The sequence below is a fragment of the Dermochelys coriacea genome, chromosome 8 (genome assembly GCF_009764565.3).
Source record: "Dermochelys coriacea isolate rDerCor1 chromosome 8, rDerCor1.pri.v4, whole genome shotgun sequence".
Lineage (NCBI taxonomy): Eukaryota > Metazoa > Chordata > Testudines > Dermochelyidae > Dermochelys > Dermochelys coriacea.
Window position 1 is genome coordinate 98,441,485 of NC_050075.1, and position 248,282 is coordinate 98,689,766.

The window sequence follows — 248,282 nt, forward strand, 5'->3', positions numbered from 1 at the left end:
ATTACGATTTTAATTCTTTCACAGAACTGGCATTACTACGCGTTGAGAGCTCTGAAGGCTTATGTGCCAAAAACCTTAACAAAAAACCTGCTTCCAGTTTCTGCACTCCTCACTGAGGATGTGCAGCAGGTTAGGTGGCTCAAGGAAACTTGTCCTTCCACTTGCATTGCCCATGCAAAGGACAGCCACAAATTGCAGAGTCTGCTCCCAAATATGCATATCGGATAGAATGTTCCTCAGCTCACATTCGACGTACTATTGCAATAATCTTTGTACAAAGTATGTCTTGTGAGGTATCATTTGAAAACTCAGTTTATTGGTCACTGTTGTCCTGGTAAATTATATGTGGCAACACTGTATTTGAATTTATAATGTTTCCCTGTATGATGATATTAACACATGTTCACCAATAACTCTACCCAAGGAGAAGTTGGCAAACAGGTCTATCCTAAACAAAGGAGTGTGTGCTCTGCTTCATGTGCGTTTAAACAGTAAAAAGAGTCATCATGGAGGAAGGGGAGGCAAAGGAAGCTCAGACAGGTGAGAAGAAGCAGCAGGAAACATCCTTCCACATACTTTTTTGTCTCCTGCTACACAGCTGGAAATGTTTCAGTGGAACTGAATCTGTAAAAAGAAGGGACAAATACCCTAAGACACCCCCTCTCACCCTGTCCAAATGGAGCACCATTTGGGCTGGTAAGTTGTATGCATATTATTTCTATTAAAGAAATAAACAGACTTTATATAAACTTGTATTTTCCAAGAAAAAGCTGGACAGCATACTACAAACATTTCTGGGAGAAAATCTAAGACTGGGAGTGTGTTGGGGTCACCCTGCAGTATAACTAAGGCTGATAAGAGCAAAAGTGTGGCTGGCTGCAGCACACACATGCAGACACAGCTTGGAGTAACTTGCATGCTGGATGCTATTTGTGAGGAGTCCAAGCTAGAGGATACAGCAGCAGAGCACTGTAAAGAGCACCCTGAGACAGAGGGCAGGGATGACACAGATAGTCTGAATTGAACCCTGGTATCTCATAGCATATCATCCCAAACAGGATAGGAAGTGGGGGGGGCATGCCTCCTTCCCTTACTGACAGGATGTGCAGCCTGAACACCTGCCATGCACACCGGTGCATTAGAAACCTGTGAAGACACAATTCCGCCTATAATACCCAGGGGATCTCCCTATGGTTCTTGTGCCACACCTAAGATCCCTATTCCAATTCCCTTGTGACATGCCTCTAATTCCAACTTCAATTCACTGATCCCACTGAGAAACTTACTCTGATTCACTGATGCCTTCTATATTGATTCATGGGCTCCACATGTGGCCATGAAACAAACAAACAAACCTAACGCACCCAATTGCAGAAACAGAACCAAGCCCACAAACAAGCATTTTATGACAGACGCAGTAGAAAGGGAACACATGCATTGACACCGAACTGGCCTGGCCTTCAGGATAAATGCTGCAGGGAACTTCAGACTGACCTGCAAGGGAAAAGCCATGCTGGCCTCCTACCCCACACAGGAACAACCAGAGCTACATGATGCTCTGTTCCCCCTCCTCCTCCCCAGCTCTGTTACAGGGAAGTAAAAACTGGGACCCCTCCCCCCCAGGGTTGCCTGGTGTCCGGTTTTTGACCAGAACACCTGGTTAAAAAGAGACCCTGGTGGCTCCAGTTAGTACTGCTGACCGGGCCATAAAAGTCTGTTTGCAGCGCAGACAGGCTATCTGATGCCGCGTGGCTCCCAGAAGTTCCAAGGCGCAGGGGTGGCCCCCCCCCACCCTGAGTGCTGGCAACTCTAGACCTCCTCCCTTTAAACTAACCAGGACCTGGGGGGCAGGGTCTGCCGCATCCATGTGCTCTGTGCTGCCTCTAGCCCCACCCACAAGCCAGGGCTAGCCATTAACGAGGCGTTGGCAGGATCGTGCTGTGAGGATCCCCATGTGAGTCCAGGAGGGGCAGGGAGCTCTTCCCAGACACTTCACTTTAATACTCCCAAAAAGAACAGGAGTACTTGTGGCACGTTAGAGACTAACAAATTTATTTGAGCATAAGCTTTCGTGGGCTACAGCTCACTTCATCGGATGCATAGAATGGAACATATAGTAAGAAGATATATACACACACACACACACACACACACACAGACAAAGAAGGTGGAAGTTGCCATACCAACTGTATGAGCTATTATCAGCAGGAGAAAAAAAAACTTTTGTAGTGATAATCAAGATGGCTTGTTTAGACAGTTGACAAGAAGGTGTGAGGATACTTAACATAGGGAAGTAGATTCAATAGGTATAATGACCCAGCCACTGTATCAGTATCCCCGATAATGTCACGGCAAACCTGATGACTGACCTTTGTAACTTTGTTCTCACCCACAACTATTTCACATTTAGGGACAACATATACCTTCAAGTCTGCAGCACTGCTATGGGTACGCGCATGGCCCCTCAGTATGCTAACATCTTTATGGATGACTTAGAACAACGCTTCCTTAGCTCTTGTCCCCTATCGCCCCTACTCAACTTGTGCTACATTGATAACATCTTCATCATCTGGACCCATAGAAGGGAAGCCCTTGAGGAATTCCACCATGATTTCAACAATTTCCATCCCATCATCAACCTCAGCCTGGACCAATCCACACAAGCGGTCCATTTCCTGGACACTACTGTGCTAGTAAGTGATGGTCACATAAACACCACCCTATACCGGAAACCTACTAACAGCTATACTTACCTACATGCTTCCAGCTTCCATCCAGGACACACCACACGATCCATTGTCTACAGCCAAGCTCTAAGATACAACGACATTTGCTCCAATCCAAAGACAGAGACACACACCTACAAGATCTCTATCAAGCATTCTTAAAACTACAATACCCACTTGCTGAAGTGAAAACACAGATTGACAGAGCCAGAAGAGTACCCAGAAGTCACCTATTACAGGACAGGCCCAACAAAGAAAATAACAGAATGCCACTAGCTGTCATCTTCAGCCCCCAACTAAAACCTCTCCAGTGCATCGTCAAAGACCTACAACCTATCCTGAAAAATGATCCTTCACTCTCACAGATCTTGGGAGACAGATCAGTCCTCGCTTACAGATAGCCCCCCACCTGAAGCAAATACTCTCCAGCAACCACACACCACACAACAAAACACTAACCCAGGAAACTATCCTTGCATATTTATTCAAGTGACACAATCATAGGACCTAATCACATTAGCCATGCTCGTTCACCTGCACATCTACCAATGTGATATATGCCTTCATGTGCCAGAAATGATCCTCTGCCATGTACATTGGCCAAACTGGACAGTCTCTACGCAAAAGAATAAATGGACACAAATCTGACATCAGGAATCATAACGTTCAAAAACCAGTAGGAGAACACTTCAACCTCTCTGGCCACTCAGTAAAAGGTTTAAGGGTGGCAATTTTGCAACAGAAAAGCTTCAAAAACAGACTCCAATGAGAAACTGCTGAACTTGAATTAATATGCAAACTAGATACCATTAACTTGGGTTTGAATAGAGACTGGGAGTGGCTGGGTCATTACACATATTGAATCTATTTCCCTACGTTAAGTATCCTCACACCTTCTTGTCAACTGTCTAAATAGGCCATCTTGATTATCACTACAAAAGATTTTTTTCTTCTGCTGATAATATCTCATCTTAATTAATTAGCCTCTTAAAGTTGGTATGGCAACTCCCACCTTCTCTACATGTATATATTTACATATATCTTCTTACTATATGTTCCATTCTATGCATCCGATGAAGTGGGCTGTAGCCCAGAAAAGCTTATGCTCAAATAAATGTGTTCCTCTCTAAGGTGCCACAAGGACTCCTGCTCTTTTTGCAGATACAGACTAACCCAGCTGCTACTCTGAAACCTTTAATACTCCCACTCTCCCATCTCTCACTTTTGCCTGGATGGGATCTTCCTCGCCAGCTGATTGGTCCAGCTAGAAGTGATCAACATGTCAGAGAACCAATGGGAAGAGAAACACCGTCTCCAGACCGACTGTTGGCAAAAAGAAAAGGAGTTCTTGTGGCACCTTAGAGACTAACAAATTTATTAGAGCATAAGCTTTCGTGAGCTGCAGCTCACTTCATCGGATGCATTTGGTGGAAAAAACAGAGGGGAGATTTATATACACACACAGAGAACATGAAACAATGGGTTTATCATACACACTGTAAGGAGAGTGATCACTTAAGATAAGCCATCACCAGCAGCAGAGGGGGGAAAGGAGGAAAACCTTTCATGGTGACAAGCAAGGTAGGCTAATTCCAGCAGTTAACAAGAATATCTGAGGAACAGTGGGGGGTGGGGTGGGGTAGAGAAATAACATGGGGAAATAGTTTTACTTTGTGTAATGACTCATCCATTCCCAGTCTCTATTCAAGCCTAAATTAATTGTATCCAGTTTGCAAATTAATTCCAATTCAGCAGTCTCTCATTGGAGTCTGGTTTTGAAGCTTTTTTGTTGAAGGATAGCCACTCTTAGGTCTGTGATCGAGTGACCAGAGAGATTGAAGTGTTCTCCAACTGGTTTTTGAATGTTATAAATTCTTGACGTCTGATTTGTGTCCATTTATTCTTTTACGTAGAGACTGTCCAGTTTGGCTAATGTACATGGCAGAGGGGCATTGCTGGCACATGATGGCATATATCACATTGGTAGATGCGCAGGTGAAGGAGCCTCTGATAGTGTGGCTGATGTGATTAGGCCCTATGATGGTATCCCCTGAATAGATATGTGGACAGAGTTGGCAACGGGCTTTGTTGCAAGGATAGGTTCCTGGGTTAGTGGTTCTGTTGTGTGGTGTGTGGTTGCTGGTGAGTATTTGCTTCAGATTGGGGGGCTGTCTGTAAGCAAGGACTGGCCTGTCTCCCAAGATCTGTGAGAGTGATGGGTCGTCCTTCAGGATAGGTTGTAGATCCTTGATGATGCATTGGAGAGGTTTTAGTTGGGAGCTGAAGGTGATGGCTAGTGGCGTTCTGTTGTTTTCTTTGTTGGGCCTGTCCTGGAGTAGGTGACTTGTGGGTACTCTTCTGGCTCTGTCAATCTGTTTCTTCACTTCAGCAAGTGGGTATTGTAGTTGTAGGAATGCATGATAGAGATCTTGTAGGTGTTTGTCTCTGTCTGGAGCAAATGCGATTATATCGTAGCGCTTGGCTGTAGACAATGGATCGAGTGGTATGATCTGGATGAAAGCTAGAGGCATGTAGGTAGGAATAGCGGTCAGTAGGTTTCCGATATAGGGTGGTGTTTATGTGACCATCGCTTATGACCACCGTAGTGTCCAGGAAATGGATCTCTTGTGTGGACTGGTCCAGGCTGAGGTTGATGGTGGGATGGAAATTGTTCCTACCTACATGCCTCTAGCTTTCATAAATGTGTTAGTCTCTAAGGTGCCACAAGTCCTCCTTTTCTTTTTGCGAATACCGACTAACACGGCTGCTCCTCTGAGCCCGGCTGTTGGAAGCGTCCAACGCCCGAGCGGGGAGATTAGTCAGACCGAGCCCTGAAAGGAGGGGATGGGGAGAATCCGCGCTAACTTCCGCAGGGAGCCTGACACTCCGCTCTTGCCTGCTCCCTTTTTCGCCGCCGGCTGCATTCCGCGCTTTTCCCCTTGCCGCATCACTACGGTTTCTCTGTCCCTACGCCACAGGCGTCTTTTCTGCCAATCAGAGGCGAGCTGGCCTGGCTGGGGCTACGATTGGGTCGTCCTGACCATGTGATCTGGACGTCGGGTGCTGATTGGCTGGAAGGGGGAGGCCTACGTGAGAATCGCTTTTGCGGCCGCTCGTGGTGGGAGTGAGGCTGTGTGCCCGGGGGGCGGGGCGAGGCGAGGCCCAGCGGGCGGCGGGGGCTGGAGCGCTGGCTGTGGAGGGCCCTAGGCGCCCTAGCGCGGAGGAGGCCGGGAGCGAGAGTTGGTGCGGACCAGGCCTTCCGAGGCGCCGGCCACAGCTGGCCCGTGCGAGCCGCCCCGAAGCCGCCGCCGCCGCCGCCGCCGCCGCCTACCCCCAGCCAGCAGCCTCGGAGCTGCCGCGCCATGCCCGGCAGGAACAAGGCCTCGTGCAGTTGCCCGGACCTGCCTTCGGGGCAGCAGGTCGGGGAGGGCGGCCGGGACGCTAAGGGCCGCCCGTTGCAGGAGGAGTCTGAGGAGGAAGGAGGGGACCGCAGGGCAAAGCCCAACGTGGGGGACCCCGACGTTGTCAAGTCCCCCAGCGACCCCAAGCAGTACAGGTGAGGGGGACGGGAGCCTCCCTCCCCCAGCGGCTGAAGACAGTGCGGGGCGAGGGAGCCTGCACTGCGGGACCCGGGGGCGGGCTCCGTGTCGTGCGAGGGGATGCCGGGGCATGGGGGAGCTGGGGATTTTGTGTGCGCCTTTCAGTGCGCTTACGGCGGACTCTTAACCCCTAATTATCACACGCGTTGCGGGTGGTTAGCGGCAGTTCAGAAGCTGGCCCGTAAGTCATAGTCTGTGACCATGGCCTGGGGGATTCTGGCTTTGACTTGTGAATTACTGGAGTTAGAAATCCTGCCTGCTGCTCCAGGGGGGAAACGGGAATCCGGGAGGGAAGGGGGCCCTCATTCTTTGCTTTTAGCCAAGTTGTGTTTCGCCTGCTCCCCTTCAGCTTTTTCTCCTGGTGAGATGGATATTTGAGGGAAAACAAGGGGGGGGGGGAAAGTGCCCCCAGGGAAAGGATACAAGATTGGCAGGATGCCTGTAAGGCAATGGAGACCTCGTTAAGGGGATGGGGAAGAGAAGTGCCTTTGAGGAGGGAATCTGAGGCTGGAGGAGTGAGCAATAAACAGTACTGGAGTGCATGTGGGGAAGGTACTGGGGCTGGGTCTCTGAACAGTGCAGGGGGGGCGTTAGGGCTTTTAACATTAGACGTTTGGTGTCCAGGGAGGAAAAGAGGCTTTTCAACGAAGTGGGTATTCACCCACAAAAGCTTATGTTCCAATACATCTGTTAGCCTATAAGGTGGCACAGGACTCTTTGTCTCTTTAACTTATACCAGCTTTCAATGTGAAAGAGGAGATATGGGCAAAAGCAGTCTTATGCAGTTGTAAGTGCTTCTCCAGTAGGGTTTTTGCAGGTATAAAAGTGTTGCCCAAAAAATCACTCCACTGACCAACATTGCTGAGCTGGCAAAAGTTTCTAATAAAGATCTGGCTTTAATTTTCCAGCTTGCCAATGACACACTGAAAACTAGTTCTGTCAAGCAAGAGGGAAACCAGTCTGGGGAGTATGTGACCTAGCACCCATGTGCTTCAGGCCCTAAGTGAGCAAGGCACTTACCTAATTTTAAGCACGGGGGATGGGGTGACTACTTTTTTGTTTAAACGTGGCATTTGCTTCAAGAAGGAGGTGGAGGCAGAGGCAGAATAATTCAGTGGGAGTGGATAAGTAAGATGGAAATAAGTGGCCCATCTAATGGTGGGACATAACATCTGCTTGCTGTGATGAGTAGCTTCCCTGGGTTTGATTATACTTTTTTTTTTTTTTTAAATATACATGCACCTAACCCTTTGAAGCACAGTTTACCATCTAGTGTAGATACAGTTTAACAATTTTAAAATTGTTAGCTGGCTGACACCCCTTCACTAGCTAACTTGATTTTAAAGGTGTTAATCTGTATTTTACACTAGGCAGTAAGTGGTGTTTCAAAGGGTGCTAGGTAGATAACACCTTGGGTACTAACAATGTTAATTTTCGCAAAGAGTCCTGTGGCACTTTATAGACGAACAGACGTATTGGAGCATAAGCTTTCGTGGGTGAATACCCTCATCGTCAGATGCATGTCACGGAAGCTTATGCTCCAGTATGTCTGTTAGTCTATAAGGTGCCACAGGACTCTGTCTGGATCTGTAAAAGCAGCAAACATGGCTACCCCTCTGAAAGTTAATTTTGTGGGTTGAGAGAAAAATGAAAGTGAGAGCCTCGCTAATGGAGTCCTTAGCGAAAGTGATATGACCACGATAGAGTGGTCTCTGCACATACGTCTTCCTTGAATGCAGCTTAATTTTACATGCCACTGGGAGCAGTTAGCCGTTTTTGCCATTGAGTGCATGTAGCCTCCATCCCAATGAACAATATATGGCAGCCATTTTTAAAGAGACCAGTTAACTGGCTTTCTCTTAGGAGATTTTTGTGTGCCAGCACTCTGTTTAGTGCTAAACTTTCAGTCTTGAAGAATAAAGGCCAAAAAAAATGCTACTGGGGGTGAGGGTGGTACTCCTTCAGTAGGGAGGCTTACTTCTGTCTGTCCATTTCATATTCAAAATTTAATCTTAAATTTATTACACAGATTGACAAAAGTGCTTTTACCTGCTGGTTAATGGAGAGGACTCTATACCCTGGAGTAGGAAGACTGCCATTCTGTCCCACTTTCCTATCTTTCTTACCTCTGTCCTGATACTCCTTGGCCCACTCACATTTTTCTTCATGCTTCTCCATGAGCTTCTCATCTGTGCATAGAGTTTTGTTAGCAAGAGTGTCTGTGGGTATGTTAAACTTCCCTATGTCATGAGGAGATTGGGAAGTTAATTGTACATAGACTACCATGGGCTGCTATTCTGAGGCAGGAGGATTCCAGAGATGAAGAGAACTGTGGACTCTTAATTTGCTGGTGAGTGTGGCGTGTAATAAGCATGGAGGGTGGAATTTTTCAAAAAGTTTTGGAATTACACTAAGTCTTCTCTGATGGAAGTAAATGGTTAAAAGTCACTGATTTCTATGGGAGGGGAATTAGGCCGGCACTTGAATAGTTTTTGAAAATCTCACCCTTGCAACACAACTTTGGTGTTGCTATATGCCATATCTGACTACTTATAAGCAAAGTATTCAAAAAGCAGGTAGTCTAACAGTATATGCCATCTACTTCTCAACTCACAGACACACACTTAACCACTATTGTACACCACAGACCTTAAACCATAGCCTTAATTCTGTGCCCCAGGGATGCCAGTGTTCCACCATTATCTCTTGCCAAACTACACCCTTCAAACACCAAAACAAAGTAGCTCTGCATTATAGTGACACCATAATGGGGGAAAAATTTTAAATTGGTTAATTGGGACAAAAATATTCATGTCTTAGTCATAATAGCTGGACCGTAGGGTCATTCAGTTGCCTTAACTGTGCTATTCCATACCATTAATGAGTCTGTTTGGAATTATTTAAGTTTAACCTTATCCGAGTTTCCTGGATTTATAATATTTGTACTTGGATAATTACAATATCCCTGTAATGTTCCTTAACCTAAATTCACATGCATCTGTCGTTATTAGTTATAAGAACAAATGTGTCAGAATATCATTTAAGTTATCTTCAAAATTGCTGTGTTTGGAGCATTCTCACTCTTATTACCCACAAATACTCTCTGGTATCTTCATCTGTATATCGGAAGCATCTTATATCAGCATTAGGATTTTAATTCAGTAAATGGAATTTCCTCTGCTGGATGGAGCAGAGGCTCTAGCCAGCTGTTTTTTTGGCTAGTTGACATGTAAGGAAGTACCTTGTCACAAGAATAAGTCTTCTGTTAATGCTAGCCATGGTGTTTACATTTTATACCTTTTTAAAAAACAAAATCCTGGCCATTCTGTGGCCAATGTCTAGTCTGAACGAACACTAATGAAGATTTTCTAAAAAGCAACCAAAGTATACACCATCCTTGTTTGTCTTTTAGGTTCATTGATAGGAGTCCTTCGTCACTTCTACATGCTGCTCAGATACTAGCAGTAACTACTGTTCAGTTATAGTTGATAACACTTCTCTCTTTTTCCAGCTGTGACTAAAACATGGAAAAAGTGAACAACAACTAGCTCAACTAGCATCTCTGCTCAGCATTACCTAACTCTGTTTTAGATTCTTGCTAGCTGAAACCAAAACGCCTTCAGCAGTTTCCTGGTTCATCCACAGCCTTGTTCATGGAATCTGTTTCCCTGCCTTGCTACTTAACATCTTCAGTGATGATCTGGAGGTTGGGAGTAAATACACAGTAGTATTATCTGCTCACTTATTTATAGGGCGAAGTGTGGTGAGGACAGAAAAAATAATGAAGACTTTAAAAGATAAAACTTGCCAAACCAGCATAAGGCTTCTGTCAAATCTTTCTTTCAAAACAATAGGGAAGCTATGTTGCTTCACCTCGACCTTCATATTGATCACGAGCAAATGAGTACCCATTGTGTGGCCATGAAAAGCTGAAGAAGCTAACTATCTCCATCAGTGAAGAAGACAACTGATGCTGATCAGTTGGAGACATCCTGAAGCTATTCTGAAATTACATGAGCTTTGATTTCTGTGGGATTCAAGTAAATGTTATAGGCAGTATTTGGAATTGTGTATGTATAATATTTATGCAGTTACCATTGTAAACAATTTTCCAAATTTGTATGCATGGTATAATTAAGATTCAGTGTTGGTGGAAGAGGTGTAGCTTTATGGGCATGGAGTGGGGTTGTTAATTATTTCTGCATAACAGAGAACTATTTAAAAACTATTGTCATGATATTTCCAACTAATTATAGTCTGGCTTTTCCCTCCAGATCAAGTGAAGGGTGGACTTCTCCCCATTGAGTAAATGTGATCCTTTTCCTTGGCTGTGCTAACGATGATACATTGTAAAGAGAGGCAGTAACTGGAGGTGGTGACTTGGACCTCTTGGCCTTTTAAATTGCTTTTGGCCCTGTAAATGTTAAATCATAACTTCTTAATTTTATAACACTCAATAGAACACAAATGAGAATCAGCTGGGGAAGAATACACAGCTAACTCTTTTGTGGAAGTAGATTATCCAATGTGCATACATGAGTGGAGGGTGAAAGCTGTAGTACTGAGAAGAGTTGTAGGGTGACACTGGGCAGCGAGTTACATTTTTGTGCTGCATTATAACAGCAAAGAAAGCCAGTTACTTTCTTTAGGCTGTAGCAGTTTAAAGTATGGAGCAGAGAAGTGATATCTTCTCTCTCTTGTGAAGAAGAGGCTGCACCTGGGAGGAAATTCAGAGCAACAATGATTGGGGTCTTGAGAAATTGAATTAAGGAAAGATTAAGACCCACTCCTACAAACTGCTCTGAACAGGCAATGTAGAGACCCATTCACATCACTCAGCTTTCTGGGTGCGAAGGTCTGTCTGCATAAAACTAGTTGCAGTTACAGGTGTATTTGCTTTAGAAAACTAATCTAACATACTGTTTATGAAGTTCTTTCCCTTACTGCAGCATTTGATGTTTTATGTAACTTAAAAAAAAGTAATAAAAGCTTCATACTTCACATACTTTCCACTGAGTTTTATCTCACTAAAATTTTCTTATGGCTTCTGCTAGTGCTTTGAGCTACTTCCATTTCTCTCCATTTAATCTTAAAATGCTCCTCACATATATTCTGCAACCACCGGTCTACAATAACACCGGATACCTCACATTCCTGTCATTCTTTGATACCTGTAGAGCTTTTCATGTAATGTACGTTACCATATCAGCCTGAGCACTTGACAAACAAATATTTTGCATCTGTGTGGGGGGGAAAAACAGTTGGACCAATAATTCACTCGTATAAAGATTAATTCTCAAGTAAAACACAATGACACTTAATCATATTACACCTTCCTTTCATACTTTGTAAACCTAGATCTGGAAAATCTGAATTGGGGATTGGGCCTTGTTATCCTTAACTGTACATGACTTTAATAATGTAGAAATTAATGTATGTGCAGGCTGTTTTATAAAAGTTAAGCCCATGTCAGCTTATAAGGCATATTTAATTAAACAGTAAAAAAAAAATGTACTGGTAGATTAAGTTCTGGTTTTATTTTTGCACGGTGAAATTATTCATCTTGCTTTAGATCTTCAGTTGTTTTCATTTTAGAGGGTTTGACTAAGGAACTTCAGTTGAAGAGCCCAGAACAATTGTGGCAAATCCAGAAACACTCAAACTTTCTGTGAGGTTCAGAGGTTTTAGGAAACAAGTGAAAAGTGTAAATAGTCATATAATTATTCTTATAGGTACATCAAATTACAAAATGGCTTATGTGTGCTGTTGATTTCGGACTTAAATAACATGGACACTGCCCCTTCTGTGGTATCTTCGGAGGAGGAGGACAGTGATGAATCTGAGGATGCAAGTGATGAGGATGACGACTCTGGAGCGGAGATTGAAGATGACAAAGAAGCTGATGATGATGATGACGATGACTATGATGAAGATGATAATGGTGGAGATGATGAGGATCTCCATGACCCTGATGACAGTGATTTGGAAGAACTAGCAGAAAAGGAAGAGACAAGAAAGAGGGGTTGTACAGAAAAGCAGGTATGTACTAATTCTATAAAATGAAAAATTGTTAAACGGAGGACTCCTGCCTAGGCCCAAACTCTGAAGTGCTGTAGTCAGACAAGCAGGCTAGTTTTCCATGCCTGTGTGTCCCACCTACCTAATTTATCTTTGTATTTATATTACCTTTCTCACTTTTATGAGAGAGACCCATTCTTTTGCCCAGGTTTGAGCCTGTGCAGTTACTCGTGGACAGAGTGCTTGCCCAGTGATTGCAGCAGGAATAGCAGCAGAATGAAACATAGTATAGTCCTGGTCCATTTTTCTCTTATTCCTGGGAGGGATAGGGTAACTGCTTGGTCGGTGTGGGATTCATTGCTACCAGGTAAAATTTTGAAAAATGACACTTACTGTGGTGCATTTTCTAGTCTGCAGCTGCCCTTTGTGTTGCTGTTGGCAGCTTCTCTGACCCTGAAGACCTACCTGGATTAGCACACTTTCTGGAACACAGTATGTATCTGCTTATATTTCACATTTTCCTACTTCAGTGAAAAATATGTTGCCAAGTGGTTTGGGTTTATATAAGACACTAAAAAAGCAGCATTCTATACTGCAGAATTAATCTTTTCCCATTTCAGATTGCTTGTGTCTGAAATTTTTCCCCACTGAACTCCCAACTAAATGTAGAATACTTGCTTAATGACTGTTTGCATCTTCCTATCTAAAATGTTGTGGTAGGTTGTAAGTGGTATAAAATGTAGTTGAAGTTCAGTTTGCTTCAATTTTAAAGTATGGATGCTACTGTTTTGGAATAACACAATTTAATAAGGGAGAATTGAAAACATATAATAAAAAGACGTATACATGAGTCATAAGAACTAACTCCTTAACTTTGTATTTGGTAGATTTTTATGGCCTTAAGTATTGGACAGTATAAGTAACCTAAGTCTATATGTAGCTTTTTGTATCTGTGTGACCATAGTGCTGTGTGTGTGTGTGTGTGTGTGTGTGTGTGTGTGTGTACTGCCTCCCCGCCCCCCAAACTCTGCTTTCTAACACTTTAATCTGTTGTTAAATGTGGAACTGGCCTTTCTCAGAGAACTAAAAGCATGCTTGATTGATTCTGATTTATCTGGTTAGATGTGCAGGTCTCTAGCAAAATTTTGAATTCAGCTGTTCTGTTTTCCCTGATCCCATTTTCATTTGATTCAATGAACTGCTCCTTTGCAAACGTTGTCCAATAACAATTCTAAAATTTTCTTTTGAGAGCCTTAGTTGAGTAGTGGATTTTTATTTCTTGTTGTTGTTTTGAGTGGTTATTTTTTTTTCTGTGCTCTTGTAAATTTGAGGGAGTGTCTCCCAAAACAGCAAGATGGGTTTTTATCAAAGTGTATATTAAAGGTTATCTTGTAAGCTTTTCAATATTCATGGGTAGTCCTAGGAAACACGTATGAGAGAGAAGGCATTTTAAAAAACAACAAAACCCCCCTAAAAATATTGGTCTTGATTTGCACACTCTTCCACTGCTTTTGCACCCATGTAACTCCATTGACTTCAGTGGGATTGTTCCTGGTTTACATCAGTATATGTGAGAGCACAACCAGAACCTTTGTTTTTATTGTTGTGCCTCTTGTTTCCCTTAGGATAGGCTTCTTGCTTGTTCTTTAAATCTTGACTATTCTGAATTTTTTCCCTTCACCTCTCTCTCCTTTTTCTGTATGCAGTGTAGTTGTAGCCTTTATTGGTCCCAGGATGTTAGGGACACAAGGTGGATGAGGATCTTTTATTGGACCAGCTTCTGTTGGGTGATGCTGGGTGTACCTTTCCCAGACCCGAAGAAGAGCTGTGTGGGGCTTGAAAGCTTGTCTTTCTCACCCCAACGGAAGTTGGTCCAATAAAAGATATCTACTTTTCTGTAACGAATACACTGGCAGATGAGCCCACAAATGGCTCATGGGAGGTGGTGATCGATAGCTTGCATGTCTGGCCTTCGTATAGTAACCACTAGGGCCAAATTCAGATCAGTGTAGTCAGTCAAGTTGTGGCTTAAGACATACTTGAGAACAAGTGTTTCATATTCCTGAATTATTGCATGATGTTAGGCCCACAGTAACTGACTAGCCTGCTTTTCAACTACCTTATCCATGGTACAGTTGTTTGTCTGTGGCAAGTTGGTGTAAAATGCTACTATTATTTTGTAGCATCTTACACCCACTTGCTACAGGTGTAAATGACTACATGAAATGCAAGGCAGTGGAAAATCAGGCCATCAGTATGTAATTACTTCGTATTCTAGGTGATGGCTCTGTCTTTCTGCAATCAAATGTTCATAAAATCTTCCTAATTTTGATGGATTGTGTTTCAGTGGTATTTATGGGCAGTTTGAAGTATCCAGATGAGAATGGGTTTGATGCATTCCTGAAGAAACATGGGGGCAGTGACAATGCCTCAACTGACTGCGAGCGGACAGTCTTCCAGTTTGATGTACAGAGGAAATACTTTAAAGAAGCACTTGACAGGTAACTCAATCATGCCAAACAAAGGATAGGTTAAAATAGACTAACATGATCTGTATTTGCCTGAGGAGACTATGTGTAACTTTGCATTGCTTTATCTTGGCCTGATTGAAGGGAACCTGTGGTGACTTAATTTTTAGCGGTTTCATTATTGCAACAGATGACATAGATGGAGGGACTGACTTTATTTTGGATCTCTTGCTATCTTTTGAGATTGCAGCTGTACCTCACAGTTGTGTATATTCTCTTGCGATTAAGATAATTTGTGCACCGGCTACGAGAGGAGGCAAGACTTCAATGGGTATGTCTACATAGCCTGTGGCAGTGAGCCTTCCAATCTGAGTTGACGGACTCAGGCTAGTGCTCTAAAATAGCATGTAGACAGTGTGGCGGGTTCGGTCACAGGAACCCCCTTGGGCACCTGATGTGCTGAAATTACCTCTGAGCTCATTTTCCCTGATGGCTTAGGACTGCAGAACCCTGCCTTTTTGAGCCAGACACGCTAGTCTGCTGCAACACAGACCCAGGTCAGAACCATGCCCCCAAAGCTGCTGACTTTAACCAAAAACTGCTCAGCAAGTCACCTATCTCCAGCACCCAGACACCCAGTTCCCAATGGGATCCAAATCTGTTTTACTCTGTATAAAACTTATACAGGATAAACTCATTAATTGTCTATCCTCTATAACACAGATAGAGAGAGATGCACAGCTGTTTGCTCCCCCAGATATCAATCACTTACTCTGGGTTAATTAATAAACGAAAGTGATTTTATTAAGTATAAAAAATAGGATTTAAGTGGTGTCAAGAAATAACAGACAGAACAAAGTAAGTCACCAAGCAAAATAAAACAAAATACGCAAGTCTAAACCTAATACATGAAGAAATTGAATACAGGTAAATCTCACCCTCAGAGATGTTCCAGTTTCACAGACTAGACTCCTTCCTACTCTGGGCCCAATCCTTTCCCCTGGTACAGTTCTTGTTAGTTCCAGCTCAGGTGGTAACTAGGGGATTTCTCATGACTGTCAGCCCCCTTTGTTCTGTTCCACCGCCTTTTATGGCTTTGGCACAAGGTGGGAATCTTGTGTCTTTCTGGGTCTCCACCTCTCCTTCTAAATGGAAAAGCACCAGGTTTAAGATGGATTCCAGTATCAGGTGACATGGTCATGGGTCCTGAGAGTCCCCAAGCTTCCATTTTTTCCGCCTGACTCACAGGAACACAAGAAGGCTTACAAGTAAACGGAGCCATTTATAACCAATTGTTCTAGTTAATGCAAGATCCTAATCCACCATTAATGGCCCACGCTTTGCATAATTACAATAGGACCTCAGAGTAATACTTCATATTTCTAGTTTTAGATACAAGGATACATTCATACAAATAGGATGAACACACTCAGTAGGTTATAAACTTTGTAATGATACCTTACAAGAGACCTTTTGCATGAAGCATATTTCAGTTGCATCATATTCACACTTATAAACTTATTTCCATAAAACATATAGACTGCAACGTCACAGACAGCACTTTGAAGTTGTGTTTCAGGATGGACTTTGGGCTCCAAAGTCTGCCTTCTTTGACTTCTGAGTCTGGCCTCCAAAGCGCTGTCTACATGCTATTTTTAGGGCATTAACGCAAGTCCCGCTAGCCCAAGTCTATCAAACTGGGCTAGGAGGCTTGCTGCTATGGGCTGTGTAACTATACATACACAATGTGTGTTTATTCCAGATAACATGTTGGCTATATTTTAGGACTCTATAGTAAAACCTGTTGTTGCCATTTCTAGTTCATTCCATTTATCGATTACTCAGGAGAGCTGCAACTAGAATCTTTTAGTGGCCTGTACCTTTTAAATATGTGCCCCCTGAAGCTGTTTAATTTTTGGTTAAGTCTCTTTTCAAAAAAAGAGAATCTTCAGTCTTACAAAAGCTCTAGTTTATGTGGTCCACAATACTATTCAAGAAAGTACATGTTTAGTGCCATGAAAGATCATTGAATTTGTTCACACCAGGCCATATGATATGTTAGCACAATAAAGCTCCACCAGTCTAACTGGATTCCTGCCATAAGGAGAAAAATATCCTCTCCCCTTTTTAGAAGTGCAAGTTTAATATTTTTAATACAGGTATTTCCCTCTTCTTGCCCCCCATCCTCTTGCAAGAGGAAAGTAGGCTGCACAGCAAGTATGTATTTTTTATCAAAGCCATTAATAGGTTGGTTGAGCTAAAGTTTGCAAGAATGTACACACAATGGGAGTGCTGCTTTTATGGGAGCTATGAGCAAACATTTAAGGCAGGGGTTCTCAAACTGGGGGTCGGCACCCCCTTAGGGAGTCACAAGGTTATTATATGGAGGGTCATGAGCTGTCGGACTCCACCCCAAATCCCGCTTTGCATCCAGCATTTATAATGGTGTTAAATTTAAAAACACTTTTTAATATATATGGGGGGGTCTCATTTAGAGGCTTGCTGTGTGAAAGGGGTCACCAGTACAAAAGTTTGAGAACCGCTGCTTTAAGCGCAGAATTCAACCCTTTAAGGGTTGAAATCAGACAAGCTTGAAGGGGTGTCTAGAAACTAGCAAAAAAAAAAAAAATTTAGAGGAATGTTAAGATTTTTCTTGTACAGAGAGATTAAAAAGAATGGGGCTATTGAGACAAAGAAAGGATATGATAGAGTTTGTAAAGTAATATATGGTATAGAAAAAGTAATTTCTATTAACCTTACTCATACAAGAATGACTGCAGCTAATGAATGTGAAAGGCAACAGATTACAAACTAATGAAAGGAAATATTCTTTAGCTCAGTGGATAATGAAGCTATGGAACGCTTTGCCTCACGATTGCCTCACTTAAAGCAAAAAGCTGAATAGGATTTTAAAAAATAATTAGATGTTTGTTTATTTTCATTGTTTACTAGTCTCCAATAAAAGGTCACCTACCCAAAGCTCTTGTCAGTCTCTAAAAATGTTATATATAAACAGCTTGTCAATTACTCCAAAATCAAATCACCTAACAACTGCATTGATATTGTCCAACTTAATTTAAAAATTCAATGCTTAATCCCTTATCCACTGAAGCATCTGGTACTGGTAGCCCCGTTGGAGACGAGAATCAGGCTAGATGGACCACTGATATGATCATTCTTGGGATGTAAAGGCAGATAACCATGCATCCTTTAGTATCGTGTCCTACCAACACACTTCCACTCCAAAGACTAAGGGCCCTTGCTTTTTCTAGTTTTTAAGAATGCTTAAAAATTGGCTTTATAATTTTTTCTATAAAGGCTTTAAGAACTGGTGAAAATGTAGCTGAGAATTAAAACATTTCTGACTTAATGGAAATCCTAAATGTAAAAACAGTGGATGTTGTTGTTTGTCACAAAAACAGGGTGTTTTTGTTACAGAAAATCTTTTTTTGTTTTGTTTTTTCTGCTCACTAGACAATAGGGGGGGAATTAAATTTACCATTTTTCTTTATTTTTTAGGTGGGCACAGTTCTTCATTCACCCGCTAATGATCAGGGATGCAATTGACCGGGAAGTTGAGGCTGTGGACAGTGGTGAGTGTAATGTTCTTCTCAGCAGTATTCCCTGCCCCTGTGCCCTCCCTCTCCGCCATTATTCTTCAGAATGTTTAGTGCTTGTTATAACAATATATTGCAAAACTCCCCACTTAAAGTACTGAGTACTGAATTTATTTAGATGCTGTTTCCCTCAAATGTAGCCAATATGTTCCACTTCTAATTCACCACATGTTCTAGTAAAGCTCAAAGAAGTATCTAATTGGGCAGGGAGTACCTAAGTTTTCTGACAATAAGGCAGTACATATAGTTGACAGAAGCACATCTGGAAAAACTTTGCTAAATCAGTGAAGCAAACAAAACTGATGTACAGAATGAAAAAACTAGGTTAGAGGTAATCTGCAAAAAGGTGAAAATGGTTGCTGCTGCTTTTTGATGCTCTGATACATAAAGAAGACCTGAAAGGGGTGAGTTTTTAAGGAAATATTAAAAATATTTTTTCTTGTTTTTTAAGGTAGGAATTATAAGTCTGGTCTTCCCTGATTTTGTTAGAGGACATACTAACGGCCCCAAATGCATATTGTGGACTTTCTCATCCCTTCCACTGAAGGTGGGGCAATATGATCTTTAACAAGGACGTCTGTTCTCTGAAGCTTTCAGAGTAGCAGCTGTGTTAGTCTGTATTTGCAAAAAGAAAAGAAGTACTTGTGGCACCTTAGAGACTAACAAGTTTATTTGAGCATAAGCTTTCGTGAGCTACAGCTCACTTCATCGGATGCATCCGATGAAGTGAGCTGTAGCTCACGAAAGCTTATGCTCAAATAAATTTGTTTGTTCTCTGAAGTGCTTCTCAGGGGGCTGAGTTAAATTTTAAGTTATTAACTAAAACAGAGTTTAAAACAGTCTAAGAATCCCTCATGCTTCAGCAGCTCAGTGTTCAATCTTGATTTCATAATCCTGCTGGAGTTCCAGGGTAGATATAAACTACAAGGGATAGTAATATTTAACCTGTTCTGTTTACTTTCTTTTTAAAGATCCAATTCCGCAAGGTGTTGCCGGTTCTCCATTCCCAGTAAATGGAAGTTGAGGGCATGCAAAACGTTGCAGGATTGGGCACTAAATGTTTCTCTTCCCCCCCCCCCCCCCCTTGGTTTTCCCTTCCCTCCCCATACTTGGCTTCTCAGCAATGAACTGAGGTTTTGTTCTCTTCTTTGTCCATTTTGAGCGGGGGTGGGGGAATGTAGTTCAGCTACTTCACTGCTGCTTCATGTGCCTGGCAAAAAATGCTCCCAGTGCTGCTCCAAGGTTAGTATTAGTTACATAGCAACATTGCCTCGCATAGTGATGTTTAATACAGTGCTAATGCTTTAAATTAACAGAGTATCAACTAGCAAGACCCTCTGATGCAAACAGAAAGGAAATGCTGTTTGGAAGCCTTGCCAGGCCTGGGCATCCTATGAAGAAATTCTTTTGGGGTATGTTCTTCTCTGACACTCTAAGACTTCATTAAACATGTGGTGTGAGAAAAGGTAGCAAAATGTCTTAACGATATGGGATTATTTGTAGTATCGCACTAAAATCTGGTGGCAGTTGAAATGCGTGAAAACAGTTCTTCATGCTGAATACAGTAAAACAGTTTGGGATAAAAGCTGCAACATCTATTTAATATATTTTCAACGGTAGCCCTGCTGTTTAGCTGGTGCTAGTTAGACTGACTCATGGTCATTTTGTGTTGGCGTACTGGTGATGCTCTCTAGGGAAGCCCTGGTTTGCATAACCTTTTTCCTTTAAAAATCCTGGGGAAAATACAGTTTGTATCTGGACATAAAAGAAAAAGTACATGTGGGCTCACAAGGACTGAGTCTAGGAAGGAATTTCAGAGGAGTTGGTTCAGTCTCAGGGCTGCAGTAGCAGCTGAAGAGTTGCTTCACTGCCATTCCACAGCCTTGTGGGTGGGAGAGAATTCACTTCATATGGTCCCAGGAGAGCCCAAGTGTGCTGCTGTGCATAAGTTACAATCTAATGCTTGTGTTAAACCTTATCAGCTTTGAAATCTAATCAGGTTAAAAAATGGAATGTAGTTCCATGTGCTACATCTACAGCTGAATCTCTCCTGACAACTGTTTCAGTTTTACAGTCACATTTTCCTTTTAAATTAGTTTTGCAATAGGGGAGAAAGTGTTGCATAAATAGGGGAAACAAAAAGGCCATACACCAAGAGCTGTCCACAGTGCACAAAGTGAACAGACAGAAAACACTTTTTCCTGAAGTGTTTGTTACTTGTAACACTACTAAGTAAAAACTGAGTGAAGTGTAACTTCAAAGTTGATGTTTCTTTAACTCCGTTTTCTGGCAGTTGTTTTTGTGTGTTAATACAGAACCTTAACATTAGTTTAAAAAGTTCTGTGTATGTTTTCAGTTTTTCTTTGTGTATTTATGCCATTAGAACACTGCACCAGATCCTGCATCCCTTGCACATGTAGAATTCCTATTGGCTTTACTGGGAGTTTTAGGTACTCAAGGAGTCCAAGACTGGGTCTTGTGATATTATGTTATATGAGGCTGTGGTATATCAGTATCCAGATAACTGACCATTTTTTTGAATATATTTACAGGCAATGCAGAGACGCTCAAACATGAGCCTAAAATGAATAATATTGATACCTACACCAGGCTGAGGGATTTCTGGCAGCGCTATTACTCTGCTCACTATATGACTTTAGTCGTTCAATCTAAAGGTAACAGCAGTTGTTGCTTAAATACAATCAGTTATATACTGCTTTGAAGTAGCAGTCTGTTTCAGTCTCGGCTCAGCTCTAGCCCCATCTGCTTACATAATGCTTCACGTCTGTGACCTGTATTGTTCTACAGGCTTGTCGGGCAAGCATTTATGTGCATAGCTTTTAAACATTTAAATTAGTTTTTGGGAATGTCTTGGAGATCTAACCATCAGTTGTGAAATACCTAACCAGGAACCACATGCTTGAATCCTGGCTTGAAACTCTCACCTGTCCTTGATGTCCTTGCGTTGATTTCCAGCAGCTTACTTGTTGTGTTTTTTCAGGTGAGATTTTAACACAGAAGATCCGTTTTCTCTGTATGGAGACTAGAGATTCTGTGACTTTTTTCAGTAGGAATTAGGGGTTTGTCCTGGGCAAAACTGCATGGCACACACCACAACTGAATACAGGTGAAAGTGACAACATTTCAGTAGTGAAATGATTTTGTACTTTGGGCTGATGCATTCTATAAATGACATCCTGATCGACCTTGTGTTAGGTCTCAGTTCAGCAAAGCACTTAAGCTCCCTTTAACCTCAAGCTTGAGTCCTTCCCTGAATAGGGATAGACTAAAGCAAACTCTTGAAGTTAGGTAAGGGCTTAAGTGCTGCTTTTGAGCCTAAAATTCTCTATGCCTCAGTTCCCCATTTGTAAAAATGGGGATACCACCTTTTCCTCTCTGACCTTTATTTTTCCTATCTAGACTGTATGCTTTTCAGGGCAGAGCCTGTGTATTACCAGTCTTTTGTACGGTACCTACCAGGTTAGGGCTTCTATAGAGGCTACTATAATAATGGAAAACATGCTAAATTGGATGCATTGGCCTTGGGTGGTATTTGCAAAAGGCAGATTACATTGATAATAGTTCTGTAGGTTTTGCTTGTGACTGGAAGAAATGCATGGGAACCACTAGCCCTGCAAGTCATCTCCATAGTTCCATCTCTGTTTTAAAAAAAAAAAAAAAAAATTCTTTTTCTCCTCTTCTATAAAAACCATCACTTTTCCTGTGATATAGGGAACACTAATGTACTAGTTGGAATGCGGAATTCTTGGTAGTCACACTTTTGCTATTTCATAACTTTTGTGAGCTGTTAACTTTATATAATTCATTCCTTTATAATGTGGCAAGGGAAATAGTGCTTCTCATATGATACTCCTCTGCATTATGCTACTTAGGTGCACAACTGCACCAGATTTGCCCCTTCTCAGATTGCTGCATCAGTTCTGTCCTTGGGGTAATTGAACAGATCGAATATATTAGGCTTTTTGCAAATCCCAAAGCTGTTAATGCTTATAAACAGGCACTCCAGGTACCACCAACCTTTCAATATCAGTCCTAATAAGCATGTGGTGCAGGCGGTACAGATCAACATCAAGACATGATCCAAGGCCAGGTTTATATGGGGTTTGTGAAAATTGGAGTCAGCCCAACAGGTTTTGATGTTTGCACTCCAGCACTTACCAGTTTAGAGAGAACTTGCCTGCTGTCTCCCTAAATTAACTTGAGCAAATGGGGCAGGATTGGTAACCTGTCCTTATCCTGAGAATCTACCTTTGTTCTTCAATAAGGTGTATTTTTTTTCTCTCCTTTACTAGAAACTCTGGATACTTTGGAAAAGTGGGTGACTGAAATCTTCTCAGCGATTCCAAATAAGTAAGACTCGTTTGGTTACTTTCTTACATGGAAGCTGTGAAATTACATTGAAGACTTACAAAATTCCATGCATGCACTGTTCAAAACTTTGTGATTTTTAAAATGGCATTTCTCCATTATTGAGGAAATGATCCTCTTCTGACTGAATACTGTTTGACTTTGGAGGTTAAAAGTTAGGTTTTATTTTGGTTAAATCATTTCTTAATGTTTTTGCATAGCAAGTTTTAAGCATTTAAGATGCTATGGCGTATCTGCCTGAAGTTGGAGCATGATTGGCATCTGCTACACCTGTGCTGATGCCTTGTTGCCTGCTGTGGTTGGACGGTAGATTATAATCTGCAGTTACAGCATTCTAAATCTTACATCACTGCTTTGTGTTAGATAAATGGCAGCAAGTTACAGCTGAATCATGGTTTGTGGTGATTGTTAGCTGTCATCTTTATAGCTACAAGAGATTTTAATTGTGGCTTTCCAAACTAATACAGTATAATCCACTGTAGCATGCTGTCTAAAATGGGCACGTAATCCAAATGTAGTCTTAACCTTAAAATTGCTGAATTTATAGAGCGTATCCCCTCAATTAACAATAAAAAAATATAAATGAAACAATCTTACCAATTTGTGACTGAAAATGACTGTTTCCCCCATCTCATACCTGGTGTGAACACTTCCTGATGTGTTATAGAAAACTGGGTGACTTTTACACACACTTCCTCAAACTGCAAGTTTTGTTTAAAGATAGCACCCTTTTGTTTACTTATTTATGTCAGTATCTCTATTGGAAATCAAAGAGGGATAGGGAAACAAGGGGCTCTTACAACCTACCAGGCACTTAACAAGGTGTGGTGGTGGTGTCTGTGTGTGAATTTTGTAATATTCTTGCCTGCACCTGCTCCAAACTCCTGCCCCATGCTAGCTTTGGGAGGTTCGGTGCCATCAGTGGAGTGATGTGCCCAAAACTTGGGGGGCATGGTTTGTGGAAGTACTCAGGGGACTGGTGAATGTAGTGTTTCCTTTTATTTGGGATGTTTGTAGCTCTTGTGCCCTAATCCAGAGTCGCATCAAAAGACTAGACATTTTGGTTCTCTAGGGGCTTGAGGTGATCATCACTTCAGGACTGTGGGCATAAAGCAGCTTGTACATGCCTCTGTGTGAACCTGGATCATGACAAGTAATCATCATGCTACATACTTTTATTTTATTTATTTATTTTAAAGTGGCTTACCCAGGCCAAGCTTTGGTCACCTGACACAGCCTTTTGACACACCAGAATTTCACAAACTTTACAGAGGTGAGTGAACTGATTTCTTCTTTCTGTATTGTTAAGTGTTCTAAGTTGGAATTGTATATATCACTGTGCAGATTTTTTTTTTGTTTTAAAATGGACAATTTATTTTTTTTAATAATGCAGGGTTATATATTTTTCCCATTACTTTCTGCATTAAATACAATATTTTGCCCACTTCTGATTTATCAGACTTAGAGACAGGTGTAGTACTATATTTGCATTTAATGAATACATTTCTTCCTGTTCAGTTGTTCCAGTCAGAAAAGTTCATTCATTGAGCATCACCTGGGCACTTCCCCCACAGGATCAGCATTACAGGTGAAGTTGGACAACATCTTATTGATGACACATGCTTGACTATAGGCGAAAAAAAATCCTCCAAATAACTTAGGCTCTTAAGATTTGTTCATATTGCAAGTTTTGCTGGCTTAAGTAAAGGTGTGTTGTTAAAATGAATTTAAATAAACTAGTGTAAAACCCTGTGTGGACACTCTTAAACTGATTTAAATCTCTTGTATAGATTAAGCTTAAATTGATGATCAGTAAAGGAGCTGTTCATCTCAATGTCCTGATTGATTTTCAGTTAAGTCACTATGTTCTGTCTGCCTAAAGTCCACTTCTATTTTCAATTTGATATCTCTTTTATAGAGATGCTGTTTAAAGATGACACTTGTCACGGGTGAATTGGGCAGTTGTTTGTCTGGTGACTTGGGATCTTCGCATAAAAGATGGTAGTTGTACCTCTTGTCATTGTAAACTTTTTTTGTTTTAGGGTAAAGCCACTTCACTATATCTCCTGGCTAGTGGGACATGAAGGCAAAGGCAGTGTTCTTTCCTTTCTTAGGAAAAAGTATGTATCAGATTTCAATACTGTCCACTGTAATAAAGTGAAAAATAATATTCTAAAGTGAAAATATTTGGGAAAATTGATCTAAGATTAAGAGGCAAATTTTCTTGGTAATTCCCTTTCAAGTTTGTGGCAGCAATGTTACTTAAGTAGTTTAGGATATTCTGAGAATTTACTTCCTTATTGTCTTGGTACCAGAAACAAAAAATACAACCAGAATTGGAGACTGACACTTGGAGCACTGCATCTGAAAAGTTTTATTTGGAAACCTCTGTTTTTGTTAGAGTTGAGGATTAAGGTGCTACTTTAAACATGAACAAAATGCTTGTTGTAAATTGGTTTTCAAATCCCAAATGTTGAGAATAGAGATGTTCTATGAATTCAGAATTGCAAATTTATATGTAAAGAAAATGAATTATTTTTCTTACCTATCATGGCCCTGAAAGTTCATTGCTTCCCTTACAGAATATTTGGATAACACAGAGTAAGAAGCATTGTTCCGTACAGTGTAAAAACCAGGCATGTAATCAGCACTTGCGGGAAAACAAAGTGGTCATGATTTGTCCCAGCAGCATATTTGATCTTTAAAAAACATTTTTGGTTCATGCTAACTAAATCTCAAGAGAGTGTATGCCCTTCTAGAATGTCCTGTTTTTAATTTTTATTTCTCAGAGCTTTTACCTTTCTACCAATTCACAAAAAACAGTGTATCTTGTAGTAGTCAGTTTTGGTATCTCTGCAAGTCCTTCAGGCAGTCCTTTCATTATGCAAGTTTGAAATAAGCTCAAATAAGTGTGCTGTAATTATAGTCAGTCATACTTCAGGATAGCTTTTAACTGGAATAATGGATACTGGGTTTAATTCTTCAATAGATTTTGGGCCCTTGCATTATATGGAGGAAATGGTGAGACAGGATTTGAACAGAACTCCACCTACTCTATCTTCAGCATTTCTGTGACTTTGACTGATGAAGGTTACAAGCACTTCTGTGAGGTAAACCTTATTGTAACTTGGATTTCTGACCATTTTGGTATTTCCAAATGTCAAAAGAATTTTATCACTTTGACTTTTGTCTTCAGGTTGCACATGTTGTATTTCAGTATCTGAAGATGTTGCAGAAAAGAGGGCCAGATAAAAGGTAACCATTTAAATCCTTCGTAGTGTGTGGTGTATCTTTACTTTTTTGATAAATATATATATGAGAAAAGATGCAATGAATCACTGGTGGAAAAAAGCTTCAGTTTAAAAAAAGCCCCAGGAATTGTAGGTCTCCATAAAAAAGCAATGTGACAAACAGCAGAGGAGCGGTAACTGTCACCAACTGGGGTTTGCTGACCGCTCTTGTATGCTTTAGGGAAAGGGTTAGTGTTCAGAGAGCACAACCTTATGTGCTCTTACTTTAAGTCATTTCCATGTAAATGACCCAAGTGCTCTGATTTTAGGGCTGGAAAAATAAAACCAGTTTATCTTAAACTGTTCTTTAAACCAATATAGATAAACTGGTGCTAGCTCCTGTTTATGGACACTTCTTTCTGTCTAAGAGCAGTTTATTTTGGTTTAACTTAAAGTTGTTCCTAACAGACTTAAGGTAGACCAAGTAAGCCTGTTTTAAAGTGCAGTAAGTGTCCATGCAGCCTTTTGCACTGGTTAACTAAATTTAGTTTAAAATAATACTGCAGTTAAACTGGTTCTGCTCAGCATGTAGACATGCCCTTAGTGGGAGACAAAAAAGCAAGAAGTGGAGAATTCTGTCCTAGGCACTTGCTAAAGACATCCCTGCATGCCACATCCTTCCCAAATAGTAAGCTCAAGCATTTCTGAATGTGGTTTAGTAGTTGGAGCCTGAGACTAGAAGTCATGAGTTCTGGGTTCAGTTTTCAATTCTTCCACTAACTTGCTGTCTGATCTTGACTATTTTGTGATTCACTGTCTCCATCTATAATAAGGGGATGATTATTTACAGGAATAATGAGGGCCAACTGACAAGGGTGTAAACTGCTTTTGAGATTCCAAGATAAAACGAGTTGTATGTGTATTTTGAGTGCACCTCTCACCAGGTCTCATAGATGTATGAAGAATTATTGCAGAGAAACTGACTTGAATTTCCACTCTGATATCTTGCCTAGAAATAGTGTTTCATTTGTGTCTTGGTAATAAACGTTGCAATATAATGGTCAAACTTTTTTTCCTCCTACAGAATTTGGGAAGAGATCCAGAAGATTGAAGCTAATGAATTTCATTACCAAGAACAGGTATTAGTTAATCTTCATCAGTTGCTTTCTGTGTGTACTCAAAAAGAAAAGGAGTACTTGTGGCACCTTAGAGACTAACAAATTTATTAGAGCATAAGCTTTCGTGAGCTACAGCTCACTAATGCATCCGATGAAGTGAGCTGTAGCTCACGAAAGCTTATGCTCTAATAAATTTGTTAGTCTCTAAGGTGCCACAAGTACATGATTTCTGTGTGTAGCTTTTCTGTTGGAGGATTTGCAAAATTCTGATCTCGCAATACTTTGAAAACATAGATGAGAAGGCAGAACGAGAATGTGTTAGAATTCATATTCTAGGTAGAGCAGTGTTAGACTTTTGACTTGTGAAATTGTCCTTTAACAAAACCAAAACACAACTCGAATGTTTTGCATGTGGTGTTCTTCCAAGGGCCATCATCCCTTTCTTCACTTTTTGATCATCTTTCTTTGCTGCTTATGGTCAGTTTCTCTATCTTCTGATTTTATATTGTGAAATACTTGCAGATGGAACCTTGTCTTGTTTACCAGTAAGGTGCTATGAATGCTAATGAAGCCCTCCCCACCCGCCTTCTCCTCCCCCCAAGCATTTCTGCATACTCTTATTTGTGGAGAAACAGCTCTTGGTACTGTGACACTTTGGGGCACTTAACGCATCAGTGCTGCTTTCTGTAATAAGGGGTGGAGGGTGAGTTTGGCCCACAAGGGGTAAGGTGTTAATGCAATCCTTGTTCACTATTAAAGCAATAAACAGTTAAGTGTGTCGTCTGTGGTTTTGTGTCAAGTTATCACTGGCTTACTGCCATTGTAATAAAAACTTTAACCTTTTAAGAAAGATACAGGAAAAGAAGGAAAAACACTTAAAAGCATTTAAAATGGAAAGTATTAAGGCTGTAACAGTATCCATTATTCCCTTTCCCTTTAGTTAGTCTCTTACAGGAGAGATGCCTGTTGGACAGTATTTTCGATGGTATTAACTGTCTCTTTTGAGGAAAAGAGAAAAGGTTAGTTTAGATCAGTGGTTCTCAAACTTTTTGTATTGGTGACCCCTTTCACACAGCAAGCCTCTGAATGTGACCCCCCCCCATAAAATTAAAAATAGGGATTTTTAATTTAATTTAATGGTGGCTTGGGTTGTCAGCCCCATGCATGGTTGATGGACAGCTCACAACCTCCACGTATTAACCTTGTGACCCCCAGTTTGAGAACCCCTGTTTTAGATGGTTTGGAGTTGTTGTTGAAATCCAACTTTGCTTCCTTTAAGACAAAACAAGACACAAATGCACACACAGTGGGAGAGAAGGATAGCAAGGACAACGCTTCCTCAGCTCTCGTCCCCTAATGCCCCTACTCTAGTTGCGCTACATTGATGACATCTTCATCATCTGGACCCATGGAAAAGAAGCTCTTGAGGAATTCCACCATGATTTCAACAATTTCCATCCCACCATCAACCTCAGCCTGGACAAGTCCACACAAGAGATCCACTTCCTGGACACTACGGTGCTAATAAGCGATGGTCACATAAACACCACCCTATATCGGAAACCTACTGACCGCTATTCCTACCTACATGCCTCTAGCTTTCATCCAGATCATACCACTCGATCCATTGTCTACAGCCAAGCGCTACGATATAACCGCATTTGCTCCAACCCCTCAGACAGAGACAAACACCTACAAGATCTCTATCATGCATTCCTACAACTACAATACCCACCTGCTGAAGTGAAGAAACAGATTGACAGAGCCAGAAGAGTACCCAGAAGTCACCTACTACAGGACAGGCCCAACAAAGGAAACAACAGAACGCCACTAGCCATCACCTTCAGCCCCCAACTAAAACCTCTCCAACGCATCATCAAGGATCTACAACCTATCCTGAAGGACGAGCCATCGCTCTCTCAGATCTTGGGAGACAGACCAGTCCTTGCTTACAGACAGCCCCCCAATCTGAAGCAAATACTCACCAGCAACCACACACCACACAACAGAACCACTAACCCAGGAACCTATCCTTGCAACAAAGCCCGTTGCCAACTCTGTCCACATATCTATTCAGGGGATACCATCATAGGGCCTAATCACATCAGCCACACTATCAGAGGCTCGTTCACCTGCACATCTACCAATGTGATATATGCCATCATGTGCCAGCAATGCCCCTCTGCCATGTACATTGGCCAAACTGGACAGTCTCTACGTAAAAGAATGAATGGACACAAATCAGACGTCAAGAATTATAACATTCAAAAACCAGTTGGAGAACACTTCAATCTCTCTGGTCACTCGATCACAGACCTAAGAGTGGCTATACTTCAACAAAAAAGCTTCAAAAACAGACTCCAACGAGAGACTGCTGAATTGGAATTAATTTGCAAACTGGATACAATTAACTTAGGCTTGAATAGAGACTGGGAATGGATGAGTCATTACACAAAGTAAAACTATTTCCCCATGGTATTTCTCCCTCCCACCCCACCCCCCACTGTTCCTCTGATATTCTTGTTAACTGCTGGAATTAGCCTACCTTGCTTGTCACCATGAAAGGTTTTCCTCCTTCCCCCCCTGCTGCTGGTGATGGCTTATCTTAAGTGATCACTCTCCTTACAGTGTGTATGATAAACCCATTGTTTCATGTTCTCTGTGTGTGTATATAAATCTCTCCTCTGTTTTTTCCACCAAATGCATCTGATGAAATGAGCTGTAGCTCACGAAAGCTTATGCTCTAATAAATGTGTTAGTCTCTAAGGTGCCACAAGTACTCCTTTTCTTTTTGCGAATACAGACTAACACGGCTGCTACTCTGAAACTTTTCATTCATGTTTCTTTTTAAGGATGAGCCCTCTAATGTTGCAGGGGTGGGGAGAAATCGATGTTTGAGCACCATGAGTAAGGATTTGTTTATGAATTGCATTTAGGCTCAATAACCAAAACTAAAACTCAACAAGTGCAGCACACAATAAACTCTATTTAGCAAAAAAAAGTGAACATTTCAGATGTCTGATGTGTGAAACACCATTTTACTTGTTTACAGACTGATCCAGTTGATTATGTGGAAAGCCTTTGTGAAAATATGCAGTTGTTTCAGAAAGAGGACTTTTTGACAGGAGACCAGCTTTTGTTTGAATACAAACCTGATGTAAGTAGCACTGTAGCTCTGAACATGTATTTGAGGTGTACAAGCTTGGGAAATTCAGACATATTGGACTGGGTTTTCTAGGTTACTTGCATCACTTCTGAAATGAAAAAAAATGTAGAAAGCAAATCGCGTGATTACAGATCTATTCTTAACCTTTTGTCTTCAGGATTTTCAGAATAAATTTAAGTTTTACAGCTTGCCAGACACAGCTAAAGTTGCATTTAAACTCGGATATTGGTTTATCTTTGTAGGTCATTGCTGATGCCCTTAACCAGCTCTGCCCTCAGAGAGCCAACATGGTTCTGCTGTCTGCTGCCAATGAAGGAAAATGTCACCTGAAGGAGAGATGGTTTGGGACACAGTACAGTGAGGAAGGTAAAATGACCATTTGAAGTGTCTGAGGTGACAGAGGCTATTAAACAGGGTGACAATACAGCATGCAAGTACACAGGAGGGGGAGGATGATTTCTCAACTGTGATCTTGACCTTATTATGAGTCAGTAGAGGCTTTGTCCTATTCTATAGCTACTCTTTTCTGTCTGTAGCATTGGCTGAGTCCCCCTCTCTATGCCGGATAGGCAGATCCTTTTGTTACAGGGTCTTTTTTGGGAGGGGGAGAGTCATGGTGATGCTTCCAGTTCCCCAAGTCAGTACTGAATAGAGATTAAAACTTACATAATGAAGGCTAAGGCAATATGTTTTTGGTAACATGATGCTAATGCACACAGCCTTGCATTTAAAGCATGACTATTGCTTATAAGTTTGCTTAAAGTGAGGTTTGAGCAGAGGCTTAAGAGGAGACAGGAAAGGTGAGCCAAATGGCATCAGGAAAGGATACCCAGTCTTTTGGCTGACAGGCATGGAGAGAAACATCTAAAGGAAATAATTATTATTCAAAGAGTCTGTAGCTAGATAGCTTATCTGCTTTCAATTTAATGTTTTTCACAGATATTGATAAATACTGGAGTGATTTATGGGCCAGTGACTTTCAGTTAAATGAGGACTTGCACCTACCTGAAGAAAATAAATATATAGGTGAGTGAGACACTAGTATTTAGTGGACTCTGTCATTTTTCTCTTCCCTGACATTCCCTTTGAGGATAGGGCTTTTCCTAGGACATGGTCTTTGTTTTTCCTTTTTTATGAATGTTCAGTTTATTTAAAAACTGTTTCTACTGAAATAGATAAAAATTCAGAAACAAATGTTTCCATATTTTCTATTAGACTTTTATAAGTTTACGTTTTTGCCAAATTTGACCTGACAATGTCTTTTTAAAATACTCCTTAGTACAAGGACCAGGTAACTAAGCAGAGCAGCCATGGTGCACTCGTGAATTGCTTGCATATAGCTATGAACAATGGTACCTGGATTACTGAGAGAGCAGTGTTAGATTATTCCCTGCTCTTCTGGGGGGGAAAACAGACCCTTAAATAGCATCTGGATCTGTTAATAGAAGCAAAAAAAACCCAAAAAACTTCGCTTGAATAGGCTATAAAAGGCCTCCTCTCTTTACAGTGCAGTGACCCATCCATTCTTCACGAAAGGGCAGTGTGCGACTGAATGTACTATAGTGACATGAGAGAGGAGAGCAGCCTGCCTACAGTTTTGAAACCTGCACAATTGTGTTAATGGCTGTGGAATTGAGATACAGTAACCCACATATTCTGTTTTTACATTAGCCACTGATTTTGCTCTGAAAGCACCTGATTGCCTGGAGTCTGAATATCCTGTCAAAATACTAAGCACACAACAAGGCTGTCTGTGGTACAGGAAGGATGATAAATTCAAAATTCCTAAAGGTAATGCCTGTTAAATGATATATTACACACAATGTGCAAAACAAAACTTTTCATATACAGTAGTAGGCATCTAAAATAGTTCTAGACATTTATTTAGAGTTAGGACTTGTAGCTTCACTTCCATCTTATTTCCAAACAGCACTGAGAATCACTCTATTTGCCATTGCACTTTATAACCCCCCTTTTGTGTTTAGCTCCTTTTTTAGGTGGCTTAGGTTTGGAGCTTGGTATTCAGATTTTTGGCTAGGGAGTTATAATTCCCCCCCCCCCCCCCCCCCAACTAGTTGTTCAAAAATCTTGCTTCTGCTCCTCTTCCCTGCCATTCCTAGTTTCAGTTGGTGTTGCTGTCTAAGGTTTAGAATGTGAAGTCTTGAGGACATCCATTCCTCATTTGGACTATTGTTTCATTGGATTTTGCCTGACTATTGTTTATAAGCCTGCTTGAAGTGATCGTTAATAAATTCTAGGTGCCACTTGCTTGCATTTGGCCTAGAAATTGTGGTAGTTCCTAGAGGCCCTAATCAAAGTGACTGGGTTCCATTATGTGAGGCACTACACATACATATCTGCAAACCCCAAAAGACAGTTCCAGCTCAAGAGTTTACAGTTTAGGTAACTAATTCAAGTGTGACTTGCAGGCAGCAGCATGTGGTCTCTTTAGACCCTTTGTTTTTGTTTATGTGCTGGCAATTTTCTCCCTGTCTGCTATCACTGGTGCATTAAAATATTGTATAATTTCTCTTTTTGTTTCATTAATCTCTATTCTGCACTACTTTAAAGTAATGTGTTCCTCTTTCAGGGCATTGTGTCCCAAAGGCAAGGATTCCACATCTTTCAAAATTGAAAAGACACAATTTCATGCACGTCCTGTTTATGGAGAGCTGTCTGGCACAGCAGTTTTTACTAACTGGAATACCAGACCATGTTGTCTGGAGATTTTCTTTAGGAATACCAATGGGATGATTCATGAACACACCTCTTTTTCGTTTGTGTTGTTAAAGGATAACTTTTTTGCTTAGAGCTAAGCAGCTCTAAAGGCCAATGCTAGAGTCATGTTTTAAGAATCCTTAAAGACTCAGTAAAGTATATTTCAGGACTAGGCACCAAGAGTGCAATTCCTGGAGTTGGCAAAGCACCTAATCTCTTTAGGTCTCATTTCACCAAATGTAAAATGTAGATGATACTAATGGTGAAATGAGACGCTGCCTCACGAGATTGTAGAGTGGAACTCATTAACGTTTGTAGAGAGCTTTGACATTGTTTAATGGTTAGTGCTATAGAAGTGTAGATTGTTGTTATACCTCTAATACAATGAGAACCATGAAAACAAATATTTATTATTTACTACTTGGTGGCACTATAGCTGATGTATAGGCTTGGAAGGATTAGATTTTTATCAGAAAATGTCGATTTCACTGTACAAATAAACCGACATCAACGATAATCAAAATTTACTGATGGGTAAAGTAAGAAAAATGCTGCTTGAGAACTTATTAAAGTTTGATTTAAGGATATTTACTTTCTATATTTTGACATGTGACATTGACAATTTGTAATTTAATGGTTAAAAAGCTTTATCTTTTTGAATCTTTGACTACTGTCATTAAACAATTGTTTCCTCTCCAGTTGTCTGACCCCCTTCTAATTACCTGTAACAAGGAACATTTAAACTGATTTAAAAAAAAGAAGAAAGTGCTTAAAAATAAACATCTATACTATTCATCAATATTTTTTTAAATCAAATTCTGCCAAGCCTACTATAATTTGATAGTTATTTCCCATTCTAAGTACTGGGAAATACTGCAGTATTTCCGTTACCACTCTTTACTAACTGCTTGACAAATGGAGACTTCTTTTGGCGGTGTAACTGAGGGCAGAATTTTTCAGAGTATCTTACTCTGGAAAGGAATCTACTTTGAGTTTGCGGGCTTGGTGGTTACAGGAACTGTAGGTTTTTTGCCTTTAAACTGAGAAAATGTGACCTGGAATCATTGAGACTCAATAAATGTGGAAACAATGTTGCCATTTTTGAGTTATGTTTTCAAGCAGGATGGCATTTCAATTTTCAGTTAGTGACGCTCTTTTAGGTTTGTATATTTTTAGAAGTTGTTGTTGTGCAACCTTTGCATTGCTTTTAAATAAAAGTATAACATTAATTTTTGGCAAATATAATCCAAATGTATAAAGATAAGGTCTCTGCCTCAGTCAGTTTACAATCTGATTTTATATTGTCTGTTATCAAACTAAATATGCCTCTTAACAACTCCCACAGTATAAATGTGTTGTTGTGTCGCCCCCTCCCCCCCAAAAGTTCAATCGTTACCCCTTATTTTGAAGGGAAGGTTTAAAGGGTAAATGGGGATGGAACGGAGCTACTTTGGTGATTTAATATAGATTAAAAATGTTGTCTCAGCTGAACAGACATTTTCACATGGTGTTCAAATAAAATAACTGACAGGAAACAACAAATGGGGTGAAGGAAAAAATAGTTAAATGTTTAAAGCTGCATGTGTTTCTGCAGTTGCTCATTTGTGGGTTTTTTTTCCAGCTTATATACGTTTCCATCTGATATCTCCACTGATACAACAGTCTGCAGAGAAGTAAGAATTACCTGTCTCATGCTTATCTTGCAAAGCAGCTAAAATTCCTATATAGGGTTAAAAACAACCCCCGCCTCCCCCCCCAATTAACAATTGGGTTTCCTCTATCTTCATTATGTTCTTTCACGTTCTTTACAGTTCAGTAGTTTTAGGGGAATGGTTTATTGGGAAGGGGAGAAGTGTTCGTGTAGGAGAAGGGAAGTGTGTAAGAATTTTGGTACGGTTTTCCCATGGTGAAGGGCAGGGAAAATGAAAGTGACACAATAATAGCGGTGCATCTGCTCGAACAGAATGTTTCTGCAAAGGCTTTGCGCTGAAAAGAGTTGCCTGTTGTAGACACTATATCCAACAACTTGGGGAAAAGTGTGTAGGTGAGGGGGAAAGAGATTGAGAGCATCAGTTGGAGAGCTATAACGTGAGCACATTACACAGACTTTGGATTACAGTTCAGCATATGCAACTCGTCCTCCCATTCATGGCACTCCTACTATCCCCGAGGTCGGACTATCAGTTGTAACAAACAGTATAGTGACTTTATCATAAGACCACTAAGGAGCTGCAAGGGAGGAGTGGGTTTTTTATATATCTTTGTAAAACTATTTTTCTGAAGGTATTGGTCTGAATTTTTAACCAGAAGCACTAGGTTCTAATTCTCTATGGCACTCAGAATTTTTAACTGGCTTAAAAGGACTTTTTCTTAAAATATCTTTTTATACCTATTAAATCCTAATCATAGCAACTACCACTTCAAATAAAGCTGTCTCTCTCAAATTCCTTTAGCATATTTTCTATATTAACATCCCAATATTCAACAAACACACTTTACTATGAGCTGATGTTGCTTGAAATATACATTCTTTATTCCAGTTGGATTTTAAACCACATATAGTAGGGGTTGCTTTTGTACTATCCTGGTGTGCCTTTTAAAGTAAATAACTTCTCTTTTCTCATCTGATGCAAAAGTATTTTAATTAATGCCAAAATGACCTCTAGTAGCCCTGTGTTTTTTGATAGAGAGAAATTCACATCTTTGTGTTTGTAGACTTCTGTGTTACCCAGGACTAAATTTCTTGCAGAATACAAGTCCATTTTTTAAATTGGTTTTTGTGATTTTAAGTCTTAAATGTCTTCAGTGAAATAATTCTCTAGGACACTTCGGCATATACCCTCAGACCCACTGACTTTATGGTGGTTTGTTTTTTCTTCCTTTTTGGTTCCCACTTTTACCCTTTTCTCCATGCAGTGTGGTGCTTTTTGATACTTTTGTAAATATCCTCACCCACAACCTTGCCGAACCAGCATATGAAGCTGATGTTGCTCAACTGGAATACAAGCTAGTAGCTGGAGAGCATGGTTTAGTCATTCGAGTGAAAGGATTCAATCATAAACTACCAGTAAGTACTAGCAGTATGTTTTCACTACTGTAAGTCAACCAGCCATTTGCTGGGCATCATTTTCTAAACTATTCACAGCTCTGTCCTTAAATATTGGTGTCTATTAGTGGTCTTGCAGCCCATTAATGGTTTTGTATACAGTTTAAAAAAAAATAAAAATCAGTCTTCCTGTTGAGACACTCATAAATCTGCAAGAGCAGAGAGTGTGTGTAAATTTCCAGGTTAGCCAGGAAGGCATGGTGACGGGGATTGATGCTGGTGGGAGTGTAGGGGGGAATCACACCCAGCATGAAGTGCAGGAGACGTTCAAGAAAGCTGGGTATGGAACAGCATTCCAGAGGTGATTAGATGAATTTATTAAAAGTTAACACATTCTTCCCCCACACCACCCTCCTTTCCCCCCCCCCCCCCCGCTGACTTACTCAGCACATGGCAGCCTCAAATGCTATTTTTCTCTAGAGGCTGATGGGATAGTTTTGATGAGGGAGAGTAAGGTTGTAGTGCAGACAAGCCTATTACTGGGTCAGGGGACTTGGTTACAACATGGTTAAAACTTGTAGAGTAGACTTAACTAGGTGGAAGCCTTGGACAGTTCAAATTGCAACTGGGTCCTTTGACTTGATTACAGTTGTAGTATATATGGGGCCAAAGGGTATCCTTTGAAATATACACAGCAAAATCTTCAACATGAGGGAGAAGGAAAATCATGGGGGTGGAGAGAATTGAGGCTCTGATCTGTACTGCATTCTGCAATTTTTTAATGCATTCTCAGCTTCCATTAATGTACATAATTTTTAAAATGCACTCTTTTCCTCCCCCCCCGAAGAGATACAGTAGTCAAAATAAACAAATGTTCTGCTGCCTTATTAAAGGAGACCTGCAAAGGAGGGATAATAGATTAGTGCGTGCATGCAACAGGATTTGTTTGTGCTTGTCCTTTATTTTAGAAATATTGGGAATACTGAGTCTTGTCCTCCCTGTCTTTTTGGGGGACCAGAGAACTGGAATGGGGGCTTTTGCAGCCCTCCATTGAAGGGGCATGGTGGTTGAATCTTTCACAAGGAGAGTATTTTTTTTTCCAACTGTTTAGAATGCCTAATAATCAAAACAGACCCTGGAGATTTAAACAGTCTTGACTGAATTCCCTTTCCTTTCTGACTTGTTCAGGTATTTTGTGACATCATCCTACTAATTCTCTAGCTGTCCAAAAAATAGAGAAGGTTCTGAATTTCTAATATAGAAGAAAACGTCTGATTTCACATTCATCCTCTTCAGCAAATAATGTTCTCCTATTTGGTAAAAATAGCTTGGAAAACTTTTTTTTTTTTCTTTCCAGCTGCTCTTTCAGCTCATCATTGACCATTTGTCTGACTTCAGTTTTACTCCAGCGGTTTTTGAGATGATAACAGAGCAGCTAAAAAAGACCTATTTTAACATCCTCATAAAACCGGAGACCCTGGCCAAGTGAGTGTCTGTGGAGAGATTAAATGTGGATGGGCTTTTTCTGGTTTAGGTGGAGGTATAGTTAGAGTGGAGTTTTCTCTGCTTTAATTATGTTATCAGGCAGCTGCAGGAGTTCTCTGTTACAAGGATAAATTATTGTGCAGTATTCTGCATGGTCAGTGAATGAAATGAATCTTGGCGTCCTCAAGAATAGAGCACAGAACTTAAATGGTAACATTCTGCTTTATGGTAAGTGCTGGTGCAGCTGATTACATGACAAAGCAGAGGTATTTTTTCATTCATATAAGGGGGTGTATTGAGTAAATTACAAACCAACAAAAATCAGTGTTAAACTCCTGTCATGCCATCTAATAAACAAGAGAGGATGGTTTCAGTGAAGGAGAGAGGTGATTTGAGACCAGTAGAATCAGGCCAATCAGAGCTAATTTTACATACTAATATTTAAGTTGCAAATCTATTACACAGTGGTGAGAGGGGTTTGTGTAAAAAAAAAAAAAAAAAAAAAAAAAAAAAAAAAAAAAAAAAAAAACCAAAACAAAAAAAAAAAACACACACCTCTGCTGACAAGGGCAGAAGTTAAAAAGAATTCTTCAGAAAGCTCATGGATATTAATGTGACACTATTTTTATAAAAAGGCACATTTAAGACGCTTATACAGGTATGTGCCTGACATTATCATTTGAATTAAGAATTGGGGGGAAAATAAACCTCTGATTTTAGTCTCCCCCAAACAAAATTATTTCTGATTTTTCCTAAAGCTGCAGTAGAGACCAGTTTGGATTCTCTAAAGCGTTTTTGTCTGCTTATAATAACCAATACAGTTGTTATCCTTTTAAGATGAGACAGAAGTGAGCAGGAAAATACTCATCTTGGAAAGAAGATACAATGATTGTCTGACGATACCTTAGAGACCACAGATTACTCTATGTTGATTTTACTCCGCAAGCGATAAACATAACTGTTAACTGGGAATTATGTTTAATGTCTAAAACTGCCTCTAAAATCATATAAGCCTTGTACCTCCTGTTCCAAAACACGATGATGCACTTTGTAGAGACAGGTTTCAGAGTAGCAGCCGTGTTAGTCTGTATTCGCAAAAAGAAAAGCAGTACTTGTGGCACCTTAGAGACTAACAAATTTATTAGAGCATAAGCTTTCGTGAGCTACAGCTCACTTCATCGGATGCATCCGATGAAGTGAGCTGTAGCTCACGAAAGCTTATGCTCTAATAAATTTGTTAGTCTCTAAGGTGCCACAAGTACTGCTTTTCTTTTTGTAGAGACAAAACTCATCCCTTTCCTGGGGTTTGGCTTTATTAATTAAAGGAATTAGTAATAAGATTGCTCAGTCCATGCCCTCGGTCTGCTCTCAGCACAGTTCAGTGCAGAAGCCTGCCTCTTCCCTCTATTGCTGGCTGATGGAAGGTGGAGCGGGGCTGGCTTCAGCCCTTTTTGGCAGGACCCTGTAACAACTGTGTTGTCCTGATTTCAGTGTGAGGTTTGCCAACCCCATCACATTGGATGCTCTTTAATAAATGAAGATGTTTCTTACAGCTAATTTTATGGTGTAACAGAAATATCACAGGCTAAAGCCCAAGCCCGGCAGGCTACACAGCAATGAAACAGCCCTGTAGCCTGATTCCCTTGAGCTCAAGTTGGCTGGCACAGGCCAGCAGCGAGTATCTAGTTGGTGTGTAGACATATACCTATCTTGTCACAACTAAATACAAGGTCTAACAGATAGTTTAGCATAAGTATAAATCTTATAAATCTTATAAATTTATAAGATATAAATCTCTCCTCTGTTTTTTCCACCAAATGCATCCGATGAAGTGAGCTGTAGCTCACGAAAGCTTATGCTCAAATAAATTTGTTAGTCTCTAAGGTGCCACAAGTACTCCTTTTCTTTTAGCATAAGTAGTTAGCACATATTCTAAGGGACCATTTAAGCTGAAGTGGGCTGTTAACGCTCCTGTAGTCATAGGACAAAATGAGGGAGTTAGTGGGTTACGGATTGTTGTAATAAGCCATAAATCCAGTGTCTTTATTAAGACCATGCTTTTTAATGTCTAGCAAAATTATGAATTTAAGCTCCCAGGTTTGTCTTTTGAAAGTGTTATGAAGGTTTTCTTTAAGGATGAGAACTGATAGGTTAGAAATAGAATCATTGTTTTGTGAAAAGAGTTCACCCACTGGTGATGGGGTGTTTTTGTCTTTTATCATTTTCCTATGTGAATTCATTTGAGAGCATAGTGATTTGTCTGGTTTCACCCACATAGTTGTTGGGGCATTTATTGCATTGAATGATGTACACCACATGTTGTGATAACATGTATAGGATGGGACCCATGGATCTTTAAAAGTTTGTTGTGGAGGGTGTTGATCATTGTTGCAGTGGAGATATGTCTGCAGGTTTTGCATCTGTTCTGGCAGGGTCTGATGCTGCTTTGATTTGGTGTGTCCTGGTCTATGGGGAACTTACTTCTGATGATGGGGGGGAGGGGTGTTTGAAGGCAAAAAGAGGGGGTTCAGGAAAGATTTTTTTTTTTTCAGAATGGAGTCCCCGCTGAATATGGTTGTAGTTGTTTGATACCCCATATGGTTCCCAGTTTGGGATGGTAGGTGAGAACTTTGGGGTGTGAGGTCAAAGGAGATTCAATTTCTGTATTTAAATGGGTTCTCAAGGTATTTGGGTGGCCTGTTCCATGATGCAGTCTGTTTCTCTGCGGGAATGTCCTTGTTTAATGAAGGCAGTTTTAAGTGTGTTAAGGCAGCAGTTTTCAAACTATGGGGTCGTCAGGGCTGGCATTGCTGGGACCCAGGGCTAAAGCTGAAGCCTAGGGCCCAGGCTTCGGCCTTGGGTGGCTGGGCTCAGGTTACAGGCCCCCCCACCCGGGCAGAAGCCCTTGAACTTCGACTTCGGCCCCCACCACCACCCGGGATGGCGGGGCTCAGGCTTTGGTCCCCGCCTTCTGGGGTCATGTAGTAATTTTTGTTGTCAGAAGGAGGTCGCAGTGCAATGAAGTTTGAGAATCCCTGCATTAAGGTATATGTCCTGGACTTTCTCCTTGGAGCACGTTCTGTGGTGTATCAATTCCTGGCTGTATATATAATAGACTTGTTGGCGTATTTGGGGTGATTACTGGATCTACAAAGGTAGCTGTGGTGATTTGTGGGTTTCTTGTCGATTGTTGTTTATAGGGTTCCATTGTTGAAGTTGATCCTAGTGTCCAGGAAGTTAATGCTAGTGTGGCAGTGTTCCAGAGAGAATTTAATGGACGGGTGGTGGTTGTTGAAAGTGGTGGTGTAAATCTGTGAGGGAGTTCATTTGTGTGGAGAATGAAATTTCATTATATATCTTGGGTATATCATTGGTTTCATGGGTTGTCCCCAAAAATTCTTCAATCTATAACCCACTTTTGGTCTTATGACTACAGTGGTGTTAACGGTCCACTTGGCCTTGAATGCTACCTTCGAATACATGCTAATTTATGCTAAACTATCTGTTAGACCAGGGGTCTCAAAGTCCAGCCCACGGGCCATCTGCAGCCTGAGAACCTCCCCGCTGCGGCCTGCAGAGGAGAGACGCATGCAGGCACCCTGCTGGCAATGTCTGCTGCAGGCATTGGCGCCCCTCCCCCCCCCAACACACGCAGCTACCATTGGCTGGGGGAGAGGGACAGCGATACCATCAGTGGTTGCCGGGAAGAGTCACCCATGGAGGCAGCATCGCTTTTTTCCACAATGAATATAAACAAATCAAAATACCGAACAGTATTCTCTGATGCCCACCTCGCTGCGGGTCTGCAGGTTTCAACTGCTCAGTCACTGAGGCCAAACATCAACCAACTAACCGAACTGAAGCGTTGCCAGGTGTTTAGCAAACACGAAAAACTCTCAGGCAGGTGAAGAATTATATAAAGTTGTATGAAAGTTTTATTATTTCTAAGAAATTCAAAATAAAAAATACAATATAAAGCTTTTCTGAACACCATCTTCAGTGACATTTATTGGTCCGCTAGGAGGATTTGAGGACTGGCACTGGCCCTAAGGTAAATTGAGTTTGAGACCCCTGTGTTAGACCTGGTATGAAGCTGTGACGCTCTGAGTACCTTTCTCAGACCTTAGGAAGAGCTCTGTAGCTTGAAGGCTTGTCTCTCTCACCAACACAAGTTGGTCCAATAAAAGGTATTACCTCACCCACCATGTCTCTCACATCCTGGGACTGACATCACGACGACAACAACACTGCCTACTACTTTTATTTAATAGCCTATATTAGCATATGCAGGTCTGCTTCTGACAGATCATGGTGTGAACCCTTAGAGCTGTTTGAGTAATTTGTTAAAACTCCTGCAGTGGGGAGAAAACAGACCTATATCAGTGACCTAGAGAAGAAAGGGTAGTCTGCGCATCACAACACACCCCAACAAAAGCTGTTTAAAAAGGTTATTATTGGAAGCAGGCTTTAAATCTTTTTCCCGAAGGACAGCCCAAAGCATCTGAGGCATTTTGGAGCTGAAGCAGGGCTGAAGTCCCAGGGCAGACTGATCAGTACTTGATATTTCTAGTTAGGATTAGCTGAAATTCTGCTAGTCACAGATCTCGGATTTAAGAAGTTATAGGATCTAAATCCCTGGTGGGTAACGTATTTTGAATTAAATAACTTTTTCTCTTGTTACAGAAATGTGCGTCTCTTAATTTTGGAGCATGGCAGATGGTCTATGATCGATAAATATGAGACATTAATGAAGGGCCTTTCCATCGAGTCTCTCTCATCCTTCGTTAAGGCTTTCAAATCTCAACTCTTTGTAGAGGGTCTTGTACAAGGAAACTTCACAAGCAGAGTGAGTACTAACCTCCGCAGCTGAAGCATAAATTCTTGAATTTAGAAAGTGATTAAACACAGTTGGCACAAACCCTGTTTCACCAGCCTATGGCTTTGTCTGTACTGGCAGTTTTGGTGATATCTCACATAGGTGCAGGTCCTGTTAACACTACGGAACAGCTAATGTAGAATTGACCACTGGTGATTTTATCCCTGTGTTGTCTAAACACTTGGTAATCTTCTAAACTCCAGGTATCGATGACATGGTGATTTAAACACTTCAGTGCTGGTGCACCTGTGGAAGAGTTCCCTAAAGCTGTCAGTGCAGATACAGCCTGTGTGTGACAGGATGTCATATTGTGCGTCTAGGGCCCAATACTACTGTTACTCTCTCTCAACTGCTACTGAAGTCCAATGAGGACTGTCTGATCCAGCCATAGGCCTGATCTAATCTAACAAGCTTTTTAAAACTTGGCTACAGCAGGGTTTGTCCCCATCCATGCAGCGTCACAAACGTGTGGCCATTGAGGAACAAACTTGCAGTCTTCACTTTGTACTCATCAGTTTGTCCTTGGTCTGTCAAGCCTTTTGGGAAATTCACCAGTGTATTGGTGGGGAATGGGGATTCTTGTAAGGAGAAAAATAGCCATATGGGCTGTTGGATTGTAGGGGACGCTGAGGGTTAACCATAGTTCTTATGGAGTCTTTGTTTGGTGCCTAAGCTGCTCTGACATAGCATTCCCACTTACCTAGTACTACTTTTGTGCACATCTGTTGCTGTGAACATCTGTTAGCAGATTCTCGGTAAGACATTTCTCTCCTTTAGTTTTCTCTTTCCTGGCTTCCACGTTGCCCTTGCTGAGGGGCTACAAACTTCCAAGGAAGAGACTGGATTGGAGATGTCCGTGTAACACATCACGCTGTACTCTCATGTTGTAAGGGAGGAAGTGACTTGGTGCTGGGTTAACCTCTGGCCAAAATGCTGTAATGTGTGGCAAGGCTGGGGAGAATTGGACAGTTCTGTGTTTGCTGGTTCCTTTATGGATGGCTGTAGTATATATAGGGACTGATACCTAAAGGGCTGCTAATTCCATTCTCCAGAGTAAAACTGTTTTATGCTTTATCTCTTAGGAATCAAAGGATTTTCTGAATTATGTTGTTCAGTGAGTATTTCTCTTTGACACTCACCTTTTTACAAGTGGGAGCTATAAGTATATTAGTTATGAACCTTGGTTAACGGGGGGCTGGAGGGGGGTGGCTGGGAAAGAATGTTGTAAACAGTTGGAATTTCCTTTTTTCCAAAAAATGTAACTGTATTGTCACTATTTTCCAGAAATCTGGTTTTGATGGCAGTTTAAAGTAAGATGTGGTTCTGGTTTGTGGGAGTGGGAGGGGATTGATGCTAATTTGACTTGAGGCATCTAGAATATGAACATTGGTTCTTTGTTTTGGTTTAAGGAATGGGAAGTTAAGTATTTGACGCTTTACTGTTTGGACTCTCTTTAGAAAGCTGCAGTTCTTTCCCCTACCGCACCCGTGTCCTGTTCAATTTCGGGTAGTGGACCTGCCCAGCACACACCTCCTCTGCAAAGTGAAAGCCCTTAACAAAGGTGATGCCAACTCTGAAGTGACAGTCTATTATCAGGTAATGTGTTAAGCATTTTGAGTATACTCATTTATTTTCCTTGTGGTGACTGCTGCTACTTGTTATGCTGATGGCTTTCGTAATCCAGACTACACAACAATTCTCCAACCATTATTTTCTAGAATATGTTCTGAATTCTAGTGAGCCCATAAACAGAATCCCCATGAGCAAGACCCAAGTTACTAAAACCTTCTTAATGAAGTTATAGTCCATATTATTTTGTGTGAGCGTTCTAGATCTATTGTGCCTTGTGCAGGCATATTCCATGCTCTTCCATCTTGATATTGCCTGCCTCCCCCAGATTGTGCCTGACTGTTCTTTGATTACCTTGAAATTGCCTTTTCACCCATACAGTGATCATTGTCCCATGAACAGACCCTTGTCTTTCGCTCAAGGGGCAGTTTTGAGCACACATCAGAGGCCAGAAAGTCTGATTTCTTTTTGTTGCAAATTGCAATGTATACTTAGTGCTGAAATCCATCCTGAATTGTTTCTCTTAATGAGGCCATTCTAGCGACTTGGACCCATAGCTCTTCTCTTTCCATGAGAAACTCCTGAAGTCTGTTCAATTAATTTTTTTTTTTTCTTTTAGTCTGGGGCTAGAAGTTTAAGAGAATACACCCTCATGGAACTACTTGTGGTAAGTTTTTGCTCCTTTCCTAACAAATCTCGCGTACTTATTAACATGCACCCCGAGAAGCAACATTTCTGTCCTGCCCCGGCATTGTTTTGCTGTCAAGAGAATGCTACAGATGAAAATGAAACAAAGGTGAGACACGTACATGCCTGTGATCTGCTTGATTAGCCTTTTACTTCCTTTCTGGATGTGTGGATACATGTGTGTTAGTGTGTGTTAGTGTGTTAGTCTGATACCAGGAGAGCCCGAATTAGCCATTTCATTCCTTTCTGGGATGTGGGGGAAATCATTGAGGCTTTAGGGCTTGTCTTCAGATTGCAGTACTGCAGCGGCACAGCTGTAGAGTTTTAGTGAAAATGCTACTATGCCAATAGGAGATCTTCTCCTGTCTGCGTAGTTAGCCACTGTCTTTTGGGGAGGCGGATTATGTCGACTGGAGAAGCTGTTCTGTCAACTAAGTGCTGACTGTACTGGGGATAGATCAGTATAACTGCATTGCTCAAAGGGGTGGATTTTCATTTGTACCAATATTACTTTGTCGTGTAGACCTGGCCTTAGTGTTTCTTGTTTTGATCTTTGATCATGCTTTTGTACCAAGCCTAAACCAAAGCTGCTGTAAGTAGCAATGCCTTCTGACTGAACTTGTGCTGTATTTCAGATGCACATGGAGGAGCCTTGCTTTGACTTCCTGCGAACCAAGCAAACGCTTGGGTAAGTTCACTGCATTGGGATACTGCTCCTGCTCAGCTTCTTTATCATACTTGTGTCCCATGTGTACTATGTTACCACAGAAATGCCATACTGCAGGGTGGCTAACTCCTTCCATAGTGTGGCTGAAAGGACAGCATAACATACCATAACCAAAACCAGCAGCGTTTGACACCATCTTTAACTTAATTGCTTTGGTGCCCTTTGAAAAATGGCAAGGTTATGCCCTGTAAAGCTGCTGTCAAGTTACTGGCAAAAAAAAGTTTGCAGGCAGCAAGGTCTTGTCATCCAGGTTTGAGTCCACAACCCGAAGTTAATGTAATTTGTCTAAGCAGAAGATTTTCCCTCTAGCTTGGTGATCAACATTGACTTGGACTGTGGAGCTAGACTTCCTCAAAAATAACCTCCCCTCACTCTCTCCCAAGTAGCCACTACTATAGCTTCCCCACAGCATTTATGTAAGGGGTCTGCTGAGCTGAAATTAACTCCTGTCACCGCTGCAGGTGCATCCCTCTCTGTTTAGGCCCTTTCATATGAACTAAGACTCCAGTAACCCTGACTGCACCGAACCTGTTTTATGGGGGTCCCTTCACATTCACAGATCTGGGTTGCAGGTTTTCTTAGTACATGAGTACTCTGCTAAACATCTTATGAAGCCCAAAAAAGGATTTGCTGAACAAAAAAGGCCAAGACCACTCGATGCAAGATATTTGATTTGTTATTCCAGAGTGAATCTTTTGCATTGATAGACACCTCTTTGCTAATAATATCTTATGTCCAAGTATTGACAATATTCTGATTTCATAGCTATGGATGGTAAATGTAAAATGGCTTGTACTAGTGGAATGACTTTCCCTTTTTGGTTTAAGCTACCATGTGTACCCGACCTGCAGAAATACATCTGGGATCCTTGGCTTCTCTGTTACTGTAGCAACACAAGCAACAAAGTACAAGTAAGTCTCTCACTAATTTAAGAGGGGATGGCATGTTAATGATTCCATCTTGTGGTTCTTCACAGCCAACCTCTGCAGATTTTGGCTGAAGTAGTAGTTGCTTACAACCATGCAAGTGCACAGCCAAATGGGCCATCAAGGTCTCCTGAAAGTCTACCAAGCACAAATAGAAGAAGAAAATTCCAGAGATGAGGAGCTCCTCCTCCACTGAACACTCTGGGAGGCTGGTACACAGACCGTGTTCAAAGCTAGGGGCAATATGAGAGCATCCCAGATGGACTCAACTGTTATGGTGGAATAGGTGCTTTTTCCTAAACTCGGAAGTCGGACTGAGTCTGATTCAGCATATAGGGTTTTATATAACAAAGACAATGTTTGGAAATGCACCCAAAGCTACTGGGAAGCCAGTGGAGTTACAGGTGTAATATGCTCCAGACAAGAAACCTGGCTTAGCAAGTCAGGCCACTGTACTCTGCCCTGTAGTCAAAGCTTTCAGGTGTAGCTTCAAACACATTGATTATCTAGATAAGTGGTCCCCAACCTTTCTGTGGGAATAGCATATTCCTATTCCCAGAAGAGTGGGGCAGGTGCCAGACACCCCACTGCCGAAATGCTGCTGAGAAACAGCAACGTTTCTCGGCAGCATTTCGGCAGGTGGTTCGGCGGCAGCATTCCCTTTCATTTTATGAAAGTCTTACCCTGACAAGTGCCATTGTGCCCACGGGCACCGCGTTCAGCAAAGTAGTTAAGTATACGGCATAACTTTAAGTATGTGCTATTATATTTTGCTGAATTGAGACCATAAGCAGGAGCTGAAGAAGAGACGGCATGGATAACTGGTGAGCTCCACATCTGAGGTGAGGTCACAACTCCTTGCTAGCAAAGGTGAAGCAGCACTCCAAATTGGAATTCAAATTAGGATGCAGGGAGGGATATTAACACTGGATTGATAGAACTATTGTTAGGAATAACAAATATTTCTCTATTTTTGATCCCTTTGTTGAACATACGGGGGAAAGCTCTTGAAGAATTTAAATATTGCCACTACTGAAAATAATGGTGGAGGATTTATTTATGATAATGCAAGAAGTAAATAGGATGTGATGAAGAAATGGAGCTTAAATGTAAGGAAAAAAATCTTCCTGGTGGTGAGATTATTTCATAACCATGTACATATCCTAAAACTAAGTTGCACAAAGCACTAGAGAATGTATGATAAGTAAGGCTATGTTTATGTCATGGAATTAATGGAAGTCTCAGAATCTGTGACCTGTGACATTCTCTGCTTCAGCCCCTTGGGCTGCAGGACTCTGGAGCTGGCAGTCAGTGGGGCGCTGGCAGGGTTCCAGTGACGGGCAACGGCCCCCTGCAAGGTTCCAGCAACTGCCAACCTTGCTGGGCTGGGAGAGGGAGAATAGGTCTCAGGCAAGTGGCTAGACTTAATGCTTCCTCCAAATCCTGTTTTCTCTTTGGGAAATATGGTCACCCTGCACCTCCCAGCCACCATGGTGGCAGGGGAAACCATGGAGCTGCAGCAGCAAAAGTCAGACAAGTCACAGCTTTTGTGAATTTTTATTGCCTGTGACTTTTACTAAAAATAACCATGACAAAATCTTAGCCTTAGTGATAGCAAACAATCCTAGAGTAGCAGGGAGAGGGACTGTGTATGGATTTAATACATCTTTTTATCTCCTTTTCTAAGAAGATGATGAAAAAGGGTGTAGATAGTGTATTGAGTGTGTGCACTGACTTCTGACCTCATGACTAGAGCTACATTTGATCTGGCTTATGACAATAGGTAGCTTTCACTGAATAAAACAAATCTAGTCTGAACTATGAAGTACACTTCTTTGAACCACCAAAGAGCTAATAGTTTATTCTTGCAGAGCAGCTCTGCTCTGAAAAAGAAATCTGAAAAATGATTGTGTGATGATTTTTCTGGTGACAGTTTGGCCACAACATAATGCAGCTGGATAGATCCTTGTTTAGAAATTGCCAGCCCTGGAGGGCTTGTTTTACAGGTTTTTGAACTGGCTCAAGAGGGTGAGAGGAGCTGCATATTAATATTCTATCTCAATAGTTAGACAGCTGTTACCAGCTCTCTGTCTTATCTGCTTCACCGTCCCCATCTGAAGTGCAACTATTTTTGGAAATACTGTTGGCCCTGACAGATGATGAATCAAGCATTAATAATCTCTTGCTTGATCTAGGAGTAGCATTGTCTTCCAAGTTCTTTCCTAGCTTTCTTTACCTTATTTCTTAAGGACTGGAAGAAACTGAAAATGGAAAGGTCTACCACAGCAAGGAGGGGGATGTTCTCTTCCACTAGGCCAGTGGTTTTTTTTTCCCTGTCAGTGTATGTATATATATAGTTCCTCAGGCAATGCTTTGTTGTTGATGTTAGTTCCCAAATTCAAAACTGGTTACTTATTGGAGTGCTATTTATTTTGTTTCTACCCATTCTTATTTTTTCCAGCTCTGAATTGGTTGACAAGAAGATAGAAGATTTTCTTTCTTTCTTTGAAGAAAAGATCAAACATTTAACTGAAGAAGCATTCAGCACACAGGTAAAGGGAAAAGGTGACCAATCAACTATATAAGAACAACTATTAGTGAAGGAGTAGAGTCAAACAGAACATACAATCTGTTTGGAGAAAGTGGAAACACACAGCTACGTTAATACCTGCTCCTGCCTGGTTTCTAGGAAGTGGCTGCCTTGTACAGTGGCATCTCCTGAGGCTGCCATGAATTTAAGTACAGGACAGATTTTTCTCTTTTGTGAATTTTTACTCCCACTTGTCATGGAACATTTACTGTTTTCTGGAAGTGGCCTTAAGGGGGACATGGCCTCATACAGTGGACTCTAAGGCTGTTAGTAGGCTATATCTGTGCTGTTTACTGAATTACAGCCTGTTAGATTTAGCACATTCAGTGTTTGCTTTGCATCTGAATCCTGGCTCTCTCTCGAGAAATACTAAGTGGTGTTTTCTTATACAGGTCACAGCTCTAATAAAGCTTAAAGAGTGTGAAGATTCCCATCTTGGAGAAGAAGTGGACAGGAACTGGAATGAAGTGGTGACTCAGCAGTATCTGTTTGACAGGCTTGCCCGTGAGGTAGTGAATTTAATACTACAAATAAAGTTTCTTGAATAGAAGTTTTAACACCTTTGTAGCAGGTGCTTTAAATCACAAAATAGCAATGATTCAAAGGTTTGTTAGGTTGTATACATGTAATAGCCACATGGGGCCCAGATCCTTGAGGGCCCCCGAGTTTTACAAGATGTGAAGTCACTGTGCTTAAGAATAAGCTCCATGCAGAAATTAATGGTGACACTTGAAACAGCTTGTTGTAAAAACTTTATTTTCAGAGATTGTGGAAACAAACATCTGTTAGTGTTTCCACCACAAACTCTTGCTTTCAAGGCTTATAAATTTGGCTGCAAATAATTGCTGTTAAATGTTTGGAATTGGAATGCTTTTGAGGTATTAGTGTTTAGCAGTTTGAAAAGTGTGCTCTTGTGGATTTTAGATTGAAGCTCTGAAATCCCTTACGAAAGCAGATCTGGTGGACTGGTTCCAAGCTCATAGAGGCCGTGAGAGCAAAGTACTCAGTGTACATGTGAGTATAGGTGGATGGAGTTCTAGAGTGGACTAGATTCCTTCTGATCACTTACTCTTGTCCAAGCTCTGTATTTAAAATTGTCTTGCACTGTGTCCTATCCTTGTTTTAGAAAGACTTCAGTAAGATTTCTTATACCACTGAATTTAACTAGTTTCAATTCATGTAGCTGCCTTAAATCCATCTCAGGAGAGAACAAGCATTAAATTACTGTATCCTGAATTAACACTGAGCTCTGAAAATTGCAGGGGAAAAAAATCACTGCCTATGTTTAATTTTCTAGCTTATCAAGCTGGGGGGTGGGGTGAGAATTGAAACAAACTAATGCTTCAAGACCCATTCAATTAAATTATTCTTCCTGCTTTCTTTAGCAAAATCTGGCCTTTGCCTTTTCAGGTGGTTGGATTTGGAAAACATGAAGGGGACTCAGAAGTACCAGCTGTCTCTGATGTTCAGAACTCATGTGGTGAAATACCTCAGCTAACTTTCTTACCTCCTTCCTCCTTGATGACTAACACCACTTCCATCAAGGACATCAAAGCTTATACATCAGCTCTGAATGTTCTCCCTTACCATAAAATATTAAAATAAATTTGTCATCTTGCCCTGCAGTAGTGTGTAATTTAAGTTATTTACTGTTTGAGAACTACAAATCATTTAGTCTCACCAAACTAATGTGTAAGATTATTCCTAGCTTTTAAAACTAACCTATCTTACTCCTTACCCTCTTGGAAGCTGGAACAAGGAAAATGTTCCTGATATAAAACAACTGCCTATTCTTAAATAGCCTTTCTAAGAAATAGAATAAAGGCAAAAGAGGGACAAGAGGTTACTTTCTCTAACTGCATGGTGTTAAGTCTATACAAAGTATTAGTTTAAAAGTTTACAGATGGTTCAGCATGAATGCTAAAGTGAACTGTGCAATAATTACTGAAGGAACTTGGTAGGAGTATGCATTGTAGGACAACTATTAACAAGTGTGTTTAAATAAAAATGTCTATTTTCTATCCAGGCTGCTGTATATTATAAAAAAGTGACAAGACTGTGTAGTGAATGGGCCACTTAAGCCTTGCATTGAAGGTAGTTTATAAATTAACACTAACTCAAATCTTAAACACAGGTATTTAAATTTCATCATTAGCATTAACTGAGTTGTTGCTGATTTCCCCCCCCCCCCCCCCCCCACTAAAGCATTAACTAGGGTTGTCAGTTTTAATCTGGCAGTATGCTAATACAGGTTTAGGCAATTTATCAATTATTGTAGGATTAACAGTGTGTGGTCTAAATGCCACTTTACCACATCCTTCAAACCCCTAGCTACTGCTAGACAGTAAAGTGAATTTTATTTATTGATGCTTTTAAAAATGTTAACTTACTGCTACAAAACAGAGTGCAACAACCTAATACCAGTTGGAAATTTGTCTTCCCCAGATTGATCAATCAATCACTTGTTACCACCCCTGCAGTGATAGAGGGGAAGGAAAAGAAGCCTCCATGATCATAAATCAGGTGGCAAGGGAAATCCAAGGCTTGTAATACAAAAGACGAGTAGTTACTCTCCTGCACAGAAGAGCTGTCCTTGTTCTGCTGAGGCAGTGATCCCTTTTCTATCAACTGCTGTAACTTTCAAGCCTTTATACAAGTCTACAAAGATATCTAGTAGTAAAGTATGACAACACAAGCTAATTCAGCAGGGGATAAGTCTGACTAGATTCTATACAGCACCAGAATAATCATTTTGAGTGAGTTCATCACTATCCCTCAAAAGCTTAAACACTGTTCAACCCTTACACACTTACTTATGCTCTCAAAATTTTGAGAGCATATCTGGCTACTAGGAAGCAAGGCCAGGGCCAGCTTCCAGAAAAGTCCTGTTACTTCTCATTGCCCCTGGCTGATTCACCCCTCCTCTGAACTCTAGTGTATGGACATAGGGTGAGAACACAGATGCAGATTTTTCACTTCATTAATGCTGGGTAAAACTTTCAAAAGCACTTTGTAGCCTAAGTCATGTAAAGTGCTTATCACTTGAAATAGGATTTAGAAAAGTGTACTGGATTTTTATAAAGTGATTTTTCACAGACTGAACATTGGGAAAGTAATTTTTTTTATCATAGTACAGTTTCAAAGCAGTGTTGCTATAAAAGGTTTTTATGAAATAAATACAAATCCATAAGTTTGAAAAATCTATTTTATGAAGCTTTAAGATGCACTGAGTATTTCAACTGTAGTCTATGGTTACATTTTAATTTCTAAAATAAAAATTTTTTTGGTTGAGACACAAATGCCAAAAGGTTTGATTTTTATCATACAGGTGGTAAATAACATTTATGTAGATTTCTAACAAACTGTCTAAATCAAAGGAATCCTCCTATTTACACATCAAAAATGTTAATTAAATCCAGTTAAGTGAAGTCTTGCATTTTTATATATATAATATAGAGAGAGAGAGCGCCCCAGAATATTATGCAACTGATACCAACTATGTCCTTTACAGTGGTTATACCAAGCATATGCTTCCCATAACTTAGGCCCAGGTTTCATTGATGCTTCTGAAGCATAGGCAAGGGCTCAGCCATCATGTCTTTGAAGCTTGAATACACTGGTCAAGTCCAAAGCTATTATGTGACTGTCAAATAGTTGAACAATTAAAGCAGGAAATGTCTTATCTGCATTATTAAATCCAGTATCCCTGAGATAGGAACCACTGTAACTGGAGGGGACAGGATCTCCAAAATAAAGTACTTGATAGTCGTAAATTTATCTTGTAGCTAAAACATTCAAGTCTTGACTTAGTGAATTTTACAAGTTTTTATAACCACTTAATGTTTAGTTGCAGCAAGTCGTTTCAGTAGTGGCTCATCATAAACCCAACATTCTCCATCTTCATGGAATAACTAGAAGAAAATAAAGGGATAATTAAATGTAAATTTTTATCAAAAAGAATGAGGTAGAACACAGGTCAGGGGTGCTGATAAAGCCTTTCAGGTTTACATTATTTGAATAAAAGCTCACCCTTGTTTCCCATGATGTCTCTTTCTCCTTTCTGGCTCTAGCTTCAGCTCTTTGTCTTTCTTCCAGTCTGTGCTTTGCATCTGTGGCTGCATCAATGTCTCTGATTTTTAAGTTGTAAGTTACATCTTTCCATAGGCTAAAGAAATAGACAATTATTTTCAGATGTTGATGTAGGGGAGGAAGCAGTGCTACCAGGCTGTAGAAACACTTAGATTTATTTACAGTAATAACATTCAGTAAAACCTTTAACATGTTGCTACAACTAAATCAAGAAAGAATTCTGAGGTCCAATTTCAGGTTCATTTGTACTTAATTTGGGAAACACTTTAATTTAGCACCAGAACTAGTCATTGAACTATCAGCTATAGCCCCACAGTGCTGATTAGTCTATACAGTTTGGGTAAATTTAACTCAGTTGTTAGAGAAGTTCTATTTCTAAAAAAAATATCCTCAGAACTATGAAGATAAGAAGCCTTCATTTGTCACTTTAATGAAGCTCTTACCAGCGGGATTCATATTCCTCTTGGTCTTCCAGTTTCTTTACCTTCTTCTTAATTGTAGGCATTTTCTTGGTATCTATAAAGACTACATTCTCCTAAACAGAGAAAGTTATTCTGCTGTTAATGTGTTTAAAAATAAAGAAAAAAGTAAAGTTTAGTCTAGCCTTTGTTCATACAATATATACACAAACATTTATTGGCAGAGGACAGATAAAGGTCTGTTTCTTGCTTTGTTCTTATAGATTTCTGTAGCAGAAGCCTACAGAGTTCAGCTACCCTCAGAGCAATTTTAATCCAGTGTGAAAAAAATTATTCAACACCTAGGAACTTTCAGGCAGCTTCACAGGAGCATTCTCCCTGCGCTTTTAAACATCTCAACTACTGAAGTAAAGGAGTTTGAGGTGCTCCACTCTTCACTTTACCAGATCCTTATTTTGACCTAAAGCCACCATTTACAAAAAGCAGGAGTGGAACTTTTACAGTAGTTCCTTAGAATACAAAGTATTTTCCATCCATAAATATACATACAAAATGCAATGGCATATTCCGATTTGCCAGCAACACAAATACCTAAACACACTAAAAAGAAAAGGAGTACTTATGGCACCTTAGAGACTAACAAATTTATTTGAGCATAAGCTTTCGTGAGCTACAGTTCACTTCATCGGATGCATTCAGTGGAAAGTACAGTGGGGAGATATATATATTTACATACATCTCCCCACTGAAGTGGGCTGTAGCTCACAAAAGCTTATGCTCAAATAAATGTGTTAGTCTCTAAGGTGCCACAAGTACTCCTTTTCTTTTTGCAAATACAGACTAACACATCTGCTACTCTATCAGAAACAGTGTGTTTAGGTTTCAGAGTAAAAACAAGATAAGTTACTTTACCCCTGTTGCATATTTTGCATACATGACACCATTCCATTCACCTTCAATTGAGCAGAAGGATTTCTTGTCATTAGGAGAACTAAATGAAAGGAAAAGTAAAATAGTTAAATTTATTATTGCACTAAAAAACCACCCACCAGGTCCTCCTTGTCCTAGGTACTATACATATAAATAGTAAGGCAGTGCTTGAACTAAAGAATAGAAAAAGTGTCAATAGAGATGGGAGAAATATAGTATTATCTCCATTTTAGAAATGGGAAAACGGGTGGAGAGAAGTGATTTTTTTTTTTTTTGGTGTAACTGCACCGGTTGCAAACTCTTAAATTGGCTGAGCCAGTGTAAAACAAGGTTTGATCCGGAGCAGAGTGTCTACTCCAGTGCACAATACCCTAATCTAGACAAGCCATACATTACTAAATTCAATTCACAAAGCTACAAACAAAAAATTTGTGGAAAACTAGTAACACAGGGCAGGATTTTCAGAGGCTGAAGACTGAGTGAATGTGTCCAAATCCCACTGAAATGCAATGAGATTCGGCTGTCTAATGCTTATAGGCCTACCATATGAAAATCCCAGACAGCCTTAAAGTACAGCTAAGAGAATGAGGCGTATTAATATAGATGTTGCTGTAAACAGTCTTAAACTAGCAATCTAATGTACAGCCCTTTGTCAGCCTCCTTCCCTCCCCTTAATTATTTGTAATACAGTAAAGTCCCCAGTCAGGATTGGGGCCCCCATGATGCTAGGTCAGGGGTGGGCAAACTACGGCCCGTGGGCCACATCTGGCTCTTCAGATGTTTTAATTTGGCCCTCGAGCTCCGGCTAGGGAGTGGGGTCTGGGGCTTGCCCCGCCCCCGGAAGCAGCAGCATGTCCCCACTCCAGCTCCTACATGTAGAGGCAGCCAGGGGGCTCCACATGCCACCTCCACCCCCACAGCTCCTGTTGGCCAAGAACCACAGCCAATGGGAGGGCAGGGGTGGCACCTGCAGACAGGGCAGAGCAACCTGGCTGTGCCTCCTCATAGGAGGCAGAAAGGGGACAAGTCATTGCTTCTGGGAGCTGCTTGAGGTAAGTGCTGCCTGGAGCCTGTACCCCTGATCCCTTTCTGCTCCCTGACCTAGCCCTGATCCCCCTCAGCCTCACCCCAGAGCCAACACCCCCACACAAACCCCAACCCCTTGCCCCAGTCCAGAGCCCCCTCCCAAACCCTGAACTCCTCATTTCTGGCCCCACCCCAGAGCCCTCACCCTCTCCTGCACCCCAATCCCCAATTTTGTGAGCATTCATGGCCCACCATACAATTTCCATACTCAGATGTGGCCTGAGGGCCAAAAAGTTTGCCCACCCCTGTGCTAGGTGCTGATTTAACACTAAGTAAAAGACAATGTCTGTACTGAAGAGTTTACAATCTAATTTAAGATGATGCAACAAATGATTATGACAAATAGGGGAAGGAAAAATGCAAGTATCAGTGACTGGATCACATGCACAGACAGTCTCTAACCACAATAAGCCTGAATTCAACTACAAATCTAAGTTTTATTAGACTCCCTGTACAGAGGCCCAGCTGAAACAGAGACGCTATTCTACGTCAGCAACATTACAGAAAAGATCTTTTCGGAGTGGAACTAAAGCACAATTGTTTCTATAATAAAGGTTTTCCTGCTAGGTATGTAAAATATAATTAACTGTTCTGGCATATGAGCAGGATCCGTCTATTCCTGCAAAAGGAGAGAGGAACATTTTTGCAGTAGGGCTTGATAGATCCAGCTTCAAGCAGCTTTCCTTCCATCTTAATGCACATCTTCTGACTTGATATGCCCAGACTAATCTGGTGGCCCACAACTGGGAACAATGACATGGATGTAATCTTTTGCTATAGTTGGAGATATTGAATACAGCCATCTAAATTACTCTTATGAAAAAACAATTGTGAGCATTTACACAAATGGAGCAAGACTGAAAGAGAAAAAAGCTTACAAAATTTCAGCTGTTATTCTATGCTTCTTTCCTCCATAAAAAGGTTTTGTGTGGAAGATGATGCTAGCATTGTAGCCTGTTTTTGAGCAACTAATACTGCATTCTCCACCCAGTTCTATCCATGGCACTGTGAGAATAGATCTGCAATGATAAACAATTGCACTGTTCAAAAACTTAAAAAGAAACAGGTGCTCACTGCCATCTCAACATTTTTTAAAGACTAATAGGTATAGCATTTACTTGCCTTCCATAACCATTGGGGAAAGTCAAAATATAGTGCTCATCATAATCTAGGCATGTCACACAACCTGTCAGAAAGAAAAAATTACTACTGTACTAATAATCAACAGCACTTTTAGAGGACATTTCACATAGAAATCTCAAAGCACTTGACAAACGTAAGCATTACAAAAATAAAGAGATTAAAGGCCTGATTTTTGTAGGGGCTGAGCACCCATCATTCCTATTGCTTTCAATGGGAGGTGTGGACATTCAGCACCTCTGAAAAGTAGCTCACTCAAGGACAAGCGGAGTCCATGATGCACTGGAAATGGATCCTGGATCTCTAGCCACTGACAAGATTGCTACAGCAGCTACTCGGTCAAGTCATCAGAAATTTTATTGAGCATGAGTAATACATTGCAGGAAGTTTGTAGAAATCGCTTTTTCTACACAATTAAAATTGAGTTAACATTAGTTTCTTAATGCTCAAGAATACACCTTTTAAACTACATAACACACTTACCTTGCCCTATATTATGAACACCAATCGACATCCCCAAGAATTTTGACTTGGTCCAGATGTGAGCATTGAATTGTATTCTCTTGCTAAAACACTCGGCATAAAATGCTGAAACTTAAGAAGAAAAAAAAGTAAGAATACAACAAGACATTTACAATAATTAGAAACAATTTTTACATCCAGATAAATTACACGATATTGCAGGGGAGGTGAAAGGGATGGAGAGAAAGAGCGAGACTTTGCAATTTACTTTTCAGAAAAATGGTCTAAGGAAAGAGAAATTTCAGACTGAAAATTCAATGCTAAACAGAAAATATTGATTCAATGTCAAAACTTAAAAATTGACTTCACTGTTACTCAGTTCTTATCCAATAGTATAAGACTCCAGTAGCATAGCAACTTACTTGGAGGGTGGTGAGAGACCTGCTCTGCTACAAATGTTACACTGTTTTTGGTAACCCAAGGAATTGGTCCCTCTGAAACAGGCTCCTGCAAACAAGTTAAGAGTTGCCTTCATTTGACATGGTACATACAGTTTTCAAAAATATCTAGGACATGGTCCAGTGAAGTAGTTTCTATGGGAACTATCCATCACTTAACACAATTTTAGAATCCTAACATGGTGCAGCTTCAACATAGTTGTCGGTTTGCTGGTTTGAAGAGGAAAGGTATGAACCCACTGATACCGGGCCTTTTGGAGAACATCCCAGTTTCTGGAATCAATGTGATTACAGATAGATATATAGTGTTTGGAAGGTGCTCAGGGATTACAGTGATGCTGCATAAATATCTAGGATAGATGACTTCTGAGTTCACACCTTGCTATCTAAAAACCCTATGATACATTTTATACCTTCCCAGGCCGGGGAAGTCTGAGTGAGCTAGGAGGGTCTGAGAAGCTGGCACTCGTGGAACCTGAGATGCTGCATTTTAAACTGCTGCAGCCTTTCCTCTAGCAGCAGAAGGGAGTCCTGCTGCCTCTGGTCCATCCACACAACTGACACAACCGAACGCTTCAAGCTGTGCTTTTCCAGCTTGCCCTGGCTTCGACTGGAGAACAGAGAGCTCATCTTTCAGTTTGTGACAAGAGGAGTGCTGCAGTTAATGACCTTTATCTGACAGCCATGTCTGAGCAGAGTGCAGGAGGAAAAGAGTGAGTTGCAGAATGGGATTTTTGACTCTCTCTCTCCCTATCATTTAATCTCAGGATCTAGATCTTTGGAAAGATTTTAAAATATGAAATGCTCTGTCCTTCAAAATCATGGGTAAGATTTCTAAGAGGAAAATGAATCCAGTTTAGGGTCAAAGGTCTGGCTCCAAGTGGCAAAGAGGAAACCCTGTTAAGGCTGCTGATCTAGACATCAAGGAACTAGAAAAATGACTATATCTGCAGTTCTTAAGACCAAGGAATGTATCCTTGGGACTGGACAGAATTAACACAGAATACTTTCTGCATCTCAAAGGATTCTTAAGAAATTAATTACTGAAATTACACATTGTTTGTAAAATAACACACATTTGAGAAGTCTGCCCTAAAAAAAGAGGATGGGAAAACTTCCATTAGGAAAAAAATCACAATATTTTACATGGTTTGCTTCTGGTACAAACCCCATCCCATTCTAGTCAGAGATTAGGGGAATTATTAAAACACTTTTTAAGCAGTAAAAAACACCACCACAAAACTAACCGTATTATCTTCATTTTCAGCATTTGGTAATATCCAATGACACCTGAAAATCTCGCCCAAAATCGGATTGTAAGGCTTTTTAGCAACAGATCCTTTCCTTCCCGCATGAAAAGCTGAGAGGTACCATCTAACCACTTGAACCATTCGGTCTTTTGGATCCTTTTGGTCATTAATACTAGAGGAGGAGAAAAGTATAGTTACTAAACACTGAAATAAGTCACTGCTGTTTGAAACAGGAGTAAGAGATAAAATTACCACTCCAGTGTTTTTTTTCTTTAAACTCAGATTGAGAAGAGCTTTTTGAAAAATGAAAGACAGACTAGATGGTATATAGATGCACTTTGCATAGTTTGGATAAAGATCAAACATTCCTCAAAACAGTAAGCATATACTCTTGAAACTGCACAAGGCAATATCAGAACTGATTAATACTGTACTAAATCAAATACCTCACAAATAAGTCCGGATGTGCAAAAAAGTCAGCATACATCTCCAAAAGTGATCTTCTTTCCAGAATAAAAGTTGGGAGAACCACCTGAAGAAAGAACAATACCTGAAAACTCTTAGAACAATAGTATTTTAGTATCTAGAGAACCCCAACTCCACAGCATACATGGCTTTCTGAACTGTCAAGACTTCAATTAGCATTCATAAAATACTTTGAAGATATAAAGCACAATTCAAGGGGTGAATACTATTATTAAATGAATACAACTACAAGAAAAGCCCTATTATCAGACAGTTACTAAATAAAAAACCTTAAGTTTTGTGATGTCTGATGGAATTGCAGTTGCTCTGTAACTACTTATGGACATTGTATGCTGACCAGATTATTGGGATGTTTACTGTATGAATGCTGGTTTACTTTAATGAGGGGCTGTAAGGAAAAACAAGCAGAAAGGGAAATAAATGCTCAAGATAAGTGTTTTCTGAGGGTTGGCTTAAAGGTTGTTAAAAGATAATGCCCAAGTTATTAGCTTTGGAAGATTCTACCTTCACAACTGCAGCACTCCATACAATTAACAAAACTGGTTTTGTTGAGAAGTACCAAAACCAGAGAACAAAAAGGACTACAGCACTTTTAAAAACTATCACTCTCTCAAGAGAGGGATGGGTTATTTGGGGGGAACCACACTGACACAATGACCAGCCATAGAGGAAATTAGGCCTGTATAGATCACAGCTAAGGGGATGGAAAGCCTACAGAAAAAGCAGACATACAGAATGTTTTAAAACATTCCTTCTCTAAACGTTTTGTTCCTACAGTTAAAAAAAAATGCTTTTGTTTTAAGAATGCTGTTTAGTCACCAGATACCATTGGTCACAGGCCCCTGAGAGAAAGAAAGACAGAAAGAAAAAGGACAGACAGAAAGATTACTTACCTTACAGTAAATGGAGTTTGATATGTGCAGTCTCTATGGGTATTCACTGTGGGTGCTTATGTGCAGTGCATGCCTGGCACCAAAAATTCTTCGATAGTGCCCTTTGGTCTGTGCCTGCACCTCCTTGTGCTGCAAACAGAGGGCGTAAGGGGTGGTGCGGATCAACCACCTTTTCTTCATTTCCTATTCTACCCTGAATCACGTGAGGATTTGAAGCAGAAGGAAAGGAAGGTGGATCATGACTATCCATAGGGAACCCACATCTGAAAGAACTCCAGTTACTATAAAGGAAGTAAACTTTCTTTCTTCAAGTGCTGATCCCTATTGGTACTCACTGTGGGTGACTCCCAAGCAGAGACTAATAAGGAAGGGGGTGGGAGGACAAGCTTTGAATCACAGTTTGGAGGATCACTGAACTGAAGAAAGCATCCCTCTACATAGGCTTGAATCAGGGATAGTTCCTGGTAAACATGTGGATGGAGATCCAGATTGCAGCTCTCCACATCTCTGAGTGGGATCCTTTGCAGGGATGCCACTAAGGCTGCCTGTGCTCTGGTTGAATGAGCCCTAAGAGATTGAGGAGGAGATCCTACCTTTTTGTAACAGAGAAGGATGTAACTGAAAATCCATGTTGTAAGTCTCTGGGAGGAAACTGACTCTCCTTTCATCCTCTCTGCTATGGAGACAAAGAGAGAGCAATCTTCTAAAAGCCTCCATCCTATTAAGATAGAAAGCCAGAGCTCTTTGCACATCTAGGGAGTAGAGTTTCATGTGCGCATTCTTCTGAAGCTTCAGGTAAAATACAGGTAACTGGACTGTCTGGGTTAAGGGAAAATCAGAAGGAAGCTTGGGACTGAACTTGAGATGCAGTCTCCGGGATGGTGTACGGCAGATCCACCATAAGAACATCAAGTTGCCCTACCCTTCTGGCCTAGGTGACAGCTGTGAGGAAGGCCACCTTCACTGATATATGTAACAGGGAGCAGGAGGGCTAGAGGTTCAAATAGTGGGTTCACTGAGGCAGAGAGTATCAGGTTCAGATCCCAAGCCAGTGTTGTGGGAATGTTCTCATGATACTTTGTGTGGGGTGAGTGAAAATTGATTAGTTTTCCACTAGGGAATGGAAAGCATTAATGGCTGCTAAATGTATTCTCAGTGAATTGAGTAAAAGGTCTGAAGATTTCAGTGAGAGGATATAGTCTAGGACAGAGGGAATTCCAGACCCTCTGGAAGCAATTGATGCTTGTGGCATCACTGGGAAAAGCGCTTCCATTTGGCAGCGTAATGCTACCTTGTAGACAGCTTCCTGCTATTGAGAAGGATGGCCTGGACTTTTTTTCAACCAGGATTTCTTTAAGTCAGTTGCCCATCCAAAAGTTAGGTTGTCAGATGGAGGGATGCCACATTAGGAGGGCTGGTCCTGACCCCGTTCTGTGACAGTGGATTCGGAAACATCCATAGGAGAATACACAGATGGAATATTCATACAGCCTCACTGCCCCTCAATGCAGTGCAGAAAGGGTGATCTGATGTTGGCTGCACCAATTCCAGAACTGTACAACCTTCCTGCAGAGTAATGACACTCTTGCTCTGCCCAGTTTGTTTATACAATAAACAGTGGTCATACTGTCTGAGTGGATCTGGACTTGAGTGGACTGAATGAAAGGCAGCAATTGCTTGCATGTTCTTTATAGTGCTTGAAGCTTGAGAAGGCTGACATATAGCACGTATTCTTATGGAGTCCAGGAACCCTGAGCAACATCGTTGTCCAGGTGCATTCCTCAGCCCAGAAGAGATGCACCTTTGCCAAGGTGTTCTTATGGGTGGGTTGGGAATAAAGGGAACTCCAACATTGTTTCTCTTCTTCCACCAAGTGAGAGGTGCCTCGATGCTTGGAGTAAGCGAGACTCTCTTGTCTAAGAAGTCCCTGGCTGCAATGCAGACCTTCCTCAGGCAGGTCTGGAGGCTGCACAGGTGGCAAAGGGGGAGTCACATATGTGCAAAATACTGTTTAGCGTAGGACCACCAAGCAGGCCCTGACTGTCATTTGATGGCTGAGTCGAAGTTGGATACTGAGTGTCATAGTTCAGGGCAACTGCACCTGTATTTCTTCATCGTGATCAAGGATGGGCGCCCATTCTCAGGCTTTAGGCTCCCCAGCCACTGTGTCTCTTGGGTGCCAGATCCCTAGTTTTGAACCTATGACTCCCCACTCTGACCTTGTTATTCCTTAGTTGTCCCACACATTCAGCTGGATCCCAGGTCCAGTGGCTGCTCCTAGAAGACTGGAGGAGGAGCCTTTAAATGTGGACAGGCATCTGCCTGCCCGCCTCCCAGAATTTCAATTAAGCAGGTACACGTCTCTTTCTTCCCTGACTGCATTATTTCCAGACTTCGCAGTCCCCTGACTACACTGTGAATTCCCCACAAAGTCAGGCTGCCTAAGCAGGTCTGCTTTACTTTTCTCCTCAGACATGGTAAATAATGCAACTGCCAAAGTTAAGCTACCGCACAGCTCTATCTAAACAAGCACATTTATTTTTCAGGTAAAAGCACTGCAGGAAAAAAACAATAAAATAACTCACACATATGCTAATAAGCTTACCAGAGGTCACCCCAACTTCAACAAGGGCTCTGGCCAGCGAATAGTCCGTCAAACCCCATCCAAAGGTTTTCCTGTGGTCACAAGTTCATAACACTTGTTCGCTCAGAATAACCTACCCATGGCTCTAAGAGTCACTCCTTCATCCAAGCTACGTCTTTGCCTATTAGTGGTCACTTCTATCAGCCAGATATAAGGTCCCCTCTCCAGGGCAAAGCTTCAGATGGCAGAGTTCTTGCCTAACGGAAGAGTCAAATTTGCATACCTCTCCTCCTAGAGATTTCCTGGGAAACCCACTTGATTCTGAAGTTTTACATTGTTTCAAATAGTTCTTTGAAGCTCATAACATTTCCCAGTGTTTACATTTAGTCAGGTTTTCTCCCTAGAAACATTACATACAGTTCCACAATAATACAAAAACATTTCCATTTTAATCCAATGAACTCTCAAGATACTTAAACTTAATTCATTACGGTTTCTCCAGGATATTGCAAAAATTGCCATATCTGTCACACTGAGGTCTTTCATCATGAGGACTGTGTCTTGTGTTAAGTAAGTCGTGGGCACAATTGAGTCCAGGACTGCTCCTATAAATTCTATAATTGTTATAATTGCTAAAGTGGACTCTCCTGGGTTTACCTGAAGACCCAAGGAGTAGAAAAAGGTTGAGCAGGACAATGAGCATTACCTGCATTTCTCCATTTGATCGACCCTTGAGAAGCCAGTCATCCAGGTGGGGCAACAGATGGTAACTGTAATGATGCAGATGTGCTGCTACTATGGCCATGCCCTTTGTAAATACTCTTGGACCAACTGAAAGGCTAAAGCGAGCACCTTTTATTGGAAGTGCTCCAAATGCACCATAAAACACAGGGCATTTACTGTGTGGGGGGGTGGATATCTATATGAAAATAAGCATCCTTTAAATCAAGAGCCATAAACCAGCCATTGATGTTCAGAGACAGGATTATAGCAGTTAAGGTAATCATCCTGAGTGGCGAATGAAGACATTCAACAACCCAAAAATCAAGAAAACCTGTCATTTTGGGGATAAGGATATATTTGGAGTAAAAGCCCTTTCCCCTGTGTTGAGGAGGTAGCAGCGCTATCACCCCTAGTTAGATCGGGGAGTCTACCTCCTGTTTGAGAATCCTCTTGTGAGATGGTGGTACAGGTAGTCACGGAGTGGAACAGATTACACCAACCTAGATCTACTCTGGACAAGGATTCCAAGAAGTCAGATCTCTTTGGCAGAAAAATCTTTTCCTCATCCGACCTACTATTCCATATTGCATACTACCAGGAACATATGTTTAAGTCTGACTTTATGAACTACAGTAAGTTACCGGAGTTCATAAGTAAATTACCACAGGATTGAAGACCCCCACTTCCAGGCTATCCTTGATGATGGGAAGTTAGTAGCCAGATCATCCCTTCAGGCATTACTTGATGCAGTGAACACAGCATCTTGTTCCATGGTGACCTCGGTGGTCATGAGACAGGCTTCAAGGCTGCAGTCAGCAGGGTTTACCAAAGAAATTCAGGTAATGTTAGAGAATCTCCTCTTTGAGGGTAACAACCTTTTCATTGAAAAGGCCAATGAGTTACTTTAGTCACTCAAAAAGAAAAGGAGTACTTGTGGCACCTTAGAGACTAACAAATTTATTAGAGCATAAGCTTTCGTGAGCTACAGCTCACTTCATCGGATGCATTTGGTGGAAAAAACAGAGGAGAGATTTATACACACACACACACACACACACACACACACACACACACACACACACACACACACACACACACACACACACACACACACACACACTCTTTTGCATTGCTGCTATCATGCATTCCTACAACTACAGTACCCACCTGCTGAAGTGAAGAAACAGATTGACAGAGCCAGAAGAGTACCCAGAAGTCACCTACTACAGGACAGGCCCAACAAAGAAAACAACAGAACGCCACTAGCCATCACCTTCAGCCCCCAACTAAAACCCCTCCAACGCATCATCAAGGATCTACAACCTATCCTGAAGGACGAGCCATCGCTCTCTCAGATCTTGGGAGACAGACCAGTCCTTGCTTACAGACAAACCCCAATCTGAAGCAAATACTCACCAGCAACCACACACCACACAACAGAACCACTAACCCAGGAACCTATCCTTGCAACAAAGCCCGTTGCCAACTCTGTCCACATATCTATTCAGGGGATACCATCATAGGGCCTAATCACATCAGCCACACTATCAGAGGCTCGTTCACCTGCGCATCTACCAATGTGATATATGCCATCATGTGCCAGCAATGCCCCTCTGCCATGTACATTGGCCAAACTGGACAGTCTCTACGTAAAAGAATGAATGGACACAAATCAGACGTCAAGAATTATAACATTCAAAAACCAGTTGGAGAACACTTCAATCTCTCTGGTCACTCGATCACAGACCTAAGAGTGGCTATACTTCAACAAAAAAGCTTCAAAAACAGACTCCAACGAGAGACTGCTGAATTGGAATTAATTTGCAAACTGGATACAATTAACTTAGGCTTGAATAGAGACTGGGAATGGATGAGTCATTACACAAAGTAAAACTATTTCCCCATGGTATTTCTCCCTCCCACCCCACCCCCCACTGTTCCTCTGATATTCTTGTTAACTGCTGGAATTAGCCTACCTGCTTGTCACCATGAAAGGTTTTCCTCCTTCCCCCCCCTGCTGTTGGTGATGGCTTATCTTAAGTGATCACTCTCCTTACAGTGTGTATGATAAACCCATTGTTTCATGTTCTCTCTGTGTGTGTATATAAATCTCTCCTCTGTTTTTTCCACCAAATGCATCCGATGAAGTGAGCTGTAGCTCACGAAAGCTTATGCTCTAATAAATTTGTTAGTCTCTAAGGTGCCACAAGTACTCCTTTTCTTTTTGCGAATACAGACTAACACGGCTGCTACTCTGAAACCTTTAGTCACTCAGACTCCCATGTCACACTCTGTTCTTGGGAATCTACTCCTTAGCGCTTTGCAGAAAGTACTCCAAGGCACTGCAATATAGATATTGGCCAGCCCTGCAGCTGTGAAACACCGAGAAAGCACCAGAGGGTATAGAATGGCAGATACACTACCCCACCCCTTCTTCAGACCCAGCCATCTACAAAAGATAGGATTTTGATAGGACACTTGAGAGCTGTCAAGCAGCCACAGTACAGCCAGCTTCCCTCACCCCTTTTGGTGGCTGCCTGACCCATTTCCTTCCAATGTCTCAACATCTAACTTTGGACAAATTCATCTTGGATATCTCCTCTCAACTGCTACATGATAGTTACAGAATCAGAGAAATATAGGGCTGGAAGGGACCTCGAGAAATCATCAAGATCAGACCCCTGTACTGAGGCAGGCTCAAGTAAATCTAGACCATCCCTGACAGGTGTTGAACCTATTCTTAAAAACCTCCAATAATGAGAATTCTACAACCTCCTTTGGAAGCCTATTCCAGAGTTCAACTGTAAATCGTTACCAAGTGCTCTGAACGTTGGGGAAATAACATGGGGGGAGGGAGGGCAGAAGAGCAGGAAACCCAATACTCACCAATTAAACTACAACTATTAACACTATCTATGAAAAATGGATTTACAAAGCTAGAAGTTAGGGAGGAGGGTTCCATCCCAAAACAAAATAGTAGAAAAGGAGTAGAGGAAGCAGTCAGTTGGCATCACCCCTTGTGCACTCTGTTCGCAGGATGAGGACGTGCAGGCATGGACCAACGAACACTGCTATTGAAGAATTTCTGACCCCGGGCACATGGAATGCATGTGCACTCACAGTGAATACCCATAAGGACCAGCACTCAAAGAAGAACTAGAGGTGCCAGAACTAAGTCAGACCGGCTAGGTAACCATGGTTGAGATACAAGGTGGAGTAGCTCAGATCTTAGTCTAGCAGTAGGAGAACGGAAAATTTCCAATCCAATAATTTCCTTTCTACTAGCAGCGCCTCCCATAATTCAGATACGTATGAGCCATTTCCTTTCTGTCTGCATTTTCCAGAGACAGTTCAAAACTACAGCACAGACTGTACAAGGCATGCTGTCTTGCTGCCAGATTAATTTCAAAGCTGTGAAAAATCTCTTACAAAATGATTAGTAACAATAACTTCCATGCCAATTCATTAGGTACCGTAGGCCACTGCCTATGCGGTAACTATCCAAATAAAATTCTGACCTATGGCTTTGAAGGCAACCAGGTTTGGCAGAACTGTGGAAGACGCTGCAAGCAGAAAGGAAATTATTGGGTATATAATTTTCAATTCTGCAGCCCAGCATCTCCCACAAGTCCGATATGTATGGGAATTATCAAACAGTGAACAGAGGAGTAGCGAGGGATGCAAAAGTGAACACAAGAAATAGGAAGACGCCTCCTCCCCTTTTGAATTGTTCAATGTCAAAGTTATGTCTGGACCACTACATGCAGCACATTCCTGTCTATGGACACAAAATTCACTTTCCAGCCTCTGATAGAGGTGGTAGCTGGTGGCCATGTGACTTCTCACAGATTTCTGCAGTGGAAGTGTGTGCTCTTTTGGCCCAGGAGGTGGCCATGTATGTTGAAGAATGCACCTCGATTCCTTCTGGAATAGTGTGTTGGATGGCTTGTATGCCTCCAAGATGCATACTATCCACCTAGTAAGGGATAGGCTGTATACTATAAGCACCTTGGGATGAAAGAAAGAACAGGGAGCCCAACTCCTTGTGGATTCTGCATGCTTGAGGTAAGTCTTCAATGTTCTTCTAACATCTAGGATGTACCACTGTTTCCCAGTTGAGTGCTATGGTCATGGGCAGAACAAAGGAAGTCAGAGGCTCAGGTGGTTAGGGCTTTCAACACCAGCAACAGGTCCCATTTAGGAAAGATCTGGCCAGTGATTGCTCTGAAAGATCTGGATACCTGATGGTTCTTCCAAGGAGCCAGAGGATCTGTGAATAGGACACTACTTAGGGCTGATACCTGGAGCTATGATAATGGGCTGAAGGCCCTTATCAGCACATTCCTGAAGGAGGTCCAGAGTGGCCTGAATACCAGTATCCTTAGATCTCCACTGCGTTCTTGGCACCACAAACTGAACTTGGTCTCTACAGAGGAGTAGATTTTTAGTGTGAAAACTCTCCTGGATGAGAGCAGAATCCTGCTCATTTTGGAAGATAGTTGCACTCAGCCTAATGATTGCTTTTCAAGAGCAACACTGTCAGTTGAAAATTATCTGAGTATCAATGGAGGAATGGGCCTTGAAAAAAGATGTCTTATCTCACTGGAAGCTACAACAGTGGTTCCAGCTTCAATTCTATCATATGACAGAACCAGGGCCTTCTTGGTCAGTACAGAGTTAGCATGGTCACCCTTGCTTCTTCTCAGCTTATCGTTTGGCTCACCTTCCCTAGGAGAGAGAAGGGCAGAGATGCATATAGCAGGTTTTACAGCCAGCTATGCAACATAGTGTTTGTCCACATGGACTTGGGGTCCACTTCCTGGGTGAAGAATTTTTGCCATTCTGCATTCTTGCAATGGGCAAAGAGGTCAACTGAGGGGAGACCGAACATCTGCAAGATCAGAGTGAAGACTTCCTGGTTCAGCATTACTCATTATACCTGCTGAGTCAGTCTACCATTTGTGGGTACTGACTTTAGGGAAGGGAGAGTCTTGTTTGCCCATTCCATTTTCTTCATCATGTCTGATGTAGAGCTATGCTCTTTCTTCCCCCTTGGTTGTTTATATATGCAACCTGGTCATGTTGGCTGGTTGGACCAAGACGTGGTCACCCTTTAGGAAGCTTTGGAATCCTAGTAGAGCTAGTCTAGCAGCTGCAAGATCCAAGAGCTTGATGCTGCAGTTCTTTTCCCTGTTGCTCCAAATTCTGTGTGTCATTCTGGGTCACAGAAGTGCACCCCATCCCTCCAGACAGGGTCTTTTGTGAGAACCTGTAGGTCTGGAAGGCATGTGGGAAAACCCCAATAGATGTTGTCTTATCTTTACTGTCCTTTGTTGCCCCAGGACTTACCCCCAGGTCACCTGGATGAAGTCCTCATCTTCGGAACCTCTCCCTGTTCTGCTCTGTACCTCCTGGTTGGTTTTTTCCATGGTGGAGTTGAGGCTTCTTGGGTGGACAGGGAACCCAATATGCCTGTACAAATTTAGAGCCCCTTGCCCTAGCAGAGATAGGGTTGGCTGGGTGCAGGGTAGGCACTTTTTACCTTCTGCTGAGACTAAGAAAGCTTCCTCACATACAGAGCACTTCTGGGGTTTTGCATGGTACTTGTGTGTCTGCTCTGCCATGTCTGAAAGGGGGTAGAGGAACTCAGCAAAAAGACACTTCAGTGGAGGCTCCAGGTAGCTGTGACTGCCATGTTGCTCAGATCCCAGACCAGGAGGCAGCAAGAGGGCTTGAAAACAAATAAAAACATGTTAGCTGCCCAAAAAAACAGCTAAAAATAACAAATCTAGAAGAAAAGCATGGGAGCAAAGCGAACCAGCATTTGACTGCTGCCACAGAGGCTGGTAGCAAGCAGGAGAAGAGGACATGGCTAGCACAGGTTGTGCTGTAGCTTTGAACTGCCTCTGGATGCTGCAGACAAGAGGGGACTAGCCCACACATATCATAATTGTGGGAGATGCTGGACTGCAGAACTGTGAAATTCCCTCTCAGGAGAGGTAAGGGTATGTGGCCTGATATGAGGGTGCACTCACAGGGCTTGTCTACACTACCACTTAAGTTGATGTAACTTAAGTTGCTCAGGCATGTGGAAAAGCCCTCCTCCCACTCCTTTGCAGCGATGCAAGTTACACTGACTTAAAGCAGTGTTCACACTGTGCTACGTCGTCGGGAGACCCTCCCACCGACATAGCTTCCGCCTCTTGTTGAGGTGGAATAATTATGTTGAAGGGAGAGCACTCTCCCATTGGCATAACTCGTCTTCATTGAACACACTACAGCGGCACAGTGGGTTGTAGTGTAGACTAGCTCACAGACTAGAAAGGGGGACAGTGGCGCAGCTAGAGCTGTAGCCATAACAAGGTTTTTCTTCCAGCAAGAGAATTTAGAAGTAGCAACAAGTCTTTGGAAAAAAAAAAAAAAGAAAGAATTCTACAAGTAGCCCGCCTAGTGACTTGTAACAGACGTAACCTCAGAAGAAACCAATATTCTTTGCTAACAAGAGTAGAAGCTCAGTACAGTTTCCAGAGCTGTAATCTCTGACAGCAGTTCAGTGTAAAGCTTCTACTGACAAGGCAAAGCACTGCAATCCACCCAATTACTGATAGCACCCTCTTTCCTTCTTTTCTATCTGAAAAAGGATTTCAAATATCGCCATGTATTGACATATTGCTAAAAACCCATCAGGTTCAGGGAACTAGAGAAGAGAATTAAAAATGAACCAACATTCATAGAATCATAGAATATCAGGGTTGGAAGGGACCCCAGAAGGTCATCTAGTCCAACCCCCTGCTCAAAGCAGGACCAAGTCCCAGTTAAATCATCCCAGCTAGGGCTTTGTCAAGCCTGACCTTAAAAACCTCTAAGGAAGGAGATTCTACCACCTCCCTAGGTAACGCATTCCAGTGTTTCACCACCCTCTTAGTAAAAAAGTTTTTCCTAATATCCAATCTAAACCTCCCCCATTGCAACTTGAGACCATTACTCCTCGTTCTGTCATCTGCTACCATTGAGAACAGTCTAGAGCCATCCTCTTTGAAACCCCCTTTCAGGTAGTTGAAAGCAGCTATCAAATCCCCCCTCATTCTTCTCTTCTGCAGACTAAACAATCCCAGCTCCCTCAGCCTCTCCTCATAAGTCATGTGCTCTAGACCCCTAATCATTTTCGTTGCCCTTCGTTGTACTCTTTCCAATTTATCCACATCCTTCCTGTAGTGTGGGGCCCAAAACTGGACACAGTACTCCAGATGAGGCCTCACCAGTGTCGAATAGAGGGGAACGATCACGTCCCTCGATCTGCTCGCTATGCCCCTACTTATACAACCCAAAATGCCATTGGCCTTCTTGGCAACAAGGGCACACTGCTGACTCATATCCAGCTTCTCGTCCACTGTCACCCCTAGGTCCTTTTCCGCAGAACTGCTGCCGAGCCATTCGGTCCCTAGTCTGTAGCGGTGCATTGGATTCTTCCATCCTAAGTGCAGGACCCTGCATTTATCCTTATTGAACCTCATTAGATTTCTTTTGGCCCAATCCTCCAATTTGTCTAGGACATTAATGACTTACTGAGCAATAAAGGTAACTAAAGTGATGTACAAAAAGAAATGAAAGCAAAACAGACTTCTATATATCACTAGTAAATGGAAATTGTTATTTAACAACACTATCTTACATACATGCAGACAGTTCACATTTAAAGGGTAACTGCATAAATTTATCATACGTCATCTACAAAAATTTAAATATATAATCCAAACATATACTTGAAGCGCAATTCTGTGACATGAAACTACGGCTATATTAACAAAAGCATATGAGGATAAACTGCTTCTCTACTCCACTCCCATGCTGATTTGTGAGACAGGAAATCATGGATTATTTAAGCATCTAGGCAACATTTGGTGTTACGTAGAGCTGGTTGGAAAAATTCAATTGAAACACTTGTCAGAATTTGCTGATTCACTGAAATAAAATCCTTTCACAGAAACAGATTCTAAGGCATTTCCAACAGACCTAAGGCAGGTTTCTATCAGAAAACTGCCTGGTTTCCTGCCAGCTTGTCCACTGGCTCCTCAGCTGCTAACTAAGATAGGAGCCTCACAACTTTGCAGCCAGTTTTCCCAGCCAGGAAAGCAAGCTGCTGAGGATCTTGGCTTCCTGGCACATAGCCAGGGACCCTGGAAGGCAGCTCTCCCAGGGCTTGTGAGCTACTGAGGACCCAGAGCTACCCAGGTCCTCAGTAGTCCCCCTGGCAGGCTGTCATGATGCCACAGACTGCAAAAGTTCTGGTAGTAGCAGCAGACTGAAATGGACATAATTCTTGTCAGTTTCACAGTTGCCCAAAACTGAACAGCAATGGTGAAACTGATAAAACACTTGTTAATCTGACAAGGACACCATGATCTTGTATATCTCTGCTTTGGGATATGAAGACAAGAGGAGGCAAGAAGAAAAGTACTGCTTCTACAGATCTTCCTTCTCTTATCCCAACTCCATGGGTAGTCTAGGGGATCACAAATGATCTAGGGGATCGAAATGAGCAAATGATCACTTTTGCTGGTAAATTGCTTCCCCAGCTCATGGGATTTAGCAATTCAATTAGTATTGTCAGCATTAAACTTATCCACTTTCCCACCTCTACATTGAGACAGATCCAGTAAAGGAATAGCACAGAGTAATCTATAGGGAGGCTGAAACAGTTAAAACTTATCAGAACAACAAACAGACAGTTGCAATAGTATCAGAAGTGTAATATCCTAATAAACACCCTCATTTATTAAAATCCTCACCTAATACAATATTGTAACAATATTTCATTTACACAGCATTCAGATTTTTCACGAAGTACGGCCTTTGAGTCTTACCTTTGTTAGATCCATTCCTAGTCTAACCTGTGATAAAAGATGCATAATAACACTCTTATGTTCTTCCACTGACTCTCCTTCACCATCATCATCTCTATCATCATGAGGATCAAAGAGATCTAAAAAAAGAAGTCCACTCTGCTCATTATGTTTCTTAAAATACCCACCCCAAATACAACATTCAAAATAGAACTTATATCAATAAATCCTAACAGAGCACATATTTTATTTAACATACAGATGAATTTTCTTTATTGTTTCATTGAATAAAGCCTTGTTGAAAAATACAGAGATCACAAAAAATATTTTAGGATTTAACCATATAAAAGGTAAACTTTCACAAGTACTGAAACACTCACCTACTCTTAAGATTATGAGAGAGACTGAACCCTCTACAAACAAGCTATTAGAAACTTTTTATTAAGCTCTCGATTAAATATACCTGGATTCGTACTGAAGAACTTTCTAGTAAAAGAGCTAATGCAATTCTCTTACCAGCATCATTTGTCCCATTAGACATGGAAGAATTAAGGGATTCTGTGGTGTCTGGGCGTTTCAAACTACTTCCTGTGCTGCTGTGAGTCAGGACTGCTGCAGATCCTGAGGAGCTACAGAAAAGTATCAAGTTCTCACGATTCAGAACATTTATTTCAAGGCAAAATATTAGGATTTAACTAAATTAAACATTTACATGGAGGCTGATTACTCGAGAAATGCATTTATGGAGAAATTACAAGACACTGCAATATTCAGAAGCTAGGATGGTATATGCAGCTTCACATAATATAATACTTTGAGTGGTATGTGGCCTAATGATTGGGTAAAATCTCCAAAGTGGGACTCAGAATGCAACCCATAGAAAAACTCTAAATGCACACACAAAAGGGATAGTTTCAAATGCATTTATTATTCCTCAAAGGTGAATAGCAATAATTTTAAAAAGTTAGTTTCCTCTCAAAATTCCCAAAATAGCAAGAGCAAATTGAAACAGAAATTATTCCAAAATTTAAAAAATATTGAGGTGTGTGGAAAAGAGACATTGGCAGTCTAACAATTGCTGCAATACATCTCAGGTTGAGCATTTAAGCAGTCCAAAAATAACTTGTCAACTGACAAGTCAAATATTGGTCAAATAATGTCAAAAATGGTCAAATATTTTAAAGCATTAATTTATTAGAACAGTAACAAAAAAGAGTAAGACTTTATGGTCTCCAATAGACTTAATCTTAAATCTTTATACCTAATTAAAATAACTCAGTTTTTTTAATTCAGAAAAATGCAAAACACAATCAAATTAACTTCTAAAAAATGAAAGAACAGCACCATGATGCAATCAAGAAGGCAAGCCACTAGCTAGGGCATTCTTGCTGGAACATTTGGCAGTGATCAAATAATAGTCAATCAAATGACTAGTCCATTGACCAGCTTGCCAAATCTAAACACACCATGAACCCATTATTAGGAAACACATCCAGGTTTTCAGGATTACTCCCAAACACCCCACACAGATAACTTCTCACACTTCTAGAAACTGTTCAATAAGGCACCGTGTTTTCACTACTTACTCAATGCATCGCTTTGGGGAAGAACTGCTCTGATAGAATTCATCAGCATCATAGAACTCATCTTCACTGCTGGAGTAAGAAAAATCTGGAACTGTATTTGGAGAAAGATTGACGTGACTTGGAGAGGTTAAACTGCTGCTGGGTGCCGACTGCCCACTTCCTATGAAATTGAAGAAATCAGCTTTGAAAAAGCTTTATTGATTTTTAAACCAGCCATTTCTAATCTACTAACTGGATTGATTAAATTGATTAAGACATTAGCAGAGTTTAGAAACTAGGAGAAGCTATAAAATTTAAAAAAAACAATACCAGTAAGGTACACTTGCAATTTCACACAACAGATAATACAAAATACGTTATCCGAAATGACTAGTGAGGTAAAGTACAAGGCCAAAATTTCCCAAAACTGTGCACCTGAAGTTAGCCTCCTGAGTCTATGAGTAGCCTCCTAAATAAACGAGGCCTAGTTGTCAGAGGTGGTGACAACTTCAGCTGCTAAAGAAATCTCAGGGAAGGTTATGGAAATTGTAGGTGCTCAACACCTTTTAAAAAATCAAGTCACATTTATTTAGTAACCTAAATATGGATTTGGGAGCCCAACTTTAGGCACTGACATTCCTAATAAAAGATATGAATCGGGGGGCTAGCTGAGACAAAGAACAGCGAATGTAAAAATAGCCACATATGTAGGGGCTACCTAGCCTTCTGTTCTTAAAACATTTCTAGGTTATCAAGAATGATCAGACCTGCAATTTTATTATAAAATTCAAAGTAATTAAAAAAAAATCGCTGTCACAGGCAGTTGAAGATATAGAGTTAGGATGGAAATAATTAGCTTCACCAACCGCAAAGGAACTGTCTAGCCACTTCTATTGTTACAATCCTAGAATCTTGGGCCTGGTCTACATTACAAAATTAGGTCAATGTAAATCTTTGTGTGTTGACCTAGTTGTGCATGTGTTGACGCTTTTAAATTAGTTTCCCCAGATATAAGCTCTCCATTAAACCAACACAGGAACACCACCTCCTGAACATGAATGTATACACTGCATTACCTGCGTCAACCCTAATAGTCCTCAAGAAGCTTTCCCACAATGCCAGACACTGACAGCTCTGGTCATAATTGTGACCTCCACTCTCCAGAGGTCATGGAGAACAGGAGCCCCCAATCCCCTCTTTAAAACCTTGCAAATTTTTGAAATGCCTTTTCCTAATTGTCCACCTGGGCAAGCCACCTAGGCAGCTCTCCACTGTCACCTGCAACTACCCAGCTGAACATGCTGGCTACAAGCTCCAGACATGCTCTGGCTTAGAGTAGAATGGGCCTGCGGGGAGAAGAGACTGTGCAAGCACAGCGATGGATCAGTTGTAGAAACATGGACATCTATGAGGAGATTGCATAGGGGATGCAGAAGGGGATCAGTAGCAGTAATGCATGAAAGTAAAAACTGACAGGCATATCAGAAGGCCAGGGAGACCAACAACTGATCTAGTGCTGAGCTGCAGACCTCCCACTTTTACAAAGAAGTGTATGCCAAACTTGGTGGAGATCCCACTCCCACCTCAGACACCTCCTCAGGCTCCTGCCATGAACAGCGAGGAGGTGGTGGAGGAGGAAGAGGATGGGGACATGCGATAAAGGGGTCCAGATATGCTGCAAGCCGGAGCCTGTTTGAATCTCCACCACAGTCCACTTAATCCCAGCCTGATGCAGGGGAAGGAACCGCAGATAAGTGTGTAAATTTATTTTGCATTACAGTGAGGGAAGGACAAAGATATAGACTTTTCATTAATTCACTCATACTAGAAAAGAAAGTGGTACAACAAAGAGGTAAAGTTATCTGCTTTTCATTCCTTTGTCAAGTGAGGCAAGAGAGCCGGGGCAGCAGTTTATGTACATGGGGATGTCCCTTGAATCCTCCTGAGAGATCTCAATGAAACTTCCACAGAGGTACTCTTCAGTCCTCTCCCAAAAGTTTCTAGGGTTAGCAGATTTATTTCATCCTCTGCTGTAAAACACTTTACCTCACCAACTGGTGTGGTAAAGTAATTTGGGCAGAAACCATTCCAATAAATGGGCTTTGGGACAGCAGCAGCAGCTGTGTTCTCTGTATCTTTGTTACCCTTTGGAGTGAGATATCAGCTAAAATCACCACTACTTGTGGAAAATTGTGCCAATATTCAGTGCTACTGCTCAATACTCGGAGTTTCATACAACTGAGCAATTCCCTCCTCATCTCACCCCTGGTGGGTCATACTCATCATGGCTGGTTCTATGAACGGCACTGTGCACAAGCACTCCAAAGGAGAAGTGTCAATAAGCGTATCTTGCTTAAAATTTTAGGGGAACAAGGGAAAGGGGCTCTGAATCTTAACTTTCACTTTCCATTGTAACTATACTGATGATACCTCTGTGTTTTAACTGTAGCTTCTGCCGCTGTGGCTTTGTGTATGCCCCAGCCGACCTGAATGCCTGAATCAGATAAAGAGGAGCATTTGGGATGACATTCTATGAGACCCTACAAGCCAGTACTGCATAAAGACTGCAAACAGAGGACCTATAGCAATCGTTTTCCAACTTTTTGTATTGGTGACCCCTTTCAGATGCCAAGCCTCTGAGTCTGACACCCTTATACATTAAAAATGGGGGGGAGGGGGAATTTAATTTAATGGGGACTTGGGGCTGTCAGCCCCACAGAGCTGGTAGCTTGCGACCCCTTAGGGGTCATGACCCCCAGTTTGAGAAACCCTGGCCTAGAGGATGAATAGTGCAGACTGTATGGAGAAGGAAAGAGCAGACAGGAGAAAGGCACAGGAGGAGGAGAGGGAGATACACCAGGACATAATGGGGCTTTTCCAGCAGCAAACACATATGCTGCAGATTCTTGTGGACCAACTCGTTCAACAATTATGTGCCCACCTCCCTTTGTAATCCATGGAGAACTCCAGGATAGCACCTCCCTACACCCCTCCTTAACATTCCATGTGGCATCAGGGGCCACATCCCTACCCCTGCCACTCTGTACTGGGGACAAGGACAACCAGCTTCATATGCACTGACCTGCAAGTGCCATGGTCAATGTATGTGTAGCTAAAACGAACATGAACATTCCTTCCCCTTCTTTAAGCTCTATTCCAAAAATTCATAAATCTTTTATTGTATTTGCTTTTAACTTGCACAGAATTTTTTGTGGTGTTTTTGTTACTCAACAACATTCTGTTTGGAAAATATTAGTTCCCAACAATTGCTGCAAAATGCCTGGCGGTAGCGAAAACACCCACTTGTTATTGTACACTGTGACTACTCATAGGATCAGTGAAAAACACAGTAATAATCAAATATACACAAGCACCATAAAATTAATTGATACACTGACAGTGTTATAGTCCTATTTTTATGCCAAGCACATCAAAATTCCTAACAGGCCCCCAAATTGTAGAGCCAGGCAGAGCACAGTACACCACAACACATTCCTGTGGGGTGCTGTTAAACAGCTCTTCCAAAGCCTCCGAGCCAAATAACTCTGTGATGAGCTCTTCTGATACCCTTTGTGTCAGGCCATTCAAACTCAGCAGACAGATACTTCATCTCTGCCGTCCACGCCTGCAGTAACTTTTCCTCCTTTTCTTCCCAGATATTATGCAGGACACAGCAGGCAGCTGTAGCCATCGTGATATTTTTCTCACTGAGATCCAATCTTGGGAGTAAACACCACCAGTGCACCTTCAAACTTCCAAAACCACATTCAACTGTCATTCTGCACCTGCTCGCAGTTTTCTGATCAGTCCTGTGTTCTAAAAGACGCAAGCATCATGTACGTTCCCTGATCAGCCAACACTGACGTCAGTGAAGTGTCCCCAGAGATCCACCAGCACTTGGATAACAACAGAAAAAGAGCCTTCTCTGTTGACGTTCTCTGTGGCAAGGTGGTCTAGAGCCAAAATAGAGATATGCGTGCCATCTATCACTCCACTGCAGTTCGGGAAACCCATTGTTACAAATACATCCATTATGTTCTGCACGTTGCCAAGAGTCACAGTCCTGTGTAGCAGGAGACTATTAATAGCCCTGCAAACTTGAACAATAGCCTCCCAGTGGATTTTTCAACTCCAAAATGGTTTACTACTGACTGGTAGCAACCCAGCGTTGCAAGTTTCCACAGTGCAATTGCTACTTGCTTCTCCGCTGTTACTGCAGCTCTCATTCTGGTGTCCCTGCGTTGGAGTGAGCTTGGTACACAGATCCAGAAATGTGGCCTCGTGCATTCGAAAGTTCTGCACTCGCTGCAGGTCATCCCAAGTGTGAATCACAGTGCTACTCCACCAGTCAATGCTCATTTCTTGGACTCAGAAGCGGAACTCCACCATCTGCAGTTGCTCCATGAACGTCACCAACATCTTGAATTGGCTCTCGCTAAGTCCCACAGCGATCTGAACTCCAGGAAATTGCCCTGCGCCATATGAAAATTATTGCCGCTCTGCAAATACCAGAGGATCATGAATCCTGTGCTTGCAATGTTCATAACAGTGTAGAGCTGCACAGGCTCCATGTTTCTTTGAGAGATGGCAGACAGCGAAAAGTCCAATGCGGGTTGGTGGGATTTTTAAAATAGGTGTGCAAATTATGGAATAGACATAATATTATGGGGTAGAGAAAACAGCATGACAGGAACTTAACCCTACAGTCCAGGTCACCCATGTGACTCAAAATTTACCAAAAGACAGTGCACTGGATAGTGGTGAGTTGCACAATGGGCTACCTATCTATGGTGCACCACCTTGTGCATAAAAACAAGCATCCCTGGCAAGTACGTGCAGTGCTGATGCAAGGGGCCAAGTATGCACGTGCACAAGTGATATACTAACTGCGGTAGCTATAGAACAATGTAATTTGTGTCAGCAAAAGTTTGTAGTGTAGATATGCCCTCAGAAATCAAAACGTATGGCTGTTGCTTCCACACCCATTTCTTGCAGAATCTAGCAAAGCAACTATGCTAACACCTATCTTAGTACAACTTTTACCAATCAGAATAGTAATGAAGTGAGAGATAGTTGGCCTAGGTCCCTTTATATCCTATGGCCTAAATATTCAATGCTGTAAGGGGGCATGACGACCTCCTGATCTATCAATGCTTTCTAGAGTGCTCCAACTGGATGTCAGGGACTCTATACGGACCATTTGATCAGGATGGTATTGGCTTCTCGAAGAGGTCAGATCCAGTTCCATCTCCTTCCCTTAATTATGAAGTGGCTGAGCTATCAAATATATGCCACTGTTTCAGAAGACTGGAGGGTAGCAAAGATGTACACCTAATAATTAAAAAAGGCTCTGAGGTGAGATCCAGGGAAATACAGACCAGCTAGCCTTACGTTTGCACCTGGCATATTGATTGAAGTGATTATTAAAAACAGAACAATTGTACACCTGGAAGATCATAACAGAGTCTAACAAGCATGAAAACAGTGTCTCACTAATTTCTTAAAACTTTTGGAACATCTCAGTAAAGTAGTGGATAAAAGAGAACTAAATCATTAATTTATTTAGACTTCTCAAAAACCTTTGACCTTTATCTCACAACAGGAAGGTAAGTATTCAAGGGGTAAAAGGCAGCATACTCTCATGGATCAAAAACCAGTTAGAAGATAGAAAAAAAAGAAGTAGGATTAAATAGTCAATTCTGACCATGGCAAAATGTTGAATCAGTTGCCTCAAAGTTCTGTTCATAGAATCATAGAATATCAGGGTTGGAAGGGACCTCAGGAGGTCATCTAGTCCAACACCCTGCTCAAAGCAGGACCAACACCAACTAAATCATACCAGCTAGGGCTTTGTCAAGCCTAACCTTAAAAACTTCTAAGGAAGGAGATTCCACCACCTCCCTAGGTAACCAATCCCAGTGCTTCACCACCCTCTTAGTGAAAAAGTTTTTCCTAATATCCAACCTAAACCTCCCCCACTGCAAGTTGAGACCATTACTCCTCGTTCTGTCATCTGCTACCACTGGGAACAATCTAGATCCATCCTCTTTGGAACCCCCTTTCAGGTAGTTGAAAGCAGCTATCAAATCCCCCCCTCATTCTTCTCTTCTGCAAACTAAACAATCCCAGTTCCCTCAGCCTCTCCTCATAAATCATGTGCTCCAGCCCCTTAATCATTTTTTTGCTCTCTGCTGGACATTTTCCAATTTTTCCACATCCTTCTTGTAGTGTGGGGCCCAAAACTGGATACAGTAGTCCAGATGAGGCCTCACCAATGCCTAACGGAGGGGAATAATCACTGATCATTGATCTGCTGGCAATGTCCCTACTTATGCAGCCCAAAATGCCGTTAGCCTTCTTGGCAAAAAGGGCAAACCGTTGACTCATATCCAGCTTCTCGTCCACTGTAACCCATAGGTCCTTTTCTGCAGAATTACTGCTAGCCATTCGGCAGTCCAGGGCTGTTTAATGTATTTATTAATGATCTGGGGAGAGAGGTGAGTAGTGAGAAAGCAATATTTGCAGATGACCATTAGTTTGAGTAGTCAGGACCAATGAAGACTATGAGGAACTTCAAGACCCAGGGTGAATGGGCAACACAATGACAAAGAAATTCAGTGTCAACAAATGAAAGCAACACACACTGGAGGGAAAAATTTAAACTACTTGTACACCTTAGAAGATTCTAAATTAATCAGGTAACCGTATCATCTCAAGAAAAGGACCCAAGAGTCTGTGTAGATAGCTCGGTAAAGACTGTTACTCAATGTGCAGTTATGGTCAAAAAAGCAAATACATTAAAGCTTGCATAAGGAATGAGATCATGAACAATACAGAGAATATTATAATATACTCAACTGTACAGCCTCATCTGAAATACTATTTCATCTCAAAAAGGATATTGAAAAGTAAAGGGATTTCAGAGAACGGCAATGAGAATGATCAAGGGCCTGGAAAAACTCTCATATGAAGAAAGACTGAAAAGATTGGGACTGTTTACATTATAAAAAGATGAATAAGAGGGGACATAAGAGTTTATAGAAGGTAGATACATAACTTTCTTCCCTCTGTCTCATAACAAGGGGCATTTAATTAAATTAAAAAGGTGGAAAATTCAAAACCAATAAAAATACTTTTTATATAACACATAAAACTGGAACTCTGCCATATTAAGTATCTGAGGCCAAAAATTTAAGATTAAAATAGAAATTGTGTATTTGTATGGATAAAGAATAATTCACAACAAAAAGTTTGTGAAGGGGGAATATCAAACCTCATACTTCTGGGTTTAAGCTATCTCTACTGGGGATCAGGCTGAGACCTAATGTGGAGGACAGATCTGCCTACTGCTGGGTTCTAATACCTTCCTCTGAAGCAAATGGTGCTGGCCACTGTTAAGAGTCTAGACTAGACTGCACTAGATAGGCCTCATGTCTGATCCAACAAGGCAATTCCTATGTTTTTCCCATTTTTGGGGGTCATATTGGAGACAAAAGGGAGAAGTACAAAAGGGACAAGAGAGGGAAAGAGGTGGGGGGAAGGACTGGATATTAGTCAGCTTTTAAACCTCTAAAAATAAAAAAGTTCCATTTCCCCATGAAGTCAGTGATAGCATGTTCATTCACTTAACTAAATACCACCATCCCAAATTTAAAAGTCTAATTAGGCATTCTTACAAAACCATAATTCCTTTTTTGAACTAAAAAGTGAACACTAGTGCAATTTTTAAAAACCCTTACGGCCAGCTGTTGGCACTGTTGGTATTATAAATGTGAATTAGGCTATATTTTTAAGACTGTGGTTCTGACCCTGCCTTCAATCCTTCAGACACGCACAATAGATGGTTTTAGGTTCTTGGGAGGTTAACAATATCAGTGCTGCAAAATTGTAGAGAGATTCCTGCCTGCTGAGTTGCATCAAAAGTCTAAAATAAAGTAATGAAGCACAACTGTTAATTAAGGCAGCACTATTTACTGAGCAGAAATACACTACTTGTCTGAAAACTGTTTTTTGACTACCACAGATGCACCTTAGATTCATAGATTCATAGATACTAAGGTCAGAAGGGACCATTCTGATCATCTAGTCCGACCTCCTGCACAGCGCAGGCCACAGAATCTCACCCACCCACTCCAATAGCTCAGACATGGGTGAGGTTTTTCATAGAAGTCCTTAAATCATGGTTCAAAGACTTCAAGGAGCAGAGAAGCCTCCCTCAAGTCAACCATGCCCCATGCTACAGAGGAAGGCGAAAAACCTCCAGAGCCTCTCCAATCTGCCTTGGAGGAAAATTCCTTCCCGACCCTAAATACGGCAATCAGCTAAACCAGGAGCATATGGGCAAGATTCACCAGCCAGATACCCAGGAAAGAATTTTCTATAGTAACTCAGATCCCATCCATCTAATATCCCATCTCAGGGGATTTGGCCTATTTACCCTGAGTATTTAAAGATCAATTACTTACCAAAATCCCATTATCCCATCATACCATCTCCTCCATAAACTTATCGAGTAGAATCTTAAAACCAGATAGATCTTTTGCCCCCACTGCTTCCCTTGGAAGGCTATTCCAAAACTTCACTCCTCTGATGGTTAAAAACCTTCGTCTGATTTCAAGTCTAAACTTCCTGGTGGCCAGTTTATACCCATTTGTTCTTGTGTCCACATTGGTGCTGAGCTGAAATAATTCCTCTCCCTCTCCTGTATTTATCCCTCTGATATATTTATAGAGAGCAATCATATCTCCCCTCAACCTTCTTTTAGTTAGGCTAAACAAGCCAAGCTCCTTAAGTCTCCTTTCATAAGACAAGTTTTCCATTCCTCGAATCATCCTAGTAGCCCTTCTCTGTACCTGCTCCAGTTTGAATTCATCCTTTTTAAACATGGGAGACCAGAACTGCACACAGTATTCTAGGTGAGGTCTCACCAGTGCCTTGTATAACGGTACTAAAACCTCCTTATCCCTACTGGAAATGCCTCTCCTGATGCATCCCAAAACCGCATTAGCTTTTTTCACAGCCATATCACACTGGCAGCTCATAGTCATCCTATGATCAACCAATACTCCAAGGTCCTTCTCCTCTTCCGTTACTTCTAATTGATGCGTCCCCAACTTATAACTAAAATTCTTGTTATTAATCCCTAAATGCATAACCTTACACTTCTCACTATTAAATTTCATCTTATTACTATTACTCCAGTTTACAAGGTCATCCAGATCCTCCTGTATAATATCCCGATCCTTCTCCGAATTGGCAATACCTCCCAGCTTTGTATCATCTGCAAACTTTATTAGCACACTCCCACTTTTTGTGCCAAGGTCAGTAATAAAAAGATTAAATAAGATTGGTCCCAAAACCGATCCCTGAGGAACTCCACTGGTAACCTCCCTCCAACCTGACAGTTTGCCTTTCAGTAGGACCCGTTGCAGTCTCCCCTTTAACCAATTCCTTATCCACCTTTTGATGTTCATATTGATCCCCATCTTCTCCAATTTAACTAATAATTCCCCATGTGGCACGGTATCAAACACCTTACTGAAATCTAAGTAAATTAGATCCACTGCATTTCCTTTATCTAAAAAATCTGTTACTTTTTCAAAAAAGGAGATTAGGTTGGTTTGGCACGATCTACCTTTTGTAAAACCATGTTGTATTTTGTCCCATTTACCATTGACTTCAATGTCCTTAACTAATTTCTCCTTCAAAATTTTTTCCAGGACCTTGCATACTACAGATGTCAAACTAACTGGCCTGTAGTTACCCGGATCACTTTTTTTTTCCTTTCTTAAAAATAGGAACTATATTAGCAATTCTCCAATCATTCGGTACTATTCCTGAGTTTACAGATTCATTAAAAATTCTTGCTAATGGGCTTGCAATTTCAGGTGCCAATTCCTTTAATATTCTTGGATGAAGATTATCTGGGCCCCCCGATTTAGTCCCATTAAGCTGTTTCAGTTTCGCTTCTACCTCTGATATGGTAATATCTACCTCTATATCCTCCTTGCCATTGGTCATGCTACCATTATCCCCAAGATCCTCTTTAGCCTTATTAAAGACTGAGGCAAAGTATTTGTTTAGATATTGGGCCATGCCTAGATTATCTTTAACCTCCGCTCCGTCCTCAGTGTTAAGCGGCCCCACTTCTTCCTTCTTAGTTTTCTTCTTATTTATATGGCTATAGAACCTTTTACTATTGGTTTTAATTCCCTTTGCAAGGTCCAACTCTACTCGACTTTTAGCCTCTCTCACTTTATCCCTACATCTTCTGACCTCAATTAGGTAGCTTTCCTTGCTGATCCCTCCCATCTTCCACTCCCTGTATGCTTTCTGCTTCTTCATAATCACCTCTCTAAGATGCTTGCTCATCCAGCTTGGTCTACAACTCCTTCCTATGCATTTTTTCCCCTTTCTTGGGATACAGGCTTCCGATAGCTTCTGCAGTTTTGATTTAAAGTAATCCCAGGCCTCCTCTACCTTTAGATCCATAAATTCTTCAGTCCAATCCACTTCCCTAACTAATTTCCTTAATTTTTGAAAGTCAGCCCTTTTGAAATCAAAAACCCTAGTTGCAGATTTATTTTTGTTAATCCTTCCATTTAGTTTGAACTGAATTAGCTCATGATCACTTGAGCCAAGATTGTCCCCTACAACCATTTCTTCTATGAGGTCCTCGCTACTCATCAAAATTAAATCTAAAATGGCATCCCCTCTAGTCGGTTCAGCAACTACTTGATGAAGGAATCCATCAGCTATCACATCTAGGAAAATCTGAGCCCTATTATTATTACTAGCACTGGTCCTCCAGTCTATATCTGGGAAGTTAAAGTCTCCCATGATCATGCAGTTTCCATTTGTATTTACTTTATTAAAGACATTAAAAAGGGCTCTATCCATATCCAAATTAGATCCCGGAGGTCTATAGCACACCCCAAGCTAAAGATCACCTGAGCCTCAATTTCCTTAAGCGTCTTCCCCAGCCTAGCATAGTCTCCCTTAATACTTTCCAGTGAGAATCTAGCCGTATCATTTGTTCCCACATGAAGGATAATTAGGGGATTCTTTCCCGCTCCCTTTAGGATCCTTTTCAACCTCAGGTCTACATCCCGCATCTTAGCACCCGGAAGACAGCACACCCTTCTATTCTCAGGATCAGCTCTAGTCTATTCTTCTCAATAAAGAGTCCCCGATCACATAGACCTGCCTTTTCCTGGTGACAGTGCTATTCTCCAGTCTCTCCCCTGTTCCCTCTGGCTTCAAGTTCTTTCCATTCCTATTTTCCCTTACAATCTTCTTCAACCCATCCTGTATCCTCCTGGGGCTCATATTTGGTGTAGTCTCCCTTGACTCTTCCCCTTTTTCTATAGGACTAGCCTCTCTTCTCTTCTTCCTTACCCTTCCATCTTCAACAAGTACCTGCTGAGCCCCTTCTTCATTTTCCAACTCTGCAAACCTGTTCCTAAGCTCTATTTCTCCTTCACTAGCCCGTCTTTTCCTCTGCCTGGTTCTTTGAGTCACATGTTTCCACTGACCACTTTCCTCACCCAGTCTCTCCTCAAAATTCCCCAGCCCTGCTTCCATCTGTGAGTCTGAGCTTTTCCCTTCAGATACCTCATATCTTTGCTCCATCATCTGCTCAAACCCCTTCCTAAACTCAACCAGACTTTCCACCTGCATCTCCAAACCTCGGATCTTTTCCTCCATCAGCTCTATCAGACGACATTTCATGCAGAAAAAACTCTTACTGGTTCCCCCCTCCAGGATCATGTACATACCACAGCTTCCACATCCAGTCATCCTCAATGTCTCTTTCACTACAGGAGTCACTCCCACAGCTGCCTCTGTATCTGTCATCTCCTTCCCACCTAAATCCTGTTAATCTGGGAAACAGAAGCCACACCAAAAAGACCACACCCCAGCAAAAGCAAACCCCAAACAAGTACCACAACACAAACTCCCCTGTTTAGAGCTCTGTTTGCTAGCTCCTGTGCCGCTGCAGCTGTTTGTGCCGCTGCCTGACTGGCTGGCTACCTTTATAGGACCCCTAGTCAGAAGCCCCACCCCCTAAGCAGGGCTCAGCTGCTCTCCCAGCACAAAACCCCTACACACACACAAATACTAAAAATACAAAACCAAGTACAACTACCTTCTCCTCCAACAGAACTCCCACTCAAACTCCCGTTTAGAGCTCTGTTTGCTAGCTCCTGTGCCGCTGCAGCTGTCTTATTTTCCTTTGTGTCCAATATGCTAGATGAATGTCTTAAGTCTCAGTCTAGTAATTCAGAGTTGATATATTTTGTACAGGAAGGGGTCAGATGCCCAGTACAGAAGAAGTCCCTAACCAAAAGGCAAGTTAGATTCTGAGTGCAAAACAACTAGATCACACTTCACTAATCAATGAAGACCAGGCAAACAACAACAGTGGTAAATGACAGTCCAAAGCTATGTTTGAGGCAAAATTATATTATTGTATTAGTAAAAAGAACACTATATATTTAAGATATAAACCAATGCTCACTCTTAAAGTTCTTTCAAATATTATAGTGCTGGGCCATTAGTACTGTAATGGTTATGAAAATAGAGAAAATATGAATTCTAATGCTCTGTTAATAAAGAATTAAAAATTGTAAAGGACAACTTAAATAGTTACAACTCCAGCATTTTGATAGTTATGAATGTTTAATTTTAGCAGCTAGAAAGCTACAATGCTCAAGAAAAACCTTGTACATTTCATAAAAAATATTGATTTAGATATCTTTCATATCATTAACACTTTAATTTTGCAAATTTATCTTTTATACACATACCTTATCCCAAAATAGTTTACAAGATTAAACAATTACAGTTAATATCTAGCTATTATTTAAAAAGGTTAGTGAGAGTTTATTGTAAAGTATGGTACTAGGAGCAATACAAGCAAATATAGTCTATGGGCATGTGCTGAATGGGCTCCTCTTGCTTATGTGACACACTTAAAATAAATTCAGTTTAAATACTCCTTGAAGTTTACTTGGGTAGGACTAGCACAGGTAATTTAAAAAAGTATGACCAATTGAATATCAGCAGCATTAAAATTGTAGCTAAGGTGAAAGTTCAAGATAAGGGGAAATGTAGCTAGAAATAGCTTTTCTTTTATACTTACATTATACAATGTAACTTTATACCTAAGGACTACATCAAAAATAAATTCTACAAAATTCAGTTTACATTTTTAAAAAATGTAATACTTTAACATGAAAGATAGTCACACAGAACTATACCTGTACTATTTGGTGTTGGAATCTGATGGTTTCCTAGTGATGTTACTACAGGCCCAACTGCCAAGGACGAAGGTCGCTGCTCTGATTTCAACAACTGAGAAGATTCTAACAGGTATTTCAATATGTAAAAAGAAAGCAAACACATATAAGCAGCGGATTCCTGCTTTGGTATGGAAGGAAACACTTAGTAGTTTTATAATACCTTTGATAGCCATGATCTAGACAATTGTTGCCATTCTTCAAAGAGAAATATATATTATTTCCTTCTTTGCTATTCATCTTTTGTATTTATTAATCCATGAAGCTGGTTAGAAAGTCTTACTTCCCCCCCCGTCATAGAAAAAAACTCTTTATAATTACTGGTTTATATATTTTCATATTGTATTGTTCCTGCAATATAATGTATCCAAATACGGGACATAGTAAGGGGACTGCCATAGGGAAAAGGAGTAAAGAAGAAAGGAATATACAGCAGAAAGTTAACTCTCTAATCAATAGCTAAGTGTTCTCCGCAAAAAATTGAGATGCATAGTCTCTAAAGACCCCCTTTAAAAAAAAAAAAAAAAAAACAACAAAACGAACAAAGCCAAAAATGCACATCAGTGAAAAAGACTAAAAAATGTATATTTTTGGTTAAGAGTCATAAAGTGCCACAGTTACATGGACTACATAACCCACTTCACAAGCCTGAAGATGTATGCTGATGATAGAACCCATTAAAGAATAAGCTTTCATCCTTTTTTGCAATTGTATACACTTTTCATTCATTCATAGCAAATATGCTAAAAAGAACAAGCCAGTAGCTTAAACCAGCTAAATGTAAAAACCACATCAATATTTTTACTAAACCATCTGTCTGTGTACTGTACCTGGAGGTAATACAGTCTGGGTGGGCATTGTAGTGATCACTGTAGGTTCCAAAGGACTAGGCTGATATACTGCATCAACCGGGTTAATAGTACTCTGAGAAAAAGAAATAAATTAAAGCTTTTTTTTTTTAATACAGTAAAATGTGTTCCATGTATGAAGATGCCCGAATGCAAGACAGCAAAGTCCTGAGAGAGACTTGACATACAAATTGACAGTTGAAGATATGAATTATTTTGCAAGTGTTAATACTTTTTACAAAGAATGCTTAATTAAAATATACTAAACTGAACTTGATGTAAACCTGAATTCTCCTGTAAAGAAGTCTAGTTTTCCAGCTTTAGTTTCTATAACTCCCTGCAACTCCCATTAACAGCCATTGTGTGCACAGAGGAGGAAGTGAGCTTAATTTTTCAGCAAGATCATCAGATATATAAACTATCATTTAGAAAACAAAATATTGTCCAGACTACACTAAGGAACTACATAAAACTGTAAAATCATCACCAGATTACTGAGTATACCTTTGACAAAAAGCATTTTTCATGGATTTAGTGTGTTCATTTCAACACAGGCACTCTGACCCCAACCCAACTTCCATTAAAATCAATGGGAATGTATTAACTTCAATACACATTGGATCAGGTCCTAGCAGAACAAGCATCTCAGAAACATACAATGTAAGGGCCTCTGAGCCAAACAACTTGTATGATTGTTCCTCACTTCACTGTTCTTGTATTTTGTTATATAATATACCTATGGTTCCCTGCCTCTTTATATGCAAATGTCTTGGACTGCTATATTTAGGCTTGGAAGGACTGGCTTTTTATTAGTAAACATCAATCTCATTGTACACACAAACCAATGAAAAAATATTTCTATCGATAATATCTGAAATTTAAAAAAGATAGAAAAAGAAAAATGCTGCTTGAGAACTTAGTAGAGTCAAAATCCAGTGATTTAGACTTTTGAATTAGGATGGTTACAAATGGACCAGTTAATGAATAGTAAAAATAGGTTTGGTTTTCCTTATCTAAGGATATTTACTTTGTGTATTTTGACATGTGATATTGACAATTGGTGTTTTAGCAGTTTGAAAAGCTTTACCTTTTTGAATTTCAATGTCTACTGTCAAATATTTATCTGACAATTTCCTGCAACTGTAAACACTTTTTAATCTAATTAAATTTTCAAAGAATACTTAAACCTCGATATCCTCAATATATATATTATATAAAAAATTAGATTCTGCCAAGCCTAGCTATATTCGTTTTTGTTATTAACTAGGTATGTAAAGGTAAATCCTGTCCCTACCCCAAATATTTTGCTATTTAAGGTCATGCAGATTTTATACCCACAAACTCTGCATGGATGTGCCAGAAAATCCTGATGCTAGACTGGGGTCTAACTAAACAAGGACTAGGGACAGGAGCCAACATGAGATTTCATCCGTTACTATTTTTCTTGCTTATACATGTTTTTCATCCCTTCTTATTCACCTTTATTAATTCTCTCTCTCTCAAAAATCTACATTGCTTACTTTCTCTCATTTATTTAAGTCCAGATTTACCTTTAACCCTGCGCTATTTTCAGACCATTTTCATGGCCCTTAGTGGTGTGTGTTGTGGTTGTTGTGTTTTGTTTTTACAAATGCCCTATTTAAAAAGAAAGATGTTAAAAAAATAAACTACTGCCTAAGCTCATTGCATTTTTTGATGCAGGCTAAATGCAGTAATAGCCTCCCTCTCTTCCCTTTTCCTTATCTAGTGATAAAAGAGTTTGAGGAGTATTAGTTGTGTTAGGTGGCAGTGGACTACTGAAGATATGAAAGTTATTCATATTGAGTTATTTGACTGGCTCAGATTGAAGCTGCTCTCCTCTTTCTAATGTTGAGAAATCTGCAGCTTCTTTACGTTCTGAGAAATTGCTTCTCTAGAGCTAATGCTGATGTAACACAGGATCAGTTTATATGTGGTAGTTAAGAATCCACTGCTACTTTTGTTTACTCAGTTCCCCCTTTGCATTAGGGACACAAAACTATCATTCCTTGAACAGTTTTAAAAAATTAATATAACAAGACCTTTTGGGTATGTTTACACTGCAATTAGACATCCGCAATTGGCCCGTGCCAGCTGACTCTGGCTTGTGGGGCCTGAGCTGCAGATCTATTTAACTGCATGTAGATATTCCAGCTCGGGCTGCAGCCTGAAGTCTGGGACCCTCCCACCTCGCAGGATCCTAGAGCCTGAGCTCAAACTCAAATCCAGATGTCTACACTGAAATTAAACAGCCCCACAGCATAGACATACCCTCCGTGTACATAGGAGCTCACTGGCAATGCATTTGGCTGTAATGTGGGAGAACAAAAAGCAAACATCTAGTTTTCAACACTTTTTCATCTTTCCTCTTCCTCTCATTCAACTAACTTTCCAGTTTCTATATGGAAATCAGTAGCATCGGTAAAACACATTTCTCCCCTTTCAAACAGGCTAAATCTAAATTCAAACCTCATGTTAGATAGAACCTTTAAGAAGCTGTAGCACTAAAGTATAAAATTTAACCCAGTACCTCCAGTGTATTTCCCAACTATGAAAAAACTACTGAACATCATCAGTAGCAAATTTTTCAAGTGAATATTTTGACTGTCACAAAGACTCTTCCCCCTCCCCCCCCAGTAGTAAATTAACTGTCTATTTCCAGGACTGCACACCTGTAAATTTTCATTAATTATTCTGCTCTCCCCCAAGAAATTGCATCACAGCACTGAGTATTTGACAGCTCAGCAACAAACACGGCCCACTGAATTGGAATTTTTATATTAACACAAAATTTCCATATAGGCTGATAATTTGGGTCACAATCCAGCCCCATCTGTTTTTAAACAGGTAAGGTACTAAAGCTCAGTAACCAAGGTTTGTAATAGAAAGTCTAAATCTGAGCAAAAAAGGTACTACTGCACCACTATAACACAAAAGTTGTTCTCAATAAAAGTCTTAGTGTTCATGAGACAATGCTTTATGTAGATATTGCTAAAAAAACTTCCCTAATTAGGCAGAAGATAGAAGCTTTCAAAATGAATAATAAAAAAGTGCAATGACAGTAGTTTGTGTTAGGCTTTGGTGGAATACCCATTACTAAAGCCATTTATGTAGAGTTAAATAGATTTCTGAAATTACATTAGGCTGAAAGTTCCTTTTCAACAGGTCACACCAGGTGCACATATGATTAAATGCGGAAGTATTATCTGTAATATATTTGTATATTATACATATATTTTAAAGAATCAGAATTTTTTACCACAGAATGTTCCAAACAGAAAACTAAATTCAGCCTATAACTAGGGATTTTAACTTCTCAATTTGAGTTACTCATCCTGAATTTCTACTGTTTCACATAGTTGTTTAGAAGTCTGAGATCTTATGTTGGTCTCCATCAAAGATAATTGACATACAATTCAATTCTACCATGTGCGTTATTTCAGGCACACTTGAATCTATTCCTCTACCATGGTTACTGGCTCTCTGAAATATTCCTCCACCCAGTGTTTGCAGAGAGGAAGGTACAGCGAAGCTCATGATGAAACTATGCGAAAGATATGCCACATCTGCCATTAATTAAATTTTGCTTAATCCACTATATGGTCATCTTCCCTAACATTGCCTGTAGTGGGTAAATTTACCGGGTGAGGGATTTACAGTAGAGGACGCATGGTGAGCTTCATGGTTTGCAGAGAAAGTGATGAATAATTACTTTGTCTCAGACCTCACTCAACATCAACCCGGGTTTGATTTACTGCGAAGGCAATAGAGCTTTCTGAACTGGTTTCGTACCAGAGGTAGAATTTGTCCTACAGCATAATTTCAATGGCGTTTTAGAAACAATTCACTGTAGTAATGTGGCCAGCCACATATTATGACACACATTACTCCTGGTGGAATTCTTTATCAGAAAATTAAAAATTTTCACCCCAAAATTAAAAATTCTGCAGACAATATTTTAAAATTCTGCAAAATTCTGTACAATTTATTTGTCAAAACAACAAAATATAACTACACAAGTTTCAATTATTTTGGTAATTTATTTCAAAATACCTTTTATTAAGTATGTCTGCAACAATACAGACAAAAAAAATAGATTCAGGAAATGTTGTTGGGTGTGGGTGGGAGAAGTATGGAACAAGTTGTTTTTTGTGTTTTGGGGGGGAGGGGAGGAGAGAATGTTAGGGAGTTGGAGAGCTTCCCCCATGCACACCCTGGCTGACCCCAAGCCTCCCCTATTCAGTCAGGCACTTCTGCTCCCTCTTCCCCATGTGTCCCTGCAGCCCCTACTCTGTCTCCATATGGCCCTGCAGCATCCCTCCCATTCAGCCTCTGGCTCAATGCTGTTACCCCACTAGCCCCTGAGCCCACGCCCCAGTCTGTCCCACACACTAACCCTTCTGAATCCCAGTTTGTGACATCCTACCCCACCCCCCCAGCAGTCCTGTGTGCCCCACCTTTGTCTGTCCTAACCTTGCTCCACAGGCAGGGTGCTATAACGAACGCAACCAACTGCTGGCTGTTCTGGCGCCACAGTGGCCTCTGGTGGGTGAAAGGCAGAAATGAAGCACTTCTCAGGCAGAATGTATTTTCTGCAGAAAAGAAATTCTGCACCAAACATGAACTCTGTGCATGTGCGGTGGTGCACAATTCCCCCAGGACTAACATACTGTTGAGGACTGTAAAATGACTGAAATTCCTGGAGGTCTTTGTGCCTTGAACATCACTGATTAGAACACTGTGACTTAGCTTGACCAGATTGCATATGCCAAATAATAATACATCCCAGTTCTTTGTGGACCAGAATAGTAGCTGGAATAAAAGGAGGTCCCAACAACTTTTAACAAGCTAAATTAACTAACACTAACTATCCCAACTACAATACTAAACTGAGGAGAACCGGCATGTGCTACACACCCTATCAGGCTGAAAAGGAACTGAGGGCAGCAGAGCCATATTTGTCCTTAGAATGGGGCAAAAGAATGTGCAAGAAAACATGCATGGATTGAACGAGAACTGTTACCAAGAACCTCCAATCCAAGTGGAGAACCCATAGGCATACTACTCGAAGAACTATTATATGGCGTAGGTCTGCAAACAAGCAATTTAAATATTTATCCCAAAGAGTATAACAAATTGAGAAACCAAGCAATTTAAAAACGTCATTTTTCATTATTTCCCTGCCTATCCATTATTGTAAGCAAAAATACCAGATGATAGCGCATCACCAGTGTTTTACATTCTATAATAAATAAATAAATAAATAAAACAGAATGGCTCCGCCTTTGATTCTGTATCCTCTTCAAGGTGCTAACCATAATCTTTAAGGTATTTCATGGGACAGGCTTAGAGTCTGCCTCTACATCCACAAATGCTATTGTTGATGGTACAGTGGGTGAAACTTCCAGTTGGCAAAAACAGTGTTTTTGGGTGTTCACAATTCCTTACCACAAAAGTGATCAGAATGAGCCAAAACCTGACCATTTCCAGAGCACAATTTAAAATCTACTGCCAATGTTTTTTACTGAGTCAGGGAAAGGCTCCAGCAGTGGGGACCCAGGAGGACACTAAATTGCTAAAAACAGTAATGTAGATGTGAGAGGCGCTGCTTGGATATGCAGAGAGCCATGTAGAGCATTTAAGATTCTGGCATGTCTTTACTTGCCTAAGCAGTACCTCACCGTCTACACTACTATTTATATCTGTGCTAGGGATGCATACAATCTATGTACTCTACACACCGCCTTAGTGTAGACCTAGCCTTAGGGTGAAAGCCCACTCTTACTAAAGTCAATGGGAGTTTTGTCATTGGACTTCAATGGTGTCAGAATTTCACCCTTAGTGTTCAATAAGGTGTTTGTTAACACGATTTCTAGTGTAAACCACCCACACATAATTGGGACAGCTATTACTACCACCTCAGACTATAAACAAGTTGTTGATGCCCCTACACTATACCTATGTTGGAGATTTTAGCCAGTGGAAATGCTTACAGACCCACGGTCCACATCTCCAAACCCTCACAAGTACTGCAAAAAGTACTGCTATACGATATTGTGGCATGTCCTCTCTCCTCCATCCCATATAGCAGAACTGTTCTGCTACATTTAGAGCAATATCCCTCCCATGGAGATAGGAAACAATTTCCTATGTATATGTACATATTTAATGTTATGCCATATTTACAACAAGCATTAAACAAAGTCTGTATTTACACTCTCGCTGCAAAGTTCAAATAGACATGTCAATGTAAGAAAAACATTATACAACTGACACACTTTTAGCACCCTCAGATACACAAAAAACTGAGTGAGCATAAAAGCTGGTCTACCCTCTCACCCCCAGAGAAGGTCTCTCCACATAGGAGGGGAAGTGTGAGCAAGCCTGCTTTGCTATTATACCTGACCTGTAGAGGGGAGCCTCAAGCTCCTGTGTAATCAATTTGATACCTTTTGCTAGCACTAAATTCTCAAAGTTTAAAGGAAAAACTAATTTCATCTTCAGATCTAGATCTTCATAACCATTTACTTTCACAATTAGAATAATTCATTTTGTTGGACTGCATCTGCTCTTTATTGTCATGAGATCAAGTCCCAAAAAAGGTTCAAAGTTCTGATGAGCTCATATATAAACACATTTCCAGATCTCAAGCATGTTAACAAGGGTGGGTCTCTCCAGTTTTTGAAAGTGCTACAATAGAAAGAAAAATACATAACTGTACATGTTCTACAGCTTTTGTTGATGTCTACTTGAGAGATTGCCTCGCCCCATGCCATCTCATACCATGGCAGATGAGGTGTTCATTGTGAGGGTCCCTTGGCTCTGGAATTTACTTCCCACTTTGGCTTGAAATACCCTGAGTTTTTAAGCCATCAGGACACACTACAAAAGCCATCAATTTGATAAAGCTTTTGGGGATGGCTGAAGGGTGGGGCTCTAGGTGGAGTGGAATGATGTATACTTTCTACTTACTTATGACTGGTACGTTAAATTTTTCTTGTTGAATTATGCTGTTCAGCGATATTCCTATTGCTTGGAAGCATAACTTTTGTCATGATGACTCAAGCTTGCACACATAATTTTTACGTGTCGAACAGAAATATACATTATATCAAGAGTAGAATCCATGGAAGGAACAGACTAAGGGATCAGAAATTACATTGTCGATTGTAACGAAAAGAATATTCAGTTTTTAGAAATTAAGTTCTAGAGCAACCAGTTCCCTATCAACACAGATGTGATTCATACTCAAACAATGACAAACACAGAAAGAGGAAACAGAAGTCATGAAGGACTGAAAACAAAGATAAACGGGCAAAGTTACATTAAAAATGAGATGGCTGAAGCAGACTTAATAACAATCTTTTTTTCATTTGTGTGTGTCAGATACAAAATACCATGTTGAAAACACCACCCCCTTATAGCATGTGGACCACAAAATATACTCTATTTATAAAGTATGTCAGATTCAACATAATACACTTATTTTTATCCCAACCATTTCCCCTTACATCTGGTTCACATGCAGATTTTAATTTAAGTTTAAATAAACAAGGATACATTCACAATACAGCCACTTAAAAAGGTAAGTAGAAAACCTGGAAAATATTTTTCGTAATGGTAATGATGGATGGCCAACTGCAGAAGCTAAAGTTTCAACAGATAAAAAAAAGGTAACGGAAGCAGTGAATAAGAGAAAGAAGGAAGTTTGTTGTAAATGAGTGGAAATTCAGGTCTCTGTTCACATGTTCTGCAGAAATAAAGGGAGATAAAAGATTAGATTTAAACTTACTATAAGTCCATCTGCGTGCTTCTCCTCATTACTTTGGTCCTTAAGGAAAAATGTTAAAAATATTAACATATCAATCTTTTATAGTTAATCAGTTATGTATTGTGACAATTATACATATTGTATGTTTCTCTTAGGGATGGTTCAACCTGTTTTTAAAAACCTGAAGTGACTTTTGAAATTAGGACTTAAAAGTGTTTGAAAATCTAACCTATCACAACTACAATACATCATAGTTGTTGCCAGCAGGCTTTTAGCATGGCTTCCCTTACTAGCGCAGGTGAAACTTTTCGCCTAAGTCTATAACATAAAGATAAGTTTCAGGAAAAAAAAAAAATTCTTGTCCTCACTATCAGGGGAATCACACTAGCAACAGGCAAACACACACCATTTTAGCTTGCAGTTCTGCTCCCTATGTGGGTAGAGTTTACCAAAATTATCTAGCAACAAGCATTGTAATATCAGCCAGCATAAGCAGCAGACTTTGACTCCCTCAGGGAGCAGATGGCCAGGATCCCCTGGGGGACTAACATGAAAGGGAAGGGAGTCCAGGAGAGCTGGCTGTATTTCAAGGAATCCCTGTTGAGGTTACAGGGACAAACCATCCCGATGAGTCGAAAGAATAGTAAATATGGCAGGCGACCAGCTTGGCTTAATGGTGAAATCCTAGCGGATCTTAAACATAAAAAAGAAGCTTACAAGAAGTGGAAGCTTGGACATATGACCAGGGAAGAGTATAAAAATATTGCTCGGGCATGTAGGAAAGATATCAGGAGGGCCAAATCGCACCTGGAGCTGCAGCTAGCAAGAGATGTCAAGAGTAACAAGAAGGGTTTCTTCAGGTATGTTGGCAACAAGAAGAAAGCCAAGGAAAGTGTGGGCCCCTTACTGAATGAGGGAGGCAAGCTAGTGACAGAGGATGTGGAAAAAGCTAATGTACTCAATGCTTTTTTTGCCTCTGTTTTCACTAACAAGGTCAGCTCCCAGACTGCTGTGCTGGGCAACACAAAATGGGGAAGAGATGGCCAGCCCTCTGTAGAGATAGAGGTGGTTAGGGACTATTTAGAAAAGCTGGACGTGCACAAGTCCATGGGGCCGGACGAATTGCATCCGAGAGTGCTGAGGGAATTGGCGGCTGTGATTGCAGAGCCCTTGGCCATTATCTTTGAAAACTCGTGGCGAACGGGGGAAGTCCCGGATGACTGGAAAAAGGCTAATGTACTGCCCATCTTTAAAAAAGGGAAGAAGGAGGATCCTGGGAACTACAGGCCGGTCAGCCTCACCTCAGTCCCTGGAAAAATCATGGAGCAGGTCCTCAAAGAATCAATCCTGAAGCACTTAGAGGAGAGGAAAGTGATCAGGAACAGTCAGCATGGATTCACCAAGGGAAGGTCATGCCTGACTAATCTAATCGCCTTTTATGATGAGATTACTGGTTCTGTGGATGAAGGGAAAGCAGTGGATGTATTGTTTCTTGACTTTAGCAAAGCTTTTGACACGGTCTCCCACAGCATTCTTGTCAGCAAGTTAAGGAAGTATGGGCTGGATGAATGCACTATAAGGTGGGTAGAAAGCTGGCTAGATTGTCGGGCTCAACGGGTAGTGATCAATGGCTCCATGTCTAGTTGGCAGCCGGTGTCAAGTGGAGTGCCCCAGGGGTCGGTCCTGGGGCCCGTTTTGTTCAATATCTTCATAAATGATCTGGAGGATGGTGTGGATTGCACTCTCAGCAAATTTGCAGATGATACTAAACTGGGAGGAGTGGTAGATACGCTGGAGGGGAGGGATAGGATACAGAAGGACCTAGACAAATTGGAGGATTGGGCCAAAAGAAATCTAATGAGGTTCAATAAGGATAAATGCAGGGTCCTGCACTTAGGATGGAAGAATCCAATGCACCGCTACAGACTAGGGACCGAATGGCTCGGCAGCAGTTCTGCGGAAAAGGACCTAGGGGTGACAGTGGACGAGAAGCTGGATATGAGTCAGCAGTGTGCCCTTGTTGCCAAGAAGGCCAATGGCATTTTGGGTTGTATAAGTAGGGGCATAGCGAGCAGATCGAGGGACGTGATCGTTCCCCTCTATTCGACACTGGTGAGGCCTCATCTGGAGTACTGTGTCCAGTTTTGGGCCCCACACTACAGGAAGGATGTGGATAAATTGGAAAGAGTACAGCGAAGGGCAACAAAAATGATTAGGGGTCTAGAGCACATGACTTATGAGGAGAGGCTGAGGGAGCTGGGATTGTTTAGTCTGCAGAAGAGAAGAATGAGGGGGGATTTGATAGCTGCTTTCAACTACCTGAAAGGGGGTTTCAAAGAGGATGGCTCTAGACTGTTCTCAATGGTAGCAGATGACAGAACGAGGAGTAATGGTCTCAAGTTGCAATGGGGGAGGTTTAGATTGGATATTAGGAAAAACTTTTTCACTAAGAGGGTGGTGAAACACTGGAATGCGTTACCTAGGGAGGTGGTAGAATCTCCTTCCTTAGAGGTTTTTAAGGTCAGGCTTGACAAAGCCCTGGCTGGGATGATTTAACTGGGACTTGGTCCTGCTTTGAGCAGGGGGTTGGACTAGATGACCTTCTGGGGTCCCTTCCAACCCTGATATTCTATGATTCTATGATTCTATGAAATTTAGTTTTAACTTAACATATTGTAAGTCTCAGTTTTATTTAGTGTAAACCTAAAAAGGTATTTGCAGAATATTTCCCCAAATTTCCAGTTGTCAAAGTTATGGACAACAAAAAGAGCAAAATTGACGAAGAACGTCTCCTATAAATCGTATAGAAAAATACAAGAAAAGGCAGCAGTTATATTTACACATTTAAAGAGCATTCATATCTAAAGTGACAATATTGTACTTTTCATGAGCTATTTCTAGATTAAGTAATAGGGTGCCTTGATTTCAATATCTAACAGTTGGCACTCTCTTACATACTGTTTTTACATACTTAATGATGGGATATTAACGGCCATGAGTTTCCATTGGTTTTAATTTAAAAAGAAAACAAAAACAAAGAAAAACCAAACCTCAAGCAGTTAATATGAGCCATTCCTTTGACACAAGAGATTGTTCAGTTTGCTGTTGCCATCTCTTAACATTACGTTTATAAAGAAGTAAAATACATAGAATAACCTACATCTCAATAAAACAGCATAGCCAATACCATTAAATGGAGGGGGAAAGATCCTACGATGCTTGACGGAAGACATTTTGACCAAAAAAAAAAAAAAGCGGGGGGGGAGGGGGGAAAGATACAGAAAAAAACAAATAAACCTTGTACAGTAACTGCAGTTCTTCAAGATGTGTGTCCCTGTCAGTGCTTCACTTTTGATGTGCATGCGCCCTTGTGCCTTTGATCGGCAAGCCACCCTCCCTTCCTTCTCTACTGCCAAGTCCACAGAGGCAGCTCCAAAGCACAGGGGAGGAGGGCGGGTAGTGGAGCACCCACAGGGATACATATCTCTAAGAATTCCAGTTACTGGGCAAGGTGAGTAACCTCTCTTCCTTCAAGTAGTGTCCTTGTGGGTGCTCCACTTTAGGTGATTCCCTAGCAGTAATACTTGAAAGAGGTAGGAGTTTTGGAAGAGTCCATCACTGAAGAAAGAAATGCAATGGCTACTGCCTCATCTTACAGAGTGAATTAGGGCACAGCAGTCAGAAAAAGTGTGCACAGAATCATGTTACAACCCTGCAGACTTCAGCAACAGTAATATCTGAGCAGAGCTATCGAAATAGACTAGAAGTGTGCAGTCAATCTTAAGGGAGGTGTAACCTCAGTGAAACCATAACATAACAGGCAATAATACATTCAGAGATCCATTTAGGAAGTCTCCGAGTGGAGACAGGCGCTCCCTTGTATCTAACTGCAATAGAAATAAGGAGTCTAACACCCTCTTAACATCTAGGAGTAGACAACCTATGGCATGCATAGCCGATTTTCAGTGGCACTCACACTGCCCGGGTCTTGGCCACTGGTCTGGGGGGCTCTGCATTTTAATTTAATTTTTAAATGAAGCTTCTTAACATTTAAAAACCTTATTTACTTTACCTACAAACAATAGTTGAGATATATTATAGACTTATAGAAAGAGACCTTCTAAAAACGTTAAAATGTATTACTGGCATGCAAAACCTTAAATTAGAGTGAATAAATGAAGACTTGGCACACCACTTCTGAAAGGTTGCTGACTCCGATCTAGTCTATGAAAAGCAGACTCTTGTGTAGACTGATGCGGCTTAGGGAAAAACCTGGAAGGTGAATAGTTTGTTTGATATGATTCAGAGGACATCTTAGGTAAGAACTTTGGATGAGGTCATAAAGACCTTCGTGGATAACAAAGTAAAGAGAAAAAAAAGAAAAGGAGTACTTGTGGCACCTTAGAGACTAACAAATTTATTAGAGCATAAGCTTTCATGAGCTACAGCTCACTTCATCGGATGCATCCGATGAAGTGAGCTGTAGCTCACGAAAGCTTATGCTCTAATAAATTGTTAGTCTCTAAGGTGCCACAAGTACTCCTTTTCTTTTTGCGAATACAGACTAACATGGCTGCTACTCTGAAAAGTAAAGAGAGGATCTGCCACTACAGCCCTCATCTCTCCAACCCTTTGAGTAGAAGTGATAGTCACCAAGAAGGCAGTCTTCATAGATATATACAAGTTGAGAAGGAACTGAGGATTGTTCGCCCATGCAGCCCTATATAGGCTTGGTACAGGGCACAAGAACGTGTAGGGCGCATGTTGGGGCAGAACAGGCACTGCTACCAAAAAAATCTGCAATCAAAGGCACAGGGGCATATGCATACCTGAAGTGCAGCACCCACACTGACAATACTCGAAGAAAAAAAGTCTAAGTTTCTAGCTACTGAGAGCTGGTATGCTTAGTTAATAAAAGCATAATATCTGCTTTCCACATACAAGTGTAGTTATATTACGTATTATTGCTAGAACACAAGTTATGTAGATCCATTACACATGTGCAAGAAAAAGTGGGGCAATTTCAGTCTTTATTTATACAGAGGGCTCTTCAATCTAGCAGAGAAGGGTATAACACGATCCTGTGGCTGGAAGTTGAAGATAGACAAATTCGGATTAAAAATAAGGTGTAAATTTTTTTTTTTTTTTGAGAGTAAGAGTAATTAGCCACTGGAACAATTTACAGGGAGTCATGGTGGATTCTCTATCACTGACCATTTCTAAATCAAGATTGGATTTTTTCTAAAAGATCTGCTCTAGGAATTATTTTGGAGAAATTCTATGGTCTGTGCTACACAGGAGGTCAGAGAAGATAACAGGGCTCCTGTCTGGCCTTGGCCTATGAATCGACAAAAAGAAATTAGCCAGATTTTGCCTCTGTGGCTTTGGAAGGAGAATAATGCTGAAATCTCAAATGTTTATAGAAAAGAGAACTAAATGGAAGCATAATAGTGACATCAATAAGCAGTTTCAGGGCTAGCAGTTCAGACACAAGGCAATAAACCGACTAAGTAAAGGATAAGAACATAAGAATGGCCATACTGGGTCAAACCAATGCTCCATCTAGTTCAGTAACCTGTCTCTCAAGAGCAGCCAGTGCCAGATGCTTCAGAGGGAATGAACAGAAAATGGCAATTACTGAGTGATCCATCCCCTGTCATCCAGTCCCATCTTCTGGCAGGTAGAGGTTTTGGGACACCGGGAGGATGGGGTCATGTCCCAGATCTCTTGGTTAATAGCCATTAATGGACCTAGCCTCAATATGCAATGCAATGCAGTTGTACAAAAATCCAAGTGCTATGAATAGGACTAACTGCTAACGTTTGCATCAGAAATTAAACCAATTCAAGAGAAGATCTATGTAGCTTTCTAAAGGATTCAGAAGTACTGTAGAGCCACAAACTATATGTACATGTGAAGGGCGTTTAAGATGGCGGAGGCAGGAATTAAAATGGTGAGGGAGGACTTATAGGGAATATGATATTTTCTCTATGTTCAATTAAATTTTCCCAGTTTGTGTATAAACCGAACATTAAAACAAAAAACTTCTCTCTGAATTATTTACAAAAGTCATAAACAAGTGTAAAAAAAAAAAAAAAGAGTACATGCTGGCAAAACTCAAAATCTACAGTAATTCTTTTATTTTTTTAAGAGAGCAACCAGCTAGTTACTGGTGCTAAAGGAAGGACTTGAGGGAACACTGGTCCAATTCAGTAAAGGCAAATACTACATTTGTAAGCTCACTGGGGCACAAACTGTGCCGAACTCTGTACCTGTACAGCACTTAGAACAACAGAGCCCCAATCATGATGAGGGTGCTACTACTTCAGGCTTTTCCAGTGCCAAGAAACCACTTACTAGAACTCAAACGTTTGTATCGGTATCAGTTGAAGATTATAGGCCATATTTGTCTGTCTTTTTTCCTCATAACCCACCCTGGTCATGAGAGAGATCTGGAAATTTTATATTTAACAGGGACAAAGAGCCAACTCAATCAGTTGTGACAAACTTTGAAGAAGATTAGGTTTCAATGCCTCCTAGGGAGAATCTGCATTAGGAAACGTTGCCCATTTTAGCAACTACAGCGCAGCTGCACTTGTGCTATTTACAGTGAAAATTATAGCATAAGCCAGGCATAGATGTTCATCACAACGTCAGCTAACTCTGAATCGAATTAGATGACATGGTGCTAAATATGCCTGTGCATGGTCTACACTAGACCTTACACCATTGACAGCAATGGTACAGCTACACAGGGATGAAAACCAGGTACAAAATTTTGTATGTACTGAACCTATGTGACAATAGCAAACTACCTTAAATTATGCTTTAACAATTTTAGCACACAGTTTTTAGTTTTGAAACTAAGGACCAGAAGGGGACATAAAACACTGTTTTTCCAACAGACACCTTAACACTAAAAGCTTACATTTCTTCATAAGGAAACTGGCAAGTCAAGATTTGGACTAAATTTAATCTACAAATAAAACCCCAAGGAATAGGCTTTTCTAGCTCCAGGTTTACATGGAGCAAATTTTATTATGGCCTTTGAGACAATTACTATAAATCCAATCTGAACTGTAACCATGTTTTTAAATACACAAAAGTTGCATTAACATATTTGATCTATTTTTTAAACTTTTAAAATATTATTATTCCATATAAACATCTCAGTTAATGCAATTTCCCCCCCACCAATTTAACAGTTTTCCTAAAATTAGTTTGACTGTATTTTGTCTGGTTAGCAATTAAAGACATTCTCACTTTATCTCCTCTATGACAGGAATCAAAGCTGTTCATACATTACCCTTGAAAATTACTTGGAAAAAAAAAAGTTAACTAAGACGACAGTTGAGCATACTGAATTTCACATAAATCTTGAACTGATCCTAAATACAGAAGGATCTGATCCTGCGAGGTTCCAAGTGCTCCCAATTCCCAGTGCATCAATGCATCACAGGATGTACTTGGCACTACAGGATTAAGCCCAGGAGCACTATCTTTGAAAACTTTTTTTTAAAATATTTTTAGTCTAGAATACAGCTGATGCTTTCTTAAAAGTATTCAAGAGCTTCATTACAAGTTGGTGTGCTTAGGTTGCCAAGGTCTCAGTCCTGCAAATACTTATGCACAGGCTCAACTCTTCGCAGAATAGGGGCCTACGTATTATATGCCAGCAGCATGTAAAACAGTAAATTGGACAGTGTTGTAATTAACAACCTAAATAGAGCAAGTCAGTCCCAAAAAACTACAACTTTAAGAAAGAACACTTTAAATACTCAAACGGAATTTAAGAGGCATACCGAACACTTTCCAAAGTGGTGTGGAAAAGCCAGAGTGCATTTCCTGTATTTTATTTTCATATAATATAACTTTCTACTTGAAAAAGGCCCAATGTCAGGTTGGGAATCAAAAAATTTTAAAATTCCTTATCTATGTTAATAAAACATTAAGGTCTTGCAAGAATCTTGTTGGATCAGAATTTAGATATTAAAAGGGATTTTTAAAAATATACTGTTTTCATTCTTGTCCGATCTGTGTGAAGCGCAAAGTAGAGTGGTCAGTTTCATTTACTTTTATTGCTAATTTCACTTTCTGGGTCTCCCTGCATGACTAACAACACTGCATTAGCCAAACTGCAAGCCCTCTTCACTATAATAATTTTAATATAGAAGTTGAGTGGCATTTTAAAAGGTTGGGTTTTGTAAAACCTACATTTTGGGTCTAAACTACCTGAAAATACCCTTTCAAGGAATTAATAGATTGGGAAGAGGTGTCCTGTTCACTTGTACCCCAAGGCAAGTATGGAGGACAAATAAAGAGTTTCCCATGTTACATGCAACTCAGAAGCAGGTTCAAAGTAACATCAATGACAGTCATTAACCTGGGGCTGCAGCAGGTCACCATACACTCTGTTCTTATTGGAAGCAATGCTGGTAATATTACAGTTATTATGCTATAACACTCTAGCTATTGATTTTATAATTTATAGCGGATTACTTTGAGTGGATAACCCATCAGGTTCTTCACCAGGGACAGAGAATAAGCTAACACTGGCAGACAAGTAAAAAAACCATAATTGCTGCCATCCTGCTTCTTACCAGACATGAAAATCTGAACTCACCACAAGATCATCTTAACTGTACCTCCTTGATCTGCTGGCTACATTGCCATTATTACGTTTATTAATGCATTCTGAGAATCAACTCAGAAACAGGAAGCAAACTTTATGATACAACAGCCAAGCGTGACTTTTCTTGTTTTATCTACTCAAGGAACCTTAGAAGTGCTCAAACTTAGGAAGTGCTTTCTTCTTACAATATAATAGACTTTATCCACATATCTAAGAACATTTGCAAGTTATTACAAAATGAAACTGTTACATCTAAAAGCTTCAAAACAAATAGTTTATAATTTTATAAGTATGATTTATTGGCAAAAACCAAAGGCTAGAGTAATGTCTGGTTTTGAGTATGAACTTCACACCACATTTATTTCCTACAGAACTCTCTAATACAGTAACAAAAGTTAAAATCAGACAGCACCGTGAACCAATTAATCACAATCATATTTTAAAATATAACCAGAATTGTTTCAAAAGAGAGTGTTGACTTATATTTTAAGCAAATGTAAAAAAGAGAATACAAGTTTTCACAATTGTGAGAGTGTCTTACAATTTAAAGTTCAGGATACCAGTATACTTACTTTAGCAATCTGCAGCAACACAATGCAGTGTTTTATTGATTCTACCATACTCTAGGAGGAGGAAAAAAAACATTTAATATCTCTCTCTCTCACAAATGCTGTAAAATACAAGCTATTATCAAAAACGTATTGGTCATGATGAACATTAACTAAAAGATTTTGGCTAAGCAGTTAAGAAGGGCCACTCATGGTTGGTAGAGTCACAATCTATTGTTCTCCTCTTACTTTTTTGCATGTTCTGTTGTAAATAGGATCAATATGGCATGTTAAAAGAAACCATACAAGCAACATATAACAACACGGAGCAAGAGGGAAGGGAAACCAATTTCAAACTTAAGAGAAACAATTTAGAATAAGCCTCTATGTAAATGTCATACCAATGCAGTTAAAAAAAACCACCACCACCACCACCACCACCACCACCGCGATATCCCCTAATCCAAAGCCATAACTTAAATTATAGAGACAGAGAAGATTAAGTTAAGAGGGCAAGGAAGGGACGGAAAAGAGAAAGGAGGAGCAAGTTCTAGATAATGAGCAAATCATGCAAGTTCTGATACTTTTAAGGCAATTCTTAGAGACAGAAACAGGAGAGGAGCAGACTGTACCAGAGAGGGAGTCAAACCTGGACAGCAAGGAAAGAAGTGGGTTTGAAGGAGTGTGAAGAAACTTATCACAGAAAACAAGGCTGTTGTCTGTATTGTATGGAGCAGCGTGTTAAAATGGCAGGAAAGTGAGATGGGGGAGGAGATGATGAAAGGAGCAAGGAGATGGGGATGGTACAGGTTGGCAGTGGGGAGTGATGGAAAAGAGTGTGTGTGCAGTATCGAAGTCCAAACGTCATCTTTACTTATGAGCCAGTGAATGGATCTGTGGAGGGGGGATTCTGACATGATCTCAAAGGGGATATGGGGAGGGAGCAGAACACAATTTTAATTGCTAAACCTTGGGTATACTGAACATAGAGTCAGGGAGACTGGGGAAAGGGTGAACCAGTGATTCAACAGCAGGGATAGAGAGAGGGGGACAGACTTTAGAAACTTTAATAGAAACAGAAACAAGATTTGTGAAAGCCTGGATATGATAAGAGAAGTGGAAAGGGAGGAAATCAAAGATAACCCCACAGCTTGACAATCAGAGAGGGTGGAATATTGATAAAGAGACAAGCAGGAAGAGATGCCCAGAAAGAGTAGGAAGAGGTTAGGAACAGACAGGTACATTTGAGTGTCAGAAGAGTCCCAATGAGAGATCACTATGCACAAAGTAAAAAACCATTTCCCCTTGTTTATTTCCCCTCCTACTGTCCTTGTAGACTGCTGGAAATGGCCCACCTTGATCACCACCACAAAAGGTCCCCCCCGACCTCCTGGTAATAGCTCACCTTTCCTGATCACTCTTGTTACAGTGTGTATGTTAACACTCATTGTTTCATGTTTTGTGTGTATATAAAATCTCCCCACTATATTTTCCACTGTATGCATCCGATGAAGTGAGCTGTAGCTCACGAAAGCTTATGCTCCAATAAATTTGTTAGTCTCTAAAGTACCACAAGTCCTCCTTTTCTTTTTATAAATAGCTGAGTTTACCTGGAGTAAGTGCAAGAGGAAAACAGGAGGGATAATAAGGATGGACCCACAGAGAACAACAGAACAGGAAGAAGGAAGACAACCTAACAATGGTATCTCTGAATGACGTGTCAGCAAGGCTAGAGGAAAACCACAAAAGGACCACATGAAAAAGCCCAAGAAAGATCTGGAGAAGTGGGTTCTCAATGGCATTAAAGTTATACAGAGATACCCTTACTGGCCCTTTTTAGAAAAAGACAAACACTTGCTAACAATAAAACTAGTGCTGCTCAGACATTTTCTGATGGAATGTTCTTCCACTGGAAAACATTGTTCTTTCAAGTCAACCTTTTTTTAATGGACAATTTCAATTTTCTGTTTCTAAGTGATATTTTGTTCCAAGTTTTTAGTTTTACTATAAAAATATCAAAAAGTCAAAATCTGAATGAAACTTTTAAAATGTCCTGAAACAAAAATTTTCCAAATGTTTGTTTTCAGGAAATGTGTAACATTTTTGCTTCCATTCTGAAATGCAATGTAAGGTTTCAAAATTGTGAAACTCCTCCACGAAATAAAATATCTGGTTCCTGCACAGCTGTAAAAGCAGCAAATTCCTTTTCTGCTGTCATACTTTTTAGAACTTTAAAGATTTAAACAGGATGAAATATAAGACTTTTTGCTGTAAAGTCTACATATAATAGATGATAAAGTTAAAAGAAACTTACATTGGTTGTTTCTTTGAGATTTTCGATTTTCTGTGAAAACAAAATAAATATTTTTAATAATGTAGCTAAAACGAGAATTATAGCCCCCAGTTGCACCCTTATATATTGGACTAGAACACGACAAGTTTTAAATACCTAAAGAATTCAACAAAACATGTTAATTTCTATATATGTGTAGACATGTATGAAAAAATGCTTATTATTTGTAAGGGACAAGAAAAAATCAAATTAAGAATTAAACCAGCAACATGATCAGGTGAGAGCTATCCAAGCACTACACTATAAATCCACCATTTACAGTAATCCCTCAGTCTTAATGCTCAGCTGACAAGACTTATTCACTGAAATACATGATACTGAACATTTTAACCTGAAAGGGCATTATTATGTAGCTTATAGGTATAGGTATTGGCTCCAGGTAAAACATAGGTATAAGGTAAGATATAGATATAAATTACAGCTGTAATGCAAGAAAGCCTATAAGACAATAGCTTAACAGTGAGATTCAGACCTCAGTGGTTCAGGTCCCAAATTAGCGATCAACATTACTCAAACGAGCCACAGGAGTGTGATTCATTGTTTCATTTACCACCCAGTACTATATAATCATTAGGGCTGCCAATTATTCGCAGTTAACTCAAGCAATTAACCTCAGCCTGGATCAGTCCACACAAGAGATCCACTTCCTGGATACTATGGTACTAATAAGCTATGGTCACATAAACACCACCCTATACTGGAAACCTACTGACCGCTATTCCTACCTACATGCCTCCAGCTTTCATACAGACCACACCACACGATCCATTGTCTACAGCCAAGCTCTTCGATACAACAGCATTTGCTCCAACCCCTCAGACAGAGACAAACACCTACAAGATCTCTATCAAACCTTCTTACAACTACAATATCCACCTGCTAAAGTGAAGAAACAGATTGACAGAGCCAGAAGAATACCCTGAAGTTACCTACTACAGGACAAGCCCAACAAAGAAAATAACAGAACGCTACTAGCCATCACCTTCAGCCCCCAACTAAAACCTCTCCAATGCATCATCAACGTATCCTGAAGAACGACCCGTCACTCTCACAGATCTTGGGAGACAGGCCAGTCCTTGCTTACAGACAGCCCCCCAATCTGAAGCAAATACTCACCAGCAACCACACACCACACAACAGAACCACTAACCCAGGAACCTATCCTTGCAACAAAGCCCGTTGCCAACTCTGTCCACATATCTATTCAGGGGATACCATCATAGGGCCTAATCACATCAGCCACACTATCGGAAGCTCCTTCACCTGCGCATCTACCAATGTGATATGTGCCATCAATGCCCCTCTGCCATGTACACTGACCAAACTGGACAGTCTCTACGTAAAAGAATGAATGGACACAAATCAGACGTCAAGAATCATTAACATTCAAAAACCAATCGGAGAACACTTCGATCTCTCTGGTCACTCAATTACAGACCTAAAAGTGGCAATTCTTCAACAAAAAAATTTCAAAAAACAGACTCCAATGAGAGACTGCTGAATTGGAATTAATTTGCAAACTGGATACAATTAACTTAGGCTTGAAGAAAGACTGGGAGTGGATAGGTCATTACACAAAGTAAAACTATTTCCCCATGTTTATTCCCCTTCCCCACTGTTCCTCAGACTTTGTCAACTGATGGAAATGGCCCACCTTGATTATCACTACAAAAAGGTCCCCCTCCGCCCCCACTCTCTTGCTGGTAATAGCTCACCTTACCTGATCACTCGTTACAGTGTGTATGGTAACACCCATTGTTTCATGTTCTCTATGTATATAAATCTCCCCCCTGTATTTTCCACTGAATGCATCCGATGAAGTGAGCTGTAGCTCACGAAAGCTTATGCTCAATAAATTAGTTAGTCTCTAAGGTGCCACAAGCACTCCTTTTCTTAAAACAAATTAACTAAATTAAAAAATAGTCACAATTAATTGCAGTTTTAATCACACTGTTAAAGAACAGAATACCAATTTAAATTGATTATAAATATTTTGGACGTTTTTCTACATTTTCAAATTATACTTTCAAACTGATTTCAATTACAACCTAGAATACAAAATCTACAGTTCTCACTTTACATTTTTCATTACAAATATTACACTGTAAAAAAGAAACAGTATTTTTCAATTCACCTCATACAAGTACTGTGGTACAATTTCTTTATCATGAAAGTGCAACTTACAAATGTAGATTTTTATTTTACATAACTACACTCAAACAAAATAATGTAAAACTTTAGAGCCTACAAGTCCACTCAATCCTACTTGTTCTGCCAATCGTCAAGACAAACAAGTTTGTTTACATTTACGGAAGAGAATACTGCTCTCTTATTTACAGTATCACCTGAAAGCGAGACCAGGTGTTCGCATGACACTGTTCTAGCCGGCATAGCAAGGTAATTATGTGTCAGACATGCTAAACATTGGTATGCCCCTTCATACTTCGACTTTTTCATTTTTTACTGTGCAAATATTTGTAATAAGAAATATGAGCACTGTACACTTTGTATTGTGTTGTAATTGAAATCAGTATTTCAAAATGTTGAAAAACACAAATATTTACAATAAATTTAAATTGGCATTTTATTATTCTTTAAACAGTGTGATTAAAAACCTGCAATTAACCACAACTTCTTTTAATCTTGCAATTAATTGCAATTTTAAAAAATGGTTTAACAGCCATAATATTCATATTTAAACAGTATGATGGGGGATTTTATAATTCTGACAGCAAAATGACTAAGTATTATTTTATCAACTACAATTGGTTAATACTAAATCACACAGTGTTTTAATACCATGTGCTCCAAAGAGCTGCGGGACACACATTAAAGAGCCACTTGCAGCTCACAAGACTCAGATTTTTCCCTTAGTAGTATCCATAGGGTTGGCCTAGGCGTCCCATGGAGTTGCGCCTTCATGGCGTCCAATATAGGGCCCTGCCAATCCACCACTCCCTCAGTTCCTTCTTGCCAGCTACTCCGACAGAGGGGCGGGAGTGTGAGTATTGGAATGGACATGAACACCACATCTCAAAAAAAAAAAAAAAAAAAAAACAGTTATGAGAAGGTGAGTATCCGTTTTTTTTTCTTTGAGTGCTTGTTCATATCAATTTCAATCAGGTGATTCACAAGCCCAAATTCAGGAGATGCGGTCGGAGTTGTCCACTAATTGGAGCACCGCTCTTTCAAAGGCCGCATCATCTCTGGCTTGCTGGGTAATCGCATAGTGCATGGTGAAAGTGTGTATGGAGAACCACTTTGCTGCTCTGCAGATATCCTGGGTGTGAACCTGTGCCAGGAATGCTACTGAAGAGGCCTAAGCCCTGGTGGAGTGCCCAATGATCGAAGGAGCGAGCACTTTTGCCTAGCTGTTGCACTCCCAAATGCATGACGTGATCCATGACAAGATACGTTGAGAGGAGACAGGAAGACCTTTCATTCTGCCTTCCACTGCCATGAATAATTGGATGGACCTTCGGAACCGTTTCGTTCTCTCGATGTAGAAGGCTAGTCCTCTGCGTACATCCAATGAGTCATGCCGTTGCTCCCTGGTGCTGGAGTGTGGCTTAGGGTAGAATACAGGGAGGAAGATGTCCTGGTTGATGTGAAATTGGGAGACAACCTTTGGGAAAAAGCCGGGTGAGCCCAGAGCTGAACCTTGTCCTTTTAGAACATGGTGTAGGGAGGCTCTGATGTTAGGGCCCTGAGCTCAGACACCCTCCTAGCTGAGGTTATCGCTACCAGAAACACCACTTTGTATGAGAGAGAGAGCAGGGAGCACGTTGCCAAGGGCTCAAATGGCAGCCCCAGAAGTCTGGACAGAACCAAATAGAGGTCCCAAGCACTCGAAGAAGAACTAACTGAAGTATATGCCAATAAGATTAAGGTAATTAACATACTAACCTATAAGGAGAGCGCACCCCAACAATATCAGGGTGAAGAAATCTAGAAATGGACGGAGGAGGCAAGACATCCTTATGAATATTCACGGAGGCCACAGAACCCTATATCAGGGCTAACCATTGCCTAAGCCACTGGGATCTTGGCATACCAGGGACAGGACAACCACTCAGAGTGCCTGTCTCACCTCCTTTGGGGTCTCCGCAACAGATGGTGTGAGTATATGGGCAATTAAATGTACTGACAGTTTTATATCATCTCTATCTACTTTGATGGATTAGAGCAGGGGTCGGCAACCTTTTAGAAGTGGTGTGCCACGTCTTCATTTATTCACTTTAATTTAAGGTTTCACATGCCAATACTACATTTTAACGTTTTTTTAGAAGGTCTCTCTGTAAGTCTATATATTATATAACTAGACTATTGTTGTATATAAACAAAGTTTTCAAAATGTTTAAGAAGCTTCATTTAAAATTAAATTAAAATGCTGATCTTACACTGCCAGCCTGCTCAGCCCGCTGCTGGCCTGGGGTTCTGTTCACCTAGGCTGGCAGCAGGCTGAGCGGGACCGGCGGCCGGGACCCCAGCTGGCAAGGGGCCAGCAGTCAGAACCCCAGACCGGAGACGGGCTGAGCGGGGCCAGCGGCCAGGACCCCAGACCAGCAGTGGGCTGAGCGGCTCAGACCGCTGCCGGTCTGGGGTTCTGTCCGAGGGCTCCTGCCAGCCAGGGTCCTGGCTACTGGCCCCCTCAGCCCACTGCTGGTCTGAGATTCCCGGTCCTATCCACACAGAGTAGGTACCTACTTTCTCCCTGGTTCTGCCCCGTTCTCTTCCTCTCTCTGCACTGAGGTGAGGCTGGAAGTGCACTGAGAACGGGGCTGGGGGTGAAGGTGCAGGCTCGGGGTTGAGGTGCAGGGTCTGGCCAGGAGCTAGAATGAGAGAGGGGGCTCAGGGTTGGGGCAGGAGGTTTGGGTGTGGAGCGCTTACCTGGCAGCTCCAATTTGGTGCGAGGGGTGCAGGTGGGAATGTGGGTGTGCAGGAGCTCCCGTTTGGTGCTCATGGTGTGGGTGGGGATGTGGGGGTGCAAGAGTCAGGACATGGGGTGTGGGGGTGTGAGAAGGGTGCAGGAGTCAGGGTAGCAGGCTGGGGGGGGGCTGGGTATGTGTGGGAGTGCCGGAGTCAGGGCAGGGAGCGTGTAAGGAGGGTGCAGGAGTCAGGGTAGGGGGCTGGGTATGTGTGGGGGGGGTTCATGGGTCAGGGCAGAGGGCTGGGGGTGTGAGCTGGGGTTGTGGGGGTGCTCCCAGCCCCCTGCCCAGAGCAGCTCAAAGCAGGGGGCTGGAGGGAATATGCCGATTCCACCCCCTTCCCCAAGGTCCCCGGAGCAGAGCGCACACTGCGGCTCTGCTTTTCCCTCTCCCACTCCATGGCAAGGGCCATCAGCTGACTGGCCGCAGGGAGGGAGAGAAGGAGGGGCAGGAACCATGCATACTGGGGGAAGAGGCAGGGGGAGGGGGAAGCTTGCCTGCCCTGCAAGGAGAGAGCGGTGGGCAGAGAAGAGCGGGTCAGGCCGGGCAGGATTTTTAATTGCACGCTGCTGTCCCCAGCAGACAGCAGCGTGCCATTAAAAATTCGCTCACGTGCAGTCTTTGGCATGTGTGCCATAGGTTGCAGACCCCTGGATTAGAGCGTTTGTACTTTTACTAATTGTGCTAATAAAAATATTACAAGGACAGAACGCCTTTCCAAACTGTGACTGTCTCCCTCGTGCACACCAGGATTCTTGTAATAACTAATATTTCTGGGTCTGGAAATTGGGCAGAACCTGCTAAACTACCGAGTGTTCACTGGATTCTCTAATCTATGTACTAATACAGAATTGACAGACTAGATAACAGTTCCTTTCTCTTGTAATACTGCCATTGAGATTTTGATATTGATGACCTGGCATGTTCTTACATAACAGAACAACAACATTTGCTCTTATATGGTTGTGACGTTATCTGATTAAAATATGACCATGTAGATTATTGTTGCTACCACTATTATATAATTGCAACCAATCTTGTAAAAAGGTTGTCAAGTAAGTTGCCTATGGAAAGGATATGATTTGCTGAATATGATTATGCTATTTGTATGCATGTATCATTTTTGTATTTCAAATTATGAGTATTGGCTCTAAACCTGTATTACAAATGTCTGCTCCTGGGGTAATGCCCACAAGGTATTTAGCCTGCACATCGTGAAGGGACTATTCAAATTAAGTGGCTCATCAAGGAACACAATTCATAATGGACCATGAGAGATGCCTATTTACACTTAATGGACTTTCCTGCTATGACTAAGCGAACTCATGCATGGACATGTGACTTGCCCATGTGACTCCAAACTCCATCTTTTACCTGCAATTTTCCACTACCTGTGCTGAGGGCTTTGTTTGAAACAATGGATTTCCCTCCATATGGCAGAAGCTATAAAAGGCACTGGAAACACCTCCATTTTGCTTCTTTCCTGCTCAAACCTCTGGATTATGAATTTATACTAATGGGAGCATTCTAACCAAAGGAATGAGGACCTTCCAATGATTTGGAAGCAACCGGAGACTTGACTTAAGCCAGCAGTTTATTCCATCACTGCTACAAGCCTGAACCAAGAACTTTGCAATTATAATATGTATTGGATCCCTTTAACTAGCTTCAACTCTCTCACCCTTCTCTTTGTTTCTTTTTATAAATAAACCTTTAGATTTTAAATACTAAAGGATTGGTGTGATTTTTGGGTATAATCTCAGTTATATATTGCCGTGGGTATGTGGCTGATCCTTTGGGATCAGAAGAACCTTTCATTTGATGAAACTGGTTATAAAGAACCACTCATCTTAAAGTCTAGTGTTTTTGGTGGTGATACAAGGACTGGAATGCTTAACGAAGTTGCAGCTCTGACTTCTTGTTAGCCAGTGTGGTGAAACAGAAGTTGACTCTTGTTGCTGGTTTGGTATACCTTAAGGGAGAATACCCACCAGTTTTGGGGTGCATCTGCCCTATTTCTCAGGGGTTTGTCCTGAAGTTGGTATTCTCAGTTGTTACCCACTGAGGCACAGTTACAACAGTGCTTTCATCCATAGATCTCAAAACTCTTTAATAAAGAGGTTAATGTATCTCTACCCCCATTTTACAGATGTAGAAACTGAGGCACTGACAAAAAGTGATTTATGCTAGGTCACACAGCAAGTCAGCATTAGAGCCATTAACAGAATCCAGGTCACCTGACTCCCAGTCCTCTGCCCTAATTGCAGGACCCCAATCTTCCTTTTTATGCATTATGCTGACCCCTTGCAAACAGGCAAACTGCAGAAGGGACTGGCTATGTACACTTCTACCAACTTTTTCTCCTTTTACATTATACTCCCACACCTCCCCCACTGTCCCTCCACACACAGAGTATTGGTTAGACTCTGTTATATTTTAAGAATATAAAAAAGAAAGTAGTGTTTATTAGGACACTCCTCTTCTTAGTCCCTAAAAAGAGGCTGTAGTAAGGGCATTAATTCCATTCCTTAGGATCATATGAATAAATAACCTTAGTTGTCTAAGGCTGTGTCTATACTGCCACTTTCAGTGCTAAAACTTTAGTCATTCAAGGGTGTGAAAAAACACCCCCCTTAGCAACAAAAGTTATAGCGCTGAAAAGGGCCTGTATAGACAGTTTTATTGCCAGTAGCCATGCTCCCATGAGGTGGGGTTTTATTTATTTATTTATATTTTATTTTATTTTTATTTATTGCCAGGAGAACTCTCCCCCGATGATAAAGCATGTCTACACTACCCATGTCACAGCGTTGCCGTGGGCACGCTGTAACATGGGCAGTGTAGACATACCCCAAGTCTGAAGCTCTAAAGAGAAAGATAGATCCTAGGAAAAAGAAAAGGAGTACTTGTGGCACCTTAGAGACTAACAAATTTATTTGAGCATAAGCTTTCGTGAGCTATAGCTCACAAGCTTATGCTCAAATAAATGTGTTAGTCTCTAAGGTGCCACAAGTACTCCTTTTCTTTTTGCTAATACAGACTAACACGGCTGCTACTCTGAAACCTGTCAAAATAGATCCTAGGGTAAGAGACAAAACAAGTTCTCAAGACTTGTTTGTTTTTAAGAGGTTATCTATTTTTAAACCAGACAACATGATATTGTAGCTTCATTTGTTTTGTGACCCAAAATAATGGTAATTTGTAATCTCTTCAGATCATTCCTATTTGCCATAAATCCATACCAGAAAGTCAATTAGAAAAAAAATCTTTACATCTATAGCATAGCAGTAAAAATCACAATTCCCATCAGAAGGAAAGGCTTTGGGGACCGAACCTACAACAGCTGAAACTAAAATGAAGAGGCAACTGCCATTTCAGGATTCATTAAGAACTGGTACATTACTGGTTAAACTGAAGAAAGACAAAATTAGTTAAAGATGCCTTCCAGAAAAATTATTTTTAGACTCTCCACTAAATTAACTATTAGGATACATTTAAATTAGGGCTGCCAAGTGATTAAAAAATTGCAATTAATCACACTGACAATAGAATATCATTTATTTAAATATTTTTGGATGTTTTCTACATTTTGAAATATACTGATTGCAATTCATAGAGTACAAAGTGTACAGTGCTCACTTTATATTTATTTTTATTACAAGTATTTGCACTGTAAAAAACAAAAAATAATATTTTTCAATTCACTTAATAAAAGTACTGTAGTGCAATCTCTTTATCATCAAAGTTGAATGTACAAATGTAGAATTACATTAAAAAACCCTGCACTCAAAAAACTAAAGAATGTAAAACTTCAGACCCTACAAGTTCACTCAGTCCTACTACTTCTTGTTCAGCCAATCACCAACACAAACAAGTTTGTTCACATTTGCAGGAGATAATGCTGCCTGCTTCTTGTTTATAGTGTCACCTGAAAGTGAGAAAAGGCGTTCTCATGGCACCGTTGTAGCCAGTGTCAAGATATTTATGTGCCAAATGCACTAAAGACTCATATGTCCCTTCATGCTTCAATCACCATTCCAGGTGACATGGGTCCATGATGATGACAGATTCCAATCGATAACAATCCAAAGCAGTGTAGACTGACACATGTTCATTTTCATTATCTGAGTCAGATGCCACCAGCAGAAGGTTGATTTTCTTTTTTTTGGTTGTTTGGGTTCTGTAATTTCTGCATCGGAGTGTTGCTCTTTTACGACTTCTGAAACCATGTTCCACACCTCGTCCCTCTCAGATTTTGGAAGGCACTTCAAATTCTTAAACCTTGGGTCCAGTGCTGTAGCTATCTTTAGAAATCTCACATTGGTCCCTCCTTGGCATTTTGTCAAATCTGCAGTGAAAGTGTTCTTAAAATGAACAACATGTGTGGAATCATCATCTGAGACTGCTATAACTTGAAATATATGGCAGAATGCGGGTAAAACAGAGCAGGAGACGGGAGATACCAACCGAGTGCCTGCATCCAGACCAGGCACTGCTACCAAAAATCTCTGATCAATGGTGCTGGGACGCACCAACACCTAGAGTGGAGCACCCACAGGGACAGCACTCGAAGAAGAACAATGATATCTGACATCTATTTGTCAAAGCATCCTAGCTACTACCTACCATATTATCATAAAGTGATTGCCTGGCAGTACCGGAAACAGACTTTTTCCACCTGAAAAAACAGGTTGTGCTCAATTGTTTAGGAGGTCATTATTTCATGGCTCTTTGCAATAATAAACAATGCTTGACCCAATGCTCAAAGCTAATTAATTTCACATTTCCAATCCTGCCCTGCATATAAACACTGAATTGAGTTTCAAAAGAAATTACAGGATACTAAAAAAAGCCTGACTTTGGTCTGCAGGAACACAACAGCTAACCTGAGTTCAAACAGTTCATCTTGAAACACTTTCACTCTGCTTTGATTCCAACTGAAAAGAAAACCTGTCTTCTGATGGCCCATTTAAACTTATGAATCGTTCAACCAAACATGGAAAGAAAAAAAACAAACTAACAAACAGGCTTCTGCTAGAATTTTTAATGAAGACCTAGTGGGAAAGAGTGTAGAATGGATTTCCAGCTGCATAACTTTCCCTCAAACCATATCTCTGTGGAACAATTGCTTAGCCAAAGTATAGTAAAAGTTTAATCCTTATCTAAGGAAACAGAAACGTTAAGCTGCTGCCAAAGAATTCCTTACCTGTTTTAGCCCAAAGGGACAGGGAGGTTCAATTTAAAAAAAAAAAGTGATGCTTTTTGTTTGTTTTAAATGAGGAAGAAGTGGAATCTGTAGTAAAAGCATTATTGATACAACATTTAAAAACAAAACTCTGAAGAAGGGTAAACTGGCCTCCTCTTTGAAATCTTAAGTATTCCTGTTCCACTGATGTATGCCTTGCTCAGACTAAATATGAAAATGCATCCTCTAGCTGTTACACAATCCTTGAAGAACTCTCCAAGGATTAAAAGTGACTCAAGTGCTTCTTACTGTCACAGGGAAAGCTAATGTACTTCCTGAGCTGCATGAGCGCAGCTGGACAGAGGTAAAAATTGAAGGAATAATTTTCTAGTTAAGAAACAAAAAAAATCAGTTCTGTTCTTGCAGTTTCTTGTACAGAGACTAGTCAAGCATGTTTGAACAGTGCAACAAATACATTTTAAAATCTGTACATGCCACCAAGAAGTGGACAGAAAGACCAACGCCTAAGATTGCTAATCAGCCAGTATGACCATCATACATGAAGGGGAACAAATACAAAGTCGCATCCTTTACATAATATTATGTGAGGAAGCATCGAAATGTACTCAAACAATAATACTGAAAAGAAGACGCTTTACTTTAAACACAAGGGAAAACTGGGAGAAATAGGTACAAAATGCACAAAAATTCCCAAATCCAACTATTTTAACATTACAGTGACAGTGCAATAGTTATTATAATTGAGCAACAGCTTTAATTTTAATTCCCCATTTCCAGGTATTAAAGTTCACAAGCTATTTTTTTTTGTTTTGAAACATTCTTTGCTTCCCATTCTCCCAAGAAAAAAAAGTCTGATAAAACATTTGTCTTTATTAAAAATAGCAATGTGAGACACTTCGTTCTACTGCCATGCTTCCAAAAATGACACTGGATGGGAGCAAATATATACATCAGCTTTTGAAGTGAGCTACAGCCTGGCTGAAAGTTTCATGTTTTGTATTCTCTGGATGACATATCGCATTCTGGAGCATACAGCCCCAAAGCATGTGAATATTTACACAACCATCCCTGATCAAAAAATCCTTTTGTTGGGGGTTGGGTAGCAAGAGAAGGGGGAAAAGAAATAAGTGGAAGACAACCAGAAAGGATATACTCAAATGTAAGACTGGCTAGTTAGACTTTTCACCAGGTCTCTCTTAGCATATGGAGAGCTCCAAAATATGTGCAGTGCAGAGCTCCAAATATGCGCACTGCTTAAAAAACAAACAAACAAAAAACCCTAAAACTAAAAACCCAGTGTGCTCCTTACATGCTTTTCCACTATGCTTGTTCAACCTATGACTTTCAAACATTAATGAATGAACCAAAATTTGGTTATTTTATACCAAAATTTCTTCAAATAGGTCAATGACGGTTGTGCCGGAGGAGATGTGTGGACAACACAGCATAATTTTAAAACTCCCACATCTAAAAAGGTATAAGAACCATTTCTTCAAAGAATGAAACTTTGTTTTAACGCTTTAAAGGTGATATCTTAATGTTATCAAAATCTCATCCTATTATATAAAGTTATATTCCCCCCGTTATTCAGAATATGCGACTCCTGTAAAAAGTTCTAAACAAGAAAGATCAAGAATTTATTTTTATCAAGCTAGATTAAAATCAAGCTTAAAACATGATTCACAATTATGCGAGATTAATGAAAAGGGAAACAAAATAATCAAAAATGTCAAAAAGGAAGGCCTAAATATCTATATAAGATAAAGTATACTTGCTTTTCTCTGTTCATCATCTATGCAGTGCTGAAGCTTCTCATCAAATAGCTAAAAAAAAAATTGTGAAAATACTGCAAGTGCTGTTTATCGTACATCAAACAGATTAAAACCACAAAAAAATCCCAGCGTTATTAACCTTCCATAACTGTTGTTCTTCAAGAGGTGGTGCTCATATCCATTCCAATATAGATATGTGCATGCCGCCTGCACCACCGTAAAGTTTTCCTCACTGGTATCCATCAGGTCAGCTCTAGTGATTCTGGAATTACACCCTCATAATGCCAGTATACAGAGTCCTGCCATCCTGCTGCCCCCTCAGCTTCTTCTTGCCCTCCTACAGAGGGGTCGGAAGATGAGTTTTGAAATGGACGTGAGCAACGCATCTTGAAGAACAGCAGTTACAGAAGGTTAGCAACCATTTTTTTTCTTCAAGTGCTTGCTCATGTCCATTCCAATGTAGGTGACTCTCAAGCAGATGTAGGAGGGGGGCTTGGAGTTCAATGACAAGCAGACTGTAGAACCTCTCAGCCAAATCTGGCCCACTGAGTGATGGCATAATGAGTTGCAAAAGTGTGGACCAAAGACTATGTTGCCACTCTACAGATACCCTGGATGGGAACTGACGTTGCACTCCATATGTTTTATGGAAATATGCTTATGAGTGTAAATATAATGTAACTGAAATATGCTTTATGCAAAAGGTCTCTTGTAAGGTATAACAAAGGTTATAATCCACTGAATATGTTCCTCCTATTTGTATGCATGTATCATTCTTGTATCTGAAGCTAGAAATATGAAGCATAACTCTGAGGTCCTATTGTAATTATGCAAAGTGTGGGCCATTAATGGTGGTTTAGAATCTTGATGACTCCCATTGACCAGGACAATTGGTTGTAAATGGTTTATTTACCTGTAAGCCTTCCTTTGTACCTGTGGGCCAACCCAGGAAGAATGGAGACTAGGGGTCTTACAGTGACATGTGACCATGTCACGGGATAATGAAATCCATCTTAAACCTAGTACTTTTCCATTTAGAAGGCGGGGTGGGGACCTAGAAAAACAAAAGATTCCAGCCTTGTGCCAAAACTTAGGGGGTGGAGCAGGACAAAAAGGGACTGCAGTCATGATAAAACCCCTGCTTAGCACCTAAGATGTCTGCTGGAACTAACAAGAACTGTACCGGGGAAAGGACTAGGCCCAGCCTCGGAAGGAGTCTAGTCTGTGAAAGAAGCTTATTGGAACATCTTTAAGGGTGAGATATTAAAGAATAATCAGTTTCTTAATGTATTAGGCTTAGACTTGCGTGTTTTTGCTTTATTTTGCTTGGTGACTTACTTTGTTCCGTCTGTTATTACTTGAAACCACTTAAATCCTACTTTTTATATACTTACACAAAAGTGATTTTATTTTTAATAAACCCAAAGTAATTAATACTTGGGGGAGCAAACAGCTGTGCATCTCTCTCTATCAGTGTTATAGAGGGTGGACAATTTATGAATTTACCCTGTATAAGCTTTATACAGAACAAAACAGATTTATTTGGGGTTTGGATCCCATTGGAAACTGGGTGTCTGGATGCAGGAGATAACTGACAACAGCTCAGCAGGTTGCCTAAGTCTGGTAAGAAGGAACTAATGGGGTGGCAGAGCAGCAGGATCCTATATACTGGCACTATGGGCATAACTCCATGGGGCACCAGAACAGACCCAACAGATAGCACTGCAGGAAAGCTTTCTGGCGGTGCTGCATACAGTGCATGCACACCTACACTGGAATGGACGTGAGCAAGCACTCAAAGGAAAACTCTAGGATTTTGAAAACAAACCAAGTAAAACGCAAGCAATATGACCCCCAACAACAATTCATTCATATTTATTTTAGAGTATTTGTGACATGGTCATTCGCATTCCATGGTTCCCTGCAACACCCACACTCAGTTACTGATGGCTTGTCTATACTGGCACTTTACAGTGCTACAACTTTCTCACTTAGGGGTGTGAAAAAACACTCCCCCGAGCACTGCAAGTTTCAGCACTGTAAAGTGCCAGTGTTGCTGCAACTACACAGCCAAGTTAAAGCGCTGCCGCGGCCAGCTCTTTAACGTTGCTAGTGAAGACATGCCCTGAGGCTCCGTCTTTCGATTCCCATGCTGTCATTGTTCTGCAGTTGATTAAAAAGGTAGAGTTGATGAGATACATAGGGAGTTCCATTCAGCACTCTTTGGACAAAGAAGGCTGCTCTGATGGCAGGTTTTATGGGAAGAGTGAGTTACCATTTAAGAACAGACACATTATTCAGACACCTCCAGCAAACAGGCTTATCTGTTCTTTTCTCTTACCTGAGACTGATAGATATTTGGAGTAAGGACCCCGTTTAGCACTAGGTCTCTACAGAAGCTAGCACAATGGAGTCCCCAATCCTGATCAAGCATTCTGAGTCCTATCCTGATATAGATTTAGTATTAATAATTGCTCGTGCATGTGACTCTGTCCCATCGCAAAACATTATATAATGATTTCAAACTTTCCACTGTTCAAAACAAGTCAGCTCCCATTTACTTTTATCTTTAATACAGAAAAAAAAAATGAAATACAGGATTAAGATGAGAACAGGTAAAATAACTTGTCAATGAAGTTTGTCCAGTAATTTTATTACCGTCTTAGCTTAGACAAATACACCAAATTGCATTTTGAAAGCAGTCAAAAAGTCAGGACACATTTAGTAAAGTAGGTGTGGTAAGCAATTCAAGATAGATATCCGTGAAAGTAATTTTCCCTCTGTTGATATTCAACCCTTCTTGTCAACTGTTGGGAATGGGCCACATCCACCCTAACTGAATTGGCCTCATGAGCACTCACCCCCCATGGGATAAGGCAACTCCCATCTTTTCATGTGCTGTATATTTATACCTGCTTACTGTATTTTCCACTCCATGCCTCTGATGATGAAGTGGGTTATAGCCCATGAAACACTGTGCCCAAATAAATTTCTTAGTCTCTAAAGTGCCACAAGGGCTCCTTGTTGTTTTTACTGATACAGACTAACACAGCTACCATTCTGAAACCTGTGACCCATGGATATACTACTTCGCCCCCACCCACCTAAAAGATACACTCTATAAATTAATTTTGGAGAAGTTTGATGGTCTGCGTTATATAGGTCAATCGAAATGATCACAATGGTCTGGCCTTAGGCTCTACGACGACGTGCCAGACCAAAAAAAGGGATTTTGGCCATTAGACCTCCCGAATTTGATTTATACGAAGGAGGAAAAATCTCTGAAATCTATTGCAAGACTCAATGACACTTCACAAATATGATTCCACTTACAGACAGTCAATTCTGCTTTAGTCTTTTAATTTTTCTGTTCATTACCTGGGATGTGTGCATGACCCCACAATTTTAGATCCTTAAGCATCGATCTGCTCCTACTAATTCAAATGATGTAAAGGCAGCCAATTTATACTGAGGAGCCCAACCTTTGACATTGGGAGCCATCCTAACATCTGACCAATAGCCCAAGGGCTGCACCTAATTTGAATACAACCATAATTTGTCCAAATTAAATGTAAAAAAAAATAGTAGTTTGAATTTGTAACTCCCTTGAGAGATGAGTTAGAATTGTTTATTTAAATTCACCATCAATAAAAACTAGACGTTAATCAGATTTGTTCTTGCCCTGCAGAGAGGTTAAGAGGGACAAAGGGTGCATTTTCTCTCTCCATAGATCTATGTTTGGCTTTCAGACTGCATGTTGTGTACCACTACCATACATTAAAGATTCTCTCACACACACACACCCTTTTTCCCTCCAAAAAAAGAGGACTGGGGAAGCAAAGGGGAGAGTCTGAAACATTTTAGTGCATTAGTTTTCTGAGGGTATGTCTTCACTGCCAGCCGGATCGGCGTCTAGTCTAGACTCGATAAATCGACCCCCGAACACTCTCCCATTGATCCCTGTACTCCAGCGCCGCGTGAGGCGCAGGCAGAGTCAATGGGGGAGCAGCAGCAGTCAACTCACTACGGTGGAGACATCACGGTAAGTCGATCTAAGTACGTCGACTTCAGCTACGTTATCCACAAAGCTGAAGTTGCGTAACTTGGATCGATCCCCCCCAGCGTAGACCAGGGCTAAGTTACTTTCGGCTACCAAATTTAATAAGGTATTGCAATAGAATAAGAAAACCTCAAATGCTTTCTCCTCTCTAAAACTCAGCAAGTCACTTCTCCTATTCTTTCTTCTCTGGTGCCATACTTCCCCTTCCTTGAATGCTGATATCTTGTTCTGCAAAACCCCGTGCCTTAGTTTCTGCTAGTCTCTCCCCATCCCTTGTTTCTACTGTCCTCTCGCTCAACTATTGGTTTCAATCTTTTCTTCAGTCTCAGGTGATTGCTGAAGAGCACAGTTAGGCATATCCTTTCCTCCAGAGATGAGTGCTGCATGGGACCTTCTCCTCACCCCTGCTGACATGACAGCAAGGGACAACGCTGTGTCCTAAATCATTAGGCTGTGGGCCAAGCTCTTTATTCTGTATGCCTCTCTCACTCAACTCCATCTTAGTGCACATACTCCTTTCCCACCAACAAGACCAAATTTGTGCTGATGCTCCCACACACAGTGCTTGCACAATAATATCAGCAAGAGAAGCAGAACATAACTGTAGCAGTCTTAATCAGTTTTAATCAGCTGGGTCGGGGAAAATGTTGTAGACAGAAACTGCCAAAGTATGATCTTCTGCTGTTTCCAATAGTGTGGTGGGAGATACGAGCTTCTCATTCCTCATCTTCCCCCACCTAACCCCAACACACATAAGCAGAACAGAAAAGTATTCCATTTTAGCTGCTCCTACAGAGCAATTTACCCATGGTCAAGTATCAGATTCACACAAATACAGCAGCAAAAATTTCCTCAGCTGCCAGCAACCCCGGTCAAGCACTATGTGCAGGAGCAACAGCGCAGGCAGGATTCCTCTTCAGGGGAAAAAAAAATTAAATGTCAAGGGCACGATGATAATTTTAAGAATTCCATTACAAATTAAAATTCATTTATTTAACCCATCTCTGCCAATTCCCCAAAGTTTACTCACTGAATATAACAGAAGGCAGATTCTCTTAATGTTTGATAGAAACACCATTTTGAAAGAAGGCATATATTTTAAGTTACTCTAATTTTCTAACTCAATTTTACTTGAGTGAGACATGCTTCCAAGATCTCTGTTCCTCTCAACACAGAATTCTGTTCTCAAATTCAACATAGTTTTTAGTCTGAATTTTCATTGTTACTTTTCGTAATCGTCTCCTTGTTTCAATATTCTTTTCTATGGTAGACCCAGAGAGCAAAGAAAAGAAAAGGATAAAACTTTTCCACTGGCAAACCCCAGGGATGAAAAATACTTAAGCATTTGACAGGCTTCTCATATGGTCACATCTGCCTTAACTAGTTCATTCTCTCTCTTCTGCTTTTACTATGTCAAATGGATTTCTTCTCTGACACTGGATTGTGGCTCTGAAATGTGGATGATTCCCCACCACAGCTGCCCATAGAACAGGGCCTGAAACAAGTTCCAGAGAAGACCCGAAGAGCACCTGACATTATTTACTATCTCTGTAGGTGCACAAGTGTTAGTTCAACATACCTTCAATTGGTCTATCAAGATCTGTAAATAAGCATCAGCCTCTGTAAGTTTCTTATCAAAATCCTGAACACTGGGAACAAATCCTGAATCCACACCCTACGTATATTAAAAAAAAGAGAGAGAGAAAGAGACAAACAAATCAAATCTATAACAGTGTTTTTGAGCAATTTACTTGATTATATTTATTCATAACTGATGAGCAGTTAATAAAGGCTGCCTTATTTCTTTATAACACATTGCATGTACCTAGATCAGAGGTGGGCCATATCCGGCCCACGGGACCATCCTGCCCGCCCCCTGAGCTCCCAGCTGGGGAGGCTAGTCCCCGGCCCCTCCCCTTACCATGCTGGAGCCAGCCACACCGCTCTTGCATGACAGCACGGCGGTGTGGCTGGCTCCAGCATGGTAAGGGGGCGGGGAGTCCCAGGGCAGCAGTCAGGGGACAGAAAGCAGAGGGCGGTTGGATGGGTCAGGGGTTGGGGGGGGGGGGCAAGTCAGGGGACAGAGAGCAGTTGGATGGGGCGGTGGTTTTGGGGGGGCAGGGAGAAATGGGGGTTGGATAGGGGGTGGGGTCCCGGGGGGCAGTTAGGGGCAGGGATCCCAAGAAGGGGTGGTCAGGGGACAAGGAGCATGGGGATTGGGTGGGTCAGGGGGTGGGAAGTGGGAGGGGGCAAATAGGGGGCGGGGACCAGGCTGTTTTGGGAGGCACAGCCTTCCCTACCCAGCCCTCCATATATTTTTGCAACCCCGATGTGGCCCTCGGGCCAAAAAGTTTATCCACCCCGACCTAGATACACGTTAGAACATTTTAAACACAAGATGGTCTCCTATTGTATTACAAGTGGTGCATATCGTGACATCCACAAATTGCCAGTAGTCTTCATTGGTGCATGTATAGTTACCATACACTCATACTACCAAATTTAATTATGATTATTAAAAGATTACTTATTTATTTTTCATGTAGACATTTAAATTTCATCTGAAAGAAAAGTATAAATGAAATAATTTTCTTGTTTCAATGCCGAACCACCATCACCAAATACCATTACACTGACTATGCTAGTCAACCAGCACAACTGTTGGATGACTGCCCTTGTAACAGCTGAAGAAGAACTTTCATCAACTAAAAGCCAGCTTGATTCATAGACAAGTGGCCAAAGAATGAACAAACATGAACACTGAACTAAGCTCTCACTATTAGAAATGGTCCCTCCTGTAAAGGATTTAAACCTCAGTAGGGCAACTGGGAAATTTAAATAGATGGAAGTCCAGTTATTAGCGCCTTCTGAATCTGTAGTCATTTGTATAACTATTATGGTATATAAAAATTCTAATCTCCATACATATATGTAAAGATTTTTATTTTTCTGACTTGTGCTTTTAAGTTCTCCACTATAAAGCTGAATTAACATAGCGTTTGTATTTAATATTTTTTCTTCTTAAACTGAAATTATCTGTGTTAAAATAACTGTTCCAGACTGGAACACCACATCTTTAATGGGAAAGAGAAAGGAAAATGGTGGATTTGTGAAGTTGAGTACTTCTCTTTTTGTGCACATAGCAGGTTTATACAGGATGGGTTGTTTTTTTTTGTTTTTTTAAGTAGAGGATAAGCTCTTTCAGCATATTAAAATAGCTACAACTAGTAGATTTGAAGCTGAAGGGTGTTATTTCTGACTATACCCAATGTAGAAAATTAAGCCTCTCCCAAACTATTATTTATACAGTATTATCAATGCAAGCAGCAGTTTATAGATCAATAAGAAAGCATTCCTGATGTGAAGAACTTCAAAATGTATATCAAGACACATGACAAAATCAGATAAAAACTTGGAGGGAAGGGGCAGAAGAAAGGACAGACAAGTATTACAACAGTAACATAATATGGAAGTTTTGAATACTAATGAATATGGCCTTACCAAATTCACGGCCATGAAAAAAGCATCATGGACTGTGAAATCTGGTCTCCCTCATGAAATCTTTTTGGTGTATTTTTACCCTCTACTATACAGATTTCACAGGGGAGATCAGCATTTTTCAACCTGGGGGTTCTGACCCAAAAGGAGGTTGCTGTAGGCTATCGTAGGAGAGTTGCGGTATTGCCACCCTTACTTCTGGGCTGCATTCAGAGCTGGGTGGCCAGAGAGTGGCAGCTTCTAGCCAGGTGACCAGCTCTGAAGGCAGCATACTGCCAGCAGCAGTGCAGAAGTATGGGTGGCAATACTACAATCCTCCTACAATAAACCTTGTGACCCTCCCCTCCACAGTTCCCTTTTGGGTCAGGATCCTTAAAGTTACAACACCATGAAATTTCAGATTTAAATATCTAAACTCATGAAATTTACAATTTTTAAAATCCTATGACCGTGAAATTGACCAAAATGGATGGTGAATTTGGTAAAGCATGACTAAGAAATGGATATATAGTGTAACAAATAAAGGTTACTCACCTGTAACCAGAAGGGGGCTTTGGTTGGTTGGTTTTTAGTTGACCTCTTCACATTCAGACTCTTGGGTATGCGTCAACAGCACAGCATGGACCATTGGTACATTCTCAAGAGTCTGAATTTACCAATGCCACTCAAAAAAAGCATTTAAAATATATTTTTGGATTTTCTGTGAATGCCATAGGCAAGTTAAATTCTACATTTGTATGTAATTCTCTCCCACATTGCTAGTTTTGTCAACACAGGTTGGTTCATTTTCTTTTTGTAGAAGATTGGTCTAGCACATAAAAAAAAAACTTTGTTGTGTCCTTAGAGAGGTCGGAGATACTATTATATGCAATGTAAAAATGACTCATTTATATCAGAATCTGCAAAACTGATTTGTTATGGTGCACGAACACATTCTTTCATGCTAATACAAAAACTAAAAATACTGATTTACGAGAGATCATTTTTTATTTGCCTGCCAAGTCTTGAACTGAGCTATAAAATGAGGCCCTGATCCTGCACACTGTTCTCACAAGGATCTACCCAAATGGTACAGCTTGTAAGATGAGTGCATTCAGCAGCCAGACAATCCATACTGGCCAAGTTTAAACACCAGCATTTTGAAGTAACAGCTGAAAATGGGGGAAAACGCTTACTGATCATTGCTCCAATAAAAAACCCCAAACCCTCATAACACCCTGATGTAACGACAAGGTATACAGAGGATCTAAAGTTTCAGAGTAGCAGCCGTGTTAGTCTGTATTCTCAAAAAGAAAAGGAGTACTTGTGGCACCTTAGAGACTAACAAATTTATTAGAGCATAAGCTTTCGTGAGCTACAGCTCACTTCATCGGATGCATTTGGTGGAAAAAACAGAGTAGAGATTTATATACACACACACAGAGAACATGAAACAATGGGTTTATCATACACACTGTAAGGAGAGTGATCACTTAAGATAAGCCATCACCAACAGCAGGGGGGGGAAGGAGGAAAACCTTTCATGGTGACAAGCAGGTAGGCTAATTCCAGCAGTTAACAAGAATATCAGAGGAACAGTGGGGGGTGGGGTGGGAGGGAGAAATACCATGGGGAAATAGTTTTACTTTGTGTAATGACTCATCCATTCCCAGTCTCTATTCAAGCCTAAGTTAATTGTATCCAGTTTGCAAATTAATTCCAATTCAGCAGTCTCTCGTTGGAGTCTGTTTTTGAAGCTTTTTTGTTGAAGTATAGCCACTCTTAGGTCTGTGATCGAGTGACCAGAGAGATTGAAGTGTTCTCCAACTGGTTTTTGAATGTTATAATTCTTGACGTCTGATTTGTGTCCATTCATTCTTTTACGTAGAGACTGTCCAGTTTGGCCAATGTACATGGCAGAGGGGCATTGCTGGCACATGATGGCATATATCACATTGGTAGATGCGCAGGTGAAGGAGCCTCTGATAGTGTGGCTGATGTGATTAGGCCCTATGATGGTATCCCCTGAATAGATATGTGGACAGAGTTGGCAACGGGCTTTGTTGCAAGGATAGGTTCCTGGGTTAGTGGTTCTGTTGTGTGGTGTGTGGTTGCTGGTGAGTATTTGCTTCAGATTGGGGGGCTGTCTGTAAGCAAGGACTGGTCTGTCTCCCAAGATCTGAGAGAGCGATGGCTCGTCCTTCAGGATAGGTTGTAGATCCTTGATGATGCGTTGGAGGGGTTTTAGTTGGGGGCTGAAGGTGATGGCTAGTGGCGTTCTGTTGTTTTCTTTGTTGGGCCTGTCCTGTAGTAGGTGACTTCTGGGTACTCTTCTGGCTCTGTCAATCTGTTTCTTCACTTCAGCAGGTGGGTACTGTAGTTGTAGGAATGCATGATAGAGATCTTGTAGGTGTTTGTCTCTGTCTGAGGGGTTGGAGCAAATGCGGTTATATCGTAGCGCTTGGCTGTAGACAATGGATCGAGTGGTATGATCTGGATGAAAGCTAGAGGCATGTAGGTAGGAATAGCGGTCAGTAGGTTTCCGATATAGGGTGGTGTTTATGTGACCATCGCTTATTAGCACCGTAGTGTCCAGGAAGTGGATCTCTTGTGTGGACTGGTCCAGGCTGAGGTTGATGGTGGGATGGAAATTGTTGAAATCATGGTGGAATTCCTCAAGAGTTTCTTTTCCATGGGTCCAGATGATGAAGATGTCATCAATGTAGCGCAAGTAAAGTAGGGGCATTAGGGAACGAGAGCTGAGGAAGCGTTGTTCTAAGTCAGCCATAAAAATGTTGGCATACTGTGGGGCCATGCGGGTACCCATCGCAGTGCCGCTGATTTGAAGGTATACATTGTCACCAAATGTGAAATAGTTATGGGTCAGGACAAAGTCACAAAGTTCTGCCACCAGGTTAGCCGTGACAGTATCGGGGATACTGTTCCTGACGGCTTGTAGTCCATCTTTGTGTGGAATATTGGTGTAGAGGGCTTCTACATCCATAGTGGCTAGGATGGTGTTTTTAGGAAGATCACCAATGGACTGTAGTTTCCTCAGGAAATCGGTGGTGTCTCGAAGATAGCTGGGAGTGCTGGTAACGAAGGGCCTGAGGAGGGAGTCTACATAGCCAGACAATCCTGCTGTCAGGGTGCCAATGCCTGAGATGATGGGGCGTCCAGGATTTCCAGGTTTATGGATCTTGGGTAGCAGATAGAATACCCCAGGTCCTGGCTCCAGGGGTGTGTCTGTGCGGATTTGTTCTTGTGCTTTTTCAGGGAGTTTCTTGAGCAAATGCTGTAGTTTCTTTTGGTAACTCTCAGTGGGATCAGAGGGTAATGGCTTGTAGAAAGTGGTGTTGGAGAGCTGCCTAGTAGCCTCTTGTTCATACTCTGACCTATTCATGATGACGACAGCACCTCCTTTGTCAGCCTTTTTGATTATGATGTCAGAGTTGTTTTTGAGGCTGTGGATGGCACTGTGTTCTGCATGGCTGAGGTTATGGGGTAAGCGATGCTGCTTTTCCACAATTTCAGCTCGTGCACGTCGGCGGAAGCAGTCTATGTAGAAATCCAGGCTGCTGTTTCGACCTTCAGGAGGAGTCCACCTAGAATCCTTCTTTTTGTAGTGTTGGCAGGAAGGTCTCTGTGGGTTAATATGTTGGTCAGAGGTGTGTTGGAAATATTCCTTGAGTCTGAGACGTCGAAAATAGGATTCTAGGTCACCACAGAACTGTATCATGTTCGTGGGGGTGGAGGGGCAAAAGGAGAGGCCCCGAGATAGGACAGATTCTTCCGCTGGGCTAAGAGTATAGTTGGATAGATTAACAATATTGCTGGGTGGGTTACGGGAACCATTGTTGTGGCCCCTTGTGGCATATAGTAGTTTAGATAGCTTAGTGTCCTTTTTCTTTTGTAGAGAATCAAAGTGTGTTTTGTAAATGGCTTGTCTAGTTTTTGTAAAGTCCAGCCACGAGGAAGTATGTGTGGAAGGTTGGTTCTTTATGAGAGTATCCAGTTTTGAGAGCTCATTCTTAATCTTTCCCTGTTTGCTGTAGAGGATGTTGATCAGGTGGTTCCGCAGTTTCCTTGAGAGTGTGTGGCACAAGCTGTCAGCATAGTCTGTGTGGTATGTAGATTGTAATGGATTTTTTACCTTCAGTCCTTTCGGTATGATGTCCATCTGTTTGCATTTGGAGAGGAAGATGATGTCTGTCTGTATCTGTGCGAGTTTTTTCATGAAGTTGACAGATTTCCACTCTATACGGCTAAATTCAGTGCCTTGCATAATCACAGGTTTCAGAGTAGCAGCAGTCCTTGCTTACAGACAGCCCCCCAATCTGAAGCAAATACTCACCAGCAACCACACACCACACAACAGAACCACTAACCCAGGAACCTATCCTTGCAACAAAGCCCGTTGCCAACTCTGTCCACATATCTATTCAGGGGATACCATCATAGGGCCTAATCACATCAGCCACACTATCAGAGGCTCCTTCACCTGCGCATCTACCAATGTGATATATGCCATCATGTGCCAGCAATGCCCCTCTGCCATGTACATTGGCCAAACTGGACAGTCTCTACGTAAAAGAATGAATGGACACAAATCAGACGTCAAGAATTATAACATTCAAAAACCAGTTGGAGAACACTTCAATCTCTCTGGTCACTCGATCACAGACCTAAGAGTGGCTATACTTCAACAAAAAAGCTTCAAAAACAGACTCCAACGAGAGACTGCTGAATTGGAATTAATTTGCAAACTGGATACAATTAACTTAGGCTTGAATAGAGACTGGGAATGGATGAGTCATTACACAAAGTAAAACTATTTCCCCATGGTATTTCTCCCTCCCACCCCACCCCCCACTGTTCCTCTGATATTCTTGTTAACTGCTGGAATTAGCCTACCTGCTTGTCACCATGAAAGGTTTTCCTCCTTCCCCCCCCTGCTGTTGGTGATGGCTTATCTTAAGTGATCACTCTCCTTACAGTGTGTATGATAAACCCATTGTTTCATGTTCTCTGTGTGTGTGTATATAAATCTCTACTCTGTTTTTTCCACCAAATGCATCCGATGAAGTGAGCTGTAGCTCACGAAAGCTTATGCTCTAATAAATTTGTTAGTCTCTAAGGTGCCACAAGTACTCCTTTTCTTTTAGAGGATCTAAACTAAGTGAACCAAGTAATTCTTGGTGAGGGATTTACCTGTGATAGTGATCTGATATACAGCTACAACTGAGTATAGTAAAATGAGTATAGTAAAAACTTTTATCCGGCATGTTGGGAGAATGGGGGCTGCCAGTTAGTCAAAAATTCCGGTTAACTATGAGTTATACTTATCAATGGAGGGAGGGAGTCTGGGTGCAGGTGGGGAGCTCAGGGCTGGGGTGTGGGAGGGGTTTTGGGGTGCTGGATCTGGGTGGCGCTCACCTCAGGCAGCTCCCTGCAAGTGGTGACATGTCACTGCTGCTCCTAGGTGGAGGCACGGCCAGGCAGCTCTGCGCACTGCCTCCACCTGCAGGCGCCGTCCCGCAGCTCCCATTAGCCGCAGTCCCTGGCCAATGGGAGCTGTGAAGTCAGTGTTCGGGGCAGGGTGGGGGCAGCGCATGGACAGAGATGGGCAAACTTGAGCTCCTGGCTGGGGAGGCTAGCCCCCGGCCCCCTCCCCTGCCCCGCAGTCATGCTGCCACGCAGGCAGCACGGCTTGCTCCAGCTGGTCAGTGAGGTTTGCGAGCTCCTGCTGCTCTGAGCTGCATGGTAAGGGGGCGGGGGCATTGGATAAGGGGCAGGGAGTCCCGGAGGGCATTCAGAGGATGGGGGTGGTTGGATGGGGCAGAGGTTCTGGGGAGGACAGTCAGAGGACAGGGAGCAGTTGGATGGGGTGGAGGTTTGGAGGGGCAGTCAGGGGACAGGGGGTGGTTTGATAAGTGTGGGAGTCCTGGGGAGGCTGTCAGGAGGTGGGGGTGTGGATAGGGATCAGGGCAGTCAGGGGTCGGGAAACAGGACGGGTTGGATAGGGGGTGCGGTCCTGCAGGGCCTGTTACTAGGCAGGGGTGTGGATAGCGGTCGAGGCAGTCAGGGGACATGGGGGTTGGATAAGGGGCAGGGGGTCACGGGGGACAGTCAGGCGACAGGGAGCGGTTGGATGGGGCGGAGGTTCTGGGGAGCAGGGTCAGTCAGGGGATGGGGGGGTGTTTGGTAGGCTGAGTCCCGGGGTCCTGTCAGGGATTGGGGATGTGGACAGGGCAGTTGGATAGGTGGTGGGATCCTGGGGGGGGGGGCACGGTTAGGGGACAAGGAGCCAGGGGGGTTGGATGGGTTGGGATTCTGAGGGGGGCAGGAAGTGGGAGGGGGTGGATAGGGGGCAGGGCCAGGCTGTTTGGGGAGGCACAGCCTTCCCTACCTGGCCCTCCATACAGTTTTGCATATGACCCTCGGGCCAAAAAGTTTGCCCACCCCAATCTAGGAGCAGCAGGAACATGTTGCCACTTGCAGCGAGCTGCCCAAGATGAGCGCTGCCCGGATCCAGTGCCTTGAAATGCCAGTTTCTAGAGCTTTCCAATTAGTAAAGTGCCAGATAACACAGCTTTTACTGTACTGTGCTTCATGGCTAAAGGAAGAGAACACTGTCTAGCAGACAGTGACACCATAACTGCTGCAAATGGTCTAGCACTCTCAGATAAAAATTTCTGCTATACCAGTACAAGTAAGACTTTATGTATCAAACCTACTTGAACTACAGAAGATTTCCGGTGAAAATGTTGCACTACGTATCATTAACATGACAGCACAGAATACTGTGCAAGCCCAGTCTTTATACTGCATAAAATTGCTTATTTTTACTGCAGTCACAAGCCAAAATATTAATACATGAATGGCATGGTATTTATAGCGGTGATTTTAGGATAAAAGGCCATTTCCAAGTACCAGGCTCTTAGTGCTAAAAGAAAATCCCATTTATATACGATTTATTTTTGTATGTTATGTAATATTTCTTAAAATGTTTAAATATACAGTCAAACTCACAAAAATAATTGTATAAGAAAAAACCATCTGACCACCAGCAGGGGAAACATAAAACCAAGTATAGAATCTAGCTAGGAAAGAGAGAGGGTTTTATTTCTAAGTATAAATTAGGAGTTGGTTTGGAGAGACCAACAGATGCATACAAAGCTGCAGTATTTCACCAACCTGCTTCTGGTTTGTCTATTCAAGGGCAGTTAAGACGCAGTCTGATAATCTGACAAACAAACCTACTGCTTTGTTCATGAAATACCGCTAATTTAGATGGGATTGTTTTAAAGGAAGAGTGAAATGTTTAGAAAATTACAAACTCAAGGTCAGCAATTTGCACAGCAAGATTATTATACAAGATACTACAAGTACAATTCAATGTTTCAGGTTTGGTTGTTGTCGTCAGGCCATATTTGCAGGGCACAGTACACAAACAAGACAGACTTGAGTGGCAGGATTATTTTAATGCTTCTTGATTTGGCTATCAGAATAAACTGGGGAATGGAAAGTCTTCCTCTCTCTGTTTCTCTATATGTAAATAAGGCTTCAAAAGAAATAAATTAATGAAAATCAATGGAATGTTTCAAAAAGGTTCAGTACAATTACCAGAGGTTGCAAGATGCTATATAAAAAGATGTTTTGTCACCTGAATTTACAACCATCATCATCAATGTGATTTTTTTTTTTTTTTTTTTTTTTTTTTTTTAAAGACGCTGGTTTTATTTCTCCATTTACATACATTTTCAGATTATGGAAGTCTTAATAAAAAAAGTGAGCTCAACAAGATGTTTTAGATCTTTAGAAATATGCAGATTCAGATATTCGGTTAAAACCCTTATATCAGTTGAGCAAGATGTTAAAAAATGTGTACATATTCCCCATCCCCAAAATAACCAGTACCGATTATGTTGTAATTTAAATTCAGTTTAAGGAAGTGACGTACAGTATTTGCCAGATATAGAAGGGGAGATGGCGGAAATCATAGGACTGCAATATACCAATTAGTTTTAAAAGGTGGAAATCTTCCATTAAAAAAAAAATATTATTCCTCAAACTTTCAGTTTTGTTTCCTAACATTTACAGGGTGAACGGAAAGAAATTAAACTAGTCTAATATTCATTGTACTAATACTTTGTGTAGTCCTTTTCCATATATTAACATATACAAAAGTTTCTAGTAATATGCTTGAAAAAGAAGAAACCTAGAACTTTTATACATCACACATGGGATCCTTTTCCTTACTTCTCTAATAACTTTTGATCTCCAAAATTGTTTTGAGACCACTGAAGTAGAAATCAGAGCTTCTCATTCCGCCTGCCCCAAAACACAAGATTCAGTGGCTGGAAGTTGATGCTACACAAATTCAAACTGGAAATTTGGCACAAATTTAAAGTAATGGTAATTAGCCATTGGAACAATTTACCAAGTGTTGTGGGGGATTCTCCATCACTGGAAATTTTTAAATTAAGATTGGATTTCTTTCTAAAATATATGCACTAGTTCAATGGTTATCAGGAGTTGCAACCCCATTTTAATGGGGTCGCCAGGACTGGCGTTAGATTTGCTGAGGTCTGGGGCTGGAGCCCCACCACCTGGGGCTAAAGTCAAAGCCCGAGAGCTTCAGCCCTGGGCGGCAGGGCTCAAGTTACAGATCCCCCATCCAGGGTTGAAGCTCTTTGGCTTTAGCCCCGCCACTTAGTGCGGCACAGCTTGGATGGGCTCAAATATCTATACGACCCTCCTGGAGTTGTATAGTAAATTGTTGTCGTCGGGGGGGGGGGGGGGGGAGAGGAGGGGGTCATGTTGCAATGAAGTTTGAGAACCCCTGCACTAGTTCAAAACAGAAATTAATTCAAGGAAGTCCGATGGCCTGTGTTATGAAGAGTGTTCAGAGTAGATAATCACCCTGTTCCCTTATGGCCATAAAACCTATGAATCTATGAAGAACTGACCATGTGATGTATCTAAAAACAGACTGCAAGAGATAGAAAAAGTTGCATTTTTTTCCTTTTAAAACTATATTTGACATTATTTGGGAAGGTGGAAAAATTACTTAATTACACACAAATAGGCAGACCTGCTTAGACATTCAGCGGCAGGGTGGCCTCCTACTACTTCTCACAGTTCTGATCAGGGGTCTTCTGCTCTGCCCTGCCAAGACTGGAACCTTCTTCACAATTAGTGCCTGCAGGGATTGGGTGTAACCCACCCCACTCACTCACCAGCCAGGAGTGTGAGAGCCATCAGAAACTGTTCAGCAGAGGAGTGGCTTCCTCCACAAGCAGGGGCTCATCCTCCTCCATGCAGCCTTGGCTGGGGCTCTGTGCTTTGCCAGGCCAGAATGATGCAGCCTCCCCCATACCTTGTGCTTGCAGGCATTGGGTGTCACTGGCCCAGCATGCATGCAGAGAGGCCTCTACAGCTCCGCTGTCACAGCCCTGCTCCCTCATTCCCGTGATAGCAGAGCTACAGAGAGCTCCCTGTGCTGCTGGTGACACCCAATCCCTGCAGGTGCATTGCAACTGTTAAGTGATTTTTCCCCTCCGCGGTGTAGCATGAAACTATGAACGTATGAAATTAAAGAATTAGATTTAGTTTAAGTTTTGTTAAGGAGATGTGCATGCGTGCATGTTGTAAAGATAGGCCCTGAGTAGAAAGCAGAAAGAAGGCCTTGAAAATTATAAATTATAATGCCAGAAGGAATGAAGTGGGGAGGATGTGTGGTTTCAAGAACTAATGCAATAAGGGAAAGTTTTTAAAAAGAAGGCTCCTGTCCGACAGGGGTGACTGCAGATTGTCTTAAATAAGACAGAGAATCTGCCTTAAAATGAACCAACATGGCCCTTCCCAACCCTCACACCACTGTTAAAAGTCCATATGAATCCATGTGCAATAAAAAACTGTTGGACAGAAAGAAGGGGAGGAAAGGCCTTGGGAAGAAAGGAGATTGTAAATCTTATCTGGATTAACACTGGAAATAAGGGTCTCAAACTGGTTTTTAGCTGAAGTCAGTACTTGGCAATGACATCACTTTTTTGCTGAAAGGTATAAAAAAAGTAAACTCTTACAGGTGTTCTCAAACTTCACTGCATCACGCTCCCCTTCTGACAACAGAAATTACTACAGAACCCCGGAGTGGGACCGAAGCCTGGGCCCGCCACCCTGGGGAGTGGGGGGTGAAGCCGAAGCCCCACTGCCCCAGACCGGGGGGCCAAAGCCAAAGGGCGTCAGTCCCATGCAACCCTAGCCCCACTGCCCCGGGCTGAAGCCCTCGGGCTTGGGCTTTGGCCCTGGGACCCAGCAAGTCTAAGCCAGCCCTGGCAACCTCATTAAAATGGGGTCCCAACCCAAAGTCTGAGAACCGCTGTCTTAAAGGGTTCACTGCTAACACCTGCCTGACCACACTGAAGCCAACCAATATGGGTCTAAGCTCCCCTTAAGTTTAGCCCATTTGTAAGTACCTCGACCAAATGCTTATAAATGTTTTGTTACTGTTTGGATGTAATAAATTACTTATTATTTAGGTATGTTTAGAATAATTGTATAAGGCCTTTGAATTTAATAAAGCAATTTATGGTCAACTTCATGTTTGGTGGTTTCCGATATTAATATTTCAAATATTAATAATTCTAAACATGTGCATTTTAGCGTCATCTGAAATCAACATTTACCAACAGTTATAGATTAAAATCAAATCCTGCCAAGCCCCCCTCTATGACAGCAATATGGAAACGTGTCCTGGGTATATATTTGTGGGGTGGAAGAAGTGCTGAAGGTTTTTAGTACCACTTTCTCAAACACTGTTTAAACTATCATAGAAATATTCCAACAAGATGTTGGAAAGGAACTTCACAAGCATGTAATACAGTATAACTTCAGAGTTATGAACACCTCGGGAACATAGGTTGTTCGCAACTCTGAACAAAACATTACGGCCGTTCTTTCAAAGGTTTACAAAGGTCAGAAGGGACCATTAGGTCAGAAGGGATCATTATGATCATCTAGTCTGACCTCCTGCACAACGCAGGCCACAGAATCTCACCCACCCACTCCTGCGATAAACCTCTCACCTATGTCTGAGCTACTGAAGTCCTCAAATTGTGGTTTAAAGACCTCAAGGTGCAGAGAATCCTCCAGGAAGTGACCCGTGCCCCATGCTACAGAGGAAGGTGAAAAACCCCCAGGGCCTGTGCCAATCTGCCCTGGAGGAAAATTCCTTCCCAACCCCAAATATGGCAATCAGCTGAACCCTGAGCGTATGGGCAAGATTCACCAGCCAGATACCAAGGAAAGAATTCTCTTTAGTAACTCAGATTCCACCACATCTAACATCCCATCACAGGCTATTGGGCCTATTTACCGTGAATGTTTAAAGATCAATTAATTGCCAAAATCATATTATCCCATCATACCATCTCCTTCATAAACGTATTGAGTTTAATCTTCAAGCCAGATATGTTCTTATGGGGTTCCACACACTTCTGTATAGATTATTTAGGTTAGTCTTTCTGTCTACCCAATGGGATTTAGTGCTCAGTCTAGAAGATGCCATCAGAAATGCTTAGTTTTGCCGTTCTCAAACTGTAGATTTGTGTCTCCAGATGTAACATGCTTGTTAACAGCAAAAATGTTTTAAATAAATAAATATATAGAGGTGAGAAATAATCGACCTCAACTCTATTGTCCCTCTGCAAATTTGTGTACACAGAATCAATCCCTTACTTCTCTCTAAAATGCAAAGTTTCAAAAAGTCCAATGAATAGAAGATTGTTGGGGGCGGAATATATCTGACCAAGGAGAAGAAGTCTGGAGATATAATGTGAGAAGCGAGGGACACGTGCTTTTTTCTTAAAATATCATATGTTTGCTGTTGAAGAAAAAAATCCAGAATACTTAATGTTGTTGTTTTAGTTAAATAAAACAATTTAAATGTCCGTCTGGTGATGTTCTCCTCCTAATACAGCATGGCAAGAAAATCCTCCAAATATTAATGATTAACCTGTTGAATTGGAGATAGTTCACCTCCCAATGACTTCATAAATATCTGCTTCAATTACCTTTGGTAAATGAAATAACCAAACAATCATTCATTTCCTGATATACCTGTAAAACTAATCTGAAAAGTTTTCAAAATAAATCACTGTTTAAAAATGTAGTACCTTCTAAAAATGAAACCTACATCTATCTCTGAGTTATGAAGAATATGTTATAACAACCAACAAGAATGCACTTTTATGTAGAAAACCATGATTAAATTGAGTCTTCCTGACTAGTGATTTAAATCAATCCACCCTGCTCCAACTCTTCAAACATGACCTGCTAGCTTTAAATGAAGCTGGGTGCTGCATAGCCTTGGAATCTCCAGACCAAATACATAGGTTACAGGTTCTTCCTAGATACTGTGCTTGCTTTCATCACCCAGAAAGCTCTCTGATGGCAACTATCAATGCATTGCTATGAAGGAAATGGACATCGATGTTTTGTCAATTTGACTATTCCCCAAAGACAAGAAAATTGTCAGTCATCTCAGTTCCTCTGTCCATACAATGAATGCCCTGAAGAATTAAGCAGATGCTGAGAAGGCCTGGAACGTTACTGAACTGGCTTTGTACTTTCTTCCAAGGGCAGTCCCTACTTTGCAATCTGTGCCATCTTCGAGAAAGAAGCCCCTTCTTCAGGAATAAGTGTCTTTGATGTGGGTTGCCAGTGCCACATCCACTTTGGATAGCATGAAAGTTGGCTCCCTCATATATTCATAGAATTTAGAGCATTGCTTATTCAGCTGGAGCACTGCTTATTGTACTCTTTTTGAAGGACCTTTCAATGAATGCACTCAGTGACATTTTACAGTAGGCTATTGCTCTCTAGCACCCCTTGACAAGAAGGTGTGTGCCGATCCTCTCTCAGCAACTGGGAAACAGCTCTCCAGCTGTGCTATTCCAGGTATCGACCCCCTTGTGCAGGACAAGATTAAAGCAGTCCAAACAACAAAGTCAGTATCCTTCCCCAGGCCACAGAAGCAGAGTCCTAGGCTTTTGGGAAGTTAGAGGGGGAAAAAAATAAGGAGAATTACCAGCCCTCCTCCTTTCTAAGAGGCCCTCAACAGCCAAAGTTCTCTAGCCATTCCCCCAGTCAGCTACCCCTGCTTCCATGGGCTGGGGAGCTCTGGCATGCAGTCCTGCTCCTGCAGAGTGCTGTTCTGCACTGGGCAGGGATCCTTCTCTTTAAGGACCCACCCCTCTCCAGGCTTCACAAGCCTTACATGTGCATGGGGTGGTTAAGGCTGACTTTGCCCAGAAGAGCTCTTTAACTCTTTCCTGATGAGGACGGGGATCTGCCCCACCATCCATATCATGGCCTATGTTCCCTTTAGGGTGCATGCCTGTGCAGGAGGCCACCAAGGGCTGCACACTTAATTAGCAAAGCCACACAGGCATGCATACTGCACTGACTGCGCAGGTCCAGGTGGGCCTGGAAGATGAGTCAGGTAAGGGGGGGGCCACGATGGGGCAGCTTGGAGGGCAGGGCGCCTCTCCCCTGGCCCCCAGAGCCGCTGCAGGGAGAGAAGGATGGGGGGTCCTCTCTCCCCGCTGCAGACCTGGGGCCGCCTGGACCCCAAACCCTCATCCCCATCCCCAGCCCCACCCCAGAGCCTCATCCCAAACTGGAGCCCTCACCCTCCCATACCCCAACCCTTTGCCCCCTCCCACAACCTGAACCCTTCATCCCCGGCCCCACCCCAGAGCCCTCACCCCTGCACCTCAACCCTCTGCCCCAGCCCTGAGCCCCCTCCCACACTTCGAAAACCCTCGGCCCCACCCCCACCACACAGGTACACATAACAAAATTAATTCTGCACACAGATGGGAAAAATTAGAGGGAACATTGATCATGGCCCTTGTGCAGTATTGGGTGGGGTGAGAATATGTGAGCACTGTGTTGTGCTTCCTCTCACTCCATCTGAGACTTAGGGCCAGAATGACCACATAAGCCTAGATGGAACAAAATTTGGCAGAAGAAAGAATTGCATTAGTCACTCTCCCCTTCCTCTGACTGAAAAACATTCAGTCATCTTAAGAGGAGAAGGTGGTAAGACAACAGGAATTGGCACGTGCCTGAGGGAGAAGACAACTGATTGGATGTGTGCTTCCATTCGGCCTTCCAAAATAGTTAAGTTTATTCCACCTATTTCCATGTCCCCGGCCTGCGGAAAAATAGAAGAAGAAGACTCTGATATTTGGACAGTTTCAGTGTGACTTTCTTTTTTTTTTTTTTTTATCATCATCATCAGTCTGATATTTTGTATTCTCATGGTTCGCACCGCTGCTTCCTTGAGAGCGTAAGGAAGCTACCTGCCTGGTTTCTGAGCAAGGGAGAATTCCTGATTGATTTTTCCACTGAAGCATTTATGAACCAAACATCTCCTGTGGAATTATGCTGGGCTGGTGACTTCCGACCACTTATGTCTACATCATGCCAGAAACAAGTTTCTTACTCTCTTCCTGTGCTTTATCTTCCTCATAGCCCAACCATGCTGCAATTTCTCCTTCTCACCTGACGCAGAGGGAAACTAAACAGCCTTTTTTCTTTTAGGCCCTGACACCCTTCCCATTTGCTGCAGGTCTCTGCTCTGGGGATAAGAAGCAAGACTATGTGGTCCTTCGATGGGCCTTGCCAGTTATTTGACCACACTAGTCCTTGCCTGACTAAGGGACAGGTCTACTTTTCAACATCAAGAGCCTGATGGAATGGTCAAGAAACAGACTTCTCTGCATAACAGAGGAAGTAGTAGTGATAGGGAATCCACTGAGGTGAGGGCATACCATTCTGGCCAGCAACAAAGTACCGGGAAGGAGTAAGAGGCTAAAGGGGAAAAAGTGAACTATGGTCCCAAAGAGCTTTAGAAAAATGGCAGGGTACTCAGGAGAACTCTGAGCTGCTGCTATGGAGACAGGAAGTTCTAGGGAACCCCCAGCTGTCAAGTCCTTATGAGAGGAGGAAGAGATCACTGCTGAGTTCGGCTCTGAATTTCCTAAAAAGATTATGGTCCATACTCTCATTAAAGGGCATCTGAACTATGAATAGGTGGGCTTGGAGAGATTAGATTTTTATCACTAAATGTCAATTTCACCATAGACACACAAACCAATGACAAATATTTCCAATAATAATAATAAAAATTTACAAATAGGCAAAGAAACAAAAATGCTGCTTGAGAACTTAGTTTGATTTAACAATTTTACTTTGTATATTTAGACATTTGATGTTGATACTGTTTTAATGATGAGAAAGCTTTAACTTTCTGAATCTCAACATCTGTCATTAAATAATTAGTGTGTGAATCCCTCCAGTTTCCCACAAAATTTAAATAAATATTTTAAATGCTTAAAAATAAATATCAATATCAGTCAAAATGATAAAAAATATAAATCAAATTTGGCAACGCCTATGGACAGGCATTCAATGTGGGACAGAATTAAAACCCAGCAGTAAAATGCTTAACATCAATACAAGAAAGCTCTGCAAGAAAAAGCTAGTGAAATACTAAACACATTTCTAGTAACATTATAAAAAAAAAATAGAGGTGTAACGGTGCAAAGGACTGGCAAGGAGAATGGACTTCCATTTTAAAATGTATAGATTTTAGGACTAATTTTAAAAAAAGGAGAATAAGAGGATATACAATGACAAGATTTGGCTATGGTCCACTAAAAGGGTAAACAGAGAGCCTGAACTAGGGAAGAATTGAGCCACAAACAAACAGAACAAACAAATTCCATCCTGTAGTGTCAGACAACTAGTAATACCTGTCAAGGTTCCTTCCCCACTCTGAACTTCCCTGCGTGAAAAACCCCTAAGCTTATTTTTACCAGCTTACGTTAAAACTTCCCTAAGATACAAACTATTTTACCTTTTGCCCTTGTACTTTATTCTGCCACCACCAAGCGTCTAACAGATATATAACCAGGAAAGAGCCCACTTGGAAACATCTTTCCCCCAAAAATCCTCCCCAAACCCTACACCCCCTTTCCTGGGGAAGGCTTGATAAAAATCCTCACCAATTTGCATAGGCAAACACAGACCCAAACCCTTGGATTTCAAGAACAATGAAAAAAGCAATCAGGTTCTTAAAAGAAGAATTTTAATAGAAGAAAAAGTAAAAGAATCACCTCTGTAAAATCAGGATGGTAAATACCTTACATGGTAATCAGATTCAAAACAGAGAATCCCTCTAGGCAAAGCCTTAAATTACAAAAAGACACAAAAACAGGAATATACATTCCATTCAGCACAGCTTATTTTCTCAGCCATTTAAACAAAACAGAATCTAACGCATATCTAACTAGATTACTTACTAAGTTCTTTCTAAGACTCCATTCCTTTCTGTTCCCAGCAAAAGCATCACACAGACAGAGAGAACCTTAGTTTCTCCCACCCTCCAGCTTTGAAAGCATCTTGTCTCCTCATTGGTCATTTTGGTCAGGTACCAGCGAGGTTATCCTAGCTTCTTAACCCTTTATAGGTGAAAGGGTTTTTCCTCTGGCCAGGAGGGATTTTAGAGGTGTTTACCCTTCCCTTTATATTTATGACAATCTTGCTGGAAAAAAGTTAAATAGAAGGGAGGAGCTTACAACATTTTTTATATACATTTTTTTTCCCATAAAGTTTTACAGAAAAAATAATCCCGTAATTTGTGCCCAAGTAACATATTGTGCAAAGGAAGGTGAAAAAAAAATTCAACTGACAAGACTAAAAAACAACAGTAGATGATGTTCAGGCCAGTTTTACACTAGCAAATTATGCTGGAAAAACAACATCACTCAGGGATGTGAAAAATTCACATCTCTGAGCAGTGTAGTGATGTCAACCTAAATCCCCATGTAGACAGAAGAACTCTTCCATCAATCTACCTATAGCCTCTTGGAGGTGGATTATCTCTGCTGATGAGAGAACCCCTCTCATTCGCATAGGTAGCGTCTACACCAGGGTTCTCAAATTGTGGGTCAGGACCAGTCAGGAGGTTGTGAGGTTATTATATGGGGGGGTTGCAAGCCGTCAGCCTCCACCCCAAATCCCGCTTTGCCTCCAGCATTTATAATGGTGTTAAATATATTAAAAAGTGTTTTTAATTTATTAGGGGGAGGGTTGCACTCAGAGGTTTGCTATGTGAAAGGAGTTGCCAGTACAAAAGTTTGAGAATCACTTGTCTGCACTGAAGTGGCGCCGCTGTGCCACTGTAACATTTTAAGTATAGACAAGCCCTCAGACACACTTCCTGGTCTCTTCCATCCTCTTATGATTGTTTCCTTTTGCAGGTTTGTGCCACCAAAAGACATTTCCCACCTAGCTTTTACTGTTAACTTTTCAGATCTCTATAACAGTGACTGATTTTCTTCAAACATCGCACACAAAGTTCACTTCTGGCCTGGAAAAACTTGAAGAATCCTAGGTCAAAAGTAAGTAGGAGTTTTTGTTTGTTTGTTTTTAAGGCAAGTACACTAAAAATTGGACTTAGAAAGAATTAGGACAGGAAGCGTCTTGTAGACTTAAAGGAACACTGTTTAGGGCAACAACAAAAAAAACCCCGTCTGTAAAAATAAATCTTTTATAAAAAAAATCTAAAGTAGTTCCACTTTTGATTGCAATTTCAACTAAAATACTTCTACAGCAAATAAACCCTCTTCTGCAAGCGTTTGAAAGCCAAACTGTAGAAGAGGAGAAATATAATTTTCCATTGTCCAAACTGAAAGAAATGCAAAATGAAAATCCAACCCTATTAAACAGTGAAAGAGTTTTAGAGGCTCACTAAGCGAAGACATTACTTGTAAGCAAACATTTGCTACAACATATACCCTTTAAGTTGACAGAATGCCCCCTAAAATACAGAATCGCCGCAAAAGAAGCCCGGTAATGTTCGAGCAGCAAAAGAAAGTCATTTTCCCAGGAGGTCCTGCGAACTCCTCGAGCGAAGGAAACGCTGGAGCCCGGTTTTTACGCCCGCTTCGTGCGGGGCCAGCAGCGCTCGCCGCTTGTTGTGAGCTCCCGGGCTGAGTCCCTCCCCGCGGAGACCCGCCGCTGGACGGGGCTGGCGGAAGCCTGCGCGCTGCCAGCAGGCGTAGCCGAGCGCGTGGACTGGCGACACGAGCAGCGCCAGCCCGTCCTGGCGGCCGCCACCCGCCCAGCGAGCGGAGCGGGCCGGCGAGACAAGGCAGGGGAAGGACCTGTAGACCCTGCGGCGGGGGCACGAGGGACTAGGTGCGGAGTCGCGCCCCCCCCCCGATACCCCGCCCTCCGTACTCACACCGGCCATTCTCCCCGCGGGCAGTGGGGGGTCGCTTGTCGGCGGGGCCCCCGGCAGCGCCGCCTTCCGCTGGGAGCCTGGTGGGGAGCAGCCCCCACAGGACCCGGGCGCCGCGACCCGCTGCTCGGCGTTCGCCTCAGAACCAAAGCAGCTCCCGATTGATGGGCCGTGGGTCAGAGGCCTTCCCCCACCCGCGAGGGAGCGGCGGTTGGGGGGCGGGGGGGAGGGCGGAGACGGCCGCTCACCCCCGCCCCGCGGAGCCCCTCCCCCAAGAGGTGAGGGGACATCCGGCTCCCGCGGTGATTGTGCGGACGGGGGCCGGCGGCCCCGCCGGACTGAATCCGGGGGGCCGCTGCTGCTGCGAAGGCTCAAGGCGCAGGTCAGGCGCGTGTTCCCCGGCGGCGGCGGCGGCAAGTGACGGGGCTCCGCGAGCCGGTGCCCGAGCGAGTGCAGTCCGCCCCCTCCGTTCACGCGAAGCCCCGCGACGCGGTGACACCAGGGCGGCCCCTGACTCCGGCGCCGCGGGGCGGGGCTCGCTTTGACTGTGAAGTCGCACCGCGCGACCCGTGACGCCTGGGTAACGGCGAGAAGCGCCATCTGCGTGGCCTTCCACTGCAGCCCGGGCTCGCCGCGCCGCCAGGAGCCCGGCCTGGGCTGCCCACAACGGGCCCACACGGCCCAGGCCTCCTCTCGCCCCCGGCCTGCTGCTTAGCTACCGGGTCTCCGGCTGTTTCCCGTTCAGATTGCGGCTGCTGTCCGCCCGCCCCCTGTCCTCGCCCATGGGGGCGGCGGCATCGGAATGCTCAGGGGCAACCACGGCTCGGAAACCAGGAGAGCCCCCCACACATCCCCCAAATTCTTAAGAAAACTACTGTATAACTTCTATATAACTGTCCATACATGAGGTAAGCATGGGGGGCGGGGGAGGAGAAGACCCTGAACTGTGCATATAACACAAGCAAGGGAGTAGGTAGGTCTTGAAAAAAATCACCCCAAAATGCGTTATAGAATGTATGGACGGCCCCCAACTCACTAGCGATACCTCAGGGCTTTGCCACAATAACAAACAGGAGCTTTGTCTAGATTAAGATGTAAAGGTTTGTTAGATCTGGTAGCTACTTGGATCAAATTTAAACACACCACTTGAAACTCTAGTCAAGAAAAGGCCAACTATACTTTATCAAGCACTTCAACTGCACCAGTTAGCATTTGCTAAAGGACAGCATGCCTTGTCTTGACCAGTTTAAGTGGCGTTCCTTAGAACAAGCTTGCTAATATGATTTAACAAACCTTTAAATCCTAGTCTAAACAAAACCTTTAGAAAACCTTTTCTTCACTGACTTATATAGGTACCAGTCAAAACTAGTTGTCCTCTGAAAGCAGCAGCCCTCATTCTGGTTTTCAATTGAAATAAAAGGCTAACTTCTTAAAGGTTAGACTCGGAGATAGTATGGTAGAAAAAATATTTAAGATGAGCTTTTCAGTGAAGTCAAAGGGAATTAGACACATCTCAACTCCCAGTGAATTTGCCTAACTCCATTAGACTCCAATGAAAATCTCAGCTGTAAGTCACAGGTATCAGAGTAGCAGCCGTGTTAGTCTGTATTCGCAAAAAGAAAAGGAGGACTTGTGACTTGTGGCACTAGAGACTAACAAATTTATTTGAGCATAAGCTTTCGTGAGCTACAGCTCACTTCATAGGATGCATTCATGATGAAGTGAGCTGTAGCTCATGAAAGCTTATGCTCAAATGAATTTGTTAGTTTCTGAGGTGCCACAAGTACTCTTTTTCTTGCAGCTGTAATCAGGTATTTGAAATCTAAGGATTTAATCCTATAGGATTCATGTGCAATCCCACAGCTGTTACTATGCCGATACCAAGATGTTTGAGGGTAGTTTAGAGAACTACTTCCAATACACTGGCAAGGAACAAGTTCTCCCAGACTCAAAAGGAAAAAAGATTATATTTATAACTGAAGAGAAAAAAAGATTAAAAAGGCAAGGTGTATATACATTATTTCCATATCACCTCAATATCTGCTCCACAACTCAGGCTAAAAGATGGAGCTGACAACACTGAATTTCTTTGATCAAGAAGTCTAAATTGATGTTACGCTGGGCAGTCTTTAACAGTGCTTTATGGCATTTTAAAATTGGAAAGAAGGTTTTTGAGAAGATGACTGCTGAAAACAGACCACAGGTCCAAAGAGATATCACTTTCAATACTTGCACTGGGGCGGGAAAGGGGGGAAATACTACATTGCACCTTGTTTCCTGACAGTCAAATAAATATTACATACACACATCTTTCTTGTTAGAATGTTTAATATAATGATTTATCACTAACTAATGTTTAATATAATGATTTATCATTTACTTATCTATATAATTCTTTTCATTTGAAGAGCACTTTGAATAGGAGTGTAATTTAATCAGAGTCAGATCTCAATATCCACTACTTCTTAAGCTTACAAGAAGTCTGCCAACTAAATGATGGCTAAATTTGGTAACGGGGGAGGAAAAAAAAAAATCTATGGTAACCCCCATTGTTTCCTGTTCTCTGTGTATATAAATCTCCCCACTGTATTTTCCACTAAATGCATCCGATGAAGTGAGCTGTAGCTCACAAAAGCTTATGCTCAAATAAATTTGTTAGTCTCTAAGGTGCCACAAGTACTCCTTTTCTTTTTGCGGATACAGACTAACACGCTGCTACTCTAAAATCTATCTTTTGATAGAGATTGAATATATTGTTCATGTTTCACTGCCCTGCCACCCACCGCTCTAATTTTCTTGGACTATAAACGCTTACAGATAGAGACTGTATCTATTTCTGCATAGCACCTTCCCTTTCTCACATCTCACCAAATCACTGTCATCTTAATATTTTCTCCTCCTCCCTTGAGATTAAGTTTTTTAAGTAAGTCCTTAGTACCTAGCACAATAGCACTCTAATCACTGGATGTATATACACCTGAGGGGGCCCAGTCTAAAACTACTTTAAAATATTTGTTATTTGTATTAAGTTTTATATGTACTTTAGGAGGCCTAGTAAGGGACCTGGGTGCCATTGTGCTAGGCACAGTACAAATGTAGTGAGAGAAAGTCCCTGCCTTAAGAACTTAAAATCTTAGTCGACACAAAAAAGTGAAAAAAAAATGAAGCATTAGCCCCATTGTTCAGATTAAGCAGCATGCTTAAGTGTGGCACACAGGACGACTGAGAAAGCCAGAAATGGAGCCTAGATTTCCCCAAGACCCAGTCTAATACCTTAATTTTAAAGCCTGCCTACCTCTTTCAAAACCAAGAGAAAATGATTATTTCAGAGGAAGATAAACAGATCATACTAATACAATAAACTACTCAAGATACAATCTAACAAATCAGGAGACCTTGCCTAAATTTAGCTGGATATAAACAGTAATCTCAGGTACCTGGGCAGATATATCACTATGTACTATATCTTATACCATCAGATAATCAGCTGTTTACAAGCTACACTGGAATATCTGATATCAGAAGTTGGGTCAGTAAGTTTATTTAGTTATTCTGAAAATAAAAGAACTTCAGGATCAAGAGTAAAGTTAACTTACCTGAAGCTGAAGAGTATGACGGAGAATTGTTTCCTCTAAAGCCTGAATCCACTTCTCTCTCTCATCAGCATCTCGAGCTACAAAAAAAATATTCAATATTTTCTTAAAATCTGACATTTTTTCCAAGATTTTCAGACTGAAAACCATGTTGTGTCCAGACTAAAACTTTTAAATTAAACCACACTACCTAAAATGGTTACCTAGAAGAGAATTCAGCAGCAGGTGAACGCTGATTTCAATTTAGGAGTGGCTTACTTTGGTTTATGTTAAACTGATTAACTGACAATTTGATTTAGTTTAAGAGTATCCACACAGCTTTTTACTTGAGTTTAAGATGGTTTAAAAACCACAACTTTAGTTAAATGAGTTCAAGTTTCTCATGTAAACCAGCCCTCAATGAAGAACCTGTACACATTTCTGCTGAATCAGATGCTTAGCTTCTCACTTCTATAAATTACATTTGACCAGCTATAGAGAATACACAGGCTTTCTATTAAAATCTCAGCTCTTCAGAGTTTATAGTTTAGCTGTAAAAAAATATCATTCCAGATTCAGATTAGCATATGCCATGTCAACATTGGTGCTATTTATGGAGAGTTAAATAGGGAGATTTTGAAAAACTGCCATTGCACATTTTAGCAGCTGTTCAGAGAGATTTTCTACTCTGATCAAGGTATTTTAAAATCTAAGCTACATGCTTGCATAACATCACATTTCTTGATCAGAAGGTGCACTTACCTATGCCTGTCAAATCAGTAGCATGTGATGAATTTTTAAATGTCTAATTTTCTAGAGCCTTTGACAAATACTGTTTAAAACAATTCCTCTGCTCTACCATTTTCTAGGGGGCATGGTAAACATATGCCTTTTATGAAAGATTATTTAAATGAGAACAGGATCTTTACTGTTTAAGTTCATCAGCTCCCATGAACATTTCTCATTAAATGGAATTAGTTAAATAAGACATCCTAATCATTTCCACAGCAGTTATACATGATATCACAAAGCTATACAGTGCCTGGTGAGAAATAAGGTATTTTTTTCATGTAAAATACATTACAATAAAAATGTAGAAACAGAAAATCTATGACATCAGCAGATTTGTACCTTCACAGAATATATTTTTCAAATTTTTCTGAGTCACCAGAGGCTCCAACCTGTAATAAATTACTCCTAATTTTAGTTCATTATGGATGTATCATAACTTAGACAAATAAAGAGAGCTGATCTCTTTTTCAGTATCTTTCAATTTTAAAATAAAGCAATTATAATGTTTATTAAGACAATCCTGTTTAAAAAATTTCTTCTATAGAACCAGGACTCGTACACTAGCAAGGATATGCACAAAATGATCCACCTATTCCTGTATCACACAACTATAAAATTTTTATTGAGAAGCAGGAACTAGGGTCAGGTGAAGATGGGTCATTTCGCAGGCGATGGTGATCAAGGAGGGGCAATATAAAATGCAAAATGATATGGCAGGGCTTTGCGGGCAGGAAAGAGATCCAGAAACTGACCGAGGGTTATCACTACCCTTTTCTTTACCCACTTTCTAATACACTGTTTTTTCCAGTACAAAAGCTTCACTGTACTTTGCTAGCCTGAAAGAGTTCCTTGCTGGGGGGGCATGGATCAGTGTTAACATCACTCTCCCTGTCAGTACCCAAGTAAGCTAATGATCCAACCAGTGGACCAAATTCCATGATGAATCTTGGTCATGTGCCACCCGAGGCACGTTGTGCATACGCTAAGAAGTTCGTTGCTGTGGTGGAATATCGCAGCAACGGTACAGGAAGTGACAAGGACATTAGAAACTGGGTGAAGAAAAAAAGGTGATGGCCACTGGAAGCATTTAGGGAGAAATTTGAGGGAGAAAAAGAGGAAGGAACATTGACTTCATGCCAATAACTACTCCCAGTTGTTTCTAGTTCCTCATCTAATAAATAAACACAAATAGTGCACATGACAAATAAGACTACTTGAGGGAGCTTCCTGTTTACAAGGGAAAAATCAAAGTGGACTAATTATTATTAAGATTTTAGTCTTCAGAGTTTGATTGTGTATGGTATTATTACTCAACTCAAAGAGTATACTGAAATGTATTCTCCATCTCCACCCGTCCTCTCATTGCTTGTATCCCTCTGAATCCACATGCCCACAACATGGCTGCTTCGACTTTCTGTCCTCCAATCCCTCCTAAAATCACAAGGCTTGTAAGGGAGAAGTAGCGGAAGATGTTGGGGAGGAAGGTTTATTCAACCTATTCCATACAAACTGCATAAAGGAGTGCTTCCTTTGTCAAATATAAATTGTATTTAACATCAACATTTAGAGAGGAGACAAGATGGGGCTGAGATATCAGAATTTGGATGCCTTGTTTCTTGCAATTATATGGACAGGGAATTCTGAGGCCCTCAGCCAATCAGTATAGAGATTTGCATGCTGTATTGTTACTAAAACAGTCATGCTAATCAACACGCAACACACACCTAGCCAAAGTGCAGAAAATTGCATAATTGAGAAATAAATGCACAGCAGATTGTCTTTTTAAAATCAGAGTTTGTATAGTGTCTAGCACAATGAAAAGTTTAAAGTTGCAGGGCAAAAGCAACAATAATAGATTCAGAGTTAAATATAAATTTGAAGTTCAATTTTGGTTTAAAAACTGGCTAATTACTGTACCTGCCTTAACTCCTTATCGACCTGTTGTGGTATTAATCACATTTTCCTATTTTTAAAAAGTTTCTCTCCTCTGTTGCTTTGTTATGGACCTACATAGGGGAAACAAACTATAAAGTATTGTCAAATGCACAAAAGTAGACATTTTTACAGTAATTACAGTACTACTATGTGTTACTTGCAACAATAGTAGGTAAATAAACATTATTCCTGTAGGAATTTTAAGTAGGGTAGATGGACTTTTTTGATCTCTATACAATACTCTGGAAAACACAATAAATACAACTTTAATGTATAGGGAGGGCAAGCTAGTAGGGCTCTAGATGCTTTAAAAAAAAAAAAAAAAAAAACCACACACACACCCCAAAAGGACTAGACAAAATGTTAGTCCAACAATAGATTGGTTAAGTTCTTGCCTCTTCACCCACAGTCACCCTTTGAGTCTGATTAAGTGAAAAAGAGAGTGCGTTCTGAATACAGCAGTACAGTTTCAAAAGCTGAATGTTTCAAAAGCTATAACTTTCTAGTTTTCTCTTTTTAATTGAAATTCTTAGGTGTTTTAGACACACTATAATTATACATTTGCTTAATAAGCTAAAGCTTACAGAACTGGGACCGCAACAACCAGGCACACAGTTTCAAATACATCTTATGAATAGCAACGGGTATCCTGAAAAAGGTTCTAATGTTATTTTGTTTCTATCCTTCAAAGGCAATCCTAGTCATTCTGTACTTGGGTTTGATCATCAGATGCAATACAAAAATACTAATATATTTGAGTAGATAATTCAATCTCCGTCTCTGGATTTCTTCTGAATTAATTTAGAGAGAACTGAAAATGTACAAGAAAGCAAGCTTCTGCAGACAGCAGCAGAATGAATTGGACGCCCAAATAGATCATTTCCACCTTTGGTATCAATGACTTCTGAAAAGTCCTCTAGAACTGTTACACTATTATATGGTGATGGGAGCATATAAATACCTAGACAGAGGTGCTTGCATGTCAAATTCTGAAAGTAAGTGCTCAAAGGTTATTTCAGCTACCAAAAAAAGAATTTAAAGAAAGTAAACTCGACAGACTACCAGAAAGATAAGAACACAGCCTTAATGTTTGCTAAGGCCCATAGGACTACTATGATAATTGTATGGTTCAGCTTGTAGTTTATTGCTATAGCTGTCCGCTTTGTTTACCAAGTATTTTAGTGGCCTGGGTAGGCTGACCATCATCATCAGGTAAGCAGAATGAAAATAAATTAAAAAAAAATTAGGTGAATGAAAGGAGTACATCACAACCCCCTCTGAAAGTTTCTTCCTCAAAATGTCTCCCCCTCTCTTCTTCCCCCACCCCCACCTTTTGGGGGGGAGGGAAGGGAGCTTTTGGTCAGAAAAAGCATGGAAAATTTCAACACAAATAAAAATTATTTAAGAATTAAATAATCTTGTAAAACAGAAAAATCTGCATCATGCTAATGCCAGGGTATGTTGTGCATGCACAGTAGTCAGCTGCAAAAGCTGCCCTGCGGCTTGTATTATGGCCTGTCTGAAGACAACTCCAGTCTTTAGGAAGGGGCTACGTTCCAAACCATCTGAGTACTTCTGCATGCTAACCACTAATATAGGGCACAGAGTTCATACCATTTGGAGGAGGTAGGCGTGACACTGAGCCAGAACATGTTGAACAACTAACAAGGTAAATGACCAAAATTCAATCTTTAAAGACATATTTTAATGTTAGATATTTATAAGGAATGGCCCTAGTTACCAAAGTCATATTAGATAGACTACAGCAGTGGTTCCCAAACTTGTTCCACCACTTGTGCAGGGAAAGCCCCTGGCGGGCCGTGCCGGTTTCTTTACTTGCCGTGTCTGCAGGTTCAGCCGATCGCGGCTCCCAGTGGTCGCGGTTCGCTGCTCCAGGCCAATCGGAGCTGCTGGAAGCGGTGCAGGCCGAGGGACGTACTGGCTGCTGCTTCCAGCAGCTCCAATTGGCGTAGAGCGGCAAATCACAGCCACTGGGAGCTGCGATTGGCCGAACTTGCGGACACAGCAGGTAAACAAACCGGCCCGCCAAGAGCTTTCCCTGCACAAGCGATGGAACACGTTTGGGAACCACTAGACTAGAGCTTTGAAATGCAAACTGGTATTTTTAGAGAATTGGAAGAAGATATTATTTTTATTTGTGTTTACCTATCTCTTTTTAGATGTTATGTAACCACACAGTGTCTGGTACTATCTGCTATTGATTCAGAGCTCAAAAGGGAATATTAGCATTTAGATGAAACTTGAGTGCAATAATATCATTGAAGTTTGTAGTAAATTGTCTATGAACTAATTAATGGATAATTACTTTATGCAGATGAATGCAACTATTATCTGTATATACATAGGAAATAGAGGTTTTACTTCAAAGTCACAATGCTCTTCACCCAAGGAATGCCTGCTGTCAAGAGGCTATCAATGTTTTGTCAGAGATCTATAAAAGAACTCTAAGGCCCTGATCCTGTTATCTCAGATCTGCTTAAGCTTGGTCAGTGGAAGCTTGAGACGCAAGACTGAGGTCTCCAGTGCCAGTCTGGATTACCCTCTTTCTCATGGAAGAATTTATACAGACTCTGCATATGGACTTGCCTATTGGATTATAATCTATGGAACGGATTCTGAACGAACTTTTTGCAATTCAGTAGCTCACCATCTCTAATGTGAAACTGACCTAAAAACTTTATAGACATATTATATATGAATAATGATCTTTTCACCACAATACTCTCTCTCTCTCTTCTCTTTTTAAATAAAACTTAGTTTAGTTAATAAGAATTGGCAGTCAGCATGTATTTAGGTAAGATCTAAAATATTCATTGACCTGGTGGGTAATGTATCCCATCCCTTAGGATTGGTAAAACTTTGCATGTGATCAAAAAGATTTTCAGTAATCCTCATCATATTTGAGTGGCTGTCTGGGTGGGAGCCCCAGGTTGGATTGCTTTAAGGGAGCTGTGGTTTTGGCTTTTGGGACACCACTGAGGTATAGTAGAAGCTGTTTTGTTGCTGACTTGGTGAACTGAATCATTAGAATAACCACCAGTTTGGGGGATAGTCTGCCCCATTCTTTGGGGTTTGCCCTAATTAAGCAATCTCAGTGTGGCACCTCCAGGCAACAAGGGTCACAGTCAGTCTCTTATTTTAGTTAAATTGAATCTTTCCCTCCTCTTCTCCGACAGTACAGACAGATGAAGGGTGAGGGCTGCCCTATAATATGGAATGGCAGGAAGAATTTACTAATTGGGTCTGATCTAACATTAAGTGTTAATATGAAGAAGCTGCTGGGGACAGGTTTATAATGCAACAGAACTAAAAAGACAGCATTGCCAGCCTCCATGACCTCTAAACTAAGCAGATGGTTGCAAAACAGATTTAGTTTAATGCAACACACAAAATTACTCAAAAAGAAAAAGGAGGACTTGTGGCACCTTAGAGACTGACAAATTTATTTGAGCATAAATAAATTTGTCAGTCTCTAAGGTGCCACAAGTCCTCCTTTTCTTTTTGTGGATACAGACTAACACGACTGCTACTCTGAAACACAAATTACTGTTCCATATGCCTGACTACCAAGATCTGTTATGAAATACAGTATACTTTGAAGTCAGACGGCATAAGCCTAGTTTCAAAATATTGTATCCTTCATTTTGACAGTAGCATATTGCTTAATTATATTTTTCCTAAGAAATGTCTCTGGTCCCACCCGAAGAATGAGATCCGATTGTCTGGCAGAGCAGCAATGTTTCACACAGTTTACACTTCTTAAACCACTAGTGAATAAAAAAAGATGAGGTGGGTGAGGTAATATCCTTTATTAGGCCAACTTCTCTTGGTGAAAGAGAAGCTTTCAAGCCTACAGAGCTCTTCTTCAGGTCAAAGCTTCTCTTTCACTAACAGAAGTTGGTCCCAGGCCGGCTCTAGGTTTTTTGCCACCCCAAGCACAAAAAATTTTGCTACCCCCCCTTTGGGGGGGGCATTTACAGACATTTGCACTTTGCAAATTTTTGGTTTGGTTTGGGTTGGGTTTTTTTGACTGTTTAAAATTTTTTAAAAAATGAAAAGAAAATTTGTAGTTAGTGAAATAAAACAATTTCGTACTAGTGTATTCATTTAATTTTAACAATCAGAATTACCAACAATTTGGGTTCAACTATACACTGTAATGAAAAAACGTTAGTGTCTTCTGGTGTGCCCAGTTTCTCATAAATTAAATAATTTATATGAACTGAATTTTTCTGGTTTTTATACTTGCGTAATCTTTTAATAATTCAGTGAAATCTAAATTTTTTGCAATGGTACTTTCAACTGAAATTAATGAGAGTCCTGACAAACGATTTTGAGACATGGTGGAACTCAAATTTTTTAGTAATTTCAGTTTTGAGAAACTGCGCTCACCAGAAGCCACTATACTGGTAATGTTAAAAGAATGTGTAATGCTATAGCAGTGTTTGGCGTGAGGTGCTCAGGGCTGTACATTCTGCCCGTGGGCCCCCAGTCCAATCTCAGACCTGGCCCACCACCACAGAGGGGACAGTAAGCAACAGAGCAACTGGAGGGCGGGTCAGCCGTGGGGAAGGGGGCGGACCAGGGATGCCTCGAGCCAGTCCTGGTTGGTCCATTAAAATATATTACCTCACCCACCTCATCTCTCTAATATGGTGGAGCCAACATGGCTACAACAATGCTACAAACACCAATGAATTATTAGCAGTGATATATATTGAACTTGGTTAATTCTTCTCATTCTTACCAATATTTCAAGTGTCTGTGGAGTTTTTCAAATCCTTGTGTACTAAAGGGTAGTCTTCAAATACAAAGTGGTGGCCATCAGACCTCCTCCCTGAAAAAAAGATTACTCATTTCTTTGACAGTTAGGGCTTGTCTACACTGGCAATTAACAGCATTGGAACTTTCTTGCTCAAGAGTGTGAAAAAAAAAACACACCCCTGAGCACAGCAAGTTGCAGCGCTGTACAGCGCCAGTATAAACAGTGTCCCAACACTGGTGGTTACACCCCTTGTTGAGGTGGGATTTTTATATCCTTGTTGAGGTGTTTTTTTTATATCCTCTGCCGTCACCACACATTGGTCAGTGTAGACTAGCCCTTAAAAAGAAGTGCAGTCAATGCCAAAAGACTAAGTAGCTCATGGCATACCAGGACCTTCTGCCCAATTTGTGTTTCTGTGATCACTTTAGAGTAAAGTGTACAGCTAGGGTTGTTTGCTGATTCATCTTTCTATTGTGGTGTCTCATATATCCTCCAAATTGAGACTGAAGCAGGATTACAGTGATAAGGTAATATGGTAAGATTTGTTAACTACGCCCATAGGACTTATACTCAAAACTAAGGATTTGTAAAAACACAGAGATAAATTGGGATGACTGGGCAGAAACTTAACAGCCACAGACAGTAAAGTCTATTCAGCAGCAAGGAACTTTTATAAATACAAACCAAACAAAACAGTCCAAAGAATGAACAAACTGCCGCAAGACCAGGCATCAATCCAGCCTTCAGAGCCTTCCCTACATATACGCTCCTTCGCCTGTCCCTCCAGCAGCATTTCATATGCCTTTCCCTTTTCCATGGGTGTTCAGTGGATGGGAAAGGAAAGATAGTGTTTCTTTGTGTGTACTGGGGACTCAGTAGTGACCCTGCACCCAGTCACAAAAATAGATGATATGCTTACAGCATAAAGAAACGACCCATGACTAGACTGTTGGTCAAGGTCACTCAGCTTCATATGAACTACAGCTGTAATTCAGGAATCACATCAACACTCTTGGTACTAAAGAAAAGGAATACTTGTGGCACCTTAGAGACTAACAAGTTTATTTGAGCTACAGCTCACTTCATCGGATGCATTCGGTGGAAAACTCTTGGTACTAAAATAGTCTCCTCTACTACTGTAGATCCTGGAATTACTACAATGTGAAGATTATTTACTGGTGGTTTTAGTACCTACTGCCAATCAGCAGCCTTATGAACAATCACCTATTGCCAGCCAAGAGACCTACATACAGACACTTTCTAGCCAATAGTGACTCATCAGCCATCCATCTGCTCAGTACCAACCTCTAAGAAAAGGTCAGATGCTTCATTAGCATGCAATTCTCAGGAACAACAAGCGGAAAGGTTAAATATAATCTAATAAAAATGACTGTTGAGAGATTAAATGCAAGGAAAAGCTTCCTAACAGTAAGAGCAATTGTAGAATGGAACAACAGCCAGGAGGTCATTGAAGCACAATCTATGGAAACATTCAAAAAAGAATTAGTCAAAATACTCAGAAGAAAAATTTAGGGGGAAAATCTGCACTAGATACAAAGTGGAAAATTATAACTTCTGACCAATCTTTCTGGCAATCAGGTTAGGTTTATTATGCACCTTTTTTTTTTTTTTTTTTTAAAGAGGGAAACTGACAAAAGCTTTAAAGTATACAATTCTGATATCTTGTTATTTTAAGAATTTGTAGCACACACCACACCATATTCATTCAACATCAGGAACAGTCGGGTAAGGTTTCGACATTGCAGATCAGGCTGAGCACCATAAAAACAAGTTAACCGTGTTGGGTACCTCCAGATGCAAAGCTGCCTCCTTCCCCCTGCCCCCACCTTTTTTTCTTTAAAGTTAGTTCTACTGTGCTGTTCATGGTGCAACATTATCACTGGAAAGGTCAAATCAGAAACAGCATCAGGACCTAAGTTTCCTGTAAATTGTGCAGCCGTGCAACCAGGCAGCAGCCTATTTAGCGCCCGACGGGCACTTAGGGAACCTGCCCGGGGATCTGTGTATCGTCCCCTGGACCCCAACCTGCCACAGCTGGGGCGCCCCTCCCCCAATTCAGCCTGAGACCTGGCCCCAGGCCTGACCTGACCCCGGAGTGACCTGGACCCAGGCTGGGGCTGCAGCCGAGGGAGGGGCACCTGCTGCAGCCAGGGAAGGGACATCTATCCTGCAGCCCCAGCCCCGCAGTAGGGATAGGCGCCTCCTCCCGCCAACCCAGGTGCTGCTGCAGGGAGTCCTTTTCTCCCCGCCATAGCCCCAGAGCACCCTCCTGCACCCCAAACCCCTCATCCCCAGCCCCACCCCAGAGCCCGCACCCCCGCTGGAGCCCTCATACCCATGCACCAACCCTAAGCCCCCTCCCACACTCCGAACCCCTCGGCCCAACCCCACCACATGAATTTTGTTGTGTGCCAATATGAAGATGATGTGTCACACATCACCTCCATATTGGTACATATAACAAAATTCATTCCGCACATAGGTGGGAAAAATTAGAGGGAACAGCGATCAGGACATCCATGTGAAAAAGATGCATCACCTATTTAAAATCTGAAGTGTAAATTCAGGTGCTTATAAACTTCTCTTCACATTTTAGACTAGAGACGGAAAATGAATATGCTTTAACAACCCTATACACTGTGTAAAGATATACTTTGGTCATAGTACAACTGATTAACCTGAGAGTTGTGCAGACTGACTAACCTCAGCATACACCGACTGTCAACTAGGCACAAAAATACAGACAAAATTAGACTGTGAGGCAGTTATGGTCAATTTGCTGGTCTCATTTTTAAAATAATCCATGACAGATATTAATTACATTTTTTCCACTAAGATTTGCTAGTGAAGTTTGTACATAAAGTCTGGTAAATCTACCCTCAGAGTTCTGATTACTTCAGTGAACAAAATTGAGTCCATCATAATGGTTGAAACATATCACATTTACCACGAGTAGCTCAATGAAGCATTCTTCAACTCATTAGCAATAGAGCCGATATTGGATGTAACAGATTAGGATTTGTTCCAATATGTTCAGCCTTTTCAGCATATGCCTCCTTCGTATCTACGGTACATCCATAGAAAGTTATATATGCAATCTATTATGACATCTCAGGTGTGTCAAAGGGTATGTCTACAGAGCAAAGAAAAACCCACTTGGGCTCACGGGGCTTGGGCTGCAGGGCTGTTTCATTGCTGTATAGTCTTCCAGGCTCGGGCTGGAACCCAGACACTAGGACCCTGCAAGGTCGGAGGGCCACAGAGCCCAGGCTCCAGCTCAAGCCTAGAAGTCCACACAGTAATGAAACAACCCCAAGGCCAGTGAGCCCGAGTAGGTTGGCCTGGACCAGCTGCAGGTTTTTCTTTGCTGTGTAGACATACCCTTTGACACAGCCTCGGAACACTGAAGAACTGTGATTCACTATCTATGACTAGAGTAGATGGACACATACAAAATATGTAGTGAAATGCAATTACAAATGTAATTAATATAATAGCATCAAAAGTTTTCTGAAGACAAATCATAAATATGGAGCACAAGTGCACTGAGAGATCACTAAAAACCCACAAAACATTACAGCCTATTTTAAAAGTTGCCCTTTTTTTCCCTCTTTATGTATTAAGTCAATCTGAAATTCACCTTCTGCCATTTCCTCTCATCTCACAGGGGAGAGATGAAGAAAGGAAAATTAAGGTAGAAGATAAATTGTACAACCACTCTAACAGGAGAAAAAGTAAAGGGAGAGAAAAAACTGAAAAACCAAGAAAGAAAACCTGTAATCAGAAACCATGATCTTTGTCAATCCAAACAGGAGAGGTTGTCTCAGCACTGATTCAGCCAGGCATAATGAAATGTAGGCATAACAACGGCTGAGTCAGACACAAGAAGAGAATACAAAAAAGAGAGATGGCTTTTTTGTTTGAGGAAGTTAAATAGATGATAAAAAGGAAGATAAAGGGGTCACATTTCTTTTGCTATATGAATGCTGTCAGCCAGTATCCTTTTCCATACTGCAGAATGATTCAGTAGTTTCATCTTCAGATTCACCATTGTATTCTAGTACTTTGTTACTTTGTCAGTGAAAAGAGAAAGTATTCCACAACAGATTACTTTTCCGAGCAAAGGCTCGATGGCATCCAAAGGCGAGATATAAATATGTTCCACATGTCTTCTAGTTTACACAGCACTCAAAGCTGAATTTCTAGGTCATACAGAGCAGTACATGAGAACATACTGCACAAACCCAGCATCTCAAAATTAGCATCCCTGTCAAAAAGCAGCAGCACATGAATATGAAAAGGAAAAATTCGAGAATTAGTTCTAAAAAAAAATCACTGTTATAAAAATCACATTGTCTCTTAGGGAGAAATGCAAGTCTTATTTTATTCATTTTGACCCACTTACCAATAGGCTGATCTGTCTGTAAGGAATGCAGTCTCCCTAACCAGGAGAAAAATTCTGTTCCACCCACGGAGACAATGGGGCTAATTATTCATTCTTTATTCAGGCAAAACTCCCACAGACTTTATAGGAGTTCCTGCATTCTTTACTCTAGCAAGATCAAGCACTATTCACTATGTTTATTTCAAACATAGCCAAACTGTTGGTGTGAAAATCTGGCTCCACTAAAGTCAGTGGTAAAACTCCCATTGACTTCAGTGGGAAAAGTATTTCACTCAGTGCCAGGTAAAGTGGGAAAAGTCAGACATCACGGTAGTAACACCAAAGGGCTATTTCATGGCTATGACATCCTAGGGAGAGAACTCTTTAAATTGGGAGGAGGACATTTTAAACCATAGAACTGCAGCATGCAAAATAAACTGAAGTTAACTATATGACAGTTCCACTGCTCTCTCTCCAGTCAGCTCCCTTTCCTTGCCTATAGTCAGGCTCAGGATATTCAGTCTTCTTAACTCCTAGGCTTTTAGTCAAGACAAACAAATTCCTTATGTCTGCTTGGACAGAGTATAGCAAGAGTGAAGTTAAGCTGTTTCTGCCGTCAGTTAAGCAGAGGGCAGGTGAAGGGTACAAAAGAGGTAAAGCTACTACGGCTGTCAAGCAATTAAAAAATAATTGTGATTAATTGCAATTAATTACACTGTTAAAGAATAATAGAATACAATTTAAATATTTTTGGATGTTTTCTACATTTTCAAATATATTGATTTCAATTACCACACAGAATATGAAGTGTACAGTGCTCACTTTATATTATTATAACAAATATTTGCACAGTAAAAAACAAAAGAAATAGTATTTCAATTCCCCCATTACAAGTACTGTAGCGCAATCTCTTTATCATGCAAGTTGAACTTACAAATATAGAATTATGTACAAAAAACCCTGCATATAAAAATAAAGCAATATAGAACTTTAGAGCCTAAAAGTCCAATCAGTCCTACTTCTTTTTCAGCCAGTCGCTCAGACAAACATGTTTGTTTACATTTGCAGGAGATAATGCTGCTCGCATCTTGTTTATAATGTCACCTGAAAGTGAGAACAGGCATTCTCATGGCACTGCTGTAGCTGGCATCACAAGATATTTACATGCCAGATGCGCTAAAGATTCATATGTCCCTTCATGCTTCAACCACCATTCCAGGGGACATGTGTCCATGCTGACGACGGGTTCTGCTCAATAATAATCCAAAGCAGTGCAGACCGACATGTTCATTTTCATTATCTGAGTCAGATGCCACCAGCAGAAGACATTTTCTTTTTTGGTGGTTTGGGTTCTGTAGTTTCTGCATCCGAGTGTTGCTCTTTTAAAACTTCTGAAAGCATGCTCCACACCTCGTCCCTCTCAGATTCTGGAAGATACTTCAGATTCTTAAATCTTGGGACGAGTGCTATAGCTATCTTTAGAAATCTCACATTGGTACCTTCTTTGTGCTTTATCAAATCTGCTGTGAAAGTGTTCTGAAAATGAACAGGTTTCAGAGTAGCAGCCGCGTTAGTCTGTATCCGCAAAAAAGAAAAGGAGTACTTCTGGCACCTTAGAGACTAACAAATTTATTTGAGCATAAGCTTTTGTGAGCTACAGCTCACTTCATCGGATCCATCATGAAAGCTTATGCTCAAATAAATTTGTTAGTCTCTAAGATGCCACAAGTCCTCCTTTTCTTTTTGCGGATAAGACTAACACAGCTGCTACTCTGAAACCTATTATTTAACCGTGCAAGTACCAGAGTCTGTGCAAGGTTGCATGAACATAAGTAGAGGTTTGCTTTACAGATGAGGCTGTTTGTGTCGTATCATTACATAAAGAACTAAATGAGAGATGAAGCTCCTGTTGTACTTAAGGTTAAGTTTTAAGTTCTATTGTAACAGTTTGTAGTTATTCAGAGCTCTGCTTTCTGATTTTTTTAAAATAGCAGTTTTCTCCTCCATGAAAATTTGGCTAGTTTGTTCAGACACTTACTTACACAAAAGAGGAGAAGGCAAATGAAACACTTCTTAATTAAGTGTCAAGATGTTTGTTGTTGTTTTTTTGCTCATATGCAACTCAAATGGATGCACTTCATAACTGAAAATATTCAGGATGAATAATCCTATTTGAAAATTCAGCACTTATTTAATTTATTATTGATCAAAAATTAGTTAGAATCATTTGAACTGCTTCAAAAATCCCTGTTAACTTTTGCTAACAATGGGAGCAATAATACTATGTTGTAGATGTTATCTACAATAATAGTTTTTATTTTTAACAATTTCAGCTGCATACAAGTTAAACTGCAAAAAAATGGATTATGTGCTTAAGTCTTTATGCTTTCACAATTTCTAAACTCCAGAGGACAATCTGAAGATTTTAAAATATCCTCTAGTCAAATTCCTCTGTTGAACTGACTGGTTCTTATTCCTTTCCACTCCAATTTGTGTCTCATCTGAGAACTTAACCAGCAAGAATTCTTCCAAATCACTGATAAACACTAAGATCCACTTCCCGTTGGAGTGTATTTAAAGCAAGTACCAAAATGTTTTCCTTTGGAAACATGGGTTCAGAATGGAAAATTCTTCACAAGTATCTGGAAGGGACATTTAGAATATGTAACAATGCATAGTTTATTTTAATCCATTGGTGACTATCAAGACAGATTTTTTTACTAATGTGAATATCTAGCAAATATCTCTCCCCATCTGTGGAAATGAGCTTGTACTTCCCTTTAATCTATGTTCAGGTAGTACATATATACAACATGCAATTCAATCAGAATAAAAAGCTAGCATTCCACAGTATGCTATTTTCACAGGTAACTTTAAATGAATTTTCTAGTATCCCAAAACCAATAGGTTGCACCAAGCCCATTCAATCCTGAAGTTTTTAATAAAAGCTGCTCAAAGTGAAAAAGAAGGGAGTTAGGAGGACATCAACAATATTTAGGGTTAAGTAATGCAAACTGCACCATATGCACTCTTCTCTGATATAGCCATAGAGACAGAATTTTACCAAAATATTCTGCCACTGTTAGAAGTTCATCCAAAAAAAGTATTTAAAAGTTGTAGAAGCCTGTAAAAAAAGCTTTTCATTCAGAAAAACCTTCTCAACCAGTATTATAGTGTAATTAGTATAACCTTATACAACCCTGTCTACATTACAGACCTTTACAATTAAAAACCACAGCAGAGAAACAGTCAAAATATGTAGGCGAAAGCTTCAAATAGTCTTTAAGGTGCCACAAGTACTCCTTTTCTTCAAATAGATAGAGGTCTCTGACATCAAGATAAGCCTTGTGAACATCTTGGTTGAATTTCTAGACTGAATTCACAGAAAAAGAGGTTGTTTACTTGGTACAGTAACTGGAATTTGAGATATTTGTCAATATGGGTGCTCCATTTCAAGATGTGCATGCACCAGTGCACTCTGGATCAGATTTTCCATCAGCTATGTCCACAGGTCCACACCCTACACATTCTTGTGCTCTGATGTGAGCGTATTTAGGGGAGGGTGGACCCAATGATGCTCCATTTCCTTCTTAACCATGAAATCCAGACAAAGACTCTGAGGCAGAGGGGAAGGAGGATAGATAGTGGAGTATCCATAGAGACAAAACATCTTGAACAATTCCAGTCACTGTACAAGGTAAAAAACCTCTCCTTTGAGTTATTATCCCTGTGGGTGCTCCACTTCAGGAGATTCCAGAGCAATACAGAGGAGAGTATGGAGGCAGCAGATTCAGTATGCACTATAAAAATTCACTCAAAGCTGTCTCGATTCTGGAAACAGGCATGAGAGCACAGCATTGGGAAAAGGTGTGCACTGGAGACCAGGTGGTGGCCTTGCAGATATAATATAATACATTACTGCTCTGTTGCCTACCATTATTCTGACCGAGTGGCCCCTGACATGGTGGGGTAGGAAGTGATGGCAAGCATAACAAGTCACCCTAAGCTCTAATACATTGATGTAGAGGGTCACCTCCTGCAGCGACCATTTACCCCGAGCTATGAAGTCCTGAATGCATGTGCCCTAGCTTAGTAGGGATGCATCCGTGGTGATGGTCTTTGCGAGGGAAGGTTGCAAGAATGGCACTCCCACACAGACCTCTTGGGGAGCATTTCACCAATTGAAAGCGTGGAGGACCCTCTGAAGTACAGACATCCATTTGGACTGACTGATTATTGAGGATGTAGATTGTCCTCAGCCAGGCTTGAAGATACTGAGAGCAGAGTCTTGCTAAGGGTGTAACAAATGTGTAGGCTACCATATAGCCTAGCGGTTGAAGACGAGCCTTTCTGTGGTTTGTGGCTTTTGCTCTTTTGTAGAGATGAAGCTGAACATTGTGGCGAACCTATCCATGGGCAAGTATGCTCTGGTGCTGGAGTCCAGAGCAGCTCCAATGAGGTCTGTTCATTGTGTGGGTATAAGTATAGACTTTTCCACTTTGCACCGAGATGCACTGGACAGAAAAGGGAGCAGTGAGAAGGGAGGAAAATGAGCGTACAGTATTGGCTGCCTGCTCAGATGCTCTGGGAGTAGCCTCTAGAACTAAGAAGAGGAGCTGAAGAGGAAGCCTGCTCACTGCCTGCAGCCTTATTTATGAACCACATTTCACCTAGCATGAAGGGGGCAAATGTGCAAGTGCCACTTCACATTAACAAAAGCTGGCCAGAAGACTCCCGAACAACATTAACTATGCTCAGGCCCATTCCTCCTCCCCTTCTCTGTGCGCACACGTGCCTGTCATTGCTGCCATTTCAGCTCTGCTCCTGCTGGTAAGAGTCTCTAGCAGGACACCAGCAGGGTGTGAGTCATAGAATTGAGCAGCAACAGTAAAAGTCGCTACGTATAAGGTATAAATGCTAAAAAAATAAGGTCTCTACTCTGGTAACTTTTAATAGTGAGGGTAATTAACCATTAGAACAATTTGCCATAGGATCATGATGGATTCTCCATCACTGGCAATATTTAAATCAAGACTGAATGTTTTAGTAAAAAGACATAGTTAAGAATTATTTTGGGGAAAGTATATGGTCTGTGTTCCACAGGAAGTCAGACTAGATGGTCCTTTCTGACCTTTTAAATCTATGAATCTTCCAGCTACAGCTATTTTGTGCGTTATTTTGCCCTCTGGGCCCTTATCCTTAATATGTCACCTCTACTGCTATAATCAACTAAGGAAGCCCCAAAGGAAGAGCCCTGCATGAGAGTCTAGAGAAGATGGCAGAAGCTGGGTCAGAAGCCGAGTCATGGAAGTGCAAGAGAGGCAGGTGAGAATGTACAGCTCCCTCCCCCAGGATAGAATGTGCTTGGGCCAGAGAATCTCCTCTCGACCCCCTCTTGGTTTGCTGGACTTCATAGAATATCAGGGTTGGATGGGACCTCAGGAGGTCATCTAGTCCAATCCCCTGCTCAAAGCAGGACCAATCCCCAATTTTTGCCCCAGATCTCTAAATGGCCCCCTCAAGGATTGAGCTCACAACCCTGGGTTTAGCAGGACAATGCTCAAACCCCTGAACTATCCCTCCCCCCCAAAGAGATGCTGACCATCTCTCCTGAACCAGGCTGCTGGCGTTGCCTCTTCTACTACCCAAGCTTCTTGCTGGTCCTTCCAGGACCCCTTCCCTCCATTTGCAAGGACTGGCCTCTCCTCCCACTTTCAGAAGCTCTCAGGCACTCAACCCTCCAGGGCTCTGAGCCCACCCTTTCACCCTGCCCTTACTTGCTGGGGCTTCAGGCCGCCACATTAACATTGGCTTTATGTGCCCCATCCACCAATTGCTGGTGTTTCCTGCTCTTCCCATGAACTGAGACTGTAAGTCCCCAGCAGCACAAATATTTATTAGGACCCATAGCCTCACCCCATACTAAAGAAGTACTCTTCCCCTATGCACTAGGACTCTGTGCCTGGCTATCCACTCCCTTTACCTTCCAAACTGTGATTGCAGGCAGCCAGGAAAGGAATTGAGGGGCGGGGAGGCAGTATTCTGCTTTCCCATCTCACAGTGAACCTACAGAAGTAGAAGTTGTGCACAGGTGCATTTATGCTTCCTTCTCATGGCAACATTGTGATACTTTGTTGAGGGAGGGGTGGGAGAAGAAGAGGTTAAGCTAGCTGCCAGAGAGCAAGAGCTACCTCACGTCCAGCTCAGATCAATATACAGGACCATCTCTGATCTCTCAGCCCTTTATTTACACAGCAGCAGTGAAGCATGGTTGGCAAATACCTGCTATGAAAACGACGATGCCCCACTTTCAAACAATACATTTTCAGAGGGAAGTGAGAGTGCGTCAAGTCGATGGTATCTTTTCAAAGTTAAAAAAAAATCCACAATTCATCTTTTTTTTTACATAAACCCACCAAAAAAACCCTCAATCCCCACCACCACCCACAACGCGATTGCAAGTTGCAACAGACATCAAGTCACATATCAAGAAGGCAAGACTGCACCTGGAACACTGTGTTCTATTCATTAGATTTGTTTCCAAAACACTAAACAATCTCCAGGGCATTAAACAGAACAAAGTGATGGAAGGGGATGAAGGACTGACTTTCCAAAAGAAAAAAAAAAACTAAGTATGTATAGCTTGGTTAAGTGATGAGCTAAATGTGTGGTGGGCAGAGGAAAAACACTCTGCAAGTATTTCAAGGGTCTGAACACTTAGGACTTGTCTACCCTTGAACCGTTGCTACCGCGACAAAGCTGCACTGCCGCAGCTGCACCACTCTAGCGCTTCAGTGTAGATACTACCTATGCTGACAAGAAGGGTCCTCATCAGTGTGGATAAGCCACTTCCACAAGAGGCGGTAGTTAAGTCGATTTTCACAGATATCCTGAACAAACCTGGGCCTGATCCAAAGCTCATGGAAGTAAACGGGAGTCTTCCTCTTTACTTCAGTGGGCTCTGGTTAAGGCCCTAGAACAGGTAAAACTGTAGGGCTAAATGATGCCTCATTCAAGCAGAGAAGGGATAAGTCTTTTCCCATCTAGTTTCCCACCCCAAAGTAAATAGATGGAATGTGCAACAACACTTACTAAGAAAAAGAAAAAAGGAGCAGAATTCTCAAGTAGGAAAGTGAAAATCTACTGTTAAGTAAGTGCCTTGACAAAGTCAAATCTAACTGAAAATAAATTTATCCCGTGGCAAACATTTATTCCACTGACTTGCTTCTTTTATAATCGAGTGATCAAAAAACATTACTTACTGCTCTTTGGCCTGACTGATGTTGATGCAATCATGACAGTTGCTTATTGAACGATTTTTGAAAGCCTGTATTTCCCTTCCATTAAAGAACATGGATGCTCCAAGCTTAACCCAATCAGAAGACAGATAAAGTTTTGCATCACTGTTCTGTAATTGAATGATTAGTTGTTTTTGACTGGCTGAAGGTTTTATATTTAAATCAGTTCACTGGGGACACCAATCCAGGTAGTAAGTTATCTGACCTTGTATCACATGGTATAAATTACTGAGGTCAGGCAAGTTACAGTAAGCAACAATTCTTATATTGGATAAGTTGCATAGTGATCTATTGGGCAAAACCCAACAAATTTGTTCTGAGAATGGCTAGATTTATACTTGGGGCTATGTGATTTACAGAATGCCCCTATGTTAAAGCTATGATGTGTGGAGCCCTGAGCTGTTGGAAAGAACAAAGACACTAGGATGACTTTCAGTATGGCCCTGCTGTTGAAGGTTGGGATAGGGTCATCACAGAATTTATTGTTCCTCCCTCTAGTCCCAGTGCTGAAGAGGAAAATATTGACGGAGCATGATTTACAAAGCTTTCAAGTACCCTTTCCATCAGACACAAAGCAGTCACTTGCTTTTTGTGTGCTCCAGAACCAGACCCGAAACTGGCTAATCCTAGAGTGCTTTATGATTTAAGTAACTGACCAGTTTCCAGCACTCAGATAGTCACTAAGGAGTGCTGTGGAAAAGATCTATGGCGGTCAGAAGAAGCCAGGTCGGGAGTCTTAGCAGGAGCCAGTGCACAGCTAACCACTGCCAGGATTCAAAAATGTTTTCACACCTCCCTTTGGTTTCAATGGGAGTTGCTGGATGCTTATAGCACTTTTGAAAATTTGGTCCAACACACTCAAAACATATGTACACACATGTAACGCAGCAAGGCAACATCCACATGACAAATTGATCAAAGGGCTCTGCAATTTATCATGCATCTTTGATTGTCTCACCTGCCTTCTACCCTTTCACCTACCTCTCTAGATATTTTAACTTTCCAAGACACAGGTAGAGCTTGAAACGAATACCATATTACAAACTAAAAGTCAGCCTGTCCAGGCAGAAAACCAAAAAGAGTTTCATCTTCCTTCCCCCAAATGTGGAATTCCATGTAATACATAAAAAAACTGCACCTAAAGCACAGGATGGGAAAGATCAGCCCTGGGCCACTATTGGTATTTCTACACCTAACCAACCTTTACACTGAGGGTGCTTTTAATTCAGGGCCAAAAGGTGGGGGGCGGGGGGGAGAGAGAACCTGTCCCATCGAAAATGGGAGATTCCCAATAGGACCCCAAATTACTGGATTTTAAAATCATGAAACTTTTAGGTTTAGAAAATATTTTAGACTTTTTATATATATTTTATATTTACTACTTTCTCTTCCTCTTTCCCTTCTCAATTCAACTCCAGCTAATTTGGGCACATAACTGTATTGTCTTTATAGGTGGAAGAAAAAGATCTCCCCTCTTTTTTTTTTTTTTTTTATATATACAGAAAATACAAGACATTCCTAGAGTAGCTCTTCTGTAGCACGTGGGGTTTTTATTTAAAAGGTCACTACAAATACCGATAGTGTGCATCTTACAGAATAAATTCTTGCTAAGCAATGCGTTCATGTATTACATATACATATATAATAAAATCTGACTGTATTAAAGGTTTTATTAGAACTCATTTAGAAAAATCTGCATAATTCAGTCATGACTTCACCACTCAGGAGTGATGCAATCATCTCAAATTCATTCCCAATAAAACCTTCATGCCATAATATTCCAGGCATTTTATGTTATATATAAAACACACACACATACAATATTTGCACACATTATACAATTTATGTTATATAGGATATGTAAAACCTTTAAAAATATATAGTTTTTAAAAAAGAAAAACTTCCACAAGTCTAAATTTGTTTTACATTGTAACCTCATAGCATTTCAATTTTTACTGTAAATTTAAAATGCAGAGTCAGCAGTGTACATTGATATTTTTTCCTAACATTAGCACAATTTTCTGGCTATAGGCCAAGTTACAGACTTCAGCGAATTAATGTAAGCACTTTTAGAAAGTGGTTCTAATAGAGAAGTTGCTGTATTGGACATAGATCCTAAATTAGAAAACAAACAAGCAAGATAACAGTTTAAAATGTACACATATTTAACATCTTAAAGTTCTAAAGCATGGATATATATCTACCTGAATATGAAATGAGAGAATTAGTACTTATGGAGGAATTGTTTAAGTATCCCACCAAATATAGTTTATTATAAGCAAGACTAATATTTGTATTAAATGACTATCTTCTCGAGAGGTTTCGGTTCCTTTCCATGGGGAAACAATACAGCTGATGAGGAACTAAAGCAAGAGGAAACTGCACAAGAGGTATTTCCTTAGGAACTGAAAACAAGAGAATGCCAGGTTTCACCCTTTACCTGCATCAAACTCTCATACAGAAATATTTAGCTCTGTAGGATTGAAGACCAGTGTTTTGTATTCAGTTGTCTACATTAGAAATTAGCTTACCTTTGTGTTTTAACAGCTATCCTTGAGAACAGAGGAGTTAAGTGTGGCTGTCAGCAGAGCTTTATAAAGCTTAATGCAGTGAAGCTAGAGTACAGCCATATCATTTAGGAGGTACTGTAGCATAGGAAATACATATGCCAATGAAAAACATGGTGCATGACTAATGTTTATCATTAGATATTATAGAAATACATTCTCAAATACTGCCCGTATTTCACCTTAACAATTCAAAATGCATGCTGATTTTGAAATATTAATTTGCAAATCTATATAGCACAATGAAGGTTATAGATCTATTCCAATTTTATACAAATGTAAATGCTGACTGTCACATACACAGCCCTGAAAGATTTACTTAAAACTTTCCAACTCCATAAGACAGTTATAAATAAAATCCTTCCCTTCTTCATTTCAGAGAAGGAGCGAAGGTGGGGGAGTACTGGGAGAAGGACAAATAGATGTTAATTGAAGGTTTTAACCCAAGAGAGAACTACACGATTTTAACCGTACAACAGGAGAAAAGAGGTACTTTAGAACCAAATGCCATGACAACATTCACCAATGCTGTGATTAAAGATATTTAAGGGTTCTGTAGCAACCATAATGAGAACGATTATACAGTACCTTACCCTTTCTACTGGTGAACCATAGCATGCAATGACGAAACATAGCAGTGGCAGATGGCATTGGAGTTAGTAAATATGATTAAAAGGATAAGAGCAGAGAAATGGTGATTGGCAGACAACACACAGAAATGCAGATGAAATGAATGCAAACTTGCAGCTCTTGAAGCAAAGATCCATCTTTAAGCCAAACGTTGCCTCTAGTCTCCTCAAAACCGAGTTTCAAATCCAAATGAATACAAATTGCAATCTTCACACAGGTCTTGTGACTCTTCATGCGGAAAGGCTTAATCATATATCCTGACAATGAAGACTGACAATGTTTTGCCAACACTACCCATCAGCAGAAACCCATTATGACTGATTTAGCCTTTAAATTTTTAATCCCCAAATCCTGCCAAAGAATCAGTCTTTTCTAGCACATATGTATCTAATGCAGATATAAATCCCTGCCTAACCTTGCAGCACCTCTGGATCCAGAATGTTCCCAGGGTGCTCATTCATGCAGTTCAGTAGCCAAACATTTAAGATCATCCATCAAACAAACACCAAAACAGGAAGATAGACAGCCGCAGTCAGATCTATTGCAAGAAGAAAGAACCTCATCTTTCAGCTCACCCTGGAAATGGAAGGTTTTCTGATCAACAGTTATTGTGAAGGTGCTGTCGTCCTCATCATCTATACCAATCACAGCTCCCTGTGAAACAAAGAGCAAAAATCCTGATAAGGCAAGCAGTGACATCAGCAGCACACACTATCACTACACTACCAGAATATAAAAAACATTGACAAAATTGGAAGCAACTAGGATACTGCAAAGAGGAGGGGGGAAAAGGAAGATTTACTGTCTGTATTTAAGTATAAGAATTAAACCAGATACTTGGTGAAAAGACTGCACCTTGGTTGTAGAGAAAAACCAATGGCTATTGCTACAAAGGCTTCAGAATTTTCTAAATAAGTGTATACATATTTTGTTTTTGAGATAGACTTAGCATTTACCACAGAACCATTATGAAGCAAATAGTACTCTATTTTGTATTGCACACCAAGAAAAATAGTGAATATTGTTAACACCATCATGTATGAAACAATAATAGTTTTCAATACATAAATCAAATGAAATCTCTCTCAGGAGATCTTATTCAGTCTCTAAACAAGATTAATAGTCAGTCAGTATGTACTACTGGTGGTTAACTTTTGCCTTCGTTTTCTCAAGTGCTGAGTTACTAGAAGCAATAGACAGATATTTTAAATGTATATATACTCAAGTGTTCATTTCCACATTTGTTTACAGAAAAACAATTATATATGCCTGACAGAGGATGACAATAAGGATCATTCCAGTACATTCAGCATCCAGTTCAAAAGGCTTTTAATTCATCCCTGGATTTACTCCAATCTCTATTCTCCTTCCTCAAGTCATCTAGCAATAACCTTCCTCTCTGCCCTTTCCTTACAATTGCACCCCATGCAAGAGCCTTCTCCTGTGCAGCACGTAAGTCTGAAACTATCTAGGTTTCTGCCTCACACAGTCTCTCTCATTTTAAGTAGCAACCGAAGACATCTTTTCTGCCCTATCTATACTTAATTTCTCTATTACTCATTAGATCTGATTTTAACACTAAAACAGAAGTACAGTTTATATGAAACCTGATAATACAAAATGTTATTTTGTATGATGAGATCTCTTCTTTTTCCCAACACACAATATTGATAGAAATAGCTGTGTATAAAATATTCTGAAAAAGCAGACAGATGCTCTTACAAGCTTCTTCGATGTACAGCCCAAATACTGTCACCTCAAGGACAGAATTACCCCAACGCTACCTTTGCCTGAAAGACTGAAGAAGCCAGCTATTTGTTTTAAATTACTTAAGCCAGTGAAACCTGGATTCACTGGAGCATTCAGCAAACCTCAGTGTGCAGAGATCACGTTACCTACATGTTTGCAGCAAATTAATCTCACACTACATCATTCACATAAAACGTGTTCACTCTTGCCCAACAGCTCAGCAAACTGAGTTTCCACTTTGAAGTTTGCAGTGTTGAAGACATGTTGGTCCTAGGATATTAGGGAGAGACCAGGTGGGTGAGATAATCTCTTTTATTTGACCAACTTCTGTTGGTGAAAAAAGACAAGCTTTTGAGCTAAACAGAACTCTTCCTCAAATCTGGAAAAGTGCCTGGGCCACACTAAAAAGTTATATCTGGGTCAGCCTATCCTTCAGGGATATGAAAAAATCCACACATCTTGAGCAATGTAGCCAGTCTCCAGCGTAGACAGTACTAGGTTGATGGAAGAATTCTTCCACTGACCTAGTTACCATCTTCCAGGGAGATGAATTACCTACGCCAATGCATCAGCGTAGGTAATGTCTATGCTGAAGCACTTTAGCGGCGCAACCACAGCAATGCAGCTGTAACATTTCAAGTGTAGACAAGCCCTCAGAGCATCACAGCTAAATGCAAAGTGGAACAGATTGTTTAGCAAAAGTAGTTAACACATACTGTAAGGGACCATTCAAAGAGAAGCGGTCTGTTACCTTGCAAAAAAGGGGAGGTTACTGGGTTGCAGATTGCTGTAATAAGCCATAACTCCAGTGTCTTTATTAATACTATGTTTTTTAATGTCTAGCAAAATTATGAATTTAAGCTCACTGGCTCATCTTTTGAAGGTGTTATGAATGGGTTCCTCTGAGGAAAAGGACAGATGTGGAGTGATCATTTTGTGAAAAGCATTAGCATCAAGGAGACAGTTTTAGATTCCAATTCAGTTTACAAATTCAAGGGATCATTAAAATTAGAGAGACGGTACCTAAAACCAGTGTTTAAATAAAACTAACATTATGACTCTCAAACCAACATAATAGCAGGACAGAAACTGATTAGAATTTGACAGTTTAGTTTTCATAGTGCTGATGCCATCCTAGGGGCCACAACCCAAAAAGTGAGAAGTGTTCATATAATAAAAGTTCACTAGTCTCAAGTAGAGTACAGCTATTACATGAGGAGCACTGTTCCCCACACGAATTTCTGAACCACTGGGCTATGCAAAATCAGTTTTGGTTTTAGATAAAAATATAGGTAACAAAGATGTTTTTTAAATGACTCCTCCTACCTCGAGTAAACCAAGTGGATGTTCTGTTAATATCAAAATGTAACCTGGGCTAATGGGTCTGATGAAAAAGGCAATCAAGCTTATTGCTGCATAGAAGAGAGATGAAGAAGACTGTAATGTGTCCACTTTGACAATGATGGGATGGCGGCGTTGAGTCCTGTGACTGGGTGAACCCTGAGGGACAGAAAACTGATTAAGCCAAAAGGACAGGGGACGAGAGGACGACAGCCCTCACTGAGGCGTTGCCTATTTTACTCTTAAAGGGGTTTGCCAAACTACTCTGGGAGAGAGAAACTGGACTTAGAAACACTGAGGGAGGGCCCCTACGTCATGGGGATTTTTTCTACTTTGAGAAATGCCTATTACTGCTACAGAGCAGTTGGCAGTCTGGGCAAATCAGTGCCCTCTTCACCTCACTGCACTAAAGTGCCTTCAAGCCTGCAACGACTCATCAAGATACATGGGTTCCTCTACGTTATGGAGCCCCCAAGTGTGGAATAAACTGGACTTACGAATCCTGAGAAATCACCCTGGGGATAGTAGTACCTTAGAGACTAACAGATTTATTAGAGCATAAGCTTTCGTGAGCTACAGCTCACTTCATCGGATGCATTTGGTTACTTGCAGGTTGTATGGTATTACTAATGTTGCCCATTTCCCTTTATATGCTGCCTCTTTATTTCCCCTTGTAAATAATATGTACTTTGTTTGTGGGTTCATCCATTACAGAGGTGTCAGAAGATTATATATTCATAGTATCAGGTTAGTCAGAGTTCCTAACTACCTTAGACAGACAGGTGGAGATGCCACCAGTTAGTAGCTAGGAACCCAGGCCATTGAAACCTACTACAGCCAAAACAGAAAGAAAATGGGTAAGGGCTCCGCTTAATGATTAGCTGCCCTTCAGGGTACAGCAACCCATAAAACCCACTTAGAAAAAAAATTTCTGTGAGGACCACCAAGATGGAGACCAGTTTAGAAAATAAATGTTCCAGCATGAGGGTTGTTTAGTCTATGGCTGGATTTGAATGAGATTATAAAGATAGATTTTGCCAATCAGATCATTTGGTTGTCTGAACATTTCCAAGCCTATACTGTGAAAGATACAGGAACAACTTTCACAGCAGTGGTTCCATAGTTCGTTCTGGATTGGAGAAGAGGAGAACTGCAAGTATGAAAAACCGCTGGCAATATTTTAATGTAGGTTTCACAGTGCTTTTAATAACTTCTGCACGATCCCTTTTGTTTTCCTTTAATGTTGTCAGAATAGTGCCAAATAACTTCACACTTCAGTCTCAACAGCGCCCAACTCCCTCACAAGGCAGTATTAACAAGGCTATGTTGTAGTCAAATATTACAGACCTTATAGGTAGATTATGCCCCTTGTGTATCAAATTAGTATCAAATTAGAAATTCGGTTATTTTCTGACCTTAAACACTCACAATTGGAAAACTAGTGAAGTGACGACACCATGAGAATCGAGTGAGTGAAAATGATCAGTAAGTGGAAAGGATTTCTGAACAGACTGTTTAAAACACCTTTTGTTTGTTTTTGTTTACACCTACTTAACTGCAATGATTAATGAATAATTTAAATAGAGGACATCTTTGTTAAAGATTCAGATTTACACTCCCCCTGCTCTAGACTTCCTTATAAACCACTGTCATATGCCATAACAGCAGTTTAAGTGACACTGAATGGGGAAAGACTGGGAAAAGGAGACCTAAAAAACCTACACTCAAAAAAATGAAAGGGCAATGAACATGGCAACTCAGAAAAGCTCCAAAGAGTAACCTAGGAAATATCAAGCTAAGTTAATGTTCTTATTATGCTTTTTTAATAGTAGCTGATACTACAAAGTTAACCAGATTGCGATCAACTGCCACGCCTTCACTGAAAGAGAACTTCACATGTTCCACAAGGGGGCGGGCTTTGCCGAGACTGGTCCCTGCATGGAGAGCTTATGGCAGCACCATGTAGGGTATGTGCAGCTACATGCCACAGTGAAAAGCAGACTGTCCACACTGCAATGTGTAGTGATGGCAGCGAAAGGCTCTGGCAGGGGGGAAACAGTGAGACACTACATTGCTAAAAATAGCAGTGTAGACATCTGAGACGCTGCTTAAACACAGCCAAACATGTATGGTATATACCTTGAGGTTCTGGCATATCTTTACTCGCCTAAGCAGTACCTCACCATCTACCATGCTAGTTATGCCCACAGTAGGGGGACTGATGAGGTGGATAAACCCCACACTGGAGAGACAGGGATGCAAGAACAACTGGGCCCAAGAAGCCCCACCACAGCAAGCCTGCTGAGTATGCTTTAGTTGGAGGAGGAGTTTAAAAGAAAGTCTGTTCGGCACAGCATGGTAGCAGGTGGAAAGAGGCAAGCCTGCACTCACTACTGTGGAAAGACTACAACAAACAGGAGGGAACTGCTGCATGAAGCCAGGACTCCCTAGTCTGCTGAGACCCATAGTCCAGATTGCAAGGAACAACTACAAGCCACAATGCACAGAGTGGTAGGAAGAGGCAAAGGGGAAAGTATTAGTCTAACTGCCGATAGGAATACCTTCCTTATAGTGATCCAGAGAACCCATCGATCAGAACTCTGTGGGGGGGCGGGGGTCGCGGGCAGCTCCTCCTACTCCTTTAACAGGTAGACACAGCTGCCACCACAGACTTGAGATACAGAGCAGGGCTGCCACCACAGACTCTGACCACTGGGTGGGCCCCCACCTGGCTCACAACTGGTGGAGAATGCGGACATAAGGGCCCAGTCCTGCTGAAGAACATAAGGAAGGGCAACTGAGAAGCGAGGAAGGAAGAGGGGTGACATGGATGTGGTGAAGCTGCTGAAGTAGGTGGTGAAGAGCCAACAACAACAGGCAATCCAGCTGCAGCAACAGAATTAAGTACTGCAATGGCTGGCCATGCAGAAACAGCAGCAATTCATCTGGAAGCTAACCACACAGCACCAAGAACAGAAACATCATCAGGTCCAGCAGATGGCAGCACAACAAGCCTCAGAAGCCACTGCTAACCCAGGGTCAGGGTCCCCTAGGGCAGTGCTTCTCAAGCTATCTGATGTGGGGGGCCGGCAGTTTTTTTTTCCAATGTGCACGCAGACTGGCAGCCGATGGCTCGCGGACCAGCACTGCTCCGCGGACCACCAATTTGAGTAGCACTGCTCTAGGGTGATCCTGATGCCAGGGATCCTGGCCAGGCTGATGAAGAAAGGCCCAGAGGATGACCCGGAACCTTCTTGTTAACATTTGAACATTGTGGCCACCATGGTAGCATGGCCACCGGGCCATGCTCTTGACTCCATATCTGACAAGGCCAGCCAGGCAACCTATAGGGTACTAGATACCAGGATGCCTAAAACTATCATAAGGTCAAGGCAGTCATTCTTCTCGGAGACATACCGTCAGTGCTTCCAGGGGGAAAAGCACCACCGGGGGCCTGCCTAGTGCCTCAGGGATTGTTGATCATGGATTATAGCACGTGGTACTCCGAGGCCATTCTGCTTCACACAACCAATGTGGTGACCACAGCTATGGAACTCATGATGGTCTTTGTGAGGGTGGGGATCCCACAGAAACAGACCAGAAGATGAGTTTCATGTCACAAATAGATGAAAAACATATGTGAGCTACTGAAAAATCAAATCTCTAGGTCATCTGTCTACTACCCCCAAAAGATGGACTAATCTAACACTTCAACAGGACCCTGAAAGGGATGATAAAGTTTGTGGCTGATGAGCCTCACCACAGGGATCACTTGTTATTGCTCCTGCTATTTGCAGTGCACAAGGTTTCACAAGCGTCTATGGGGTTCTCACCCTTCGAGTTGTTATATGGGAGACAACCTCAGGGGATTCTACATCTAGTTGGGAAACCTGGCATCTTGCTCCTCCCAGAGTCACTGCACTAATAAAGCACATTCTCCAGCTCTGAGAGAAGCTGAAGACCTCAGGGACTTTTGCCCCTTATAGGCCCAAAATTGTCAAGAACAAGCCTCTAATAGGGGGATCCATACACACAAATGCCAACCCAGAGACAGAGTATTGCTGTTGCTGCCTAGCTTGGAATCAAAGTTAATGGCAAGGACCCTTTGCGGTAGTACACCAGGTAGCAGCAGTCAATTACGAGATCCGACAACCTGGGAAGAACAAAGAGGCCCTGATTTATCATACAAGTCTTCTGAAGCCCTGACAAGACCACAAAAGCTTATTCATAAACCCATTACCCCCTGATCCAGAGCTAAGTCCCCATGCACCGTTATCCCAGGGCCAAACAATTCCCTTGAGGGGGGAAGAGCTTCAGCTGCCCCAATGGACTCATATGTTACAGATGGTCCACTCTTTACCTTCCACATTCTAGTCACAACCAAGATGAACCCATCTGTTTTGTCAACCTCACAACAGAGCGCAGACACAAGGTCTGTGAGAATCATCATCCCCTGTCCAGAAAGATGCAGGAAGCTATCCATTAGAAGCTGCAGGTAATGTTGGGCCTCGGGGTGGTAGAAGAATCCCAGAGATGCTGCGGACTCAATGTCCTGCTGCCCAAGGCAGATCGGACAACTTGGTTTTGCAACAACTTTAGGAAGATGAATGCAATATCCACATTTGACCAATATTCATATTGGTGACTGATTGGGAGCCACAAAGTACATCTCAACCTTAGATCTGACCAAGGCATCTCAATAGAAAACAACCTTTGCAACCTCTTTCAGCCTGAACTATTTCAAAACTATGCCCTTCAGCCTTCACAGGGCCGCAGCCACCTTCTAACAGTTGACAGAGACAGCCCTGCAACCACACAGCCAATATGAGGCAGTCTACATAGACGATATAGACCTATAGAGTTGTGATTGGAAGAAACATCTCAAGTATATATTGGTGGTCCTAGGAGCCTCAAAGAAGCTGGCCTCACCACAAATCCGGCCAAGTGCTGGTTGGGATTTCATGAGGTGATGTATCTGGAATACACAATTAGAAAGGGCAACCTTAGGCCTTTAATTGGGAAGGTCCAGGCCTTGACTGATTGCCCTGTGCCATTGACAAGGAAATAAAAGTTAGATGATTTTGCGGTCTGGCTAGCTACTATATGCAGTTCATACCCCGTTTCATCACAATATCTGCACCCCTCACTCACTCAAGTGAAGAACTCTATCCCCAAGATGATCACCTGGTCTGTAACAAAGCCTTCAGGATCTTGAAAGACTGCCTGAGCAGTGAACTGGTCCTCTTCCTCCCGGACTTCACGTGATTGTTCGTACTCCACACAGGCATTTCACATGTGGGGCGATAGTCACCGCTATCCCAAGACTTTAATGTGGAAGAAAATCCAATATGCTACATTGACCAGAAACTATTCCCACAAGAGGGCCTACTCAATCACTGAAAAAGAGACCTTGGCGGTGAAGTGGGTCACAGAAGCATTGTGGTATTACCTACAGGAAAATCTCTTCCTCCTGATAATTGATCATGCACCCCTCCACTGGATAAATACCATGAAAGACACCAAACCCACAAATTATGAGGTGATATTTGGCCTCACAACCTTATGCCTTCCAGATAGCCCATAGCCTAGGGAACAAACTCCAGAATGCCTGATGGGCATGCTCCAATTGGAGAAGAGGTTTAAAAGGGAATCTCTTCAGCACAGCAGAGAGAGACAGGTGGGTGGGCAGAGAGAGACAGGCCTGTATTCATGGCTGAAGAGGGACTACTGCAGACAGGTATCCCCAGGAGGGAACTGATGCACAAAGTCAAGACTCCCTAGCCTGCTGAGGCTCGTGGGCTGGATGACAAAGAACAACCGCAAGTCAAAATGCATCCTGAGGTGGTACAGAGTGGCAAGAAGAGGCACAGGAGAGAGTGTTAGCTGGACTGCAGATAGTGGGTGCCTTCCTTTCAGAGGGCCCCTGGGTTAGAATTCAGAGGAGTGGGAGGAGCTGGATTCCTCTACCCCCTTAACTATTAGGTGGGGCTGATGCCACAGACTGACCATAGGCAGGATGGTCCAGCATAGTCCCCCTTTTCTGCCCCGCTCACAGGTGCATGCAGTGTACTTACTCTACATGCTGCCGTAAGCATGGACATAGCCTTATAAATTTACAACTCACCCCCACCACGGCTGAGAAAAGACAGAAGATGGCCATAAATGGCTTTTCAGAGAATAAGTCCTTTCTCACATAGGATAGCATTTCAAGACAAAGATTTGTCAAGATGAAGTTGACATTGCAGAGAGTGGTTCGAGTGCATATTGCCTTTAAAACTGTTAGAATTAAAAAGCCAAAAGGACTCAAAACACTAAAAAAGGAAATATGGAGTTGAAGTTGTTTTTCTCAGTCCAATGACCTCCCTCATGAGCATCAGGATACTAGGGCTCCCCAAATCCCCTTAGTGGGCTCTCAGGAATCCACCTGCAAACTTAGACACAAAGGGAATGGAACAGAATTAAGGAGCAGAGCTCTGCTCCAACACAATGGAACAGTGTGTCAGAGTACACTCCCCTTCCTCCACTTCTCCAACTCCAGACCCTCAGCACGAAACCCCCTTTGCCCCATGCTCTCCACATAGCTTCACAGGTTCCTTCACATCTCTGTTCACTCTTCCCTGATACATCTGCTCACTCCCCTCAGCTCCCCATGGTACGACTGCATTTGCACTAGGTGTACCAGGAGGGATGGGGATGAGTACAAATGGAGAGGTAAGGGAAGTGGTTTTGCTTGTTGGGACTGTGAAGGTTGGGGAGAGAACTTGTGGGAGGTGGAGAGGAGGAGCTGACTGTCTGCAGAGAATTATAGATGCTCGAGGGCTCCCCTCAGCACAGCGGCCTCACAGCACAGGGAGTCCTTCAAGCACAAATGCCTCAACAGAGATACATTCAGGTTCTCTGATGCAACTCACTGGGTCTCCCCATCTCCTCTATTCACACTGCTCCCCATCAGCTGAAAATTCTTGCGTTTTGCCTGCTGTGCTCTTCCTTCCCCCCACTCCTTTTGTTCTACTCAGCTTTCTGTTTACCACCTCAGGTCAATAGCTGTCTGATGCTGTGATACCACATATAACAGCACTGTCGAGAGGCAGGTATTGGTGAATGTCATAAAAAAGGGCAGAAAGTGGCAATATTACAGAGATCATGTCAGATCAGAATGACAGAGAAATTCATTTAGGTAAATAGTGAGAGAGTTCAGCAGGCATTTTGGGCCTAAGCTCACTCTCTCAAACTATCTAAAAAGTAAAAACCAAAAGCATGTGACTTTCTCATTGTACATGGATCAGTGGATCACAATACTGTCTAGTTCTTATACAGCTCTTTACCCATAGATCTCAGAGCATCTGATGAAGGAAGTCAATATTGTTATGCCTGTTTTACATATAGGGAAACTGAGGCCAGGGAGGGGTCAAGTGACTTGCCCACAGTGAACCAGCAGCCTTGTGGCAGAGTCAGGAACTGAACCTACATCTCTCAGGTCCCCATTCCAGTGCCCTATCCAGTAAAACCACATTTCCCACATCGTAAGGTGTTAAGAAACATAAGAGAAAATACTTACTCTGAGTCTAACACACCCTCTTCGTGATCCTCTCATCATTTTGTCCTTTGACTGAAAGAGAGAACAGATTAATTGGATTAATAAACTTACTAAGAATTCACATAAAAAATTATTCAAGACAATCTGGAAAGTAGTAAAGCATTTTGGAGTAAAGTTTTATGGACTGGTGAAATAAAACTACCGCTATGACAGAGGTTGTACTCCATATAGCACAGGAAGAAAGAAGCCATAACACAAAACTGTCTGTTTTCTGGTGTTAAGTATGGTAGGAGGTAACGTCATGGCACAGGACAGTAGCTCTTCTAAAGGTGTCATACAACAGAGAGTCAATAAAGCGCACATCAAACCACATATAAAACTTCTTGAAGAAAGAGACTAAGGGGTCCATATACGCATCCACTAAACCAAGTGGAGAGGAGCAGACGCAAGTCCAACTGGGCAGGAGGATATGGAAAAAGGCAAAATAGTGACTCAATAACATGGTCCTTTCACTCTCAACAGTCTCACAAATGACCTTCCACCTATCATCATAAAAAGTCCCACCTTTTAGATGGACTGTACAAAAATAAAGGCTTGTCTACCTAGGAAACTTACAGCAATATAGTTAAACCACAATAGTTATACCAGCATAACGCCCTGTGGGCACTTCTTCTGAAACAAGAATGGCTTTTGACTTAGCTTAAACTGCTTCTGAAGTGACATAAGCAAAACTGGAAAAGGGCCATCTTATCACGGAATAAGAATGTCCACATAGGCAAATGTACTGGCCCAACCATAGCTCTTTAATTCACACGTTAGCTAATGGTGGTATAAATTTTCCACGTCGAGAAGCCCTAAATAAGCTCCTAGATAGCCAAGGTACACATGCAGCACAGTCAACCTTCGCTCCAAATGTCAGTAACTGAGTCATAGCAATCTGAGCGTCAGGCTCCTGACCAGAGCCCACATGGCTTGCTTTCATGTCTACCTACTAGGCTACCCTACCTCCCAGCCAAGTTTTTGAAGCTTTATTCGTTAGTATCCCCATCTAGAAAAGGGACCGGTACACTCCTGTCATAGACCAAGGAGCATTTATATGGGGAATTCAGGTGGAAGAATAATTAACAGATCATGGAGCGGAGGTCTGGTTTGAGGTAAACAATGAAAATATTCTCCTACCATATCTATCTCCATACTCTCCCTCCCCCCATTCTACATTTCATTGATAGAGACTCGTGTCTAGTTTTCAAATAGAGGCAATGTCAAACTGGCTCACGCAGGAAGCCATTTACAAAAATATACCTGTGTTTCAAATTCTGTGGTGTAATATGGACAGATCAGGGAGCACGAGGAAACAATAGACCCTTGAAAAAATGCCCAGAAGGTTTCTTTTTTTTTAGTACTTAATTGTCAAAGAACATTCTAGTCATCAACAGGAATTAATCCTAGAACTATGAAAGCAAGAAGTCTTTTTGAAAGGTGGAGCTATAACAGGGTTGGTTATAGCAACCTGAGCTACAGAGAGGCAGTCCATCTCATTTAATACTCCTTAGAGCCAATTCTTTCCAGTCAAGAATTCAGGCATGCATTACTTGAGCCAGAATAAGAGGTTCAATAGCTGTCAGCTGTTGAAATAGCCCTATTATCTGTCTAAGCTGCAACCAGGCAATATAGGGCAACCTCCTCATATACATTAGTCAATAAGTCAATAGCAAAGAAATTCTATTGGCATCAATGAGAGAAAAACTGGGCGCCAAACCATCCACTACAAGAATCACTAATATACTATAATGACAGGTTTCAGAGTAGCAGCCGTGTTAGCCTGTATTCGCAAAAAGAAAAGGAGTACTTGTGGCACCTTAGAGACTAACAAATTTATTAGAGCATAAGCTTTCGTGAGCTACAGCTCACATCATCGGATGAAGTGAGCTGTAGCTCACGAAAGCTTATGCTCTAATAAATTTGTTAGTCTCTAAGGTGCCACACGTACTCCTTTTCTTTTTAATAAATTATAACCTACTATCTTTAAATACCAAGGGATGAGTTTAAAGAGATTTAACTATACAGAAAGTATGTAGGGATAGTTAAAAGTGCTAGAGTCAAAATTTCAAGTCAGGTCAATGTTTTGGGTGCGTGGGGATGAGTTTTTAGTTTGTTTTATAACCTGTACTCAAACAACTTTTCTTCAAACACAGGAGAAACATCCTTTGCCATCAGAATAAATATAGCAATTTTCAAACCAAACTAGGTTTCCAAGCCAAAGTTTGGGGAGCAAAAATAGGTTTGTTTGTTTGTTTGTTTATTTAAAAGAGACTGTTTGCAACGTTCATTATGGAAAGACAAATGCTTAATCTAGAATGTATATTAAATATACATTTTCTGTGCAGATTTCCTTGAAAGCACTGCCACTTTGGGGCAAAGAAAAAAGGCACAAGATAGGGGAATAGAGCAAAGGGATAGTATCAGCTGCTGAAAGAAACTGTGTTAGCCCCTATATTTGAAAATGTACATAGAGGGACTCCCCTCTCAGACACAGAAAGTTAGAACACAAGCAATGCTGCATTACAGACAGACAATGCCTGAGATCTGACTAGGTTGCCCTGAGGGAATCCAAGGGCTTGGATCCTAAACTCTGGGCCAGGAGATGGGAAAGCTCTATGGAGCTTGCATCTCCCTCTGGTGGATGCAAGCAGCAGCAGTTGCAGAAATCCCATTCAGCCCATAACTAGCAATCCAAGTCCCTTGATTAGTAGGGGAATGACATAAATAAGAGGGACTTCTTAAGATCACCTCACATTGGGGGGAGAAAAAAAAAAGTGTAACTGTATGAGTCACTGTTGTAAAATAAATCTTGTGAATCGATGGATCCAGTTACATTGGCCCCAACCCTGCAGACATTTATATATGCACATAACTCTGCTCACATGAGTAAAGTTACATACATCAGTAAGTGTCTGCAGGATCAGGGCCATGATTTGGAAAACCTGTAGCCCATTTATAGACTTGAACCATTTTGATTTTTTTGAATGAATGTCATTGAATGGATAAATGTAAAATTCAACTTCCCCATACTTTACTGAACATTTGCTCAAAATATGAAATTTACAAGTCACTTACAAGCAATTAACTATTCACATTTTTGACTATAGAAGTCAAGGTTCTTTGCAGGTTTAGAAACAGTCACTTCATTTATTACTATCTTATTTGAAGATTATGGAATACTGAAGTCATCGCCAATGACATTAACACAAGCATTTTAGCATTAAGCAAAAGCTTTGTTGTTTTAAGAGTTCAGTCAACTTTCTAAAAGCCCACTTGTACAATCATAGGATTATAATATCTAGCTAATAATAAAAAAAAAATAAAAAAGTGCCTCTGTCTAAGGCAGTAATCTCCAACCTTTTTATGCACAAGATCGCTTTTTGAATTTAAGTGCAACCCAGGTTCTACCCTGCTCCTTCCCCAAAATCCCCCCCCACTCACTCCATTTCCTCCCTGCACCCAGTCACTCACCCTCACTCACTTTCACCGGGCTGGGGCCAAGGGATTCAGAGTGTGGGAGGTTTCAGAGTTGCAGCCGTGTTAGTCGGTATTCGCAAAAAGAAAAGGAGTGGCACCTTAGAGACTAATAAATTTATTTGAGCGTAAGCTTTCGTGAGCTACAGCTCACCCGAGTCTGAGACAGAGGGTTGGGGTGCAGGAGGGGGTGAGGGGTGCAAGCTCTGGGAGGGACTTGGGGTGCAGGAGGGGGCTCCAGGTTGGGGCAGAGTGTTGGGGTGCAGGAAGGGGGATGTGATGCTGCCTCCAGAAGGGGGTATGGAGTGCTGGCTCTGGGAAGGGGCTCAGTGCAGGAGAAGGTTCAGGGTGCAGGCTCTGGGAGGGGGCTCAGGGCTGGGAGTGCAGAAGGATGTTGGCTCTGGGAGGGGGCTCAGGGTTGGGGTGTGGGCTCCTACCAGGCAGCACTTACCTCGGGCAGCAGCGTAGTGGGGCTAAGGGAGGCTCCCTGTCTGCCCCAGCTCTCTGCCGCTTCTGGAAGGGGCCAACACACCCCTGTGGCCCCTGGGGGGAGGAGGAGGGAACACGTGGCTGCCCCTCTCTGCAGGCGCTGCCCCCGCAACTCCCATTGGCCACAGTTCCCTGTTCCCAGCCAAGGAGAGCTGCGGGGGCAGTGTTTGCAGGCAGGAGCAGCACACGGAGACCCCTGCCTCTCCCCCACAGGGCCATGCTGACTGCTTCTAGGAGCAGCATCGGACCCGCAGGGAGCCTGGCTTAGCAGCAGCCCCACTACACCCCCGGACATTGCGATCAACTGGAAGAGTCTCCAGGATTGACCAGTTTATCACGATCTACAGGCTGGTGACCCCTGCTATAAGGAGCTTCACTCACTTCACCAGGACTCTGATTAGAGAGCTCCAAAGTAGCACATCTATTTGCAGAAGAGGTCCTTAACACTTACACAAGTAGTTAACTTTCAACTTTGCAGGGTCACGACCTCAATACTCTCTTGTTTGTGTAGAAAAACAAGTGTTTTATGGTTTTACAATCACATTTCCCAAAAATCAGCAGGGAGACTCAAGATCAGGCATAGAAACAGCAATTACAGTTATGTTATGAAAAATAAAATTACTTCAAGTTGGTCATGTCCCTTTACTGTCTGCTCTAATGTTCTAAGTGATACATTTGTATTAATATTTCTAGTGAAAACAAGTCAACAGTTAGTATTAACCAATTAATTTCTATTCTGTTCTATGCAGTATGTTATACCACATTCATCACTATAGTATCTCCTTCCAGTAGTAGTCCATCAAATGTATCTCACTCTCTTTCATTAAAGTCCCACTCTTGAAAATTTAATTGTTCAGAGTAACCACCAATTCATTTGACATACTAAATTCCCTCCCTACTCCAATCAAAGATTTTATAAGAGCAATGATTCAAATAATTTATAACTGAAAACTTAAATTCCTTGTACAGTTTAAGAAAAAGAGCATTGGGTCTCTGGCCTCATGCCTCACAACATATTAGGAAGTGTTGATATCTGGATAGTACCACACCTTGCCAAAATGTTCTTCTATTAAGAAAGCCACCTTTAAGTTGCACAGTCAGTGAAATGGAGCCCCTCCTCATGAAACATAGCAGAAATATGTACCCACAATCCAGATACCACAATGATTTCTTCAAAATGCTATTTAATTCTCTCTAGGAACACACTATTTTTGCAGATGTTGTTACGTTACTTCTGAGCTGGTTAATCCTGTTTGTTCCTTGTCAATTTTTGGTGCTCTTTGTATGTTATACATATTGCAGCAATGTTCTTTCACTGAGAAAAATGCAAATTTTATAGCCAGCCAAAATAATATTTTCACTACATGGAAACTAATTTTTTCCCAAGCATGGGAAAGTAGTTATTTTGAGGCAGATGTAGTGACAAGGAAGTATAATATAAATTAAGCTGCAGCTCAATCAGAATTTATAAGAACCAGCAGTGAGGTAAGACTTTTTATGCAGTGAGAGTGCACAAGTATCTTCCAGAAACATCCTAACTGTGTACAGATACTGTAAAGCTGGCCTTCCATTAAGTTACTTTTGACCTGCACAAAATGCAACTCGTAGTACAGAATCAGGCTAATTTCTGGCATTTTTAGTAAGATGCAATTTTATAAGATCAAAAATTATGCTTTGATCCATTTCAAAATTGAAATAACCTGTATGTATAGGGTCACTGTTGATTTCACTGGGGAAAGCTGAAATACAGTCTAGAAAGCTAGACTTCTGTACAATACTCAGCTGCTAAGTATGCCCCAGGCCAGGTCTACACTTCAAACTTTTACCAGCTCAGGTATGTCAGTCAGGAATATGAAAGTACAATCCCTTAATTCTCAACTGTGCCAGCAAAAGCCCCTGGTGTAGACTCAGGTACATGGGCAAAACTGCACTTTGGCCAGTTACAGATTATTTTGTTTCGTGGGGCTGCAATAAGCTATACTGGCAAAAGCGCAGTGAGTTTTGCCAATATAAGCTGTGTCCACACTAGGACACACAGCAAGTACTTCACTACTGAGCAAAATAGAAGTGAGACACTTTTTCCAAAATAAGAACATCCATGCAGATCTGCAATAAAACAAAAAATGTTAATTAAAACAAGTTCAGTTATTTCAGTGCAAACCTGTATGTAGGCAAGCCTCTAAGTTAGTCCACAGAGCTCTGTCAGTTTTGAAGACCCAGACTGGATATGTGCAAGGAGGTGGGAGTGAGAGAGAGAGAATATGGAAGGGGAGAAAGACAACAACTGACTGCTTGGGGTATGTTTTCACTGCAGAGTTAACCTGTATGATTGGCAGAGAGCCCAGCTTAGCCCAGCCCGGGGTGAGCATCCCCACCACAAAACCATACCCACATTACTATGTCACCACTGTCTCTGCACTTGCCCGTGTGTGTGCGTATGTGTTGGAGGGGAAGGGGAAATATCCCACAGTTCTTTCTGCTGAGACTCTCTAGAATTCTTTTCCAATCAGTTATGGAAGAACTTGTTCATCCTTTGGGGAGAATTGTGGAACGGGAATATCAGCACTCCACTGATTTTTGCCTGTGCCCTCATACAAAGTGGGTGGGTTCCAGCCCAAGTTAGAGCATAGTCCAGGTTATAAATAAATCTGTCCTCTCCCACCTTCCCAAAAGCTGGTAAACTAGCCCAGGTTTAAGGCACCTCCAAACCCAGATCCAAGGGTTTTCTGTGCAGATGGTTGGGAGGACTGGGTGACAACTCAGGTAAGAACTGGAGTTGATTGTAAAGCAAAGACTTACCCTTGTAAGTCATTGACAAATAAGCTCGTCTATGCCGTCACCAATACTCAATTGTTTGTGTAAGCAACAAATATAGCTAAAGCAACAACTGCTACAGCTAAAGTTGTATTATGTTTTATGTCCTGGTTTTCAGACTCCTGACTTTTCCAAATAGCGATCTTTAGAACAAAAGCTTTCCAATCTTAGCCTTGCCCAAAGACAACTTTTTTTGTAGAAGTCTGAAGAGAAACATTTCAGCCATTTGGGAATAAAACAGAGAGTGACTTCTGTGTGCCACCAGTAGCACCCATTGGAATTCTGCATATGGGGTCCCTAAAGTACACAGTACTTAAATATAGTACATACAGACCACCAACTTCGGCTAGTTTAATTGTTTCATCCACCTGAATTGCACATAAGGAAAGGTATGCAGCTAATTAAGAATATGTAGTATATGGCCTCTAAGTCATTAAAATATATATCACAGAAAGAGAATTTATCACAAAGTTCATATTTTTATCAATATTGTGTTTTGCACAATAGTTACAAAAACTAAGATCAGCAATAGTTAGGGTTTGGTTTTGTTTGTTTGTTTTTAGCAACAACTCGAAGTGAATAGTCTAATTTGAAAAAAATCCAGAATTCTTAATTTTTAAACAGTAATTTTGAACCAAATTATTCACTGATTTACATCTGTGTAAATCCATACAAACTATCTGAGAATGGAATTACTCCGTTGTCTCTAAAAGCAGATTTGACTTAAGTGCACAGGAAACACAGGAAAATGCAACCCAACCACATTTGTTTCCAGGAAGTAAGGATTGCCCCACTATTTAGGCGGATACAGTCCTCCCAGGAGGCAGCTACAGAGCCCAGAACGACTAACTTAGAAATTCCAAACTAGGGATTTAAAACTAAACTAGTATTTTCAGGGTTTGTTTTTTAACATAATGAATGCTTCTGCAGATAAACTCACTTACAATTGAACATGTTGCATAATTACCCCGAGAACAGATTTACATATTGCTTGAAATTTGTAAGGTATGTTTTCTTCCTGCAGCAAGAAAACTCTATAAAACTGTCCAAAATCTAAAGTAACCTTTTTGGAAAGTGTCAAAAACATCAATTTAGAAACATGACATGACAGATAAGCTGAAAAGATCAATACAGAAGGCTGAACAAACATGGAATGATGTTTGTGACTGAACTTTAAGGCTGTGTCTAGTTTAGGATTTAAAGATGCATTAGACAACACAGTCTATAATAGACCGCTTAGAACGTGTTAGCTAACATGCCAATACCACATCTTGAAATCCTGATCTAGATAAGTTGAAGATGAAGAGTGCAGCCACACTAGAAAAAGTGTTTTCTTACCATGTTAGCTAACAATTGGTAACAAACAGAGGTAGAATCCTAGTGAAAACAAGGCAGTTTGTCTTTCACTAGCTTTCTACTGCGTTTTAGTTGCCACATTAACTAACGTGTGGTAAGAAAACATTTTTCTCCCTAGTGTGGACAATGCCTAAGAGCACGAACAGTGGATTTTATCATGTTCTGCTAATGATCAGGAACTATTAGAGAGTTAATATATATGAGAACTACTAGAGATTTAGATGTCAGGAGACACTAAACATTTCCATCACCTTTTCTTTAATAAAAATTATTTACAAAAGATACCATTATTTTAAAGTGGAAAAACAAATCATGTATCACTGTTAAAGGAAACACCAGAAAAGACATCTGTAAATCTTAAAAAGGAAATGTTCTTTAGGGTAGTACATACCACACACAAGACAACCAACAAGGACAAGCAAAGATATTTGGGGGCCTAGGAAGAGAATGAGAGTGGGTCCCTCCCTAAAGTTTATTAATAAAGATACCCAAAGACCCCAGAAATATATGTTCCTGCTCTGGATTTTGGAGGGCCCACATCTCTAGTTTATATGCATTTTTGAAGATTTACAATTCAAGTATACCGAAGTGTGACATACAAAATACTGGTTTCAAATACTATTTTATTCACTGACTTAAGTACAAAAAAAGTTAAAACATTCACCATCTTTAATTCTTTTTGCATTTACATTACTTGGATCAGATTTTAAAATACTACTTGCTTCTTAATCTTGCATATTGTTAATCATATACGAGTTTGTCCATTTATTAAACTCGTTTTCTAAGAGGTCGCAGGCAGTGAAAACAAAACTGAGTTTATTACCAGCAGAGGGAGAGTTCACTATGTCATCTGAGAATGGAATGCAGTGACCTTTAAAAGGGTTTATAAAGCAGTTTTATTTTCCTGCTAAGCTGGGACTTCTGAGATTTACTTATGAAACTGTCTTAAGGAGCCAAAGTTGTATTTGAGCTGACAATCACAGGTTTTTCTATGTAAGGGGATTCTAGCTACATGTCTAGTTTCAGAAGCTTCATATGCAATAGGTCAATATTGTTCATCCGGTCTTCAGTTTTGCCTCCTCAGGCTCATATAACCACACTCAAGCTTGGGCTACACTTCACCTAGATTTGCTTCTCCAACAAACAGCACTTTCAATTATGCACAACTAGTTCCCTAAATAAACAATTATTTGGCAATTAGTAGTTAATGCTTTCTGCTCATTTAGAGTGGAAATACAGAAGAAATTTTTCCCCAAAAGCAAAAAAATCTATTTTGCCCCCATTTTTACAGAAATGTGGCATTGTTAGATTCCTGTTGTGAAACACTCACCTCCTATTCAGCAATACCTCTGCGCTCAGGTTCTGTAGGAACCATTTCCATGGGGTACAATAGGTCGACATGACAAAATACAAGGTGTGGGGATGTTCAAGATTGTAGCTAGCTAAAACCATACAAAAGAGGGCGGGGGGGAAGAAAAGTTTTAAAAGCAAATACCGATTCCTTTCCTCCATCATCCAAATTTCACCTGCATTTTGCTATTAACAGATTCCAGAAGAAAGTGTGGATTTTTTGCATGTATTACATTAAGTAAAATCTGATAGTTTTTAGTAATTGTTTCACACTCCCACCATGCCTCAACTGGTCGCCAATTTAAAACATGAATACTTCTGTAACCAATTAGTGATGATAGGACTGTAAACCAGAAGCTACTGAATTTTACTTAATGAACACATGAAAAGTGTATTTTCATATACAACTACATTGACATATGTTGCTGTCATCCTGTCTGGCCCTTCAGTCACTATGACAGGCTATTGTCTAATTAGGTCTGCCACAGGAAAGGAATGTTGCTGATGGGTTCATGGAAGAGATATACAAATAGTATTTAAATGATACCATTTTAAACTTGCTTCAATTTTATGGAGTGGTATTTGAAATAAGAATTAATCAGGTGCAGAAATTCTGTAATCCTCTAAAAATCAGTGTAACACACAGAGATTCATTTTAAAAATTAGTTTACAATCTCACCTACTTATTATGGTTTCTACAGGTCTGAGTAACTATACCCATCTGACTATCAGTTTTCATTACACTGCTAAAACATACATTTCATTTAGTACAGCAATACCCAAAACCTAAAATGTTTTGACTAAACTATTACATGAACTAATCTGAGTGTTTCAGAGTGGCAGCTGTGTTAGTCTGTATCCACAAAAAGAGTACTTGTGGCACCTTAGAGACTAACAAATTTATTTGAACATAAGCTTTCGTGAGCTACAACCAACGTCATTGGATGCATAGAATGGAACATATAGTAAGAAGATATATCTATATATACACATACAGAGAAAATGAAAAGGTGGAAGTAGGCATACCAAAGTGCACGGGCTGAAATAATGGAAAAGCAGCATCACTTGCCCTATAACCTCAGCCGTGCTGAACACACCACCATCAGCCGCCTCAGGAACAACTCTGACATCAATCAAAAAGGCTGACAAAGGAGGTGCTGTTGTCATCATGAATAAGTTGGAATATGAATAAGAGGCTGCTAGGCAGCTCTCTAACTCCACATTCTACAGGCCATTATTCTCTGATCCCATTGAGGAATACCAAAAGAAACTACACCATCTGCTCAAGAAACTCCCTGAAAAAGCACAGGAACAGATCTGTGCAGACACCTGCTGAAGTGAAAAAACAGATTGACAGAACCAGAAGAGTATGCAAAAATCACCTACTACAAGACAGACCCAACAAAGAAAGTAACAGAACGCCACTAGCAGTCACCTTCAGCCCTCAACTAAAACCTCTCCAACGCATCATCAAGCATCTACAATCTATCCTGAAGGATGATCCCTCACTCACAGATCTTGGGAGACAGACCAGTCCTCCCTTACAGACAGCCCCCCAACCTGAAGCTAATACTCTCCAGCAACCACACAACAAAAACACTAACCCAGGAACCTATCCTTGCAACTAAGCCCGATGCCAACTCTGTCCACCTATTTATTCAAGTGACACCATCATAGGACCTAATCACATTAGCCACGCCATCAGGGGCTCATTCACCTGCACATCTATCAATGTGATATATGCCATCATGTGCCAACAATGCCCCTCTGCCATGTACATTGGCCAAACCAGACAGTCTCTGAAAGAAGAATAAATGGACACAAATCTGACATCAGGAATCATAATATTCAAAAACTAGTAGGAGAACACGTCAACCTCTCTGGCCACTCAGTAAAAGATTTAAGGGTGGCAATTTTGCAACAGAAAAGCTTCAAAAACAGACTCCCAACGAGAAACTGCTGAGCTTGAATTAATATGCAAACTAGATACCATTAACTTGGATTTGAATAGAGACTGGGAGTGGCTGGGTCATTACACATATTGAATCTATTTCCCCATGTTAAGAATCCTCACACCTTCTTGTCAACTGTCTAAATGGACCATCTTGATTATCACTACGAAAGTTTTTTTCCTCCTGCTGATAATAGCTCATCTTAATTAATTAGCCTCTTACAGTTAGTATGCCTACTTCCAGCTTTGCATGTTTTCTATATATCTTCTTACTATATGTTCCATTCTATGCATCCGATGAAGTGGGCTGTAGCCCACGAAAGCTTATGCTCAAATAAATTTGTTAGTCCCTAAGGTGCCACAAGTACTCCTGTTCTTTTTTAATTTGAGTGTGACATACAGCAATTTACCATACCTTGCATTTTGGATTCAGCTTTAAGGGTGATTTTAAAAGTCATCAAACCAGATTACTACAAAGTATAGAAAATGCAGTTGAAATAGCATATACAAGTAGCTGGATTTTGTTGAATTAAATTTTAATTTTAAAACACTAACATTACCGGGGGGAAAAAAAGAGAATTCCAATAGAACTGAACATTGTCATAAAGTGATGGATCTATTAGACCAGTGGTCCCCGCCATGATGCTCGCTGGAGCATTTACTTGTGCCCACCTACTGACAAGGGAGCGCTTCTGCCGGATAACCTGCCGTCGAGGAACACAGCCGCAGAACAACCAGCCACTGAAATGCCACCGCTTTTCAGCGCCATTTCAGCGGCGGTGCTTCTCCATGATGCCGCTTCTCGGCAGTATTTTGGCGGCAGGTCATCCGGCGCCCGCCACACTCTTCTGGGAACATGAATATGCTATTGCAACAGAAAGATTGTGGACCACTGTATTAGACCAACGTTTATTGATGTTTTAACCTTTATTTCTGGTGAAAAAGCATGAGCCAGAAAGCATGGTTTGACTTTCTGATCCCAACTTGGCTTTCGCAAGGTTGCCAGTTAGAAAAGCCACCTTTTTCTTTGTACACTAAGCAAATCTGAGATATCAGTAAAGGGGATAGTATTCCACCATTACTTTTACAGAATAAATAATCCAACAAATTTAAGTGGTAGATTGCTTCTTTCACTAAAGGTAAAGTAGGAGGGGGAGAACAGATAAACAACACTTATTTAAAAAAAAATCGCTATTATCCCACCCTCCCCAAATTCACCGTTTTTTTTAAAATGTACTGGTTACATAAACGTTTTTTGTACTCCGCAAGTGGTGGCTAGAAATCTAGTCAATCAGCAAGGTAAGAACCTAAAAGGGGGCGATGTGTTCTTGGCATGGGGTTCACACACACACACACACTAGTACTACTCTCAAAAAGAAAAGCAGTACTTGTGGCACCTTAGAGACTAACAAATTTATTTAGAGCATAAGCTTTTGTGAGCTACAGCTCACTTCATCGGACGCATCCGATGAAATGCATGTAAATGAAATGGATGTAAATGCATCCGATGAAGTGAGCTGTAGCTCATGAAAGCTTATGCTCTAAATAAATTTGTTAGTCTCTAAGGTGCCACAAGTACTCCTTTTCTTTTTGCGAATACAGACTAACACGGCTGCTACTCTGAAACCTAGTACTACTCTGAGATCCCTGGAGAAAGGGTGCTACAAAGAGCCAAGTGCTTTATAGACGCGTAGAAACTCAGCCTCGCAGCACACGCGAGGAAGGTAAAACGCCCCATTCTCCAGAGAGATGCCGAGTCACGGAGGGAGGGCCACCCCTCGCGGTAGGGCACCGCGGCTGGGAGCTGGGGATAGGAGCCAGGAGCGTGGGCAGCACCTCTCACCGAGTGCTCCGTGCAGCCGGGGCCTGCCGGTCAGCAGTGAGCACCCCCCCCGACCCCCATTCAAGTCAAGGGGAGCCCGGCGCCTGCCTCCGCAGGGAAGGATCCCAACAGCTTTCACACGCCGGGCCCGCCCCCTCCAGCCACCGGGCCCAGCGACGGGTTAGCAGCGCCCTTCATCAGAGCCAGCCCCTCTACGCTGGGGAACAGGCGGACCCAGAACAGCGCGTCAGACACTGGGGGCGCTACCCAACGCCCTTCCGAGGCAACCTCCCCTCCGCCCCCCCCACCCCTGCAAGCGGCTGCCAACAAGAAAAACGCTTCTCGCCCCCCGTCTATAAATCTTTCACAGGGACCTCCCGATTGGCTACCCCCACCGTCTCCTCCCTCCCCATTGGCCGCCCAGTGACCCCCCCCAAACCCCGCTATCCCCCCCACCTCCCTCCGGAGCTCGGCCCGCCCGGCACCTCACCGTGTAGTAGGAGAGCAGCCCCGCGTTATAGTCCAGCACGAACCAGCGGTACTGCCAGCCCTTCATCACGTTGGTCCACTTGCTCAGCGGCCCTTCCATGATGGACGCCATCTTGGGAGCCAGCCCGGCACCAGAGAGCCGGAAGCTCGGCGGGGATGGGGGAGACAGCGCTGCGAGCGCGCTGCGGGAGGGAAGAAGGGACCGGGGACTCAACAAACGGGGGGGGGGGGGCAGTCGGGAGACAAGAGAAACCGTCGGGGGCGGGGCTTGCTCACGCCGCGGGGGGCGGGGTTAAGCCGCGAACAAAACAACCCGAGAGGGAGAGCTTCGCCTGGGCACGCGGGGAGGGGAGGAGTCAGGGACTAAACGCCTCAGCGCGAGCTGGGGAAATAGAGCGGAAGGACTCGGCAGCTCACGGGAAGGGGCGGGAAAAAAAAGAGGGCGAGGCTCAGGTCAGGGGGCGGAGCCATACCCTGGTTCCTCCCCCAGGGAAGCTGTGAGGTCAGCAAGAGGGCGGGGTCTAGCTCCTCCCTCTGGGCGGGGGGCGTCTCCGCTCCCAAGAACGGGCCCGGGCCCAGAGCAGCGGGCCGGACCGGGCTCTTCCCCCTAGGAGCGGGGCTCCGGGCAGGGCCTGGCTCCTCACTGTCCCAGGCCGGGCTGGGGCTTGTAGAGGGCGGCAGGCTGCCCAGCAATGACTCAGGTGCGGCAGGAGCGAGCGTGCGCACTGTGCACCAGGGCTGGGTGCGGAGGGGAGTCAGAGCCGAGTGGGGGGCAGCCGGCAGGGCATGAGGGCTGAAGCGTGTATGAAGTCCGGAGCGCTGGGCAGTTCAGGTCCTGGCGCTGGGGTTGCTGCCGCCCGCACCCCCTGTCTTGAAGTAGTAATAACCCAAGTACATGGTTTCTGCCGTCGGCACCCCCACCATAAAAATTGTTCCTTCCAGCACCGCTGCTGGGCGGTGGGGCCAATTTCGAGGTGGGAGCGCAGGGGCGTCAGAGGGGGAAGGGCCAAGTGTGCAGCTGGGAACAATGGGCGGGAGCTGTGACTGCCGGGCTTGGGCCAGGGCTGCAGGGGTGCGAGCTGAATGCCATCCTAGCCATGGATCAGGGCCAGATGTGGGGAGCGTGGGCGGGTGCCACATGCGTTCCTGCAGCATTCTCCTGGCACCTAGTGGCTCGACTACGGCGGGGCCCACTAGCCCCTTTCTGATTCTGTACTCAAGGGTGTAGTTTACAGATGTGGCACTGCATGCACTACCAATCTCCATCAGTGACAGGTTTCAGAGTAGCAGCCGTGTTAGTCTGTATTCGCAAAAAGAAAAGGAGGACTTGTGGCACCTTAGAAACTAACAAATTTATTTGAGCATAAGCTTTCGTGAGCTACAGCTCACTTCATCGGATGCATTTGGTGGAAAATACAGTGGGGAGATTTATATACACACACAGAGAACATGAAACAAGGGGTTTATCATACACACTGTAAGGAGAGTGATCACTTAAGATAAGCCATCACCAGCAGCAGGGGGGAAAAGGAGGAAAACCTTTCATGGTGACAAGCAAGGTGGGCTATTTCCAGCAGTTAACAAGAACATCTGAGGAACAGTGGGGGGTGGGGTGGGGTGGAGAAATAACATGGGGAAATAGTTTTACTTTGTGTAATGACTCATCCATTCCCAGTCTCTATTCAAGCCTAAGTTAATTGTATCCAGTTTGCAAATTAATTCCAGTTCAGCAGTCTCTCGTTGGAGTCTGTTTTTGAAGCTTTTTTGTTGAAGGATAGCCACTCTTAGGTCTGTAATCGAGTGACCAGAGAGATTGAAGTGTTCTCCAACTGGTTTTTGAATGTTATAACTCTTGACGTCTGATTTGTGTCCATTCATTCTTTTACGTAGAGACTGTCCAGTTTGGCCAATGTACATGGCAGAGGGGCATTGCTGGCACATGATGGCATATATCACATTGGTAGATGCGCAGGTGAACGAGCCTCTGATAGTGTGGCTGATGTGATTAGGCCCTATGATGGTATCCCCTGAATAGATATGTGGACAGAGTTGGCAACGGGCTTTGTTACAAGGATAGGTTCCTGGGTTAGTGGTTCTGTTGTGTGGTGTGTGGTTGCTGGTGAGTATTTGCTTCAGATTGGGGGGCCGTCTGTAAGCAAGGACTGGCCTGTCTCCCAAGATCTGTGAGAGTGATGGGTCGTCCTTCAGGATAGGTTGTAGATCCTTGATGATGCGTTGGAGAGGTTTGACAGATTGACAGAGCCAGAAGAGTACCCAGAAGTCACCTACTATAGGACACGCCCAACAAAGAAAATAACAGAACGCCACTAGCCATCACCTTCAGCCCCCAACTAAAACCTCTCCAACGCACCATCAAGGATCTACAACCTATCCTGAAGGACGACCCATCACTCTCACAGATCTTGGGAGACAGGCCAGTCCTGCTTACGGACAGCCCCCAACCTGAGGCAGATACTCACCAGCAACCACACACCACACAACAGAACCACTAACCCAGGAACCTATCCTTGCAACAAAGCCCGTTGCCAGCTGTGTTCACATATCTATTCAGGGGACACCATCATGGGGCCTAATCACATCAGCCACACTATCAGAGGCTCGTTCACCTTCACGTCTACCAATGTGATATATGCCATCATGTGCCAGCAATGCCCCTCTGCCATGTACATTGGCCAAACTGGACAGTCTCTACGTAAAAGAATGAATGAACACAAATCAGACGTCAAGAATTATAACATTCAAAAACCAGTCGGAGAACACTTCAATCTCTCTGGTCGCTCGATCACAGACCTAAGAGTGGCTATCCTTCAACAAAAAAACTTCAAAAACAGACTCCAATGAGAGACTGCTGAATTGGAATTAATTTGCAAACTGAATACAATTAACTTAGGCTTGAATAGAGACTGGGAATGGATGAGTCATTACACAAAGTAAAACTATTTCCCCCTGTTATTTCCCCACCCCACCCCCCACTGTTCCTCAGATGTTCTTGTTAACTGCTGGAAATAGCCTACCTTGCTTGTCACCATGAAAGGTTTTCCTCCTTTTCCCCCCCTGCTGCTGGTGATGGCTTATCTTAAGTGATCACTCTCCTTACAGTGTTTCATGTTCTCTGTGTGTGTATATAAATCTCCCCTCTGTTTTTTCCACCGAATGCATCCGATGAAGTGAGCTGTAGCTCACGAAAGCTTATGCTCTAATAAATGTGTTAGTCTCTAAGGTGCCACAAGTACTCCTTTTCTTTTTGCAATCTCCATCAAGTTTTATTTACATTCATTGTGCAAAACTTTCCCTTCAGGTTTCTTTTGTACCTATTTCCTCTTGTACATTTCCCAGACAGTGGGCCTGGTTGAACCCTGGGATAAGCTACTCACTACCCTGCTCCTGCGGGAACTGGTGTTTATATTACACAAAGGCTGCACTTGGTCTAAGGTCTTAGACCAGAAAACTGATTGAGTTTAGTCATCCACCCACACTTCTCACACCACTTTTATGTCAGAGTAGCTCTAATGACTACAGGGGAATTACTCCTGATTTACAGTGTTGTGAAAGGAGAATCAGGCTTCATTAATACTCCTCTCTGTAATGCAAAAACATTCATCTTTGACCTTAGCAGAGAACAAATACTTTCCTATTTGTAACTTATCCTGCCATTTCATATCTGACTGCTCTAAAAGCTCACCGTGGTTGCTACTTTTTTTCCAACTGCAATTTAAGGAGTTTGCTGTAATATTTCTGGTAGGCACCAGATGGTGCCCTTACACACAGTCTTACAAGTACTGTTGTAAAAAGAAAAGGAGTACTTGTGGCACCTTAGAGACTAACAAATTTATTTGAGCATAAGCTTTCGTGAGCTACCAGCTTACTTCATCGGATGCATCCGATGAAGTGAGCTGTAGCTCACGAAAGCTTATGCTCAGATAAATTTGTTAGTCTCTAAGGTGCCACAAGTACTCCTTTTCTTTTTGCCAATACAGACTAACATGGCTGCTACTCTGAAGTACTGTTGTGATGATGTACAGGTAGTTCAATCTTGCAGAATTTTTTGTCAGTTGTAACAATTTTTTTAGCTGTAAATGTCTCCACTAAAGTCTGTTTACTGCTTTAGTATCTCTAAATGCAGAATTGCTGCATATAGATTATATCAACATAAGGAAAATAAAACATTACACAATGTCAAAACTCTTGTTTTATCATGTAAACCTTTCATTGGTTTGGATCCTGGTTGTCTCAGATCATTTGTTTCACTGTGTCATATGACAGCAATTGAGACCCTCCAAAGAGCTCAAGTGAACATCTGTCTTGTTTCATTGTGAGAGGGCTGGAGGCAGCACATTCTCAGAGAGGTATCCTCCACTGTGGAATTTGCATCAGGGCTTTGGAGCGGAGCCTGGAGCTGGAGCCCAGAGTAGCTCCAAAGCAGTTGAGCTGCAGGTTTTTGCCTGGAGCTGGAGTGGAGCCAGAGCACAGTTCCAAAGCTCTGATTTGCACTTCCTTTTGGTTTGATGGAGCCTGAAATTCAGGTTCCAAGGCCAGAATGGACCATTGTAATCATTTTGTCTGACCTCCTCTGTAATACAGGTAATAGAATGTCCCCAAAATAATTCCTAGACCATAGCTTTTGGAAACATAATCTTGAAATCAAGATTGGAAATAAAGTATAAATTTTTAACAGGGAGAGTAATTAACTATTGGAACAATTTATCAAAGGTTGTGGTGGACTTTCCATCATTGATACCCAATCTAAATTTATCTAGTTTCAGCTTCTATCTTTTTCCGCTAGAGCCACATAGACTGTGATCAAGTCACCCCTTCTCTTCCTCTTTGATAAAATCAATAGATTGAGCTCCTTGAGTCTATCACAAAAAGGCATGCTTTCAACCCTTAAATCGTTCTCGTGGCTCTTCTCTGAACCCTCTGCAATTTATCACCATCATTCTTGAGTTGTGGACACCAGAACTGGACACAGTATTCCTGTAGCAGTCGCACCAGTACTGAATACAGAGGTAAAATAACCAGTCTACTCCTACTCAAGATTCCCCTGTTGATGCATCTAAGGATCCCATTAGCCCTTTTAGCTGCAGATTTGCACTTGGAGCTTATGTTGAGCTGATTATCTACCATAACCCCCACATCTTTTGCAGTCACTACTTCCCAAATTAGAGTTTCTTGTCCTGTAAGTATGTCCTATGCTCTTCGTTCCTAACTGTATATATTTAGCCCTATTAAAATACATAATGTTTGCTTTTGCTTAGTTCACCAAGCAATCCAGATCTCTCCATATTAGCAATCTGTCCCCTTCATTATTTACAAGTACCCCCAATTTTTGTCATCTGCAAACTTTATCCACAATGATTTTAAGTTTTCTTCCAGGTCACTGATGAAAGTTAAATAGCATAGGATCAAGGACCAATCCCTGTAGGATCCCTCTGGAAACACACCCCAATTTACAGTTATATTGAAGCCAATTTAATGTGTATCTATAAATTGATGGTTTCAGAGTAGCAGCCGTGTTAGTCTGTATTCGCAAAAAGAAAAGGAGTACTTGTGGCACCTTAGAGACTAACAAATTTATTAGAGCATAAGCTTTCGTGAGCTACAGCTCACTAAATGCATCCGATGAAGTGAGCTGTAGCTCACGAAAGCTTATGCTCTAATAAATTTGTTAGTCTCTAAGGTGCCACAAGTACTCCTTTTCTTTTTATAAATTGATGTTCTCACCTTTAGGTTACCCCCTCATGCCTGGACATGGCGATCCAAGTAATTTTGCCTCATGCATCTCCTCTGGTAACCACTTTCTTAGTCATAGTGACCACTCAGCTGGTCTCTTCCCTAGACTCCCTCAGTGGGTCTTCTGTGGCTCTACCCTCTGGCCAAGTCAAACACTCATTCAGTCCCCTTGTAGGGTTCAGCTCTGAATAAGAGATTCTTTACTACTCCTAAGCTTGACTTCACAAAGAAAGAGTTCTTTACCCCTTCTGGACACAACATCAATTTGTTTTGCCCTGGTAGGCCCTAGCTCAGGGCTCCCCCACAGAAGCCACTGTGCTACTTGTAGGTTGCTCCGCCTCTTCCCAAAGCATAACTCCCCTTGTTCCTCCCTACAGAATCCTCCTCTCTCTACTGAGTGCTCAGCTCTATTTAAGGGTATGTCTACACTGGCAGAGTTATAGCGCCTGCAGTTACAGCGTTGCTCAGAGAGCGCTGAAGGGAAACCGCTGTTGTGTGTTCACACTATAACAGGAGTGGGCAAACTTTTTGGCCTGAGAGCCACATCAGGGTTCCAAAATGGTATGGATGGCCGAGTAGGGAAGGCTGTGCTTCTCCAAACAGCCTGTCCTCTGCCCCTATCCATCCCCTCCCACTTCCCGCCCCCTGACTGCCCCCCTCAGAACTCCTGACCCATCCAACCCCACTGCTCCTTGTCCCCTGACTGCCCCCTCCCGGGACCCCCCACCCCTAACCGCCCCCCCCAGGACCCCACCCCCTATCCAACCTCCATGTTCCCTGTCCCCTGATGGCCCCCCACCCATTCAACCAAACCGCCCCCTGCTCCCTGATTACCCCCCGGGACCCTCTGCCCCTTATCCAACCCCCCTGCTCCCCGCTCCCTTACCATGTCACTCAGAGCCGCAGGACTGGCAACCGTGCCATCCAGCCAGAGCCAGCCACACTGCTGCGCTGCCCGGCAGGAGCTTGCAGCCCCGCAGGAGCTCGCAGTCCTGCCACCCAGAGCGCTGGCGGCACGGTGAGCTGAGGCTGCAGGGGAGGAGGGACAGCAGGGGAGGGGCCGGGAGCTAGCCTCCCCAGCCAGGAGCTCAAGGGCTGGGTAGGATGGTCCTATGGCCAGATGTGGCCCGCGGGCCATAGTTTGCCCAGCTCTGCACTATCAGCTGCCTGTGCAATAGCAAGTCTACACTTGCAGCACTTGCATCAGTATTCAGAGTGGTGCACTCTGGGCAGCCATCCCACCGAGCATCTCTTCCTCTTCTGCCGCTAAGAGTTGTGGGAAGGTGGAGGGGGTCACAGAGCATCCTGGGTCCTGTCCCAATGCCCCGAGATGCATTGCTTCATATTCCAGCAATCCCTGGGCTTCCATCCTCATTTGGCGCCATCTTTCAACGGTTAGTGTACTGCACGCCCTGCCTCTTCAGGCTGCAGGAATGGATCTTGTACTGTTGGCTAATATGCTGCTCGCTCTCACTAACACGTCACGAGTGGCAGTGGAATTATTCCTTAAGCTACAAAGGCAAGAGAACTTTAACATTGATCTCACCATGCGAAGTAGCTACGACCCGAGATTACTTATGGCATTCAGAGGTGCTGACCACAGCGGAACACTGCTTTGGGCTTGGGAAACAAGCACTGAGGGGTGGGATCACATCGTCATGCACTTCTCAGACTACGAGCTGTGGCTGCAGAACTTTCGGATGAGAAAAGCCACGTTCGTGGGACTGTGTGATGAGCTCGCCCCAGCCCTGTGGCGCAATGACATGAGAATGAGAGCTGCCTTGTTGCTGGAGAAGTGCGTGGCGATTGCACTGTGGAAGCTGGCTACTCCAGACTGCTACCGATCGGTTGCTAACCAGTTCAGAGTGGGAAAGTCAGCCGATGGACTTGTGTTGACAGAAGCGTGCAGGGCCATTAATCATGTCCTGCTCCGAAAGACTGTGACTCTGGGCAACTTGTGTGACGTTGTGGATGGCTTTGCACAAATGGGCTTCCCTAACTGCGGAGGGGCGATAGATGGCACACATATTCCAATTCTAGCACCAGACCATCTAGCCACTGAGTACATTAATTGGAAGGAGTATTTTTCTGTGGTTCTCCAGGCACTTGTGGATCACCGTGGGCATTTCATGGACATTAACACAGGCGGTCTAGAAAGGTGCAGGACGTATGCATCTTTTGGAACACTGCCCTGTTCAGGAAGCTGCAAGCAGGGACTTTCTTCACAGATCAGAAGATCACCATAGGGGAAGCCAAAATGCCCATTATGATCCTGGGAGACCCTGCCTACCCCTTAATGCCACGGCTTATGAAGCCATACATGGGGAACCTTGACAGCAGCAAGGAGCAGTTCAACAACAGGCTGAGCAAGTGTAGAATGATTGTTGAGTGTGCTTTTGGCTGTTTAAAAGCCCGCTGGCACTGCCTATACGGGAGTCTGGACCTGACCAATGACAATATTCCTATGCTTATAGCTACATGCTGTGCGCTCCATAATATTTGTGAAGGGAAGAGTGAAAGTTTCACTCAGGGCTGGACCACTGAGGCTCAGTGCCTGGAGGCTGAATTTGAACAGCCAGAGACCAGGGCTATTAGAGGGACGCAGCATGGGGCCATAAGAATCAGGGATGCCTTGAGGCAGCAATTTGAAGCTGAAAACTACTAATATTTCTTGCTTGCTTGGTAGTGCAGTGCTTGTAATACTAGGAGGTGATTGTGATTGGTGTAAATGATGCACTGTGAAGGTTTAAGAAAACTGTCTGTTGCTTTGAAGGGCTCTGTTTGCTTTCAATTAATGGAATAAAGATTGCTTTCAAACCAAAACAATTATTTTATTAAAAACAACAACTGGAGGAGAGAGACAAACAAAAAAACACACTGGCACTGTGGGGAATGGGGAAGGGAGGGTCCCTGGAAGATGTGGAGTCCCGGGACGGTTAAAGATTTGTGTATGTCCAGATATCATATGCAACCTTCTCCTTTGGAGTACACTGCAGTGGGTACTGTACTTCGCAGGGCTAAACTGCAAAGGGACAGGTGTTGAGTGCAGTGAGAGTCCGCAAGGCTGAAATGTGACAGGGCAGGAGTGCAATGCAGCAGGTACAGACTGAAGCCAGGAAGTTAATAAGAGTGTGCTGGCAGTGTCTGGGGGGCACATAGGACAGAGTTTTGTGACAGCAGCTGCAGGGGAGGGTGGGCGCGGAGCTGCTCGGTTTGCAGTGCTAGTAGTGCCTGGAGCGTGTCCACTTGGTGCTCCATAATGTTTAAGAACCACTCCGTGGCTTGGTTCTGGCATGCCACATTCTCCTTTCAGTCCCTCTTCTGACTGTCCTGCCACTCCTTCAATTCTTGTTTTTCGGCTGCGGAGTGCATCATGACATCACGCAGAAAGTCCTCTTTAGTTTTTCTTGGCCGCTTTCTAATTCTGCGCAGCTATTCAGCCAGTGATAACAAAGAGGGAGGTTGGGCTCCCAGAGTCATACCTGTGAAGCCAAAATGCAACCATTTACAGAAGAAGTATTGTTTTCAATACAGAGGCCACTGATTCAGTGATTTAAAACACAGTAACAGGTATGTGAAAAGTGGCTAACTGGCTGACCCCAGGCAAGCACACCTGAGCCACAAGACCCACAAAATGGTGAGTAACTGCAGGTGCAGGGGAAATCAGTGTTCTAGGACCATACTGCACACTGGGCACATGGCTCTTGTGGAGAGTCAGCACTTAAGCGGGAGCCTTGTAATCATTACTGTCCCCACATTTTCCACAGGCTGTGTTCATTATGGAAGATATCTCGCTGCTGAGGGTGAGCAGGGAATCAAGGAAGGATATTCTCCAAGACTGCAGCTCCCATCCTGGCCCTTATGCAGCTTGCCTGTGTGCAGCAATGGTCCCCACCCCCAGTGAAGGCAGAATGGTGCGGGAAAGTTACCCTTAATAGGGCAAGAAACAAAGGAGCTCTGCCAAAGAACATGTGGCAGCAGATTGCCCAGTATCTCCATGAGAGTTTCATGGAGTTCTCTGAGGCAGATTTCCATGAAGTGAGGGAGTCAATCAACACCCTGTTTCACCGCTCAGACTAGGCATGTGGTGGTACGTGCATCATATAGACTCAAGCCTGCTTTCTGCGAATCCTCCTGCCCTCAACAACTTGCTTCAGCGATTCCCAAAATCCAAGCCACTTACCAGGGGCCTCCTCTCCTGTTTGTGCTTCACCAGTCTCTGACAGCTATGACTGGCTCGCCTCCTCTGGGGTAGAGAAAAGCTCCTGGCTGCATGCATCTCTGACCTCTGGATCCTGCTCCCTCTCCACATCCTCATCCAAGATTTCTTCCTCCTGGCTCGCTCCACTCTCAACTGGCCACCAAAGTATCCACAGTGGCCTTCGCAGCGGAGGTAGGGTCACCACCAAGTATCGTGTCCAGCTCTTTGTAGAACCGCAGCTCGTGGGTGAAGGACCGGAGTGGTGGTTTGCTTCCCGCGCCTTGTGGTAGGCATTCCGCAGCTCCCTCACTTTGACCCGTGTGTCCCAGTCATGGCCCCTTTCTGTCATGCATCGTGAAATCTGTCTGTAGGTATCATAATTCCTACGGCTGGAGCGCAGCTGGGACTGGACAGCCTCTTCTCCCCAAATGCTGATGAGGTCCAGTAGCTCATCATTGCTCCAAGGGGGGGGGGGGAAATCGCCTGGTGCATGAAGCAGGCATGGCCACCTGAAAAGATGCGCTGAGACCACTGCATGCATCACCGAGCAAACAGGAAGGCGACTTTCAAAATTCCCAGGAATTTAAGGGGTGGGGCTCACGGTTGGTCACCTGAGGACAGGGCAGAAGAGGTCAAACCGATGACCAGTGAGGCGAGAACAGGCACTGTAGGACACCTCCTGAAGGCGAATTGCAGTGCTGTAATCAACCAGGGTGTCTACACTGGTACCACGGCTCTGTAACCCTGGTGCAGAAAGCTCTACGCCTCTCGTCAGGGTGATATTTTTAGAGTGCTGCAACTGCGCAGTTTCTGCGCACTAAGTGGCTTGGCAGTGTGTACACCTTGGGAGTTAGAGCACAAAAAGCTGTTTTACTGCACAGAAACTTGCCAGTGTAGACAAGGCCTAAGTCAGGGGTGGGCAAACTTTTTGGCCAGAGGGCCACATCTGGGTATGGAAATTGTATGGCAGGCCATGAATGCTCACGAAATTGGGGGTTGGGGTGTGGGAGTGGGTGAGTGCTCCAGCTGGGGATGTGGGCTCCTGGGTGGGGCTGGGGATGAGGGGTTGGGGGTGCAGGAGGGTGCTTTGGGCTGGGACCGAGGAGTTTGGAGGGTGGGAGGGGGATCAGGGCTGGGACAGGAGGTTGGGGCATGGGAAGGGGTCAGGGGTGCAGGCTCTGGGCAGCGCTTTCCTCAAGCAACTCCCAGAAGCAGCATCATGTTCCTCCTCCGGCTCCAACATGGTGGTGCGGCCAGGCAGCTCTGCACACTGCACTGTCCACAGGCACCGCCCCTACAGCTCCCATTGGCTGCAGTTCCTGGCCAGTGGGAGCTGCAGGGGCGGTGCTTGGGGCGGGGGCAGCGTGCAGAGCCCCTTGGCTGTCTCTACGCATAAGAAACATAGCGGGGACATGCCACTGCTTCCAGGAGCTGCTTGGAGCAGGAAAATCCCCCAACCCTGCTCTCCAGCTAGAGCTCGAGGGTCGGATTAAAACGTCTGGAGGGCCGGATGTGGTCCCCGGGCTATAATTCACCACCCCTGGCCTAAGTCATGCTCGCCCTGCTTCACCAACACAGCTGGGGTCAGTCTTTCTAATTAAGCCCCATTACATCCAGCTGGGGGTCGTTATTAGCCATTATGTTGTCAGCTCATCAGTGAGGCTGAGGGATAAAGGCTGAACCCAGCTTGCTTCAAAGGGCCAGACGCTCCATGACAGTGCATGTTAATTTTATAGGTTTTAGAGTGGTAGCCGTGTTAGTTTGTATCAGCAAAAAGAACGTCGAGTACTTGTGGCACCTTAGAGACTAAAATTTATTTTGGCATAAGCTTTCGTGGGCTAAAACCCACTTCAACAGATGCATGGAGTGGAAAATAAAGTAGGAAGATGTATATATACACACAGAGAACATGCAAAGATGCATCTTTGCATGTTCTCTGTATATATATATATATATATATATATATATATATATATATATATATATACACACACACACACACACACACACACACACATCTTCCTACTGTATTTTCCACTTCATCAGATGCATGGAGTGGAAAATACAGTAGGAAGATATATATAGAGAGAGAGAGCAAGAACATGAAAAGATGCATCTTTGCATGTTCTCTGTGTGTGTGTGTGTGTGTATATATATCTTCCTACTTTATTTTCCACTCCATGCATCTGATGAAGGGGTTTTAGCCCACAAAAGCTTATGCCAAAATAAATTTGTTAGTCTCTAAGGTGCCACAAGTACTCCTCGTTCTTTTTCTTAATTTTATATCATTCTAACTTTTCTAATCAAAATATCATGTGGTATCAAGTCAAATGCATTACAGAAGCCTAAGTATATTACATCAACTCTATTACCTTTAACAACCAAACTTTCAATCTCATCAGAAAAAAAGATATCAAGTTAATGTGACAGAATCTATTTTGCTCCGTTGGTTGGCATTAATTTGTTGATCTTCAGCTCACACCGCAAAGCCCACTTTTTGTTGCGGGTTTTTCCAAAGGAGAAGTGGGCAGAGGGCTCATCTAGACATGGATAAAAAGTGTATTTTTAAAACATGTTAGCTAACCCATTTTAACGAACATTTTTTAAAACTGTAGGGTAGATAGGCAAGTTAACATATTAGGTTGTAGAGAAGAACCCTAGACTCACCCTATTTTTAAAACAAACTTTGTATCCTAATTTAGGCATGTCCTGAGAATCAGTGGCCAATATGGCAGGATTTAGAGAGTCATTGTTGTTTTGTGCACTTTTAAAAAACTAAAAGGAAACCATAAAAATCTAAATAAATAAATACCAAATGTTAATGCACTGTAAGTAGTATTCAAGTCTCAGCACCTTACATCATTTTTCAGTTTGATCTTCATCATCAAGTTGGTCCCATGTTCATTCCCTACCCTCTTTCTTAATATGACATAGGATGAGTTGTCCTTTTTCATGTGTGTGTGTGTGTGTGTGATCATTTTGTTATTTATCTGAGCGTCTTTGGTAAGTATATTGCCATCGTGACAAAGTTCCTCCTCTACCTTGGTGGATCTTGCGCTTATTGGCGGATTTGCTCGCCTTGGAGCTCACAGCAGCCCTCAGTTTGGCCATTTTCATGAACCCACAGTCCAGGACAACTCCTCCTATGTCTGATCAGGAGTTGGGAGGTTTGGGGGGAACCCAGGCCCACCCTCTACTCCGGGTTCCAGTCCAGGGCCCTGTGGCATGCAGCTGTTTAGAGTGCCTCCTGGAAGAGCTGTGCAACAGCTACAACTCCCTGGGCTACTTCCCCATGGCCTCCTCCCAACACCTTCTTTATCCTCACCAAAGGACCTTCTTCCTGGTGTCTGATGATGCTTGTACTTCTCAGTCCTCCAACAGTATACATTCGCATTCTCACTCTCAGCTCCTAGTGCCTCTTGCTCCCAGCTCCTCACATGCACACCACAGACTGAAGTGAGCTCTTTTTTAAAACCCAGGTGCCCTGATTAGCCTGCTTTAATTGATTCTAGCAGCTTCTTGATTGGCTGCAGGTGTTCTAATCAGCCTGTTACCTTACCCAGGGAAAAGGGACTTACTTAGCCTGGGGCTAATATATCTGCCTTCTATTACTCTCCTATAGCCCGGATCCCAATAGGATTACTCTCCTATAGCCCTGTCACACCACGGTAATTGAATTTATTCAGCTGGATCCCACTTACAAAGATTATAGGTGCCATATAGAATTTACTTCAAAAGATTGGTACAAACACTTCATTCTTTTTTAATATACCAATAAACTGAAGTCAGCCACAGCTGCTGTATGACCCATCCATAATCATTTGCATGTATGCCTTCAGTTTTGAGGGAGCAGTTATCAGATTAGTTCCTTAATTAACTCCGCTGTTTCCCTTTCTGTGTTTGTGCTTTGCTCAGGTTGAAAGTGTTTTTAAAGTATGATAGTTTATGCATCTGCAGACTGGTTTCTTGTGATACAGTCCTCCATAAATGCAAAATAGAGACTAGACAGACAAGCACACCACCCTGTTTACGTCATTAAGTAAAGCGTTATTTTATTATCATCAACATATTTTAGAGAAATATAAACTGTGGGGGTCACTACAAGTGTGGTGGAATACAATAGCCAGTATAATCTTGTTGCCCTTGTTTCAGGCAGATACCCATCAATATAAACATTTCCTTACCTTCCATCATGCATTTGGCACACACAGTTAACATATATATTTGCAGGCATCCAAATTTTGTAAGCAGTTTCCATAAACAAGCTTGAGTCAAAGTAGCAAAGACAATAGAGTCAACAAGATAGTATGCAGGTTTTAGCACTGTACAAGATTATTTTTCTTGCTGTTGTCATGCTGCTAAGATAGTATCAACAGCACTTCTTTGAGTTTGAAAACTAGATTGTGGGCCCAATTCTATATTGTGCTGTGGCCTTTTTACACCACTCTGACAATGGAAAGGAGCCCGGAAGCTGGCAGAGCTGGCCACCCAAGAATTCACTCTGTAAAGAGAATCCAGAGGTAGAGTAGAGTCATAATGGCTCCATGCCACCTCCCGCCCTGACTAGCAGTTTGACCTCCAGTCAGAGGTGAAGGGAACTTAAAGGACATACCAGTACTCCGGAGTCCTGAGCGCTGGGGGGTGGTGGCCTCAACCGGAAGAGGCGGGGCCTTTAAATACCCGGGCCCTTTAAATCAAGACTCTTTGCCGCTTTTACAGATCCAGACTAACACGGCTACCTCTGTGATACTTTCTTCTGTCCTGTTATCTCCCATCTCCAGGCCTTCTCCTCTGCTCATATGTCTTATCCCATGGATATTTTTGGGGTGACATGGCTGAGCAGTAGGATATTCCCCTTCTTTTGCTTCCTTCCCCAGGAGATGTGCTTTTACACAGGGAATTTATTCCGGAACAAGGTGTTCCTTTTTATGAAAAGGTGAAATGCTTTTGTGGTATTTAGCACCGTGACTGAGATGCTGCTCTGAGAATGTTTTGAGATCTGGTTGATTCATCAAGTTATTTATTTAGCCCCTTTTAACAGTGCTAGTCCCATGTCCAGGAGGTTAATCATGTAAAAAGGCAGACAAATAACTGAACATAAACCAACAGGCACTGGTGATCCCTTGGGGACTAAGAAGAAACCGTCTAGTGTTGTAGTGCGAGTTAAATGCAGAGTATAATGATGCTCAGTTAAACATTCTTGAGTGGTTCTCTTCTTTACCAAATCTAATTACAGATCTCAAGGGAAACACATTTAAAGGGACACTGTGAAGTAGTTTACCTATATAAAATTGGCACAGATTTAAAGATTTTTTTAATGGCAGTTAAAAGGAGGAATGTGATTGACTTAAGATGTCCGACTTGATTGCACATTAGCTAGCAGATGCAAGAAATGCAAACATAGATTTTATTAAATCTCTAACCCATTTCGCAAAGTGCATTTCTCAGTTTGCTGAAGTGATTTGGCATTCAGAAATTCGGAGATCTATTGTAGGCCTTTCACTTGGACGAGGGCCAAGGGGCTCGTGCAAAACTTTCATCTGCATACATCACATTGCACAGTTGGATCTGATACTGCAAGACCTGTCTGGGCAGATGCCTAAGTCAGTGGGAGTTTTTTGCACACAGTTTGCAGGATTGAATTATTTAGGGAATAAAATTAAACAAAACAGAAAGATCGCTTATTACCAAAATGCAACCTAGACAATATAAATTATAGGAACATTCTACACTGTGCTTGTATTTGGACTGAACTCAAATCTGATAGCATAGATTTTAGAATGCACGCACAGCCTGTTGCATTCATTTATTGATGAAAATGATACAACACAAGTCCAGAAATGAACATATTCCTTAACAATATCTGGACACTGTACTCTGCTCTGCTGCACACTAGGCAAGTCATTCTAGGCCAGATCTTCAGTGGGAGGAGGGCCTTAGCTTCTCTCAATGCATCAGTTAACTCATCTGCAAAGAGGGAACAATAAAATGTACTTGCCTCACTACTGCAGTGAGGATAAATTAGTTAATGTTGTAAAGTACCTGTTAGATAGAAGTCCAAAATATTATAAATGAAATTGATCTAAGCTTGCAAAAATCATCCACACACTGGCCTTTATCAACAAGAATACAAGTCCAAAAATCATATGCCTCTGAAGAAAAAGAGATATAAATAGTTTATCTGAAGGCCTTTTCTTATAAACAGGATACATTTTTAGGTGTTTTTAGAAGAAGGTTAGCCTGTGTGACAACCTGCTCTCGGGAGACTTGTATCTTTAATAAAAATACTAGGGGACAGTGCATTCCTTGAATTGTGTTATTGTACATAGAGTTCTCAGTTATTTTTGCTATATTAGAACTTGTTTTGAGAATTTTGCAGCCAAACTTATTTTTTTCTTACTAAAATAAGTTTTTTAACTGACCTGCATCTTACATGAGTCTGGGGGTTGTATGTCATACCACTTCTTAAATCTTTCCTGGACTGCCATCGTCTCACGTCACAACACATATAAACTATACAGCTATACCCTACAGCAGGGGTTCTCAACCTTTTTCTTTCTGAGGCCCCCCAATACACTATAAAACTCCACGGCCCGCTTGTGCCACAACAACTGGTTTTCTGCATATAAAAGACAGGGCCGGCATTAGCAGGGCAATTGCCTAGGACCTAATGCCACAGGGCCCCCTGCATAGCTAAGTTGCTCAGGCTTTCACTTTAGCCCTCGGTGGCAGGGCTCAGGGACCCAGGCTAGGGTTGCCAACTTTCTAATCCCACAAAATCGAACACCTAGCCCTGCCCCTTCCTTGAGGCCATGCCCCCTGCCCTGCCCCCCACTGACTACATTCCCCTCACTTGGTGGCTCACTCTCCCCCACCCTCACTCTCTTTCACTAGGCTGGGGTAGGGGGTTGGGGTGCGGGTTCTAACTGGAAGTGTGGGCTCCGGGGCGGGGCCAGAAATGAGGGATTCATGGTGCAGGAGGGGGCTCCGGGCTGGGGCAGGGGGTTGGGGTGTGGGAGGGGGTAAGGGCTCCAGCTAGGGGTGTGGGCTCTGGGGTGGGGTTGGGGATGAGGGGCTTGGGGTGCAGGAGGGGCTCCAGGTTGGGGGGGGGAAGAGGGGTTCAGAGTGCAGGAGGGGGCTCTGGGCTGGGGCAGAGGGTTGGGGTACAGGAGGGTGAGGGCTCCATCTGGGGATGCAGGTTCTGGGGTGGAGCCAGGGATGAGGGGTTTGGGGTGCAGGAAGGGGTTCTGGGTTTTGGGGGGGCTTAGAGCTGGGAAAGGGGGTTGGGGCTCGGGGGTTGGGGCACGGGTTTACCTCCGGTGGCTCCCAGTCAGCAGCGCAGTGTGGGGCTAGGGCAGACTTCCTGGCTGTCCTGGCACTGCAGACTATGCTGTGTCCCGGAAGCAGCCAGGAGGTCCGGCTCCTAGGTGGAGGCACAGCAGGTGGCTCTGTGCACTGCTCTTGCCCGCAAGCAGTGCCCCCACAGCTCCCATTGGTCGTGGTTCGGGGCCAGTGGGAGTGCGGAGACAATGCTTGGGGCAGGGGTAGGGGCAGCGCACTGAGACCCGTGCTCCCCCACACCACAAGAGCCGGACCTGCTGGATAGTTCCGGGGCACAGTGCTGAGCCAGGACGGGTACAGACTAGCCTGCCTTAGCTCCGCAGCACTGCTGACTGAACTTTTAATAGCCCGGTTGGCCGTGCTGACCAAAGTCAGCACCTTTTCAACCAGGTATTCTGGTTGAAAACCAGACACCTGGTCACCCTACCCCAGGCTTCAGCCCTATGCAGTGGGACTTTGGCTGTCTGCCCTGAGCTCCAGCAAGTCTAATGCTAGCCCTGCTTGTAGGACCCCCTGAATCCTGCTCCCCAGGGGGTCCTAGATCTCTGATTGAGAACCACTGCCCTATAGCATATCTTGTCACATTTTATTTTTGTCAGTGCTCTTGGCAATTGTCAACTTGATACCATATGTTTACTTTCATTATTGATTTTGCCATCTATGAATAAAAATAAAAATAATTGCTACTTTAGGACCCATTCCTGAAGGCCTTACTCAGGCAATGCTCTCATTGAAACCAATGGGGCTTGATTCTCCTCTCACTTGTCTTCACGAGTGATGAGGGATTTACTCCAGTATGAGAGGCAAATAAAACTGAAATTTGCAAAGCTGTGAATTCCATATATGTCCAACATCATGGGCCAACTTCTGCACTCATTTACACTTGTTTAAATCCGGAATAAATCAATCGTAATTGGAGGCAGAAATTAGCCTCATGTGTGAGACCAAACAACAATTAGTTGCCTTCATGGTGCAGAGATGGAGAAGTTAATATCAAGATGCTTCTTAACAAAACCTGTAACTTGAAATAGATTAAATTTCTTGTCTAAACTACCTAAGTGAGTTCCTTTAATTTGGGATTGAAGAACTATTTTTTTACTTTGTGCATAGGATTGGAAGGCGTGATTCACTATAGCCTTATTTGGTGGCTTCTATTGTTTAATATTTGCACCATATTTTTATAAAACTATATGGTAACTTTATCTTTATAACAAGTACATGTTGTGGGGGTTGTTGTTTTTGTTTGTTTTGTTTGTTTTTTGTTTTTGTAGTTTGTGTAAAAGGGCACAGCTGGTAACATCCTGTATAAAGTTTTACGTTGCACAAGCTTTTACCTCAGTTTCTAATTTCATACTAATAATAGTTTAGTCTATTGAGTAACATCTTTGTCATTTGTTCTAAGTATTTGCTCTTCTTTTTGAAGTTAGTCTTATTAGTCCTCTCAGCCACAAATAGGTGTGTGATTTTTTTTATGCCTTGGTACATACAGAGACATACAGAAGACATATTATTCAACTGGAATTTTTATTTCAGTGCAACCTGGCTGTGCTATCCACCATAACAAGGGGAGGCAAATGGGCATAATTTCCTTAATCCCTCCCACCATCACCCCTTCTCCTGTGTTTAGCATTTTAAAATGTTTGGAGCATGTTAGTTGGATGGTACACAACTTGCAGCTGACATGGGTTTCAAAAATGTAAGAGACACATTGTCTGCCCTTAAAACTTTTATTGTTTAGAACAATGATTTGGAGCATTGCAACTTTATCAAGGGAAAAGGCTGAGAAATGATCTGATGTTTCAAAGGAGTATTGTCACTAATAGCTAACCACAAGCATCACATGCTGTATTTTTTCCCAGTGATTTCTTTTTTTATTAACTTTGTTCAGGTCTTAACTGATTCTGCAATATCAATATTTTTTTAAAAGTTGGCCTACATATATAAGTGGTTTCCAAAAACACTTGAATTTTATCCAGTTGATAGTCACAGTTTGTGGTGCTAAGCTTTAGCTGTTTATTACAATTTGGAAAAACCTAATTTTTGTTTCTTTTTTCCAGTTCGATGGCAGAAGCGATGGACTGAATCTAAGCATAAATCTGATTATGGTAAATTTCAGCTCACAGCAGGAAGATTCTGAGGAGATGAAGAAAAGTATAAAGGTAAGCTATATAGCATTTATGATCTGAACAGTCTAAAAAAATATATTTCTAGGGATTTAGCCCTATTCTTTGATTGCATCCTTAATTCTTTTTCCTCCATTGCTCACAGTGACAAAAATGTGCCTGTTAAAATTAAATTTCAGTCGTGTCAACTTAGTCCTTGACTACACTTAAAATAGATTGACCTAGCTATGTTACTCACGTGTATGAAAAATTCACACCTCCTAATGCCATGGCTCATCCCCCAGCTCTGACGTAGGTCCCACCCCCATTCCACCCCTTTCCCCAAGGCCCCACCCCTTCTCTACCTCTCCCCTCCCCCACTCCACCCCCGCCTTTTCCCACCCAGTTCCCCCCATCCCCTGAGCACATTGCGTCCTCGCTCCTCCCTCCCAGCTTCCTGCATGCGTGGGGAGGGAGTTGGAGGCACTGATCTGCCAGTGGGCGGGATGCACGGGGGGCGGCTTGAGGAGGAGCTGATGGAGGGCTGCCGCTGGGTGCTCAGCACCCACCATTTTTTCCCCATGGGTGCTCCAGCCCCGGAGCATCCATGGAGTCAACGCCTATGACTGTAGCGCTTTAGTGAAGATGCTATCTAAGCCAGCAGAAGTGGTTCTCCTGTCAGCATAGGTACTCCACCTCCTTAAGAGGTGGTAACTAGGTCAACAGAATTCTCCCATCAAACTAGCGCGGTCTACACCGGGGATTAGATTGGATTAACTGCGTCGTTCAGGGGTGTGGATTTTTCATATCCCTGAGCAACATAGTTATACCGACCTGAATTTCCTAGTGTAGACTAGGCCTCATTGACTTCAGATGGTGTTGTGGGTACTTAATACTTCTGAAAAATAGGTCCAGATATGATATGAGACACTAGGAGGGTCCTAACTTAATTTCTAGACAACAGTCTGTAGAAACTAGACTTTGAAGTCCCATACCTCATTCTGAAAGATGAAACAACTCAAAGAAACAAGAAAAGTTAGGACTTGCTGTTGCTCTTTGTAACCTCCAGAGTAGAGAGCACTAGGTCAATGGAAGAATTCTCCCATTGACCTAGTTACCATCTCTCAGGGGGGTGGATTACCTACACTGACAGGAGAATTCCTCCTATCAGCCTAGGTAGCATCTTCACTGAAGCACTACAGGAGTGCAGCTGCACTGTTTTAAGTGTAGACAAGCCCTTGAAAGGCGTTAACTCAAGTGTAGATAACTCAAGTGAAGACATAGCCAAGTGTTAGTAGTGCCTGCAGGAAGCAAGCACTGTCTCAAGGCATAAGAACTAGGAAATGTATCAAAGAGTCTCTTGCTGGTGTATCTTGAAATATTAGCAGGAGAGAGAAGCATTCATGTGGCTTTGTTTAGGTAAGTATATTTCTAAGTGCAATTATTAAACTTCATATTCAATTCTATTTCTGAGTGCTCCAGTATGGCTAATGCCAAGCATGCAAAAATCATGAGTCAGGTGCCAAAAAATCATGACATCATCTTAAAAACGATGAGGTGTTTTAAAAAATATATATATTTTGAATTATTTTTGTTAGCCTTCTGGTTTCTGATCATTTAGGGTTCACTTGGGTCATGTTTTCAAGTTTTTCTTCACAACCATGAGGGGTAGGCATTTATTTATTTATTTATTTAAATTAATGCTCGGATTCTCATGCAATCTCTTGATTCCCAAAGTTGGAGCTTTACAAAAGAATATCACAAGAACTGGCAACACTGGCTGCAGGCTGCACATGCCTTAGTGCGGTTTGCCCTTTAGAGCAAGCAAAATTTACAATGGATGACTGGAAAGGGGAAAAGAAGAGAAGAGAGGCTCCCAAGATGACTGGACCCATTGTCATCTGAAAGGGTGTGTGGGGAAAACTTTCATTCCACTTAACCTTTACCTTTCGGGTAGCATCTGAACAGGCCCAGTGGGTCTGGCGGCTCTTCTATCTGTGTCAAACAGCATGTGCTCAGAAGGACACACTGCATTCAGGGATATGACTTCCTAGAGCACATAAAATTTGAATAGGATGTGCAGTTCAGTGATCTTAAATACAGATGTAATGATTGCACATTCAAATAAACTCAGCTAGTTTAATTTGCATAGTATGAAGCGTGCACACAGCTTGATAACAAGCAATGTTGAGCCAGTAAATGCACAGAGAGTACTGAGCCAGATTCACTGTCTGAGCAGGGCAGAGTGAGAGGAAATCACCCAATTTCCCCAGGGATTCCTTCAGCATACAGGGGAGTCCCTAGTAGACATAGAGCTGGTATAGCCACCAGCTCTGCAACCCTTGTGTCAAGGATTTGTTGGGGGTGAGGCGAGGCAGAAGTCCTTGGAGACTATCACTATCTCTATATCAGTGTTGGAGTAGAGCTGGCCAGAGAATCTGGGATCCGAAACCAGCTCTATGATGGCTCCTCCTCTCTTGCTGAGCCAAGTATATCTTGGTCACAGAAGAGAATCTGGCCCATAAACTTTAGTGGTATATTAAGTAAAAGTTTTGCTTTGTTTTTAGTGTTCTGGTGGCATTTCCCTCATCTTCCCATGCTAATTGCTTCACAAACTTTTTCTTTTTTTAGACTACATTTTTGGTTGTTTGTGTGGTGTTTGTTTTTTGTCTCTGCCCTTCTTATTCCCTCCCTATCCCCATATCTCCTGCTCAGTTACTTTTATGTTTCAACCAGTTTGTGGACTTTAAGTAAATTCATTGTCTAACTTTTAGATTAGAGTGTAACTTCCCTCTTGAATTGACATCATCATTTTGTGGCTCAGTAGCTACTGTGCTGAATAACAACATCCTTGCCTGGAGATGGAGTATCATTAGTTACCAATACTTACAGATATATGGCCACATCCTCCTCTTCTCAGTTATTGAACTGGTGTAAGTGAGAGGGGAATTTGACTCATACAGGGCAGTGATGGAAGTGGTAAATTATTAAGAGCCAGAAAGGACACTAAACGGGTAAATGTAACTTTATGTAGAGGTTTTCTATATATGTTTGTTCTTACTGTGTCTCCTCATTATTGGTCTTCAGACTAGTCAAGATGCCAGATTTTATGCAAGATTTGAGCCCTTTAGTAATGACGGTCAGACTTCAGTAATTCCATTTACCGTAAAACATAAACAGAAGATTGACTGTGCTGGCAGATATATTAAACAGTTTCCTGCAGAACTTAACCAAAAGGATGTGCATGGAGAGTCTAATATTACATCATGTGTGATAAGGTCTCTGAAAATTCTGTATCTGTTAGAAATGCTTGATAATGTCCGTTCGATAAAATAATCTTATAATACATATGAGTGGCTGTAATCACATAGTTTAGGAAATTTAAATTATATAATAACTGTCTATTGTCCTAGTACTGACTGATCAACTGGGATCAATTTGGCCCTTAGTTAATAATTCTATTGCTGCCTCAGACAGAAGAGAATCCAGCACCCTCTTTCTTAGTTGTATTAGCTCTGTAGGGGTGAAAAGAATACAAAGTTATTTTTGTCCAGTCCTTGGGATATGTATATGTAACTCTGAGTACACAAGGAGCAGATCTGTTGCATTAAAAACATGCCTTATTTATATAGTCATTTTTCAAAGCAGCACCACACTTTAAAAGAAATAACAGTGCATAGATTGATTAAAAAGTAACAAGGATGAATGTTACAGTAAAGTACCAACATCTGCATGTTGCAAATTCCAGTGAAGCAGAAGAATTGTTTGTGGTGGTTCAAGGGGGTATAATAAAGAATAACTGTTTGAAAATGAGAAAAGGAGAATTTGAGCTGAATACCAGAAATCTTTTTCTAACAATGAAGTTACTTAGATTGTGGAATAGTTTCTCAAGGGAATTGGTGAGAACCTGCATTACTTGGTCTGTTAAAACTGGATTGCATCAAGCATTGTGTATATACTGCAAGAAACAATCTTGCTTTGGCAGTTACATGGAGTAGATGAGTTAATAGCTTTTTCTACCCCAAGTTCTCTGCTTCTGCGTTTTGTTTCTGAGTCTTAAAAATCTGACATTTTAAAATGAAAACCAATATTATCATTATCCAATGTTACAATATATTGAAACAAGCACTATAGGGCCATGTTCTAAAGCCCTTTCTCAGGGCCATGGTGTGCTCTGTGCATGTACAAAAGCAGGGAGGGCACAAGAAGACAGCCATGTGTTGCAGCTGACCAGTGTTGTCGTCTCTGTGTACCCTGGAACACTGGGACTGTCCATGAATTGCCTGAGGTACAAGACACCCAAATGGGATGGGGGAAGAGTGGGAAGAGGCTGGAAGGCCCTGCTCTCTATACATATACCCTGTCACTGAAAGGAAGTAGTTACAGGCACATTCCTCTTTGTACTGCAGAGCTCCAGGATGAATTCTGGGTCCCTGAAATCCCTGTTGGGTAGTACTGCTATGCATCCTGCCAGCACGGGGCTATGCCTCAATGCACATATGAGCACTCATTGTTTACTAGCCCTTACTCTGGCAAAACATACAGGGCTTAATATGGAGAGGTGCTGAATTGCTGAAGCTCTCACTGGGTCAAACCTTCCAGTCCTTAACTCTGGTAAACACTGAAACTCTATTGAAACTCCCCTTGGCTTCGTTATCAGGGTCTGGCCCATAGAGAACAAAATCTTAGGAACCTAATTTAACAGTTATCACAGTCTAGTTGTGGTTCCTCTAATTAGACCAATGGGGGATAAGCTACTGCTCTTATTTCTGATGCCATCATGCCGATCATTTATAGGGCATATTGATCTTCCAGGTGCACCATCATTTTGCTTGGTATAAAACAAATCATCTCATGATTTTATTACAAATGTTAAAGGTATGGTTAGTTCATAACACCTCTACATACATCTCTACAATGCACCCAGCAGGCCAGTGATTTAAAATAATGCTCTACCACATAACTAAGATCATTAGTCAAGCTATGAATGGCTAGGTTTACATGGGAATGGCTTAGAATGACAAAAGAAAATATATGTTATATGTTTAAATTTTTCTGTGTATTTTCTGACTTTTGAAGTTAGCTTTTCTGAATGGCTATATAACAACATATAGAAGAATGCTTTAGCAATCACACATGTGGGATCTGAGTTACTATAGAAAATTCTTTCCTGGGTATCTGGCTGGTGAATCTTGCCCATATGCTCAGGGTTTAGCTGATCGCCATATTTGGGGTCAGGAAGGAATTTTCCTCCAGGGCAGATTGGAGAGGCCCTGGAGGTTTTTCGCCTTCCTCTGTAGCATGGGGCATGGTTGACTTGAGGGAGGCTTCTCTGCTCCTTGAAGTCTTTGAACCATGATTTAAGGACTTCAATAGCTCAGACATGGGTGAGGTTTTTCATAGGAGTGGGTGGGTAATATTCTGTGGCCTGCGCTGTGCAGGAGGTCGGACTAGATGATCAGAATGGTCCCTTCTGACCTTAGTATCTATGAATCTATGTTTTCCCTATTACATTATATATTATTTCTATTGCATTAACAACCAAAAGTACACACATATATATAGGAAGACACAGGGCTTGATCCTCCTTTTGCTTACAATAGTTGTGTGCCATTGGGCCTGCATCTCTACTGCCTTGCACCTTGGGCCAGATCTTCAGCTTGTTTAAACTAGTAGCTTCATTGACTTCAATGGAACTATGACAGCTTGTACCATCTGAGGATCTAGCTACTTATGAAATCATTTACACATGTGCAAAGTGAATGCAGACTGGATGCAAAACTTTATCAACTCAGAATTGTGTAAGGCAATGGAGAATCAGGCCCATTCAATATAGGGGAGGTGCAACTGTATGAGAGCAGAATCAGGCACAGAGTCCTAGCTTCAAAGAGTTTAGAGTATAAAACTAGGAAGAGATTAAGGGTTGGGGAAAGGGAAAAAATGATATGCAAACAGGGCCCCCCAGACTTTAACCTTTTGATCTGCAGTCAGATCCATTCAATTAGTATATAATTAGGCTTGGCAGAATTTGATTTTTATTTTTTATAATTTTGATAAGACAAGATTGATGTTTATTTTTAAGCATTTTTTTATTTTTTTCAATTTAAATGTTCACAGTTGCACAAAATTATGGGTTTTAAGTATGTTTTAAAATGTATTGATTTAAATTTTCACAGTTGTGGGAAATTATACGTGGTCAGACAGTAATTATTTAATGACAGTAGATATTAATATTCAAAAAGTTAAAGCTTTATTATAACTGTTAAAATACAAATTGTCAACATCATATGTCAAAACATACAAAGTAAATATCCTTAAATCAAAATCTAATAAGTTCTTAAGCAGCATTTTTCTTAATTTGCCTATCTGTATATTTTGATTATTGTTACTGGAAATATTTTTTCATCGGTTTGTGTGTGTATAGTGACATTGACTTTTACTGACAGTCACCAGTAAAAATCTGTTTCTTTCAAGCCTAGATATAATGCTTTTGTTTATAAATTTAGAACACTTATGCAAATTGCTTGGATAATTGAAGTTTTGTGATATCCTTTATGCCGGATATATGTGGATCTGGAACAAAGAAGGTGCAGGTCATCTTTAATTACAAAAGACAAGAACCACTTAATCAACAAAGATATCAGATGCAAGATACAATAAGTGTATTCTAGTATTAAAGAGACACTCCCAACTTGCAATCTGTTTAATTTTTAAAAATGGATTAAAAGTAATTTCAGGTACTATTCCTGCCCTAAGTCCTCATGCCAAATTTTTTGATTTTACATTAAAGTTTCCTATTTTTCTTTCTTCTATTCCTTTGTGAACAACAGGGGTAAACCATTATGTAAAGGATAAATTGTGCTTTTTGGCACAGCCCTGGATATAGAGCAGAGTATACCTGCATTGCCTGAGGAGGAGCACCATGAAGGCATTGTACCTGAGAGACACCCTTCTGAGAGAGTTCCTCCAGAGCAGCCTTTTTTCCCCCACTGTGGAGCGAGTATGCTGAGTGAGCCCTTTACAAGACAAAGTACACTCCCTATAGAGCCATACTGGCCCAAGTCAGCTGACTCAGGCTCACAGAGCTTGGGCTGCAGGGCTAAAAATTAGTGTAGATGTTTGGGCTCAGGTTGAAGCCTGGGCTCTGAAACCCCTCGGTCTCAAAGCCCAGACACCAGACTCAGTCCGAACGTCTACACTGCTATTTTTAGTCCTACAGCCTGAGCCCCACAAGCCTGTTTCAATTAAGCCAGGCAATGAGACTTGGTGCCATAGGTTTTTTATTGCAGTGTTGAGTACCCTAAGTCCACCTTTGCACCCTGTCCCCCAACTAAGCCTCACAGGGTACAAAAAGCCAGACATCAGAAACTGACAGAAGATGCTGTCTAATGCACAAGGTAAACACTCTGAAAAAATAGAAAAATCTCTTTTCTCTAATCTTTCTTGTACAATAATCTTAGGTTTTACTTATAACTTAACAAGTACAAAATTTTCAGACAGAAGTGTAATTTTTAAGTTGACATTGTTCCCTTAAGGGTCCAGTTTCTGTCTTCAGTTTCACCTGTGCAATCCCACTGAAGTCTTGTTTGAGTTACGAAATTTAATCTACAGTGACATCTACCAGTATGTGTACAAACCCCACACTGGGCCTGAAAGGGTTAAAGGACAATACTGGGACCAGGTAGCCCTGCCTCTCCAGACCTGCAGAGCATGCTCCAAGTGGAGAAGATGTTGAAAAGGGAGCAACAGAGCCCAGAAGGGGGAACGCTGGGGAGGAAGACTGACCTACCCTGAGGGCTCCTGGACAAACGAGTATTAGACAAGCCTCCCCACGAAGAACAAGACTGTATGCTGACCCCGGCTGGGGCTGAAGGTTTAGTTTTCTTTTTTCTTTTTTTTTTTTTAACCTTGTTTTGGACTTGGAGCGGGAGAGAGAAACAGAGGGTAGGAACTGACCCAACTCAGGACACTTGCTGACCCTCTTTGGGCCCTGGGTTGGAGCCTGGTGGAGTAGGAGGGCCCGGGCTCCCCTACCAACTGCCCCTACTGCAGAAGGGGCATCAGCCTTATGCCCACCTCACTCTGGTTTTGGTAAGAAGAGGGACTGGATTGAAAGACCTCCCAGCTGGGAGCCAGCACTAGGTGTGCTAATCATTGGGCCATCTAGCCCACAGAGGACTCTTATGCAGTGATTGAACATTTAATGGGAAGCTGAAGACAAGTGTTACATTTAATTTAGGGCTGTCAAGCAATTAAAAAAATTAATTATGATTAATTGTGCTGTTAAACAATAATAGAATACCATTTATTTAAATATTTTTGGATGTTTTCTACATTTTCAAATATATTGATTTCAATTACAATACAGAATACAAAGTGCATAGTGCTCACATTATATTTATTTGTATATATTTGCACTGTAAAAAAAACAAAATAAATTGTATTTTTCAATTCACCTAATACAAGTACAGTAGTGCTATCTCTTTATCATGAAAGTTGAACTTACAAATGTAGAATTATGTACAAAAAATAACTGCATTCAAAAATAAAACAATGTAAAACTTTAGTGATTGGATGAAGAAGAAGTAGGACTGATTGGACTCGTAGGCTCTAAAGTTTTACATTGTTTTGTTTTTGAGTTATTTTAACAAAAAATCTATATTTGTAAGTTGCACTTTCATGATAAAGAGATTACATTACAGTATTTGTATTAGGAGAATTGAAAAATACTATTTCTTTAGTTTATCATCTTTACAGTGCAAATATTTGTAAAAATCAAAAATAATAATAAAGTGAGCACTGTATACTTTGTATTCTGTGTTATAATAAAAATCAATATATTTGAAAATGTAGAAACACATTCAAAATATTTAATAAATTTAAATTGGTATTCTATTGTTTAAGAGATCGCGATTAATCGCAATTAATTTTTGTGAGTTAATTGCATGAGTTAACTGCAATTAATTGACAGCCCTAAGTTAATTTGTAAAACACACAAAGTAATTTAGCTTTAAGACATGAAAGAACAAATTTTAGCTGTTTGTGCTGACATTCCTTATATAAATGAGTCAAGCTGGTGGATAGACATGCCTATGTTTTGTATTTCCTTAAGATTTACATTTTGGTATGATGGTGAAGAGGGCCAACCAGCTATTTGGAACATTGCACTAGAAAACTGACACCCATATTATAACTTTAATGTACTTCCCTTTTTTTGTTCTGGATTACATGTACACACAACTGTACTCTGATCATTCATTTAGATGGTACTTATGTAGTAAAGATTGATAACCAAAAAAAAAAAAAAATGGAATCTGGACATCTAGAAGAAGACTGAGAATTCTCATCTCCTAAAAAGATAAAGATCCTGATGCAAAGAACCCTGAAGACTGGGATGAAAGGGAAATGATTAGGAGTACTTGTGGCACCTTAGAGACTAACAAATTTATTAGAGCATAAGCTTTCGTGAGCTACAGCTCACTTCATCGGAGGCATGAGCTGTAGCTCACGAAAGCTTATGCTCCAACAAATTTGTTAGTCTCTAAGGTGCCACAAGTACTCCTTTTCTTTTTGCGAATACAGACTAACACGGCTGCTACTCTGAAACCAGGGAAATGATTGAGGATCTTGAAGACAAGAAACCAGCAGTAAGGGAGGTTTCAGAGTAGCAGCCGTGTTAGTCTGTATTCGCAAAAAGAAAAGGAGTACTTGTGGCACCTTAGAGACTAACAAATTTATTTGAGCATAGGCTTTCGTGAGCTAGAGCTCACTTCATCGGATGCATCCGATGAAGTGAGCTGTAGCTCACGAAAGCTTATGCTCAAATAAATTTGTTAGTCTCTAAGGTGCCACAAGTACTCCTTTGCTTGTTGGTGAAAGAGACAGGCTTTCGAGCTCCACAGAGCTCTTCTTTAGGTCTGGAAAAGGTAATCAATGTGCCTTGGGTAAATACGAGGTGGAACAGATCCTTAAGCTTAAGAAGGGGACATGTGTGGCAAGAAACTATTCAAAATGAAGTGGGCAATTAACACCTCTGGAGTCATAGGACAAAGGAGAGTTAGGCTTTGTTTACACTACCTTGCTTTTAGCCACACAAATGTGCCCCTACAACCATGCCATTAAAAGGCAGGCAGTGTAGTTGCCGTTTGTCAGCAGGAGTGCCGACAAAAAAACTTCCACCCTGCACAAGCAGCATAATGATAGGTTTCAGAGTAGCAGCCGTGTTAGTCTGTATTTGCAAAAAGAAAAGGAGAATTTGTGGCACCTTAGAGACTAACAAATTTATTTGAGCATAAGCTTTCGTGAGCTACAGCTCACTTCATCGGATTAAATTTGTTAGTCTCTAAGGTGCCACAAGTTCTCCTTTTCTTTTCACAAGCAGCAGCGGCTTTGCCAGAAGCAAAGCACTGTTCACACCAGCACTTTTCGTTGGTAAAACTTTTGTGGTTCAGGGTGTGTGTGATTTTGTTTTTTTTAATACCCCTGAATGACAAAAGTTTTGCTGATGAAGTTCCAGAGTAGACAAAGCCAAGTGGGTTACAGTTTGTAGTAATGAGACATAAAACCAGTGTCTGTTGAAGCCATTATTTTTGGTGTTTAGCAGAGTTCTGAATTTAAGCTCCCAGGCTTGTCTTTTGAAGATCTTGTGCCAGTTTCCTTGGAAGACAAGGATTGAGAGGTCAGATATGCAGAGATTGTTTTGTGAAAAGTGTTCACCCACGAGTCATAGGGTGGTTTTGTCTTTTATTGTTTTTCTGTGTGAGTTCTTTCAAAAGCATAGTGATTGTTTCACCCACATAATTGTTGTTGAGGCATTTGGATGAAATACACCACATGTTGTGATAGGCATGTGTGAGATCCCATGGGTCTTGAAAGCTTTATGGTGGGCAGTATTGATCATCATAACAGTGGAGATATGGCTGCAGGTTTGGCATTTGTTGTTATAGCAAGGCCTGATTCCACTTTTAGTTGGTGTGTCCTGGTCTATGGGGTACTTGGTTTTCATGCTGAGTCTAGTGAGGTTGGAGGGTTGTTTGAAGGGCAGAAGAGGGAGTTCAGGAAATATTTATTTCAAGATGTGGACCCCATCTAGTATGGCTTGTAATTGTTGGATGATACTCCATATGGGTTATAGTATGGAGTGCTAGGTGACAACTACGGGTGGGTGGTCAGTGGAGAGCTCACTTGTATTATCAATTTTGAGAAACATTCCACCTTTTTTTTTAAAAAAAAAAAAGTAGAAATACATTGTTTAGGATAAAAAGAAAAGGAGTACTTGTGGCACCTTAGAGACTAACAAATTTATTAGAGCATAAGCTTTCGTGAGCTACAGCTCACTTCATCAGATGCATTTGGTGGAAAAAACACAGGAGAGATTTATATACACACACACAGAGAACATGAAACAATGGATTTATCATACACACTGTAAGGAGAGTGATCACTTAAGATAAGCCATCACCAGCAGCAGGGGGGGGGAAAGGAGGAAAACCTTTCATGGTGACAAGCAAGGTAGGCTAATTCCAGCAGTTAACAAGAATATCAGAGGAACAGTGGGGGGTGGGGTGGGGGGGAGAAATACCATTGGGAAATACATTGGATGTATTTCCAACTATGGATGTAGAAGCCCTCTACACCAACATTCCACACAAAGATGGATTACAAGCCGTCAGGAACAGTATCCCCGATACTGTCACGGCTAACCTGGTGGCTGAACTTTGACTTTGTCCTCACCCATAACTATTTCACATTTGGTGACAATGTATACCTTCAAATCAGCGGCACTGCGATGGGTACCCGCATGGCCCCACAGTATGCCAACATTTTTATGGCTGACTTAGAACAACGCTTCCTCAGCTCTCGTCCCCTAATGCCCCTACTCTACTTGCGCTACATTGATGACATCTTCATCATCTGGACCCATGGAAAAGAAGCTCTTGAGGAATTCCACCATGATTTCAACAATTTCCATCCCACCATCACCCTCAGCCTGGACCAGTCCACACAAGAGATCCACTTCCTGGACACTACGGTGCTAATAAGCGATGGTCACATAAACACCACCCTATATCGGAAACCTACTGACCGCTATTCCTACCTACATGCCTCTAGCTTTCATCCAGATCATACCACTCGATCCATTGTCTACAGCCAAGCTCTACGATATAACCGCATTTGCTCCAATCCCTCAGACAGAGACAAACACCTACAAGATCTCTATCATGCATTCCTACAACTACAATACCCACCTGCTGAAGTGAAGAAACAGATTGACAGAGCCAGAAGAGTACCCACAAGTCACCTACTCCAGGACAGGCCCAACCAAGAGGCTTCTCTGCTCCTTGAAGTCTTTGAACCATGATTTAAGGACTTCAATAGCTCAGACATGGGTGAGGTTTTTCATAGGAGTGGGTGGGTGAGATTCTGTGGCCTGCGCTGTGCAGGAGGTCGGACTAGATGATCAGAATGGTCCCTTCTGACCTTAGTATCTATGAATCTATAAAGAAAATAACAGAACGCCACTAGCCATCACCTTCAGCCCCCAACTAAAACCTCTCCAAAGCATCATCAAGGATCTACAACCTATCCTGAAGGACGAGCCATCACTGTCACAGATCTTGGGAGACAGGACAGTCCTTGCTTACAGACAGCCCCCCAATCTGAAGGAAATACTCACCAGCAACCACACACCACACAACAGAACCACTAAGCCAGGAACCTATCCTTGCAACAAAGCCCGTTGCCAACTCTGTCCACATATCTATTCAGGGGATACCATCATAGGGCCTAATCACATCAGCCACACTATCAGAGGCTCGTTCACCTGCGCATCTACCAATGTGATATATGCCATCATGTGCCAGCAATGCCCCTCTGCCATGTACATTGGCCAAACTGGACAGTCTCTATGTAAAAGAATGAATGGACACAAATCAGACGTCAAGAATTATAACATTCAAAAACCAGTTGGAGAACACTTCAATCTCTCTGGTCACTCGATCACAGACCTAAGAGTGGCTATCCTTCAACAAAAAAGCTTCAAAAACAGACTCCAACGAGAGACTGCTGAATTGGAATTAATTTGCAAACTGGATACAATTAACTTAGGCTTGAATAGAGACTGGAAATGGATGAGTCATTACACAAAGTAAAACTATTTCCCCATGGTATTTCTCCCCCCCACCCCACCCCCCACTGTTCCTCAGATATTCTTGTTAACTGCTGGAATTAGCCTACCTTGCTTGTCACCATGAAAGGTTTTCCTCCTTCCCCCCCCCCCCCCCCCCCCCCCCCCCCCGCTGCTGGTGATGGCTTATCTTAAGTGATCACTCTCCTTACAGTTTTCAGAGTAGCAGCCGTGTTAGTCTGTATTCGCAAAAAGAAAAGGAGTACTTGTGGCACCTTAGAGACTAACAAATTTATTAAAAGAAAAGGAGTACTTGTGGCACCTTAGAGACTAACAAATTTAACACGGCTGCTACTCTGAAACCTGTGATTATGCAAGGCACTGAATTTAGCCGTATAGAGTGGAAATCTGTCAACTTCATGAATTTTAAATTTGTTAGTCTCTAAGGTGCCACAAGTACTCCTTTTCTTTCTCCTTACAGTGTGTATGATAAACCCATTGTTTCATGTTCTCTGTGTGTGTGTATATAAATCTCTCCTCTGTTTTTTCCACCAAATGCATCCGATGAAGTGAGCTGTAGCTCACGAAAGCTTATGCTCTAATAAATTTGTTAGCCTCTAAGGTGCCACAAGTCCTCCTTTTCTTTTTGCGAATACAGACTAACACGGCTGCTACTCTGAAACCTGTCATTGTTTAGGATAGTAAACTATATGTGGGTAATGAGGAATTATGGGTCCCTTGTGAACATATCTACTTGGACCACAAGTGATTGTTCAGTAGTCGAGGAGGGAAAAACAGATTTGGGGGCAAAATTCCTTGCTGATTTATATCCTCTGAAGTCCCAGTGATATCACTTGGGTTATGTGGTTGTACCTAAGAACAACATTTTGTCCACTGATGTTTTGCAATGGACCACATCATCAACCAGATTTTTTCCTCTGTTACACTAGTGTACTTCCAGAGTAACTCCACTTAGATGATGATTTTCATGTGTTTACAGACATTGGACTAGATTGTGGCTTTGAGAAGGAACAGTGCAGTGGAAAGAATCCATACAGGAATTCTGGTGGACTCAGCCAGAATTCCTTAGGTCTCTGGGGAGAGCACCCTGCAACAGGAGCTCTGCTGGAGTTTTGCCAAGTGCAGTCTGCACTTTCCCCTGCACCAATTCTGCTCTACCAACTGGTGCAGATGTGGGTGGGTCATGGCCCTACCCTCACTCACTTGCTCCCTATTCCTATTGGCAGCAATTTCAGGCCTTGTCTATACCAGGCAAATGCACTATGTTAACTAACATGTTTTAATTAGCAGAATGTTAAACATAACTTGAATCATGAGTAGCTAACACAGTTGTTTTTGTACACACCCAGGCAAAATTATGATTAACATAGTGCTAGTTAAAATGCGTGTATTAACACATTTTCCAACATGATAAAGGCTTTACACTTGCATAATGGTTGGTCTCCTCACTATGACTGTATCAGAAAAGGGAGGAAAGGCTTCTTGTGTTCTTGTCCCTCACATACCAGTTCCGACCCAGCCATAGTCTGGCTTAACAGCTAATTAATTGTCACAACACTCTCTGAGGCAGAATAGTTAATATTAGTTTTACAGATGACGAAACTGAGGTAAAAAGTTTGCAATTTACAAAGACCACAGAGGAAGTCATGGTCTGAGATGGGATTAGAACTCAGGAGTACTCAAATAACTAAACATGCTTTCTTTATGAATTTATATTCTTTTCTAAGAATTTAGGCCAAAATTTGCAAAAATGATCTCTACTTTAGTGTATCTCCGTTGTTAGGTTCCCAACCAGAAATGCCCAATCCTGATTTTTCAGAAGTACTGAGCAGCCACACTCCTTCTGAACTCAATGATCTATCATCAGTGCTCTGTAACCCTTACTCCCAATAAGTAATATCTTACACCACAAATATTCCTGTCAAGGCCAAGGGGATCACTTACAGAGTAAGGCCCCAATTCAGAACCGCATTTAAGCACATGCTTAAAGTTCAGCACATGATAAAGAGATATTCTAGGGATGAACTTCAGCCTGTGCTTAAGTACTTTTCTGTCTCTGTGCCTGAGGTATTTCTCAACATGAGTAAAGGTTTCATGTGTTGGATTATTGTGATCTTGGAGGGAAAATAATGATTTATCATATAACCTAAATTAATTGCACTGACATTTATGCCACTATTTTATCTTCACCATTTCAAAGTTGTTTGAAATTCTTATTTGATAACTAGGAAGCAGAAAAGAAAATGAAAGAAGTACAGGAAGACTAGTTTCAGAGTAGCAGCCACGTTAGTCTGTATTCGCAAAAAGAAAAGGAGTACTTGTGGCACCTTAGAGACTAACAAATTTATTAGAGCATAAGCTTTCGTGAGCTCACGAAAGCTTATGCTCTAATAAATTTGTTAGTCTCTAAGGTGCCACCAAGTACTCCTTTTCTTTTTTAGGAAGACTAGTGTAAGAAAATATATAAAGGAGAGAAAAAGAAGAGGCTGAGAGACACAGATTTCATCATCAAACATGAACTCTAATGGAACAAAAATAGTGACACTCTGGTTATAGTCACCGGGCTGTCTTAAGTATGAAACGCAAACCATTCAATAATGCACTCTTTTAACTAAATACTTGTGGTACATTACAATTTTGAAATGAATTTTCATACTTTCTGACGTACATAGAGAAATAGTTTTAATTTAGATCTGCTCTGAAAATTCAATCCATACTACTCCCTAGCTACTAAAAATAAATAAATAAATAAATAAATTGAATTGATTTCTTGTTTTAAGCAGGTCAGTTATGCATTTCCTTGATTGATAAAGCCACCAGGCACTTTTAACATAGACAATATGCTTAGGAAAAAGGGAAATAGAAGAAAGTGTTGATAAAAGCCTTTCAGCACAGTATTTTGTAAGCGTGTTAGTTCTTGACCCTAATTTTGGTTGAATAATTATATAGTACAATGCTGACATATTTAATTTATAATGAAGGCTGTTGTTGATTCAGCATCAGTATCATTGCTTTCTGTATTTCTGTTTATGTACATGCTGGGTAGTGCAAGTGGTGGCTAAGCCTTTGACAGTTATATGTGTCGAAGGTCCCGTTGAATAAATGTTTTAGAGACTTCTCTGGTTTTAAAAAAGTAATCTTATGATAAAAAAAATGTTCAGTGTGAAAGACTTCACTGCTATATTCCCTCCCAGGCTGGCTTATGAGGAGTTAATTTATCTTTTATATATGTTTGTACATAGTTGTGGAGTATGAGATACACCAAATTAGTGCAAAATATCTGGAGAAAGTATGTTTACAATCTTCAATGAAAGGTTAAATCTTACTTTTAAGTGGTTTTGGATGTTATAGACTGTGTTTTATTGCTGTTGCATATCAGGTTGTCAGTACTTCCATAAAACACATTTGTTTTGAAGAGATTTACTCCATTTATTTTTAAATGTCACATTCCCAGTTCCTGCCCAACAACATAATTTGGCCAACCTCTTTTTTTATTTTTCAGGCTCTTGTTCATTTTCAAAAGTGAAGTCTTATGAGCAATCCATAATGTACTCTTATTGCTTTTGATATTTGGATTGCCTAGTGAAGAAATTAAACTTCTGAAATGCTCAGCCATAATCTGGGGTGCAACTGAACTGCAGAAAGCAGAGGTCAGCAGTGTATGTGCAGAGGTAGCTTAAAACTCACCTTTGTGCTTCCTAATCCTGCTGTTGCTTTGTGCAGGTCTGGTCTCCATAAACCATGTTAAAGCGCCTTCAGGCCTGCACTAACTTTGACAGGCAAAAAATGGCCACAAGAGGAAAAATACATCAAGGACTGATATAGAGCAGGAGCATTCTGGACATATCCCCTTTCCCTCTGGTCACTTTCTCTTTTTCTTACTTAGCCAGCAGTAGTGAGGAGAGTAGCATATGAGCCCCTACAGCATCTGTATGACATTGGAGAATCAACTTTATGCTGCGGTAATCCTCCCTGAGTGAGTTAAACCATCTTTAGGGCTAGATACTGCTGTAGTGAGATGCAAAGAGGCTGTTCCATAGGGCAGGATCTTGTCCACAGGGTCTAATTTTGAAAAATGCTGACTCTCCATGAACAGTGTGTACTTAGCAATGTTAGTTAATAAATGAGCAATGCTGTGACAGTTCTCAGGGTACCTAGGACTGTGAGTCACCTAGTTAGACCCTTGTCTCCACTGTGAGGGAATCTTGCTTGTGGTTAACTGGTGTCAGCTCCCTGACACCACCTCCCTATTAGCCACCAAAGCACTCTCCTCTGGAGAATGCAAGCCCTTCTTTTGCCTTGCAGATTAACAATAGTTGCACCCCACTCCTTGAATCCTTTTGAAGTGTTACCCCTGTGATGTTCAGCCTCTTAGTCACTGAACACTCACAGAAATACCAGGTTTGTTGTCCCCCAAGAAACAATGTACACACCAGCTTGTATGATTCAACTTAAGATCAGCACCTCACTTAATATCATAGCATTAAGATTAGTTATCATGAAAACTAGAATCAGTTTATCAACAATTCAAGTGATAGTGAGTAAGAATATTGGAAACAAATGGTTACATGTAAAACAAAATCATAACACACTTTCTAGAAACTAAACTAACAGGTTAACCTCCTCTCTAAAGATATTTATCTCATCCCCATTCATTCATAGATATACCCCCAAAGCTTATTGTCTTTGCAGACAGCTAGAATAACCACCTGTGATTTGTTTTTCCTGTGTGTTCCTTCCATGTTAACTTCACATCTGTTTGTTATCTGACTTCATATTTAAAGGGTATCCAGAATGTTAGTTTACAATGCTTAATTTACATTCTGACAGAGAGACATTTCTTACCTCCTGTTTGGAGGAAATCCTGTTTTTCATTCTTGCCTTGATATAGACATTAAAACCATATTATCAGTATATAAACATAACTCCTCATATACTAATAACCAGTTTCAGAGTAGCAGCCGTGTTAGTCTGTATCTGCAAAAAAGAACAGGAGTACTTGTGGCACCTTAGAGACTAACAAATTTATTTGAGCATAAGCTTTCATGGGCTTCAGCTTCAAGTTGAAAAGTATGCCTTTCATACCACTTATAGAGTGTCTACCTTATGTACTAAGTATGATGTATTGTGTTTTGTGACTAAAACTGTGCAACAACCCCATTATAGTATTATTGTGGGCATGTTATTGCTTGTATTATTTGGTTTAGTGTCATGTTACTGTTGTTGTAAAGGACGTGATAATAATTAATAATAATAATAATACTTTTCATGTCCATACTAACCATGCATTGTCATTGTATCCAATTAAAACCCCTACGGTTGAAGTATTTGATGCAGAGTTTGAAATACAAAATTTAATGAAAATGGAAGTTTAAAATTGATAGTTGTGCTGGAAGCATAAAAAGGGGGAGTGTGGAAGTAGCTAAAGGGAATTTGGATGCAGGCCTCTGAAATGAGCAGGAGTCAGGCTAACTCTAGCTTTAATAACGCGAGATTTGTAGAAGTGGGGATAGTGCGAAGCGAGTGGAAAACAACTGTGAAAGAGGCTGTTGTGACCTTGTATTAGATAAGAATAGAATGCAGACTATAAGAGAAATGGTAAGAAAAATAAGATAGCATGAAGGAATATGTATAAACAATATGCAGTTGTTGCTTATTATTGTCTGTAATAAAGGTATAAATACTTGCTCAAATTGTTTATCTGAGAGAGACCTGCCTAGGTGGGGGAAACCCTGCGTCCTAGTGCACTTTCTCTCTCCGTGCAATTGCTAGAGATAATAAACTGTATCTGACTTGCTGCACCCAACCTGAGAAGAGAACTGTGTTTTTCTCCAACAAAACATAACTCCTCATATATTAATAACCAGTTTCAGAATAGCAGCCGTGTTAGTCTGTACTGCAAAAAAGAACAGGAGTACTTGTAGCACCGTAGAGACTAACAAATTTATTTGAGCATGAGCTTTCATGGGCTACAGCCCACTTCATCGATGCATAGAATGGAACATATGGTAAGAAGATAAATATACACATACAGAGAACATGAAAAGGTGGAGTAAGAGGCTAATTAATTAAGATGAGCTATTATCAGCAGGAGAAAAAAACTAATGTAGTGATAATCAAGATGTGATAACCAGTATGACTCCAGCTTTTATTTAAGACCTCAAATGACATTCTTTGAGGAACCAGATTGTACATACCAGAATCAAGATATTCCTGTATTCCCCGCTTAGCAGTTGGCATTAACAGTTTCTTGCGTCACAAATGCCTCAGCATGTTGTTGGCTCAGGTTGTATTGATGGAGCCCCTAGAGGGAAGTGTGGTATTACTGGGATGCATAGACAACATGTAGACTCTTCAGAGTGTGGGATCTGACAGTGGGAGGAGGCAGCTGGTTTTAGGTTAGACTGAAAGAGTGATCTGAGTTAAGATGGTCTGTATATATGTTAACTGTGTATCTAATAAAGACTATTGTTAAATTATTAGCAATGAATTATTAGGACTAGTGGATTACTTGAATATAAAACAAGAAAATAAACATTTAAAAAAATTAAAAATCTTTAGAGTTTGCAGATACCCAAGTCAGTGGAAGTTGAGGACATGGAGGCACTCAGGCCCAGATCATAGAAGGTATTTGGCACTTAACGTGCATTGGAATCAATGGGAGTTGGCACCTAACTAACTTTTGAGGATTAGGACCTTAGTACCTTACACCAGTGGTTCTCAGACTAGGACCGCTGCTTATTCAGGGAAAGCCCCTGGCAGGCCGGGCCGGTTTGTTTTCCTTTCACATCCGCAGGTTTGGCCGATCGCGGCTCCCACTGGCTGCGGTTTGCCACTCCAGGCCCATGGGGGCTGCAGGAAGGGTGGCCAGCACATCCCTCAGCCCACGCTGCTTCCCGCAGCCCCCATGGGCCTGGAGCAGCGAAGCGCGGCCAGTGGGGGCCGCAATCGGCTGAATCTGTGGACGTGGCAGGTAAATAAACTGGCCCGACCCGCCAGGGGCTTTCCCTGAACAAGCGGCGGCCCTAGTTTGAGAATCACTGCCTTACATGATCAGGCCATTACTGAGCATTGCCAGTAATATATAAACAGGAGAAAAACTTCTTCTTTCACACTGTTTGGTAGTCTTATCAATTTAACTCCTCTGAAGGAGAGGGGAATTAGCAAAATGGTCAATCATATGTCTCCTTTCATAATCAGCTGGGTATACACTCTCATAACTAGATATCTGTCTAAAAAATATGCTATAGCTCCAATAGGCCTTTTCGTTTGGAATATCACCAGGTTCAATCATCACTGGGATTCACAGTCTGTTACCATTAATTTTTTAAGTTCTTAGCCATTTTGACTTTGCAAATTATACCCAAGTGACAGCACAGGCTTTCAACTATAGTAAGGCATATATCTATGCCATGCCCAGAGTCCTAGATGATTGTAATGTCAGCAGCAACTCAACCAATCACCATCCTTACTCTACAGCTAATTTGCATGCAACAATTTCATTGCTTATATGAGGGAGACTGCACAGATGATGGATTACTTGGCCCACTGCCACAACTCTTCAAAACTGCCCACACAACAAAACAACCAGCACACACAATAACTCCAAACACACTTAGTCCCTTTCTGCAGCACCCAGACCCCTCCTTCACCACCCACACAAACCATCCAGGAGTGCCACTCTGAAGCCTAGAATATCTGTTGAGTCAGTGTGAAGTGACAGAAATAGCTACAAACATGGCTGAGAGCTCTTTTTGTTCAGAAATCATGAGGGTCAATTGTCATGGGGCCCTGTGACAACCAGATGAAATGTTGGATCCAAAGGTTCTGTGGTGGCTGGAATGTGACTGTTGATCAGAGAAGGTGGGAGTAGCAGCAATGTGGGGTAACAGCTGATTGTGCCACCAGCCCAAGGGCAGCTCTGTGCACAGACTTTGGGAGACATGTACAAAGAATAACATTGCTCACTAAAACCAGTGCATGGAAACAAGAGCCCCTATTTTCAGCTTTTTTACACACATGACTTCACAATTTCCACCCACACGACAGCACCAGCTTTCAGCTACTAGTTACTTATGTGGAACGATTTCTCATCAGGATCTGTGATTGTCTGTTACCCCATCTGAAAAATGGGACATTACTTACACAGCTTGGGAAAGTGCTTTGTGACCTGTGACGGGTTCTGTGCATCGAGCTAGGGAGCCCGCATTGGCCCAGTGCGGAATTGGTGCACCCAGTCACTTGGTAAATAGTCCATAGTCTCTGGATGGGTAAAACAGACAAACCGTCTGAGGCCTGGAGCCCCTTGGCTGGGCAAAATGAACAAGCAGTCTCGTTGCCCTGCAGCCTCTGGGCTGGGGCAAAGCAGACAAACCATCTTATGGCCATGCAGCCACTGGGCTGGAGCAGGCAGTTACATTGGAGAATTAGACTCCTGGGAGGAGCAAAGCAGTAGACAGACTACAACCTCTGGGCAGCAAAGCAGACAGTCTACAGCCTAGCAGCCTCCAGGCTGGGGCAGGCAGTTGCACTGAGGAGTTAGCCCTCTGGACAGGGCAAGGTATCAGTCTATGACCCCTGGCTGGGGCAAAACCAGCTGACCACCTATAGGCCTTATTTCCCTCTGCATTGGGACATAGAACAGGCAATAGCTTCCTCAGCGGGCAGTGGCTTGGCTTCCCTGGCAATCTCCGCCATCAGCAAGTCACCTGGAGAGTAGTTTAGGTCTTCAGGCACTACCGCCAGGAGTGTCACAGGAGTCAGCAAGGTACATCCTTCCTCTTCCATCACCTGCCCCAACTCACGTGGGCTGCCTCCTTTTATCTGGAGCATGTGCAGCAGGGGAACAGGGGTGTGGTCGCCTGGGCCCACAATGATTAGTCTGCCCTCAGCGGCCCAGTGTGGGGTTGGTGCACCCTGTCACATGACCCTTAGGTAAAAGATGCTTTTGATGCAAAGTATTAACTAATATTGTTTTATTATTCTCCTCCCCATTCCCCAGAAGTAATCCTTCAGTAACTCAAGTATGGTAACATGTCCTTGCCCAGTAAGAACAGGGTTGCTCTTGGCTTTGTGAGACTCTATTCAAAATAGTACATTGCCCTCCTCACTTATAAGCAAATTCCCTTACATCTCTCTCTATGTGCCCATAACATCTCTCCAGCTACTTCTTGCTTCTTCCCTCCAGTGGTTGCGGTCTTCCCGTCTTTTTGTGAGGCTCTGTGGCCTCTGGCTACCATTGTATGTGGACTGGAAAACCCAGAGGTGGAGCCAAATACAACTTGCTAAGCAGAGGAAGAACAGGAAATTAAATCTCTGCCATGGTCAGAAGTCACGCAGGACTCCTGACCGGTAACCAGAAATGGCTCTCTGGCTTCTGAGCAGGTTGTGTGCATGTGGCCCCAAGTTAAACATCATGTTTGGGGTGGGGGTGGGGAGATGCAACTGCAGATTTGGGACAAGAATACCAACTGCCACTGATTTAAATGAAGGTAGATTCTGCCACCCTTACAGTGAGCAATTCCTCTGATGTAGGCTACTCATAAAATAAGATACTACTCAAAGTGATAAAAGGGTACAGCATCTGGCCCAATGAGAGAAGAATTGGACCCAAGCTAATATTTTGGGGTGGGGAAGGTACTGAAAAAAGGCTGCCGAAAAGTAATGATTACAGAATAATGATGTATCACGGTTTTGTTTATACGAGACACCCACTGAAACTCCTAATTGTTTCATTCATCTATACTTAAGGTTTTTATTTGTAGTATTTGAGTTGTTAATCTGTTTTTGCTCTGGAGTTGAGCACTAAAAGGACTCAGTTCATCCATACAGCTGGGTAAAGCATACCACACACAGGCATGCAGGAGTGAATCATCTTTCCAGTCAGCCTGTTGAATGCCAGATAGTTTTAATAGTCCTTTTGCCCACAATGAACAGGACCAGTCATACCAAACATCTAGATGTAGCCTTGGAAAAATAATGAGGTTCCTGAGGCTGGATCCATGGCATAAACAAAGCTATCATAAAATAAAGGACAGTTATTAAAGTTAATACTTCCTGGGAGACCAGAAGATATCATACAATGTCATTAACACTATTAAAGCTATTCTTTGGGGACTCATGAATATACTGCTAAAATACACGGGGATGTAGGGACCTGATTCTCATTTCCCTGCTATGTTGCTTTGGTGCTGCACAGGGTATCAAGTTTGTGTAAGTTGTGCTGATGCAAGTTGCTTCTTACACTTGTGCAGCACATCTATCCTAGGGGTATGTACCAGTTCAGATATGTTGGCATAGCTACATTGGAGCAAAAAAGGTAGGGTAGGCAGGCCTCGGGTTACTTTGACTTACAAACTTTTATTCTCAAGGCACTTGTTTTATGTGTCCTGTGAAAAGTTAGCATGTGCATACACTAGTGATTTATATATCCTAAGCTAACAACTCATGAACCAAAACCCCAGAACTAGAGCCTCTCCCTCCCCTCTTCCCTGAGACAAGAGGAATGTTCAGATCTGGATCCAAACTTTGCAGGTTAGACCTATGTATACTGCAGTGTTAATGAAAAAATCCCACAGAGTAATTCTTTCATACTCTCAAACAATAGCACACAAATTCTTGTCTCCATGTCCATCACGTGATGACACGGCATGTCCACTAATAGGTAAACTTATACTGTCCTACTGCAGTTGTTATAGAAAAAAGGAAACCTAGCTATATATTGTACAAAGAGAATTAATATTGAATGGGGAAAGTTGTAGAATCAACCTAATAATAGAATAAAGTCTTCATGTAGTTCATGGGCATTCTGACTCTCTTGGTGAATTATCTACCATGTGTCAGATTCCACATATAATACCTGCAGAGTCTGTAGTTTTTAGATCAGCAATTGATTCCTAATTTTATCCCTATAGCATACTTCAAAGCTTTCTGAGAGGGACAGTAGTACTTGGTCCTGATTCTCCATTGCTTTATACATTGTGTAGTCATATACGTGAGCGGTGGGGGAGTCTAAAGTGAGTGTAAAATGCTACCAAACCAGAATGGTAGCATTTTACTCTCACATTGCCTGGTATAAATGACTGACTACACAATGGACTAAATCCTCAGTTGTGCCAAAGGAAGGGAATGTGGATCTTAAAGCCATCCTCCCTGATCTAGGGAGCCATTTTGGACCTGGTGTAACTTGGAGCAGCCTAAGGACTGCTCTAAGTTACAGCGGTAGCAAGTGATCCTATAGGGACAGCTGTTCCAGCTGATGATTGGGCAGAATGCCATGTGCTCCAGCCTCATCTCGGCTATGTCCCAGCCTGCCTCTCCTGTGCTACACCCCTGTTTTTAAGTCGTCCTTTGGATGTACCCATGAACTCTGCCCAGCGAGTCCAACTGAGATAGACTGCTGTTCAGAGACTTTTTGCCCTCTTCAAGGATCAAAGCACTTCAGGAAGTATTCGCAGTGACACCAGGCAGCCTTTTCAAAACAGAGTAGGGATTATTAGTCAACTGGCATTGACCCACTGGACGATTGTCCTAGCCAGTCTTCTGTTCCACTGCCTAGTCTGTGTGACTTCCCCTGTGGCTAGTAGGGTCCCCGGGTTGAAAAAGTAGTGGTCAAACCCAGGTCCCCCTACTAGCCATTGGGGAAGTTACACAGATGAGGCAGTGGAACAGAAGACTGCTTAGGACAGTCATTCAGTGGGACTTTGGTACCCTGGAAGGGAAGGACTATAATGACCTGCCTGGAAGACCAAGCAATGAAAAGAGAGAACCCTGAATCACCCTGAAGAGAGAGGCTTTTCATCTGGCAGCAGGGCATGTGAACCATTGACAGAAGAGGGTGCCAGACTAGCAAAGAGTTAATTGCCAGAGCAGCCAAGAGGAGGCAAGAGTGAGTGTTTCCTGTGACAAGACTAAGGATTGAGACCAATATGTAAATCAATGGAAAATCAGGCCTCCCTAGTCCTTCTTGTGCAGCTCTCAGCCAATCACTAAACAGGGTCTATACTTTTAGCTCCAGCTGAGATGGTTGCAGGTATACATTCTCACAGTTCACTTTTCAGACACTAATTTTTGGATGTCATTCCATTTTATTCTCAGGAGAGGATAACCAAGGTAACTAAGGTTTCAGAGTAGCAGCCGTGTTAGTCTGTATACACAAAAAGAAAAGGAGGACTTGTAGCACCTTAGAGACTAACAAATGTATTTGAGCATATGCTTTCATGAGCTACAGCTCACTTCATTGGATGCAGTCATCTGTAGCTCACGAAAGCTTATGCTCAAATAAATTCGTTAGTCTCTAAGGCTCCACAAGTCCTCCTTTTCTTTTTTAAGGCAACTAAAGAGATACTTATACTTTTAAGGACTTTGTTCAAGAGGAATGGAGTACAGAAAGGTTACATATAAGGAGGCATGTCATTGGCTGATGGTGTTCAAAACTGTGTGAATAATTATTTATAATTACATTGTTTGTGTTCTACTGTCTTTCCTCTCTCAATAATTTCTTCTTGCTGTTGATGTGACAAATCAGTAAAGCATACTTCCTTATACTAGTCACAAGATATTCAAAATAAAATCTAATTGACATATTTCCATTCATCTAAATGTGCATTTCATGCTCCCTGATCCCATCCCCGTGCTGGAAAATTAGTCTATACTGATCCCTCCTGCATACATGAACACCAGACTGAATCCCCGCCCCCCCACGGTATTGTACAAAAAAGAAGCAGAGTGACGTTGACTTGCATCAAATCTGTACAGCAAAAATACTGTTGCTGTAGAGTAGGCAGTGGAACACAATAGAAGTACTGAAGTGCCAAGAGAAAGTTGATAATTATGGGTAAGGTAAACAGCAAATCCATTACTGAGTTTTCCAGGGTGGAGTGGACGGTGCAAAGCTAACAAGATATTTACACGGAGTTTATATTATGTTCCTCTGCTGCAACAAGCAGATGCCCTTTGACATAAAATGAGTGGAATGAGGAAACCTGAAGGTTTCGTGGCAATTAGGAATGACATTTGAAACTTGGCAGCTGTGGAATGATAGGAAATTCCATTTGGGATTGGCAGTTGGGAAAGGCAGTTGGAACCAAGCAGTTGCAATAAAACTGTTGGGATTGGTAGTTGAGAAATAATAGAATGGGGATTTGGAGTATGACAGCTGGGATGAGCATACTCAGTGAAGTGAAGAAAGAAAGAAAAAGGAAGAGAGCAATAGAAGAAAGAGCAGAGAAAGGAAAAAAATGGACTGTGAAAACCCTCTGGAAGATAAGCGCAGGTTTTGGTAATTCTCTCTCACTGCACTGAGTGAACGAAAGATTTTTATTGGAGTCTGATCCATCTTTGGTTAAAATCTAAAAATAAGAATGATTTCTATTCGCTCTCCCCACTGAATGATCTCTGCAACAATGTCCCAACACTGGTGGTGCAAAAGTGCAGGGAAACTGTTTAAATGACCATTGTTGGGGGCAGTGAGCAATGGTAGCAAGAGAACCTTGTGCCCTAGCAATCCCTGCTGCTGGGGATCGTTGTTATGAGCAGGTGAAGGACAGAGCAGCCCTTGTATGCCCCCAGGAGTTGAGGGAGGGCATGCACAGACGTACCCCATTTCCTGCAGGTGACAGACAAAGGAAGAAAGAGGTAGGAGGCTGAACTCAAAGACTATGTTTGTTGAGGATGAGGGTAGGATGCTTCACACCAGCACATTGCATTGGAGCATCCTGTGATTTTCTCCTGGTTCTGTTAAGTTTACAGCCTGCCTTATGTAGGAGCTCCAACTTACCAGACCATCATAATAGTCCCTTATGGCCTTAAAGTCTTTGAAGCCCTTCAGTAAGCCAGCCAGCAGCATATTGGGAGCTCTCCAGGACATGGGGTACAGGGGCTGAAATAACCAAGAGAGAAAGAGGGTTAGGAGCATGGGACCAATGGAGATTTCACTGCAGCGAAGGTTACAAGTACAAGGCAAGAAAGGCTGGCTAATCAAAGTCAAATACTTTAGCTCCCGGTTTAGAGGCAGCTGCCCAAGTGCTGAGGGCTGGAGGCTCCAGTTCGGGGGGGGGGCAGAATCCGGCGCCCGTTTTTGCAGTAGCCGCACAGGAGGGCTGGAGACGCCGAGTCAGGGAGACAGGATCCGGCGCCGGATTTTGCAGTAGCCGCACAGGAGGGCTGGAGGCGCCGAGTCAGGGAGACAGGATCCGGCACCCAGTTTTGCAGTAGCCGCACAAGAGGGCTGGAGGCGCCAAGTCAGGGGAACAGGATCCGGCGCCGGGTTTTGCAGTAGCCGCACAGGAGGGCTGGAGGCGCCGAGTCAGGGGGACAGGATCTGGTGCCAGGTTTTGCAGTAGCCGCACAGGAGGGCTGAAGGCCCCGAGTCAGGGGGATAGGATCCGGCGCCGGATTTTGCAGTAGCCGCATAGGAGGGCTAGAGGCGCCGAGTCAGGGGGACAGGATCCGGCGCCGGGTTTTGCAGTAGCCGCACAGGAGGGCTGGAGGCGCCGAGTCAGGGGGACAGGATCCGGCGCCCGGTTTTGCAGTAGCCACACAGGAGAGCTGGAGGCCCCGAGTCAGGGGGACAGGATCCGGCGCCGGGTTTTGCAGTAGCCGCACAGGAGGGCTGGAGGCCCCAAGTCAGGGGGACAGGATCCGGCGCCCGGTTTAGCAGTAGCCGCACAGAAGGGCTGGAGGCGCCGAGTCAGGGGACAGGATCCGGCCCGGTTTTGCAGTAGAGCACAGGAGAGCTGGAGGCGCCGAGTCAGGGGGACAGGATCGGCGCCGGGTTTTGCAGTAGCCGCACAAGAGGGCTGGAGGCGCCGAGTCAGGGGGACAGGATCGGCGCCCGGTTTTGCAGTAGCAGCACAGGAGGGCTGAGGCGCCGAGTCAGGGGGACAGGATCCGGCCGGTTTTGCAGTAGCCGCACAGAAGGGCTGGAGGCGCCGAGTCAGGGGGACAGGATCCGGCGCCGGGTTTTGAAGTAGCCGCACAGGAGGGCTGGAGGCGCCGAGTCAGGGGGACAGGATCCGGCGCCGGGTTTTGCAGTAGCCACAGAGGAGGGCTGGAGGCGCCGAGTTAGGGGGACAGGATCCGGTGCCGGGTTTTGCAGTAGCCGCACAGGAGGGCTGGAGGCGCCGAGTCAGGGGGACAGGATCCGGCGCAGGGTTTTGCAGTAGCCGCACAGGAGGGCTGGAGGCGCCGAGTCAGGGGAACAGGATCCGGCGCCGGGTTTTGCAGTAGCCGCACAGGAGGGCTGGAGGCGCCGAGTCAGGGGGACAGGATCCGGCGCCGGGTTTTGCAGTAGCCACACAGGAGGGCTGGAGGCGCCGAGTCAGGGGGACAGGATCCGGCGCCGGGTTTTGCAGTAGCCGCACAGGAGGGCTGGAGGCGCCGAGTCAGGGGGACAGGATCCGGCGCCCGGTTTTGCAGTAGCCGCTCAGGAGGGCTGGAGGCGCCGAGTCAGGGGGAGAGGATCCGGCGCCCGGTTTTGCAGTAGCCGCACAGGAGGGCTGGAGGCGCCGAGTCAGGGAGACAGGATCCGGCGCCCGGTTTTGCAGTAGCCGCTCAGGAGGGCTGGAGGCGCCGAGTCAGGGGGACAGGATCCGGCGCCCGGTTTTGCAGTAGCCGCACAGGAGGGCTGGAGGCGCCGAGTCAGGGGGACAGGATCCGGCGCCCGGTTTTGCAGTAGCCGCACAGGAGGGCTGGAGGCGCCGAGTCAGGGGGACAGGATCCGGCGCCGGGTTTTGCAGTAGCCGCACAGGAGGGCTGGAGGCGACGAGTCAGGGGGACAGGATCCTGCGCCGGGTTTTGCAGTAGCCGCTCAGGAGGGCTGGAGGCGCCGAGTCAGGGGGACAGGATCCGGCGCCCGGTTTTGCAGTAGCCACACAGGAAGGCTGGAGGCCCCGAGTCAGGGGGACAGGATCCGGCGCCCGGTTTTGCAGTAGCCACACAGGAGGGCTGGAGGCGCCGAGTCAGGGGGACAGGATCCGGCGCCGGGTTTTGCAGTAGCCGCACAGGAGGGCTGGAGGCCCCAAGTCAGGGGGACAAGATCCGGCGCCCGGTTTTGCAGTAGCCGCACAGGAGGGCTGGAGGCGCCGAGTCAGGGGGACAGGATCTGGCGCCCGGTTTTGCAGTAGTCGCACAGGAGGGCTGGAGGCGCCGAGTCAGGGGGACAGGATCCGGCGCCGGGTTTTGCAGTAGCCGCACAGGAGGGCTGGAGGCGCCGAGTCAGGGGGACAGGATCCGGCGCCGGGTTTTGCAGTAGCCGCACAGGAGGGCTGGAGGCGCCGAGTCACGGGGACAGGATCCGGCGCCGGGTTTTGCAGTAGCCGCACAGGAGGGCTGGAGGCGCCGAGTCAGGGGGACAGGATCCGGTGCCGGGTTTTGCAGTAGCCGCACAGGAGGGCTGGAGGCGCCGAGTCAGGGGGACAGGATCCGGCGCCGGGTTTTGCAGTAGCCGCACAGGAGGGCTGGAGGCGCCGAGTCAGGGGGACAGGATCCGGCGCCGGGTTTTGCAGTAGCCGCACAGGAGGGCTGGAGGCGCCGAGTCAGGGGGACAGGATCCGGCGCCCGGTTTTGCAGTAGCAGCACAGGAGGGCTGAAGGCGCCGAGTCAGGGGGACAGGATCCGGCGCACGGTTTTGCAGTAGCCACACAGGAGGGCTGGAGGCGCCGAGTCAGGGGGACAGGATCCGGCACCCGGTTTTGCAGTAGCCGCACAGGAGGGCTGGAGGCGCCGAGTCAGGGGGACAGGATCCGGCGCCGGGTATTGCAGTAGCCGCACAGGAGGGCTGGAGGCGCCGAGTCAGGGGGACAGGATCCGGCGCCCGGTTTTGCAGTAGCCGCACAGGAGGGCTGGAGGCGCCGAGTCAGGGGGACAGGATCCGGCGCCGGGTTTTGCAGTAGCCGCACAGGAGGGCTGGAGGCGCCGAGTCAGGGGGAGAGGATCCGGCGCCCGGTTTTGCAGTAGCCGCACAGGAGGGCTGGAGGCGCCGAGTCAGGGGGACAGGATCCGGCGCCCGGTTTTGCAGTAGCCGCTCAGGAGGGCTGGAGGCGCCGAGTCAGGGGGACAGGATCCGGCGCCGGGTTTTGCAGTAGCCGCACAGGAGGGCTGGAGGCGCCGAGTCAGGGGGACAGGATTCGGCGCCGGGTTTTGCAGTAGCCGCACAGGAGGGCTGGAGGCGCCGAGTCAGGGGGACAGGATCCGGCGCCGGGTTTTGCAGTAGCCGCTCAGGAGGGCTGGAGGCGCCGAGTCAGGGGGACAGGATCCGGCGCCCGGTTTTGCAGTAGCCGCACAGGAGGGCTGGAGGCGCCGAGTCAGGGGGACAGGATCCGGCGCCGGGTTTTGCAGTAGCCGCACAGGAGGGCTGGAGGTGCCGAGTCAGGGGGACAGGATTCGGTGCCGGGTTTTGAAGTAGCCGCACAGGAGGGCTGGAGGCGCCGAGTCACGGGGACAGGATCCGGCGCCGGGTTTTGCAGTAGCCGCACAGGAGGGCTGGAGGCGCCGAGTCACGGGGACAGGATCCGGCGCCGGGTTTTGCAGTAGCCGCTCAGGAGGGCTGGAGGCGCCGAGTCAGGGGGACAGGATCCGGCGCCGGGTTTTGCACTAGCCACACAGGAGGGCTGGAGGCGCCGAGTCAGGGGGACAGGATCCGGCGCCCGGTTTTGCAGTAGCCACACAGGAGGGCTGGAGGCGCCGAGTCAGGGGGACAGGATCCGGCGCCGGGTTTTGCAGTAGCCGCACAGGAGGGCTGGAGGCGCCAAGTCAGGGGGACAGGATCCGGCGCCCGGTTTTGCAGTAGCCGCACAGGAGGGCTGGAGGCGCCGAGTCAGGGGGACAGGATCCGGCGCCGGTTTTGCAGTAGCCGCACAGGAGGGCTGGAGGCGCCGAGTCAGGGGGACAGGATTCGGCGCCGGGTTTTGCAGTAGCCGCACAGGAGGGCTGGAGGCGCCGAGTCAGGGGGACAGGATTCGGCGCCGGGTTTTGCAGTAGCCGCACAGGAGGGCTGGAGGCGCCGAGTCACGGGGACAGGATCCGGCGCCGGGTTTTGCAGTAGCCGCACAGGAGGGCTGGAGGCGCCGAGTCACGGGGACAGGATCCGGCGCCCAGTTTCGCAGTAGCCGCACAGGAGGGCTGGAGGCGCCGAGTCAGGGGGACAGGATCCGGCGCCGGGTTTTGCAGTAGCCACAGAGGAGGGCTGGAGGCGCCGAGTCAGGGGGACAGGATCCGGCGCCGGGTTTTCCAGTAGCCGCACAGGAGGGCTGGAGGCGCCGAGTCAGGGGGACAGGATCCGGCGCAGGGTTTTGCAGTAGCCGCACAGGAGGGCTGGAGGCGCCGAGTCAGGGGGACAGGATCCGGCGCCGGGTTTTGCAGTAGCCGCACAGGAGGGCTGGAGGCGCCGAGTCAGGGGGACAGGATCCGGCGCCGGGTTTTGCAGTAGCCACACAGGAGGGCTGGAGGCGCCGAGTCAGGGGGACAGGATCCGGCGCCCGGTTTTGCAGTAGCCGCACAGGAGGGCTGGAGGCGCCGAGTCAGGGGGACAGGATCCGGCGCCCGGTTTTGCAGTAGCCACACAGGAGGGCTGGAGGCGCCGAGTCAGGGGGAGAGGATCCGGCGCCGGGTTTTGCAGTAGCCGCACAGGAGGGCTGGAGGCGCGCGAGTCAGGGGACAGGATCCGGCGCCCGGTTTTGCAGTAGCCACACAGGAGGGCTGGAGGCGCCGAGTCAGGGGGAGAGGATCCGGCGCCCAGTTTTGCAGTAGCCGCTCAGGAGGGCTGGAGGCGCCGAGTCAGGGAGACAGGATCCGGCGCCCGGTTTTGCACTAGCCCCACAGGAAGGCTGGAGGCCCCGAGTCAGGGGGACAGGATCCGGCGCCCGGTTTTGCAGTAGCCCACAGGAGGGCTGGAGGCGCCGAGTCAGGGGGACAGGATCCGGCGCGGGTTTTGCAGTAGCCGCACAGGAGGGCTGGAGGCCCCAGTCAGGGGGACAGGATCCGGCGCCCGGGTTTTGCAGTAGCCGCACAGGAGGGCTGGAGGAGCCGCGTCAGGGGGACAGGATCGGGCGCCGGTTTGCAGTAGTCGCACAGGAGGGATGGAGCGCGAGTCAGGGGGACAGGATTCGGCGCCGGGTTTTGAAGTAGCCGCACAGGAGGGCTGGAGGCGCCGAGTCACGGGGACAGGATCCGGCGCCGGGTTTGCAGTAGCCGCACAGGAGGGCTGGAGGCGCCGAGTCAGGGGGACAGGATCCGGCGCCCGGTTTTGCAGTAGCCGCACAGGAGGGCTGAAGGCGCCGAGTCAGGGGGACAGGATCCGGCGCCGGGTTTTGCAGTAGCCGCACAGGAGGGCTGGAGGCGCCGAGTCAGGGGGACAGGATCCGGCGCCCGGTTTTGCAGTAGCCGCACAGGAGGGCTGGAGGCGCCGAGTCAGGGGGACAGGATCCGGCGCCGGGTTTAGCAGTAGCCGCACAGGAGGGCTGGAGGCGCCGAGTCAGGGGGACAGGATCCGGCGCCCGGTTTTGCAGTAGCCGCACAGGAGGGCTGCAGGCGCCGAGTCAGGGGGACAGGATCCGGCGCCGGGTTTTGCAGTAGCCGCTCAGGAGGGCTGGAGGCGCCGAGTCAGGGGGACAGGATCCGGCGCCCGGTTTTGCAGTAGCCGCACAGGAGGGCTGGAGGCGCCGAGTCAGGGGGACAGGATCCGGCGCCCGGTTTTGCAGTAGCCGCTCAGGAGGGCTGGAGGCGCCGAGTCAGGGGGACAGGATCCGGCGCCCGGTTTTGCAGTAGCCGCACAGGAGGGCTGGAGGCGCCGAGTCAGGGGGACAGGATCCGGCGCCCGGTTTTGCAGTAGCCGCACAGGAGGGCTGGAGGCGACGAGTCAGGGGGACAGGATCCTGCGCCGGGTTTTGCAGTAGCCGCACAGGAGGGCTGGAGGCGCCGAGTCAGGGGGACAGGATCCGGCGCCCGGTTTTGCAGTAGCCGCACAGGAGGGCTGGAGGCGCCGAGTCAGGGGGACAGGATCCGGCGCCGGGTTTTGCAGTAGCCGCACAGGAGGGCTGGAGGTGCCGAGTCAGGGGGACAGGATCCGGCGCCGGGTTTTGCAGTAGCCGCACAGGAGGGCTGGAGGCGCCGAGTCAGGGGGACAGGATCCGGCGCCGGGTTTTGCAGCAGCCGCACAGGAGGGCTGGAGGCGCCGAGTCAGCGGGACAGGATCCGGCGCCGGGTTTTGCAGTAGCCGCACAGGAGGG

The 248,282-nt window shown here is 42.5% G+C and overlaps 2 protein-coding genes across 16 annotated transcripts; one reads left to right on the top strand and one right to left on the bottom strand.

Moving 5' to 3' along the window:
- The first annotated feature begins 5,823 nt into the window (after positions 1 to 5,823).
- Positions 5,824 to 50,580, top strand: NRDC (nardilysin convertase). Its single transcript, XM_038412729.2, has 31 exons — positions 5,824 to 6,282; positions 12,058 to 12,364; positions 12,754 to 12,835; positions 14,691 to 14,844; positions 18,331 to 18,404; positions 19,745 to 19,840; positions 20,981 to 21,103; positions 22,742 to 22,799; positions 24,017 to 24,090; positions 24,336 to 24,405; positions 24,860 to 24,937; positions 25,807 to 25,927; positions 26,014 to 26,072; positions 27,132 to 27,186; positions 30,218 to 30,322; positions 30,574 to 30,697; positions 31,271 to 31,357; positions 32,003 to 32,122; positions 34,671 to 34,722; positions 35,966 to 36,116; positions 37,453 to 37,580; positions 42,264 to 42,426; positions 43,539 to 43,570; positions 43,914 to 44,052; positions 44,645 to 44,692; positions 45,348 to 45,400; positions 46,267 to 46,350; positions 48,827 to 48,917; positions 49,348 to 49,464; positions 49,880 to 49,969; positions 50,366 to 50,580. Exons 1-31 carry the CDS (start codon positions 6,089 to 6,091, stop codon positions 50,558 to 50,560), a joined length of 3,324 nt encoding a protein of 1,107 aa, XP_038268657.1. The 5' UTR covers positions 5,824 to 6,088; the 3' UTR covers positions 50,561 to 50,580.
- A 1,562-nt stretch (positions 50,581 to 52,142) lies between these two features.
- On the bottom strand, positions 52,143 to 195,981 carry OSBPL9 (oxysterol binding protein like 9). 15 transcript variants are annotated; one of them, XM_038412740.2, is made up of 24 exons: positions 195,517 to 195,959; positions 181,750 to 181,800; positions 171,677 to 171,755; positions 148,713 to 148,789; positions 124,900 to 124,995; positions 119,264 to 119,311; positions 107,316 to 107,345; positions 105,026 to 105,076; positions 95,843 to 95,881; positions 88,015 to 88,108; positions 87,146 to 87,250; positions 73,905 to 74,064; positions 72,835 to 72,947; positions 72,340 to 72,458; positions 59,236 to 59,321; positions 58,787 to 58,961; positions 57,504 to 57,588; positions 57,103 to 57,213; positions 56,602 to 56,665; positions 56,358 to 56,498; positions 54,376 to 54,454; positions 53,488 to 53,579; positions 52,985 to 53,120; positions 52,143 to 52,866 (listed from the first exon to the last, which is right to left on the bottom strand). In XM_038412740.2, exons 1-24 carry the CDS (start codon positions 195,625 to 195,627, stop codon positions 52,792 to 52,794), a joined length of 2,217 nt encoding a protein of 738 aa, XP_038268668.1. In that variant the 5' UTR covers positions 195,628 to 195,959; the 3' UTR covers positions 52,143 to 52,791. The 15 variants fall into 15 exon arrangements, with proteins under 15 accessions (XP_038268668.1, XP_038268663.1, XP_043346871.1 ...); XM_038412735.2 differs by lacking the exon at positions 95,843 to 95,881 and having other exon boundaries at positions 195,517 to 195,981; XM_043490936.1 differs by lacking the exon at positions 124,900 to 124,995 and having other exon boundaries at positions 195,517 to 195,750.
- Positions 195,982 to 248,282: the final 52,301 nt, after the last annotated feature.

Excerpts from the sequence above, each read along its gene's own strand:
- NRDC (XM_038412729.2), top strand. The coding sequence starts at position 6,089 with ATGCCCGGCAGGAACAAGGCCTCGTGCAGTTGCCCGGACCTGCCTTCG. Across the intron at positions 12,365-12,753 it reads GGGGTTGTACAGAAAAGCAG|TCTGCAGCTGCCCTTTGTGT; the intron begins GTATGTACTAAT and ends TGCATTTTCTAG. Across the intron at positions 32,123-34,670 it reads TAAATTCAAAATTCCTAAAG|CTTATATACGTTTCCATCTG; the intron begins GTAATGCCTGTT and ends TTTTTTTTCCAG.
- OSBPL9 (XM_038412740.2), bottom strand. The coding sequence starts at position 195,627 with ATGGCGTCCATCATGGAAGGGCCGCTGAGCAAGTGGACCAACGTGATG. Across the intron at positions 124,996-148,712 it reads GTCATACTCTTCAGCTTCAG|GGTGTGGATTCAGGATTTGT; the intron begins GTAAGTTAACTT and ends TAATATACGTAG. Across the intron at positions 53,121-53,487 it reads GAGGAATATGAATCCCGCTG|CCTATGGAAAGATGTAACTT; the intron begins GTAAGAGCTTCA and ends CTATTTCTTTAG.